This window comes from Dendrobates tinctorius, unplaced genomic scaffold (genome assembly GCF_039654945.1).
Source record: "Dendrobates tinctorius isolate UK_male_01 unplaced genomic scaffold, ASM3965494v1 ptg000071l, whole genome shotgun sequence".
NCBI classification, from domain to species: Eukaryota; Metazoa; Chordata; class Amphibia; order Anura; family Dendrobatidae; genus Dendrobates; species Dendrobates tinctorius.
The window spans coordinates 3333052-3542531 of record NW_027361739.1 but is presented as its reverse complement, the minus strand read 5'-3'; the positions used below and the strand labels follow the sequence as shown (position 1 = coordinate 3542531).

Here is a 209480-nt window from a genome sequence, read left to right as displayed (position 1 = left end):
ATGGTGCGACACATGCTGGCCAAAAGAGAACAGGATCATGAGATAGAGCTGCTAAAAGAGACAGTGAAAGAACATGTTGAACGAGAAAGAGTCCTGAGACAAGCGGCTGAGCGCAGAGTGGATGAGCTGGAGAAGGAAGTCTTTGAGCTCAGAGGTTACCTGCAACAGTGCAAAGTGTGACTAAGGCCTTAAGAGAAGATGTGGAAGTGCTCAGAGAAGCAGTAAGGCTAGTTTCACATTAGCGTTTTTTTGCGCAGCGCATCGGGCGCATGAAAAACGCAAAACAAACGCGCGTTTTTTTAACGTCATGCGCACGCTGATGTGTAAAAAAAACGCAGCGTTGTTTGCGTTTTACATGCGTTTTTTGCATGCGTTGGCGTTTTTTATGCGCATGCGTTTTTAAGTGTGACGTTTTTTCCATTGTCTAGAGAACATTCTAGACTTGTTTAACTCAAAAACGCATGCACAAAAAACCGCAAGCGTGCGCAAGACCATGCGCACGCATGCGTTCCCATAGGCTCCAATGTGGTGTTTTTGCGCATTCCATGCGCAAGCGTGCGCATGCGTTTTTTTGACGAGACAGGGCGGAACCAAAAATGCAACATGTTGCGTCTGGCGCGCCTGGCGCAAAAGACAAAAAAACGCATGCGCACGAAAACGCAAGTATGCGCAAGACCATGCGCACGTCATGTTAAGTATAGGTGCGCAGTGCGCATGCGCACGGGTGCGCACGATGCGCTGCGCACAAAAGCGCTAATGTGAAACCAGCCTAAGAGGTCTTCAGCAAGAAGAGTGTAAATCTCAGGAAGATTGTGAGCTAAGAGCTGAACAAGACAGTCACCTAGTCATGACAGATGTCTTGAAGGAAGTGTCCAAGGTAAACCGGGAGCCATCTGTTCATGAAAAGAGTGAGGCTTCGCTCTTCAAGTACGTGGTGGAGGTACCCTAAGATGTGCGAGAAGCATGTGCCAGCGAGGGTGTGCATGAGGCCTTTAGAAAGGCGGTAGAAGCCTATAGTGTGAACTGGGCACCAGACATGAACCAGTTGGTGATACTGGCAGAAACGGAAGTCACAGAGAAGAGGGTGGCTGTCCTGAAGGAGATGCATCTGCAATGTCTCCACACAAAACAGATGATTGTGTTGGGTAATATGAAAGCCGCTCGACGCCTCGAGCTGGCGAGGGAAGCTCAAAGTTGGCTGGGCTTTGTGGAAGACATAATTCCGGTACCCAGAAATGGTAGGGAAAGTTGTTGGAAGACTTGGAAAGGTGATGCAGGAGATGGTGAATAGATCCGGTGTTAGAGAGTGAGGATCCCACCTGCTGGTGACATCCAAGTAGCTGTTGAAGATGACATGGTTCCAGTCGTTGTTGTTGGCTCAGTGGAAAGCCTTAGAAACATCTGAATGCTACTGGAATATCGGGTAGCGTACCTGAAGGAGATAGAGCAGTTGAGACGGGACCGACTGCAGATTAATAAACTGATGCAGAACATCAGGTGGCATCCACCTCCAACCAAGGTATAAGGACCCGAAGGAATCCTCCAAATAATGGAATGACAGGTAGCCAAAGACAAGAACGTCGAAAATCTGCAAGTGGCAGTTCTACTCTCAGTACAAAACTGAGAGACCTTAGCTCCTTTCAGGTACTAAATGGGTCAGACTCAGGCCAGACAGTTGACTCGACTGTAAGTGGGACTTCTGACCGTACCAACCGGGAGAGCCGGCCAGTGAGAGAAAGGTCGGGTGACGAGGCATACGGCAGAAATATGGAGACTAACACGGGTCTGGTGACACAGTTGGACTGTGACTTAAAGGCCAAAGCTCAAGGCCAATATAAGGACCGCTGGGGGTGGGGGAGGCCTAACAGTTTAACTCTGAAACGAAAAAGGACAAAGTCCAATAATGTGGTTGTCACAGAGAGGGATACAGTGACAGTGATGGACTACGTCTCGGGAGCTGATGCTTAAAGACGACTGAGAGGGCCCTCTCGACTGGTAGTGCAAGGTGACATGGGTGCCCGGTCTAGAGGCCCCTGGGTTATGACAAGTGTTCAACCCCACAAGTTTGAACAGAGGGGGGGGTATGTGATGCAGTGACCCCTGTGACAGCTAGGGGGCGCTGTATGGGCTTCCCAGGACATGCATGCAGGTGTTTCCTTTATTGTGATGGGGAAATTATGAGCGGCAGGATTGTAAATGGCTGATATGTATCACAGGGTGGGTGGCCCTGGGATGGAAGCTGGAACATGTATTGATCAGCAGAGGTTACTGCTGATGGTTTATGTTTTACAGTAGGCAAGCTTCCAGGTGACTTGGTGAGATAGGCGGCACCAGTCACCTACAAACCCACCCGGGGCGTGTGTCTGAACGCCCAAAGTAAAGCCTGTGTGTGTATGGCTGGGTGTGTTGACAGGACCTGCAATGAGGTCATGAGCCATGTGATCCATACCTCACCTGTGGGTGTGGCTACGGACCATATAATGTGACCAGACTGTTTTACATGCAAAACCGTGCCTGTCTACCTCAATATTGCAGCCAAGTGAATGTCCCCCAATGCACTCAGTGAGCGCTATCTTACAGTCTCTACACCAATTTTGAACTCTCAACAGGGAGAATTGTTACCCCTTAGGCAAGGAGTCTCAAACTCATCTGGGTATATGGTCCACACAAAGGAAAAAAAAATAATTTGGTGACCACATTTTTTGCAGGACAAAGTGACATTTTTTATTAAACCATTTCTTTTTTTTTTTTTTTTAACACTTTTTTAATTTTTTTTACATTTTTGCAGTGTATTTTATTTTTTTTAACTGTTATTCATCGTATGGGTTATGGTATACAGTAGTTTTATAGCTTGGGTCGTTATGAATGTGGCGATAACAAACTTGCACTGTTTTGGTTTATGTTAGTTTATATATAAAACAGCAAAGTATTTAGTTATGCTTATAATAATGTCCTCCATCCTGGTCCCCTTTTCGTAATAATGCCTCATCCTGGTTCCATTCTTGTAGTAATGTGACCATTCTCAGCTTCATCTTGTAATAAAGCCTCATTCTGGTCCTTGGACGCACATTCTATTGAAATGTATTGCAGAGCAGAGACGAGCTCTCTGCACCTCAATACCAGCCGCCAGCCAATCAAAGGCCAGCAGCTGACATCAGCATCACGGCGCATGGCAGTAACGTCCTAAGGTTATGTGCACACACTGCGGATTGGTTTGCGGATTTTTATCTGCGGAACCGCAGGTAAAATCGCAGGTAAAATGACCTGCGGATTGGCCTGCGGTTTCGCCCTGCGGTTTATCACCTCTACAATGGAGGAGATGGTAAACCGCAGCAGAATCCGCAGAAAAGAAGTGACATGTCATTTCTTTCTGCGGATTCAAAACCACAGCTTTTCTGCAGTTAAAAATCCGCAGCATGTGCACAGCAGATTGTAAATCTCATACTTACATGCTACTGTACACTGTCTGCAGAACTGCTGCAGATCCGCAGCGGCCAAAACCGCAGTGGATCCGCAGCAAAAACCGCAGCGTGTGCACATAGCCTAAGCCGTCACGCCTTTGATTGAGCAACTTTTCTTTTCACTCCTGTCTCCGAAATCTTGCAGGTAGCACCTGGTTGTCTCCAGTTTATGGTGAAATTATGTTCTTTACACTTTTGTATTATGACCCCAACAGTGCTCACTGGAACCTTCAGTAGTTTAGAAATTCTTCTGTAACCAAGTCTGCCACCAGTATGTTTTGTAACAATCAAGGGCCCTTTACACATAGCGATATCGCTAGCAATATCGCTAAAGCGTCACCGATTTTGTGACGCAGCAGCGATATCACTAGCGATATCGCTACATGTGATACTCCCCTCCGACCCGGCTCCCCCGCTGGCTATCGCTGATCGCGCGAGATTGGCCTGGTCCGTTTCTCGTCGTCGGCTTCCTGCTGGCGCCGATGAGTGAGCCATGGACGCAGGCGGAAGACCTCACCCTCACCGCGTCTGACAGGTGAGTACAACCGCCGACCGCTGCTGCATCGCTGTGAAATCTGCCTGTTTGGCAGCTCACTAGCGACCATTTAGCGATGCACCAGCGATCCTGACCGGGTCATATCGTGGTCGGGATCGCTGGTGCATCGCTAAGTGTAACGGGGCCTTAAAGCTAAGTTCACACGTAGCGGAACTCTCGCGGAAATTACCGCGAGAGTTCCGGAATTCCATTCCGCGGGAAAATCGCATTTTAAATTCCCGCGATTTTCCCGCGGAAAAACTAGCATTTTGCAAGCGTAATTAGCTTGCAAAATGCTAGCGTTTTCAAAGCGATCTGTAGCATCGCTTGGAGAACTGATTGACAGGTTGGTCACACTCGTCAAACATAGTGTTTGACAAGTGTGACCAACTTTTTACTACTGAGGCTGCCTATGCAGCCTCGGTAGTAAAAGATAAAATGTAAAAAATAATAAAAAAAATAAAAAATGGTGCTATTCTTACCTTCCGACGTCCCGCACAGCCTTCCCGCCTCTCTCCACGCTCTCGTTCCCAGTAATCATTTGCAAAAATGACCGCGAGACTTCACGATCCCGCGAGAACAGACGTCATCGCGGGCATTTTCGCAAAGGATTACTGGGACCGGGAGCGTGGAGAGAGGCGGGAAGGCTGCGCGGGACGTCGGAAGGTAAGAATAACACCATTTTTTATTTTAAATTCTGTTTTTTACAGGGATATGGTACCCAAAGCCCGAAGGACAGTCTCCTCTCCTCCGGACCGTGGGTACCATCCGCAATTGTTCTGCTTACTTTTCGCATGGTGTGCACAGCAACATGCGGGAAGTAAGCGGAACAATGCATTCCTATGGGTGCGGGATCGCTGCGATTCCGCAAAATTAATGAGCATGCTGCATTTTTTACCGCAAAGCGATATAAATGAATAAAGATTATTATTATTCCGCCGCGGTAAAAACCGCAGCATTAGCACAGCATTGCGGAATCCCATAGGAATGCATGGGATGCTTATTTTTCGCGGCAAAATCGCGCGGTTAAAACCGCCGCGGAAACGCGAAAAAAATGCCACGTGTGAACTCAGCCTAAGAGTGCGAAGATCTTGAGGCAGCTCACTGGTTTTATCCATTAGCAGATGTTTCCTGTGTGGCACATTGGTAATGAGACACCTTTTTATAGGCCATCAGTTGAACCAGATGACATTCATTTTTACCCCTCGTCAGTGTAGCCATATTAGGCCCGTTTTTGCAGAATCTATTGAAGTTTTTTTTAGTGGTTCATGTAGTGTTTATTTCTTGAAACATTAGGGCAATGTTCACACATGACGTTTTTGGTGCTCTTTTTCTGCAGGCAAAGCCTGCTCTCTTGGCAGTAAGAAAATTGGTGCAAACAGAACAGGTTTTGCTTAGTTTTTGGTGCTTTTTGTAATGCTACATTTGTCTCTTGTGCATGTTGATAGTTTAGTGCAAAAAAAAAAAAATATCTGATTCTGCTTCATCAGGTTTTGACACCAACATTTTTTTCACCACCCATTGCTTTCAACGGATGAAAAAACGCTGAAAAAAGTGACATGCTCCATTCTGCAAAAATACTGGTTTTGCACAAAATACTGAGGGGAAAAAGCAAAACAAACTGCATGAGATTTCTGAAATCTACTGTAAAATGCAGCTAAAATTTGCACAAAAAAAAGCATCAAAAACGCATACGTGTGAACATACCCTTAGAGTCTGGGCCCTGAGACCCTTCACCAATCGCTTTAGACTACTTATACATAGATATATCTATGTATGCATGTGTAATGTGTATTATATATGTAATTTTTTTTTTTTTTTAATTGATGGGTCGAAGTCTCGGGACATAACCTCGACTGCTTCATATGTTAGAACAAGATATAACTTAATTGATAAATCATAGGTATGTTAAAAAAGGAAAAATATGTATTAGTGATTAGCGAAAATGCTCAGATAAGGCGTTATCTGAGCATGCTCGTGTGGTAACAGAGTGGCTTTGGCATGCTCAAAAAATATGTTACTGCCGCTGCATGTCTTGCGACTGTACGACAGCTGCAACACACGCAGGGATTACCATTTTCCAGGTGGCCTTGTTTTGTGACTAGAGATGAGAGAACCTTTCAAGGTTCGGCAAACGCCCCGATGTTTAAATTAAGATGAGGTGGGTTAGGGACCAGTGTAGGCCTGCTGTGCTGGGAGCCCTGATACCTCGTGCAATAGCACAAATAACAGCTTTGTATACTACTATTGTTATACACATTTAGGCTATGTGCACACGTATGCAGAAAATTTCTGCATGAAAACCGGACTCCTTCCCAGAAACGCGCGTTTTTGATGCGTTTTTTTCCACGCATCCCCAGACTCATAGAAAATAGCTAAAAACGCGGACTTTTCCGCAAAATTAATCAGCGTACTGCGTTTACCGCGATGCTTTTTTTTCCGTGGGAAAAAGACTCATCAATATGCACAAAAAGTGCAGAATGCATTAAAATGAATGGGATGCTTTTAAGCAATTTTTAAGCGTTTTTGCCGGTAAAAACGCTTAAAAAAACGCGAAAAAAACGCTTACGTGGGCACACAGCCTTAAGGATAGTGACACAGGTAGTTGACTGAAAGTGTAGGCCTTCCGGTCTGGGAGCCTTACTGCTACAGGCAACCCACAGGAAGGAGAACCAACTTGGAGTCTCCATATTTCTAAATATAATTGGCACACACCAGTAAAGTGGCATCAATTTCGCCAGAGCAGAAAAAGTATAATAGGCCTCTGGCACACCTCCTACTACAAGCAACCTACCAGATGGAGACCCAAGTTAGAGTCTCCACATTTCAAAAAGTTATTGTCACACACCACTAAAGTGACATCAATTTCACCAGAGTTGAAATCGTATAGTGGGCCTCTTGACACCCCTTCCACCACAGGCAACCCACGAGATGGAGACCCAACTTGGAGTCTCCACATTTCAAAAAATTGTTAGTAACATTAGCAGCAGCAGGCACAGAAGCCACAACAAAGGTGTCACAGACTGCAATAACACAAGATCAATGCAGTACACTATAAACTACACAATCTCCCAGTCTGCACAGTCTTTGACTGGGGTGCAAGAGTCATTGGAGATCCATGACTTGTTTATCTTGATGAAAGTTGGGCGGTCTACACTTTCATTGGACAGCCGGATGCGCTTATCCATCAAGACACCACCAGCAGCGCTGAAGACACATTCTAGGAAAACGCTGGCCACCAGGCATGACAAAACATCCTTGGCGTCACAGGCGTGCTTAGGCCACTCTCCTATTTTTGAAGACCAACATGCAAAAGGATCCAAATTCCCCCTGATGGCATTGATATTGTGCTCATGGTACTCCTGCACCATCAACTCCACTCGTTCACGTGTCAGACTTGTACCCTGCTCTGCTGGTGCAAAGGCTCATCTAAGGGTATGTTTCCACGTTCCGGAAAGGCAGCGCTTTGGACGCAGCAGTTGCCTGACCATCCAAAGCGGAATCACCGCATCCTATACATTAGACTGTTATTTATCTTGCGGAGACTGAGCGTCTCTGCAAGATAAATAGACATGCTGCGGTCTACAAAGATGCGCCGCATGTGCGTATACGCAGGTCTGTCACCTACGTGTTTGAACGCATAGTGGAAATGGGATTTTATAAAATTTCATGAAATCCAGTTCTCTATGCTGTAACATCTGGACGCTGCGAATTGGATGCTGCGGCTGTACGCAGTGTCCAATCCGCAGCAAATACTGAACTTGGAAACATACCCTAAAAATGTGTGACACGACTCACAGAAATTGCTTCAGCCACTTACCGTGTTGCTGCTGCTAATGTTTTTGCATTGACGACTTAATGTTCTCTGGGGTTGGAAGTCTATAACAGCAATGCACACTGTGTGCCTCGCTGCTGTCTTGGGGAAAACCATACTTAAGATTGTCTACAAGCTTGTTTTGATACTCCAGTATGCGCATGTTCCTTTCCAGGGAGAGAATCATCTGGCAAAATGTACTGTTGTACCAAAGCGCCACCCCCTGTTGTAAGCGCGATGATTCCGGATGTGTTTATTGAACACGTGCGGAATCACCGCATCGTATCGATACACTGTGTGCAGATTTATTAGGCAAATGAGTATTTTGATCATATCATCCTTTTCATACATGTTGTCGTACTCCAAGCTGTATAGGCTTGAAAGTCAACTGCCAGTTATGTAAATCAGGTGATTTGCATCTCTGTAATGAGGAGGGGTGTGGTCTAATGACATCAACACCCTATATAAGGTGTGCTTAATTATTAGGCAACTTCCTTTGGCAAAATGGGTCAAAAGAAAGATTTGACGGACTCTGAAAAGTCAAAAATTGTGAGATGTCTTGCAGAGGGATGCAGCAGTTTTGAAATTGCCAAACTTTTGAAGCGTGATCACCAAACAATCAAGCGTTTTATGGCAAATAGCCAACAGGGTCTCAAGAAGCGTGTTGATAAAAAAAAGGCGCTAAATAACTGCCCATGAATTGAGGAAAATCAAGCGTGAAGCTGCCAAGATGCCATTTTCCACCAGTTTTGCCATATTTCAGAGCTGCAACGTTACTGGAGTATCAAAAAGCACAAGGTGTGCCACACTCAGGCACATGGCCAATGTAAGAAAAGCTGAAAAATGACCACCTTTGACCAAGAAACATAAGATAAAATGTCAAGACTGGGCCAAGAAATATCTTAAGACTGATTTTTCTAAGGTTTTATGGACTGATGAAATAGAGTGACTCTTGATGGGCCAGATGGATGGGCCCGAGGCTGGATCAGTAAAGGGCAGAGAGCTCCACTCCGACTCAGACGCCAGCAAGGTGGAGGTGGGGTACTGGTATGGGCTGGTATCATCAAAGATGAACTTGTGGGACATTTTCGGGTTGAGGATGGAGTGAAGCTCAACTCCCAGACCTACTGTCAGTTTCTGGAAGACACCTTCTTCAAGCAGTGGTACAGGAAGAAGTCGGTATCGTTCAAGAAAAATATGATTTTCATGCAAGACAATGCTCCATCACATGCATCCAAATACTCCACAGCGTGGCTGGCCAGTAAAGGTCTAAAAGAAGAAAAAATAATGACATGGCCCCCTTGTTCACCTGATCTGAACCCCATGGAGAACCTGTGGTCCCTCATAAAATGTGAGATCTACAGGGAGGGAAAACAGTGCACCTCTCGGAACAGTGTCTGGGAGGCTGTGGTGGCTGCTGCACGCAATGTTGATCGTAGACAGAATCTATGGATGGAAAGCTTTTGAGTGTCATTGTAAAGAAGGGTGGCTGTATTGGTCACTGATTTTTTTTTTTCTTTGTATGTCAGAAATGTTTATTTCTAAATTTAGTGTTGTTATATTGGTTTACCTGGTGAAAATAAACAAGTTAGATGGGTATATATTTGGTTTTTATTAAGTTGCCTAATAATTCTGCACAGCAATAGTTACCTGAAAAAACAGATATCCTCCTAAGATAGCCAAATCTAAGAAAAACCCACTCCAACTTCCAAAAATATTAAGCTTTGATATTTATGAGTCTTTTGGGTTGATTGGGAACATAGTTGTTGTTCAATAATAAAAAGAATCCTCTCAAATACAACTTGCCTAATAATTCTGCACGCAGTGTAGACTGGGTTATTTATCTTGCGGAGACGGAGCGTCTCCACAAGATAAATAGACATGCTGCGGTCTGGAAAGACGTGCCGCATGTCCGGATACGCAGGGCCGCCGGATGCGGCCCTGCATGCGTAGTGGAGACGGGATTTCATAAAATCCCCTCCACTATGCTGTAACATCTGGATGCTGCGGCTGTACGCAGCGTCCAATTCACAGCAAATCATGATGTAATCCGAAACATACCCTCACAGTGCTGGCATCATGTTGCAGATAGTGCAGCAAGAAGGTGCTCATGTGTTGGGCGCTTCCATGAGGTTCAAGTCCATGGTGTGTTGGTGGCGGGGTAACACTCAAGTTTGCTTCCCCTGTCCCCTCCCACCAACCACAGACAAAAGAGAGGGGCTCACCATCCTCTTCATCTCCTGAGTATTGTGCGCCCATCACCTCTTCCTCCTCGTCCATCTTTATTTGTTCCTCAGCTCCTGCCCCTTCACTAACAGTTTGTCTGTGTCTGGTACCGTGAGCCCTCCCTCGATTGCTATAATCCACCCTCCCATGGCACCCGCCTGTGCGACGAGAGTCCGTAATTTAGGAATATTATGTTATCCCTTCCACATCCACCTCTGATTCCAGCTGTTCCTCTGGGACCAACACCTTCTCCTGCAGACTATTCAAAGTGTGCTCCAGCATGTAGATGACCGGATTAGTGATGCTGATGACGGCATCGTCAGCGCTATCCATCTTAGTAGCCATTTCAAATCTGTGCAGAAGGGTGCAGAGGTCCTTCATCTGTGCCCACTCCGCCACCATGATTTGCACTACGTCCGTACTACGTTGACCCAGGCTATGCAAAAGAACATACTGCATGAGGGCTCGGCGCTGCTGCCTCAGTTGCTGCAATATGTGGAGAGTGGAATTACACTGTGTCGGCACATCGCATATCAAACTATTAACCGGTAGGACGAAAGACTTCTGTAGCAATACAAGTCGATTACCTGCGGGGTGCAAACAGCTGAATTGAGCACACAGTGACTTTGCTTTCTGCAGCAGCGAATCAAGGCCGGGATAGTGGCGGAGAAATTGCTGTACCACCAGGTTGAGGACGTGAACCATGCAAGGCACGTGTTGAAGTTGCCCTAGAGTAGGGCTGCCACCTGGTTCGCACTGTTTTCGCACATGGCCTTCCCTGGCTCCAGGTTCAGAGGAGACAGCCATTGCTCAAACTCTGCCTCAACAGCTGTCCACAACTCTTGAGGTGTGTGACTGCGATCTCCAAGGCATATTAATTTAAACAGTGCGTGATTGCGGTGAGCCCTGGCTGCGCAGTATGCAGGTGGGGGGATTCTCTCTGCAGAAGCAGTAGAGGAAGTGGTTTGTCCTGCAAGCTTTAGGGATTCCAAGACTTGTGGAGCATCCCCTTACCCGCCTGTCCCCACAGCCACCACAGTCACCCAATGCCCAGTCAGAGAGATTTAACACCCCTGGCCATGTTTGCTCATCCAGATGTCAGTGGTGAAAGGCAGCATTTCTGTGGCCAACAGATTGAAGATGGTGGAATTCAAGCTCTTAGGTTAGGCATGTGCATGAAGAAACATTCTTTTATGTGACCACAACTGCGGGACCGAGGACTGGCTGCTGTGCTAAGACAGGGTGGTGTAAGGTGAACATGACAAACTGCTGGACTGTGGGTGTGGTGCAAGCGGTGGTGTTATGATTCATTGAGAAAGGTGTGGTGTGCTCTGTGAAACAAAAACAGCAGATATCTCCACTTCCGTACCAGCTGACGGGATCTCACTCACCTTGACTGTTGGGAGTAAACAAGTGGAGGTTCTGCAGCCGGAGACCAATGTGAGAACTTGCCACAGTTACGGAGTAGGAATAAGCAGCAGATGCGGTAAATGGGACAGTTGGTGAGGCCTGCAAGTCCGCATTTTTGCGCAGTGAGGTACCCAGACTAACACGTTGATCACACATGTGCCGGAGTAGTCATATTATTGCAATTTTTACCTTTACTGTGTTGTTTTTTGCAAAGTTGGCAGATAAAGTGAGTTGAGTCATTCTATGCGGTCTCAAAAAAGGCCCAGGCAAGGTAAGCCTTGCCACCCCTGTGAACTGCAGACTCAAAACCAGTATTGGCCACTGCAAGAGATGTGGTTGAGGATGCAGGTGCTTGTGGTTGCATCACTCTGTGTCTGTATGGGAAGATGCAACGTAACCTGCTCGCCTTCATCCTCCTCCACCTCACCTGATGAGCTACTCAACTGCGTGCCTCTGGGTTCACACCAAGTGGGATCTACAAACTTATCGTCATCCACTTTGTCCTCCCACTCCTCATCCTGGGAGCCACCCTACTACTCTCCCTGCCCTAACAGCACAGTACAGTCCGTGTGCGCCTCAGGTATCTGAGTCTCATCAGGATCATCTCCACCCCCGGGGTTAACATCTGGTGACAAGGGTCTGGATGCTGCTCTGACCCTACTTCGTCCAGCAACGGATCCAACAAGAATAAATTTTGCCCATTGGTGCAGATATTTTCCTCCTCTGGATCCTGTGAACCTTTGAAGCAGAACTCTGATGCCCATAGAATAGAATGTTTGAACAGCTTTGCAGACTCACCCATCTGTAGTTCACCACAGTCAGTTGACTGGTTAGAGTTGTGATGCGGTGGGAAACAAGGGTAATTGGGGTGCCACCTCTGAGGATTGTACTGTGTGTGATGTTAAGGTGGAGAAAGAGGAGGAGAGACCACTTGATGCAGCACTTGCCATCCACTGGAGCACATGCCCTTTCTTTCACTCATCTACAAGGCGTACCGCTGTGCTGCTGCCAAAGAAATGGAGTCAAGTAGCCCATCCAGTAACAGATGTTGTCTGTTGTCTTTAGAAAGGAAGATACGTGTTTGTTCATTAGAGCTTTCAGTAACATTGCCACCTAACCCATGTACACGTCGAACACCAACACGGTAGGTCTAGACGGACTCTGTCCCTCTGCCTTGGGCTCAGCTCCTGTGACCATATACCCTGCGTGCATTTCTCTGAGACTTGTGATTCCAACAGGCTCAGTACTTATGTTTATGTCTAAGGCGTCTCTGTGAAGTTAACAGAGTACGCCCAGTGCACACCGGGTGACGTTCAATCCGTGTGCGATATACCGCCATATTGTCCGTCTGCCATTATATACAGTAGCAGAAGTTTAACATCTCTACACGGTGGACCCCGGGCGGCGAACGCACTTTCTATTATTTTGTATTTAGTGCGTTCCGCCGTCCCTAACATGAACACCGGGGACACAATTACAATGGTGGGCCCTGCAATAGGGAATGGGGAAATGGACACCTCCTGCACTCTCTTGAGGATGTGCCCTGGTCTATCCTGACGTCCCTATACGGCTTCTTTCAAATCGTCGCCGAGCAGAATACCTTAGCCCTCGCTTGCCCTGCATCTCTCCCTAAGTAGGGAATTGGAAAGTGCTGACACTGGTCCCACCGCTGCACGAATACAACACAAGGTAAGGATAGACAGACAGCAAAAGGAACAGGGTAACAAAAACCACACTTAGCTTTCTCTGCCGCAAAGCACCACACAGCAGACTAAGGCACCAGATAACAGCATTCAGCTGAAGCACCACTGCACCAGCAACCTCCTATCTTCAGATAACAAATCATTTTTACCTATATAGTATCAAAAAGAAACCAGTTATGAAACGGTACAAAATATTAATCTTGTAGAAACCAAACGCCAGGTCCTGATCATAGAGCCGATAGAGTGATGTATCCAAATAGGGGATGATTCATTTCCAATGCAGAAAAACGACAAGTCCTGATAATGAGGCTGGTGGTGTAATGTATCCAAATAGGAGCAAATTGATTTCCAATGTGGAGAAAAACTGCCAGAAGGAAGTGTCCAAAATTGCTAGGACATCTTGAAGGCACAAACTCCAAGGGGGAAGAAAAGAAGGAAAAAACAACCGCAGACAACCTGAGGAGGGAAAAATGTAATCAGTCAGACAACTAACCCAAAAAAACGGTAAATAAAAGTTCTTCATTTAAACCGGTCGGAGACACTGACTGTAGCTCAAAAATCCATAATGGATTCTGCCTGAAGTAAACGTTTCCGGCTGTTGCCCCCTCTAGCATTCTGTGGGATCTTCTGTAAGCCCACTACCCTGACCCCAGATGTACTGCCCCCGTACATGGCCAAAAAATGCGCCGCCACCGGTGTAAGGATCTTACCCTTTCTTGAATCTATTGCCGCCAATTGGATGGTGGAGATGTGTTTCTGGGTCCTCTTCCTCAGTTCTTGAGAGGTCTGGCCCACATACACCTTCCTACATGGGTAGATAAGCGCATAAACCACATCCCTGCTTTTACAGTTGATATAACAACGCAACGGATGTCTATGGAGATTCAAGGGATTAAGGAAGGCATCACATGTGGGGGCCATGAATGGGCATACAATGCAGTTCCCACATGGAAATTGTGATGGCTTTTCATTGTCTGTGCTCTTAATGATACAAAAGGGGCTCTATACCTATTATGGCTGTATGTGATTATTACATGCGGGGGTGTTACATGGACTTCCTTTGTCCTTTTTAATTGTTTTTAATACGTGTGTTGTGTTTTCCAATAAAGCATTTTTCTACGGTTATTATGTGTTATCAGATTTAATTGGTGTGCAGGTCATTCTTTGCTTGGTCTTTTTTCTATTACATTTCATGGTTCACTCCATGCAAGGCTTTTGCACCCTCATAGAACCCATTGATTGTTTGGTGCACCCCACACCTTTTTATACAACATAAGTCCCAGGATGGGACAGCAATTTGTTTCTTGGGATGAAGTCTAAGTGCTGAAACCATGAATCTCTTTATCGACCGATGGTTGGCTAGATCCTGGTCAAAAACGGAGCTTAGGGCGGAAACCTGAACCTTTAGTGTGCTTGGTTTAAGACCCATCTCTAGCCCTTTTTGTAAAAAGTCCAGTATCTGAGATATATTTGGGTGGAAGGGATCAGATGCATTAGGGTGACACCACAAGGAGAACCTCTTCCATACCTTATTATATATGGCATTGGTAACGGGTTTCCTTGACTTTTGCAAGGTGGATATCACTGATTCTGAGAGACCCCTAGTCCGTAACACTTGGGCCTCAGCAACCAGGCAGCCAGGTTCAGCCTTCGGGGATTTGGGTGACAGAGGGGACCCTGCAGGAGAAGGTCGTCTGACAGTGGTAGGAGAGTCCGTCCACCTGGAGCTCTATGACGAGATGGTACCAGCTCCTCTTTGGCCATACTGGGGCTACCAGGATAGTTGGTACCCGGTCGTCCCAAATTTTTCGAAGGGTCTTTGCGAGCAACGGTATCGGGGGGAAGACGTACGCCAGCCGAAAGCTCCATATGTAGGCGAAGGCGTCCACTCCCTGAGAAGCGTCCCTGGGATTTAAGGAGAAGTAGGCCTCGGTTTGCACGTTCTGGCTCGAGGCCAGTAGGTCGACCTCGGGTAGGCCCCATCTGTCGGCCAATATATTAAAGACCTCCTTCTTCAGGCTCCACTCTCCTGGCTGGATGTCCTGGAGGCTTAGAAAGTCTGCCTGTATGTTTGCGGACCCTTTTAGGTGTACTGCAGTCAAGGAGAGGAGATGTTTCTCGGCCCAGCAGAAGATTCGGCCTGAGATCCCTCTGACTGTTGAATCTCGTGCTTCCCTGATGCTTGAGATGGGCTACAGTAGTCATATTGTCTGAGTATACTCTGACATGGTGCCCTGAGATCAGGCTGTCTGCTACTAGAAGGGCCTTCTCCACTGCCTTTAACTCTCTGAATTTGGAGGATTTGGCGTCCACTTGCTGAGTCCAGAGACCCTGGAACGGAATGTGCGACACCATGGCCCCCCAGGCTCTTTTGCTGGCATCCGTTGTTACTGTCACCAGGGGGGATTGTATCCAGCCTATGCCTCTGCGTAGGTTTGCCTGATTTAACCATCAGGTTAGGGAGGCTTTTACCCTCCCTGTCGTTTGGGTCCTTTTGTTTAACGAGTTGGGTTCCCATTCCTGTTTTCCAGAATATGTGTCTGCAGAATTTTGGAGTGGGCTTGCGCCCAAGACACCGACTGTATGCAAGCCATCATTGACCCTAGGAGAGACATGGCTGTCCGTAGGGTAGGTGACCTCTATTTTTGAAGTTCAGGACTTTTGCTATCAGATTTTGGCGATGGTCCTCCGGTAAAAAGGACCTTTGACTTGCTGAGTCTAGGAGGACCCCAAAAAATCTTATTGTCCTTGAAGGCTGCAGTTAGGATTTTTTTAGGTTGGTGACCCAAATCAGGCTTTGTAGAATGTCCAGAGTTCTGGATACCTGGTCTTTGAGGATTTCGACGGAAGGCCCAATAAGTAGGTCGTCCAGGTAGGGTACGATAGCGATACCCTGTCTCCGTATGTGTGACACTGCTTCTGCCATGACTCTGGAGAAGACCCATGGAGCCGAGAAGATCACGAAAGGAAGCACATTGTACTAGAAATGCGACACTCTCTGATTCAGCTGAACCGCAAATCTTAGGTATTTCCTGTGTTAAGGATGTATAGGAATATGGAAATAGGCGTCCTTTAGATCTATAGTCACCATAAAGGAGTGTGGACCTATCAGAGGGATGGCTGATTTTATGGACTCCATCTTGAATTTGCGGAAAGTGATGTAGCGATTGAGAGATTTTAGGTTTATTATAATCCGAGCCTGTCCCGCGGATTTCTTTACTATTGTTAGGTGTCAGATTCCTGCAGCTACACAACAGGAATCCAGAGCCTCACATGCTGCTCTACAGCAAGTCATTCCTGAGGCTAAGTTCCTCTGCCGCTCCACTGAGCATGCTCACGAGACGATCTCCCATTGGAGGTCAGAAGTCACGTGCTCAGGTCCTTCTCCAGATCTGATTGGTCCATCTCAGAGATCTGGAAGGTCCCGGCAGCGCACGGCTATAAAAGGCCCGCATGGCCGCTCGGCCATGTGCTAGTATAGACTCTTCCTGCTAGATGTGTGAATGGTGATGGATGTATGATTCTGGTGACTGACTTATTAAGATTCCCCTCCCTCTGATATTATGCATGTGGATAGGGAACTATAGAAAGAGTCAGCGCCAGTCAGTGGCAAGCCATAGGCCACTGTGCATGCCGCACCTCTACACTAGCGTCCGGTGGTGTAACGTCTCTCACGGCACTATCGCATAGCGGCTGTGTCTGCCGTCGCGCTGCATTCAGCAGCACTTACCAGCGTCCGCAGTTGCGATGCCGCTTGCACGGTAGGTCTAGACGGACACTGTCCCCTGTCTTGCGACCTGATATCGTGCGTGCAATTTCGCTGAGACCTGTGAGTCCAGGGCAGCCACTAGGAATTTCGGGGCCCCCTTGAGACTCCACCCAGGCTCCACCCCAGCCCTGCCCTCCACCCCTCGAACTGTCCACAGTCCCACTGCTCTCTCTTGGAAAAACTCCACTTCTCACCTATCAAACATTAACAGTTCCCATCACCAGATCACACATATAGCCGGCAGCTTTTGTTTTGGCCAAAAGATTTTTTAAGCCACCACCACAACAGGGTAGACACTTTTGGCCGAGCTCTACTCTACTGTATTAAATATTTGTTAAAATATGCAATACAATTTAGATATATTTTTATTTATTTTTCAATATTTAAAATGACCAATAATATCACATACAAGGAACAAATACTGCTACACCATGTCCAGACCACATATTACCACCATAAAGTGACCAAATAATAGCACATACAAGGGACAAATACCACCGCACCATGTCCAGACCACATATTACCACCACAGTGACAAAATAATATCACATACAAGGAAAAAATACCGACACACCATGACCAGACCACATTTTACCACCACAGTGACCGAATAATACCACATACAAGGAACAAATACCGCTACACCATGTCTAGACCACATATTACCACCACATGGTGACTGAATACTACAATACTGATCAGTAATAAAATAACACAATACTTTCACCATAAGTGCCATTATACACAGGAGACCTGTACTTAGTATGCAGTGTCTGTGTACAGGTAATACAGGTATAAGGGGTAAGGTTTCTCCTTGTGGAGATTGACATGCCAGCTCTGGCTTGTCAAGGTAAGGAGGCTTATTCGCCGTGCAGTGCTCCTTTGGGAAAATAATATGCAAATTGCCTCTTCAGCAAAAAAGAGGACATGAACTCTATAGCGCCACCTGTTAGTAGTAGCGATCCTACAAGTCACAATCAACCCTTTAACGAGTCTTGTAATATGACTTAGGATAGATCATATGACTTATCCTAAGTCATATTACAAGACTCGTTAAAGGGTTGATTGTGACTTGTAGGATCGCTACTACCAACAGGTGGCGCTATAGAGTTCAAGTCCTCTTTTTCTCTGAAGAGGCAATTTGCATACAAGTAATGCAGTGATCCATGACATTATACACAGGAGCTCTGTATATAGTATACAGTATATAGGTAACACACTAGCTCACCAGTGACGTCTCTAGGTGAAGTCCTTCATCTTCGCTTTTCATCTTTAATCCAGCACAGATCGCCATCACGTCTTCCAGCCAGGGCTCGTCTCTGCAGGAAATAACACAGTTATCTAGAGCTCCGCTTGCAGAACACATTACTTATTTTTTTCCCAACTTCTACATTACACCACATGAAGAAAAAAAGGTGACATAGTATCACTCTGCACAGTAACAGGAAAGCCCCCCATTTAAAACAGTATACTCAAAAAGTAAAATAAATACATCACTGCAGTAATAATATTCTTTAATTAGCCCCTATGGTAATAATATCCCCCATCCTGACCCCCGTGTGTCTCATTCCTGGCTTCAGCCATATGTTCTCTCATCCTGCCCTCATGAGTATCCATTCTGCCCCATATGATCTCCCCATCTTGCCCCATCTGTCTCCATCGTATCCATCCTGCCCCATGATCCTGCCCCATCTGTCTCCAACCCTGCCCCATCTGTCTCCAGTCCTGCCCCATCTGTCTCCAATCCTGCCCCCAGTGTATTCAATCCTGCCCCGTTTCTCCATTCTTCTGCCCCATGTCTCCAATCATGCCCCGTATCTCCATTCTTCTGCCCCGTATCTCCAGTCATGCTCCGTATCTCCATTCTGCCCTGTATCTCCAATCATGCCCCGTATCTCTATTCTGCCCCATGTGTCCAATCATGCCCCATATCTCCATTCTGCCCTATGTCTCCATTTTGCCCCGTGTCTCTAATCATGCCCCGCATCTCCATTCTGCCCCATGTCTCTAATCATGCCCCGCATCTCCATTCTGCCCCGTGTCTCCATTCTGCCCCGTGTCTCCAATCATGCCCCGCATCTCCATTCTGCCCCGTGTGTCCAATCATGCCCCGTATCTCCATTCTGCCCTATGTCTCCATTTTGCCCCGTGTCTCCATTTTGCCCCGTGTCTCCAATCATGCCCCGCATCTCCATTCTGCCCCATGTCTCTAATCATGCCCCGCATCTCCATTCTGCCCCATGTCTCCATTCTGCCCTGTGTCTCCATTCTGCCCCGTGTGTCCAATCATGCCCCGCACCTCCATTCTGCCCTATGTCTCCATTTTGCCCCGTGTCTCCAATCATGCCCCGCATCTCCATTCTGCCCCGTGTCCAATCATGCCCCGTATCTCCATTCTGCCCTATGTCTCCATTTTGCCCCGTGTCTCCATTTTGCCCCATGTCTCCAATCATGCCCCGCATCTCCATTCTGCCCCATGTCTCTAATCATGCCCCGCATCTCCATTCTGCCCCCTGTCTCCAATCATGCCCCGTATCTCCATTCTGCCCCGTGTGTCCAATCATGCCCCGTATCTCCATTCTGCCCCGTGTCTCCATTCTGCCCCGCATCTCCATTCTGCCCCGTGTCTCCATTCTGCCCCGCATCTCCATTCTGCCCCATGTTTCCATTCTGCCCCGTGTCTCCATTCTGCCCCGTGTCTCCAATCATGCCCCGCATCTCCATTCTGCCCCGTGTCTCCAATCATGCCCCGCATCTCTATTCTGCCCCGTGTCTCCATTCATTCCCCGCATCTCCATTCTGCCCCATGTCTCCAATCATGCCTCGCATCTCCATTCTGCCCCGTGTTTCCATTCTGCCCCGTGTCTCCATTCTTCCCCGTGTCTCCAATCATGCCCCGCATCTCCATTCTGCCCTGTGTCTCCAATCATTGGGTGGATCAAGGAAATGCTGTAGATATAGTATATCTTGACTTCAGCAAAGCATTTGACAAAGTATCTCATACAATCCTTATTGAAAAAATGACTAAGTATGGAATGGACAAGGCAACTGTTAGGTGGATTCATAACTGGCTTAGTGATCGGACCCAGAGAGTGGTCGTAAATAGCTGCACATCCAGTTGGAAGAATGTCTCAAGTGGGGTACCACAGGGCTCTGTCCTGGGCCCTGTATTGTTCAACATCTTTATCAATGATTTAGATGAAGGAATTGAGGGTAAACTGATTAAATTTGCTGATGACACAAAGCTAGGAGGGATAGCTAATACTAGAGAAGAGAGAGAGAGGATTCAAAAAGATATAAATAAACTGGAGAAGTGGGCAGCAACTAACAGAATGGTTTTTAACAGGGAAAAATGCAAAGTACTACATCTGGGCAATAAAAATGAAAAAAGCATATACAGAATGGGAGGAATAGGCCTAAGCAACAGCACATGTGAAAAAGACTTGGGTATACTAATAGATCACAGACTGAATATGAGTCAACAGTGTGATGCAGCAGCAAAAAAAGGCAAATGCAATTCTAGGATGTATTAACAGAAGCATACAGTCTAGATCATGTGAAGTCATTATTTCCCTCTACTCCTCTTTGGTCAGACCTCATCTGGAATATTGCGTCCAGTTTTGGGCATCACATTTTAAAAAAGACATCAACAAACTGGAGCAAGTTCAGAAAAGAGCAACCAGCATGGTGACCGGTCTGCAAACCCTGTCTTATGAGGAAAGGTTGCAGGATTTGGGATTGTTTAGTTTGCAAAAGAGAAGACTGAGAGGAGACTTAATAGCTGTCTACAAATATCTAAAGGGCTGTCACATTGTAGAAGGATCAACTTTATTCTCATTTGCACAAGGAAAGACTAGAAGCAATGGGATGAAACTGAATGGGAGGAGACACAGATTAGATATTAGAAAAAACTTTTTGACAGTTAGAGTGATCAATGAATGGAACAAGCTGCCACGAGAAGTTGTGAGTTCTCCTTCAATGGAAGTCTTCAAACAGAGGCTGGACAGACATCTGACTGGGATGATTTAGCGAATCCTGCTTTGAGCAGGGGGTTGGACCAGATGGCCCAGGAGGTCCCTTCCAACGCTACGATTCTATGATTCTATGATTCTATGCCCCCCATCTCCATTCTGCCCCGTGTCTCCATTCATGCCCCGCATCTCAATTCTGCCCCATGTCTCCAATCATGCCCCCATCTCCATTCTGCCCCGTGTCTCCATTCATGCCCCGCATCTCCATTCTGCCCCATGTCTCCAATCATGCCCCCCATCTCGATTCTGCCCCGTGTCTCCAATCATGCCCCGCATCTCCATTCTGCCCCGTGTTTCCATTCTGCCTCGTGTCTCCATTCTGCCCTGTGTCTCCATTCTGCCCCGTGTCTCCAATCATGCCCCGCATCTCCATTCTGCCCCGTGTCTCCAATCATGCCCCGCATCTCCATTCTGCCCTGTGTCTCCAATCATGCCCCCCATCTCCATTCTGCCCCGTGTCTCCATTCATGCCCCACATCTCCATTCTGCCCCATCTCTCCAATCATGCCCCGCATCTCCATTCTGCCCCGTGTCTCCAATCATGCCCCGTATCTCCATTCTGCCCCACGTCTCCAATTATGCCCCGCATATCCATTCTGCCCCACGTCTCCAATCATGCCCCGCATATCCATTTTGCCCCGTGTTTCCAATTATGCCCCGCATCTCCAATTATGCCCCGCATCTCCATTTTGCCCCGCGTCTCCAATCATGCCCCGCATATCCATTCTGCCCCATGTCTCCAATTATGCCCCGCATCTCCATTCTGCCCCGTATCTCCATTCTGCCCCGCGTCTCCCATCATGCCCTGCATCTCCATTCTGCCCCGCGTCTCCCATCATGCCCTGCATCTCCATTCTGCCCCGCGTCTCCAATCATGCCTCGCGTCTCCATTCTGCCCCCTGTAGCTCCAATCCTGCCCCGTCTCCATCCTGCCCCCAGTGTCACACTACAATCTGCCCGTGTGCCTTCAATCTGCCCTGGCAGGATGGAGACACATGGTCCATATGTCTCCATCCTGCCAGGGAAACATATTGGACGCTTTCAGTATTTAAATAAAGAAAAAAAAAAAATTCTACTTACCTGACTGCGCTCCTGCAGTGAAGATGCAGCTGCTGCTGTGAGCTGAAGGACCTGTGGTGACGTCATCGTCATGTGATCAGGGGGCGGAGCTGACGACATCACCACAGGTCCTTCACCTCTTTCATTTCTGCGCAGCTCTCATCTGACGTCGGCCGCTGTTGCTGCTCTTCTGATGTGTGCGCGCCGCACCCCAGGCGCGGCCACAGCGCACAGCACTTAGGGCCCGGCCGCAGCACACATTACTTGGGGCCCAATGACTAGAAGCACAGGAGTGGGGCCCCTGACATGCGGGCCCCCCTTCTGTACTGCTGTTCACCGGGCCCCATACGGCAGTAAGGGCTGTCATGCCCTGATGGTGGCCCTGTGTGAGTCTAACAGGCTCGATGTTTGTTACAGCGCCTTTGTGAGTTAACAGAGTCCGCTCTGCGCACATCGGGTGACGTTGAACCCGTGCGCGTTATACCGCCATATAGCGCATCTGCCATTGTCTAGCAGCGGTTTTAACACCTACTGCACGTTGGACCCATAGTGGCGAACGCAGTGCGTTACGCTGTTCCTAACAACTATGAAGAGACGGGAATAATGACCTCCTCCCAGTTCGTTCACTGGAACTGGGGATATTGCCCTTGAGACCAACAGCTCCTGAAGCCCTGACATCAATAAGGCTTGAGCCACCCGAGATGGAGGGGAGGTGACTCTCAAGACCCGGGGAGGAGAAGCCTCGAATTCTATTAGAAGGCCCTCTCGGATGACATTTAGGACCCAGTGGCTGCTGGAAATGGCTTGCCAACTGTGGACGACTCTCGAGAGCCCCCCCCCTCACCGATTAGAGTCTTTTTTTTTTTCTTGCTGTGGTTGCTGGGGGACGAGAAAATTCTAGGGTTTCTCCTTGGCATAGCTCCATCTCCCAGTTTTCCCTTTCCCTTTGGACTGGGAGGGCTGAGATTAGGTGGGCCGAAAAAACGCTTCCTGGGTGGTCTTTGTTCAAGAAGGGCCTTCTTTCTATCCGTGGCCTTTTCCAGGATTTTGTCCAGTGCTGGCCCGAAAACATACTCGCGCTTAAAAGGAATGGAGCATAGTTTTATTTTTGAGGTTACATCACTGATCCACATTTTGAGCCAGAGTACCCTTCTGGCCGAGTTAGTCTGGACCAGAGATCTAGCGGCAATACAGATTGACTCCATAGAGGGTCTGCCAGGAACCCAGTCGCCTTTTGTAGAATGGGCAGAGAGTCCAATAAGTCACCTCTAGGAGTCCCCTGGGAGATATAGTTTTCCAACTCATCCATCCTACGGAAGAGGGACCTGGCTACGCCGGTGGATGCTATATTACATCTGAGAGCAGAGGTGGAAGTTTCCCAAGATTTTTTAAGGAGACTCTCAATCTTCCTATCCATAGGATATTTTAACTGCGAGGAGTCCTTAATGGGTAGGGCGGTCTTTTTTGCAACCCTTGCCACCTGGACATCCACCTTGGGAATACCCCACTTAACCAGATCTTCATCAAGCGGGAACCTGTGTTTGAAGTCTGAGGGGGTGGATTAGTGAGGAGTGCTCTGCTCTGACTACCTTGTCTGTTCAGGACTGGCACAGCTTTTTCTCCCATCTTAGGGGCAGCTTTAGATTACAGAGGGCACATTTACATCTAGTGGAGGTTTTATGGGTAGACTTGTCTCCCTGAAATAGAGGGAGAGAAGTATAAGTAGGGGAGCTTAAAATACCCATATCCTCTGTTAGAACCCATCCCGTCTTACTTACTTGGGCTGGGGGAGCGCTGGGCTCTGCAGGCGCAGGGCAGGACATACTCTCCATGCTGAGGATCAGTCTTACCTGGGAGACGTCTTCTGGCAGGTTTATGTATCTTATAAACGCTGCCCCAGCGCTGGCAATCTGCCTTCCCCTCCGAGGTCCAAAGTAGGCGTCAGCTTCAGCATGCTTCGCACGCCATTCGGCACTCCAGGACCCGTTCAGGGCCGAAACCGGAAGTTTTGTGCATTCCACGCTGGAACGCAGGACCCGGAAGTAAAGCGCGTCTGTGATGATGCGACTTCCGGGTCACCGAATGGCACTGCACAGGAGGGGGAGATGCTGGAGGGCTCAGGGAGGCCTCCGGGAAGGGGATCACTGGCCCGCTTTACCCCCACGAGGGGACACAGGTGGGCCAGGAAACTGTCCCAGAATCCACCCAAAGGCGAGATGGGAGCAGGAAGGAGAAGGAAGGCTAAGCCCCCGACCACCACTGCCCGGCTGCACTCATCTGTCAGGTACTACTGCTGTCGCCGGCCATGCAACATACCAGGAACCTCTCCATGCCCCATAGGGGACAGGAAAGACACTGGCTAATCGGAGATGGGAGGGATTTTTAACCTCTTTGTGCTTCCTGTCCCCCATTATGGTATGGAGACAACCTCCTATGCTGTCGTTGAAGGTGACTAGAGAAAACTGCTTTTGAGGCACAGTGCAAAGCTCTGAAGGGAAGAAGCACCATATTGGAGTTCACATTTTGGTTTGAGGGGGCTACGTCACGGTGGCAGAGCCCCTAAGGTGCCAGAACAGCAGAACCCCTCCCCATAAGTGACACCATTTTACTAACTACACCCCCAATATATTCATCTAGGGGTGCAGTGATCATTTTGACACCACATGTCCCTCACATAACATTTTGGATCACATTTATCGTGCGCTCTATGCTGAGTATACCAGGATGGGGATGATGGCTATATATACCAGGATGGTGGATGGAGACCATGTATACAGTTGTGGCCAAAAGTATTGACACCCCTGCAATTCTGTCAGATAATACTCAGTTTCTTCCTGAAAATTATTGCAATCACAAATTCTTTGGTATTATTATCTTCATTTAATTTGTCTTAAATGAAAAACACAAAAGAGAATGAAGCAAAAAGCAAAACATTGATCATTTCACACAAAACTCCAAAAATGGGCCAGACAAAAGTATTGGCACCCTCAGCCTAATACTTGGTTTCACAACCTTTAGCCAAAATAACTGCAACCAACCGCTTCCGGTAACCATCAATGCGTTTCTTACAATGCTCTGCTGGAATTTTAGACCATTCTTCTTTGGCAAACTGCTCCAGGTCCCTGATATTTGAAGGGTGCCTTCTCCAAACTGCCATTTTTAGATCTCTCCACAGGTGTTCTATAGGATTCAGGTCTGGACTCATTGCTGGCCACCTTAGAAGTCTCCAGTGCTTTCTCTCAAACCATTTTCTAGTGCTTTTTGAAGTGGGTTTTGGGTCATTGTCCTGCTGGAAGACCCATGAACTCTGAGAGAGACCCAGCTTTCTCACACTGGGCCCTACATTATGCTGCAAAATTTGTTGGTAGTCTTCAGACTTCATAATGCCATGCACACGGTTAAGCAGTCCAGTGCCAGAGGCAGCAAAGCAACCCCAAAACATCAGGGAACCTCCGCCATGTTTGACTGTAGGGACCGTGTTTTTTTCTTTGAATGCCTCTTTTTTTCTCCTGTAAACTCTATTTGATGCCTTTGCCCAAAAAGCTCTACTTTTGTCTCATCTGACCAGAGAACATTCTTCCAAAACGTTTTAGGCTTTTTCAGGTAAGTTTTGGCAAACTCCAGCCTGGCTTTTTTATGTCTCGGGGTAAGAAGTGGGGTCTTCCTGGGTCTCCTACCATACAGTCCCTTTTCATTAAGATGCCGACTGATAGTACGGGTTGACACTGATGTACCCTCGGACTGCAGGCCAGCTTGAACTTGTTTGGATGTTAGTCGAGGTTCTTTATCCAACATCCGCACAATCTTGCGTTGAAATCTCTTGTCAATTTTTCTTTTCCGTCCACATCTAGGGAGGTTAGCCACAGTGCCATGGGCTTTAAACTTCTTGATGACACTGCGTACGGTAGACACAGGAACATTCAAGTCTTTGGAGATGGACTTGTAGCCTTGAGATTGCTCATGCTTCCTCACAATTTGGTTTCTCAAGTCCTCAGACAGTTCTTTTGTCTTCTTTCTTTTCTCCATGCTCAATGTGGTACACACAAGGACACAGGACAGAGGTTGAGTCAACTTTAATCCATGTCAACTGGCTGCAAGTGTGATTTAGTTATTGCCAACACCTGTTAGGTGCCACAGGTAAGTTACAGGTGCTGTTAATTACACAAATTAGAGACGCATCACATGATTTTTCGAACAGTGCCAATACTTTTGTCCACCCTCTTTTTTATGTTTGGTGTGGAATAATATCCAATTTGGCTTTAGGACAATTCTTTTTGTGTTTTTTCATTTAAGACAAATTAACCCCTTACCTACAATGGACGTAATATTCCGTCCATGTGACCCTGGACCTAATTACCATGGACGGAATATTACGTCCCAGCGATCAGCGGCGCCCACGTGGTGAGCGCCGCTGATCGCGGCCGGGTGTCAGCTGATTATCACAGCTGACACCCGGCACAATGTGTCAGGGGCGGTCACGGACCGCCCCCGACACGTTAACCCCTTGTACACCGCGATCAAACGCGATCGCGGTGTACCGGGGGTTAAAGGGAAGCATCGGCAAGGAGGGGGCTCCCTCCTTGCTTCCCTGAGCCCCCCACAGCAGCGCAATGTGCAGCGCTGCTGCGGGGGTCTCTTTCCCTACAGGCCCCCGGATCCAAGATGGCGACGGGGGCCTTCGGGGGCCTGTAGGGAGCTGACTTCCTCACTGCCTGCAAAGCGCAGGCATGAGGAAGTCTGCAGACCTGCCTGTGACAGATTGCTGATCTGTCACAGTGATCTGTGATGTGACAGATCAGCGATCTGTCACAGGACAGTGATGTCCCACCTGGGACAAGGTAATAAAGTAAAAAAAAAAAAAAAAAAAGTTAAAAATAATTTTAAAAAAATCGCTAAATTAGTAAAAAAAAAAAAAATATTCCCCAATAAATCCATTTTTTCAAAATAAAAAAAAAAAAAAACAATAAAAGTACACATATTTGGTATCGCCGCATCCGTAGCGACCCGCCCTATAAAACTGTCCCATTAGTTAACCCCTTTAGCGAACCCCCTAAAAAATAAAAATAAAAAACGAAGCAAAAAATAATGATTTATTATCATACCACCGAACAAAAAGTGCAATAACGCGCGATCAAAAAGACGCATATAAATATCCATGGTACCGCTGAAAACATCATCTTGTCCTGCAAAAAACGAGCCACCATACAGCGTCATCCGCAAAAAAATAAAAAAGTTATAGCTCGCAGAATAAAGCGATGCAAAAATAATTATTTTTTATATAAAATTGTTTTCATTGCAAAAAACCGACAAAACATAAAAAAACGACCTAAATGAGGTATTGCTGTAACCGTACCGACCCGAAGAATAAAACCGCCTTATCAATTTTACCGCACGCGGAACGGTGTAAACGCACCCCCCCAAAAGAAATTCATGAAACGCTGGTTTTTGTTCATTCTGCGTCCCAAAAATTGGAATAAAAAGCGATCAAAAAATGTCACGTGCCCGAAAATGGTACCAATGAAAATGTCAACTCGTCCCGCAAAAAATAAGACCTCACATGACTCGGTGGGTCAAAATACGGAAAAATTATAGCTCTCAATATGTGGTGATGCAAAAATATTTTTACAATAAAAAGCGTCTTTTAGCGTCTGACAGCCGCCAAACATAAAAACTGCCATAAATAGTAAATCAAACCCCCCGTTATCACCCCCTTAGTTAGGGAAAAATAATAAAACTAAAAGAAAATGTATTTATTTCCATTTTCCCGCTAGGGTTAGGGCTAGGGTTAGGGCTAGGGTTAGGGCTAGGGTTAAGGTTAGGGCTAGGGTTAGGGCTAGGGTTAGGGCTCAGATTAGGGTTAGGGGTGTGTTGGGGTTAGGGTTGGAGTTATAATTGTGGGGTTTCCACTGTTTGGGCACATCAGGTGCTCTCCAAAGGCAACATGGCGTCTGATCTCAATTCCAGCCAATTCTGCATTGAAAAAGTCAAATGGTGCTCCTTCCCTTCCAAGCTCTGCCATGCGCCCAAACAGTGGTTTACCCCCACATATGGGGTATCGGCCTACTCTGGACAAATTACAAAACAACTTTTGGGGTCCAATTTCTCCTGTTACCCTTAGGAAAATAAAAAATTGGGGGCAAAAATATCATTTTTGCGGAAAAAAATGATTTTTTTATTTTCATGCCCAGGCGTTATAAACTTCTGTGAAGCACTTGGGGGTTCAAAGTGCTCACCACACATCTAGATAAGTTCCGTGGGGGGCCTAGTTTCCAAAATGGGGTCACTTGTGGGGAGTTTCAATAGTTTAGGTACATCAGGGGCTCTCCAAACGCACATGACACCCGCAGACCAATCCATCAAAGTCTGCATTCCAAAACGTCACTACTTCCCTTCCGAACCCCGACGTGTGCCCATACAGTAGTTTTCTCCCACATATGAGGTATCAGCATACTCAGGAGAAATTGGACAACAACTTTTGGGGTCCAATTTCTCCTGTTACCCTTGGGAAAATAAAAAAAATGGGGACTAAAAGATGATGTTTGTTGAAAAAATACGATATTTTTATTTTCACGCCCGGTCGTTATAAACTTCTGTGAAGCACTGGGGGGTTCAAAGTGCTCACCACACATCTAGATAAGTTCATTAGGGGGTCTAGTTTCCAAAATGGGGTCACTTGTGGGGGTTTCCACTGTTTAGGTACATTAGGGGCTCTCCAAAGGCAACATGATACCCGCAGACCATTCCATCAAAGTCTGCATTCCAAAAGTCACTACTTCCCTTCCGAGCCCCGACGTGTCCCCATACAGTAGTTTTCTCCCACATATGGGGTGTCAGCGTACTCAGGACAAATTGGACAACAACTTTTGGGGTCCAATTTCTCCTGTTACCCTTGGGAAAATAAAAAAAATGGGGACTAAAAGATGTTTGTGGAAAAAATACGATTTTTTTATTTTCACGCCCGGGCGTTATAAACTTCTGTGAAGCACTGGGGGGTTCAAAGTGCTCACCACACATCTAGATAAGTTCCTTGGGGGGTCTAGATTCCAAAATGGTGTCATTTGTGGGGGGTTTCCACTGTTTTGGTACATCAGGGGTTTTCCAATCGCGACATGGTGTCCGATCTCAATTCTAGCCAAAAACGTCAAATGGCGCTGCTTCCCTTCCGAGCTCTGCCATGCGCCCAAATAGTCATTTACACCCACATATGGGGTATCAGCGTACTCAGGACAAATTGCACAATAACTTTTAGGGTCCTGTTACCCTTGGAAAAATAAAAATTGGGGGTGAAAAGATCATTTTTGTGGAAAAAATATGATTTTTTAATTGTACCGCTGTACGTTATAAACTTCTGTGAAGCCCTTGTGGGTTCAAAGTTCTCACCACATATCTAGATAAGTTTCTTAGGGGGTCTAGTTTCCAAAATGGGGTCACTTGGGGGGGTTTCCACTGTTTAGGTACATCAGGGGCTCTCCAAATGCGACATGGCGTCCGATCTGAATTCCAGCCAATTTTGCATTGAAAAAGACAAACGACGCTCCTTCCCTACTGAGGTCTGCCATGCGCCGAAACAGTGGTTCCCCCCCACATATCAGGTATCAGCGTACTCAGGACAAATTGCACTATAACTTTTGCAGTCCAATTTCTCCTGTTACCCTTGGTAAAATAAAGAAAATTGAACCTGAAGTATTTTTTTTGTGAAAAAAATTTAAATGTCCATTTTTTCTTTCCACATTGCTTTAGTTCCTGTGAAACACCTAAAGGGTTAATAAACTTCTTGAATGTGGTTTTGAGCACCTTAAGGGGTGCAGTTTTAAGAATGGTGTCACTTTTGGGTATTTTCTATCATATAGACCCCTCAAAGTGGCTTCAAATGTGATGTGGTCCCTAAAAATAAAATGGTGTTGCAAAAATGAGAAATCGCTGGTCAATTTTTAACCCTTATAACTTCCTAACAAAAAAAAATTTTGGTTCCAAAATTATGCTGATGTAAAGTAAACATGTGGGGAATGTTATTTATTAAGTATTTTGTGTGCCGTATCTCTGTGATTTAAGGGCATAAAAATTCAAAGTTGGAAAATTGCGAAATTTTCAAAATTTTCGCCAAATTTCCGTTTTTTTCACAAATAAACGCATGTTATTTGAATGCAATTTTTCCACTAACATGAAGTACAATATGTCATGAGAAAACAATGTCAGAATCACTGGGATCCATGGAAGCGTTTCAGAGTTATGACTTCATAAAGGGACAGTGGTCAGAATTGTAAAAATTGGCCGGGAGTTAACAAATTGGCCGGGAGTTAACGTGCTAACCACCCTTGGTAGTGAAGGGGTTAAATGAAGATAATAATACCAAAGAATTTGTGTTTGCAATCATTTTCAGGAAGAAACTGAGTATTATCTGACAGAATTGCAGGGGTGTCAATACTTTTGGCCACAACTGTACCAGGATGGGGATGGTGGCCACGAATACCAGAATAGGGGGGCATATATACCAGGATGGGAGGGGCAATGTATACCAGGGTGGTGGATGGGGGCCATGTATACCAGGATGAGGATGGTGGCCATATATAGTAGGATGGATATGGGGGGCCATGTATACCAGGATGGGGATGATGGCCATGTACACCAGAATGTTGTGCTGGAGAAGGATGTTATCAGTACCATGGATGGCAAGAAGAACAAATAAATCAATTTTGGAACAAATCAAGCCAGACATGTCACTCAAAGCAAAGATCACTGAGCTACGACTCGCCTTCTCTGGACACGTGATATGAAGAAAGGAGTCACTGGAGAAGGACATCGTGGTCGGAAGAATAGAAAGAACAAGCCAAAGAGGAAAACCAGCAACCCGATGGCTTGGAGAAGACCCTGGCGGGGGGGACATATCTAGGCTTGCACAAGACTGATCTTCCTACATAAATGCAAGTTGCAATGGCTTGAGAACAAGCTGAAGGACGTTTACTAAAAAAGTGACTTTCTCGGGGTTCCAGTCCAGCAGCCATAGATTAATGGCTTGACCGAAGGTCAGGGTTCTGTGAACCAATCTGCAGCAACTCTGCTCCCACCTATTCCCTAAAGATGATGTCAACAGAAGGATCCGGCCTGAGCTCCAAAGGCCGGTGCTTCTGTTCGGTGCGGTAATAAGTTGACCACTGAATTGTTTTATGGCTAACAGATTTGAAAAAATATAAACACCTCGGCATCATCAAAACGACTCACTTTAAAATGATTTTTTTTTCTATTTTATTCAGTGAACACTGTAGAAACCACTGGGAGACATCGCAGAGTTGTGGTTTTATGTTGTTTCCCATAAAAAAAAAATGTGACAAGTTGCCCATTCCCCAATATGGCGCCTTCCTGCTGTGCAGTGCCATGTATCCTACAAGAGGAGGAGTAGCCAGGCTCAGGACAAGATGATCAATCACCCAATATCAGGGTCAGGTAACCACTCCTGCCTAGAACAACGCCTCTCCATAATTCTTTTCACCTACTCCCCCGCCCATTGGTTGAATCGGTAGAAGGGAGAAGTGGGCGTTCCTCTACTAGCCAATTCTCTCCTCGAATTCGGTCCTCACAAGGCCACGTGACTCCAAGTGACAGTCCACGTGACTCATTTAAACCACTCATCTTCTAGCTTTTTTTCCTCTCAAGGCGGTAGGTGGGGTAGTTGTGACTCCTCCCCTGGGCAGCTCCCAGCCAATCATTTTGCATCTTTCTCGGTTTCTCTTTGCAGGCGTGGCCGTCTGGACTTTACCCACATGTCTGGGTTTGACCAATCGTTATTCAGAGTTTCTCCTCCCCTCGGAGGGCGGGAAGCGGTGCGCGTTTCCCTGTCGGATGCGCGCGTTCTCGATGCCTAGGTCTTGGCGCGTTTTTCCTTCTATTGTGAACGCGCCTTATGCTCCGGATCTCGCGAGAAATTCAGCGGTTTCACTATCGTGTTTACACTAATTAAACCCATTACCCCCCGATAATCCGAACCGAGCCGATCCGGATTAAGTCGGGCGGGTGGTTCCGGAGCGGATCCGATCCCTTCGGGCAGAAAATCATCTCACGTTCTCCCCATCCCCCGACCCCCCTTTTATCAGTCGCCCCTGTCTGACGTAAAATACTCATTTTTTTTTCAATATTTGGTGACGTAAAATATCGCCTATCTCCAGGTGGGGAAACAATCCTGTCCCCGGGGTGGGGGGGCCTTCTGGAGTTTTCCTCCCCCGCCCCCCATGAGCGGACTCCCCGCACTAGAGAGGTGCGGCGCCGGAGTCCGCGACTAGGAAAGCCCGAGGATTTGCGGCCTAGTGACGGGAGAGTGTAGAAACACGAAGGAGGAGGAAGGTGAGGCCGCGAGGAAAGGCCGCATCCCCCGTCGGGGGCTCCAAGGCGGGAGAGACCCCGAGGTCTGGGGGCAGAAATACCGAGGGCAGGAGGTAAGAAGTGAGGAGGGCCGGGGGACAGCCGGGCCTACCTGGCGGGGGCCACATACCGGCGGGCACGGAATACCCTAGGCTCAGGGACTTGTGCGGCATGTCGGGCTGAGATATGTGAGATACGCCGAGAGGTGTCTGGCCACTGTGGGATATAGTGTGTAATATAGGAATGGCCGGAATACAGTGTATATACTATATATCATAGGAGGAAAGTGGGGGCCAACACTGCTGGGATTTGGGGGGCTACACATCTGCCTGTGATACCAGCGGCTGATATACACCGTGAGATGTCATTGTCCATGGTGTAATATAGTGTATATACTATATATCATAGGAGGAAAGTGGGGGGCCAACACTGCTGGGATTGGGGGGGGCTACACATCCGCCTGCGATACCTGTGTCTGATATACACTGAGAGGTGTCATTGTCCATGGTGTAATATAGTGTATATACTATGTATCATAGGAGGAAAGTGGGGGGCTACACATTCGCTGGCAATACATGTGGCGCCGATATACACCGTGAGATGTCATTGTCCACTGTGGGATATAGTGTATATGCTATGTATCATAGGAGGAAAGTGGGGGGGCAACACTGCTGGGATTGGGGGGTTACAAATCCGCCTGCGATACCTGTGGCTGAGATACACTGAGAGGCGTCATTGTTCCTGGTGTAATATAGTGTATATACTATATCATAGGAGGAAAGTGGGGGGCTACACATTCGCTGGCAATACATGTGGCGCTGATATACACCGTGAGATATCATTGTCCACTGTGGGATGTAGTGTATATGCTATATATCATAGGAGGAAAGTGGGGGCCAACACTGCTGGGATTGGGGGGGCTACACATCCGCCTGCGATACCTGCGGCTGAGTTACACTGAGAGGTGTCATTGTCCATGGTGTAATATAGTGTATATACTATGTATCATAGGAGGAAAGTGGGGGGGCTACACATTCGCTGATATACACCATGAGATGTCATTGTCCACTGTGGGATGTAGTGTATATGCTATGTATCATAGGAGGAAAGTGGGGGGCTACACATCTGCCTGCGGCGCTGAGATACACTGAGAGGTGTCATTGTCCACGGTGGTATAAAGCAGGGCTGTGGAGTCGGTAAGCCAAACCTGCGACTCCGACTCCTCAATTTCCCTTACACCGACTCCACGACTCCGACTCCCACACATATTGCTTATATTTAAGTGAAAAATTTATTGTAGTACAATGTGAACCTCAGACATTTAATCATTTTTATGATCCAATAATCAAGATATTTAGATAGAACAGAATATATATTGGTGTACTACCCGGTTTTCATTCTTTTTGGTACAGATACGATATGGATAGACAGATATGGATAAATGGATAGATAGAGCAGATTTCTAATCTGCTTTTGCTATTGAAAACATTATCTATGAGCGCAAAAACCTTTCAGGTGATGCAGTTTTTTAAAAAGATGATCTGCTTTTGCAGCTGAAAAACGTATCCTCAAAAAGCACAGGAAAAACGCTGTGTGTGAATGTAGCCTTAGATCAGGAATATAACAGCCATTTATAGGACATTTCATAACTTTCCCAAACTCCTATGAAAAAATATTCAGCACATCCTGCATTGAATTACTGTACCCAATTTATTATATATTTTAGGAGTCGGAGTCGGTCCATTTTTTACCGACTCCACCAAAATGAGCACCGACTCAGACTCCACGACTCCGACTCCACAGCCCTGGTATAAAGTGTGTAATATAGGAATGACCAGAATACATTTTATATACTATGTATCATAGGAGGAAAGTGGGACTAAGGCCAGGTTCACATAGCGTTAGTGCAGTCCGTTCAGCGCATAGCGTTGGTGGACTGTATTAACGCTACTCCGCGATCGTGCTAGCGCAGATGCTCCATCTGCGCAAACAGTGACCGCGTCCGAGGGTCCATCACAGAATGACAGCACCATCGTAACGCATGCCGATTATGACATGCGTTGACATCTCATGGCTGTCTATGGGTGCGTTAACGCATCCGTTACATGGTTTTAATGCCTCTGTGTATAACGGATGCGTTAAACGCACCCCCCTAACACATTGTGGACCCAGCCTAACACTGCTGGGAAAGTGGGCTACACATCCACCTGCCGCACTCTATGTAATATAGAAATGGATGGAATACAGTATATATGAGAGGTTTCATAGGAGAAAAATAGGGACTGTCACTACTGAGAAAGTGCTTGGAGTCCGTAATATAGAAATCACCTAATTATAGTGTGTGTGAGAAGTAATTGGGATACATATGATATCCATCCGCTTCTATCACACTAGGAAAGCTTACTCTATGGTTGTGCTACACGTCCATCTGAGAGACACAAGTGATAAGTGCCATTCTCCATGATGGAAGTATGTGATACAGATGACCTAACTATAGTATCGATGGGTGTGTGTACAGGAAATGTATGATAACCCCCGGCTTTCCTTCTATCACTGCTGGGGAAGGTTCACACTAGCAATGTCTGGAAAGGCTGTGCTGTAAGGGGGGCTGAGATACCTTAGATACATTGTGATATTCTTGATAATGGGAATATATTTCTCACACACATATGTATGTGTTAAGGGTGATTAAATATATATTTACCAGCTTTTCTTCTATTTCTGCTGGGGTTAGTTTATACCATGACTGAGCATGGAAAGTTGTGCTACAAGTGGATCAGAGATACATAAAATTTATGTCATTGCCCATGATAAGAGTATTTAATATAAAAATGACCTGATTATGTGTATAATATATAATTTAGTGCAGTGATTGGGATGGGAGTTATATGTATCTATGCTTGCTTTCAGTGGATGGTGCTGATCTTAATATTGTTATCCCATCATAGAATTACTGTTTGGGGAAACTGATGCCAACTTTATTTGAAGGGAACCCATCGCCATATATATTTATATTAGTAATAGTATGGCTGTGTAGATGCTCGTCCCACATCACATATACAGTAATGGATTTCTTGCAGAGATCTGGTGTGCCGCAATAGAGAAATCTAAGGTGGAAATCGTATTTGACTTGGGGGACCTATCCGTGCATTTAGTTTTCAGCCGTTCTGGAGATATTAACTTTTATTTACAGCTCCTTTCCTAGGAGATAACAATAACCATGTATGAAGACGGGAATAACACTTTTTTAGTTTTAAGGCACCCTCTGTAAAAAAGATACAAGCAGGAATTCATTACATAACAAGCATATAAAATGCTTAAAATGTAAAAATATAACACAGCATAAAAAAATGTACAGTACATAAGGTTTGGGGAATTGCAGTCTATAGGATTTGCAATAAGAAAAATCATATTGAAATCACTGTTGGGGAACAAAAGCTGGTGGAAACAGTCTGTGGCTATGTGCACACGTAGTTTTCGGTGGTGCGGATTTTGGAAAAACCGGAGGTCAAAAAGACCTGCGGTTTAGCCCTGCGGTTTCACACCTCTACAATGGAGGAGATGTGAAACCGCAGCGGATTCTGCACAAAGAAGTGACATGCTGCGGATTGTAACCCGCAGCAAATCCACACGGAAAAATCTGCAGCTTGTGCACAGCGTTTTTCAGTTTACCATTGAAAACCATGGTACTGTACAACGCACCTAAACCTGCTGCGGACCCGCAGGGCCAGAAACGCTGTGGATCTGCAGCAGAATCCGCACCGTGTGCACATAGCCTGAATCTTGAATCTGCAAAGAGGACCTTAATTGTTCTTAGTTGCATCCAATTGTCCCTCAGCTTAAGGCCTCTTTCACACTTCATTTTTTTGCATCAGTTCAAATCCGCCAAAAAGTCAGACAAGCGGATCCGTTCTTAACTGATGGCACAGGATCCGTTTTCAGACGGATCCTGAAAATGAGGAAATTTAAAGGAAACGCTGTCCGAGAGAGAGATTTTTTGTCCAAGTTCCATGTAACTATTCACACATTCTTTTTTTTTTTTTTTTTAACGGATCCGTGTGATTCTGTTAAACTCTTAGTATGTCTCATTTTAAAATATTTCTGCTGATATGTTCGGCTATTAGTCTATGGGGAAATTTATCAAAAACATAAAAAAAAATGGAAGAAGAAATCCCTCTTCTTTTTTGGAATGGGAGAAAAGCTTAGACTGTCTACTACCTTCAGTGTTTAAAAGTGGGATGACATATGGGCAAAAATTTGGACCGATTTTGATGGATATAAAAAGCAGAAATGTATGTGTGTAGATTTGTCACAAAACATGAAGTTTCCTTATGCCAGCAAAGTGAATGAGAATCCTGAAGTCTCATGCACAGGTTAATATTTGTGATTTGCAGATTTAAATCTGCAGCATGTCAATTCTTTCAGTGTTTTTCTGCATATTTCACCCATAAAAATGAGTGGGGAAAAATCTGCACCAAAAACTCAAGTGAAAATAGTGCATTTTTGCTGCTGCATTTTTCTTGCAAAGAAATGCTGAGATGGTGCAGACATTTCTGCCACACTTAACGTGTGCTCATAGCCTATCACCAGTAAAGGGTAACCTCCCAATGAAAATTGAGTGTTTTTCTATGCCAGTCACCAGTTGACTGCAACTATAGTGTTGTATTAATGTGCCATGGATGAAAATTTTACTGACGTGTGTGAAGATGCCACTGAGGAATGTAGGAGTCTCATTTTAAGGCTGGAATCACATATGCGCGAAACGTGGCTGTGTCTCGCATGTTAACCCGGCACTACCGCCGGTACTCGGGAGCAGAGCGTTCAGCTGCATGTATTGCTATGCACGCTTCGCTCCCGAGTGCCGGTGGCAGTGCCGGCTATTAACATGTGAGACCCGGCCGTGTTTCTCGCATGTATGATCCCGGCCTAAAGCTGGAGTCACACATAGCGACTCACCAGCGATCCCGACAACGATATCAGCCTGTCAGGATCGCTGGTGAGTCGCTATGTGATTGCTGGTGAGCTGTCACACAGACAGCTTCACCAGCGATCAGTACAGCGACGCCGAGCGCGCGGCGTCGCTGTGTTCGTTAGTAACCAGCGCGCTGATGCAGGGAGCTGGTAACTAACGTATACATCGGGTATCCAAGGGACGTGCGTCCCTTAGATACCCGATGTGTAGGTTAGTTACCAGCTCCCTGCATCAGCGAGCCGGTTAACTAACGTACACATCGGGTATCTAAGGGACGCGATGTGTACGTTAGTTACCAGCAGATCGCTGGTCTCCCGCCTGTCAGACGCAGCGATGCGTGCTGGCCAGCGGGAGACCAGCAGCCAAAGAAAAGTCCAGAGGTTTCCCAGAGCGATCAGCGATACCGGCAGGGGGGCCGGTCGCTGATCGCTGTCACAAACAGCGATCTCGCTGGTGAGATCGCTGTTGTGTCACAAAACTTGTGACTCAGCAGTGATCTCGCTGGTGAGATCGCTGTTGTGTCACAAAACTTGTGACTCAGCAGTGATCTCGCTAGCGAGATCGCTATGTGTGACGGGGCCTTAAGACGTATCCACTATCTGTAAAGGGCACTCGCATTAACCTAACTTCCACCAAACCCATCGATATATAGAAAGGTTATCAGCGGAATTAAGGATCTGACATGTCTGACTTTGGACTGCCAATCCTTTAGTTCTCTAAACTAAGCTAGCGATCTATATCAGCAACTGTTTCATAGAGAACACAGGAGTGCTTGGCATAGCAAAAGCTCCTGTGTATTGGACTTTTGGATGAGATAGGTAGTAACTGAACCAACATTCGTCTGACAGCTATCTAATAGCGCTTTAGGCCATTTTACATAAGCCAATGCGCGAATAAACATGGGTTCCTATGAATATATGCTCACAACCTTTTGTCCGTGTAAACACTTGCACCAATCGCACAAGTGAATGCTTTCTTGTCACTTGTAAGCAACTTTTATGTGGGTATTGAAATCATTGTTGGTCGGCGGCACATTGTCGCATATAAAAAGGCTGTGCTGCCGACAGCAGTGAAACTGTGAAAGATTGCACTAACCTCCAGTATAGATACTTGATCCATGTAAATGCAGATAAGAAAGCAGTGAACAATTGATATCATCACACAGAAAAGGGTCTGAAAATCAAGTAATGAAATTAAAATTGGAGATTTTTATGATTAATAATCTCCATATAACACTAAAGCCGCCGTTTTAAACATATACTTTTTTTTTTTTTAATCGACATCCGTATCATTGACTCATCCCAGGATACTTTATGATAGATTTCTCCTGCCTTAAAGGGAATCTGTCACCCCATTTTCGGCCGATCAGCTGCCGGCACTGCCATCAGGGGCTTATGTACAGCATTCTGTAATGCTGTAGATAAGCCCCCGATGTAACCTGAAAGATAAGAAAAAAGAGTTAAGCCCCCGTTACACACTGCGATATCGCTAGCAATATCGCTGTAAAGTCACCGATTTTGTGACGTTACAGCGATATTGCTAGCGATATCGCTGCATCTGATACTTACCTCCGACCGGCTCCCCCGCTGGTTATCGCTGATCGCGCGAGAAGCTCCTGGATCATTCCTCGTCGGCCACTTCCTAAGGCGCTTCCTGCTGTGACGATGAGCGACGCGTGGAGCCGGGCGGGAGGACGCAGGATCGCCGCGTCTGACAGGTAAGTAGCGATCCCCGTCCCCAGCGATGTCGCTAGTGAGATCTGCCTGTGTGGCAGCTCACTAGCGACCACCTAGCGATGCATCAGCGATCCTGACCACGTCATATCGCTGGTCGGGATCGCTGGTACATCGTTAGGTGTAATGGTACCCTTAGATTATACTCACCCCGGCGTTCGGTCCGGTCCGATTGGTGTCGCCGTTCCGTCCGCGCCTCCCATCTTCATACGATGATGTCCTCCTCCTTGCTTCCCCCTCGGCTCCTGCGCACGCGTACTTTATCTGCCCTGTTGAGTACTGCAGTGCGCAGGCACCGGACCTCTCTGACCTTTCCCGGCGCCTGCGCACTGCAGTTCTTTACTCTGCCCTCAACAGGGCAGATAAAGTACGCGTGCGCAGGAGCCTAGGGAGAAGCAAGGAGGAGGACATCATCGTATGAAGATGGGAGGCGCCGGACCGTGACACCCATCGCACCAACCCCAATGCTGTCGATAAGCCCCTGATGGTGGTGGCCGCAGCTTGTAGTGCTAAAATGACGTGACAGATTCCCTTTAAAGAATTATTTCCAAAATAATCATGTTTTCCAGCCATTTTATTCAAGGCTTTATTCACGCATTAGTATTTGTATGCCAAAACCAGGAGTGTCTCCAAACATAGAACATGTCAGTCTTTCAATTATAGTGTTTCTCTTTAAGTTCAACTCCTGGTATTGGCATAGAAACACAGTTGCAAAATACTGACATGTGTGAATTAGCCCTAATGGTATACGACCACTATTAGAAACGGCTGTGCGTTTGATGCTGTTACAGCATAGTGGATGGGATATCTAGAAATCCCATGTCCACTATGTGTGCACAGTTGCCTGCAGATCACCCACGGACACTGACATGTGGCACGCCTTTCAAGACCGCTGCATCTCCGCTTATCTTGCGGAGTCGCTAGTTTCCACTACAGAAATTGTATCAATTAAAATGTATTGAATGCTGATTTTCCTGCATTAAATGGAAGGCGGCGCTTTATATGCAGTAAAAATGCGTCCAAAGTGCTGCTAATTCCAGATTGTGGGTACCCGGCCTTACAGTATTGAGTTGGGAGTGACAAGGAACCCACCTCAAACAAGAGACATCACTACTTTTTCTTTTTCTTTTTTTTCTCTTAGCAAGGTCTTCAAAACATCATTGGGAAAAAAAAACCCTCTCTGAAATGCAAGATGGATTTTCCATTCAAATAGTGTTCAGAGTATTTGAAGGATTTTTTTTATGTCCATTTTTAGAGTAGATCTGCTTAAAAGAAAACCTAATTGAACCTAGCGTTTGCCTCCATGGGTTCATCTTCAGGAACTATTGGTTACAGAGCCGGGTATCTAATAATTTTTTTACTTTTTATTGATTCACGATTCAAAAAAAAAGTTATAATACTGTAATTAGGTTGTACCTTCAATTTCAAGAAATGGAGTCTGCTTGCTATAGGCAGCAACCACTAATATAATATGTCTCATGCAATTAACCCCTTCATGACCAATGACGCCACATAGGCGTTATGAAACCTGGTACAAATCTGACCAGTGACGCCTATGTGGCGTCATGACTTTAAAGCCCCCCTGCGGGTCGGGTGACCTAGGTCACTGAAAGGTCACCCAACCTGCAGATACAGGGGGCTTTGTTCTTCCCCCACAGGGGGCGTGGCTTCACCCCCACGTGACTACGATCGCTCTGATTGGCTGTTAAAAGTGAAACAGCCAATCAGAGCGATAGTAATATTTCATCAATGAAAATTGATGAAATATTACAATCCAGCCATGTCCAACGCTGCTGTAGCATCGCACATGACTGGTAATAGCGATCTGACCCCCCCCACCCGTTAACGGGGGCGATCTGCCCCCCGCCACTGAATGACAGCGCGGATGTGCCGCCGCTGTCATCATCTCCCCCTCCGCCTTCCCTCCGCTCCCCCCGGCCTCTGATCGCCCCTCCCACCCTCCGGTACTCACCGAGTGCCGTTATGGCTCCCGGTGTCCCGCGGTCCCGGACCATGGGCGCCGCCATATTAGAAAATGGCGGGCGCATGCGCAGTGTGCCCGCCGGCTGCAATTCCCATTCATTCATTTTGATCACTGTGATAAACTCTCACAGTGATCAAAATAGAATGAAAAGTAAATAAACCCCCCGTTTATCACCCCCATAGGCAGGATCAACTAATAAAATAAAGAAATTATTTTTATTTTTCCATTAGGGTTGGAAAGAGGGTGAGGGTTAGGGTTGAAAGGAGGGTTAGGGTTGGAAGGAGGGTTAGGGTTGGAAGGAGGGTTAGGGTTGGAAAGAGGGTTAGGGTTGGAAAGAGGGTTAGGGTTGGAAAGAGGGTTAGGCTTGGAAAGAGGGTTAGGCTTGGAAAGAGGGTTAGGCTTGGAAAGAGGGTTAGGCTTGGAAAGAGGGTTAGGCTTGGAAAGAGGGTTGGGCTTGGAAAGAGGGTTGGGCTTGGAAAGAGGGTTGGGCTTGGAAAGAGGGTTGGGCTTGGAAAGAGGGTTGGGCTTGGAAAGAGGGTTGGGCTTGGAAAGAGGGTTGGGCTTGGAAAGAGGGTTGGGCTTGGAAAGAGGGTTGGGCTTGGAAAGAGGGTTGGGCTTGGAAAGAGGGTTGGGCTTGGAGAGAGGGTTGGGCTTGGAGAGAGGGTTGGGCTTGGAGAGAGGGTTGGGCTTGGAGAGAGGGTTGGGCTTGGAGAGAGGGTTGGGCTTGGAGAGAGGGTTGGGCTTGGAGAGAGGGTTGGGCTTGGAGAGAGGGTTGGGCTTGGAGAGAGGGTTGGGCTTGGAGAGAGGGTTGGGCTTGGAGAGAGGGTTGGGCTTGGAGAGAGGGTTGGGCTTGGAGAGAGGGTTGGGCTTGGAGAGAGGGTTGGGCTTGGAGAGAGGGTTGGGCTTGGAGAGAGGGTTGGGCTTGGGGTTAGGGTTAGGGTTAGGCTTGGGATTAGGGTTAGGGGTATGTTGGGGTTGGGATTAGGGTTAGGGATGTGTTGGGGCTAGGGCTGTGGTTAGGGGTGTGTTGGGGTTAGGGCTGGAGTTAGAATTGAGGGGTTTCCACTGTTTAGGCACATCAGGGGGTCTCCAAACGCGACATGGTGCAACCAGCCAATTTTGTGTTCAAAAAGTTAAACGGTGCTTCCTCCCTTCCAAGCCCCGACGTGTGCCCAAACAGTGGTTTACCCCAACATATGGGGTATCAGCGTACTCAGGAAAAATTGCACAACAGCTTTGGGGGTCTAATTTCTCCTGCTACCCTTGGGAAAATAAAAAATTGGGGGCTAAAAAAATATTTTTGTGGAAAATTTTTATTTTTTTTTATTTTAACGTCTCTGCGTTATAAACTTCTGTGAAGCACTTGGGGGTCCAAAGTGCTCACCAGGCATCTAGATAAGTTCCTTGGGAGGTCTAGTTTCCAAAACGGGGTCACTATTGTTTAGGCACATCAGGGGCTCTGCAAACGTAACGACGACCGCAGACCATTCCGTCAAAGTCTGCATTTCAAAACGTCACTACTTCCATTCGGAGCCGTTACGTGTGCCCAAACAATAGTTCCCCCCCCCCCATATATGGGGCACCAGCGTACTCAGGACAAACTGTACAACAACTTTTGGGGTCCAATTTATCCTGCTATCCTTGTGGAAAAAAAAATTGCTGGCTAAAAACCTTTTTTTTTTTTTTTTTAGGAAAAAAAAATATTTTTTATTTTAACAGCTCTGCGTTATAAACGTCTGTGAAGCACTTGGGGGTTCAAGGTGCTCACCACACATCTAGATAAGTTCCTTGGGGGGGTCTAGTTTCCAAAATGGGGTCACTTGTGGGGGGGTTCCACAGTTTAGGTACATCAGGGGCTCTGCAAATGTAACATGATGCCTGCAGACCATTCCATCAAAGTCAGCATTTCATAATGTCACTACTTCCCTTTCGAGCCCCGACGTGTACCCAAACAGTGGTCCCCACCCACATATGGGGTACCAGCGTACTCAGGACAAGCTGGACAACAACTTTTGGGGTCCACTTTATCCTGCTACCCCTGTGAAAAAAAAAAATTGCTGGCTAAAAGTCATTTTTTTTTTTGAGGAAAAAAAAATATTTTTTATTTTCACGGCTCTGCGTTATAAACTTCTGTGAAGCGCTTGGGGGTTCAAGGTGCTCACCACACATCTAGATAAGTTCCTTGGGGGGTCTAGTCTCCAAAATGGGGTCACTTGTGGGCAGGGCTGTGGAGTCGGAGTCGGTGCTCATTTTGGTGGAGTCGGAGTTGGAGTCGGTATAAAATGGACCGACTCCGACTCCTAAAATATATAATAAATTGGGTACAGTAATTCAATGCAGGATGTGCTGAATATTTTTTCATAGGAGTTTGGGAAAGTTATGAAATGTCCTATAAATGGCTGTTCTATTCCTGATCTAAGGCTACATTCACACACAGCGTTTTTCCTGAGTTTTTTGTGGATACGTTTTTCAGCTGCAAAAGCTGATCATCTTTTTAAAAAACTGCATCACCTGAAAGGTTTTTGAGCTCATAGATAATGTTTTCAATAGCAAAAGCAGATTAGAAATCTGCTCTATCTATCCATTTATCCATATCTGTCTATCCATATCGTATCTGTACCAAAAAGAATGAAAACCGGGTAGTACACCAATATATATTCTGTTCTATCTAAATATCTTGATTATTGGATCATAAAAATGATTAAATGTCTGAGGTTCACATTGTACTACAATACATTTTTCACTTAAATATAAGCAATATGTGTGGGAGTCGGAGTCGGTGTAAGGGAAATTGAGGAGTCGGAGTCGCAGGTTTGGCTTACCGACTCCACAGCCCTGCTTGTGGGGGGTTCCACAGTTTAGGTACATCAGGGGCTCTGCAAATGTAACATGATGCCAGCAGACCATTCCATCAAAGTCAGCATTTCAGAATGTCACTACTTCCCTTCCGAGCTCCGACGTGTGCCCATACAGTGGTTCCCCCCCACATGTGGGGTACCAGCATACTCAGGACAAACTGGACAACAAATTTTGTTTTGTTTTAATGTTTTATTTATTGAAATCTGCAAGTTACATCCGAAAGAAAGCAATCAACAAAGTAGCTTACAAAATTATTATATAACCTACAAATTCCGCTTTTCGGGAGTTAAACAGATGGTTTGAAATATCAATTCATGGCAAAAACTATTGATAGAGGTTTAAGGACAAACAACAGCCTTAAAGGAACTTCCAGTAGCAAGATTATCTGGGTTCAAATCTGGGTTCTTCCCATCCACACGCCCCTGCTACATCACATATGCCATGATTTCAAACAAAGATGAAGAACAAAAAAGAAGAAAAGAGAAAAAAAAAAACAGTATAGGGAGTAAAGGGACAGGAGGTCAAGTAATTAGAGGGAGAAGTTGGGAGATAGGGGTGGAATATAGGGGAAGTAAGGGGAGGGGGGGGGGAGAGGGGAACACTAGGCAACAAGGGTTTCGTCCACTCTGATAAAGCCGAGCAAGGAGGCCACTATAGCCTTATCAACTTCTACTAATGGATCTGAATCGGGTCCATGGGTGCCATACTCTTTCAAAAGCTGAAAGTGAGCCATTCACCAAGGCAGCCAGTTTGGCTACTTGATATAGCATATCTACCTTCTCTTGCAATTGGGATATAGATGGAGTGGTAGTTGTCTTCCAGTTCATAGGTATCAAAAGTTTCGCTGCTGAAAGAATGTGTTGAGTCAACAGAGCAGTATTCTTATAAACTGGACAACAAATTTTGGTGTCTAATTTATCCTGGTACCCTTGTGAAAATAAAAAATTGCGCACTAAAAAATAAGTTTTTGAGGGCAAAATTTTTTTTTTTATGAACTGCGTTATAAACTTTTGTGAAGCACTTGGGGGTTCAAGGTGCTCACCACACATCTAGATAAGTTCCTTATGGGGTCTAGTTTCCAAAATGGGGTCATTTGTGGGGAGCTCCATTGTTTAGGCACACAGGGGCTCTCCAAACACGACATGGTGTCCGCTATCGATTGGAAGTAATTTGCATTTCAAAAAGTCAAATGGCGCTCCTTCCCTTCTGAGCCCTGCCGTGTGCCCAAACAGTGGTTCCCCCCCACATATGGGGTACCAACGTACTTAGGACAAACTGGACAACAAGATTTGTGGTCCAATTTCTCCTGTTAGCCTTGTGAAAATTAAAAAAATTGTGTGCTAAAAATCATTTTTGAGGAAAAAAAAATATTTTTTATTTTCACTGCTCTGTGTTATAAACTTTTGTGAAACACTTGGGGGTTCAAAGTGCTCACCACACATCTAGATAAGTTCCTTAGGGGGTCTAGTTTCCAAAATGGGGTCACTTGTGGGGGAGCTCCAATGTTTAGGTGCACAGGGGCTCTCCAAACGCGACATGGTGTCTGATAACGATTGGAGCTAATTTTCCATTCAAAAAGTCAAATGGTGCTCCTTCCCTTCCGGGCCCTGCCGTGCACCCAAACAGTGGTTTATGACACATATGAGGTATCTGTGCACTCAGGAGAAATTGCTCAACAAATTTTAGGATCCATTTTATCCTGTTGCCCATGTGAAAATGAAAAAACTGAGGCTAAAAGAAAATTGTTGTGAAAAAAGTTTTTTTTGTTTTTTTTTTTTTACAGATCAATTTGTGAAGTACCTTGGGGGTTCAAAGTGCTCACCACACATCTAGATAAGTTCCTTGGGGGGTCTAGTTTCCAAAATGGGATCACTTGTGGAGGAGCTCCAATGTTTATGCACACAGGGGCTCTCCAAACACGACATGGCAACCGCTAAATATTCCAGCATATTTTCCATTCAAAAAGTCAAATGGCGCTCCTTCCCTTCTGAGCCCTGCCGTGCGCCCAAGCAGTGGTTTATGACCACATATGAGGTATTGTTGTGCTCAGGAGAAATTGCCCAACAAATTTTAGGATCCATTTTATCCTTTTTCCCATGTGAAAATGAAAAAATTGATGCTAAAATAAAATTTTTGTTGGAAAAATTTAAATGTCCATTTTTTTCTTTCCACATTGCTTTAGTTCCTGTGAAACACCTGAAGGGTTAATAATCTTCTTGAATGTAGTTTTGAGTAGCTTGAGTGGTGCAGTTTTTAGAATGGTGTCACTTTTGGTTATTTTCTGACATATAGACCCCCTCAAAGTGACTTCAAATGTGAGGTGGTCCCTAAAAAAAATGGTTTTGTAAATTTTATTGCAAAAATGAGAAATCGCTGGTCAACTTTTAACCCTTATAACTTCCTAACAAAAAAATATTTTGTTTCCAAAATTGTGCTGATGTAAAGTAGACATGTGGGAAATGTTATTTAGTAACTATTTTGTGTCACATAACTCTCTGGTTTAACAGAATAAAAATTCAAAATTTGCGAAATTTTCGCCAAATTTCTGATTTTTTGACAAATATACGCAAAAATTATCAACCTAAGTTTACCACTAACATGAAGCCCAATATGTCATGAAAAAACAATCTCAGAATCGCTAGGATCCGTTGAAGCGTTCCTTAGTTATTACCTCATAAAGGGACACTGGTCAGAATTGCAAAAAATGGCCTGGTCATTAAGGTCAGAATAGGCTTGGTCATGAAGGGGTTAAAAAAGGTTAACTAGGTAAATTGCATAAAAAAGTAGAGTGTACCAGATTGGTGTTTTGGGCTCTTTTGGTTCTTGCCCACAGTTTTTGTTTTTTTTTTTATCTAGAAAATAACATTTCCATGGGTAAAATGCGCCATGTACAGAGAGCTGAGTAAAGTTACCGTATGTCATGTGCATCATCTAAAATGAGTTGATTTGCAACAAAAAAATAAAAGGGAGTTTATGGGGCTGCCAGCTAATGCTCCATAACCCATATTAGTGTCCCCACAAGCTAAACACTTTGTCTTACTCACACAGCCAATAATGTATGGATTTCCCAATACCTGGTGCCCTGATGCTGCCCACCACAACTACCCTCAGACATAGCTTTTGGAGTTTGCGCATGCTCATAGCCATCTGGGAAACATAGCAAATGAACTCTGGCACGTTTGCAGACCTGAAGTTCAACTTGTAACCAAATGAGGGTATGGCAGGGGTTCCCCAGCTTTCTTTAAGTTTAACTTTTTTTTTTTTTTTTTGTAATCGTTGAATTATGTCAGAGGTTTTCATAGAATGGCTAAGGATATTGGAAAAACTCTTCAATAAATAGTGATGTGCTAGAAGGAGGAGCAGCAGCCGTGGTTTGGTTATTGAGATACTGACTTTCAGAAGGAACCATTTATTTTTTAATTTTTTTTGTGTGTATCAACCGACAATATTTCCATATTCTTCACCCCTCCTAGTGTGAGGCTGTTGAGTTCGCGTCACGTGACCGGATGGCCAATCTGTGCATAGGGGTTCTAATACGGACCACAAAGGAAACCAACCTAATTAAAGGGAAACTGTCAGCAGGTTTTGCTATGTATTCTGAAGGCAGCATGAGGCAGGGTCTGAAACGCAGATTTCAGTGATGTCACTTAATAGGCTGTGTGCTGTATTTTCAATACAATGAGTGTTTTATCATCAGGAGATTCAGTGCCCAGACCGGTTCCCCCCTGCATTCTTGTCCAACTCTGCTTCCAGCACTGATAAGCAGGTTACTGTCAATGTACAATGTACACAGCTGCGAATCAGGGGTGTGGGCTGAGTTGGCTTTCTCACAACTGTATCACCCAGTAAACTAAGTGATACATTGCAGGAATCTGGGTCACTTTCCCTACATTTTGCTTCTCTCAGGTGAGGTAGCAAATACCTGATGACAGATTCCCTTCAGGGTATGAGCACACGTTGCGGCTTGCTGTGCGGATTTTTCAGTGCAGAATCTGCAGGTAAAATGACCTGCGTTTTACCTGAGAATTTTCTACGGTTTTTGTGCGGATTTGGCATGCGTTTTTACACCTGCGGATTCCTAGAATGGAATAGGTGTAAAAATGCTGCAGACTCCGCAAAAAGAATTAACATGCGGCGGAGAAAAAATGCTGCGATTCCACACATTTTTTTTCCGCAGTGTGTGCACAGCGGATTTTGTTTTCCATAGGTTTACATGGCACTGTACACCGCATGGAAAACTGCTGCGGATCCGCAGGGCCAAATCCGCTGCGGATCTGCAACCAAATCCTTAACGTGTGCACATACACTTAACCTTATGTCAGCATGTTGTGAGAAGTGAATAAAGATGCCAAGATTCCTATACATACTGTAATTCTCTGTAATCATGGCGGCTGCTGCTTGACCATTTGATAAGTTTGATTATATTTAGGCTCTCTAAAAGGCAGGTCACTAGTTTTGCTCCTTTCAGTTTCCTTGCTGTGATTGTACATTTTAGTGAGAATTCTGCAACTATTTTAAAGGGGGTTTCCTACAAAAAAAACCTATATCAACTATCTATGGTAAAGATTATGTAAGATTGCCGAGTCCCTACCGGTTTGCTGCTCTTATAGAAAATTATCACTGTGGCTTGGGAGTTGAGATGGGGAACCTTTAACCTACAACCTTACGATTAGTGTACGACCCCTGTAATGTTGCATTTATTGCCTACATTGTGTGTATAGTTGATGACTGTTTATAGAAAGCCCCCTTGTAATCCTAGTCAGTATATAGCTGAGCTACACACAGACTACCATAGTAGCTCTGCATGACTGTCACTTTCCACTGGATGACAGTTGTGAGACCGTGTGATCTGCATGAGACTGCATTTTGTCAACTGGATTTTTCTGTGATTTCAAAGTCATGTCAGTATTCCATATTCATGTGAAATAATCATAGCATATGGGGTAAGTGCACAGGTAAATATTAGCTGGGTGGTCACCTGCAGAGAGTTGGGTGACGGATGTCTGTGTAGCCCCAGCGTGGGTTAGTTGTGCAGTATTATTCAAATTGGGAATGATAATTTATTAAAGGTATTTCCCCCCCCCCCCCAATCCTGTGAAGGCAGCTTGACATGTAAAGGAGGCACAATAGCTGCGCACCTTGTGATCCCGTAGACAACACTTGTCTGTCTGATTGCACTTTGTTAATAAGCCTTCTGATGATGGGCTCTGCTGCTTAGCATCTTGGAGCTTGTATGTGAATAGTAGTTGAATCCATCTCCCCCCTCTCTCCTGGCAGCATCTGTTTTGGGAGGTATGTGGCAGGCGAGGTAAAATGGTGTCTGCTTTTTAGAGAAAGGCAGCATTTAATAAATAGGGGGAGGGAGGTCAGAGTGTGAAGCTTATGAAATACCTTCCTAACAGGGAATCGGGAGGCTGGGGCTTCTGAACTACATGAGATGTGTTTTTACATGCGGTTTCCTCTTTGCAGAAGGAGGCTTTGTCTGCATTGATTTACAGTCAAGGGAGGGAAAGAGGTCAACCATTTAAGGCCTTGGTGTTAGAGTCCCCTGTATGATGATGCTGCTAGTAGCTGTATTGTATTACTCAAAGGTCTGTTTTCACTGAGGCCAGAAACATGACAGAATTATTAAAACCCACTATTGTGAATGCCAAAAGAAAGTAATCTGACAGGTCTGATTTCTAGGCCGATCATTAGTAGTATAGTAACAATGAAGAATTAAATGCTATTGCCAATCCCTGTTTATTAGGACCAACCAGAAAGATCGTCATAGGATGTCCTAGTGCGGCGCCTAGTTAATGGGGTATGGTCACACATTGCGTTTTTTGTACCGTTTTTTTTTTCTGCACAAAAAATAAGTTGGCAGGAAAACTACTCAGTACAAGTCACACTTTTCGATGCACTTTTACTTGCATATTTTTTACCCATTCGAATGGGTGAAAAATGCTGCATAAACGCTGAATGAATTGACATGCCACGTCTTGGCAAAAACACTGCAGGGTTCACAGCATGCATAGGAAACAGAAACCCAGTGTCTTCATGAGATTTTAGAAATATCATTGATTGTGTTGGTATTGTAAAGCGCTGCTTGTTTTACGCAATAAATGGCGCTGCTTTAAATTTGCCACATGTGGATATACTCTTAGATGGGTACTCTGGCATCAAGAGTTCAATTCCACCACAGTGCCAGCACTGGAAACATGCTTGGGCATTAGACCCTTCTCATTGACATCAGTATATCTCTGTAGTGTATGAACAGGCTGGATCTGATAGCGGGGGTGCACTATAGGGCTGTTTCCCTCTTGAGTGTATAAAGGCTGCATCTCCCACTATTGTTTTATTAGAAAATGATCCATGGTTTAGAACAGGGTTTGATGTTGAAAGTATTTTTCAACTTTTTTCTTCTTCCTTTACCAGCAATGTTGAAAAAAAGAAAAAAATAGTTTGGGAAATCATGCAATTTTTTCACTAGCCGTTAAACATTTTAAGGCCGGGATCGCACATGTGAGGAATATGGCCGAGTCTTGCATGTTAATACCCGACACTACCGCCTGCACTCAGATCGGAGTGTGCAGTCACATAGCAATACATGGAGCTGCACACTCCACTGCTGCTGGGTGTTAACATGCGAGACTCTGCCGTATTCCTCGCATGTGTGATCCCGGCCTAATGCTTACACTTCCTTTTCTGTGCATTAGACTTTTGAGCAGTCTAATTATCACAGATGGATTACAATAACTGATGACACCTCTATGTACAGTAGATGACAGAGGCTTCACCATTCGTAATAGGTGATGAAACCCATTTTAAATGAACAGCCAGAAAATAATCTGCAATGTTCAATTTCTAGGCCGCCAGTTAAGTCTGGATTTACATTTGCGGTTGTGTCCACAGCGTTTCTGACGCATAGATCCGCATGCGTCTTGTTTTCCTATCTTTAATGTTGTGGACGTAGGTACATGCGTTTGTATGCGGTCGACCGCGTTTTTTTACGCATGTGTCGCTTTGGTGTGTGCGGCGGGGCGCGGCTAACGCAACATGTTGCAATTTTGGAGGCTGCAATTTGCATGTGAACGCTTGCGGAAGGAATGCGGCTAAATAACGCATTACAGTCTATGGGAACGCATGCGTACGCAAGCACATGTGTACGTTTTGCGTTTGTATATGCAAGAATTTACATAAGACACGCAGATTGGGTGTGGCTTGTGTAAATTCAAAAATTGGCCTGGAAAATAGCACTTGCCAATCGTCCGCAAACGCGTGCGTTTTTGGTTGCGGACAATACGCTGGGTACTCAACCGCAAATGTGAGCCTTACTTAAGGGATATTGTAGGGATGAATACTATGTACTATCCCATTATGTACTGTATGAAAGAGAGGATTTGCACAGTATCTATGACTAATATGTATCCCACTTGTAGATGCTCTCTTTCACCTACGTCACTGAAGACTATGTAAATGACTACTAGATTCCTACAGTAATGACTTGCGTTTCTGCTCACTTTCCCAGCATGGGAGCCCCATTATTCCAGCATGGGTGCTTGCTATCACTGTGTAGACATGTGCCTGAGCAGCCTATGAAATATCTTTGTGTGTTTTTTACCAATTGCTCATAGCTGTATACATCTGGGGCAGGGTTTGTGAATAAGACTGAATTCAGACTTCTGAGAAACATCGGCAGAATACGACTCGTGATATTCAGACAAGCCGTGGGTCTCCTGAACTAAACACTATCATAGGCGTATATACACTCACTGGCCACTTTATTAGGTACACCATGCTAGTAAGGGGTTGGACCCCCTTTTGCCTTCAGAACTGCCTCAATTCTTCGTGGCAGAGATTCAACAAGGTGCTGGAAGCATTCCTCAGAGATTTTGGACCATATTGACATGATGGCATCACACAGTTGGCGCAGATTTGTCGGCTGCACATCCCTGATGCGAATCTCCCGTTCCACCACATCCCAAAGATGCTCTATTGGATTGAGATCTGGTGACTGAGGAGGCCATTTAAGTACAGTGAACTCATTGTCATGTTCAAGAAACCAATCTGAGATGATTCGAGCTTTATGACATGGCGCATTATCCTGCTGAAAGTAGCCATCAGATGTTGGGTACATTGTGGTCATAAAGGGATGGACATGGTCAGCAACAATACTCAGGTAGGCTGTGGCGTTGCAACGATGCTCAATTGGTACCAAGGGGCCCAAAGAGTGCCCAGAAAAAATTCCCCACACCATGACACCACCACCACCAGCCTGAACCATTGATACAAGGCAGGATGGATCCATGCTTTCATGTTGTTTACGCCAAATTCTGACCCTACCATCCGAATGTCGCAGCAGAAATCGAGACTCATCAGACCAGGCAACGTTTTTCCAATCTTCTACTGTCCAATTTCGATGAGCTTGTGCAAATTGTAGCCTCAGTTTCCTGTTCTTAGCTGAGAGGAGTGGTACCCAGTGTGGTCTTCTGCTGCTGTAGCCCATCTGCCTCAAAGTTCGACGCACTGTGCGTTCAGAGATGCTCTTCTGCCTACCTTGGTTGTAACGGGTGGCAATTTGAGTCACTGTTGCCTTTCTATCAGCTCGAACCAGTCTGCCCATTCTCCTCTGACCTCTGGCATCAACATGGCATTTCCGGCCACAGAACTGCCGCTCACTGGATTTTTTTTTCTTTTTCGGACCATTCTCTGTAAACCCTAGAGATGGTTGTGCGTGAAAATCCCAGTAGATCAGCAGTTTCTGAAATTCTCAGACCAGCCCTTCTGGCACCAACAATCATGCCACGTTCAAAGGCACTCAAATCACCTTTCTTCCCCATACTGATGCTCGGTTTGAACTGCAGGAGATTGTCTTGACCATGTCTACATGCCTAAATGCACTGAGTTGCCGCCATGTGATTGGCTGATTAGAAATTAAGTCTTAACACACAGTTGGACAGGTGTACCTAATAAAGTGGCCAGTGAGTGTATGTCTGAAGTGTTGAGTCAGGAGACCTGCAGATGTTGTGGTCCATACTGAGACCGTGTTTTGAGGACGTCTTAACTTAGCCTAGGTATTAGTTTTAAAAAAGAAACGTTAACTTCAGTAAATGGGCTTTTTGGCTAAGGGTAGGTTCACATTGCGTTAGGGCATCCGTTTAACGGATCCTTTAAACGGATGCGCTAACGCTGATGTCATTTTCGACATCTTTAGTGACCTAGCGCTAACAGCATGCGTTAACGCATGGTAGCGCTAGGGTACCATGCGCTACCATGCCTTAGCCCATACAGTTCTATGCACAGCGAACGGGTCCGAATATTTGTTACTGCCAACGCACCCAAAAATGTTGTATGCAGCGTTCGAGGGTGCGTCATGAATTAACGCATACTTGCCTAACGCATGCCGATTTTGTCATGCGTTAGGATGCGCTACATTCATTGCGGGCAATGGCGGCGATAACGGATCCGTTATATTGCGTTAGTGCCGCTATGTAACGGATCCGTCAGCGCATTCCCCCCTAACGCAATGTGAACCCAGCCTAACTGATCTGCGGAGTTAGTGGATGTTGTTTTTGTCGTCTAAAATGATGTGGTTAAATTGGGAACTTTTCTGAAGTTTTACGGGCAAAACTTTCTGTTTAGTATGATGGGTTTTATTAAGTCTTCCAGAGTTGTGGAGTCAGTAAGCCAAACCTCCGACTTCTCAATTTCCCTGACTACCGACTCCACAGCACTGGTCAATACTGAGCATTTACATGAAGTGTAGAATAGATTCATCCCTACTAAAAGTCTAGATCCTTAGAGCAGGAACAGAGCAGACATTTATAGGACATTTCATAACTTTCCCAAATTCTTATGAAAAAAAATTACAGTGCATCCTGCGTTGAGCTACTTTATTATATATCTTAGGAGTTGGTCCTTTTTATACAGACTCACACTCTACCAAAATGGACTCCCAACTCCACAGACCTGGTTCCACTCCTGGTTTTTATTTACAAATACTGATGTAAAATACTGACCAAAAACTGTTTTTACAGATGGGTGGGGTCAGGGTCCTTAGATCCCTCCAGCAATCACTCAAAATTCATCAGCAAAAAAAAGTGCTCAGCTCCCACATCGCAGGGACGGGTTCAATAGAAAGCATCTGTTGGTAATGAAATGTACTCATCATTTATAGTCTATGGAAAAATGAACCTGGTCCTCTGGGTGCAATAAATGTAGCATCTTGCGTCCTGTAGGGGTCACGAGTGAAGATTTGTCGCAGCGTTATTTACAATTTAGATTCTGTTCCATAATCAGTGTATTTACTGTTGAATCAAAGTTCTGCCACATATCTGCCGTCCGTGAACATTATTTCGGGCACCGTTGCAAACGGCTGAATTGGACTCCCAAACAAATTCATTGAAGGATGCATTTTACTCATTTATGCAACGTTTTAATCAGGTTTTGTCGGCTTCTCAATCCCCAAGATCATGGGTGGTCCCCAATGTGAGAGTCTAAATTAAAGTTTTTTCATAAAATGATGGCAGAGTGAGTAGGATATACCTTTAATTTTATGGTTGGTGCCGGTGGATCTGATCACTAGTACTCTGACCAGTCCTAAGAATGAATGGACCACTGCTCTGTTTTAGCACGGCGGCAGGCCCCTCATAGGGTCTCTCCAATGGTCATAATGTGATGGCATAGCCTACCAATCCAATGTGTCCACACTTTGAGATGGGAATACACCTATAAGGCCCGGATCACACATGCGAGGAATACGGCCGAGTCTCGCATGTTAATACCCAGCACTGCTGCCGGCACTCAGGAGCGGAGCGTGCGACCCCATAGCAATACATGGAGCCGACCGCTCCGCTCCTGAGTGCCGGCTTCAGTGTCAGGTATTAACGTGCGAGACTCGGCCGTATTCCTTGCATGTGTGATCCCGGCCTAAGTCTGAGCATTGTACATACGTTCCTACATTTCAGCATACTGGTCATGGTTGTTCTCCCATAAAACGCATTTTTGCTCAGTATTTTTTCTTGAAGCATGCTGTATTTTACAATTGCTAGATTTACTGCAAAAGGAGTGACAAAATCTTTTTAGACCTCAAGAATATTCACAAAAAGTGTAGTAACTAGTCTGCTGAATGACATCATTGACCCGATTTATAATGTCGTATTTTTATTCCGCAATGTACAGCTGCGGAGATATAAGATGTCTTTTAAGATTAAAGAAAACTTTTTTTTCGTCTGCATGCAGAGCATATAACTTGGAGAATAATGGCTCTTTTGCGGCCATTCTTCAAAATGTGATTTGTCGCCATGTCTTATCTTGCAGTGGAAATGATGGAAGAGTTGCATAGCCTGGACCCTCGGCGCCAGGAATTATTGGAAGCAAGATTTACAGGAGCTGGGGTTGCAAAGGTAATTGGCAAGGGTATAGCACTTGGGTAATTGTTTCCCTTAGAAAAAAAAAGCCGAAGTTGACCACTCACCATCACTGGGTTTCACCTCTAGGATTACATCCAAACAGGCCATTTCCACTGGTGCAGATTTTGATGTGGAAATGCTGTGAATTTAGCACAGATTTCTTCATTACAATGTGTGAAAATAATAATAAAAAATAAATCTGACGGGTCAGGATCTTTTGTGGAGGTCAAAAACCTTCCTTCTTACAAGGAAACATTGAAGTTACGGCCCTACTATATTCGTGTGTGTCCCCAAATCCCACCATATGATCGTAATCTGAGGCCGGGTGCACACGATCCAGAAGTGGCAGCACTTTGGACGAAGCACAAGTTCGCTGTGTCCAAAGTGCTGCTCTCTATGGAAGGCATGTGAATCCACATGTTTTTACTAAACCATGTGGATTCACCGCATTCAGTTCATTCTGTTGGTGAAGCTTCTCTTAAGTTGCTGCAGTCTGGAAAGACGGGCTGCATGTCCGTCTCCGCGGGTGAGCTGCGAGCGTCTGTTCACGCATAGTGGGTATGGGTTTTCTTGATATTCCATCCACTATGCTGTAACATCTGGATGCTGCAGGTTGGACGATGCATGAGTGCGCAGCATTAAATCCGCAACAATTACTGATCGTCTGCACATAACCTAAAAGTACACACTGGCACGAGGAAATGACTTGGTTTCTCAGCGTTTTCTGCTTGATGAGGAAACGGCTGATTGTAGGATTGCCATATTGTTAGAGAGCTTTGGTTATGTGAATTAATGTTTTTTTTTTTTTTTTTCCTCCCCAGGGACAATTGAATAGTGAGTCTTCTAACCAAAGTCTGTGTAGCTTGGGCTCTCTGAGCGACAAGGAGCTTGAGGTATGGTCTGTTAATAATTCATAAACGTTATTTTTTTCCTAGTTTCAGTATATAAATTTGGTGCATTACATTATAAGTTAAGTCATTTTGTATGTCCCCTGTAGAAATTCCCAGCATGTGCAGACTTACCGTAGATCTAACTTTTTTATATATCTGTTGATCAGCTCAGATCAGAAAATAGAGAATGTAGTTAAATCATCTGAAAACCATTGTATCATGTTGGGCTTCCTTGCTGGAACTCCTCTTATCGGCCAAAAGATCGATCGGTGATGTACAGATAGTGTCGCCATCTGTACGCTGACTGGCTTGTGAAGTGAACTCCCAGTTTTGTACATATTCCAGGTATATATCTCCACTTGGAAAACTCAAATTACCTTTAAAACTTACTAAATTTAATAAATACCTTTCAGGGGTGTATTTTTATGTGTTTTTGCATTTTCAATTTTTTTCCCTCCTTTTTTTTTTTTTTTTTTTTATTATAAGAGCCATCACTTTATTCCTCCGATGATATAACCATACAAGGGTGTGTTTTTGCAGCAGCAGTTGTAGTGTTGAATTGCCTCATTAATTTTTTACTGTATAGTATGCTGGAAAGTGGGGGGAATTTTCACAAAGTGCAGTGAAAGAAAAAAGTACACTTCTGACATTGTTTTTTGCATTTTGTGATAGTATGATTCTTCCAGGTCAGTAGGATTGCGGTGATACCAAACCTCTACAGGGTTTTTTTTTGTTTGTGTTTTTTTTTTAAAGGGAATCTGTCACCCCATTTTTCGACTATCAGCTGCCGGCATCGCCATCAGGGGCTTATCTGCAGCATTCGGTAATGCTGTAGATAAGCCCCCGATGTAACCTGAAAGATAAGAAAAATGAGATATATTATACTCACCCGGGGAGAGGTCCTGCGCCTGCGCACTGCAGTACTCTGCTCTGCCCTCAACAGGGCAGAGCAGTGCGCCTGCGCAGGAGCCATGACGGGAAGCAAGCGAGGACATCACCGTTAGAAGATGGGAGGGAACGGACCACGACACCCATCGGACCAAAACCGGACCGCCTCCGGGTGAGTATAGTATAACTAATTTTTCTTATCTTTCAGGTTACATCGAGGGCTTATCTACAGCATTACAGAATGCTATAGATAAGCCCCTGATGGCAGTGCCGGCAGCTGATAGGGCTAAAATTGGGTGACAGATTCCCTTTAAACTTGTTTTTATTGAAAATTTAACACATAACAAGGTTACATCATAGAACAAAAGGCATTTCTCATGAACAATGTCTGGCAAAATTAACCATGCCCTTAACATACCGTGGGATTAACCCCTTCATGACCGGAGCTTTTTTCAGTTTTGCGTTTACGTTATACCTTTTTCACTTTTTCACTCCCCTTCTTCCTAGAACCATAACTTTATTTCCCTTACGTCCCTCCGGACAGTACCATGGGAGGACGTCCTTCCTTTCCCTGTAGTGGGACAGGATCAGAGAGAGGTTAAAAGGCCCCTCCCACCTCCACCCTCCAGTGTTTTTCCTGTCCCAGCAGGGGACGGTTGTATGAGAGGTTGCTCTTAAGGCCCTTTTACATTTAGCGATGCACCAGCGATCCGACCAGCGATCCCACCCGGTCAGGATCGCTGGTGCATCGCCAAATGATCGCTAGTGAGCTTTCATGCAGAAAGATCTCACAGCGATGCAGCAGCGACGCAGCGCACGATACTCACCTTTCAGACACAGCGATCCTGGCGTCCTCCCGCCTGCCTCCACGCGTTGCTCGTCGTCACAGCAGGAAGCGCCCGACGAGAAATGAAGCCGGACATTCTCGCGCGATCAGCGATGGACAGCGGGGGAGCTGGTCGGAGGTAAGTATCACACATAGCGATATCGCTAGCAATATCGCTATAACGTCACAAAACCAGTGACGTTTTAGCGATATTGCTAGCGATATCGCTTAGTGTAAAACCCCCTTTAGAGTGAAGATAGCCTGTGGACGTTTATGGCTTTCCACTCCCCTGGCAGGCGGTCCGTGGCCGATTCCTCTCTGGGAGAGGTCCCTCAGCCGTCATTCGCTGTACCAGACGGGATTGGGGGTCTCAGCCCTCTCTCCCCCCCTCCTTGTCAAGCGGACCGTGGCTGACACCTCTTGGAGAAGTTCCTCAGCCATCAGCCAGCCTGCATGATGGGCTCAGGGGGATTGTGCGGCACTTCCAATCCTTCCCCCTGTCAAGGGGCCCAGGGCCTACACTCCCCAGTGGGGAGTCTCTCTGCCCCAAAGACCAGTCGCGCGGATGTTCTCCTGGGTTGAGCCGCTCCTCCCTGTGGGCAGCAAAATATCGCTACTTCCGGAAAACACGCGGTGGAGAAGGCCGTCGCTCCTCCAGTAACGTCAGCATAAGGTCTGCGTGCGTTCCACGGCAGAACGCGGATGTGCAGAACGAGACCGGCAACAGCCTAGTTTCTTGGATCTCGTGGGGCACAGGAGAGGAAATCACTGGCAGTAATACAACATTCCTGACCGAACGCCACTTCTCTCCATGGTAGGCTCTCGGCGTTACCAGCTCCCCCTGTCTTTCTAGCAGGTGTGGAGCCAGCACAGGTGAGTGCACGCTGGAATGTTGTTTTCAGGGCCTGGCCTCTGGGTTGATACTAGCCTCATGCCTTGGTGCCAAAGCTGGGCCTAGAGCTTCATGTGCTGAGATGTGTCTTCACATATAACCAGCTAGGCCTTGGACCTCTAGGCTATAGTAAGGCCATTTGTCCAAGATACATCTCATAATGGGACCTCAGTTAGTTGCAGGCCATGTCTGCACAGAGCCTTATGGCTGGACACATGGTAGAATGCAGCACATGGTCTCCAGGGAGACTGCTCTCCACCTGCGGCTCATTAATTAGCTCCTTCAGGTGGAGCCGGTCTGACAATTGAGATATACTATTCAGAGCGGAGGTTTATCCGGATCTCTGATTGCTCTCTTGGGGGTAACTGGGGGCCTGGTCTCTCGTTTGACACCTTCAAGCAGGGCCGTAGTCTGTGCATCATATTACATCATAGGGGCATCATTTTGTCCCTGTGCATCGTATCGCCGCTGAACATCGTATCGCCGCTGAGCACGATATATTGCCGCCGTGCGCCATACTGCATCATTGTGTTTCAGGTTGCATCATTGTGCTTCATAGTACCTCTGCATCATATGGCTTCATAGTACCTTGGTACATCATATGGCTTCATAGTTCCCTTGTGCATCAGACTGCATCATGGGGCTGCATAGTGCCTCTGTTCACCATATGGCATCATGGGGCTTCATAGGGCCTCTATGCAGCGTATTCCACTATGTGGCTTCATAGTGCCTTTGTGCATCGTATTGCATCATAGCGCTTTATAGTGTCTGTGCATCATATAGCTTCATAGTCCTTTGGTGCATCATATTGCATCATAAGCCTTCATAGTGGCGCTATGCATCATATTGCTTCATAGCGCCCCATAGTGTCTTGGCACATCATATGGCGTCATAGCGCTTCTGTACAGCATAAGGCTTCTGTGCATCATATGGCGTCATAAGGCTTTGGTACCCCTGCACCTCAGGGGGTCACTTGTGGGTCTTAATACCTCTGTACTTCATAGTACCTCAGATGCTGTGGCTTTGTGCCTCTGGCTGTGGGCCTCTGGCTTAGACTTTTTGACTTGTGCCTTTTTGTGGGCCGCACCTTGTATGGTCGGCCTACCACTTCACATTTTGTCTCAGGGCCCAACTCTAGTCTTCGTGTTTCGGGGCCCAGACCCAGGTTCTGTTGCTTCATTCATGGCAACTGGACTTAGCCAGACGAATAGTTATGCTTGAATTGGCCTAGTAACTTAGCATTTTTTCTATTTGGAACAGAACTCTCAAGTGAGTTACTGTCTTGAGTGCTAAAGGCAGGTCCCTCTCATAGTTAGCTTTTAAAGGGAGACATACATCTTTGGGGTTCATCCTTTAAGTGGACATTTTGGGTGCAGAAAATCCCATAAGGTGGGAGAAAACAGTTCTTCCCGACTCCACATAGAGCAGTCGGACTAGTTTCCTTGATAGACACCCGGTAGACAGATTCTTGTCCCATAAATCCGTTGTATTATGTTTACCAGGGGTGGCATCACTACTTTTTGTACCTGGTGGTGATTCAGCAGCTCTGCGACAGGTGGCAGAGGATCCCATATTCGCTGCTCTTACAGGAGTCATGGCTCCTAAGGTAAAGAAGCTGTATCCATGACTCTTGCAGTTGAGAACTCATAGCCCATCTGCCTCGCAGTAGTCAATCCCCTCTGCGATGGGAGGAAACCTACTTCCCTCTAGTTATAGAGTGTGGTTCCTCCCACCATAGCAATCAGGGGTATAAATATCTCTAAGAAGATTGCCTTTTAGGATATAACATATAAATAAGTTGACACATTTACAGTGTCTGGGCTAATGACTTGTATAGCAGCACACACACACACACTAAAGCCCCCGGTACACACTGCGATATCGCTAGCAATATCGCTGTAAAGTCACCGAATTTGTGACATAGCAGCGATATCGCTACATGTGATACTTACCTCCGACCGGCTCCCCGCTGATTATCGCTGGTCGCGCGAGAAGGTCCTGGATCATTTCTCGTCGGGTGCTTCCTGTGGCACCGACGAGCGACGCGTGGACGCTGGCGGGAGGACGTCAGGATCGCCGCGTCTGACAGGTAAGTAGCGACCTCCGACCCCAGCGATGTCGCTGGTGAGATCTGCCTGTGTGGCAGCTCACTAGCGACCACTTAGCGATGCAACAGCGATCCATATCGTTGTCGGGATCGCTGGTGCATCGCTAAGTGTAACGGTACCCTTACTCTCCTCAGTTCCAAAGTCCAGACTCCCTGTGTCTAACATCAGTAAAACGGGTGAGGATCCACATTTCCCTTTCAATGCTTCTAATGAAAAGCCAATGTTGGTAGTGGCAGGAGAGGTTACCTGCCAGATGGAGTATTTCCTTAGTCTTAAATAATATCCAACCCTTTCTTGAGGTTTAGACATGTAAAGGATTCAGAATACACATGATCTCCTGGATGAGTAAGGGTACATACGTCTCAATGCTCCGCTATTTTCCATGTACTGTTATTGCTCTGATCTTCCAGCGGTGCATGGTCTCTGGCCTGCAGGTTTCCTTGTAAGCTGGTCTCTAGCCAAGGTTTAAGCCGAGCCCAGGAGGACCGATGAAGGAACTATCCTGTGTGATAAGCACATACAGCAAATTACTGGTCTGTACAGTCCTCTTTGTATTGTGGCTGTGGTTATCACCATACCTTTTGCTGGACAATAAGGTTTTAAACATATTCTGTGACTGCGGTGTTCATAAGTATCTATCTCAATAACTGTAATTCACTGCGGTTCATTAGTGGTATTGGGGTGCAACAGGTTGTTCCACTGCAAATCTTGTTTGCCACATTCATACTGAAATTGGCCATTATAGACATATATCAGACACTCACTACGGTGATTACCTTTTGTAAATCCCTTTCGATATCTATATTTCTTCTCATCTTATAGATAATTTCTATATCTAGTCTTGTTCTTACCTAGAACTTTGATCCTGAGGCTTCTGTACCCACCCTGAGACCTTTGCTTTGGTATTCTCCATGGTGCTGTCTGGAGGGAGGTAAGGGAAAAAGGGAATTGGACCTACCGGTAATTGTTTCCTGTAGTCCCTCAGGACAGCACCCTTTGTTCCCTCCCTTATGTTGTCTTTAGGCTTGCATGGGATCGATCGACAGATTGTTCATCCATCAGGTCATCGTGGCTCAAGATTGGGATGGAGCCGCTAAAGGGTCTTACATACGCGTTTGTAAGGGCGTGTTTAGACCATTTCCATCCGTCCTCGGTGGTACTTTGAAAAAACACTGGAGGGTGGAGGTGGGAGGGGCCTTTTAACCTCTCTGATCCTGTCCCACTACAGGGCAAGGAAGGACGTCCTCCCATGGTGCTGTCCTGAGGGACTACAGGAAACAGAATTACCAGTAGGTCTAATTCCCTTTTTTTCCATCAATATTGCCATGCAAGGGCTTATTTTTTTGCGGGACGATTTGTACTTTTGAACGACACCATTGGTTTTACCATGTCCTGTACTAGAAAACGGGAAAAAAATTCCAAGTGCGGTGATATTGCACAAAGAAGTGCAAGCCCTCACTTCTTTTTTGTTTGGCTTTTTTGCTAGGTTCACTAAATGCTAAAACTGACCTGCCATTATGATTCTCCAGGTCATTACGAGTTCACCAAACTTGTCTAAGTTCTTTTCTCCTACGCCTCATTGGGGGACACAGAGACCGTGGGTGTTATGCTTTCCTGCCACTAGGAGGACACTAAGTAAACTAGAAAAAGCTAACTCCTCCCCTGCAGCATACACCCTCTCGCTGGACGAGATCTCATCAGTTCTTGCTTAGTGTCTGTAGGAGGCACTTGGGTCTGGTTTCAGACCCCATCGTTTTTATTTTATTTTTGAATTTTTCTGTAAATTTTTATTTTTTAATTAACGGAGTGAAGGGGGCAAAGGCTCCTTTCTACGGCCCACTCTCCCCCGAACTAACAGGCAAGCACGTGGAGTAACCCTTCACGTACACTTTCCTGCGACGAATGGGGGCTGATTCCTTACCGATCACGGACTCGAGGGTGAGCGCAGAAGACCTGTTATGGAGAAGATCATACAGCGCTTTCTTCAGCCCTGAGTCAGCCCCATAGCTCTCCGTCCCCCTCCCCATATGGAGGACCGAGTGAGCATACCTCTTTAAGCTCTCCGTCCCCCTGCTTATAGGGAGGACCGAGTGAGCATGCCTCTTTAAGCTCTCCGTCCCCCTGCTTATAGGGAGGACCGATTGAGCATACCTCTTTAAGCTCTCCGTCCCCCTGCCCAGAGGGAGGACCGATCGAGCATCCTCCTTCAAGAACTCCTCCGGCTCTGCTACATCAGCCCAGGATGAGAAGAATGGACTCGGCGCTGAGTGAGCACTGGAGTGGAGGTATGGAGTCGGGTTCTGCCCCCGGGAGAAACGCTGACTTAGCGTCAGCGGTGGCACACCGGCGCCCTCGCGGCCCCCCCGCGTTCAGCGTTCTTGGTTGGCCCGAGAAATTGAATCCCCGGCTTTTTTCCGGAACCGTCCACCAGCAGGGGCCGTACTTGTTCAAGGGACAGTCAAGCGAGAGAGCGGACCCATGGCGTGTCACGCTCGTGCTTCAGCACCAGCAAGTTCTGTTTCTCGCTCTCCCTCTCCTAATGGTGACAGGTGTACGACTCTGAATTGGAATCGGACGCTTCAGCTCCCCAATCCTCCAACTGACCGAGAGTCGCTTGATTCACTTATAGAATCCGTCAACAGGATTCTGGCGTTAAAGGAGGAAAATACTCCTCCTCCAGCACACGCTTTGTTGTTTAAGAGGACCAAGCGTGTACGCAAATTATTTACCAGCCACCTTGATTTTAAGGACATTGTCCAGAGACATAGTGTTCGACCACATAAGAGATTAACAGGGCATAAGTCTATTCATACCCTTTTCACCAAGACCTAACGAAAGATTGGTTGCAGTCCCCATCTGTGGACCCTCCTGTTTCGAGGCTGGCTTCTAAGACGCTCCTATCCGTTTCGGAAGGTTCCTCGGTCAGAAACCTCTCTGATCGTCAAACTCATTATCTCGCCCGCTCAGTTTTTGAGGCTTCAGGAGCAGTGTTTTTTCCATCGTTTTGCAGCGATTTGGGTCACTAAGGCTATGGCCGCTTGGACAGAGGTCTTAATCACTGCTCTTTAGGGTAGCAATCTCCCTCCGTGAGCTACCAACGTCACCAGGCTGATAGTTTACGCAGGAGATTTTGTAGTTGGTGCCTGTTTTGATGCAGCCAATGGTGCTGCTCAAATTGCCACTAATGCAATCTCCTTTAGAAGAGCTGTTTGGCTCCGTGACTGGCGAGCGGACGCCATGTCTAAAAGATCGCTAACTTCTCTACCTTATCAGTCTGGTCGCCTCTTTGGGAGAAGCTGGAACAGCTCACCTCTGATTCTACCGGGGGAAAAAAGTAATTTCCCTCCTCAGCAAAAGGCTGTTCGGCCGTTTCGCAACCAACAGCCGACGCGATTTCTTTTCCCAATAACTCCAGTTGGTCCTCTACTTTCTCTTCCGACTCTAGTCGGCACCCGTGCGGAAACGGAGGCACCCAGGTCTCATACAGACCAAATCGCTCTTGGAAGCCCAGTCCCTTGCAACATGTGAGTCTGTTAGCCTGGGACAAGAACCCGTTCTCTCTGGACCGTTGGTTCCTCCTATCTCTGTGAGTCAGACAAGCCCTCAAGTGGTGGACTCTGAAATCCTCCCTGAATCAAGAGAAGTCTTTTCTCCCAGTACAATGGTTGCTTGGTAGTAACCACCAATGCAAGTCTTCTGGGCTGGGGTGCGGTTTTTCGTCACCACACGGCACAGGGTCGGTGGTCTCCTCGAGAGTCTCGTCTCCCCACCAACATCCTAGAGATTTGAGCGATCAGATTAGCCCTACGGAGTTTTCACCAACTCCTTGCAGGCCACTCCATCAGGATCCAATCCGACAACGCCACGGCTGTGGCGTATATCAACCTCCAGGGGGAACTCGATGCAGGATGGCCATGCACGAAGTGAGTCACATCCTCCATTGGGCCGAAACCAATCATTGGCCCATCTCTGCAGTCCACATCCCGGGCGTAGAAAATTGGGCCGCAGATTTTCTCAGCTGCCAGGGCCTGGCCTTGGGAGAGTGGTCTCTTCATCCGGAGGTTTTCAGCAGATTTGCCATCGTTTGGGGACTCCGAATGTGGATCTCATGGCTTTGAGATTAAACAACAAGGTTCTTCAATCCATCTCCCGATCACGCGATCCACGCGCCATCGGTGCGGACGACCTAGTTCTGTCGTGGCACCGGTTCCGGCTCCCGTACATCTTTCCTCTCTTCCCTTGCTTCCGAGGGTCATCAAGAAGATCAGATCGGAAAGAGTACCAGTGATTCTTGTCGCGCCAGATTGGCCGCGCCGCGCTTGGTACGCAGAACTGATTCAACTAGTCGCCGACGTTCCCTGGCATCTTCCAGATCGTCCAGATCTGCCCTTTCAGGGTCTGTTTGACCACCAGAACTTCGGGACCCTGTCCTTAACGGCGTGGCTGTTGAATTCTGGATTTTAACAAAGGCTGGGTTTTCTCACGAAGTGATTTCCACAATAAGTGCTAGGAAGCCTGTGTCCATGCGCATCTATCACCACACCTAGAAAACCTTTTTTCTCATGGTGCAAGGATCGTCGCCAATCCCCTGTGACGTTCTCCATTCCTATTTTCTTGGAATTCCTTCAATCCGGACTAACGTCGGGCCTCGCAGTTCGTTCGTTCAACGGCCAGATCTCAGCCTTGTCAGTGCTATTCCAACGCAGACTTGCCACCAAACCTCAAGTCAGGACATTCCTTCAGGGACTTGCCCATGTGGCGGCTCCTAATAGACGACCATTGGAACCTGGGGCCCTTAAATTGGTTCTTGGGGCCCTACAGTAGGCTCTCTTTGAACCCCTCAACGACGTTCCACTGACTGTTCTCTCTTGGAAGGTGGGCTTTCTAGTGACAATTACGTCAGTCTGACGTCTTTCAGAATCGGCGGCTCTATCCTGCCGCCCTCCGTTCCTGAATTTTCATCAGTACAAGGATGTCCTCAAGATGGCTCAGTCCTTCCTGCCCAAGGTTGTATCCTCTTTCCACCTCACTGAGGAAATTGTTTTGCCTTTTTGTCCGGCACCAGTCCATCGTATTGAGGAAGCCCTCCACACTCTGAATGTGGTTAGGGCTCTGAGATGATACATCTCGCGGATGGCTCCCTTCCGCAAGTCAAATGCCCTGTTCATACTTCCAGACGGGCATAAGAAGGTGCTAACCGCTTCGAAAGCAACACTAGCCAGGTGGATCCGCCTCTCGATTCAAGAATCCTATCGTGTCAGGAACGTGTCTGTCCCAGCAGGGATTACGGCACATTCTACCCACTCAGTGGGCACCTCTTGGGCCATTCGGCACCAGACCTCGGCAGTACAGGTCTGCAAAGCTGCGACTTGGTCCGGTCTGCATACCTTTACAAAGCATTACCTGATTCATTCTCAGGCCTCTGCGGATGCAGCGCTCGGCAGACGCATCCTGCAAGCGGCAGTACCTCAATCAGTGGTACATAGGGTTTTACAACATGTATGCTCCCCACCCAGGGACTGCTTTAGGACATCCCACGGTCTCTGTGTCCCCCAATGAGGCGTAGGAGAAATAGGGATTTTTGTGTACTCACCGTAAAATCCTTTTCTCCGAGCCATTCATTGCGGGACACAGCACCCACCCTGTTTAGCATCTTTATGTTGTGACATAGTTATAGTTATTGTTCAACTGTTTAAGCTCCTACTGCTTTTTCACCGAACTGATAACTCCTCCCCTGCAGCATACACCCTCTCGCTGGACGAGATCTTAACGTTTTCTAGTTTACTTAGTGTCCTCCTAGTGGCAGGAAAGCATTATACCCACGATCTCTGTGTCCCCCAGTTAATGGCTCGGAGGAAAGGATTTTACGGTGAGTACACAAAAATCCCTATTTTTTACCAAAGTGGTGAAGAAAAAATTCCAAAGTTTGCTAAAAAAAAAAGGCGCCATTTTCCAAGACCTGTAGCGTCTCCATTTTTCATGATCACTGGTTGGGTGAGGGCTTATTTTATCCATCCATCCTTCTATCTCATGGTGAGAGCCTTCAGGGCCAAAAACAATGATTCCCTAAAAGGAGTGCGAGAGTTGTGAGGCTAGCTCTCCTCATCAAGGAATCCTAATAAACACACTTTAAAACATTGGTGCAGGGGGTGTATGTTCTCAATGAGGATAGCTATGACCTGTTTCCAAAAGAATACCACATGAGCTGTATAAAATTTGCCGTCTCTTCCCCACACCTTTGGCAAACTGCTTGATCAAACTTTTACAAATGCAGCTATACCATATGTATTTTTTATGGAAAGAGGGTGGTAATTCAAATATTTATTTTCTTAACTTTAAAAAAAGTCTTTGTTCTCTTTAGGGGTACTTAAACCTGCGGTAATCTGATTACTAGTACTATATACTGCAATAGTGTAGTAAAAATCACAGTCTCTTAAGAAGCCCAGCCACAAGCTGTGTTTCAACAGAGCAGTCATTGGAACTCATCAGACAATAAAAGCAGCAGCTAAGAAGTTAACGGCAGCGTGAGTTCACCTGTACTCGCTGCTATTAGAAACAGATGATGGCTGGGTTCACATGGGCATATTTCACGGTTTAAAAAAAACACAAAGATTGAGCTTGGTTTGAGTTGGTATACATGCAGCACATAAATGCATGTTCACATCGACCATAAAACATACAAAACCTACAAGAAGCAAAATGAGCAAAAACCCTTCTGTAACTAAATAAGTAAAAAGCAAAAGGTCATTTAAATAAGTTCTTAGTAATGCTGTTTTACTCTGTCGCCTAATTGGGGGACACAGAACCTTGGGTGTTATGCTGCTGTCCACTAGGAGGCGACACTATGCATAATCTGAAAAAGATTAACTTTGGCTCCTCCTCTGCAGTATACACCCCTGGACGGCGTCAGCCTTCTCCAGTTTTTGCTTAGTGTCGGAAGGAGGCACACCTTTTTTCTTCCGTTTTTTTCCTTTTTTTCACCGGAAATACAGATGAAGAAAAGTGGGTCTCCAGCGAGACTCCCGGCATGGCTCCCTCCTCGGTCCCCTATTAGGGGTACCCGGTTGAGGTCGAGGTGGTTTTTCCCCATGTCGCTCCCTCCCCAGTCCCTCGGGTCCTGGTTCGAGGTCGAGACCCCCCTCCTCCCCCAACCCCTTTAAGGGGTCTGGGTTGAGGTTGAGGCGAGGATGAAGACCCCCTGACGGTGACAGACGCACCCTCCCTAATCCCCTGCAGGGGGTATTAGGTTGAGACGCCTCAGGTAGAGTCGGAGATCAGGCAGCATTTCGCAGCTTCCAGGGACCCCAGGCTGGCTGAGGGGGATCCTGTTGGGGCCGGGGGAGGGTGCGGACTGGATGGCACAGCAGAGACAGGGCTTTTCTGCGTCCCTGTCTCTGCAACATCAGCGGCTCCATAGCGCTTCAGGGGCCCCCCCATACAAAAACCGCTACCCCCACCGCTATCCAGTCGACCATTCTGGGGGGGTCTGGTACAAATCCGCCCCCCCCCCCCGGGACTACCGCGCCGCTCTGGAGCCCTCCTGGGCATCAGGCTTCTAATTTAGGCCGCGGCTTCGGCCTAGCTGAAGCCGCCGCCTTTTCCCCGTCCCCCGGCCCGCCCCCCGGATGACCAAAATGACACACTGGAGTGTCATAGAAGGGGCGGATTGAGGCAGAAAGGGGGCGTTTTTACACACATACCAATTGCTCCCGCCCACCAAAGGTTTCTCAGGTTCGCGGTCAACCAAAACCACTACCAGTTTTTCGCCCTTCCGTTCGGACTCGCCACGGCTCCAAGAACGTTCACCAAAGTCATGGCGGCCACCATGGACATCCTGCACTCAAGAGGCATCCTAGTCGTCCCGTACCTGGTCGACCTCGTCAAGTCTCCCACTTTCAAAGACTGCGAGGTCAGTGTCTCAATCACTCTAGACACTCTGAGTCGCCTGGGATGGCTAGTCACCTACAGAAATCGTCGACCATCCCAACTCGGACTCTAACATTCCTGGGAATGGTATTCGACACCGCCAGGGGCCTGGTGCTCCTTCCCAAGGACAAGACACTGGCCATCCGTCTGGGAGTTCGCACACTCCTTCGCAGTCCTCCTCGATCTCTCCGGTTTGCCATGAGAATCCTCGGCAGGATGGCAGCAGCAATAGAGGCAGTGCCATTTGCCCAGTTTCACCTCAGGGTCCTTCAACTAGCCATACTCAGATCTTGGGACAGGAACCCTCTCTCCCTCGACAGGGAGTTCAGGTTGACGTCATCAACCAGGAGGTCCCTGCATTGGTGGCTCAAACCAAACTCGCTTACACGAGGGAAGCCATTCCTCTCAGGACAATGGAAGATCCTGACTACCGATGCAAGCCTGACAGGCTGGGGGGCGGTGCACCTACATCACAGGGCACAGGGCAAGTGGTCACCGAGGGAAGTGACATTGCCTATCAATGTTCTGGAAATCAGGGCCATTCTCTTGGCACTGAGAGCATTTCATCACTTGCTTGCAGCCTCGCACATACGGATACAGTCGGACAATGCCACGGCTGTGGCATACGTGAACCACCAAGGCGGGACCCGCAGCGCCCAGGCGATGAGAGAACTGGCTCATATCCTCCGCTGGGCGGAAGACACAAGGTCGGTACTTTCTGCGGTACACATTCCAGGTGTAGAAAACTGGGAAGCCGACTTCCTCAGCAGGCAAGGAATGGACTCGGGGGAGTGGTCTCTCCATCCCGAGATTTTTTACCAGATCTGTCAACGCTGGGGAACCCCGGATGTGGACCTAATGGCATCCCATCTCAATACCAAGGTTCCCAATTTCATGGCCAGGACACACGACCCGCGGTCACTCGGAGCTGATGCCCTGGTCCAGGACTGGTCCCAGTTCCGACTCCTGTACATTTTTCCACCCCTCCCCCTAATCGCCAGGGTCGTGAGGAAGATCAAGCAAGAGGGAGTTCCGACCATCCTCATCGCGCCAGACTGGCCCAGACGTACTTGGTACGCCGACATCGTCCAACTTACGGCAGACGCCCCCTGGCGTCTACCCGACCTTCACGACCTTCTGTCTCAAGGTCCGTTCTTCCACCAGAATTCAGGGGCTCTCAATTTGACGGCATGGCCCTTGAAACCTGGATTCTAACCCAGGCAGGTTTTTCATCGGCAGTCATTGCAACTATGATCAGGGCAAGGAAGCCTGCCTCCGCCAAGCTCTATTATCGTACCTGGAGAGCTTTCTTTTCTTGGTGCGAATCTCATGGACAAGTCCCACTCCCTTATTCCCTCCCGAAGGTACTAGGTTTTCTTCAATCGGGCCTAGATGCCAAGCTATCCTTACGTTCGCTTAAGAGTCAGGTGTCGGCGCTTTCAGTCCTTTTTCAAAAGCGCATTGCTATTAAACCGCAAGTAAGGACTTTCATCCAGGGAGTTCCTCCTTACAAACGTCCGCTGGATACGTGGGACCTCAATCTGGTCCTGACAGCATTGCAAGCTCCACCCTTCGAACCTCTTAGAGGAGTTCCACTCTCCATTCTGTCTCAGAAAGTGGTTTTTCTAGTGGCGATCACTTCGTTACGCAGAGTGTCGGAATTGTCAGCACTTTCCTGCAGACGGCCTTTCCTAGCCTTTCACCAGGACAAGGTGGTTCTCCGCACGGTACCATCCTTCCTTCCGAAGGTTGTGTCCAACTTTCACCTTAATGAAGAGATTTCACTGCCTTCCCTTTGCCCGGTTCCGGTTCATAGAGTGGAGAAGGCTCTGCATACGCTTGACCTCGTCAGAGCATTGCGGATTTACGTGTCCAGGACTGCACCTTTCCGGAAATCTGATTCCCTCTTCATTCTTCCGGAAGGTAGTCACAAGGGGTTGCCGGCTTCCAAGGCTACCCTTGCCAGGTGGATCAAGTCCACCATACATGAGGCCTACCGACTTAACAGTTCCCCTCTTCCGGCCGGTATCACGGCACACTCTACACGGGCAGTAGGGGCCTCCTGGGCCATTCGGCATCAGGCTTCGGCACAACAAGTGTGCAAGGCGGCCACTTGGACTAGCCTACACACGTTTACGAAACACTACAGTGTTCATACCCAGTCCTCAGCGGATGCGAGCCTGGGTAGACTGGTTCTGCAGGCGGCAGTACCCCAAGTCTAGGGGACTGTCGGCACAATATTCGTCCACTGCTTCCCACCCAGGGACTGCTTTGGGACGTCCCAAGGTTCTGTGTCCCCCAATTAGGCGACAGAGTAAAGGAGATTTTTGTGTACTCACCGTAAAATCTCTTTCTCTTAGCCTTTAATTGGGGGACACAGCTCCCACCCTGTTGCCCTTACGGGCCGTTGTTTCCTGTTGTTCTCATATTGTTCTTTGAGCTCGTACATAGTAGCCTTCTCACAGGCATGGTTATGTTATTTGGTTACGTTCCTCCTTATGCTTTGGCACAAAACTGGAGAAGGCTGACGCCGTCCAGGGGTGTATACTGCAGAGGAGGAGCCAAAGTTAATCTTTTTCAGATTATGCATATTGTCGCCTCCTAGTGGACAGCAGCATAACACCCAAGGTTCTGTGTCCCCCAATTAAAGGCTAAGAGAAAGAGATTTTACGGTGAGTAAACAAAAATCTCCTTTTTTTTAAATCAAAAATAGCAAAAAAGCCGTCCCATCGTCGACAAGGTGACTCTGATTGAGACGGTCCTGCGCTGTCTAATATTAACCCCTTTCTGCCAGGCAGACGTACTATCCCGTCCATGTGCCCTGGGACTTAATTCCCAGGGACGGGATAGTAAGTCATAGCGATCAGCGGCGCCCACGTGGTGAGCGCCGCTGATCGCGGCCGGGTGTCAGCTGATTGTGCCGCGTGTCAGCTGTGATAATGTGTCAGGGGCGGTCACGGACCACCCCCGACAGGTTAACCCCTTGTACACCGCGATCAAACACGATCGCGGTGTACCGGGGGTTAAAGGGAAGCATCGGCAGGGAGGGGGCTCCCTCCGTGCTTCCCTGAGTCCCCCACGGCAGCGCAATGTGCAGCGCTGCTGCGGGGGGGGGGGCTCTTTCCCTACAGGCCCCCGGATCCAAGATGGCGACGGGGGCCTGTAGGGAGCTGACTTGAGGAAGTCTGCTGCACTGCCTGTGACAGATCAGCGATCTGTCACAGTGATCTGTGATGTGACATATCAGCGATCTGTCACAGGACAGTGATGTCCCACCTGGGACAATGTAATAAAGTTAAAAAAAAAAATAAAAAAAAGTGTAAAAATAATTTTAAAAATATCGCTAAATAAATTAGTAAAAAAAACAAACAATAAAAGTACACATTTGGTATCGCCACGTCCGTAACGACCCGCCCTATAAAACTGTCCCATTAGTTAACCCCTTAAACGAACCCCTTAAAAAATAAAAAACGAAGCAAAAATATTGATTTATTAGCATACCACCGAACAAAAAGTGCAATAACGCGCGATCAAAAAGACGCATATAAATATCCATGGTACCGCTGAAAACGTCAGCTTGTCCCGCAGAAAACGAGCCGCCATACAGCTTCATCCGCAAAAAATAAAAAAGTTATAGCTCGCAGAATAAAGCGATGCAAAAATAGTTTTCATTGCATAAAACTGACAAAACATAAATAAACGACCTAAATGAGGTATCACTGTAACCATACTGACCCGAAGAATAAAAGCGCTTTATCAATTTTACCGCACGCGGAACGGTGTAAACGCACCCCCCCCCAAAAGAAATTCATGAAACGCTGGGTTTAGTTCATTCTGCGTCCCAAAAATCGGAATAAAAAGCGATCAAAAAATTATAGCTCTCAATATGTGGTGATTCAAAAACTATTTTTACAATAAAAAGCGTCTTTTAGGCTGTGTGCCCACGTAGCGATTTTTAAGCGTTTTTGCCGCGATTTTCAGCGCGAAAACGTTTAAAAATCGTGTACAGAACGCCCCCCATGCATTTCTATGGCATTCCGCACATGCTGTGCTAATGCTGCGCTTTTTTCCGCGGCGGAATCTCATCGCGGAAAAAATCGCAGCATGCTCATTCATTTGTGCGGAATCGCAAAGAATTGCCGCGATTCCGCACCCATAGGAATGCATGAGAATCGCTTACTTCCCGCATACTTCAGCGTACTCAGGACAAATTGGACAACAACTTTTGTGGTCCAATTTCTCCTCTTACCCTTGGAGACTAATTGATCATGTTTGTGGAAAAATACGATTTTTTTTATTTTCATGCCTGGGCATTATAAACTTCTGTGAAGCCCTTGGGGGTTCAAAGTGCTCACCACTCATCTAGATACAGTGGGGCAAAAAAGTATTTAGTCAGTCAGCAGTAGTGCAAGTTCCACCACTTAAAAAGATGAGAGGCGTCTGTAATTTACATCATAGGTAGACCTCAACTATGGGAGACAAACTGAGAAAAAAAAAATCCAGAAAATCACATTGTCTGGTTTTTTTTCATTTTATTTGCATATTATGGTGGAAAATAAGTATTTGGTCAGAAACAAGCAATCAAGATTTCTGGCTCTCACAGACCTGTAACTTCTTCTTTAAGAGTCTCCTCTTTCCTCCACTCATTACCTGTAGTAATGGCACCTGTTTAAACTTGTTATCAGTATAAAAAGACACCTGTGCACACCCTCAAACAGTCTAGTCTTCACCATAGTGGAGTTTGGAGTCAAAGAGCTGTCAAAGGACACCAGAAACAAAATTGTAGCCCTGCACCAGGCGGGGAAGACTGAATCTGCAATAGCCAACCAGCTTGGAGAGAAGAATTCAACTGTGGGAGCAATAATTAGAAAATGGAAGACATACAAGACCACTGATAATCTCCCTCGATCTGGTGCTCCATGCAAAATCCCACCCCGTGGGGTCAGAATGATCACAAGAACGGTGAGCAAAAATCCCAGAACCACGCGGGGGGACCTAGTGAATGAACTGCAGAGAGCTGGGACCAATGTAACAAGGCCTACCATAAGTAACACACTACGCCACCATGGACTCAGATCCTGCAGTGCCAGATGTGTCCCACTGCTTAAGCCTGTACATGTCCGGGCCCGTCTGAAGTTTGCTAGAGAGCATTTGGATGATCCAGAGGAGTTTTGGGAGAATGTCCTATGGTCTGATGAAACCAAACTGGAACTGTTTGGTAGAAACACAACTTGTCGTGTTTGGAGGAAAAAGAATACTGAGTTGCATCCATCAAACACCATACCTACTGTAAAGCATGGTGGTGGAAACATCATGCTTTGGGGCTGTTTCTCTGCAAAGGGGCCAGGACGACTGATCCGGGTACATGAAAGAATGAATGGGGCCATGTATCGTGAGATTTTGAGTGCAAACCTCCTTCCATCAGCAAGGGCATTGATGATGAAACGTGGCTGGGTCTTTCAACATGTCAATGATCCAAAGCACACCACCAGGGCAACGAAGGAGTGGCTTCGTAAGAAGCATTTCAAGGTCCTGGAGTGGCCTAGCCAGTCTCCAGATCTCAACCCTATAGAAAACCTTTGGAGGGAGTTGAAAGTCCGTGTTGCCAAGCGAAAAGCCAAAAACATCACTGCTCTAGAGGAAATCTGCATGGAGGAATGGGCCAACATACCAACAACAGTGTGTGGCAACCTTGTGAAGACTTACAGAAAACGTTTGACCTCTGTCATTGCCAACAAAGGATATATCACAAAGTATTGAGATGAAATTTTGTTTCTGACCAAATACTTATTTTCCACCATAATATGCAAATAAAATGAAAAAAAACAGACAATGTGATTTTCTGGATTTTTTTTTCTCAGTTTGTCTCCCATAGTTGAGGTCTACCTATGATGTAAATTACAGACGCCTCTCATCTTTTTAAGTGGTGGAACTTGCACTATTGCTGACTGACTAAATACTTTTTTGCCCCACTGTAAGTTCCTTAGGGGGTCTAGTTTCCAAAATGGTGTCATTTGTGGGGGGTTTCCACTGTTTTGGTACATCAGGGGTTTTCCAATCGCGACATGGTGTCCGATCTCAATTCCAGCCAAAAACGTCAAATTGCGCCGCTTCCCTTCCGAGCTCTGCCATGCACCCAAATAGTCAGTTACACCCACATGTGGGGTATCAGCGTACTCAGGACAAATTGAACAATAACTTTTAGGGTCCTGTTACCCTTGGAAAAATAAAAATTGGGGGTGAAAAGATCATTTTTGTGGAAAAAATATGATTTTTTTTAATTGTACCGCTGTACGTTATAAACTTCTGTGAAGCCCTTGTGGGTTCAAAGTTCTCACCACATATCTAGATAAGTTCCTTGGGGGGTCTACTGTTTAGGTACATCAGGGGCTCTCCAAACGCGACATGGCGTCTGATGTGAATTCCAGCATATTTTGCATTGAAAATGTCAAACGGCGCTCCTTCCCTTCTGAGGTCTGCCATGCGCCGAAACAGTGGTTCCCCCCCCCCCACATATCAGGTATCAGCGTACTCAAGACAAATTGCACAATAACTTTTGCAGTTCAATTTCTCCTGTTACCCTTGGTAAAATAAAAAAAATTGAACCTGAAGTATTTTTTCTGTGAAAAAAAGTTAAACGTTCATCTTTTTTTTTTTTTAAATATTCAAAAAATTCCTGTGACGCACCTAAAGGGTTAATAAACTTCTTAAATGTGGTTTTGAGCACCTTAAGGGGTGCAGTTTTTAGAATGGTGTCACTTTTGGGTATTTTCTATCATATAGACCCCTCAAAGTGGCTTCAAATGTGATATGGTCCGTAAAAATAAAATGGTGTTGCAAAAATGAGAAATCGCTGGTCAATTTTTAACCCTTATAACTTCCTAACAAAAAAAAAATTTTGGTTCCAAAATTGTGCTGATGTAAAGTAAACATGTGGGAAATGTTATTTATTTATTAAGTTTTTTGTGTGCCGTATCTCTGTGATTTAAGGGCATAAAAATTCAAATTTGGAAAATTGCGAAATTTTCGCCAAATTTCCGTTTTTTTCACAAACGCAAGTTATATGAATGAAATTTTACCACTACTAGTTATAACATCATAAAGGGACAGTGGTCAGAATTGTAAAAATTGGCCCGGTCATGAACGTGCAAACCACCCTTGGGGCTTAAGGGGTTATCGTGTCAAAGTCTGGGGAAGCTTTTAAATGTAATTTCCAGCTCGGGAAAGGAAGGACACACCCTGTCTTGTGCGGAATGTGAAAATACAAAGAAAAAACACAAATTTGAGCTTGGTTTGAGTTGGTATACATGCAGCACATAAACAGCATGTTCACATCGGCCATAAAACATACAAAACCTACAAGAAACAAATTGAGCAAAAACCCTGCTGTAACTAAATTAGTTAAAAGCAAAAGTGCATTTAAATAACAGTCCCGATCAGCCACCTTGTCTATGCTATTTTTTGATCAAAAACAGTATTACTAAGATTTGTGTTATTTAAATGCACTTTTGCGCTTTACTTTTTACTTACAGCAGGGTTTTTGCTCATTTTGTTTCTTGTAGGTTTTGTATATTTCACGGTTTGTATACAAACCGTAATACTCAGCCTGCTTCTGGGTCTTTAGAACCAATACTTCAGTTTCATAGACGCATATGAGGCTACAACCTTAGACCAGGAGGCCCATGGTCAGTTCTGACTTTATGGTTCGTCTATGGACTGTGAAATTCACGTGTTTGAATCTGGGCCTTACGCAGCCATCATCTGCAGGTAATTCAGTCACTTATCCCTCTCCCAACTTGCGCCATATTTGTATTGCAGATTTCAGGAAGGAGGTTAAAAAAATAAAACCCTTACATTTCTGAGTTTCTTGTGGTACTCATAATTTGCTTTGACCTCAGTAACATTTCCTCTTTAACATGCTTTTATCTCTTGGGTTTCTTTTCAAATACATTTTAAGAATATTTTTAAAGGAGTTCTCAACTACTCGGACAATCCATTCTTAGTCACTATATTCCACCATGTAAACTAATAACAATGTGTGTGTCCAGTCTCCCAAGGCCCTTGTGATATGTCATGTGAGTGCTGCAGCCAATAAGCGGCCGCTTGTCTCATTTACTTTTGGGGGTAACTGAGACCTAGAATTGACAGTGGCTGCTGCTCATTGACCTCCCCTGGATGTCTGTCTGAAGGAGAAAGTGAAGCGGCTGTTCACTGGTTGCAGAGTAGACTTGAGCGAATTTTTCAAAATTCGATTACGATCGGTGGCGAATATTATTTTTGCAATATTCGCCGAACGTCATTGGAGTCAATGAGAGTAAGAATGACCAAATGTTTGGAATCGATCGTCAAACATAAATTTGGCATGAATATGGTCACAATATGGCACAAATATGGCAAATTCTGATTCGCCGACCTATTCCAAACATACTGGCTCAACTCTACTGTAGTGCACCCCGGAAGACCTCATCGCTTGAAAAGTGCATGCACTGTAGTGGCGTATAGGATGTTAATATTTTAAATGGGGGAATGTAGTGATTGACAATGGGTTTCTCAAGTAGTCTACCTCTTTAAGTCTCTTAACGTAGGGATAGCTTGCTGTTACTTTGGATGCCTTGTTTTTCTTCAGTCCTTTTTTTTTTCTTTGTATTCCTGAACACGAGTGCAGGATTTCCCTGTAAATAGCAGGACAGAGGTGCATATTTCTGTCATTCTAAAAGGTCTCTCTTTAGCAGACTCCAGAGAAAAAACAGAATGACCAGAGAAACCGCAAGAGGAAGGCAGAACCGTATGAAACAAGTCAAGGTAACGTTTCTGCCACTGAGCTTATGATGTGATAATTCGCAGAGACGCTGTAGTTAATCTGACTACTCTGAGAGGCCATGAGAAAGCAGAAACCATTTCTATGTCTCAGCTTCTGTTTTCTTCCGGATCGTCAGTATAATGCGGTCTGTATTCTGCTAATGGAGAAAGGCAGGGAGCTTGTTTGAAAGACTGTTTGCGTGTTATCTGCATTGTCTTCAATGGCTAAGGGCGCGTTCAGATGAGTGTATTAAATGAATAGCATACGGCTAGTACCTTGACCAGTGCCAGTCAATGCAGCAGTTTACATGAATGTTTTTTTTTTTTTTGACCAATGAACTACTTTTATCTGTATTTTGGATCAGACAATTATAAGTTAACTAGGCCCGATGCTATCGTATCGGGAGGGCGGTAGTGTCATGATGGGGGCAGGCTTTGTAGCATTTGGAATCTCTCCCTCCCCCCCCCCCCCCCCACATGTGCTCACCCACCTATCCACTCTCTCTTTCCCCATGTGCTGACTTCTCCCGTCTGAGCTCTCTTCTTTGACCTGTCTACCCCATGTGCTATTACCATTGTCTGCTGTCTCTCCTTCCTGTGCTGTGTTTTCCCCTCATGTGCTGTCCCGTTTGAGCTGTCTCCTCCTGTGCTCTATCTCTCTCACCCCTGTGTCTGACCATGTACAGAACATACCACAGCTCCTGGGCAGGGGAGAAAGCAAAAGACAATGCTGACATTACAGCAGGAGATCACAGAGGATAAGTTTTGTGAGGCAAAATATTGTTTAAAAACAGTCAGTGAAATATTTTACCTCACAAAATGAATCCTCTGTGATCCCCTGCTGTAATGTCAGTATTCTCTTTTGCTTCCTCCCCTGCCCAGGAGATGTGGTATGCGCCGTACAGAGTCAGACACGGACAATTTTTAAAATGAACTTTCGTTCATGGGAAACCCCCTTTAATGTGACCGGCTTCCTCTGCCTGTAGACACGTCGCGCCTTTGCCGCCGGGATCAGCCGAATGATTCACTGTGCCTGCGTGAAATTCGCGCAGGCGCAGTGCGACGGTGTTCCGCTGGTGGTACTGCGCAAGAGGCTGCGTGAGTCTGAGTGTGTGGTGCGTATGGCATATAGAGTGTGTGTGTGGTGCGACGGTGTTCCGCTGGTGGTACCGCGCAATAGGTTGGTACCAGCAGCAGTTTCCATATTGAGACACCCATCACTTGGGTGTCCCAATATGGCGGTTGGTGAACGTCCTCCGCTTGGAATTCTGGGATACTGTGACATCTGGACAGAACAGGAAATGAAAACCTTACAAGGCAATTATATAAATAGATGGGTGCACAAAAATGATATAGAGGTTAGCATCCGTATCTCATGTTTGTCATTGATTCATTAGTTATTAACAGGAAATCGTATTTTGCCTTTTATTTATTAAATTGTTCATGTGAAAACTGGATGCTATACATATGCTAAAACAGACACATCCAAATGACACTGGATGAAAAATCTTCTGATTTTTGTATACTCATCTGGACCAGGCCTCGGGATGGAGTTGGGGTTAGACTTTATTCATATGGACATTACATAGGGCCTGTGGATATTGTGTAGTTTGGTCCAAATATAGGAATGGATTGTGTAAAAGGAAAACCAGAATGCCTTTCCCAGATCTTTCTTATAGAAAAGGTTTTACTGCTTGATTTCTCAGTGAATTTGATGTTGTACAATAAATACATTATAATGTATTAAGGAATTGCTGCAATCTTTTACTGAAGTCTCTTTGTATAAGATTCTGAAATTACGATTTTTAGTTGGTTTTAGCATTGTTCTCTCTTCAGTCAGGTTTGCTTTGCTTTATATATTTCACAGTGGAAAATGCAATTTTTTTATTTTTTTGTCTTGAGTTGTATTTTTTTGTTTTAATTTTAGGGAAGAACACTCCTAGAGGACATAAAATTAGTGATTATTTTGAGGTAAGAATCCTTTCACACATTACTGTGATATTTTTATGTTGGAGCACCCACTAATCCACTAACTATTCATCTGTTTAGTCACTTAAATAAATTAGGGCATTGTACCAAGTTTTTCTTCTGATATCATCTAGATACTTTTCTCTAAGCTTCATTGGGACACAGGAAACCATGAGTGTATGCTGCTGACTCTAGGACACTATGCACAAAATATTAACTCCTCCCCATCAGTGTACATCTCACCGACTGATGATCAGTTTTACCTCAGTGTCAGTAGGAGGCGGACATGGGTCTTTCAATAGACCCATATCTACTTTGGTTTTCGGCATTTTTCAGCAATATATTCCCCTTTTCCTTCTCGGAAGGTTTCCTCTTCTATCCCTTGGAAGAAAACAGTGTGAACAGTCACTGTTATCCCACGTAGATATAGAGAGTATGGTGTGGACAGACATCCTGTATCTTCATCTGTCTATTTGGGTAGGACACCAGCACCTAACACACAAGATGTGATTGGAAGATTGGTGGTCCTGGCCGCCCCCCACTCCTGCCTGCTCGCTCACCGGAGCCAGATGGTTTCAGGAGGTACAGACGTCCCGCAATCGGAGCTCTCTTCCTTTTGTATCTCGGAAGGGGTTTTTCTCGTGGTCATCAGACGGGTTTCAGAGCTGGCAGCCCTTTCACTTTGCTCACCCTTCCTAATTCTGCACCAGGATAAGTTGGTTTTGCGACCTGTTCCTTCCTTTCTTCGTATGGTAGTCTCCACCTTTTATCTCGATGAGGACATCGTCCTCCCCTCTTTCTTTCTCTGGTTCACCCTCTAGAAGTTCACTGGATAGGTTGAACCTGGTCAGGGTGTTTCCGTGTGTACCTTTCTAGGACCACCTCTTTCCGGAGGTTGGATTCTCCTTGTAAACCCTGAGGGCTCTCGAAAAGGCCTTCCGGCATCCAAAGCTACAATTGCTCGCCGGATCCAGGTGACCATCTCTGAGGGGTACTGGGTTAAGAAAACCCTATTAAAATATAACTTTTATTAAGTACAAAAATGACAATATAAAATTGCACAGATGTCCCCTATTTTAAAGCCTAGTAAAAAACGGGCTATTACAATGCTGGAAAGAGATAAGGTATAACAGTTAAACCAAATCTTAGCCTTTTCTTAGCCCATCACAGAGCTACTTTCTTTTCGTAGCTCCTCAGTCCTCCTCCTTATCCGCGCCCCCCGCAGGCTTCAGCCAATCGCGCAGCACGGCCGCCCAGCACCACCCATCGCTAAGGTCCAGCGGCTCTCTGGGACCTCGTGTGCGGCACACCACGGATCTCCGCTTGGGGGACACATCTGCTGTCTGCTGCGCATCAGTTTAATGGAGCTGGACACGGTAGGCTCTTATATTTTCTGAACCCCTAATTTTAGCCCCCTCGGCAGTACTCCCTGCATATACTTGCCGCAGTGATACTGCAGTCTTCACATATGCCCAACCCTGCAAGGGCTCCTTATCCTAGACCCACCGCTACCCACTACGCCTGCGCGCGCTGTAAAAAGAAGTGGGCGTCAGGTCAGTCGTCTCCCTTCTGCCTGTCCTGCAGTCCGTCCTCTATGTCTGTCCCACTGGAGCACCCCGAGTCCCGGGATGAAAGCACTCCCCCTCCCCCAGAGTGGGCCGTTTCAATGTCTCAGTCGGTCTCTGACCTGACTAAAGGTTCTCAGTCCCTGGTTCCAGGTCTTAGGCTGAGTTCACATGTGGCGTTTTTTTCACGTTTCCGCTGCGGTTTTATCCCATACATTCCTATGGGATTCCGCAATGCTGTGCTAATGCTGCGGCGGAATTGCTTCGCGGTAAAAAACCGCAGCATGCTCATTAATTTTGCGGAATCGCGGCGATCCCGCACTCATAGGAATGCATTGTTCTGCTTACTTTCCGCATGTGGCTGTGCCCACCATGCGAAAAGTAAGCAGAACATTTGCGGATGGTACCCACAGTCCGGAGGAGAGGAGACTGTCCTCCGGGCTTTGGGTACCATATCCCTGAAAAAAAGAATTTAAAATAAAAATATTGTTATTCTCACCACCTGACGTCCCGCGCAGCCTTCCCGCGCCTCTCCACGCTCCCGGTCCCAGTAAGCCTTTGCGAGCGATGACATCCGTTCTCGCAGGATCGCGAAGTCTCGCGGTCATTCGAGCAACGTCATCGCGAATGACCACGAGACGTCGCGATCCCGCGAGAACGGACGTCATTGCTGCAATTGTCGCAAAGGCTTACTGGGACCTGGAGCGTGGAGAGAGGCGGGAAGGCTGCGCGGGACGTCAGAAGGTGAGAATAACAACAATTTTTTTTTTTTTTTCATTATTATTTACATTCTATCTTTTACTATTGATGCCGCATAGGCGGCCTCAATAGTAAAAGTTGGTCACACTCGTCAAACACTATGTTTGACGAGTGTGACCAACCTGTCAATCAGTTCTCCAAGCGATGCTCCAGATCGCTTGGAAAACGCTAGGAATTCTGCAAGCTAATTACGCTTGCAAGATGCTAGTTTTTCCGCGGGAAAATCGAGGGAATTTAAAATGCGATTTTCCCGTGGAATGGAATTCCGGAATTCTCGCGGTAAATTCCGTGAGAATTTTGCTACGTGTGAACCCAGCTTTATAACGATTACCTCAGCTATCTACAGCCACCTGTGCTCCGACCGCCTCTCACGGTGAGTCTCCTGCACCTGACCGCGACCTCCACAGGGACAGACTGGGTAGGATTTCTAGGAAGCGGGTTCTTTCTGGCTCTTCTTCCAGCTCGCAAGGCCCGTCCGTTCCACCCAGGCTACTTTCTTCGTCTCCCTCTTCAGAAGACGACCTTAGGTCAGACGATTCCCAATCGGGATCTGACTCAGAGGCGGACAACAGGACGTGGTAGGTAGTCTCATATTGGCTATTCTCCAAGCGCTCAAAATAAAGGAAGAGAAGGCACCCCTTCAGGACTGCTCTGTCTCCTTTAAACGAGCGAAACCCCCCTCCCGAACCTTTCCTAATCACAATGAGTTCGAGACTTCTTTAACCAAACACTGGGAACACCCTGAGAAACGTTTCTCAGGCCGCAGGTACTTAGACCTCCTGTATCCATTTGATGCGGATCTTCTCACAAAATGGACTAAAGCTCCTAAAGTGGACCCACCAGTTTCCCGTCTGTCCTCTAAGATGGTTCTATCCCTTCCGGACGGGGCATCGCTTAAAGATCCAACAGACAGGCAGAATCGCTGGCTAAATCAATTTTTGAAGCATCCGGCGCCTCTCTCTGCCCTATTTTCGCTTCCGCCTGGGTGGCTGTCTGTCGACGACGCTTGGGTCAGGAAACTCATCATATCCGGATACAAAATCGAATTCCCCCCCCCCCCCCCCCAAGCAGACGCTTTTTCCTGTCTCGACCCCCCCCCCCCCAAGACAGCAGTCCCAGACTCCAGGGTTCCTTCAGGCCGTCTCCTCCCTGCTTTCCGCTGGAGTTATCGTTGCCGTTCCTTCAAACGAACGTTTTTCAGGGTTTTACTCGAATCTCTTCGTAGTTCCGAAAAAAGACGGTTCCCTTCGCCCAATCTTGGACCTCAAGTTGCTCAATCGCCACGTGAGGATCCTCCACTTCAAGATGGAGTCCCTGCGCTCGGTGATAGCCTCGATGGAACCCGGAGAGTTCCTCTGCTCTGTGGACATACAGGATGCCTATCTTCACATCCCTGTTTGTTTGCATCATCAGAGATATCTTCGTTTTGCGATTCAAGAAAATCACTATCAATTCACAGCCCTGCCCTTCGGCGTAGTCTCCGCTCCCCGTGTCTTTACGAAGGTGATGGCAACAGTCATGGCCATTCTTTGCTCCAGGGGGATTCTCATTATCCCTTATCTGGACGATCTCTTGATCAAGGGCTCGTCCCGCCAAGACTGTCTTCAAAGTCTTCAGATAACTCTGGATACTCTCGCCTGTCTTGGTTGGATAGTCCACAAAGAGAAATCCATTCTGTTCCCTACTCAGTCTGACTTTCTTGGGCATGGCATTCGACACGCATTTAGCCCGGGTGTTTCTTCCGAGCGACAAGTTTTCAGCCCTTTGCAAGGGAATCAGATCCTTAAAATGGTCAAGGCCCATTCATCTTCGGTCCTGCATTAGGGCTCTGGGGAAGATGATGGCTTCCATGGAAGCAGTGCCTTTCGCACAATTTCACACTCGTCCTCTCCAGCTGTCCCTCCTTTCAGCCTGGGACAAGTCCTCTGTTTCTCTGGACCGTCCCATTCTCCTTCCTCTCAGAGTAAGGCAATCCCTGACTTGGTGGACAATACCTGCGTCAGTTTTGCAGGGGAGGTCCTTTCTCCCGCTCCAGTGGCAAGTCATTACCACCGATGCCAGTCTTCTAGGATGGGGGGCGGTTTTCCATCAGAAAACGGCCCAAGGGCGCTGGAGCGCCCAGGAGACTCTTCTCCCCATTAACCTTCTAGAAATCAGAGCAATCTTCCTGGCCCTCCTCAGCTGGCAGCCTCTCCTCGTAGGCAAACCAGTCCGCATTCAGTCAGACAACACCATGGCCGTGGCGTACATAAACAACCAGGGCGGTACAGCAGGTAAGTAATGGCAGAGGTGGCAAAGATACTGCGTTGGGCAGAGCGTTACGTTCCGGTGATATCCGCCGTTCACATTCCAGGGGTGGAAAATTGGGCAGCCAACTTCCTAAATCGCCAGGGCCTAGCGTCAGGCAAATGGTCCCTTCACCCCACAATCTTCAATCAGATATGCCAGCGTTGGGGCACCCCAGATGTCGATCTCATGGCATCTCGGATGAACCATAAAGTTCCTCGCTTTGTAGCCAGGTCCAGGGACCCTCAAGCCGTCGGTTGCGACGCCCTGGTAATTCCATGGTCCCAGTTCCAACTTCCTTACCTGTTTCCTCCCCTTGCCTTGATCCCAAGGGTGGTCAAGAAACTAAAATCAGAAGGCATCCCAGTAATTCTGGTGGCTCCAGACTGGCCAAGACCTTGGTATAAGGAGCTGGTGAACATGCTCGCGGACGTCCCCTGGAGGCTTCCAGACCGTCCAGATCTTCTCTCACAAGGCCCCCTTTACCACCAGAATTCTCAGTCTGACTTTAACGGCATGGCCGTTAAGGCCTCGATTCTGAGAATCAGGTATTTCCGAACCAGGTCATTCTGACCATGATCAGAGCTAGAAAACCAGCCTCCTCCCGCATTTACCATAGGTACTGGAAGGCTTTTTTCCGTTGGTGCGACAATCACAATGCTTTTCCATTGTCGTTCTCCATTCCATCCATACTTGGCTTCCTCCAGTCCGGCCTAGATGCGGGCCTGTCTCTCAGTACCCTCAAGTGCCAGGTCTCGGCTCTGTCGATTCTTTTCCAGAGGGATCTGGCCCCCTTACAGCAAGTTAAGACCTTTCTCCAGGGAGTCGCCCACGTAGCTCCTCTTCATCATTCTCCGATAGATCCGTGGGACCTCAATCTCGTTCTTGGCGCTCTCCAAAAGGCGCCGTTCGAGCCTATCCAGGACATTCCTCGTTCCCTTCTCTCATGGAAGGTAATTTTCCTGATCGCCATTACATCCATTAGGAGAGTTTCTGAGCTGGCGGCTTTATCCTGTCGTTCCCCGTACCTAATCCTCCATCAGGATAAGGTCGTTCTCAGGCCCGTTCCCTCCTTCCTTCCCAAAGTGGTATCATCTTTCCACATTAATGAGATTATCGTCCTTCCCTCTTTTTGCCCTGCGCCTGTTCACCCTCTGGAAGAGTCGCTCCACAAACTGGATGTAGTGAGAGCCTTATGTGTATATCTTGCCAGGACCACTTCTCTTCGTCAATCCGATTCCCTGCTTGTCATCTCTGAAGGTCGCCGGAAAGGGCTTCTGGCATCCAAATCCACAATCGCTCGCTGGATTCGTTCTACCATTCTGGAAGCTTACCGCCTTCAGGAGAAACTGCCCCCTCCAGGAGTGAGAGCCCACTCCACCCGGACTGTTGGGGCTTCTTGGCCTGTTCGACACCAGGCTTCGGCTTTACAACTTTGCAGGGCCGCGACCTGGTCGTCTTTGCACACGTTTGCGAGGTTCTACAAGGTTCATACCCAGGCCTCGTCTGATGCAGCTTTTCGTAGGAAGGTTCTGCAGGCGGCGGTAGCACACCGGCCGACCTAAGCTCTTTCTCTCGTTCCTTTATTGCTGTTCCCACCCTCGGGACTGCTTTGGAACGTCCCATGGTAATCTGTGTCCCCCAATGAAGCGGTAAAGAAAGAGGGATTTTTGAGTTCTTACCGTAAAATCTTTCTTGGAGCCTTCATTGGGGGACACAGCACCCTCCCTGTTTAAGTTGTACCGTGTTGGGTCTTCGAGTCCATTGTTGGGTTGGTACATATTTTGAGAGTTTTTTGTTGCTTTTCCTACTGTCCTACTGCTTTCTCACCAACTGAGGTACTTGGTGTCTGTCGGTGGGTGTATACTGCCGGGGAGGAGCTTATTTTCTTTTTTTGCATAGTGTCAGCCTCCTAGCAGCAGCAGCAGCATCATACACTCATGGTAATCTGAGTCCCCCAATGAAGGCTCCAAGAAAGAGATTTTACGGTAAGAACACAAAAATCCCTCTTTGTGCTTAGTGTCAGCAGCATACACCCATGGCTTCCTGTGTCCCCCAATGAAGGCTCTGAGAAACAAGTTGTACCGTGAATAACCCAAAATCCTGTTTTTTATGGAGATGAGATGACGCCTTTATTTTAGCAACTTTTAACCTTCAGCCTTTGAAAATATACCCTTGGTTTGTCTAATTGATCATGGTTATAGAGATACAAATACAAAATTAAACATTTTTAACTTAAAACGACTTCACAGACCTTAAATTGCAAGTTAATTTTTTAAGCATTTTATCTTTTTCATTATTTTAATGTAGTTTGCTGGGGGAAGTGGCCCGGGGACAAGTCCAGGCAGAAGCGTTCCACCGGTTGCCAGATCCTCACCGCAACATTCCTTATCAAACCCACTGCCCTTACCGGTAAATCTTGTGTTTTTTTTTTGTTTTTTTTTATACTTGTCAAGCAAGGGGTTTTGGATGTGATGTCAAGTGTAGGTTTTTGACTTTTGTTTACCCATTATAGTGTAAAATCGGCTATTCACATTTGATAGCGGTCTCATAAATGTTTTTAACCGACAGGTAGAGTCCTCGCAAACTGTTCATGCATGTTTGGCCATACATGTATTTTCAATGGGCAGAAATAAGCTGCTGCCAGACCTTCTTTCAGCTGCTCATCTCAGCCTAACGCAGTGGGTAGTCGGCTGTCAATCAATATGACCTTGGCAGTGATTCCTCATCAACAGAGCAGAACAGAAGGAACTACTCTGCTAACTTGATGTCACAGGAAGGAGAATCGCTGTCAGGGGAGTGACCACTCTGACTTGGGAGAGATTGTTGTACAGGCAGTTAGCAACCACCTACAACTACTTCCCGTTAAGTGCTTATGGGGGGGAAAAAATCCACCTCAGATAATCCCTATCAAGAATAGGGTGAAATCCTGCGTGAGAGAACAAATTAGAAAAAACTTCCCAAACAAGCCACGGTCTTTACATGCAAACAGAAATTTTCCCGTACCTTGGCAGCAAATTTTGATGCTGAAAATGTTAGAACTGATACACAACTTGTTAAAAAAAAAAAAAAAAATCCCCAGAAAATGAAGATGTCGACAGATCTAATGCCCATGACTGTTTATTGGAGAGCAGACTGGATGCTCTAAAATTAGGTTTTTCACTGGAAAGCAAATTTTTTTTTTTTTTTTTTTAACCAATCTCCATATTTCATGTTGTCTAAGTGTATGTCGATTTTACACAAAGGGAGTTAATTATCAGAGTTGGGTCTTATGCAGATGACCACATTTTCAGTGTGAGTGCAATCCAACAAAACATTGAATCGCATTTTATTTTACCAGACTGTGCACATGTCCGACTTTGTTCCTAGGACATAGTCTGTCCGAGGGGAAAAAAATGCTGCAAGCCCAAGTTTGATCTTCTATTCGGATTAAAATCCACCATTCAAGTCATTGAATCTGTGGAAACCATCGGACTGACATCTGAGTACAGTACAATTTTCACAGCTTATCAGGATGGAGACGTTTCTTGGATCACACTATGCTGACACTGATCGGAGTTTTATCCGTGTGTTATTTGCATAGTCGATCAGATTGTTAGCTGAGAGAATGTACATCCTTATTCACCTGCCCTAACTCTTTAGGTTGACTCCTATGAGACAATTATTAATCATTTAAGTCCAACTTTAAGTTACTGTGACTGAACTGTGCTTTTATTCTCGTTATTTTTTTTGTCTGCATTGGTAAAAAACAAAATTGTTTTACAGAGTCAAAGCAGCCCTCCTTCCTCCACATTAGTGAATCTAGAGCATTCCTGTATCCCTATCAAACAGATTTCCGTCCAGCACAGACAAACGCAGGTTAGAAAATAAATGTAATATTGCAAATTACCCAGATGCATGCTTGGTAATGAGAAGTTAAGTGCTGAATGTGACAAAATTTAATGCGATGTTTGTAAAACTTATTTTTTTCAGTCTGACCTCACAATGGATAAAATATCTGCTCTTGAAAACAGCAAAAATTCTGACCTAGAAAAAAAGGAAGGGAGAATAGATGATTTGTTAAGGGTATGTGCTATTTTATTTCACTGTTATGTGGGTTACCTTGATAAAAGGTTTCCCTATTTCCCTTCTCAGTTACATGCTAAAAATCACCCATATTATTAGCTTGCATGATGGATTAGATACCTGTTTTGCTGCTAAATACACAGCTAGCATGTGTTAATAAATTGACGCTTTGATATTTTGTGTGTTAGGTAAATTGTGACCTCCGACGGCAAATGGATGAGCAAAAGAAAATGCTGGAAAAGTACAAAGAACGGTTAAACCGGTGTGTCACAATGAGTAAGAAACTTCTTATAGAGAAGGTAAGTTCTGTGCTGTTGACTCTTTTTTTCATATGAAATGCTTATTTGGGCATGAAAACTTATGGTGACGGCGTAAGTGAATCCTCTCTGACACCTATAGAGATGTTATATAATATGCAAGGCATTTTGGAATTATCTCCTTTCCGACATCGTGCGTAATAGTACGCTGATGTCGGACACCCTCACTTTGATGTGGCCTCTGGCGCTGAGCCTACATTTTTTCCGGCACATGTCGTCTGGTTTTATTTTTTAAACTCTCTTTATTGAAAGATTCCACAAAATAATAAGCATATGACATTGCAGTGTAAAAGCAGAGTTATCCATCAAATCATCATCCACAATATCAGTTATAAAATCATACTTTCAATAATAAAATAAACAACACAAATGAAATAGAACATTAAACATGATGTATTCTCAGTAGCATTGCAACACTAATCAGGAGATTCTTCCAGGGCTGTGGAGTCGGTAAGCCACAGTTGCGACTCCGACTCCTGGATTTTATCAGGCTCCGACTCCGACTCCGGCTCCGACTCCTTCATAAATGGCCAATTCATAACAACAAATTTACTGTTGTAAAATATTAAACATCGTGCTTATTCAGTTTCTCACCATCATATAAGTAATCAGACCACTTAGAGCAAAAACTACATTTATTAGAATACAATTAGAATATAGCAAATAACTTTTATAAACTTTTCTAAACTGTAAGTAAATATGCAATAAACACTTTTATGCAGTTAATAAGAAGAAATCTATAAATTTGTCCTCAGAAAAAGTATTGCCTCTGTCAGATCCTCCTTCATGGATGCCCTCAAATCTGATCTAATTATTTTGAGAGCAGAGAACAACCTCTCTACACTAACTTGTGTTGGTGGCAAAGCAGTAACCACTCGGGCAACATCTCTGACAATGTCCAGGATACAGAGGAATCGCTTGTTGCACTGTTATTTTTGATGAACGGTCAAATTTCTCAATTACTTTTAGTGCACATGAAAAATTCTGCTGAAATGTACTGGCTGTGTTCCTTGATGGGGATGACTCCTCTTCTATGCGGGAACGCTTTGCACGGTCCTTGTGATCCAAATATTTTTCGAAATTAAATTCTTCATCAGTTGATGATGAGGGTGAAGATGTGGCAGGACGACCAAATTCTTCTTGTTCCTCCTGACTGTTCTGCAACCCTTTCATCCTTACTGCTATTTCAAGCAGAGCTTCTTTTCCTTTACTTAGCTGTTGATCATCTAGAAGAATCCGATGCATTGGGTCTACATAAACAGCTGCCAAAAGAATGTTATTTTGTAATAGTAGCTCCTCTCTCCGTTTCATTGATGTAGCAATGCCACTTGCAATTAACCCTCCTCTTTGGGACAGGCGAAACATCAGGTTCTTCCACTCCTTTAAGAAAATACCTGGAGTTAAGTCCTCTGCTTGTAATTTTTTAGTCACTGTGAATGGGTGCTCTAGCAATTTTTCCAGCTCAGTCACCTGATTCCACTGACTTTCATTTAGCGTCAGTTGAGGGTTAGCCATGTCTACAAGAAAGGTTTTCAGTTCAACCAAGCGCTGAATCATTAAGTAAGTACTGCCCCATCGTGTGGCTTGATCAATAATTGCCCCTTTTCCAGCACGTCTCTTCAAAATTGAGTCAACTTTAGGGGTTCTGGCAACAGTAGCCAATTTTCTCACCTTGTCAATCAGTGCAGCAGCATGTCCTTCTTGCAGACTGTCTCTTATAGCCAGCTGTAGCGTATGCACAACACAGCGCATGTGATGAATGAAAGAACATATTGACACAGTTTCAACAAGATCATCTAAACTATCATGTTGCTGTTCATCTGAAGCAACTTCAGTGTGTTCCTCTATTTCAAACATTTCTGTGTCTGTGGACCCAGAATGTTCTTCTAGCTGCTGGTCACCATCATTACTCTCATTCATTAGCTTAATAGTACTTATATTTGAAGCATTGTCAGTTACGACAGAAAGAACTTGCTCTTTTTTAAGTTCATAGTCTTGCAGAACCTTTTCCACCAAGACCTGGAGAAACTCACTGGTGTGATGAGCTGTGGTGTCTTTTACTGCCAATGTCTTGGTAACCATTTCATTTTTGTCACAAACAAATCGGACATTGATGGCAAAATAGTTCAGTCTGACGTGTGCAGGCATCCATTTTAAGAAACAGAAAGCGTCCCTTGAGAGTTTTTTTAAGTTCTTCCTTTTGTTTAAAAGCTTCTTCGATTACTAATTTTCTAATAATCTCTCTCTCTCCAGAGAAACACCAAGCTTGCGGGCCATTTCCCCATTCAGACACATAAAAGCTGGTCGTGAAAATAATGAAATAGGCACACTATCCTTTACAACAAGCTCTATGATCTGTTTTTTAAATGTATCTACTGTCATTGTCACAGTAACTTTGTCACTGACAAAATATCTTGCAACTGATGGCTGCAAAGTTCTCTGCTCCTTTGTTTGGCTGGAAGAGCTGGGCACTGGTTCATTGGTTTGGATGCAGTCTTTCTCATCCACTGCTTTCAGTACTTCTGGATGAAAGCGCTGTAAATGTCTCTTTAGATTAGAAGCTCTGGTAGGAGCATTTTTATCTTTGCCTGAATATGCACTCATCTTGGCTTCACAGCATTTGTTTTCGTCTGGATCATTTGTCATACACTGACAGACATAATGTTTTCTATCTTGAGTGATGGTGAAATGTTCAAATACAGCTGATTTAATGTGATGCTTCTTTGACATTCTCAGGTTTTTAATTCTGCATTCACAATCCAAATGACAATTGTTTTTCCTAAAAACAATTTTACAAAATTATTGCCAGGTCGTACAACTGATATAGTGGTCAGTAATACTGTTATTATTCCTCATGTACTCACAGTTAACTGATGCAAAGTTTGTTGAAAGGATAATACTTCTTACAGTCTTCCTCTTCTGAGTAGCAGGCAGCTGTGAGATGCTTGGAAGACGCACACCTAGAGGAGGAGCTTTACTACTAAGAATTTGCAACACATTTTCACTTTCAGTTTCATACATTGTAAGTAGGGGGGTTGGGGCAGCATGAGGTTAACCAAGTATAAGATTAGATAAGGGCAGTGGAGAACAGTGACACACAAGAAGTAAGAAATGTCTCTATCTCCAGCAGAACTGCTTATCACTGTTGTTCATAGTTTGATAGAGCATATATATTTGAGTAACATTTATAAAATTCATATGAAAGTTCAATTATGAAATATTAATACATTTTTTTAAAAGCTGGAGTCGGTATATTTCTACCGACTCCCACTCCAACCAAAACTAACTCAGACTCTGACTCCACGACTCCGACTACACAGCCCTGGATTCTTCATCAGGGTTCTAAGTTTGTAACAATTCGGGTTATAATAAGCAAATGTTCCACATAAAGAATCATATTTATGCATTAGAAAAGAGATACCTCAAGGGTTATATCTCGCAGTTGAGGAGATTATGGCATCAGGGGCTAGGTGTGTCAAGGGTGAGTCACACCACCTTTCCCAAATTCTGTGAAATTTCTGGGGACATCCTCTGTTTCTGTATAATATGTTCTCATACGGAATTATATTGTTCACTAATTTTTTCCACTGATTGATCGAAGGAGACCGTCCCCCCATCCACCTCAGCGCTATCGCTTTCCTTAAACAGAACCTCCCTGAGAAAAGTCCTGTCATAATGAGTCCACATTTCTTCATCCACAACTCCCAACACACACAGCTCTGGACTACATTCAATTGGTATCCCAATTATCCTTTCTAGTGTAAAAATTACATCCTTCCAATATCTTCTTATAATTCTACAATCCCAAATGAGATGCCAGAATCATGTCATCTGTTTTGAACAGCTGACGTGCTTCTAATGGCTGCAGGTGGAATCGCGAACCACCCATGGCTGTTAACCCGTTAAATGCCGCTGTCAATCTCTGACAGTGGCATTTAACTTGCGCTTCTGGCAAACGCGCCGGAAATCCGCACATCGATGACCCCGTCACGTGATTGCAGGTCACCGATGGGTTGGCATTGGCAACCAGAGGCCAACCATAGAAGTCTGCTGGAAACCATGCCGGATTTCTATAAGCACCACCTGGTGGTCTGCACTCATTGCAAGTGAGTAATTCTGCTACATGCATGTGATTTGATCATCGCCTGTATGTAGCAGAGCTGATCGGACAAGTGCAGCTTCTAGTCTCCCATGGAGACTATTAAAGCATGCAAAAGGATTAAAAAAAAAAAAAAAAAAAAAAAAAATTCAAATCACCCCCCTTTTTGCCCCATTCAAAATAAAATAATAAAAAAATTTCAAACATACACATATTTGGTATCGCCGCGTTTAGATTCACCCAATCTAGCAATATAAAAAAAAGAATTAACCCAATCACTAAATGGCGTAACGAGAAAAAAAATTAAACACCAGAATTACATTTTATTGGTCACCGCAACATTGCATTAAAATGCAATAACGGGCGATCAAAAGATCGTATCTGCACCAAAAGGGTATCATTAAAAATATCAGCTTGGCACAGAAAAAATAAGCCCTCACACTACCCGAGATCACGAAAAATGGAGACGCTACGGGTATCGGAAAATGGCGGCAATATTTTTTAATCCAACATTAGAATTTTTTTTCACCACTTAAATAAAAAAGTCGTAATGATCTGGAGAATCATAATGGCTGGTTGGTTTTAGCATTTAGTGAAAATGTTGGAAAAAAAAACAAAACTGTGGGATTGCACTTTTTTCTTTGCAATTTCACCGCACTTGGAATTTTTTTCTCGTTTTCGAGTACACAACATGGTAAAACCAATGGTGTCATTCAAAAGTACATTTCGTCCCTCGAAATACAAGCCCTCACATGGCTATTTTGACCAAAAAATAAAGTTATGGCTCTGGGAAGAAGGGGAGCACAAAATGAAAATACAAAACCAAAAATACCTCTGGTCGTTAAGGGGTTAAAGAAACCCTCCCATGATTTTTTTCCCCTCAAACTGTGCACATGTCTGCTTACAGTAGTGTAAGTGTATAGTATACTCGCCTATCACAGTCTTCTCTGGTAACCAATGTGTTCCGCTCCTCTTTTGAGGAATATTATCACTGTTCAGACTCTACAGGTCACGATGCGCTCTGAGACCTAGAAATCGTTATTACAATGTAAGTCTATGGAGCGCTAGAGTGAGGCACCGGAGGCTTACATTGTGAAAGACTTCCAGCTCGCAGGCACACAGCATAGAGGAAGCCATATAGGCTGTATTGTCATGACATGAGTCAGAAGATTAGCAGAACAACACTGGATATCGAAGAAGGTGAGTATGTTAACACACTGACACTATAGTACAAACACAAGTTTAATTAAAAAAAATTCTTTGTGGGTTTCCTTAAGATGAATGCTTTTAAACCAGAGGGTTGGTAAAGATTTTCCTATAGGGTGTCTTTTTATAAGATCAACTTGTGAGGAACTCCTTTTTAGATGTTAAATATATAAAACGCTCATACTGTAATGATGGTGACTTGTGTTAATAGAGAAGAGAAACTTAACTGTGATGCCTAATGAAAGGATTGTTAGCTTTAGAACCAATCGTGGAGCAATTTAAATTATTCCTTGTAAGCTTGGTGTCACTAAAGCGACCCTTTGGTTAATAATAAAAAAAGTCCCAATGTATAATCAATTGTTAAAAAACTTGGTGTGCCCTTTTTAATCTTTTTAATCTTCCAGGCTTGGCTCCTCCAAATTATATGCTCATCTGTCACATGAGACTGTGAGGATAAAGCTGCTGCCACTAGAAGACAGACTCCGCGCCATAACTGTTAGCTGGGCTCTCTGCTTAAGGCACAGGCTGATTTTCTTAGGCCTTTTTTTAGATACTAGGGCATCCTGGGCCCTTTATACAACCAATGCATTGCAAGGGTGAGCGTTCTATTGACATGGAGTGTGAGCAGGGTCAGGTTGGACTTTTTTTTTTTTTTTTTTTTTTTTCTTTGCATTCACTAATTTGAATTCACATGTCAGCAGCTAGTCGTGGCTGTTCAGACATTTGTTTCCAATTGGTGGCCAGTGTAAATGCAACTAATGTCCACCTCCTAATTGCAATAGTTATATCTACACAGTCCTCTGTGTCCCACAGGGTAAATAGTGAAAAATAATTGTACAAGTGGGTAACATCATTTCTTTATCGCCTTATTGGGGGACACAGAATACCATGGGGGTGTATGCTGCTGCTGCTAGGAGGCTGACACTATGCAAAACAAGAAAAATTAACTCCTCCCCGGCAGTATACACCCACCGACAGGCACCAAGCACCCCAGTTTGTGCTTAATGTCTGTAGGAGGCGGACCGGGATCTTTCCAGATCCGCAATTAACCTTTCTTTCCTTTAGGTGTTCTAGTGGAACTTTTTAATTTGTTGTCTTTTGTCTTGCAGATTCAAGTCGGGAAACGGGGTGGAAGTTTCACCCTGCTTTCCCATATCAGGCGGCTGAGCGAGCAGTGTGGCTGATCCCACATCGCAACTGGCAGGACTTTTTCCATATCACCTTCTGGTGCTATGGGATGTGGACAGGTGGCTGGTCCTTGCCAAATCCCCCTCCTCACCCCTCTCTCGGGACAGGGCTGAGAGGAAAACGGAGATCGCAAGATTCTCCTCACCATCAAGAGGTTAATGCTGTCTTCTGCAGGATGCGGATACAGAGGACAGTTGCCAGCGGCTTGCCACTACCCTTGTGAGGCCCCTGTGATCATCCTCTTCAGGGACGTCAGGTAAGTGCCTGTACGGTCCCTCCAGCCCGCAGCATTACCAGAAGAACCATCGGTAACATCATCAGGCTGTTTGAATCTCCCGCCCCTCTCCCTGCCTGACGGGCGCCGCTCTCATCAGCCGCGCGCCTCTCCACATATATTCAAGAGGGCTAAATACAGGGTTTTCTCCCCCCGTTGTCACAGCTGGGCAGGGGTTTCAAAAGTTTTTCTGCTCGCACAATACCTCCTTACAGGCCTTCTCTTCTTCTTCCTGAGCGATTCCATCACGGGGCTGCGGTGCTGGCTCTTTCACTTTCGCTTACGTTTTAGCTCCCGCTCTCACAGCGCCTCCTCCTTCTTCTGAGCGCGCTGTCCTCGCGCCTTTTTTTTTTTAGCCCATCACAGGGCTCCTTTTCTCTTTTTGAATGTCAGATCCAATCGCTAAGCTCCGCCCACCGCTCCCCTCATCAGGCATTTCCTGCTTTTTCTGTCCTGGCTTTCTGCGCTGCTTGGGGGACACTTCAGCGGTTCTGCTGCTCGCCGGACCTAGGTAGGCTCTGCTCTAGGCAGAAATATTAGCTCTCTTCCGCAGTTCTTCCCCAATTCCCGCGGCCATTCAGCGCAGTTTCCTTATGCCCAACTCTGCAAGGGAGCTCTGTTTCAGGCCCACCGCTACTCATTACGCCTGTGCGCGCTGTAAAAAGAAGTGGGCTTCGGGTTAGCCATCTCCTTTCTGCCCGTCCTGCAGTCCTTCAGCTATGTCGGCCTCTCAGGAGCACACAGATTCCCGTGATGAGGGCACTGCCCCTCTCCCAGAATGGGCCGTTGCTATGTCTCAGTCGGTCTCCGATCTGACCAAAGTCTCTCAGTCCCTGGTCCAGGTCCTAGAACGTTTGCCTCAGCTATCTACAGCCACCTCTGCACCGACCGCCTCTCAAGGTGTGTCGTCCGCACCTGACCGCAACCTTCAGAGGGACAGGCCGAATAGGATGTCTAGGAAGCGTGTCCTATCGGGCTCATCTTCCAGTTCGCAAGGCCCGTCTGCTTCACCCAGATGTCCGTCTTCTTCAGAGGACGACCTTAGGTCAGACGACGATCCACAATCAGGATCTAGTTCAGAAGCAGATGACATGTCTAAAACTCGAAATATGGTCGATAGTCTCCTTTCGGCTAGCTTCCAAACCCTGAAGATTAAGCAGGACAAGCCCCTTCCTCAGGAATGTTCTGTTCCATTTAAACGATCAAGGCCTCCATCCCAGACTTTTCCAAACCACAAGGAGTTCGATACTGCTCTAGCCAAACATTGGGAGCACCCTGAGCAACGTTTTTCGGGCCGCAGGTATTTAGATGTTCTGTACCCCTTTGAGGCTGAATTGCTTTCAAAATGGACCAAAGCCCCTGAAGCGGACCCTCCCGTTTCTCGCATAGCCTCTAAGACGGTTCTGTCCCTTCCAGACGGGGCATCTCTTAAGGATCCAACAGACAGGCAGATAGAATCTCTGGCGAAGTCTATCTTTTGAGGCCTCCGGCGCCTCCCTCTCCCCTATTTTCGCCTCCTCCTGGGTGGCTAAAGTCATTTCGGCTTGGGCAAAAACTCTTCGCAGGGGCATCTTAGCGGCAGCTCCCCAGGATGAGCTGGCAGATCTAGCAGATCAAATTAATCATGCGGGTAAATACCTTTTAGCCGCCTCCTTAGATGCGGCCGGTTGCATAGCAAGGGCTAACAGCAATATAGTGGCCGTACGTCGAGTTCTTTGGTTAAAGTCATGGAATGCGGATACCACTTCTAAAAAGTTGCTCACCAATCTGCCTTTCCATAGTTCTAGGCTCTTTGGGGCCAAGCTGGATCAAATAATTTCCGATGCCACTGGGGGTAAAAGCACTTCCCTCCCCCAGTCTCGACCAAAACGCCTTTTTAACAGAAAGGGTTTTCGGCCCTTTCGTCCGTTCTCGTCCACAGAGAGATCTGTCCAGCAAGAGCGTCCTTCCGCATCTAGGGAGCAAGAGCAGAAGAAACCATCCTCTAGATCTCCTGCTCCCCGCTGGAGATCTAGAGGACAATACTCCAGGTCCTCCAGTGCCCGTTCCGGTAGGTTTGCCTCCAAGTGACGGGGCACCCCCACCTGGAAGTTTTTCCCGGGTGGGAGGCAGACTTTAATTTTTCATGGACGCTTTGCTGTCGGTTGTCGACGACGCTTGGGTCAGGGAAATCATCGCATCCGGTTACAAGATCGAATTTTCTTCCCTGCCAGACAGACATTTTTTCTCCTTCGTCTCATTGGGGGACACAGAGACTGTGGGTGTGTGCTTCTGCCGTCTGGAGGCTGACACTAAGTATACAAAAAAAAGAGTTAGCTCCTCCTCCGCCGCATACACCCTCGCCCCCAGACCGGGCGTAATTCAGTTTTTTGCTTAGTGTCTGATGGAGGCACACGCAGTCTGGAGCTCCAGACAAGTTTTTTTTTTTTTTTTTTCCCCTTCTTTGAAGATAAGACAGGGGCGACGGATCCTATAGAGAGGGTCCGATCTCCCCAAATCATCAACGGGCGACCACGTGTGAGTAGTCCTCCACGTGTTTTCTCTCCCGCACCGAGGGACACATCTGGGACTTTTCCCCAGACAACCATTTTTCTTTTTTATTTTGTAAAGAGGGGCAACGCATCCTGATGAGAGGATTCGATTTCCCCATGAACTACAACGGGCGAGCACGTGTGAGCGATGGGCGATCCCCAACGGACTCCACGTTTTTTGTTCCTCTCCTGCAACGCGGGATTTCAGGTTGGCCCCCTCCACCCCTAGGTATTGACACAGGGGTGCAGTTGGAGGCGCAGGTGAGCCAGGGGATCGAAGCATCCACCCCCAGTAGCCTCCCCCTCCCCGCCCAGGGATGGGGTTGAGAGCACCCCAAGAGAGCCCCCCGGCGGCCAGGCTCACCTTTTGTTTGTAGGGTCACCCCCCGGAACGGGACCCTCCAGAATGCGCCGCGGGGCTGTCTGTTCCCCCGCCCGACGGGGTTACTTTTTCTCACGGGGCCCGACTCTCTCCCCGGTGGAACCCGGTGCCAGTAGTGCCACATGCGGAGTGCGGCCAGAAGTCCCGCCGGCGGCCGCGGTCCCCGCGGTATGGGGAGATCCGCAAAGCCCCGCGCGGCCTGCCCGCCCCTTCCGGTGGTAGCCGGAAGCCCCGCCCACGGACTTCCGGCAGCCCGGGGGGCGCGGCGGGCGCGCAGTGACTGGGGAGCGCGCGCCCTCCTCCCCCTCCTCGCAGGTTCCCGCCGGAGTACGGCTGAAGCTCCGCCGGCGGCCGCGGTCCCCGCTGTATGGGGAGGGCCGCGAGTTCTGCGCGAGGCCCGCCCGCCGCTTCCGGTGGGGGCCGGAAGCCCCGCCCACTGACTTCCGGCGGCCCGGGGAGCGCGGCGGGCGCGCACAGTGACCGGAGGCTCCCGCCCCCCTCCCCCTCCTCGCATTTCCTCGCCGGAGTGCGGTCGGAAGCCCCGCCGCCTCTCTCCAAAGTGCACCGCAGTGCCCCCGGCGAGTAACGGCACGTGAAGGAGCAGGAGCCCCCCATTGCACCCCGTGGAACAGGTGGGACGTTACCGGTGGGTGAGTGCAACCCCGTTTCGAGTGCCGCACTGGTTGTCAAGGAAGGGGTTACCCTCCTCCTCCTACCCTACCCTGCAATATGTCTGGCAAAGGGAAAGCTCACTCTTTCCTATACGCTGTTTGCGTTTCCTGTGGGGTCAGGCTGCCTAAGGCGCAGCCGGGTAAATTTTGCGAAGCCTGTGAGTCGGAGCGAGCCCAGGAGCCCCCCATTGTTGCAGAGCCCAGGGGTCAGGACCCCCCAGAATGGGCAGTGTCTTTATCGCATTCTATGATGTCCCTTACGAAGGCAATTGAGTCCCTTCGGGGCCCGGGCAGGGTCAAGGATGGTGGTCTGCCAGCGGAAGACAGCTCGTCCACGTCTCAGGACCCTTCGTCCGTTAGGGGCCGCTCCAGCACCAGACAAGCTCATGGTAAGAGAGCTCGTTCTCCGTCGGCCGGGCCCTCTGGGGAGTCGGCGGCGATGTTTAGGGCATCTCGTTCCCTGTCGCCAAGCTCAGAAAGCGATCAGGACGAGGGCGAGGAGGAGGAGGAAGCCTGGAATCCAGAAAGCCTGGGATACCAGGACTCGGTGGACAGCCTCATTGAGGCGGTCAACCAGACTTTAGAGATCGAGGATGATGTGTCCACGACCTCAGGTCACAAGGTCTCCTTCAAGAAAACCAGGCGTCCGCATAGAAGGTTTGCCACACATCCGGAGTTCGAGGAGCTAGTCCAGAAACATAGGGAACACCCGGATAAGCGCTTTGCAATGCAAAAGGCGCTGCAAGCAAAGTATCCGTTTCCTCCTGAACTCCATAAAGGGTGGGTGGAGTCGCCAGTAGTGGACCCACCGGTGTCACGTTTAGCATCAAGATCGCTGTTGTCGATACCCAGCGGTTCTTCTATTAAGGACCCAACTGATCGCCTCATAGAGGGGCTTGCCCGCTCAGTGTATGAGGCAGCAGGGTCGGCTCTGGCCCCCTCCTTTGCGGCTACCTGGGTGGCTAAGGCCATGGTTTCATGGGCAGACACTCTGCATAGGGCCCTCCAAGACAGGGATCTGCCCGCGGAAATCTTGGAGGTGACAAATCAGATATCAGGAGCGAGTGATTATCTCGTCGGCGCCGCTCTGGATGCGGCCGAGTGTTCTGCTGTGGCAGCAGCAAATGCGATCGCTGTAAGGCGAGCATTATGGCTGAGATTATGGAAAGCGGATTCTATCTCTAAAAAATCCTTGACCTCATTGCCTTTTCAAGGCAATCGGTTGTTCGGTGAGAAGCTTGATAAGCTTATCTCAGAAGCCACAGGGGGGAAGAGTAGTTTTCTACCGCAGCAGAAGAGTTGGCCGGCATTCAGGCAGACGCAGAGGCGTTTTCGGCCCTTTCGTAGCTCCTGGAGGTGGACTTCGGCCAGGGCATCCACCTCCGCAAATGATGGTCAGATTAGAGAAAGGCAAGTTTCTTACAGGGCCAATCCGCTGGGTAGAGGCCGAGGCCGTTTGCCCAGAGCGAGGGGGGCCAGATCACAAAAGCCTCCAGCAAAATGACTCGAGGCACTTCGTACCTACGGACGACAGAGTGGGCGGACGCCTACTAAGGTTCAGCCACGTTTGGGTCGCAGTGGCACGCGACGCTTGGGTGGCAGAACTGATATCGTCCGGGTACAAAATAGAGTTTGTCGGACTCCCGCCACGGCGTTTCTTCCGTTCCCGGCTCTCCGGAACAGAATCGCAGGCGGAAGGTCTGTTGCAGGCTATAATGACGCTACAGCGCAACGGAGTCATTGTCCCAGTGCCGAAAAGCGAAGAGACGCAAGGTTTTTACTCGAACCTGTTTTCAGTCCCCAAAAAGGACGGGACAGTAAGGCCAGTACTAGATTTAAAGATCCTGAACAAGTTTATCAGGGTCAGGCGATTCCGGATGGAATCCCTCCGTTCGGTCATTTCAGCCATGGATCCAGGGGAATTCCTGGCCTCGATCGATGTGCAGGATGCATATCTACACATCCCGATTTTTCCTCCACACCAGAGGTTCCTGCGTTTTGCGATCGGAGGGCGACATTTCCAATTTGTTGCTCTGCCTTTCGGTCTGGCCACTGCCCCCAGAGTCTTTACAAAGATAATGGCGGTGGTTATGGCCATCCTGCATGCTCGGGGCATAACGGTACTACCCTACCTGGACGACCTTTTGGTAAAGGGGCCGTCGTTTCAGGCGTGCCAGGAGAATGTCGGTATCACTCTGGATACCCTGGCCCGCCTAGGTTGGCTGATCAATCGGAACAAGTCGTCCTTGGTTCCGGCTCAGAGAATCGTATTTCTAGGCATGGTTTTCGACACCTCCCAGGGGCTGGTGATCCTCCCTCAGGACAAGGCGCAAAGGATCAAACAGGGGGTACGGAACCTTCTTCAGCCGGGCTCCAGATCCATCCGGTACGGCATGAGTGTGTTGGGCAGAATGGTGGCGGCGATGGAGGCAATCCCGTTTGCCCAGTTCCATCTCCGTCCGCTTCAACATGCGCTCTTGTTAGCATGGGACCGAAGGCTGCTTTCCCTCAATCATCGGTGCAGTTTGTCTCCACCGGTCCGACGGTCACTCCAGTGGTGGACTCGCGACTCGTCTCTGGTTCAGGGGAAACCCTTTCCCCCCGGAACAGTGGTTGGTGGTGACGACCGATGCAAGCCTGCAGGGTTGGGGAGCAGTTTTCCAGAGTCACACAGCCCAGGGGCGGTGGTCCTTTCGGGAGGTAATTCTCCCGATCAACATTCTGGAGATACGGGCAATACGATTGGCCCTGCAACATTTTCAGCGTTGGCTGACAAACCGGCCGGTGCGCGTTCAGTCGGACAATGCTACAGCGGTAGCGTATGTGAACCATCAGGGGGGCACGCGCAGCCAGGCAGCCATGCGCGAGGTCGGGCTGGTACTGCGTTGGGCCGAGAAAAACCACGTGGTAATTTCAGCGGTGCACATTCCGGGAATCGAAAACTGGGCGGCGGATTTTCTCAGCCGACAGGGGGTCGCGGCAGGGGAGTGGTCCCTGCACCCCGAGGTTTTTCAACAGATCTGCCAACGGTGGGGGACACCAGACGTGGACCTTATGGCATCCAGAGAGAACGCCAAGATTCAAAGGTTCGTCGCTCGATCCCTCGACCCGCAGGCAATCGCAGCAGACGCTCTGGTGCTTCCGTGGAGCCAGTTTCGGCTCCCGTACTTGTTCCCCCCGCTACCTCTGCTTCCAAGAGTCATCAGAAAGATAAGGAGAGAGAAGGTTCCAGCAATTCTGCTGGCCCCAGACTGGCCTCGGCGGGCCTGGTATGCAGATCTGGTTCAACTAGTGGTGGACGTACCCTGGCGTCTCCCAGATCGGCCGGACTTACTGTCCCAAGGGCCGATCTGCCATCCGAACTTAGGGGCCCTGTGTTTGACGGCGTGGCCATTGAATCTTGGCTGTTAACACAGGCAGGATTCAGGCGCGATGTGGTGGCCACGATGGTGAGTGCCCGAAAGCCTTCCTCGGCGAAGGTATATCATCGGACTTGGGAAGTGTTTTTCCGTTGGTGTAGGGATCGCGGAGTGGCTCCTCTGGTTTTTTCGATCCCCAACGTACTGGCTTTTCTGCAGGCAGGGCTGGACGCGGGATTGGCTCCGAGTTCGCTCAGAACGCAAGTCTCGGCCCTGTCGGTGCTTTTCCAACGAAAGGTCGCTTCGGTCTGGCAGGTTAGGACATTTATGCAAGGGGTCGCACATTTAGTACCCCCCTATAAGGCACCGATGGAATCATGGGACCTGAACTTAGTGCTCAGGGCCCTTCAGGAGCCTCCCTTCGAACCGTTACAAGAAGTCTCCTTACCTTACCTGTCCAGGAAGGTCGTTTTTCTGGTAGCGATAACATCTATTAGGCGGGTTTCGGAACTGGCGGCTTTATCTTGTAAACCGCCGTTCCTGACTTTTTATAAGGATAAAGTAGTTTTAAGGCCAGCTCCCCCCTTCTTGCCGAAGGTTGTCTCTGCATTCCATATCAACGAAGACATTGTCTTACCCTCGTTTTGCCCGGCACCGGTGCATAGGGTAGAAAAGGCATTGCACACCCTGGATCTGGTAAGAGCCCTTAGGAGGTATGTGACAAGGACAGCGCCATTCCGCCAGACAGACTCTCTATTCGTGATTCCAGAAGGGCGGCGGAAGGGACTCGCTGCGTCCAGAGCGACTTTGGCCAGATGGGTTCGTCTGACAGTCCAAGAATCATATCAAATCAGTGGCACGCCGGTTCCGGCAGGGATCAAGGCACACTCGGCTCGAGCAGTGGGTGCCTCATGGGCACTGCGACACCAGGCTTCAGCGGAACAGGTGTGCAAAGCAGCTACCTGGTCCAGTTTGCATACGTTTGTCAAACATTATAACGTACATACCCAGGCATCCTCGGATGCAAGCCTGGGAAGAAAGATTCTCCAGGCAGCAGTTGCGCACCTCTAATCAGGGGCGCAAAATAGCATGGATTGGGTGAGCTAAGATCCCGCCCAGGGACTGCTTTAGAACGTCCCACAGTCTCTGTGTCCCCCAATGAGACGAAGGAGAAACATGGATTTTTGTGAGTACTCACCGTAAAATCCTTTTCTCCGAGACGCTCATTGGGGGACACAGCACCCACCCTATTAGCCAGTTGGCATCTGTTTATTTTGAATTATACAAATCCTTATGTAAGGATCAGGGTGGTCCCTTTTTTCAGACGTATAATTTCTTGCCTGAGTTTAAGGCGCGTTCTCCTACTGCTTATGCACTAAACTGAATTACGCCCGGTCTGGGGGCGAGGGTGTATGCGGCGGAGGAGGAGCTAACTCTTTTTTTGTATACTTAGTGTCAGCCTCCAGACGGCAGAAGCACACACCCACAGTCTCTGTGTCCCCCAATGAGCGTCTCGGAGAAAAGGATTTTACGGTGAGTACTCACAAAAATCCATGTTTCCTGTCTCGACCTCCAAGACAACGGTCCCACATTCCAGGATTCTTTCAGGCCGTCTCCTCCCTTTCCGCCGGAGTGATTATTCCCATTCCCTCAGACGAACGGTTTTCAGGATTCTACTCAAATCTCTTCGTAGTCCCGAAGAAAGACGACTCCCTGCGGCCAATCCTGGACCTCAAATTGCTCAATCGCCACGTGAAGATTCTTCACTTAAAAATGGAGTCTCTTCGATCGGTGATAGCCTCAATGGAGCCCTGAGAATTTCTCTGCTCTGTGGACATACGGGATGCCTATCTTCACATCCCTGTTTGCTTGCAGCATCAGAAATATCTCAGGTTTGCGATTCAGGAAAGTCATTACCTGTTCACGGCTCTTCCCTTCGGCCTAGCCTCTGCCCCCGTGTTTTCACGAAAGTGATGGCGACGGTCATGGCCATCCTTCGATCCAGAGGGATTCTCATCATTCCTTATCTGGACGATCTCTTAATCAAGGGCTCGTCCCGTCAAGACTGTCTCCTAAGTCTTCAGATAACCCTGGATACTCTCGGCCGTCTCGGATGGTTAGTCAACAAAGAAAAGTCCATTCTCAGCCCCACTCAGCGTCTGACCTTTTTAGGCATAGAATTCGACACGAATCTGGCCCGGGTGTTCCTTCCGAGGGAAAAATTTGCGTCTCTGTTCAAAGAGATTCGAGCCCTCAAACGGCCAACGCCCATTCCCCTTCGATTCTGCATGAAAGTTCTGGGGAAGATGGTGGTTTCCTTGGAAGCAGTGCCCTTTGCACAGTTTCACCTTCGCCCTCTTCAGCTGTCCCTCCTTTCAGCCTGGGACAAGACGAAGTTGTCCTTAGACCGGCCCATTCTCCTCCCTCACTTGGTGGACAATGTCTACGTCAGTCCTCCAAGGGAGGTCCTTCCTTCCGCTTCAGTGGCAAGTCATCACCACCGATGCCAGCCTCCTGGGTTGGTGAGCGGTTTTCCATCAGCGGACGGCCGAAGGATACTGGAACCCACTGGAATCTCTTCTCCCTATCAATTTGCTCGAGATCAGAGCAATCTTTCTGGCCCTTATTCGCTGGCAACCCCTTCTCGTTGACAAGCCGTTCCGCATTCAGTCGGATAACGCCACCGCTGTGGCATACATAAACCATCAGGGCGGCACGCGCAGCCACCAAGTCATGTCAGAAGTGGCCAGGATTCTGCGCTGGGCGGAACATTACGTCCCAGCAGTCTCCGCCGTCACATTCCAGGGGTGGAAAACTGGGCAGCCGACTTTGAGTCGTCAAGGCCTAGCGTCAGGCGAATGGTCTCTCCATCCCTCAGTCTTCGATCAGATATGCCAGCGCTGGGGTTATCCGGATGTCTACCTCATGGCATCTCAGATGAACCACAAAGTTCCACGCTTCGTAGCCAGGTCCAGGGACCCTCTAGCCATCTCTTGCGACGCCCTAGTAATTCCGTGGTCCCAGTTCCAACTCCCTTATCTTTTTCCACCTCTTGCCTTGATCCCAAGAGTGGTCAAGAAGATAAAATTGGAAGGCGTTCCAGTAATTCTTGTGGCTCCAGACTGGCCAAGAAGGCCTTGGTATGCGGAACTGGTGAACATGCTCGCAGACGTTTCCTGGAGGCTTCCAGACCGTCCGGATCTTCTCTCGCAAGGCCCCCTTTACCACGAGAATTCTCGGTCTCTGAATTTGACGGCATGGCCGTTGAAGCTGCAATGCTAAGAGAATCAGGTTTTTCCAACCAGGTGATTCAGACGATGATCAAAGCCAGGAAGCCAGCCTCCTCCCGCATTTACCATAGGCATTGGAAGGCTTTTTTCCGTTGGTGCGACGATAAAAAAAAGTTTTTCCAATGTCCTTTTCCATTCCCGTCCATACTGGGTTTTCTCCAGTCTGGCTTAGATTCGGGTCTGTCTCTCAGTACCCTCAAGGGCCCGGTTTCCGCCTTGTCTATCCTCTTTCAAAGAGAGCTCGCTTCCTTATCGCAGGTTAAGACGTTCCTCCAAGGAGTCGCTCATGTGGCTCCTCCTCATCATTCACCGATAGAACCGTGGGATCTCAATCTCGTTCTTAGCGCCCTCCAAAAGGCGCCTTTTGAGCCCATCCAGGACATTCCTTTGTCACTTCTGTCATGGAAGGTAACCTTTTTGATCGCCATTACATCCATCAGAAGAGTTTCTGAGTTAGCGGCCTTGTCATGTCGTTCTCCTTATCTGGTGCTCCATCAGGATAAAGTCGTCCTCAGACCCGTTCCTTCCCTTCTTCCAAAGGTGGTTTCCTCCTTTGACATCAACGAGGATATCGTTCTTCCATCGTTTTGTCCTCCTCAACCTCTTGAGAAGTCGCTCCACAAACTGTATGTTGTTAGAGCCTTGCGTGTCTACCTCGCTAGGACCGCTTCACTTCGTCAATCCGATTCATTGCTGGTCATCTCTGAAGGTCACCGGAAAGGGCTTCCGGCATCCAAATCCATGATTGCTCGCTGGATTCGTTCTACCATTCAGGAAGCATACCGACTTCAGGAAAAACGGCCCCCTCCGGGAGTGAGAGCTCACTTCACCCCGGCTGTGGCAGCTTCGTGGGCCGTTCGACACCAGGCTTCGGCTCTGCAAATTTGCAGGGCCGCGACCTGGTCGTCCTTGCACACATTTGCGAGGTTCTACAGGGTTCATACCCAGGCCTCGTCTGATGCAGTTGTTGGTAGGAAGGTTCTGCAGGCGGCGGTGGCGCACCGGCCGACCTAAGCCCTTCCTATTCTTTTGTTCCTTATTGCTGTTCCCGCCCTTGGGACTGCTCTGGAACGTCCCATGGTATTCTGTGTCCCCCAATAAGGCGATAAAGAAAGATGGATTTTTGGTTCTTACCGTAAAATCTCTTTCTTGGAGCCTTCATTGGGGGACACGGCACCCTCCCTGTTTAAGTTGTACCGTGTTGGGTCTTTGAGTCCCTTTTTGAGTTGGTACATATGTTTAGAGTTACATGATTTTTCCTACTGCTTTTTCACCAATTGAGGTGCTTGGTGCCTGTCGGTGGGTGTATACTGCCGGGGAGGAGCTAATTTTTTTGCATAGTGTCATCCTCCTAGCAGCAGCAGCAGCATACATCCCCATGGTATTCTGTGTCCCCCAATGAAGGCTCCAAGAAAGATTTTACGGTAAGAACCAAAAATCCATCTTTTTTTTCTCCCTTCTAGCCTCATGTTTTAGTTAATTGTTCTCTTCCATACTACATTTGCGTATTAGATGCTATTTTCCATAAAACTATTGTTTCCTTGTAGTCAAAACAAGAAAAGATGGCATGTCGAGACAAAAGTATGCAGGATCGACTGCGCTTGGGCCACTTTACTACTGTCCGCCATGGAGCTTCTTTCACTGAGCAGTGGACCGATGGATATGCCTTTCAAAACCTCATCAAGTAAGTTACCGTCATCTATATTTTCATTAGACTGCCAAAATATAGTGGTAAACCCGGGAATTGGATGGCCCACATAACTGTTTTAGCACCTAACATTCTTTCGTCTTTCCATCTACAGTTGTATTTCTGGCAATTGGCTGTACCAATCCATCCAAATTTGCAGGCGCAAAACTGGCAGCTGAAAATTATGAATGGGCACAGTGCTGAAAATTATGAAAGGGCCAAGAATGCAACTGTGCAATGTCCATTTTCAGAGCTGTAGTCAGAGCCCCAGCTACCAAAAAATTATGGAGCATCATACAGATGCTATCTGTTACATAGTAAAATTGCTCCCAGCTCGTATTTATTTATTACCATTTTACAGCAAGGGTGGGCAATTAATTTTCTTGAGGGGCCAGATGGGAGACCATGACTGTTGTGGAGGGCCGATCTAATGGCTAGATATTAATTCTACTCAATATTAATATTGTATCACTTAATATTGAGCAGAATGAAGTATGCTGACACCCCCCTATATATCTTTGAACTCCAAACCCCCCCCCCACACAGCCCCTTATATACGGCATGAGCCCCACACAACCTCCCCGTGTGCGGCATGAGCCCCACACAGCCTCCCCGAGTGCGGCATGAGCCCCACACAGCCTCCCCGAGTGCGGCATGAGCCCCACACAGCCTCCCCGAGTGCGGCATGAGCCCCACACAGCCTCCCCGTGTGCGGCATGAGCCCCACACAGCCTCCCCATGGTCACCCCCATATTCATACACATGAAGAAAAAAAAACCACCACATACTCACCTCGGTCCCATTCCCAGGCCCCATGCTTCTTCTGCTGTCTCCGATGTGCTGATTCTCCGGCGGTACACAGTTGACGTGATGACATGACGACGTCATCGCGTCAGATGTTTCACACGCTGATTGGTGGAGGAAGTAGTCGGAGGCCCCTCCTCCACCAATGCTGACTGCAGGAGATGGCGAGCGGGCGGGCACAGTGAGGCCCACAGATCTCAGGTTTTCAGCCCCACGTCTGTCTCGGTCTGCGGGCCGGACTGAGACAGCCAGAGGGCTGGATATGGCCTGCGGGCTGCACTTTGCCCAGGTCTGTTTTACAGTAATTTTCTTGGTGACAACAAATCACCCGCAGCAAAAAATGCAGCCAGGTAAATTCTATACACACAGTCCTCCAAGCCATGTCATCTAGGGGTAGTTATGTAGATGAGAATAAAGTATTTAAGGCTGATCAATAGTATATCCAGGATTGGGATAATTCCTGCAAAACTTTGTACATATTGACTGAGTTATCTTTTGTGTTTTTCTTATTTTTATTTTCTATTTTAGGCAGCAGGAACGAATAAATTCTCAAAGGGAAGAGATTGAGCGACAACGAAAGTTGCTGGCCAAGCGGAAGCCTCCTGCTATGGGACAGACTCCACCAGCTAATAATGAGCAAAAGCAACGTAAAAACAAGACCAATGGTGCTGAAAATGAAGCGTAAGTGCGAGGAATGGTGTGGTTCACGTCATCATATGTGCAAAGATTGTTTGAATATTTTTCTCAAAACAGTATATTATTTGTGTGTTGTATGTGCTTGTGTTATGGAACTTTTGTCTTCACTCCTTCCGTGATGTACTATTGGTGTACTATTATGTCATGGAGCGACTGTATCTCAGCGACTGCAGCTAGCTTTAGTCACTGCTGGTAACCTCTTAAATACCATTGTCAGTCTGACAGCAGCATTTAGGTGGCGTGCGTGTGGGTGGGGCATCTGTGTAGATGTAATTTGGCCCACCTACCTTCATGACATGATCTTGGTGCCAGTGGGTTCTCATCGTAGACAGGTGCCTGTTGAAGACCCTATGGCTGCCTTCTTAGCGCTACTTTGATGCCCAAACATAGGCTAGGCTATATTGGAGACCTTATTTTTCATTATATATTGCAATACCAAAGGTTTGCATGATATTGAACCACTGGTCAGTTTCAAGACCCATGTGGATTAAAAACAAGTGCAAAAATTTTAGATAACAGTTTGATGAATCTAGAAAATAATAAAAAATATTATTCAAAGCTATTAAAAATGCTGCATATGCCCCACCAAACTGTTGTCATAGTTAGGACGGCACTTGAAAAAGACAAGCGCCCCCCATTCCACTCTGTCAGAGCAAATTTCTATTTAGGTATGTATTGTCTTTAAACCATTTAAATGTTTGTTGTGTAATTGTACTGACCTGAAGAAGCATGCTGCCATTTTTTTTTTTTTAATACCAGACAATGAAAGCTATAAAAACAGTAGATTGATATGTGTGCTTTGGTTTTTTTTCACTAGTTTACTGCACTTAGAATTTTTCTCCCCTGTTCTCAGTAATATTTGGGGCAAAATGAGTGGTGTCATTCAAAACTACAAGTTGCACTAAATAAATAAAAAAAAAAAAAACAAACAAACCCTCATACGTCTTGGAGAAAATAATGGTTGCGTTATGAGGTTGATGATACTTAAAGAAGCTCACCTATAAAAACTTGTATCCTCTTAATATATTGCAGTCATCATATTATATATCACTGTGTACTTACAATTGATTTTTTGCCTTTCTAACCAGCTAATTCTTCTCCTTTCCATTAGGTCTATGACATCACTTGATTAAAAACTGACTAGCAGAATCCTTCTAAGCTCTATGTGGATACAGAAGGTCAATTTTCCCTGCATGAGTCACTGAAAAAGTCAATGGCAGGGGGAGGGGGAAGCAACTGGCTCAGGAGCTAAACAGGGGAATATTTTCTGCAGGGACAAGAGACTTCCTGTTGCTACATAGAGCAGATAAAAGAAGAATTAGCTGGCTAGAAAGGAAAAATGAGCAATTATAAGTACATAGTGCTGTATAATTGATGACCGCAGGATATTAAGAGGATAAAAACTTTCATGGGGGTGCTTCTTTAACCCCTTCACGGCATAAAACGTATATACCCCTTTGATGCGGGTTCCGGCGCTGAGCGCGCAACTTTTCCAGCGTGTGACAGCTGATTTGTTCAGCTGTCTTGTGCCCCTAACAGCTGCGGGTTGAATTGCGGCGTTCATAGTATGTGAGCATTTCTGCTTGCTATATGTAGCACAAGCAATCAGAAGATCGCAGTTTCAAGTTCCCTAGGGAGACTTATCAAAATATTAAATTTAAATAATCCAATCGCTTAAACGGTGTAGCAAAAAAAATCAAAATGCCGGAATTACGGTCACTGGAACATTGCAATAAGTTAGAACTAACAGGCATTCAAAACATGGTATCTACCCCAAAATAGTATCAATGAAAATATCAGCTTGGTGATATGTTTGGTATCTGCGAACTCATAAAGACGTGGAGAATCATAATAGCAGGTCAGTTTTAGTATTTAATAAACATGGTGGAAAAAAAATTTGTGGAATTGCACTTTTTTGAAATTTCATCATGCTTGGAATTTTTCTCCTGTTTTCCAGTACATCATGTAGTAAAATCAAAGGTGTTGTTCAAAAGTACAACTCATCCCACAAAAAAACAAGCCCTCACACGGCCATATTGATGGAAGAATAAAGTTATGGCTCTGGGAAGAAGGGGAGCAAGAAATCGAAAATGGCCCAGGGGTGAAGGGGTAAAAAAACCTTTAAAAGGTTTTACTTTTTTGTTTGCAGGTTAACTTTAGCAGAGTATCATGAACAGGAGGAAATATTCAAACTTCGACTAGGTCACCTAAAAAAAGTAAGAATCAAGTAATTACTCATTGTCACTGTCATTTTTGTTTGCATCTAAATTAATGTGATTTTGGGGTTTTTTTGTGCAGGAAGAAGCTGAAATACAAGCAGAGCTGGAACGCCTTGAAAGAGTAAGGAATTTGCACATTAGGGAGTTGAAACGAATACACAATGAAGATAACTCACAGTAAGTGTATTCCATGAATGATCCACCTGTTTGTTCTTTGTGTGAATTTAAATGATCATTTCTTTCAGTATGTAAATAAGAAGTGAGGGCTACAGGGGAAGGGACTACTTTTCTTTTGGATTAGTATGTATAATAAAAATAGTGCTGTATGATTGCTTCCAGTGCTCTTCAGACAGACTAAGACCGGGTTCATATTGCAATAAGGGTGTGCGTTTAACGCATTCTTTACATAGTCGCATTAACGCTATGTAACGGATGCGTTAACGCACCCATACACTGCTATAGACGAGCGCATCGCTAACGCATGTCATATTCGGCATGCGTTAGCGATGTGCCTTCATTCTGTGACGGACCCTTTGACGCGGTCTGCAGGGTTCGGGGGTCCATGATCTCCTAAAGCGATCCACAGAAGGCAGTTGTGCTAGCCCAGTCCTTTAACGCATATGTTGAACGAACTGCATGGGGGGGGCGGCACCTTGTTCGGTGTGCGGAGCAGCCAGGGATTGTATCATGGAGCACTGTCTTTTATACACATGAATGGACCGTCTGCTCCACAGAAATCCAGGAAACATTTCAGCTGGTTGATGGCCTGTTCTGATCCAGACTTTGCATGCAAAGACTTCATTCCACTCCTCAGATCCTGTCTTCTCCATCCTGCCCTGGCGGTGTGAAAGCGAGGCGACAGGCGCAGTCCGGGGAAGCAGGCTGGGTGGAAATGTAGCCATATAGTAATGATGAAATAAATGAGACCCTTCTCTTCAGCTGTCTCACCAGCCTTCCCCTGACTGCATCTAACTGGAGGTCATGCTGCCCCCTCTATTACTCCAGACCCGTGTGCAGGTGCTCAGCCAGAACCACCCTAGAATGGGTCCCCTTTCTGCAGATAATACTGCCATAGTGTTCTCACATAATACCACCATATAGACCACACATAATACCGCCATATAGTTCTCGCATAATACCGCCGTATAGTTCTCGCATAATACCGCCGTATAGTTCTCGCATAATACCGCCGTATAGTTCTCACATAATACCGCCATACATTTCTCACATAATACCGCCATACATTTCTCACATAATACCGCCATATAGCTCACTCATAATACCGCCATATAGCTCTCACCTACTACCGCCATATACAGTACAGACCAAAAGTTTGGACACACTTTCTTATTCAAAGTTTTCTTTATTTTCATGACTATGAAATTTGTAGATTCACTCTGAAGGCATCAAAACTATGAATTAACACGTGGAATTAGATGATTACCAAAAAAGTGTGAAACAACTGAAACTATGTCTTATATTATAGGTTCTTCAGAGTAGCCATCTTTTGCTTTGATTACTGCTTTACACACTCTTGGCATTCTCTTGATGAGCTTCAAGAGGTAGTCACTGGAAATAGTTTTCACTTCACAGTGTGCCCTGTCAGGTTTAATAAGTGTGATTTCTTGCCTTATAATGAGGTTGGGACCATCAGTTGTGTTGTGCAGCAGTCTGGTGGATACACAGCTGATTGTCCTACTGAATAGACTGTTATAATTTGTATTATGGCAAGAAAAAAGCTGCTAAGTAAATAAAAACGAGTGGCCATTACTTTAAGAAATGAATGTCAGTCAGTCCGAAAAATTGGGAAAACTTTGAAAGTGTCCCCAAGTGCAGTGGCAAAAACCATCAAGCGCTACAAAGAAACTGGTTCACATGAGGACCGCCCCAGGAAAGGAAGACCAAGAGTCACCTCTGCTGCAGAGGAGAAGTTCATCTGAGTCACCAGCCTCAGAAATCGCAGGTTAACAGCAGCTCAGATTAGAGACCAGGTCAATGCCACACAGAGTTCTAGCAGCAGACACATCTCTATAACAACTGTTAAGAGGAGACTTTGTGCAGCAGGCCTTCATGGTAAAATAGCTGCTAGGAAACCACTGCTAAGGACAGGCAACAAGCAGAAGAGACTTGTTTGGGCTAAAGAACACAAGGAATGGACATTAGACCAGTGGAAATCTGTGCTTTGGTCTGATGAGTCCAAATGTGAGATCTTTGGTTCCAACCACCGTGTCTTTGTGCGACGCAGAAAAGGTGAACGGATGGACTCTACATTCCGGTTTCCCACCCTGAATCATGGAGGAGGAGGTGGGATGGTGTGGGGGTGCTTTGCTGGTGACACTGTTGGGGATTTATTCAAAATTGAAGGCATACTGAACCAGAATGGCTACCACAGCATCTTGCAGCGGCATGCTATTCCATTCGGTTTAGTTGGACCATTATTTATTTTTCAACAGGACAATGACCCCAAACACACCTCCAGGCTGTGTAAGGGCTGTTTGACCAAGAAGGAGCGTGATGGGGTGCTACGCCAGATGACCTGGCCTCCACAGTCACCAGACCTGAACCCAATCGAGATGGTTTTGTGGTGAACTGGACCGCAGAGTGAAGGCAAAAGGGCCAACAAGTGCTAAGCATCTCTGGGAACTCTTTCAAGACCGTTGGAAGACCATTTCCGGTGACTACCTCTTGAAGCTCATCAAGAGAATGCCAAGAGTGTGCAAAGCAGTAATCAAAGCAAAAGGTGGCTACTTTGAAGAACCTAGAATATGTCATATTTTCAGTTGTTTCACACTTTTTTGTTAATTATATAATTCCACATGTGTTAATTCATAGTTTTGATGCCTTCAGAGTGAATCTACAGTTTTCATAGTCATGAAAATAAAGAAAACGCTTTGAATGAGAAGGTGTGTCCAAACTTTTGGTCTGTACTGTAGCTCTCACCTAATACCGCCATATAGCTCTCACCCAACACCGCCGTATAGCTCTCACCCAACACCGCACACGGCTCAGCAGACAGTATGTCTGTATGTCACTGTCCTTCTCAGACAGCCATAAAAGCCAAGGGGACGGTGCCAGCTTACCGGAGATCACTGGGGCTGTTGTGTGAGTGGGGAGGTGGAGACAGAGCAGGAGAGAAGGACACAGTGGAGCAGGGAAGCGTGTGAGGAGCATATGATGTCTGCTCAGAACGTACAGTGCAGTGCCTGGGAGTAACAGGACAGATGAGTATGGAGGCAAGTCACCAGCACTCACTGCTCTCCATCCTCCAGCTCCAGTGAGCGCTTCTCTCCTCTGCTGTCCACCTTCTCCGCATCTACAGCTTGTCCTCAGTTCTCACAACACAGGACCTGTCATGTCAGAAGTGAACAGTACAGCTTCTGTCATAACAGGTCCTGTGATAGAGGGTAAGTGGAACTCAGCGGATAGCACTGGGCTACAGTAAAATGGCACCCAGCCACACCCACAGCAGTGAATTGTGCAGCCCACAGGGGTGTGCCCAGTTCACTGCTAGTGCGGCTGCAATGTTAGAGATAGGGTCTCCTATGCCCAGGGCAGCCATATTTGCAGACTGTATGTCATGCAGCGACCATTACAGACCTGCAAAGCAAAATGGCAGCGCCCAGTGGCTACATTAAAACATTATTACAAAAAAAAACATAAATCCTAGTTAGTACAACATTTGCTGAAACATGTTTTGTTACTTACTTTTTTTTTTGCAAATTATATAAAATTGCGGTACCATCCCTTTACGATATATCCTACAAGAGACATGGAGTACGAAGTCCAAAATATGATAAAAGAACAGTTTTATTACAAATCATATAGAAAGATGACAGTAGGTGTCTTCATTATACAGAAATTGGAGGCAATGGCTCACAGTGTCAACAAATATTTTACATGTCCACAAGAAAAACACCAGGCATGGGATACAAGATGCACTTAGGCTATGTGCACACGTTGCGGATTCCGCGCGGAAACGCAGGTAAAGTGACCTGCGGTTTGGTCTGCGGTTTTGCCCTGCGGTTTCACACCTCTACTATGGTAAAGGTATGAAACCACTGCGGAATCCGCACAAACAATTGACATGCTGCGGTTTGTAAACCGCAGCAAAACCGCGTGGAAAAATCCACAGCGTTTTTGAAACCCCATAGGGTTTCATTGTACTGTACATGGTAAGCGGAACTGCTGCGTTTCCGCAGGGCCAAAACCGCTGCGGAAACGCCTCAGAATCCGCAACGTGTGCACATAGCCTAATAACCAAGGCTGTGGAGTCAGTAAGCCAATCCTCCGACTCCTCAATTTCCATGACCACGACTCCAACTCCCTCATACGTGGCTCATGTTTAAGTGATAAATTTATTGTAGTAAAATGGGAACATCAGGCTTTGTATCATTATGATACAATAATCAAGCCATTTAGCTAGAACATAAAATATATTTCTCCTTCTCCTCATTGGGGGACACAGGACCATGGGTGTATACTCCTGCCACTAGGAGACACTAAGTGAATATAAATAAGCTAGCTCCTCCTCCTCTGCAGTATACACCTACCACTGGCTCCAGCCGAACCAGTTCGTGCTTAGTGTCTGTAGGAGGCACATGGGTCTGGTCTTCAGACCACAATTTTTTATTTTCTATTTTTATTTTTAATCTTTTTAACGGATTACAAGGGGCGACTGATCCCTTCAGGGTTTCGATCTCCCCAAACCAACAACATGCAGGAACGTGGAGTGTCGCCTCCACGTACCCCCTCCTGCACCGTTACAAGATATCCCTGAGCTCTACGGGGCAACGGGTCCCTTCAGGGCACAGCTCTCCCCACACCACCAACAGACGGGAACATGGAGTGTTGCCTCCATGTAACCCCTTCTGCAGCCAGGCCTATTATAGCCAGACCAATAGCCCTGTCCCATCCTGAGGGAATGAAGCCCTAGGATGAACAGAAGCACTGGTGGCGTCTGTGCAAACCCCCCCCCTCCCCACTGCATCACCACTGACAGAACAGTGGGGATGGTAGGAGGCGGACGATCCCTCTCCACCATCCCTTCGCCAGGGAGGTGGATGGAGGGTTGTTCCTGCACCGTCCACACTGCACCACCTGACCTGCAAGCAGATCAGTCTGAGCTCTGCACTTCTCAACGGGCCTTTCGGATCACGACTGGTAAGTGCCTGGGTCAAGTTCGGCGGGTGGGGGAGCTCCTGAGCGCGCATCGCTTCCCGATGCTGCATCCCGCTTTCTTCATCCTCGCCCCTTGATGCGTTCAGCTGCCCACTCTCTTGGCGCTTCTTGCATGGGGTGAGACCGCCTTCTGGGATTGGATTCCCAGCTGCCATTTTTAATACTGGCCACCTTTCCACTCGTGGCTGACTATTTAATTCCTGATGCTGCATTCTACTCTGTTCCCAGCGGGTGAACTGGACGGCATATTCGCTTATTCTACCTGGGGAATTTCACAGAGGACCGGGGGGACTGGGACCTGGATAAGATCTAACCTGCACACGGGGACGGATTACCTATTGGCCCTTTTATTATTCTTATTATTCTTATTATTCATTTATATAGCGCCATTTATTCCATGGCACTTTACATATGAAAAGGCGAAATATAGACAAGTACAATAAACATGTGTAAGACAAGAGACACACAAGTACAGAAGGAGAGAGGACCCTGCCCGCGAGGTCTCACAGTCTACAGTAACCCTCTGGGTTAGTAGCCACTGTTCCCTTTAGTGACATATTAACAGGGATCAGGGTCATACTGGGTACACTATGTCACTCTCCTAAGGCAGGGGTCCCCAATCTGTAGCTTGGGAGCTACATGTGTCTCGCGGTCCCATGAATTGTGGCTTGCGGCTGTCTGCTAGCTTGGCGCATTAGCTCTAGGTCCATTAAACAGGTATGAAGAGCAAATCTCAAAATGGTGAATTTTGTGAGTAACCCTACACAGAAGAGCAGATCTGGATGCACATATACTGGTCTTAAGGTACTGTCACACTAAGTGATATCGCTAGCAATATCGCTATAACTTGTGACGTTATAGCGATATTGCTAGCGACATCGCTGTGTCTGATACTTACCTACGACCCGCTGCTTATCGCTGATCGCGCGAGAACGTTCAGGACCGCTTCTCGTTGTCAGCTTCCTGTGGAGAGACGAGCGTGGTGCCGGGCGGGAGGACGCAGGATCGCCTAGTGTGACAGGTAAGTAGCGACCCCTGTCCCCAGCGATGTCGCTGGTGAGATCTGCCTGTGTGGCAGCTCACTAGTGACCACTTAGCGATGTACCAGCGATCCTGACCGCGTCATATCGCTGGTACATCGCTAAGTGTGACAGTACCTCTAGGCATTTAGAGAGAATTTAATTATGATACACTGGAAACAGGATGATACTACCTGTCAGAGGAGTTGCTTGAAGATGGATGTGACAGTGTGTTGAGAGTGCTGGGTGGGAAAATACTGAATGGGGGCATTGTGGGGACCAATGGATATAGGTATACTGATTCTGGGTGATTTCTGTGGAAAAGCTTTAGTTATCATTATACCCGTAATGGTGGCTTTGGTTGCCATTACTGTGAGTGGAGCTGGATGTGGCTTGCGACCCTCTCTGAGCTGAATGTGGCTCTCTAGGTCAGAAAAGTTGGGGACCACTGCTCTAAGGCTATGTGCACACACTGCAGATTCACCTGCAGGTTTTTTCCCGTGGAACCGCAGGTAAAACCGCAGGTAAAGTGACCTGCGGTTTGGCCTGCGGTTTCACACCTCTACTATGTTAAAGGTGTGAAACCGCAGCAGAATCCGCAGAAACAATTGACATGCTGCGGAAAAAAACCTGCAGCTTTTCTGCAGGTAAAAAACCGCAGCGTGAGCACTGCGGTTTTGAAAACCCATAGGCTAACATGGTAAAGTACCATGTCTGCGGAACTGCTGCAGTTCTGCAGGGCCAAAACCGCAGCAAAAACCGCAGCGTGTGCACATGGCCTAAGGCATCCAGAAAGCCTAACAAGCCACATACAGTTTTTCACCTCATGTACCACCTGCAAGACTTACCACGGGGACAGAATCTGCCATTCTGCAAAGCCTGTGATCCCGAATGCGCTCAGGAGCCGCTACCGAACCAAGTGTACCTAGTCCCCCTAAGTGGGCTTCATCACTGTCCCAGTCCATGGCTTCACTAACTAAAGCGATTGAGTCCCTACAAGATCCCTTCATAGGTCGGGGCATTCGACTGCCTGTATTAGAGAGTTCCTCTACCTCACGGGAACGTCGGCCAGCAAAATCTTCACAGGCAATCTAGGTAACGGCCCCATAGCACGTCTCCCAGGCCTTCTCGCGCCACGACATCCGTGAGTTCTGTTTCCCGCTCCCCCTCATCAGCGGTTCACAGCGATTAGAGCTCTGAGTACGAGTCTGGCGGCTCCCTCAACCTGGACTCACTGGAGTATCAGGTGATGGTGGATTCTCTCATTGAAGCCATCAACCAGACTTTGAGGGTTGACGAGGACTCTATCCCTGCCCCGGATCACGCGGTGTCCTTCAAGTGGATCAAACGTCCTCATAGTGTGTTCGCCAACCACCCCAAGTTTCAGGACTTTGTCCGGCCGCTCCCTATGCTGTCGAACTAACGCTTCACAGGTCAGTAGCCTCTTGAGGCGAGAGACCCTTTTTCATCGGACCTGCGGAAGTAATAGACTGAATCCCCTCCAGTCGATCCACCCGTATCTTGCCTGGCCTCCAAAACCCTCCTTTCCTTACCGGATTGATCCTCGATTAAAAATCCCACTGATCGTCAGATCGAGCATCTCACTCGCTCAGTGTTTGAAACCTCTGGCTCGGCACTCTCTCTTTTGCGCTGCATGGATTGCTAAAGCTTTGGTTTCCTGGGCGTATTCCCTAACCAAAACCATTTAGGATAGTAATCTTCCCCCGGAGGCAGCGGATCTGGCCAATTAGATTTCCCTAGCGGGAGACTATTTGGTGCACGCCTCCCTGGATGCGGCTAACTGCCCTGCTCTTGTAGCCTCTAAGGCCATCACCATTAGATGGGCACTGTGGCTCAGTGAATGACGAGCGGACTCTGCGTTGAAAAAGTCCCTAACATCTCTGCCTTACCTGAGCGGTCGTTTATTCGGGGGAAAAGCTGGATCACATTATATCTGACGCCACAGGAGGGAGTAAATTCTTCCCCCAGCAAAGGACCAAGGCGACCTTTTCGCCGTCCGCAACAATATAGTTTTCAGTCTTCCGTCAGCAACAGTCGTGGAAGAGCTGACCCAAAGAGTCCAGATCTAAAGATCCAGGTCCCATAGATTCTTGGCTCAATGACTCGTGGCATTATCCTGTCGACACCTGCAGAGTAGGCGGCTGTCTACTTCTGTTTCGTCATGCCTGGCTTTGTCGTTCACGACAAATGGGTCAGGGACCTGGTGTCCTCCGGATGCAAAATAGAATTTTCCATTACGTCCCTCCGGACAGCACTTTGGAGGTAGACCTTCCTTGACCTATAGCGCGACAGAATCACAGAGAGGTTAAAAGGTCCCTCCCACCTCGAGCTTCCAGTGTTTCTCCTGTCCCAACAGGGGACGGTTGTATGAGAAGTTGCTCCTAGAGTGAAGGTAGCCTGTGGACGATTTACCGCTTCCCCCCCCCCCACCCTGCAGGCGGTTCGTGGCTGATTTCCCTCTGGGTGGAGGTCCCTCAGCCATCAATCGCTGTATCAGACGGTCTCAGGGATCGGAGGTCTCGGCCTTCCCTTCCCCCTGTCAAGCCGACCATGGCCGGCACCTCTCGGAGAGGTGCCTCAGCCAACAGTCAGCCTGCACAATGGGCTCAGGGGGATCATGCAAACCTTCCCCCTGTCAAGCAGCCCGGGGCTGACATTTCTTGGTGGGGAGTCTCCCAGGCGCAGAGACCAGTCGGGTAGAGCCGCTTCTTCCCAATGTGGGGGCTCTCGGTTCGGATGCCGGCCAGCAAAACACCACTACATCCAGAAGTTACGCGGTGGAGAAGACCATCGCGCCTGCAGTAATGTTAGAGCGGGGCCCTGGGACGCAAGGTCGGCGTGAACACGAAAGTGCAGAACGAGACAGGCAATAGGCTAGGTTCCTGGATCTCGTGGGGCACAGGAGAGGAAATCTTTGGCAGTAATGCAACATTCCTGACCAGATTCCGCTTCCCTCCATGGTGGGCTCTCGGCATGTGCTGCATCCGGGCCTAGAGCCTCATGTGCTGAGATGTGTTTTCACATATACGCAGCTAGGCCGTGGACCTCTAGGCTATAGTAAGGCCATCTTTCCAGGCTACATCTCACGATGTGACTTCAGGTTAGTTGCAGGTCATGTCTGCACATAGCCTTTTGACTGGACACATGGAGGTAATGCAGCACATGGTCTCCATGAAGGCTACCCTCCAGCTGTGGCTCATTAATTAGCTCCTACAGGTGGAGCCAGTCTCACAAATGAGATGTAACATTCAGAGTGGAGGTTTTTCCGGAACTCTGATTGCTCTCTTGGATGTAACTGTGGGCCTGGTCTCTCGTTTGGCACCTTTTAAGCATGGCCGTAGTCTGTGAATTGTATTGCATCATAGTGCCTCTGTGCATCATATTGCATCATAGTGCCTCCATGCATCATAGTGCCTCTATGCATCATATTGAATCATAGTGCTTCATAGTGCCTTTGTGCATAACATTGCCTCATAGTGCTTCATTGTGCCTCTGTGCATCATATGACTTCATAGTGCCTTTGTGCATCATATGACTTCATAGTGCCTCTATGCATCATATTGCTTCATAGTTCCGCTATGCATCATATTGCTTCATAATGCCTCTATGCAACATATTGCACCATAGTGCTTCATAGTGCCTTTGTGCATAACATTGCATCATAGTTCTTCATAGTGCCTTTGTGCATCATATTGCATCGTAGCGCTTCGGTGCCTCAAGGTGTCATTAGTGTCATAGTACATCGGTGCTTCATAGTACATCAGGCTTTGTGTCTCTGGCTTAGGCCTTCTGACTTGTGCCTTGTTGCGTGGCCGCACTTTGTATGGTCCGCCACCACTTCACATTTTGTCTCTGGCCTCAACTCCGGTTATAAAATCCTCGTGTTTTGAGACCCAGATCCAGCTTCTGTTGCTTCATTCTTTGCAACTGGGCTTAGCCAGACGAACTGCTATGCTTGAATTGGCCTAGTAACTTAGGATTTCTTCTGTTTGGAACAGAACTCTCAAGTGAGTTACTGCCTTGAGTGCTAAAGGCAAGTCTCTTTCATACTTAGCCTTAAAGGGAGACATACGTCTATGGGGTTCATCCTATAAATGGACTTACTACTGTTCTGGGTGCAGGAAATCCCACGAGGTGGAAGAAAAGAATCCTTCCCGACTCCACATATGGCAGTCGAACTAGTTTCCTTGATCAACACCTGGTAGACAGATTCTTGTCCCATTAATACGTTGTATTATATTTACCAGGGATGGCATCACTGCTTTTTGCACCTTGTGGTGAATCGGCAGCACTGCGTCATGTGGCTACAATTAGAGGATCTCATACTTACTGCTCTTACAGAAGTCAGGGCTCCTAAGGTAAAAGAATCTGTATCCAGGACTCTTACAGTTGAGAACCCATAGTCCCTCTGCCTCCCAGTATACAGTCCCCTCTGTGATGGGAGGAAACCTACTTTCCGCTAGTTATAGCGTGTGGTTCCTCCCACCATGGCAGTCGAGGTGTATAAATATCACTAAGAAGATTGCCTTTTAGGATATAATATATAAATAAATAAGTTGACCCATTTACAATGTCTGGGCTAATGACTTGTATAGAGGCAGTTTCAAATTATATCTCATGTCAAAGGATTTTTACCAACAACCCCCCACCACCACCACCACTTTCATCAATTCCGATGAAGGAACGTTCCTGTGTTAAGCACATGCAGCCGATTACTGGTCTGTACAGTCCTCATTTTATTGTGGCTGTGGCTATCACCATACTTTTGCTGGGCAATAAGGTTTTAAAATCTATTCTGTGACTGCAGTTTAAGTATCTATCACAATAACTGTAATTCACTTTGGTTCATTATTGGTATTGGGGTACAACGGTTGTGTTTCACTCTGTTTCTACTGCATATCTTGTTTACCACATTCTGAAATTGGCCATTGCAGACATATATCAGACACTCACTACGGTGATTATCTTTGTGGATCTCTTTAGATACAGTGCCTACAAGTAGTATTCAACCCCCTGCAGATTTAGCAGGTTTACACATTGGGAATTAACTTGGCATTGTGACATTTGGACTGTAGATCAGCCTGGAAGTGTGAAATGCACTGCAGCAAAAAAGAATGTTATTTCTTTGTTTAATTTTTTTTTAAATTGTGAAAAGTTTATTCAGAGGGTCATTTATTATTCAACCCCTCAAACCACCAGATTTCTGTTTGGTTCCCCTAAAGTATTAAGAAGTATTTCAGGCACAAAGAACAATGAGCTTCACATGTTTGGATTAATTATCTCTTTTTCCAGCCTTTTCTGACTATTTAAGACCCTCCCCAAACTTGTGAACAGCACTCATATATGGTCAACATGGGAAAGACAAAGGAGCATTCCAAGGCCATCAGAGACAAGATCGTGGAGGGTCACAAGGCTGGCAAGGGGTACAAAACCCTTTCCAAGGAGTTGGGCCTACCTGTCTCCACTGTTGGGAGCATCATCCGGAAGTGGAAGGCTTATGGAACTACTGTTAGCCTTCCACAGCCTGGACAGCCTTTGAAAGTTTCCTCCCGTGCCGAGGCCAGGCTTGTCCGAAGAGTCAAGGCTAACCCAAGGACAACAAGGAAGGAGCTCCGGGAAGATCTCATGGCAGTGGGGACATTGGTTTCAGTCAATACCATAAGTAACGTACTCCACCGCAATGGTCTCCATTCCAGACGAGCCCGTAAGGTACCTTTACTTTCAAAGCGTCATGTCAAGGCTCGTCTACAGTTTGCTCATGATCACTTGGAGGACTCTGAGACAGACTGGTTCAAGGTTCTCTGGTCTGATGAGACCAAGATCAAGATCTTTGGTGCCAACCACACACGTGACGTTTGGAGACTGGATGGCACTGCATACGACCCCAAGAATACCATCCCTACAGTCAAGCATGGTGGTGGCAGCATCATGCTGTGGGGCTGTTTCTCAGCCAAGGGGCCTGGCCATCTGGTCCGCATCCATGGGAAGATGGATAGCACGGCCTACCTGGAGATTTTGGCCAAGAACCTCCGCTCCTCCATCAAGGATCTTAAGATGGGTCGTCATTTCATCTTCCAACAAGACAACGACCCAAATCACACAGACAAGAAAACCAAGGCCTGGTTCAAGAGGCAAAAAATCAAGGTGTTGGAGTGGCCTAGTCAGTCTCCTGACCTTAACCCAATTGAAAACTTGTGGAAGGAGCTCAAGATTAAAGTCCACATGAGACACCCAAAGAACCTAGATAACTTGGAGAAGATCTGCATGGAGGAGTGGGCCAAGATAACTCCAGAGACCTGTGCCGGCCTGATCAGGTCTTATAAAAGACGATTATTAGCTGTAATTGCAAACAAGGGTTATTCCACAAAAAATTAAACCTAGGGGTTGAATAATAATTGACCCACACTTTTATGTTTAAAATTTATTAAAATTTAACTGAGCAACATAAATTTTTGGTTTGTAAGATTTATGCATCTGTTAATAAATCCTGCTCTTGTGTGAAGTTTGAAGGCTCTAACTTATTTGCATCTTATCAAACCTGCTAAATCTGCAGGGGGTTGAATACTACTTGTAGGCACTGTATCTATATTTTCATCTTTCAAATCATTTCTATATCTAGACTGTTTCTTGCCTGGGACTATGAACCTTGGGCTTCTGTACCCACCCTGGGACCTTTCTTTGGTATTCTCCATGGTGCTGCCCGGAGGGACGTAATGGAAAAAGGGAATTAGGCCTACCTGTAATTCTGTTTCCAGGTGGTCCTTCAGGACGGCACCCTTAATTCCCTCCCTTATGTTTGTCTTTAGGCTGCTTTTACACTTGTTTTTGCGGGCCGATTTTGCGGCCCCAATAGATTTCTTTGGGGCCGCAAAATTGGCCCGCAATAATTCCACGGTGTGCCGTACGGTCGTGAGGGCTGTATTTGCGGCCATGATGAAAGATCGAGCTTGCGCGATCTTTTATACGGCGTACGGACACGGCCCCCATTGTAAATCAATGGGGCCGCAAAAAGAAACGGAAGTTCGTTTTTGTAGCGCACCGTGACTTCCTGTTTTGCGGAACACCATTTTTTCCAATACTATTTCAATAGCATTGGAAAAATAAAAAACGGCGATCAACAACTTTTTTGCGGCCCGTTGTTGCGGCAGACTGTAAAAATTGCGGCGATACGGCCTGCAAAAACAGCGGGAAGTGTAAAAGTAGCCTTTGGCTTGCACGGGATTGATCTTCTGGCAGATTGTGCAATCCATCAGGTCGCCATAGCTCGAGATTGAGATGGAGCCGTTAAGGGGTCTTACGCATTTGTAAGGGCGTGTTTAGACCATTTCCATCCATCCTTCTGTGGTACTATGAAAAAACACTGGAGGGTGGAGGTGAGAGGGGCCTTTTAACCTTTCTGTGATCCTGTCCCGCAGTCCTGAGGGACGACCTGGAAACAGAAATACCGGTAGGTCTAATTCCCTTTTTGTCATCACCTAAATGGAGAAGGGAGTTTCTAGCATCCCATCGACATCCAAGATGCTTACCTTCATATCCCGATCTTTCCCCCTCACCAGAAGTTTCTGTGCTTCGCTGTCCGCGAGGAACATTTCCAGTTCACAGCCTTGCCCTTCGGGCTCACCTCCACCCCCAGAGTGTTCACAAAGGTCATAGCGGCCATCATGTCCTTTCTGCACTCTCGGGGTTTGGTCGTTATGCCATACTTAGACGACCTTCCAATCAATGGCCAGTCTTTCCAAGCCTGCGCGGAGTGTGTCCATATCACTTTGGATGCGCTTTCTCGCCTGGGCTGGCTGATAGGTTTAGCCAACTCCCCCCCCCCCCCCCCCCCCCCGTTCCAGCTCAGCAGATTTCCTTTTTGGGAATGACCCGGGAAACCTCCTGAGGGTTGGTGATTCTCCCTTGAGACAAGGTTTTAGCCCTTCAACAGGGAGCCCGGGCATTTTGTCGCCCATATCCTCATTCCATCCGATTCAGCATGGGAGTCCTGGGCAAGATGTTGGCAGCGATGGAAGCTGTTTCTTTCGCCCAGCTACACCTCTGTAGCATGCGCTTCTGGCACCCTGGGACAGGAACACGTTCTCCCTCGACTGCCTGTGCCATTGCCTCTGCAGGTCAAGCAGGCGCTTAGATGGTGGACGTTACAGTCTTCCCTCACCCAAGGGAAATTCTTTCTCCTGGTTCATTGGCTGGTGGTCTCCACCGACACCAGTCTTCTCGACTGGGGAGCTTTCTTTCGTCATCACACTGCCCAGGGGAGCTGGTCACCTCGGGAGTCGCGCCTTCTGATTAACGTCCTGGAGATTTGGGCGATTCGGTTGTCTCTGTGGCGGTTTCATCACCTCCTGGCGGGTCGCCCCATTTGAATACATTTGGACAACGCCACGGTTGTGGCATATATCAACCATCAAGGGAGCTCCCGCAGCAGGGCGGCAATGTGCAAGGTGAAACACATCTTCCGCTGGGCCAAGAAGAACCACTGTCATCTCAGCAGTGCACATTTTGGGCGTGAAAAACTGGGCGGCGGACTTCCTCAGCCGTCAGGGTCTCACCTCAGGAGAGTGGTCACTCCATCCGGAGGTCTTTCAACAGATCTGTTACCGCTGGGGGACGCCGGACATGGATCTGATAGGTATGTCTAAAGACACACTGATAGGGAATTTAGATTGTGAGCCCCATCGGGGACAGTGATGATAATATGTGCAAATTGTAAAGCGCTGCGGAATATGTTAGCGCTATATAAAAATAAAGATTATTATTATTATCTGATGACATCAAGGCTAAACGCCAAGGTGCCAGAGTTCATAGCCTGGTCACGGAATCCAGAGGCCATTGGGGCATATGCACTGGTCCCTCCGTGGCATCAGTTTCGGCTTCTGTACGTGTTTCCACCACTCCCGTTGCTCCTGAAGGTCATCAGGAAGATCAAGGCGGAAGGACTTCCAGTGATCCTTGTAGCCCCGGATTGGCCGCACCCGGTGTGGTACACGGAGCTGGTACAGTTCATCGTCGATGTTCCCTGGCGTCTACCGGATTGTTCAGATTTACTCTCCCAGGGCCCGATTTGCCACCAGAACTCAGGGCCCCTGTGTTTAACGGCCTGGCCATTGAATCCTGGTTCCTAACCCAATCTGGGTTCTCCGAGGAGGTGGTTTCCACCATGATTAACACTTGGAAGCCTGTATTGGTGCGCATCTATCACTGCAAATGGAAAACCTTCGCATGGTGCAGGGACCACGGCTCTTCTCTTTTCGTCTTCTCCATTCCCACCTTCTTAGAGTTTCTTCAGATCGGTTTGGAATCGGGTCTAGCGCCATGGCAACCATTATGACATCATAATGTGGGCTGGGGCTTGATAAACACACACACTTTTTCCCCATTATGTAGATAGGGGCAAAATTGTTTGGTGAATTGGAACGCGCGGGGTTAAAATTTCGCCTCACAACATAGCCTATGACGCTCTCGGGGTCCAGACGTGTGACTGTGCCAAATTTTGTGGCTGTAGCTGCGACGGTGCGGATGCCAATCCCGGACATACATACATACACACCCACATTGAGCTTTATATATTAGATTATGCAATAAGTGAAAGAACAGTTTGCAACAAAAGCTTACTGAATAAGTTTTGTGCAGTCTATAAATTTGTTCTGAGAAATAGTATTGCCTCCATCAGATCCTTCTTCATAGACGACCTCAAATCTGACTTAATTATTTTAAGGCTAGAGAACAACCTCTCTATATACTAACTTGGGTTTGTGGCAAAGCAGTAATCACAATGAGCAACATCTCTAACAATTTCAGGGTATAAAGGAATTACCTCATGCACAGTCAGTTTTGATGAACGGTTTAACTCTTCTACTTCTCTGAGAGCAAGTGAAAAATTTTGCTGAAATATGGTCAATCTGTTTTCTATGGAAGTGGAATCTTTTTCCCTGTAGCAACACTTTGCCTGCTCCATGTTGTCCAAATGCTTGTCGAAATTAAACTCCTCATCTGATGAGGATGAACAAACGGCAGTGTAATCAGGTGCCAGGATACAGTAACGCAGAGAACTCAGAACAAGGTCTAACACAGTGCGGTTTAATTTATAACAATCGTGAACTCCTCGCAGGGAGATAACAGATAATTAAGAATAGTATTATCATATAACATAAGTCTTATTAATAAACTTCACTTATCTTGACTTCTCTGTCCTTAACTGCGTGTAGTCCGATGACAGTTGTAATACTGGCAAGGCCAGCACGGCGTCCTCAGGCGCAACTTGCCAACAAACAGTCCAGCTTCTGGATGGGCAGAACCGGTGACCACCCGTTGAGCCCCTAGTCCATCCATCTGCAAGGCCGAGATGGGAAGTGCCGTAGAAGTCTCTGCCCGATGCGTGCTCCGCTGCACGCCTGCCAAGGATGGGGAACACCCCCTCACGATTCTGCACCTGGCACTCACTTCTTTATGCGAGCACCACAAAATGTTTGGCTGAGCGCCCGACACTCCGCATGCTCACGGACTCTCGGGGGTCCTCAGGTAACTTGTCCTGGGGTCGTCTACGCACTCTGTCTCTCTCGCTGCGGAGCGCGGTACACCTCTGCTTCCTCTCCCTGCCGGTGGGAAACTGAACTCTCTTCCTGCGTTCCCTGCTCTCTCCCTGGTCTCACCACGCTCCCTCTCACCAGGTCGTGGGTCCTGTTGGGTTCCCCATTCTTTCCCCCCGGCAACACTGGACGCAGCCTCGACATTTCCTGACCCAGCATTGCACAGGTACCCGCAGCCTGATCTTCCTCCTTACACTGGCACTGGCAGGACCCGAGTCCTCTTGCTCTTGGTCGTCCTGTAGCCCACTCATCCTATCTGCTACCTCAATCAGAGCTTCATTTCCTTTAGTAAGCTGTTGATCATCCAGCAATATATGATGACTCTGGTCCACATAAACAGCTGCCAGAAGAATTTTATTTTCTAATAGCAGTGTCTCTCTCCGGGTCATTGAAGCAGCAATGCCATCTGCGATTAAACCTCCTCTTTGGGACAGGCAATACAACAAGTTCTTGCACTCCTTTATAAAAATGCCAGGAGTTAAATCCTCAGCTTGTAACTTTTTAGTCACTGTAAATGGGTGATGAAGCAATTCCTTCAATTCTGCCACCTGTGTTGACCTTCATGTAGTGTTACCTGAGGGTTGTCCATATCTACAAGGGAGTTTTTCAGCTCCAGCAATCGCTCATTCATTAAATAGGTGCTGCCCCACCGAGTGGCTTGATCCACAATTGCCCCTTTTGCAGCACGTCTCTTCAAGATAGAATCAATTTTAGGGGTTTTGGCAGCAATAGCCAATTTCATCACTTTGCTAATCAGAGTTCCAGCATGTCCCTCTTTCAGACTATCTCTTATTGCCAGCTGCAGTGTGTGCACAATAGGAAAGAGGTGTGAAGCAACAACATCTAACTATAAAGAAACATTCTGCTGTTCTTCTGTAGAAATATCTGTCTGTCTGTTCCTCCGTAATGGGAACAGGACTGTGGCCTTTCATCTCCAACATACTGAATGTGAAATATTCTTCTAGCTGCTGTTCTCCTTCATTATTCTCATTCAGAAGCATTATCTGTTACAATAGCAAGAACCTGTTATTACTCTGTCGCCTAATTGGGGGACACAGAACCGTGGGTGTTATGCTGCTGTCCACTAGGAGGTGACACTATGCATAATCTGAAAAAGATTAACTTTGGCTCCTCCTCTGCAGTATACACCCCTGGACGGCGTCAGCCTTCTCCAGTTTTTGCTTAGTGTCGCAAGGAGGCACACCTTTTTTCTTCCATTTTTTTCCTTTTTTCGTCCGGAAATACAGATGAAGAAAAGTGGGTCTCCAGCGAGACTCCCGGCATGGTTCCCTCCTCGGTCCCCTATTAGGGGTACCCAGTTGAGGTCGAGGTGGCTATTCCCCATGTCGCTCCCTCGGGTCCTGGTTCGAGGTCGAGACCCCACCTCCTTCCCCAACCCCTTGAGTTCATAATCTTGCAGAACTTTTTCCCCTAAGGTCTGGAGAAACTGGCTGCTGTGATGAGCTTTAGTATCTTTTACTGCCAGCGTCTTGGTAACAATTTTTTGTTGTCACAAACATATTGAACGTTGATAGCAAAATAGTTCACTCTGCGACGTGTGTAGGCATCCATTTTAAGAACCACAAAGTGTCTCTTGATTCTTTTTAAGATCTTCCTTTTGGTTAAGGGCTTCTTCAGTTGCTAATTTTCTAATACTTTCTTTATAGAGAAACACCAAGTTTGCGGCCATTTCTCCATTAAGAGCTGTGAAGGTTGTTCATGCAAATGATAATGGTACACTGTCCTTCACAACAAGCTCGAGCTCTTTTAAACACATCTGCTGTTGTTGTTACAGTAACTTTCTCACTTACAAAATATCTTGTAGCTGATGTTTGAGACACTCTTTCCTCCTTTGCATGGTGGGAAGTGTTGGTCTCTGGTTTCTTGGTGCTGTTGTGATCTTTTTCAATCACAGCTTTGTAAACTTCTGGGTGGCAGCGTTGTAAATGTCTTTTTAGATTGGAAGCTCTTGAAGGAGCATTTTTACCACAGCCTGTGTGTGCACTGATTTTGGCATCACAGCATTTGTTTTCATCTGGATCACTTATACACTGCCATACAAAATGTTTTTCTTGAGTCACCGTGAAATGCTCAAATACAGCTGACTTCACAAGATGCTTCTTAGACATTTTGTAATTATGTAAATTCGCTCTCATAATTTTGTCCTGTAAATAAAGTAAGGTACCGTATTTTTCGCTTTATAAGACGCTCCGGATTATAAGACGCACCCCAAATTTTGAGAAAAATAAGAAAAAAATATTTTTTTAATAAAATGGTGGTGCTTCTTATAATCCATGCGTCTTATTGCTTACCAGGGGTGGTGGCTGCGGTGAAGCGGGGTCCCAGGGTCGCTGCTGGAGGAGGCAGGAGTGGGGTGATACTGCATGCCGCAGGAAGGGATGAGAGGGTGCTCGATGTGCAGCGCGCTGCCAGGGGGGCCTGTGCAGCAGCCCGGGGCTCTACCGACATTTACCGGGTGTAGGCCGCAGGGGTGTCTCCGGGTGTCCGGCGGTGCTGTGGGTGTCTCCGGTTCCCATCCCGGGGCTCTGCCGACATTTTGCGATAGGCCAGAGCCCCGGGGCTCTATCTTGGTTCCCTCTGTATTGACTCCGGCAGGCAAGTGGAGACACGGCTGCGCTGCCGGACACCCCTGCGGCCTACTCCCGGTAAGGCATGTCCGCTTTGTAAGACGCGCCCCCATTTTCCCCCCAAGTTTGGGGGGAAAAAAGTGCGTCTTACAAAGCGGAAAATACGGTATATTGTAATTCTTGCAAGAATAGGGAATCATGCACTGTATAATTTTGGGATAGAAATAAAACAATCTTTGCATAAATCAATAGTATAGATAAGTATAAAGTTTTTAAAATGTTAGATGGCTTTACTCTGAACTTTCATTGTCAGGCTTGTCTCACGGTACAGCTCACTAAATGATTCACATCATCATATTTCTTCACAGTCTATGAAGAGAGGAGGAGGGAGGGAGCATGTTTATGCTGAATCATATTCCAGAACAAACACAAATATATATGACCTTATCTATCCCTGTTACTGTATTTCTAAATTTGAGATTTTGGAAAACCGTTTTTCCCCTTATATTCTACAGTTGTGGCCAAAATTATTGACACCCCTGCAATTTTGTCAGATAATACTCAGTTTCTTCCTGAAAATGATAGCAATCACAAATTCTTTGGTATTATTATCTTCATTTAATTTGTCTTAAGTGAAAAAACACAAAAGAGAATGAAGCAAAAAGCAAAACTTTGATCATTTCACACAAAACTCCAAAAATGGGTCATACAAAAGTATTGGCACCCTCAGCCTAAAACTTGGTTGCACAAACTTTAGCCAAAATAACTACGACCAACCGCTTCCGGTAACCGTCAATGAGTTTCTTACAATGCTCTGCTGGAATTTTAGACCATTCTTCTTTGGCAAACTGCTCCAGGTCCCTGATATTAGAAGAGTGCCTTCTCCAAACTGCCATTTTTAGATCTCTCCACAGGTGTTCTATGGGATTCAGGTCTGGACTCATTGCTGGCCACCTTAGAAGTCTCCAGTGCTTTCTCTCAAACCATTTTCTAGTGCTTTTTGAAGTGTGTTTTGGGTCATTGTCCTGCTTGGAAGACCCATGACCTCTGAGGGAGACCCAGCTTTCTCACACTGGGCCCTACATTATGCTGCAAAATTTGTTGGTAGTCTTCAGACTTCATAATGCCATGCACACAGTCAAGCAGTCCAGTGCCAGAGGCAGCAAAGCAACCCCAAAACTTCAGGCTCCGCCATGTTTGACTGTAGGGACTGTGTGCTTTTCTTTGAATGCCTCTCTTTTTCTCCTGTAAACTCTATGTTGATGCCTTTGCCCAAAAAGCTCTACTTTTGTCTCATCTGACCAGAGAACATTCTTCCAAAACGTCTTTCAGGTAAGTTTTGGTAAACTCCAGCCTGGCTTTTTTATGTCTCGGGGTAAGAAATGGGGTCTTCCTGGGTCTCCTACCATACAGTCCCTTTTCATTCAGACGCCGACGGATAGTACGGGTTGACACTGTTGTACCCTCGGACTGCAGGGTAGCTTGAACTTGTTTGGATGTTAGTCGAGGTTCTTTATCCAACATCCGCACAATCTTGCGTTGAAATCTCTTGTCAATTTTTCTTTTCCGTCCACATCTAGGGAGGTTAGCCACAGTGCCATGGGCTTTAAACTTCTTGATGACACTGCGCACGGTAGACACAGGAACATACAGGTCTTTGAAGATGGACTTGTAGCCTTGAGACTGCTCATGGTTCCTCACAATTTGGTTTCTCAAGTCCTCAGACAGTTCTTTGGTCTTCTTTCTTTTCTCCATGCTCAATGTGGTAAGCACAAGGACACAGGACAGAGGTTGAGTCAACTTTAATCCATGTCAACTGGCTGCAAGTGTGATTTAGTTATTGCCAACACCTGTTAGGTGCCACAGGTAAGTTACAGGTGCTGTTAATTACACAAATTAGAGAAGCATCACATGATTTTTCGAACAGTGCTACTACTTTTGTCCACCCTCTTTTTTATGTTTGGTGTGGAATTATATCCAGTTTGGCTTTAGGACAATTCTTTTTGTATTTTTTCATTTAAGACAAATTAAATGAAGATAATAATAACAAAGAATTTGTGTTTGCAATAATTTTCAGGAAGAAACTGAGTATTATCTGACAAAATTGCAGGGGTGTCAATACTTTTGGCCACAACTGTATGTGTAGTGTATATGTCATCAGAGCAGCTATTTTCTCCAAAAATGAGCTAAGAAAAACAAACTAATACATCAAGCATACAGAGACAGCATATACTGGACTATTGATTTATGCACAGTTTATTGAAAGTTTAGATATGATTTAAGAAGTACTTACTTTCCTTAATCCTGCTTTCCTGTTCACTCCAGAAGTTCTGAGATGAATGTAGGCATTCCTTCTCTGTGTGTTTATTTTTTCCCCTTATCAGTAGAGGAGGAGCTTCACTACTTATCCTGAATACAAACTGCAGCATAGCTTCATCTCAGCTAAAAGTCTACACCTTAGATCAGGAATAGGACAGACATTTATAGGACGTTAAAAATTCTTATGAAAAAAATATTCCCCACAAATTGCATTGAACTACTGTACCCAATTTGTTATATATTTTAGGAGTCAGTCCATTTTATACCGGTCTAGACTCCACCAAAATGGGCTACGACTCCGGCTCCTCAGCCCTGCTAATAACAATAAATGTTGATAACAATAGATATTAGTAGAGGGGTAACAGATCAACTCAAAAACACATTATGAAATGCTAGTGGGTCCAGTTGCAAAGACCAGATTTAAATGAAAAAGGTCCCCACTAGTAAGATTAGTGTGCCAAGATATATAGTGAAATAGGCGGTCACAGCAATAGTAATCATGGCTCACCAAAGTACCACATCATGATTTTGTAAGACTGAACAAGGCAAACCCTAATAGGAATCAAGGCATCTTACGCATAGTAACCCATATGAGTAAATGCAAAATATAGCAGCCTCTGACGCGTGTGGGCTTCTTTGGGGGGGGGGGGGGGGGGTCTGTGACTCATTGTGTGCAAAAGCATTTTAATATAGGAGCATTTAATGAGGCTAATTGCATTCAGGTGTATGGAGCCGTCATCCGGCAGATGTGTATGGAGTGGGTTGGGAACCAGCGCGTCGGCGGTGAGGGTCAGCGTATGTACTGACGTTGCTTCCGGCACTCACAGTGACACGGCGGGCAGGGGAAAAATCCCCGGTAACGTCAGATGCCCACAAGAGTCACAACTCAGCACCGTCGGCAGCGTCGACGATCACACAGCACACCGCGTGTACGTCTGACCCGAACTCCATTTTGAAAAAAGGCAAAAATTGAGACGATATACTCATAAGGACCGAACAGTATTTAATATATAAGATATTAAAGTGAAAACGTGCAAAAAAGTGACAATTGCAACGAACGTGACAGTCACACTATTATAAAAAGTGCAGTGATGTGTACATATAGACATGAGTTCCAAAGGGTATCCAGATGGGAACAAAAATGAAAAGAAATATATCATATGAGGTAAATCAAAAAATATACATTAAAAGCTTACAATTAGAAGACAAATGGCATCCACCTCAGGTGGTGATGAGCATATTCTTATAACAATAGTTTGTGAACAATGAATAAGGTCCGTATGAAATGTTCATCCATTTCCCATGTTTGAGATGACAAAATCTAATGGGATATGTTCCTACATAAATTGTCATATGGTAGAAAATACTCCATAAGAAATGTGTAGAGGATATTCAAAAAGACTGCTGAAAAATAAAAACAAAAGGACAATACAATTAAAATACAGGGACGAGGAAATATGGAGCTCACGAGAAACCCAGGGAAAGGTGCCAAGCCAGCACACAGGGTCTATTTATAAGAATTAGGAGAAACTAAGCTGTTTATTGAACCCTACTGGTGTCATGGTTCCCAATGTGGTGATCTGAGCCAGTTTGTTTCATGTCTCCTCCCCGAATCCCCCTACGTATCCTGTCTATCCCCCTAACCTTTAAATCTGCAGGGATACAATGATGTAGCGAAAAGGCTGTGGGCCCACGATGCGAGTTTTAAGCGTTTTTGCCGCGATTTTCGGCGCGAAAACTCTGCGAAAACGTTTAAAAATCTTGTACATGACGCATCCCATGCATTCCTATGGCATTCTGCACATGCTGTGCTAATGCTGCGCTTATTTCCGCAGCGGAATCGCATAGCGGAAAAAATCGTAGCATGATCATTCTTTTGTGCGGAATCGCAAAGAATTGCCGCGATTCCGCACCCATAGGAATGCATGAGAATCGCTTACTTCCCGCATGTGGCTATGCCCACCATGTGGGAAGTTAAGCGTCTCATGTGCGGTTGGTACCCACGGTGTGGAGGAGAGGAGACTGTCCTCCAGGCCCTGGGTACCATACCCCTGTAAAAAAAAAAAAATCGGGGTATATTTACCTTCCGACGTCCAGCGCTGCATTCCCGGGCCTCAGCGTTCCCAGTAATGCCTTGCGGCAAGGTCCTGTGATGACGTAGTCTCGCGTGACTCTAGCGGTCTCGCGAGATCGCTATAGTAACGCGAGACCAATGTCATCACAGGTCTCGTCTCGCAAGGCATCGCTGGGAACACTGAGGCCCGGGATGGCAGCGCGGGACGTCGGAAGGTAAATATACCCCGATTTTTTAATTTTTTTTTTATCATTTTTAACTTTTTATCTTTTACTATTGAGGCCGCATAGGCGGCCTCCATAGTAAAAAGCTGGTCACACTTGTCAAACAATGTTTGACGAGTGTGACCAACCTGTCAATCACTTTCCAAGCGATGCTTCACCTTCGAACAGAAAAAAACGCGCGATTTCTGGGAAGGAGTCCGGTTTTCATTGTGCGTTTTAAAACGCTACGTGGGCCCATAGCCTAAGGCTACGTTCACGCGTATCGGAACTCTCGCGGAAATTACCGCGAGAGTTCTGGATTCCATTCCGCGGGAAACTCGCATTTTAAATTCCTGCGATTTTCCCGTGGAAAAGCCAGCGTTTTGCAAGCATAATTAGCTTGCAGAATGCTAGCGTTTTCCAAGCGATCTGGAGCATCGCTTGGAAAACTGATTGACAGCATCAGTAGTAAAAGATAAAATGTAAAAAATAATAAAAATAAAAAAATATTGTTATTCTTACCTTCCGGCGTCCCGCGCAGCCTTCCCGACTCTCTCCACGCTCCCGGTCCCAGTAATCCTTTGCGAGAATGACCGCGATGGCGTCCGTTCTCGCGGCATCGCGTCGTTTTGTGGTCATTTGCGATGACGTAGCGCTCCGAAGTCACCCTCGCGTGTGACAGGCAAGTACCGACCGCTGCATCACTAGTGAGATCTGCCTGTTTGGCAGCTCACTATCGACCATTTAGCGATGCGCCAGCGATCCTGACCAGGTCGTATCGTTGTCGGGATCGCTGGTGCATCGTTAAATGTAACGGGACTTTAAATGTTGGACAGAGCCCTGCCAAATGATAAGAATGTTGTCAATGTAGCGGTACCAGATGATAATTTGGGGAGTGGATTGTGCGCCCTCCTGAAAGATGTCCTTCTCCCAATGTCTCATAGGCTAATGGATAAGGTTTATTTTCTTAGATGGTTTTCTTTTCATGTCTTAGTTTTTTTCCCCAGACATGTTTTAATACATTGTCCTAATAATTTTTCCAGATTTAAAGACCATCCAACGCTAAATGACCGATATCTATTGCTTCATCTGCTGGGTAGAGGAGGCTTCAGTGAAGTGTATAAGGTAATTTCAGTCAGTCATCATGGCTTCAGCAAAACATAAAAAATCCCCCCCCCTTTTTTTTTTTTTTAAATACTGTTTTGGGATGGAAACCAGATTTTTTTTTTTTTTTTAAGCATTAATTTAGAAGCAGTAAAGGGGGGTGTCCAGGCTTGGCACAAAGCTGTCAGGGTATTTTTTTTGTGTGTGTATACATACTTTCGCTCCGTATTACCTTGTTTTACCCTAGGCTAGTTGTACGACTTTTGGTGTATATATGTTTTTATATATTATTTATCCTGCAGGCTTTTGACCTAACAGAGCAAAGATATGTAGCTGTGAAAATCCACCAGTTAAATAAGAACTGGAGGGATGAAAAGAAAGAGAATTATCACAAGTAAGTGTTTTATTAACTGCTGTATTCTCTACATTTTAAAAAACAAAACAAAAAAAAAAACAATTTAATGTTTTCTTTGTAAAACTTAATCCAAAAGATGCACATAAGATAACTGTTTCCTGGGATACTCCTTTCCATGAACATCTATCGCCTATCCATAGGATAGATAACTACTGAACTGTTGGGGGACTAAGCACTAAGATGTTTTCTAATTTGCCAGACAAGTGTCCTCTGTTGCCTGTGTGAATGGAGTGTCCGTGGAGCAAACTATACTGCCAGTTCATGCATTTTCTGGGAGACTGGAATGGCACGTGCTTGACTGCTGCTCCATTTAAAGGGAACCTGTCACACTCCCACCCCCCCGACGTTTTTCAGTTAAAGAGCCACCTTCAGCAGCACTAAGGCTGCATTCTGTGATGGTGGCTCTTCTTTTTCTGACCCCCAGTAATGCCAAAATATTGACTTTTATAATGGCTCCTCATACCTGTAATGTGTCCCACAGGTATGTCGTGTCCCCCAGTATCAGCCGCCTACCATCAGTCAATCATGCCTGTCCATGGCCTCAGCACCGCCCACGATCTGTCCATCATGATGCCCCGTGCGTCGCTGCCTGCGCTGTAACAAGTGCTCTCGGGCATGCGCAGTGCGCACTGCCCGAGAACCGACATCAGGCTATTGCGCCTGCGTGTTGTGGAGGCCCCAGCCCTGCTGTGAGACTACATCATAACACAAAAATCACCAGGAGAAACAAAGACCTACATCAAAAGCAGGGATCACCATAGAAAAATTATCAATTTCTCCTTCGTCTCATTGGGGGACACAGAGACTGTGGGTGTGTGCTTCTGCCGTCTGGAGGCTGACACTAAGTATACAAAAAAAGAGTTAGCTCCTCCTCCGCCGCATACACCCTCGCCCCCAGACCGGGCGTAACTCAGTTTTTGCTTAGTGTCTGATGGAGGCACACGCAGTCTGGAGCTCCAGACTAGATTTTTTTTTTTTTTTTTTGGTCTCTTTCTATGAAGATAAGATAGGGGCGACGGATCCTATAGAGAGGGTCCGATCTCCCCAAATCATCAACGGGCGACCACGTGTGAGTAGCCCTCCACGTGTTTTCTCTCCCGCACCGAGGGACACATCTGGGACTTTTCCCCAGACAACCATTTTTCTTTGTTATTTTTCTAAAGAGGTGGCAACGCATCCTGATAAAAGGATTCGGTTCCCCATGAACCCCAGCGGGCGAGCACGTGTGAGTGATCCTCCACGTTGTTACTCTCCTGCAACGTGGGAATGCATTAATGCCCCGACCACCCCTAGGTAGGACACCAGGGGTGGTCCTGGAGGCGCAGGTGAGCCAAGGGAGCGAAGCGTCGAAGACTGGTGCAGTAGCCTCCCCCTCCCGGTCCAGGGATGGGGTTGAGAGCACCACAAGCCCACGGCGCAGAAGCCACAGGGGGGAGGCCCGGCTCACCTCTCGTTGATGGGCGTGGAGTGTAGCCAGAGCCCCGTCGGCGGCCGCGCTGTATGGTGAGGCCCGAGCCGCCCGCCCGCCGGCCGACTTCCGGGGGTAGCCGGAAGCCCCGCCCACTAACTTCCGGGGGCGGAGAGCGGCAGGCGCGCTCAGTTACCGGGGAGCTACCGCCCTCCTCGCTCAAACGCCGCACGTGTAGTGCGGCCAGCGGCGGCCGCGGTCCCCGCTGTATGGGGAGGTCCGGAGTTCCGCGCGCCCGCCCGCCGACTTCCGGGGGTAGCCGGAAGTCCCGCCCACTAACTTCCGGGGGCGGAGAGCGGCGGGCGCGCACAGACACCGGGGAGCTCCGCCCCCCTCCCTCTCCTCATTTCCTCGCAAAGTGCGGCCGGAAGCCGCCGCCTATCTCCCGGAGTGCGCCGCAAGTGCCCCGGCGAGTAACGCCGCACGCCCCGTGGAAGAGACGCAAGGTGGACATTACCGGTGGGTGAGTGCAACCCCGTTTCAAGTGCCGCATTAGTGGTCAAGGAAGGGGTTATCCTCCTCCTCCTACCCTACCCTGCAATATGTCTGGCAAAGGGAAAGCTCATTCTTTCCTATATGCTGTTTGCGTTTCCTGTGGGGTCAGGCTGCCTAAGGCGCAGCCAGATAAATTTTGTGAAGCCTGCGAGTCGGAGCGAGCCCAGGAGCCCCCCATTGTTGCAGAGCCCAGAAGTCAGGACCCCCCAGAATGGGTGGTGTCTTTATCACACTCTATGATGTCCCTTACAAGGGCAATTGAGTCTCTTCGAGGCCCGGGCAGGGACAAGGATGGTGGTCTGCCAGCGGAAGACAGCTCGTCCACGTCTCAGGACCCTCCGACCGTTAGAGGCCGCTCCAGCACCAGACAAGCTCTTAGCAAAAGAGCTCGTTCCCCGTCGGCCGGACCCTCTGGGGTTTCGGCGGCGGGTATTAGGGCATCTCGTTCCCCATCGCCGAGATCGGGAAGCGAGCAGGATGAGGGCGAGGAGGAGGGAGAGGAGGCCTGGAATCCAGAAAGCCTGGGATACCAAGACTCGGTGGACAGCCTCATTGAGGCAGTCAACCAGACTTTAGAGATCGAGGACGATGTGTCCACGGCCTCAGGTCACAAGGTCTCCTTCAAGAAGACCAGGCGACCGCATAGGTTTGCCACACATCCGGAGTTCGAGGAGCTAGTCCAGAAACATAGGGAACACCCGGATAAGCGTTTTGCAATGCAAAAAGCGCTGCAAGCGAAGTATCCGTTTCCTCCTGAACTCCATAAAGGATGGGTGGAGTCGCCAGTAGTGGACCCACCGGTATCACGTTTGGCGTCAAGATCACTATTGTCGATACCCAGCGGTTCTTCTATCAAGGACCCAACTGATCGCCTTATAGAGGGGCTTGCCCGCTCAGTGTATGAGGCAGCGGGGTCGGCCCTGGCCCCCTCCTTTGCGGCTACTTGGGTGGCTAAGGCCATGGTTTCATGGGCAGACGCTCTGCATAATGCCCTCCAGGACAGAGATCTGCCTGCGGAGGTCTTGGAGGTTACAAATCAGATATCAGGGGCAAGTGATTTTCTCGTCAGCGCCTCTCTGGACGCGGCCGAGTGTTCTGCTGTGGCAGCAGCAAATGCGATCGCCGTTAGGCGAGCATTATGGCTGAGATTATGGAAAGCGGATTCTATCTCCAAAAAATCCTTGACCTCATTGCCTTTTCAGGGCAATCGGTTGTTCGGTGAGAAGCTTGATAAGCTTATCTCAGAAGCCACTGGGGGGAGGAGTAGTTTCCTCCCGCAGCAGAGGACTTGGCCAGCATTCAGGCAGACACAGAGGCGTTTTCGGCCCTTTCGTAACCCCTGGAGGGGGACTTCGGCCAGAGCATCCACCTCCGCAAATGATGGTCAGATTAGGGAAAGGCAAATCTCTTACAGAGCCAATCCGCTGGGCAGAGGCCGAGGCCGTTTGCCCAGAACGAGGGGGGCCAGATCCCAAAAGCCTCCAGCAAAATGACTCGAGGCGCTTCGTACCTACGGACAACAGGGTGGGCGGACGCCTACTAAAGTTCAGCCACGTTTGGGTCGCAGTGGCACGCGACGCCTGGGTGGCAGAACTGATATCGTCCGGGTACAAGATAGAGTTTGTCGGACTCTCGCCACGGCGATTCTTTCATTCCCGGTTTTCCGGAACAGGATCGCAGGCAGAGGGTTTGTTACAGGCCATAATGACGCTACAGCGCAACGGGGTCATTGTCCCAGTGCCGAAAAGCGAAGAGGCACAAGGTTTTTACTCCAACCTGTTTTCGGTCCCCAAAAGAGACGGGACAGTAAGGCCAGTACTAGATCTAAAAATCCTGAACAAATTCATCAGAGTCAGGCGGTTCCGGATGGAATCCCTCCGTTCGGTCATTGCAGCCATGGATCCAGGGGAGTTCCTGGCCTCGATCGATGTGCAGGATGCATATCTGCACATTCCGATTTTTCCTCCACACCAGAGGTTCCTGCGTTTTGCGATCGGAGGGCGACATTTTCAATTTGTTGCTCTGCCTTTCGGTCTGGCCACTGCTCCCAGAGTCTTTACGAAGATAATGGCGGTGGTTATGGCCATCCTGCATGCTCGGGGCATAACGGTACTACCTTACCTGGACGACCTGTTGGTAAAGGGGCCGTCGTTTCAGGCGTGCCAGGAAAATGTCAGTATCACGCTGGATACCCTGGCCCGTCTAGGCTGGTTAATCAATCGGAGCAAGTCGTCCTTGGTTCCAGCCCAAAGAATCGTGTTCCTAGGCATGATTTTCGATACCTCCCGGGGGCTGGTGATCCTCCCTCAGGACAAGGCGCAAAAAATCAAGCAAGGAGTACGCAACCTTCTGCAGCCGGGCACCAGACCCATCCGGTACGGCATGAGTGTGTTGGGCAGAATGGTGGCGGCGATGGAGGCAATCCCGTTTGCCCAGTTCCATCTCCGTCCGCTTCAGCATGCGCTCTTGTCTGCATGGGACCGGAGGCTGCTCTCTCTCAGTCATCGGTGCAAGTTGTCTCCGCTGGTCCGACATTCACTCCGGTGGTGGACTCGCGACTCGTCCCTGGTCCAGGGGAAACCTTTTCCCCCGGAGCAGTGGTTGGTGGTGACGACCGATGCAAGCCTGCATGGTTGGGGAGCAGTTTTCCAGAGTCACACAGCCCAGGGGCGGTGGTCCATTCAGGAGATAATTCTCCCGATCAACATTCTGGAGATACGGGCAATACGATTGGCCCTGCAACATTTCCAGTGTTTTCTGAGACACCGGCCGGTGCGCATTCAGTCGGACAATGCTACAGCAGTAGCATATGTCAACCATCAAGGGGGCACGCGCAGCCAGGCAGCCATGCGCGAGGTCGGGCTGGTACTGCGTTGGGCAGAGAAGAACCGCGTGGTAATTTCAGCGGTGCACATTCCGGGAGTCGAAAACTGGGCGGCAGATTTTCTCAGCCGACAGAGGGTCGCGGCAGGGGAATGGTCCCTGCACCCCGAGGTTTTTCAACAGATCTGCCAACGGTGGGGGACACCGGACGTGGACCTTATGGCATCCAGAGAGAACGCCAAAGTACAAAGGTTCGTCGCTCGATCCCTCGACCCGCAGGCAATCGCAGCAGACGCTCTGGTGCTTCCGTGGAGCCAGTTTCGTCTCCCGTACTTGTTCCCCCCGCTACCTCTCCTTCCAAGAGTCATCAGGAAGTTAAGGAGAGAGAAGGTTCCAGCAATTCTGCTGGCCCCAGACTGGCCTCGGCGGGCCTGGTATGCAGATCTGGTTCAGCTAGTGGTGGATGTACCCTGGCGTCTCCCAGATCGGCCGGACTTGCTGTCCCAGGGGCCGATCTACCATCCGAACTTAGGGGCCCTGTGTTTGACGGCGTGGCCATTGAATCTTGGCTGTTAACACAGGCAGGATTCAGGCGCGATGTGGTAGCCACGATGGTGAGTGCCCGAAAGCCTTCCTCGGCGAGAGTATATCATCGGACTTGGGAAGTTTTTTTCCGTTGGTGTAGGGATCGCGGAGTGGCTCCTCTGGTTTTTTCGATCCCCAACGTACTGGCTTTTCTGCAGGCAGGGCTGGACGCAGGATTGGCTCCGAGTTCGCTCAGAACGCAGATCTCGGCTCTGTCGGTGCTTTTCCAACGAAAGGTCGCTTCGGTCTGGCAGGTTAGGACGTTTATGCAGGGGGTCGCACATTTAGTACCCCCCTATAAGGCGCCGACGGAATCATGGGACCTGAACTTGGTGCTCAGGGCCCTTCAAGAGGCTCCTTTCGAACCGTTACAAGAGGTTTCCTTACCTTACCTGTCCAGGAAGGTCGTTTTTCTGGTAGCTGTTACGTCTATTAGGCGGGTTTCGGAATTGGCGGCTTTATCTTGTAAACCGCCGTTCCTGACCTTTTATAAGGATAAGGTAGTTTTAAGGCCAGCTCCTCCCTTCTTGCCGAAGGTTGTCTCTGCATTCCATATCAACGAAGACATTGTCTTACCCTCGTTTTGCCCGGCACCGGTGCACAGGGTAGAAAAGGCATTGCACACCTTGGATCTGGTAAGAGCTCTTAGGAGGTATGTGACAAGGACAGCTCCTTTCCGCCGGACAGACTCTCTATTCGTGATCCCAGAAGGGCGGCGGAAGGGGCTCGCTGCGTCCAAAGCGACTTTGGCCAGATGGGTTCGCCTGACGATCCAAGAATCTTATGAAATTAGTGGCACTCCGGTTCCGGCAGGGATCAAGGCACACTCGGCTCGAGCAGTGGGTGCCTCATGAGCACTGCGACACCAAGCTTCAGCGGAACAGGTGTGCAAAGCAGCTACCTGGTCCAGCTTGCATACGTTTGTCAAACATTATAACGTACATACCCAGGCATCCTCGGATGCATGCCTGGGAAGAAAGATTCTCCAGGCAGCAGTTGCGCACCTCTAATCAGGGGCGCAAAATAGCATGGATTGGGTGAGCTAAGATCCCGCCCAGGGACTGCTTTAGAACGTCCCACAGTCTGTGTCCCCCAATGAGACGAAGGAGAAACATGGATTTTTGTGAGTACTCACCGTAAAATCCTTTTCTCCGAGACGCTCATTGGGGGACACAGCACCCACCCTACTAGCCAGTTGGCTTTTGCTTATTTTGAGTTATACAAATCCTTATGTAAGGATCAGGGTGGTCCCTTTTCCAGACGTATAATTTCTTGCCTGAATTTAAGGCGCGTTCTCCTACTGCTTATGCACTAAACTGAGTTACGCCCGGTCTGGGGGCGAGGGTGTATGCGGCGGAGGAGGAGCTAACTCTTTTTTTGTATACTTAGTGTCAGCCTCCAGACGGCAGAAGCACACACCCACAGTCTCTGTGTCCCCCAATGAGCGTCTCGGAGAAAAGGATTTTACGGTGAGTACTCACAAAAATCCATGTTTTATTACATGAGATATACAAGACACCAAAAAAAGATTAAAAACATTTAAAATAGACAAAGGTTATTAGCATAACCTATAACCCTGGGAGCAATAACAAGCCCTACAAAACACCTGGTTATATACATATAATGTGTGTGGCAAGTCCACATAACAGATATAATATGTATAATACACTAAGCCCTATACAAAGGATCTAGATATATAATATGGCAAGGTAAATCAATTTAAATACGCCAAGAGCCAAATCCTAAATGCAGATAATTGAGTATGCATTCAGGGGGCAAAAAGACACAATGTGTATGGTTGGCTTTATGCAGCAAATTTAACCTACATGCAAATATTTAGGTAAGGGGAAGGAGGAAACAGGGGTATAAGTATATGAAAATACACACCATAAAAGTTCTAAATAAATCAGAATGGAGTATTGTGGCATCAAATAGTGGTCCAGTATAGTGAACTATAATAAAGGTCACTATATTAACCCGTGTTCAAAAATTCAAGAGGAACTATAGGGTTAACCAAAACCAGAGTGTGTAGCAAGATAAGAAATACACCTCCCCTCCCATATACTTTACCACCCAAGGCAGCAGGCAGATAGAATAATGACGGACATGCTCATTGAGTATAAATAACCATCATGCCTAAAAATGGTGTAGGAGGACCAGGGATTGCTCCCATGTTATGGGAGCAAGTGCTTGTGCTTTATGTGCTTTAAGTGCTTTATGATCCATGTAGTGCTGGACATGTGTTTATTTGACCACAACATTTTATTGGGTCCTGGTGTCTCAATTTAGTGTGATTGATTAACGAGAAGAGAGAGAGCCAAAAAAAAAAAAAAACTTAGCCTTAACCTCCTATATATTCAGACCTAGCTAGGGGGAGCATTTATGCACATGTAATCTAAGTACATGTATCAAAGTACTTCTGGCAGTTATAACATGGCAGTTAGACAGGGCAGGAGACAGGTAAGACATTTATATACATCTACTCTCTGTACATTTGGAGTACAACAAATATATACCATATGCAATTGTGTAATTTTTATCCTGGCCGCTGCATTCACACACATCCACCGCCCTGGCATTAACTCTTCACACTCCATCCATATTGGCCCCTCGCTTCTTTCCTCTCCTATGTATAGCACTCATGCTCTTTTCACATTGTTAAATTGCACAGATCCAGCCAGTCCCACCATTCAACACCAGAGACGCTCTCACAAATCACTTAACCATCTGCTCACTCTTTCTATCCTCCTTCTCCTAGTTGCAGGAGACATTGCTCCCAACCCTGGTCCCCCATGTTATAGAAAGTCAAACCCCCCCACTGCTACACTCAGAAACCCCTCTAATCTTATTAATATTCCCTGCATGCCATCTGTCTCTCTTAATTGTGCACTTTGGAATTCTCGCTCAGTGTGTAACAAACTCTCCTTCATTCATGACTTCTTCCTTTCTAATTCTCTTAACCTCCTGGCTCTTACTGAAACCTGGATCCAGCAGTCAGATACTACCGCTGCTGCTGCTCTTTCATACGGGGGGCTACACTTCTCTCATACCCCAAGATCTGACAATAGAACTGGTGGAGGCGTTGGTCTGCTCCTATCACCAAAATGTACCTTTCAGGTTATCCCTCAAGTACCCTCACTTGTCTTCCCTTCTTTTGAGGTCCATGCCATCAGACTCTACACCCCCTTCTCCATGCGAGTGGCGGTGGTGTATCGTCCTCCCGGCCCCTCCCATCAGTTCCTGGATCATTTTGCCACTTGGCTTCCACATTTTCTCTCCTGTGACATCCCTACCCTCATCATGGGAGATTTCAACATCCCCATTGCTCTTCCCCTCTCCCCATCTGCTACTCACCTTTTATCTCTAACCTCCTCATTTGGCCTTTCGCAGCTTACTAATTCTCCAACGCATGAAGACGGAAACTCCCTCGACTTGGTCTTCTCTCGGCTTTGTGCAGTGGATGATTTTGCAAACTCCCCTCTCCCGCTCTCTGACCACAATCTTCTTTCATTCTCTATAAAGAACTGCCAGGCTGCTCAGGTCACCCCCACTGTCCAGACTTATAGAAACATACAGGCCATTAACACCCAGAAACTTCTGAAGAACTTGCAGTCTTCATTGGCCCCTATCTCCTCCCTCTCATGTCCTGATTCTGCATTGAAGCATTACAATGAAACACTTCAAAGTGCCCTGGATGAATTTGCACCCCCTATAAATAGAACACCACAACGCAGACGGCGACAACCCTGGCACACGGTGCAAACACGTTTCCTGCAGCGGTGCTCCAGGTGCGCCGAACGTCTGTGGAGAAAATCCAATCTACACGAAGATTTCATCCATTTTAGGTTTATGCTTAGAACATACAACACTGCCCTTCACCTCTCCAAACAAACCTATTTCAACACCCTCATCATCTCACTGTCCAATAACCCGAAACGTCTCTTTGACACTTTTCATTCTCTACTCAAGCCAAGAGTACAGGCCCCAACCACGGAGCTCCGAGCTGACGATCTGGCCAATTACTTCAAAGAAAAAATTGACCAGATCCGACAGGAAATTATCTCCAAATCCCCTCATGCCATGCACTGTCCTCCCTCCCCCACTGCATCTAACTCACTCTCTGATTTTGAACCAGTCACAGAAGAAGAAGTAAGCAGGCTCCTTGCATCTTCTCGCCCAACTACTTGCACCAGTGGCCCATTTCCGTCACATCTCCTCCAGTCCCTTTCCCCTGCTGTCACCCCTCACCTAACTAAAATATTTAACCTCTCTCTCTTCTGGTATTTTTCCCTCATTTAAGCATGCCATCATACATCCACTACTTAAAAAACCATCCCTCGACCTAAACTGTGCCGCTAACTATAGACCTGTCTCTAATCTTCCCTTCATCTCTAAACTCCTGGAACGCCTGGTCCACTCCCGTCTTATCCGCTATCTCTCAGAAAACTCTGTTCTCGACCCTCTCCAATCCGGTTTCCGCTCTTTACACTCCACTGAAACTGCCCTCACTAAAGTCTCTAATGATCTGCTAACAGCTAAATCAAATGGTCATTACTCCATGCTAATTCTCCTGGATCTCTCTGCAGCATTCGACACTGTGGATCATCAGCTCCTCCTCACTATGCTCCATTCCATTGGCCTCAAGGACACCGTTCTCTCCTGGTTCTCCTCCTATCTCTCCGACCGCTCCTTTACTGTTTCTTTTGCCGGTTCCTCCTCCTCTCACCTTCCCCTTACTGTTGGGGTTCCTCAAGGATCGGTTCTAGGCCCCTCCTCTTCTCCTTGTACACTGCCCCTATTGGTCAAACAATCAGTAGATTTGGTTTCCAGTACCATCTCTATGCTGATGACACCCAATTATACGCTTCTTCTCCTGACATCACGCCAGCCTTTCTAGAAAACACTGGCGATTGTCTAAACGCTGTGTCTAATATCATGTCCTCACTATATCTGAAACTGAACCTGTCAAAGACTGAACTCCTTGTGTTTCCTCCCGCTACTAATGTACCTACACCCGACATTGCCATTTCCGTGTGTGGTTCCACTATTACTCCCCAGCAACATGCCCGCTGTCTTGGGGTCATACTTGATTCCGAGCTTTCCTTTGCCCCCCACATTCGATCATTGGCTCGCTCTTGTCATCTGCACCTCAAAAACATTTCTAGAATTCGACCTTTTCTTACTTTTGACTCTGCAAAAACTCTTACTGTTTCTCTTATTCATTCTCGTCTCGACTATTGTAACTCTCTTCTAATCGGTCTCCCTCTTACCAAACTCTCCCCTCTCCAATCTGTCTTGAATGCTGCAGCCAGGATCATATTCCTCACCAATCGTTACACCGATGCCTCTACCTTGTGCCAGTCATTACACTGGCTACCCATCCACTCCAGAATTCAGTATAAACTTATTACCCTCACCCACAAAGCCCTCCATGGCTCAGCACCACCCTACATCTCCTCCCTTGTTTCAGTATACCACCCTACCCGCGCCCTCCGTTCTGCTGATGACCTGAGGTTGGTATCCTCAATAGTCAGAACCTCCCACTCCCGTCTCCAAGACTTTACACGTGCCGCGCCAATTCTTTGGAATGCACTTCCCAGGTCAATACGATTAGTCCCCAATCCCCACAATTTTAAGCGTGTCCTGAAAACGCATTTATTCAGACTGGCCTATCGCCTCAACACATTAACCTAACCTATCCCTGTGTGGCAGAGCCAAAAGTTTTACCATAACCAGGTTCCCAGCATCATGTTCCCACATGCTTTATGCATCCATTAACCCTTTGTGTCTGTACTGTTACACACTTAACATTATGGCTGGTCCATACAATCAGGGCAACTGTTACCACCCACCTTTCGTGTCTACCTCTTTCCTCATAGACTGTAAGCTTGCGAGCAGGGCCCTCACTCCTCTTGGTATTTGTTATAATCTACTGTATGTGATTATTGTTATGCTGTAATGTCTATTGTCTGTACAAATCCCTTCTGAAATGTAAAGTGCTGCGGAATATGTCGGGGGGGTGTGTGACAGGTTCCCTTTAAATGGGATGAGAAGACCTCTATTGTGTCGATTATTGGAGGTCTTGGCAGTTTACCTCCACTGATCTAGTAATTTTCAATGGTCTCATGGATGGGTGACACTTTCTACCTAGAACACCTCTTTAAAGCATGCCTCCAGTGAGAAATAACTTCTGGTGCATAGAGCAATGATTTATGACAGATCCTTTTTAACATGAGTTGTGCTTTTTATTTTTACAGATTTTTTATTTGTTTATATGTTACATTTTTATCAACAGGCATGCCTGCAGGGAATATCGCATTCACAAGGAGCTGGATCATCCCAGAATAGTCAAACTATATGACTATTTCTCTCTCGACACTGACTCGTAAGCAGCTGTTTTTATCCGTGACTCTCCTACAAAAATTCCTTTCTAATATCTTTGTGAAACACTTGTACTTTTTGGGGACACTTAGTTTTCACTGAAATGAATTTGCCATGTCGCCAAATTCTATAAACCTGTAGATACTGGGTTAATCAGTAAGTTACCATAAATACTCGTGCTTTTCCTTCCTTCAGCGGTCACGTAGTACAGCTCATTAGTCATGAATATGTGCATATTCATGACTTAATGAGCGGTACCACGTGACCCCTGAAGGAAGGCGTGGGAGAAGCAGGGGGGCTGCAGAGACGTGCCAGGGGGGGTAAGTATGATCTCTAACACCCCCGCTCCCGCTCCACCGCCGACCCCCGGTATATGACTCGTGTATAAGCCAAGAGGGGGACTTTCAGCCCAAAATAATGGGCTGAAAAACTTGGCTTATACGCGAGTATATACAGTAATAGTGTTCTAAAGCCATGTGGCCGCTACACTACCAGAAAGAAAATTATTCTTATTCCCCCTGCATGCTATGGCTTTTACTCATATAGGTGTGCTCGGAGCGTATTCGGTCAGTTCTCCAGGTATAGTATACATGTCTGCAAGCACGCCCTGGCACATTGACTGACAGTCAGCTCTGTGCTGATAGATTGCAGAGACTGCTGTCAATGAATGAATCTGCTGGGACATGCTTAAATGTGCCACTCACTATGTACTGAGCAGTGAATGAAGCCTGGTCTCTGACAGCCAGAGGCTGCCAGGAGAAATAAAGTTCATTTTCTCCTGGTAGCCGGGCTTTCAGTGCAGCAGCCTCACAGCTTTGGAACGTGATTAACACCTTGGCTGCAGGTTGCTAGCGTTTGTGGACATGACAGGGTTACCTTTTAGTACTTTAAACAGAACAAGTATGATTTCAGTTAATCTCAAACAACACAACTCCAATGATGGCCTTTAAGAATTGGAAATTATAGTAATCCATTTGCCATTGGAAATTCATCATGGCCTTAGCCTTTGCTGTGCAGTACAGTGATGTCTTCCTCTATACTGTCAGGTTCTGCACCGTGCTGGAGTACTGCGAGGGTAACGATCTTGACTTCTACTTGAAGCAGCACAAGCTTATGTCAGAAAAGGAAGCTCGTTCCATCATAATGCAGATAGTAAATGCCCTCAAGTACTTGAATGAGATTAAACCCCCAATCATTCACTATGACCTGAAGCCAGGCAAGTATGAAGCTGTTGACTTTTTTTTTTCTCGACAGTGACTTCACTGTTTTCCCAGTTCACATTTTGGGGCATCTTTGCTTAGAAAGTCATTTATTTCTGTCTTCCCTCCTTTTGTATTATAACGCTCACAATAGTGTATAAATCATATGGAGTATGCAGAGTTCTGCATTGTCCATTGTCCCTTCCAGATACTTTTCTTCCCCCAGTGGTTCTCCATCTGCTGTATATTTTACTCTGGGGTTGTTTTATTTAGTGACAGTCTTGTTGCACCCAGTCCAATATACTTCTCTATCATAGTAGGTGCTTTTGCAAAGGGAACAGCAGTTAAACTGTTTAGCACAAGTTAATTGCTGCCTTATGTTTTCATTTTTAGGTAATATTCTATTGGTTAACGGTACTGCTTGTGGAGAGATAAAAATAACAGATTTTGGACTGTCTAAAATAATGGATGATGACAGCTATAACTCTGTGGATGGCATGGAGCTCACATCACAAGGAGCTGGCACATACTGGTAGGTATTCATATAAACCAGTTGGATTAATGAATGGTGACATATGCCACCAAATGTATGTTTCTTACTTGCAGCTAATAAAGACTTGTATGTGTTCTTTGATGCCTGGTTGAAAAATTGGATTTTTCTATTTACTGAAAAATTCCTTTCTTATTGAATACATTGGGGTATACGCTAGGAGAGTCAACACTAGGAGGGGAAAAAAAAAGTATGGCTCCACATGGTGGGATAGACAACTCAGTTTATTGCCGAATGCAATAAGACAGAATCCCTCCCGAAAAAAAGCCTGGGAAAAGAAAAGCGCTACATAACCAACATGACCTGAACCCAGGAAAAAACAAGCCATAGGAAACGAGAACTGGTCTCTGGGCAAGAACACCAGGAAATAGTGTAGAGTCTGTGTCAACCAGTGTGTTCAACAAGAGAGATTTTTACGGTAAGTGTAAAAATTGCATTTTCTCCTCAATAGCATTCAGTGCAATAGGAACTTGGGATGTCCTATAGCAGTCCCAATGTATGCTAAAAAAGACATTAAGGTGTACCTGTCATTAGATTTGACTGTTATGAGATACGGCCACCATGTTTCAGGGCTGATACACAGCATTCTATAATGCTGTATATCCCCCCCCCCCCCCAATCCGACAAGAAAAACAGCTTTTATTATACACACCTGGGGGGCAAACCCAACCGAGATGTGTCACTGGTCTTGGACCGGCGCCTCCCTTCTTCTTGCGATGCCGTCCTCCTTGCTTCGTGTGCATGACTCAACCCGATGTCATCCACACAGTCTCCCTGGCATCGTGCTCCTGTGCAGATGTATTTCTCTGCTCTGACTAGGACCGAGTAAAGTACTGCAGTGTGCACGACCTCTCCCTGCACCTGTGCACTGCAGTACTTTGCTCTGCCCTTAACAGGGCAGAGAAGTAGTCCTGCGCAGGAGCGCCTGGTGACAAGTTTGCTTTAAGTGAACCTGCAGACTGCCTAGCAGACAGCGACCTTGCGCCACAAGCTCACATCAGCGACTGGAATGGATTTGTAGAATTTTACAAGGGTTTGGTCCAGAGGCCCAAGTGGCAGACTTTCCAGGAGACTGGCTGACCTCTCAGGAGCCCTGACTGCCCTTCTGGAATGATGAGTGACCTGAAAGTGACCTTTAGTTTTGTAAGCTTTCACAGTAGTCAGCCTGTTCCATTTGGCAATGGTCATATTTGGAGGTTGATAAATCCTTGTGTGGACTGTCGGGGATCACAAAGAGAATCGGAACATTCTTTAGCAGACAGGTCTTGATTAGTGATGAGCAAGTGTGCTCGTTACTGAAGTTTTCCTAGCATGCTCGGGTGTTCTCCGAGTATCTTGGGCGTGCTTGTAAATTATGTCTGAGTCCCCGTAGCTGCATGATTTGCGGCTGCTAGACAGCCTGAATACATGTAGGAATTCCCTAACAAACAGGCAATCCCTGCATGTATTCAGGCTGTGTATCAGCCGCAAATTATGCAGCTGCGGGGACTCGGACATAATTTACGAACACTCCCAAGATACTTGGAGAACACCCGAGCATGCTCGGAAAACTCGAGTAACGAGCACACTCGCTCATCACTAGTCTTGGTAGCGTTGACCAGAACTGAAAAATGGAGAGCATGCACCCGGGATAAACAGAAGATGGACAAAAGTGAGTTTGATGGTCCTCATTGGTGTGGTCTGGAATGTATAGGCTGTCTTTTGGAAGAGAGAATGGCATGGGGCAAAGGAACACCTTGACTTGGAGAAACAAGTAAGGGAGCCCTGTGGCAAAGGGCAGCAAGCTCAGACAACCTGCAAATGGAAGCCAAACATATACCACTTTCAACAAAAGCTAAGAGGTTCAAAGGGAGACTTGCAGTGCAGACAGAACAAGGTTGAGTTTTCAAGTGGCCACAGGATATCTACACTCACTGGCCACTTTATTAGGTACACCTGTCCAACTGTGTGTTAAGACTTAATTTCTAATCAGCCAATCACATGGCGGCAACTCAGTGCATTTAGGCATGTAGACATGGTCAAGACAATCTCCTGCAGTTCAAACCGAGCATCAGTATGGGGAAGAAAGGTGATTTGAGTGCCTTTGAACGTGGCATGATTGTTGGTGCCAGAAGGGCTGGTCTGAGTATTTCAGAAACTGCTGATCTACTGGGATTTTCACGCACAACCATCTCTAGGGTTTACAGAGAATGGTCCGAAAAAGAAAAAAATCCAGTGAGCGGCAGTTCTGTGGCCGGAAATGCCTTGTTGATGCCAGAGGTCAGAGGAGAATGGGCAGACTGGTTCGAGCTGATAGAAAGGCAACAGTGACTCAAATTGCCACCCGGTACAACCAAGGTAGGCAGAAGAGCATCTCTGAACGCACAGTGCGTCGAACTTTGAGGCAGATGGGCTACAGCAGCAGAAGACCACACTGGGTACCACTCCTCTCAGCTAAGAACAGGAAACTGAGGCTACAATTTGCACAAGCTCATCGAAATTGGACAGTAGAAGATTGGAAAAACGTTGCCTGGTCTGATGAGTCTCGATTTCTGCTGCGACATTCGGATGGTAGGGTCAGAATTTGGCGTAAACAACATGAAAGCATGGATCCATCCTGCCTTGTATCAACGGTTCAGGCTGGTGGTGGTGGTGTCATGGTGTGGGGAATTTTTTCTTGGCACTCTTTGGGCCCCTTGGTACCAATTGAGCATCGTTGCAACGCCACAGCCTACCTGAGTATTGTTGCTGACCATGTCCATCCCTTTATGACCACAATGTACCCAACATCTGATGGCTACTTTCAGCAGGATAATGCGCCATGTCATAAAGCTCGAATCATCTCAGATTGGTTTCTTGAACATGACAATGAGTTCACTGTACTCAAATGGCCTCCTCAGTCACCAGATCTCAATCCAATAGAGCATCTTTGGGATGTGGTGGAACGGGAGATTCGCATCAGGGATGTGCAGCCGACAAATCTGCGCCAACTGTGTGATGCCATCATGTCAATATGGTCCAAAATCTCTGAGGAATGCTTCCAGCACCTTGTTGAATCTCTGCCACGAAGAATTGAGGCAGTTCTGAAGGCAAAAGGGGGTCCAACCCCTTACTAGCATGGTGTACCTAATAAAGTGGCCAGTGAGTGTATAAAGAGTGACATAATGATTCACTCCCTGCAGGAAGGACTTAACCAGTTTTGAAAGACCAGGAGGTGCTAAAAGAATGAGCAGAGCCTCTTCAGGACTACAAGGCTGAGGTCTGCCCCCAGTCTGTACTGAAAAAAGGAAAGCATTTCAGGCATGGAAAAACCAATGAGACTGATGTTTTTGTTCACACCAGGAAAATTAGGACCTCCACGTACTATGTAAACCTTGGCAGATTGCTGAGTATGAGCCTACAGAGCCAGATCCTAAGATCTCCGAACCTTTGCTTCACCAGTCATGCCATTAAACACAGCTCAGGCAAAGGGGGGGTGGAACAAGGAGACATTGCAAAATAAGGTTGGGGCAAAGCGGAAAGTGAAAATTAGTGTCTGCTTTTAGCTGGATAAGGTCGGAGTACCAAGCAAGGCCAGTTCAGTGCTATGATAAGGAACACTGGGCAGAAGAGGCCGAAAGAGAGAACAGAGAGAACTCTGTGCTTGATGCTCTTGTCCCTCTTTGGACAAAGGCCCTCAGGTCTCAGGACCTGGCGACATACGTTGGACCTTGTGATTCAGCCAGGGCACTAAGAGGACCACGTTGGGGGTGCCCCAGCAAAGACAGATCTCTGTATGGGGTGCCTACTCTCCTTGATCCAGAGTTTCTTTGCTGCAAAAGACCAGAGTCCCAGTTATCTATTCTGGGAATGTGGATCATGTAGAGCGTTGGCACATGCTGCCCAGTCAATTCTAGGTGCTTACCGGATAGCTGAAGATTCATGGTGGTTTCTTCAGAGACCCTAAGCACAGTGATGGTTGAACACCTCTCCCCAGTCTGAGAGACTAGTGTCAATTATCACTACTTGAAAAGGACCTACTTGAAAACTGATCCGGAGCTGTCTGTAATTAAACATTTATTTACCCTGCTGCATTCCTTAATTTTTGTGAATCTCCGGGGCCCACTAGATTCTTCCATCATCCGTCATCCCTTCCAAACTTTCGGGCATTGTCCGACAGCCTCCACATGCATCGCTGGCAGTAAGGTCGACTCTGCTTGAGTTCCCAGCTTCTGCTGGGACCAAGTTGCAGTATTCATTCTTTCCTTACAGAGGTGTCTGAACACTGGCCTTGCGCCTTCCCTTCACAGAGCATCCTGAGGCCTTCTAATGGCTATGTGCACACAATACCTTTAAGATGCCTATGCACCCAATGAAGCTTTCCTAGCAGAAGTTGCTTCAGGAAACTGCATGTGGTCTTTTTCTTGAAGTGACTATGCTGGCACTGTTGCTGTTGTCTTTTCTCGTTCGCCTTATTGGGGGACACAGAGACCATGGGTGTATGCTGCTGCCACTAGGAGGCTGACACTATGCACAAAAAAGGTTAGCTCCTTCTCCGAAGTGTACACCCTACCGACCGGCAGGAAGTTCCTCAGTTTAGCTTAGTGTCAGTAGGAGGTGGACACGGGTCTTTTATTAGACCCCTATCTACCTCGTCGTGCGTCGTTCCTTTACAGGTTTCGGAGGGATACGGAGTGAACAGTCACATCCGTACTCCCACAAAGACTATGAGTACGGCGTGTACTGCCACCCCGTATCCTCATAGGTCTCCGCGGCAGGACCAGGAGCCTCGCACAGGTGCGTGCCAGCTATACGGACGGTCCTTGCCCCCCGCCTCCCACCATCTCGCCTACCAGAGCCTGACGGTTGGACGAGGCGTGGATTCCATAAAGACGACAGACAGCGTGGGATTCTCAGGTACCTTTATTGTGGCCCCCGGCCTGGGTGAGTATGCGGTCTAGCGGTCCCCCGGCGTTTTCATCCTAAGGCGGTCGCCAGGGGACCACGGTAGGGCCTGCGCGCCCGCTTGTCCCCACGGTCGCCGCATCCATGAAGGCCCCTGTTCTTTCGGGCCTTGTTCTGTGCCCCCCCTCCCCCCCCCCCCCCCCCGTTTTTTCTTCATCCTGGCAGGGGTATACAGGGGTCGGGCTGTGGGAAGCAGGGACGCGGCCCGGTGTTGCGGCGCGTCTTCCGCGCCGACCCCCCGCTGACAGGCGGCCGGCGCTATTAATTTAGGCCCCGGCTTCATCTCGGGCCTACCGCTGCATTGCGGCCACGCCCCCTGCCCCTTTCTTCTAAGCGGGCTTCTCTCCCGCCCGTCCTAGGCCTTCCCAGCCCCCTTGCCTCACACCAGCCTGCTATTGGACAGCGGGCGGTGCTAAGGGGATCTCTGCGGCGAGCTCCGCCCTTCTCCCTCTGGCAGCGCGCCCTTTCCCTGGTGGTCGCCATCTTCTCAGCCTGCCAGCCGGACCTCATTCCCTGCCGGATTTCGGTCGCTGGGCCTTTTTTTCAGCCGGATTGGCCTGGCCTCATCCTGCAGCCAGATCAGAGAGCGTCGCCCTTGGGGACACCGGACCGTGAGTAGCTCTGCACCTGCAGACTGACACCCTTCTCTGCCTTCTGTCCCCCAACCGGCCGGCACTGCCTCTCTTTTCACTGTGTCCAACGCTAAGTCTGATCGTACCCGCTCTGCGTCCAGCCCGACGCCGCTCAGGAGCCATCCATAGCCCCAGGGGCGAGTGAGCCCCCCATGCCGGGTTGGGCCTCCTCTCAATCACAGTCAGTGGCAGACCTCATCAAGGTGTCTCAGTCCCTAGTAGCCGTTCTGGACAAGTTGCCCTTGGGAGCTTCGGCGGGACCCAGCACGTCTCAGGACGTCCCATCTGAGCCAGCTAGCGGCAGTCGCAAGAGGCCCAGGCAGGACCTCCAGGCGGAGTCCTCCCCTCGTCCTACCTCACCCCATAGTCCCCAGCAGTCTCCCTCTCGGGCCTCCTCCCCCGAGTCAGGCGAAGCGCTTTCGGAATCAGAAGGGGTCTTAGAGCTGGATTCGGACCAGGATGCGAACATGAAGGTTACGGTGCAAAACCTCATTGCCGCGATTCACCATACCTTTGACATCGCTGACGCCACTGCGAAATCCTCAGATCAGGAGGTTTCGTCCAGACGGGCGGAAACACCATCCAGGGTGTTTCCCTTCCATTCTGAGTTTGGAAAGATTTTTACAAAGGAGAGAGAACATCCGACCAGACGCTTTCAAAGAGGAAAGCGTCTCGGCGTGCTGTACCCGTTTGCTAAAGAGCTTACGGACAACTGGGCCGCTTCTCCCTCGGTGGACCCTCCCATGTCCAGACTTTCTAATAATACGGTCCTTCCGCTGTCAGGTGTGGCGTCGCTAAAAGATTCTAATGATAGGATCATAGAATCTCTATCAAAATCTGCCTTCGAAGCGGCATCAGCAGCGGTATGTCCAGTCTTTGTTTCTTCTTGGGCAGCAAAGGCCATATCCACTTGGGCAGATGACCTTCGGCAGGGCATTCTGGATAAGGCACGACCAGAGCATTTGTCCGTTCTCGCCAATCAGATTTCCCATGCGGGGGATTATCTGCTTTCTGCCTCCTTGGATGCCGCATCTTGCGCAGTTCAGGCGTCAAGTAACATCGTGGCAATCCGACGTACAATTTGGCTCAAGGCCTGGCAGGCGGACTTGTCCTCTAAAAAGTCTCTGACCAATCTGCCTTTTCAGGGAGTGCGTCTCTTCGGATCACAATTGGATCAGATTATTAAGGACGCTACCGGAGGTACGAGTTCTCTTCTCCCCTCCAAGCCTCGCAGACCTCCTCCAAGGCGTCAGTTTCGTCCCTGTCGGACTTTCCGCCGTTTCAATACGGCGGAAAACCCTTCCAACCAGCAAAGTCCACAGGCACGTCAGGAAAGAAAGGTTTCCTTCAGGCCCACTCCGTCCTGGCGGTCCCACTCTTCCCAGGGAAGACCGTCCAGATCTAGATCTGGACGGTCTACGTCCGCATGACTACCATCGGTCTCCCGTGGGTCCCTTCCAATTGGGAGGTCGACTTCTCTTCTTCAGCGACGTCTGGCTCGCCTCAGTAGAGGACGCTTGGGTCAGAGAGGTTGTATCAACAGGATACAAAATAGAGTTCATTTCTCTTCCACGGGATCGTTTCTTACAATCCCGTCCGCCGAGGGATCCGGCCTTGGTCCCGGGGTTTGGTTCGGCCATCGCCTCTCTTCTCAGTTCCGGGGTGATTGTGCCCGTTCCCGATTCGGAACGCTTCACAGGGTTTTATTCAAACCTGTTTGTGGTGCCGAAAAAGGACGGGACAGTTCGACCCATCTTGGATCTCAAGTTACTCAACAAGAGAGTTCGCCTTCGCCACTTCCGGATGGAGTCAGTTCGCTCGGTAATTGCTTCCATGGAGGAGCAGGAATTCATGGGTTCCATAGACATCCAAGATGCCTATCTACATGTGCCCATATTTCCCGGACATCAGAAGTTCCTGCGGTTTGCGATTCTTCACGAACATTACCAGTTCGTCGCGCTTCCTTTCGGGCTCGCCACCGCTCCCAGAGTCTTCACGAAGATTATGGCGGCGTTGATGGCCTTGTTGAGGATCAGAGGTCTCGTTCTTTTTCCGTACCTCGACGATATCCTGATCAAGGCCCCCTCCTTTCAACAGGCCCGCCTAAGTGTGGCGATCGTTCTAGACACCCTGTCCAGTTTTGGGTGGATCGTCAACCGGGAAAAGTCCTGTCTGGTCCCTACTCAACGCCTTGTGTTTCTGGGCCTTCTGTTCGACACTCGTCGGTCAAGGGTATTTCTCCCACAAGACAAGATTCTTTCCCTGCAGCAGGGCGTGCGATCATTACAGATCACACGATTTCCATCCCTCAGGTCAGCCATGAGGGTCCTGGGGAAGATGGTGGCGGCGATAGAGGCAGTTCCCTTTGCCCAATTTCACGCCAGGCCACTCCATCAGGCCATTTTGTCCAGGTGGAACAGGTCGGCTCTGTCTCTGGATCGTCCGGTTCGCCTTTCCTGCCGGATCAGGCGGTCTCTCAACTGGTGGTTGACGTCTCCCCTCATTCTCTTGGGGCGGTCTTTTCCCGTTCACTGGCAGATTGTCACTACGGACGCCAGCCTCATCGGCTGGGGTGCAGTGTTCCGCAATCACACTGTTCAGGGTCGATGGTCGACTCAGGAATCGGCTCTGCAGATCAATGTCCTAGAGATACGGGCGATCCATCTAGCTCTCGTCCACTGGGAAAGGCGCCTCAAGGGCCTGCCTGTCAGGATTCAGACAGACAATGCACAGCGGTGGCATATATCAACCGCCAAGGGGGGACACGGAGTGTCTCAGCCCTGGCGGAAGTGTCCAGAATTCTTCAATGGGCAGAGACCTTTGTTCCAACGATTTCCGCGGTTCACATTCCCGGCGTGGACAACTGGGCCGCCGATTTCCTCAGCCGCGAGGGTCTCGCGGCAGGGTAATGGTCCCTACATCCGGAGGTGTTTCATCTGCTCTGCCGTCGGTGGGGAACCCCGGATGTAGACCTCATGGCATCTCGCCTCAACAGGAAAGTCCCACAATTTGTGTCCAGGTCTCGGGACCCTCTGGCAGTGGGCGCCGACGCTCTGGCCGTCCCTTGGTCACAGTTCATGCTCCCCTACCTGTTCCCTCCTCTGCCTCTTCTTCCCAAGTTGTTGAAGAAAATCAAAGCAGAGCGGATTCCAGTCATCCTCATCGCCCCGAATTGGCCCAGAAGGTCTTGATTCGCAGACATTGTCAACCTTCTCGCGGACGCCCCCTGGAAGCTTCCCGACGGGCAGATCTGCTGTCTCAAGGCCCGATTTGCCACCCCAATTCTCGGTCGCTCAATTTAACGGCGTGGCTGTTGAGACCGAGGTTTTGAGACGGGCAGGATTCTCTGATCGGGTAATTCATACCATGATCCGCGCCAGAAAGCCGCCTTCTTCGAAGATCTATTACCGTACTTGGAAAGCCTATTTCTCCTGGTGTGAGGCCAATGACATCGCGCCCTTGGTTTTTTCGCTCCCTTCTATTCTGGCGTTTCTTCAGGCAGGGCTGGATGCGGGGCTTGCTCTCAGTTCCTTGAAGGGTCAAGTTTCGGCACTGTCCATTTTATTTCAGAAAACGCTGGCCTCCCGGCCCCAGGTCAAAACCTTCCTCCAGGGTGTGGCTCACACGGTTCCTCCGTACCGAGCTCCCGTGGATCCTTGGGATCTTAATTTGGTTCTTCAGGTTCTGCAGGGTCCTCCTTTTGAACCTCTCAGGGACGTTTCCCTTTCCCTCCTTTCTTGGAAAGTGGCCTTTCTGGTGGCCATTACCTCCATCCGGCGCGTGTCGGAATTAGCGGTACTTTCTTGCCGCTCTCCTTTTTTGGTCCTTCATCAGGACAAGGTAGTTCTGCGGCCTCCGCCCTCTTTTCTTCCGAAGGTGGTATCTTCGTTTCACCTCAATGAGGACATTGTTCTGCCATCCTTCTGCCCGAGCCCATCTCACCCTCGGGAGCGGTCTTTGGACAAGCTGGACCTAGTCAGGGCATTGAGAGTCTATCTAGCCCGGACGACTTCCTTGCGGAAGTCAGACTCTCTGTTCATCACCCAGCCTCAAAGGCCACTATTGCGCGCTGGATCAGATCGGCAATTTTGGAGGCATACCGGGTCAAGCATCGAGTGGCCCCTCCAGGGAAGGGATCAGAGCGCACTCTACCCGGGCGGTGGGTGCCTCCTGGGCGGTGCGCCACAGAGCTTCCGCGCTGCAGCTTTGCAATGCTGCAACGTGGTCATCGGTTCACACCTTTGTGAAATTCTACAGGGTCCACACCTACGCTTCGGCGGACGCCAGCCTAGGTAGAAGGATTCTGCAGGCTGCGGTGGCGAGTCCACTGGCCTGATGGAAGTTTGTTTCCCACCCCAGGGACTGCTTTGGGACGTCCCATGGTCTCTGTGTCCCCCAATAAGGCGAACGAGAAAACAGGATTTTTTGGGTTGCTTACCGTAAAATCTGTTTCTCGGAGCCTTCATTGGGGGACACAGCACCCTCCCATGTTCTACAACTCCTGTTCTTATGTTTGTCGGTTTGTTACAGTTGAGTTGTTTGTTCTGTTTTCAATCTATTCTGTTACTTCTCCTACTGCTTTCTCACTAACTGAGGAACTTCCTGCCAGTCGGTAGGGTGTACACTTCGGAGGAGGAGCTAACTTTTTTGTGCATAGTGTCAGCCTCCTATTGGCAGCAGCATACACCCATGGTCTCGGTGTCCCCCAATGAAGGCTCCGAGAAACAGATTTTACGGTAAGCAACCCAAAAAATCCTGTTTTTCCCTAAACTTTCAACTATAAAAAGTGAGCGGCTTCTAAAAGAAACCACCCAAAGAATGAACATTACTTTTTTTTTTTTTTTTTTTTTTTTTACCCACTTTATGGTTTGCAAACCATGAATCAGTTAAAAGACGTAACAGAAGGCTGAACATGTGCCATGACATTGTGGTGTTTTTACTGAAATGTTTTTCTGCCTACCAAAAAGATTCCCCCTCCAGTGTGCCCCTTTACTGTCAGGAAAAATCAGATTGGACTTCAGGACATTTCTATCTTCTGATCATCCTTGGGTTCAAGTAGGCACTTCTCTGTGCTGTCCCCCTCTCCTAGCTTCCACATGTATTCGTTCCATAAGGACCCAGCACTACTCCCTGTTGCAACCAAATTTTCTTGTACTCTGCATAGTTTATTTCCTATGCAAATAGCCATGCCCATTGTGTTCTCAGGGATGGTCTTAACCCTAGACCTTAATCCTTAACTCCTCTTGCTAGTGTGCAGCAGCAACTACTGTGCCCCTCTGAATAGATGGGGTCTATGAGGTAAGCTTTAGGTACCCCAGGCTCTCTCACACCAGACTTCAGGCTTTATAATCGTTTCCAGAATGTTGCACCAATTTATCTTGTCTGCTTGTTGGAAATATCTTTGTTGCTTCCGAGGGTCAATATCTCCTCACACAGGGCCCCTTCAGCATTCTCTATCTGCTCTCGGGTCATAGCCACTGAGGAGCAAGATTGTTTACCAAGCCCTTTTAAGTGGAATGCCATAGTGTGCAACAGAGCAATATTATGTACAGAGGATTGCGCCAATTGTCTGCATCCACAGAAGACTTGTTGAGGAGCAAATTGAAGATTTTGGGTACTTAGCGTAAAATCTTTCTCTTAGCCTTCATTGGGAGACACAGAGTTAACCATGGATTTTTGCTGCTGCCACTAGATGCCTGACACCATGCAAAAAAAGTTTTCTCTTCCCCAGCAGTATATACCCACCAACTGTCATGAAGCTAATAAGTTAGTGAGAAAGCAGCAGGAGAAGCAACCGGTATACAACAATCAAAACCTAACCAGAACCAACAACAAACACGGGTGGGTGCTGTGTCCCTCAATGAAGGCTTAGAGAGATCTTGCAGTAGGTACCCAAAATCTTAATTTCTCTATTTACTCATTGAGGGACACAGTAAACCATGGGAGGTCCAAAAGCAGTCCCAAGGGTGGGTAAAAAAAGTAATGCCCTCATGTCAGAGCTCTGCCACTGCAGCTTGCAGGACCTTTCTACCAAGATTCGCATCTGACGAGGCGTAGGTGTGAACTTTGTAGAACTTGGCAAATGTATGAATGTAAGACCACATAGCAGCCTTGCAAATCTGTGAGGTTGATGCCTAGTAGGTGCCAGAAGGCCATTGGAGTGCACGGTGACCCTGATTGGACTCATTCTGTCTTAGTCAATAGGCTTCCAGAATGGCAGAATGAACCCAGCGGGCAATGGTAGACTTGGAAGCAGCCTGATGTTTCCGTGGTCCTTCGCAAATTATGAACAGCAAATCCGCACGTCTGATGGGTTCTGTCCTGGAAAGGTTGAGAGAGACAGTTTGTTTAGGGATCGCTCTTGAGGATGAGAAAGGAGTGTATAAAAGGAAAGAAGAACAGTATCCTCATTGAGGTGAATTGCAGAAACTACCTTGGGGAGAGAGAATGGTATCTGCCGTAATACTACCTTGTTCTGGTGGAACACTAGATAGGGGAAACTACAAGAGAGGAGCTGCAAGTTTGGAAACTCGTCTGATAGAAGTGATGGAAACCAGGAAAGCAACTTTCCAGAAAAGAAGTTAAAGAGAAATTTCTCGCAGAGGTTCTACCAGAGGCCGGTAGAGGGGAACAGAGTGCACGACTCCCTGCAGGAAGGTTTTGATCTGCAGGCGAGATGCTAAATTCTTTTGAAAAAGGATGGAAAGGGCATACACCTGTCCCTTGAGAGAACTGAGGGACAGGCCAGATTCCAGATCCAATCTGTAGGAAGGACAAAAAAATAAGGCAGATAAACTATTGGAGAGCTCTACGTAATTAGTTTCTCTCAAGCAGAAAAAGGCTTTACACACAGTGGTAAATGCTAGAGGAAGAAGGCTTCCTAGCTCTGATAGATTGAACAACCTGTTTGGAGAAACCGGCGGATTTCAGAACTGCGGTCTCAACAGCCATGGCGTTAAATTGAGCACCTGAGAATTCTTGTTGAAAAGATGACCCTGTGAGAGAAGGTCCCGGAGTTTCCACGGAGTAAACCTCTACGCAGACACTACTTGTGCATACCATTGTCTTCTGGGCCAATCTAGAGTGATGAGAATGACACACTCCCTCCGTCTTTATCTTCTTAACCACCCTGGGGATCATTAGCAAGGGGGGGGGGGGGGGGAGTACAAGACAGAGAACTGAGATCAAGTAATTACCAATGAGCAGGTGCCGATTGCTAGCATGTCGCGTGATCTGGAGAACCAAGGAACCTTATGATTCAGTCTGGATACCATCAGGTCGACATTGGGAGTCTTGCATCGGAGACAAATCTGACGGGTTGAGTGACCATTCATCGTCAGTGAGACCTTCTTGGCTGAGAAAATTGACAACCCACTTCTGGATTGTGTACTGCCGAGATCATCTGTACATTCTGCTTGGTCCATAACTGAATCCACGACACTTCTGGCAAAACTGGTCAACTTTGGATCCCTCCTTGGTGGTTTAGGTATGCGATCGCTGTGGCATTGTCGGTTTGGACCCGAATCGGATGATTGAGAAGGCCCTGCCAGTGAAGTAGAGCAAGGAAGATTGCCATAAGTTCCAGAATGTTGATAGGAAGAGACGATTTCTGGGTGGACCATCGGCCCTGGACTGTTAAGTTCTGAAAATCTGTTCCTCAACCAAGAAGACTGGCATCTTTTGTACCCATCTTCTAACAAAGTGGCAGAAAGGATCTTCCGCAATGGACTAGGGGAGATTGAGTCCACTATTCTAAGGACTTATTTATTCAGAAGGGACGATAGAAGAAAAATTTAAAGGGTACGCATATGAAACCGCTTCCATTGACGCGACCATCCTTCCTATGACGCTCATACAGAAACGAAGCGAATGAGATGTGCCTCCAAGAGAGTGAATCCCTTGTGATAAGTTTCTCTTCGGGCAGAAAACCTCTTGATCACGTGGTGTCGAACAGCACTCCCAGGAAAAACAATACGTAGGACGGGAACCAGAGACAACGTTGATATGTTGCTAATCCAGCCCAGACAGGAGAGGGTGTCCAGAGTGATCTGTATACTCTCTTGACATGCTGAGAAAGACACAGCCTTGATGAGGTGGTCGTCTAAGGAGTGATGAGGATGCCTATGCTACGAAGAATGACCATAACCATCGCCATTACCTTCGTGAAGACTCTGGGTGCTGTGGCTAGGCCAAACTGCAGCGCCTTGAACTGAAAGTGGAATTGCTGTACCGCAAACCAAAAATCTCTGGTGAGGAGGAAAAATGGTAATGTGTAGATGGGCATCTTGAATATCCACGGAGCATAGGAATTCCTCAGGTTCCATGGAGGCTATTATCAAGCGAAGAGACTCCATTCTGAAATGGTTTAGTCGAACATGTTTGTTCAATAGCCTGAGATCCAAAATGGGACAAACGGAGCCATCCTTCTTTGGAACCACAAACTGGTTTGAATAGAAAACCGAAAAGTAATCCTGGTGAAGGATCGGGGACAATGGCCCCTGCCTTTGAGAGCAGGCTGATGGAATGAAAAATCTGGGAATGAAGGAAGAGTCCTTTTTTGATGAGCAGGACTTGCAAAAGCGAGGAAAAGTAGAAAATTTTATCTTGTAACCCTGGGAGATGATGTCTCGTAACCCAGGCCTCAACGATCCCTGAGAGCCACTAGTCCTGGAAATAAAGGAAGCCTCCGCCCACCCTGAGAGACATCCCAGGTGGGAGTGACCCGTCCTGCCGAGGAAAATCTGTTTTGGATCCGAGTTTGGAAGACTAGTGCTGGTGGCTTGACGGGGCTGGCTTGAAGGGAAGGTCTCTTCCACTCCTGATGGGCTGGAGATTTGGCTTGTTGGTTACTAGTCTGTACTGGGAATCTCCAAAATGAAGGTCCCTGTTGAGGCAGTGAATTACTCTTACTCTCGTGGTATTGGAAAATCTTTACTCTCCGAAAAGACGAGAACCTGGAAGGGAAGACTGGTAAGGCACATTTTGGAGGCTTTGTCTGCGTGCCAGGCCTTGTGGTGATGCTGCCGGCTGAAAAAGCAAAGCAAGCAGCTGCATGGAGTCCGGCTGTGAGGAAATGCTTCCTTACAGGAAAGATTTGGTCCGCCAGTTTGGAAGTGAGGGACACTGCTGACAGGATACCCTGGCGGAGGTATTTTGCCTAGACCAAGACTTGCTTGGTTATCCATGTAGCTGCAAGGGACAGGCGAACTCCATGTGGTTTGTGAAGGTTCTGGGAGGACGCTTCATCGTTCTGAATGATACTGTCTGCTCAGAGGAAGAGCTTTCTGGAACCTATGTTAAGGGTTTGACAGCTACTATTAGACTATTTACCATGTCCTGTAGTTTAGGGATCTGTTCTGAGCCTAACTCAGAAACTGAGTTTCTGACTCGTGCATAGCTGGAACATCGGAGAGGAGGGTGGACTGACAGGATGATGAGGAACTAGACAATGAGCTAGTGCGGGTAAACTTTTTAGAACCCCTAGAACACCTGCATGGTGTAACCTTTTGAGGCTGAGGTGCCACAGAGTTCAGAACACCGAGGGGAGCGATAAGGGTGTTCCGTAGCGGAGACAGTGCTGGGCAGTCGTTCTAATACCAAAACCAATGACTGGGGTTTCTTGGTAAGGTCAGCTACTGACAGAGAGAGATGCAGCCTACTCTGAGGGGAGTGCACGCTAGTTACGGGCAGTGGGGGTTCTTCTGAGGTGGCATATTAGATGGGCTGCAATTTGGGCAGAGGGATGAGGTCTGACCAGAGGGAAACTTATTACAGGTAGAGCAACTGAAATGGAGAATAGAAAAAACAAAAAAACTGATCTGGAGTAGAATTGAATGACATGCATGATGTAAAAGCATGTTCACACTGGCCATAAAAGCACGCAAAACCAAAGGAAAAAACAATGTGTATATACCCTAATGAAAATAAATAATAAAAAAGCAAGTGCATTAAATAACATAGGGTACTTAGTAAACACTGTTTTGATCAAAAACGTATAAAGCTGTCCCACCACGGCAAGGTGTACCCATTTGAGACAGTAACTACACTAACGGTTATAACCTACCTAGTGTGAATAGTGACAGAGTCTCTGGGTCCCAAATGGACACCCAGCTTCAGAGGGACTATAAGTGAACTACGCAGCTCAGTAGAAAGGAGGCCACACCCTATTTGTACTGAATACAAAAATACTGAAGAAAAAACAAAAAAACTGAACTGGAGTAGAATTGAATGACATGCATGATGTAAAAGCATGTTCACACTGGCCATAAAAGCAAGCAAAACCAAAGGAAAAAACAATGTGTATAATACCCTAATGAAAATAAATAATAAAAAAGCAAGTGCATTAAATAACATAGGGTACTTAGTAAACACTGTTTTGATCAAAACAGTGTTTACTAAGTACCCTATGTTATTTAATGCACTTGCTTTTTTATTTATTTTCTTTAGGGTATATACACATTGTTTTTTCCTTTGGTTTTGAAATGGAGAATAGGATGAGAATGGGAGTGAGGCTCTAGGTCTAGATATAGAGAGGAAGAAGTGCCAATATGAGTTATGCTGGGAAGAGAGCTGGCCCCCAGTGTCAGAGCTTATTCAGATTCTGGATCATGACTCGGGCTGCGCAGAGTTTACAGTGTGTATAGGGACGCGTTATGCTGTGCTGCAGAGACTAGAGCTGTGACGCCAATGTTGTGCAGGGGAGCTCGTTAGCTGGAGATTGTGCCGGGTAGAAGGGGTTTCCCACTCGCCAGTGGGGTTGGGGGTGGGAGCACGCAGAGATCCCAGCGCTGGGAGGTGGTAGAGCCGGAGCGTGTGATTGGCTGGACTGACGGGGCGCGGCCCAGCCTCTGGAGAAGGCCTGCAGTGGAGCCGGTTACTAAATTCTTGGAGATGGCCGCAAAAGGAGGAAGGTGGGGAGGTAGCGCAATAGATGCGATATTAAGTTTATTTTGCCCTCTGACAGGAGTTAGCATGTTTAAATGGGAAAGGACCTGTATTAATTCCCACATGTCTAGGGATTAGATGTTAACCTATTAAAAGGACCCCACTCACTGTCTGGACGGAGATGCCTGTCCTGAAGATCCGGAATCCTTCTTCACAGACTTGATACAGGAGATGGACATCGAGGACCTGGGTGCTAACCATGGGACGACTGCACGCATATCTTCGGGCTCTCATCGGAAGGCCTGTGGCGGGAAACGGATACGTCTTCCCATCGGGCATGTCTGGCTCTGGAGAGCGAGCGGTCCAGAAGGTCATGGTGAGGACCTGTCCTCCAGTGCTGATGCCCTGAACACTCTTGATGTTAGGGGATAGGGTCTTGCCGGTCGGATCGGGGTGACAACAGTAGTGAGGCAATCCCACACAGTCTTTAGTGGGGAGAACAGGAACACAATTCCACTTTGTTTTCCCAATCACAAGCTGAACCTGCAAAATGGAAATAAGCAAAAAAAAACAAATCTAAGGTTGAAATGAGGGCAGCCCAGTGTCCATCTCCTACTTGACACTAAGCTAAAACTGATTAGCTTCGTGCCAGTTGGTGGGGTGTACACTGCTGGGGAGGAGCTCACTTTTTCTGCATAGTGTCAGCCTCCAAGTGGCAGCTGCATACACCCATGGTTTACTGTATCCCCCAATGAGGCAATAGAAAAATGATTTTTTAATTCACTGGAAAGCACCAGATAGGAATCCACGAATGTAGTAACTTTGGTGGGGTTCATGATAGGAGAGAGATCAGCAGGCCTGCCTTAGCCTAAACTACTGCATTGGCAGGAGGACCGCAAATCCTGTCATCCAAAGTGGCAGAAACTTCCACTTTTTCAAGAGACTTTATACATGGGCAGCACTACAGTGAAAAACGTCTACGTCTAGATGTGGTAGCCAACAAGGGCTTGGCTATGACAGCCTCAATATTTCATTGGATGTCTAATCACTGATGATATCAAAAGACGACTAATGGATGGGGGAATGACTGTGCTTCCAGACCAGTGCTATGCAGTAGATAAAGGGCGCACTTGGGGAGTGAAGAGGTTGCTGGACTGGAAGCTACGTCTTAGTGATGAAATACAGAAGTGTATGAGGGGGACAGCCATAGAATGAAGGAAATTTTGAAAAAGCCTGGGTGACTACAAGGGATTAGGTTTTGCCAATTGCTACAGTTTGGCTGGCTCCAGACACCGCTGCAACAACAGAACAAGGAAACCCCAAGGCTCTGCTAAGTCATTGATGAGCCACAGTTAGGAAGCCAGGCAGCAGAGAGCCAGTGCTGAACCCAGGGAAGGGGTGAGTACCCTCTGTTTATTTTAGGTATATTACAGCGATTGAGGCCAACTTATGCAAAAGTGGATTACCGCTTTAATGTGGTAACATACAAGACATTAACACCATTGTTGAATAATCTTAAGGCCCCATCTCATAATGAGATCGTTAGCGAGATCACTGAAACGTGTCAGGTTTTATGACGCAACAGCGACCTCGCCAGTGATCTCGCTACGTGTGACACATAGCGGCGACCGGCCCCCCCGCTGGATATCGCTGATCGTGCTCGAATATCCTAGGCCATTTTTTTTGATCGTCCCGCTGGCCAGCATGCATCGCTGTTTGACGCCGACGAGGGACCTCGTTGGCGACGCAGAACTCAGGGACACAGGTGTGAGTCGTCAGAATAGCTGCTGTGTGACGAGGTCCCAACGACCGCCGAGGTCGTTATACAGATCGCCGTATCGTTGCTGCGTCGTTGAATAGATCTGCCTGTTTGACAGCTTACTTGCGACCATGTAGCGACGCTCCAGCGATCATTACCAGGTCATATCGTTGTTGGGATCGCTGGAGCGTCGCTGTGTGTAACGGGACCCTAAGTTTCTTGTTTTCATTTCCAGGTATCTGCCTCCAGAGTGCTTTGTGGTTGGAAAGGAACCCCCAAAAATCTCTAACAAAGTAGACGTGTGGTCTGTAGGAGTAATATTCTACCAGTGTCTGTATGGGCGAAAGGTAATTTTATCTAAAATTGGTTAAATGTTGTGAACTGACTTCATATGTATTGTTTTTACTGTAGAAGACTGGGATGGACTATACATTTTCACAAGGGGCAACAATAAAGACCATGGCTTTTGTGGAAGGTTAAACCGAAAAAATGAATTTAATCCTGATTTATTATTTTTATTAATTTTTAATAATTTGTACAATTCTGTTGACTCATTGCTGCTTCTAATACATGATAGGATGTATTGTCAGGGCTCATTCAGACATCAGTGTTTTAGCTTTGTTTTTGTTTTTTACTTGTGCGCAAAAAAAAAAAAACCTGTCCGATTTTCATCAGAGCTTGGTCACTGTTCTTACCACCAGAGTGTAATTTTTTTTTTCAGATGGAAAAAAGCAAACTCATGGCATCTGAAGGATGTCCCACTTTTTTTTTTTTTTTTTTTTTTTCTTTCTTCCTCTATGCACATTTATAATCTTGCATTGTCGAGTCTGGTCAGACGCTCCATATCAATGTCCAGCAACTCCCTAGGCCTCTCAGTCCAAGGAAAAGATCAGAAATACGTCATAGTCTAACACTGTAGAGTGCTATCCGTGAAAAACACAGCACTCATATGAGAGAAACTGACTTCTATATAAGCCTTAACATGTATTTTTACCTGAAGCAGCTATTCAAGACCATATAATAAACTTGTGCATATACTGTGTTTTGCGGACTATAAGACGCATCCCATATTTTGGGGAGGAAATTGAGAGAAAAATGTTCTGAAGAAAATGGTGCGTCTTATAGTCCGATTTTTATGGTTTCTTACCGGGGGAGATGACGAGGCGGCTGCTGGAGGCTGGCGGCGGCAGGAGTAGTGCAGTGCTGCAGGCCCCGTGCTAGGAGGAAGGTGTGACTCGTCTGTCCAAGGCTGCATGCTGTGGGCTTTCATAAAATGTTGGCGGTGAGCAGAGTTCTCTTACCATTGATTTCCCTGCGGTGCGCTTCGGAAATATGGCCACCAGAGGCGGGGCATGTGCAGATTGAGACCTCGGGAACCTCCTGAGCTACATTTTGAGTTGTATGACGCACCCCTATTTTCCTCCTAAATTTGGGGGAGGGGTGAGTTCGTGCATATTATAATCTGAAAAATATGGTATAAGTATAGAAATACTTTGTTCAACATCTCCCCAGACACGATATGAAGCCCACAGTCACCCCCACACAAAAATGATGCCACCATGGCTCCGAACGCTGTATTATACCCCCCATTGCCCTACAAATTCTCATAATGGACCCTAAACACACACATACTATGATGGACTCCACACAGCATTCACAGTCTAGTGATATTGTAGTGCCTGGTCTACTGATGCTCAGGCGCACAGGTTGAATTTTAAAAGAGGGTGCCGATGGTTCCCTGTGCCACCATTGCAATCCACTGTGTCCGTATCCTGAGGATGCAGATACCTCTGAAATTGAGATGCCAGATGTGGCCCGCGGGCTGCTCTTTGCCCAGGACTGATGGATGGTGCTATATTATATTGCAACCTCTTTAAAATATTATGGCATCACCACAACTTCTTTGTAGCAAATATATAAATTGCAAATAAGCACCCAAAAAAATAAAACTCTCTGAATATTATGGGCACAAAACCATGGGTCTAGTAGCTAGCAATAATAAAAGAAAAAGCTCCGTATAGCTCAGTATATATCAAGTCCACAGCCACTGAGCTAAGCTAGCTTGTCTTGCAGCAGGAGAAGCAATCACAAGAACGGATGGCAGAACAATAAAAGCAATTCTTTCAAAAAAAGGGAACAACAAATTTTGGGTGGTAGATATGTTATCCAATGACCAGTGGTGCACTACCCAGGAAACGCTCAATGAATTGAAACCTTGCTGTAATTTTGAAAAGGAGGAACAGATGCGTTCACACAAGTAAGCCTTAATAATGGCTGACGGGATGCAGTAACATATGGTCAGCTTGAAGGTAGGGAAAAATTGGAAATCTTAACACTTGAAGGAAGACGTGACCAACAAACTGGCAATGGGGTTCAAACAATCAGCAGAGCATGAAGAGGTTACCTTGGAGCAGAAGTAAAAAACCATATGCATGTCTCTTTGGAGAATGGTCTTCCCTTCCTGACATCAGACGTACTATCCCGTCCATGGGACCCGGGCCCCTATGCCCATGGACGGGATAGTACGTCTACCGCGATCAGCGGCGCCCACGTGGTGAGCGCCGTTGATCGCGGCCGGGTGTCAGCTGATTATCACAGCTGACACCCGGCACAATGTGTCAGGTTAACGTCAACCCCTTGCACACCGCGATCAAACATGATTGCGGTGTACCGGGGGTTAAAGGGAAGCATTGGCAGGGAGGGGGCTCCCTCCGTGCTTCCCTGAGCCCCCCACGGCAGCGCAGTGTGCAGCGCTGCTGCCGGGGGCTCCTTTCCTGCAGGTCCCCGAATCCAAAATGGCGACGGGGGGCCTTCGGGGGCCTGCAGGAAGCTGGCTTCCTCAGTGCCTGCAAAGCGCAGGCATGAGGAAGCCTTGTGCACTGCCTGTGACAGATCGCTGATCTGTCACAGTGATCTGTGATGTGACAGATCAGCGATCTGTCACAGAACAGTGATGTCCCACCTGGGACTATTTAATAAAGTTAAAAAAAAAAAAAAGTGTTAAAATAATTAAAAAAAATCGCCAAATAAATTACAAAAAAAAAAAAAAAAAATTCCCCCAAATAAATCCATTTTTTGAAGAAAAAAAAAAAAAACAATAAAAGTACACATATTAGGTATTGCCCAGTCCGTAATGACCCGCCCTATAAAACTGTCCCATTAGTTAACCCCTTTAGCGAACCCCTTAAAAAATAAAAATAAAAAACGAAGCAAAAAATGATTTATTATCATACCGCCAAACAAAAACTGTAATAACGCGCGATCAAAAAGACGCATATAAATATCCATGGTACCGCTGAAAACGTCATCTTGTCCCACAAAAAACGAGCCGCCACACAGCATCATCAGCGAAAAAATTAAAAAGTTATAGCTCGCAGAATAAAGCGATGCAAAAATAATTATTTTTTATATAAAATAGTTTTCATTGCATAAAACCGACAAAACATAAAAAAAACGACCTAAATGAGGTATCGCTGTAACCGTACTGACCCGAAGAATAAAACCGCTTTATCAATTTTACCGCACGCGGAACGGTGTAAACGCACCCCCCCCAAAAGAAATTCATGAAATGCTGGTTTTTGTTCATTCTGCGTCCCAAAAATCGGAATAAAAAGCGATCAAAAAATGTCACGTGCCCGAAAATGGTACCAATAAAAACGTCAACTCGTCCCGCAAAAAATAAGACCTCACATGACTCAGTGGGTCAAAATACGGAAAAATTATAGCTCTCAATATGTGGTGATGCAAAAACAGGATTTTTGGGTTGCTTACCGTAAAATCTGTTTCTCGGAGCCTTCATTGGGGGACACAGAGACCATGGGTGTATGCTGCTGCCACTAGGAGGCTGACACTATGCACAAAAAACGGTTAGCTCCTCCTCCGCAGTGTACACCCCACCGACCGGCAGGGAATTCCTCAGTTAGTGAGAAAGCAGTAGGAGAAGTAACAGAATAGATTGAAAACAGAACAAACAACTCAACTGTAACCAAATCAACCAAAGTAAGAACAGGAGTTGTAGAACATGGGAGGGTGCTGTGTCCCCCAACGAAGGCTCCGAGAAACAGACTTTACGGTAAGCAACCCAAAAATCCTGTTTTCTCGTTCGCCTTATTGGGGGACACAGAGACCATGGGACGTCCCAAAGCAGTCCCTGGGGTGGGAAACAAACTTCCATCAGGCCAGTGGACTCACCACCGCTGCCTGCAGAATCCTTCTACCTAGGCTGGCGACCCTGTAGAATTTCACAAACGTGTGAACCGAAGACCAGGTTGCCGCTTTGCAAAGCTGCAGCACGGAGGCTCTGTGACGTACCGCCCAGGAAGCACCCACTGCCCGGGTAGAGTGCGCTCTGATCCCCGGAGGGGCCACTTGATGCTTAACCCGGTAGGCCTCCAAAATTGCCGATCTGATCCAGCGAGCAATAGTAGCTTTGGAAGCCGGGTGACCTTTCCGCGCCCCATCTGGAATGACGAAAAGAGAGTCTGTCTTTCGCAAGGAAGACGTCCTAGACAGATAGACTCTCATCGCCCTGACCAGATCCAGCTTGTTCAGGGACCGCTCCCGAGGATGAGTTGGACTCGGACAGAAGGACGGCAGAACAATATCCTCATTGAGGTGAAAGGAGGACACCACCTTCGGAAGAAAAGAGGGCGGAGGCCGCAGCACTACCTTGTCCTGGTGAAGTACCAGAAAAGGAGAGCGGCAAGAAAGAGCCGCCAATTCTGACACGCGCCGGATGGAGGTGATGGCAACCAGAAAGGCTACCTTCCAGGAGAGAAGGGAAAGATCAATAAAGGTACCTCAATATCTTCTGTAGTGTCCGCGTCTCATCCAGACCGACAGGCTCTGGTGGGCGAGTGGGTGGGAGACGGGGAGCGAGGACCATCTGGATCGCTGGCACGTATCCGTGCTGAGCTCTTGGTCCCGCCGTAGAGACCTATGAGGATACGGGGTGGCAGTACACGCTGTACTCATAGTCTCTTTGTGGGAGTACAGCTGTGACTCTTCACACTGTATCCCTCCAGAACCTGAAAAGGAACGACGCACATCGAGGTAGATATGGGTCTAATGAAAGACCCGTGTCCACCTCCTACTGACACTAAGCTAAACTGAGGAATTCCCTGCCGGTCGGTGGGGTGTACACTGCGGAGGAGGAGCTAACCTTTTTTTGTGCATAGTGTCAGCCTCCTAGTGGCAGCAGCATACACCCATGGTCTCTGTGTCCCCCAATAAGGCGAATGAGAAAACTATTTTTATAATAAAAAGCGTCTTTTAGCGTGTGACAGCCGCCAAACATAAAAACCGCCATAAATAGTAAATCAAACCCCCCGTTATCACCCCCTTAGTTAGGGAAAAATAATAAAATAAAAAAAGTGTATTTATTTCCATTTTTCCGTTACGGTTAGGGCTAGGGCTGAGATTAGGGTTAGGGGTGTGTTGGGGTTCGGGTTGGAGTTAGAATTGGGGGTTTCCACTGTTTGGGCACATCAGGGGCTCTCCAAATGCAACATGGCGTCTGATTTCAATTCCAGCCAATTCTGAGTTGAAAAAGTCAAATGGTGCTCCTTCCCTTCCAAGCTCTGCCATGCGCCCAAACAGTGTTTTACCCCCACATGTAGGGTATCAGCCTACTCAGGACAAATTGCAAAACAATTTTTGGGGTCCAATTTCTCCTGTTACCCTTAGGAAAATAAAAAATTGGGGGCAAAAATAACATTTTTGTGGAAAAAAAATGATTTTTTAATTTTCACGTCCGAGCGTTATAAACTTCTGTGAAGCACTTGGGGGTTCAAAGTGCTCACGACACATCTAGATAAGTTCCGTGGGGGGTCTAGTGTCCAAAATGGGGTCACTTGTGGGGAGTTTCAATAGTTTAGGTACATCAGGGACTCTCCAAACGCACATGACACCCGCAGACCATTCCATCAAAGTCTGCATTCCAAAACGTCACTGCTTCCCTTCCGAGCCCCGACGTGTGTCCATACAGTAGTTTTCTCCCACATATGGGGTGTCAGCGTACTCATGTCAAATTGGACAACAACTTTTGAGGTTCAATTTCTCCTGGTACCCTTGGGAAAATGAAAAAATTGGGGACTAATTGATCATGTTTGTGGAAAAAGTACGATTTTTTTTATTTTCATGCCCGGGCATTATAAACTTCTGTGAAGCCCTTGGGGGTTCAAAGTGCTCACCTCACATCTAGATAAGTTCCTTAGGGGGTCTCGTTTCCAAAATGGGGTCATTTGTGGGGGTTTCCACTGTTTAGGTACATTAGGGGCTCTCCAAAGGCAACATGACAACCGCCATTCCATCAAAGTCTGCATTCCAAAACGTCACTACTTCCCTTCCGAGCCCCGACGTGTGCCCATACAGTAGTTTTCTCCCACATATGGGGTATCAGCATACTCAGGACAAATTGGACAACAACTTTTGGGGTCCAATTTCTCCTGTTACCCTTGGGAAAATAAAAAAATGGTGACTAAAAGATCATGTTTGTGGAAAAAATACGAATTTTTTATTTTCACGCCCGGGCGTTATAAACTTCTGTGAAGCACTGGGGGGTTCAAAGTGCTCACCACACATCTAGATAAGTTCCTTGGGGGGTCTAGTTTACAAAATGGTGTCATTTGTGGGGGGTTTCCACTGTTTAGGTACATCAGGGGTTTTCCAATCGCGACATGGTGTCCGATCTCCATTCCAGCCAAAAACGTCAAATGGCGCTGCTTCCCTTCCGAGCTCTGCCATGCGCCCAAATAGTCAGTTACACCCACATGTGGGCTATCAGCGTACTCAGGACAAATTGCACAATAACTTTTATGGTCCTGTTACCCTTGGAAAAATAAGAATTGAGGGTGAAAAGATCATTTTTGTGGAAAAAATATGATTTTTTAATTGTACCGCTGTACGTTATAAACTTCTGTAAAGCCCTTGTGGGTTCAAAGTTCTCACCACATATCTAGATAAGTTCCTTGGGGGGTCTAGTTTCCAAAATGGGGTCACTTGTAGGGGGTTTCCACTGTTTAGATACATCAGGGACTCTCCAAACGTGACATGGCGTCCGATCTGAATTCCAGACAATTTTGCATTGAAAAAGTCAAACGGCGCTCCTTCCATTCTGAGCTCTGCCATGCGCCGAAACAGTCGTTCCCCCCCACATATCAGGTATCAGCGTACTCAGGACAAATTGCACAATAACTTTTGCAATCCAATTTCTCCTGTTACCCTTGGTAAAATAAAAAAAATTGAACCTGAAGTATTTTTTTTTGTGAAAAAAAAGTTAGATGTTCATTTTTTTTTTTAATATTCAAAAAAATTCCTGTGACGCACCTAAAGGGTTAATAAACTTCTTGAATGTGGTTTTGAGCACCTTAAGGGGTGCAGTTTTTAGAATGGTGTCACTTTTGGGTATTTTCTATCATATAGACCCCTCAAAGTGGCTTCAAATGTGATGTGGTCCGTAAAAATAAAATGGTGTTCTAAAAATGAGAAATCGCTGGTCAACTTTTAACCCTTATAACTTCCTAACAAAAAAAAATTTTGGTTACAAAATTGTGCTGATGTAAAGTAAACATGTGGGATATGTTAGTTATCAAGTTTTTTGGGTGCCATATCTCTGTGATTTAAGGGCATAAAAATTCAAAGTTGGAAAATTGCGAAATTTTCAAAATGTTCGCCAAATTTCCGTTTTTCTCCCAAGTAAACGCAAGTTATTTGAATGAAATTTTACCACTAACATGAAGTACAATATGTCACGAGAAAACAATGTCAGAATCACCGGGATCCATGGAAGCGTTCCAGAGTTATGACCTCATAAAGGTACAGTGGTCAGAATTGTAAAAATTGGCCCGGTCATGAACGTGCAAACCACCCTTGGGGGTGAAGGGGTTAAAGGACTTGCAAGTTAAAGGCGTGTGAATATAGAATTCATAAGGCAAAGACCCTGAGTACAAAGAATGATGCATACAAAAAACGCCCAGTACTCTATTAGCAAAACCTATGCGGTAACCATAATAAATCAACCGCCATTACATATAAAATTCCACTCCATAAATCTTATAAACAAAAAAGGAGAAAAAAAGGAGTAATGGATTCAATAGTAATTAGAAAAGTACAAAATGTATTAATTTACACATGCACAGTAGAGTAATGAGTAGAAACTCAGAATTAATCAGAGTTACATAAAATCAGACACAGCCAGGGCAGACCTGGACAGGGACTACAACATAACAACCCGTGCTTCACAGTATATCAGCACAAAAGATATAAATAATACATACAGGGTTAACCATGATCATATACAAATTTTCAAGTAGTCAGACATGACATGATGCTCTGCATAGATGAACTAAAGTGCTACATGATAATAAAGGTAAGAAAGAAACCCTGCCAACATGACCAAAATGGCCCCAGAGTTGGAGTGTATAGATATAAAGTATGGGCAGGTTGCTTACCAAAAGGCATGGGCGACCAAGTCCAAAGCGGCAACCCCCGACGCGCGTTTCGCGCCTACCACGGGCGCTTTCTCAAGGGAGTGTATTTATATCTTTTGTGCTGATATACTGTGAAGCACGGGTTGTTACCAATCAATCAATCAAATTTATTATCGCCAAGTACATATTACATATATACAAGGAATTCTTTGTGGCAAAGAGGCAACATAATATATAACAACAGATACAACAAGTAACATCTAACAAGACAGATACAGTATATAGTCTACACATGACGATTTAATTGTTGAACAGAGAGTGGATAGAAGCTGTTCATATGGCGGTTGGTGCTGCATTTGGGGACTCTGAAGCGACGTCCTGAAGGGAGAGTAGTTGGAATGAGGAGTGTCCCGGGTGAGAGGGATTGGATGAAATTTTCAATGCTTGGGATTGAATACTCTTATCATAAAGATCCTGGATTTTAGGCAGGGGGGAACCTATAATTCTCTCTGCTGTTCTGAAAGTCCTTTGTAAGCGGAGTTTGTCATGCGCTGTGGCTCCCCCATACCAGACTATCAGAGAGGAACAATGTTATGTTGTAGTCCCTGTCCAGGTCTGCCCTGGCTGTGTCTGATTTTATGTAACTCTGATTAATTCTGAGTTTCTACTGTGCATGTGTAAATTAATACATTTTGTACTTTTCTAATTACTATTAAATCCATTACGCCTTTTTTTTTTCTCCATTTTTGTTTATCTGAGTACAAAGAAGTTGAGGGGCAGATGGTATTCTCTATTCAAGCAACACTAAATATTGTGGGTAGAAACACTTCTCGTTCGGCAGACATCCTGGACCAGTGACCTAATATGATGGAGCCACCTTGGGAAGGGGGAAACCTTCAAAGGAGAGCTGGACATGCTTGGGGAGAAGAATGTGACAGTCCAAGAATAGGAGGGACTAATTCCATGTTGTAATTGGAGGGGCTGTGGTGGAAGAAACTTCTTTCTTGGCAGCAATCATTGCATCTGCAAATATGGGGAGGAAGGTGAAACGGTCGCCTCTAAACCAGACTATAGATTGGCCAGAGATACAGTCTGAGAGATTGAGCTGGTGCCATAAATTTTAAGCGGAACAGGAGGGAGTTTCATTTGGGCGTTTTTGGAGTATTTAGAGATTTTATTTTGGGCAATATTAAGCAGGAATGAAAAAAAAAAAGTCCTGACTAGGAGGGTGGAGGGGTGCTTTTGAGCCTCTACCAGGCTTAAGGCAAAGCCTAACCGCAGAAATAAAGCATGAGGATGGTTCTTGGAAAGCAGAAAAGCCTGTGGAAAAAAACTATGGCGGCCAAACTGAAGAATGAGAAGCCTAGGGGAAGATGGAACCCAAAGAGTTCACACAGGGGTATGTAGGGAGAAAGGGTTTGGGTGGATTATACCTTACTGTAGACAGAAACTGCTCTCTTTTCTTCAGTCTTCACAGATGAGTAGACTTTTCACTCACTTTTGATAGGAGTGTAGACAAATCATAGTAGACTGTCACCATTTTTGTGGAAAACAGAAGCTCAGACTGGCCTGTACCCGTTGGTCCAGCTATTGGCTGGAGAACCGTGACTGTTTCAGCACTGTCCTGTTACCAAATAATTGTGGAGCGGGAGGAAAAAAGTAGAAACTGACAAAACCGAAAAGTCAAAACTTTTCACCATATTGTGTGTAACCGTCTATACTCTGAGTTCTCTTTTGTCTCCCAATGGAATGAACATGAAACCATGTGTAATAACTGAACATTTTGGCTTTCAGGAAATATACCTCAAACAAGGGAAATTAATTGAATTTTGACAGAAGATTGTGGAAGAATTAGCTAAATCATAATAATGCACTGAAATATACATGAGGGGTGTGTGTATATAACATATTGTGTGTGTGTGTGTGTGTGTGTGTGTAGATCTTATACACACAATGAATATAAGTTAATAACTTGTGTTTGAAAAAAAAAAAATTATTGTACTAAGAATCATTTCAGAACTTTATCCACTTCTATAGTATATGCATATGTTTAAGATTCGCAGCAGAAAAAATTCTGCCATTTTTATGCCCTTAAATCAGTTATATCACAGAAAATAGTTAATGAATAACATTTCCCACATGTCTACTTTACATCAGTACAATTTTTGAAACATAATTTTTTTGTTACGAAGTTATAAGGGTTAAAAGTTGACCAGCGATTTTCTCATTTTTCCAACAAAATCTACAAAACATTTTTTTGGGGGGCCACAGCATATTTGAAGTGATTTTGAGAGGCGTATATGATAGAAAATACCCAAACGTAATACCATTCTGAAAACCACCCCTCAAGGTGCTCTAAACCACTTTCTGAAAACCACCCCTCAAGGTGCTCAAAACCACGTTCAAGAAGTTTATTAACCCTTTAGATGCTTCATAGAAATTTTTGAAATGTGGAAGGAAAAAATGAACATTTTTAATGGTCACAACTTTTTTTTTTTTTTTTTTTATTTTACTTTAAACCCCAAAGTGTTTTTTTCCAATGATAACAGGAAAAAATGGACCACACAATTTGTTAATTTATCCTGAGCTTGCCTATACCCCATATGTGGGGGAAAACCACTGTTTGGGCACACGGAAGGGAAGGAGCACCATTTGACTTTCTGAATGTAAAAATTTGGATTAATTAGCGGACGGCATGTTGCGTTTGGAGAGCAACTGATGTTCCTAAACAGTGGAAACCGCCCACAAGTGACACCCTTTTGGAGACTAGACCCCTCAGGGAACTGATCTAGATGTGTGGTGAGCACATTAAACCTGCAAGTGCTTCACAGAGGTTTATAACGTTGAGCCGTGAAAAATCGAATTTTCCCCACAAAAATGTGTTTTGCCTGAAATTTTGCATTTTCACAAGGGTAACAGGAGAAATTTCACCATACAATTTTTTGTTCAATTTCTCCTGAGTATGCAGATACCCATATGTGGGGGGAAAATACTGTATAGGCTCACGGCAGGGCTCAGAAAAGGAGTGTCGTTTAGGAACGCAGACTTTGATGCAATGGTCTGCTGGTGTCATGTCTCATTTGGAGAGCCCCTGATGTGCCTAAACAGTGGAAAACCCCCACAAGTGACACCGTTTTGTAAGCTAGACCCCTCAAGGATAGTATCTAGATGTGAGGTGAGCACCTTGTACCCCCAGCTGATTCACAGAACTTTATAACGTAGAGCAGTGAAAATGAAAATATTTTCCCCACAAAAATGTTTTGTAGCCCCAATTTTTTTTATTTGCACAAGGATAGTAGGACAAAATGGACCCCAAAAATTGTTGTGCCAGTTCTCCTGAGTAAGCTGATGCCACATGTGGTCAAAAACTACGTTTAAGACACAGTGCACAGCTCAGAACGGAACAAGCGCCATATTGGAGTTCACATTTTGCTGGACTGGTTTGATGTTACCATGTCACATGGGCAGAGCCCCTGAGGTGCTAGAACAGCAGAACCCCCCTCATCCACCCCAAAAGAGACCCCATTTTACAAACTACACCTATCAGTGAAGTTTATCTAGAGGTGCAGTGATCATATTGACACCACAGGTGGGTCACAGAATTTTATACCATTGTGCAATAAAGGAAAAAAATGATGGTATTTTTACTACCAAAATTTTGTTTTCGTCCCAAAGTTTACATTTTTACACTGGGAAATGGGTAAAAATGGAACCAAAATTTGTCCCACTATTTCTGCTGACTGTATAAATACCCCATATGTGGCTCTACAGTACTGCTTAGCCATACGGCGAGACTCTGGAGGGACGGAGCCCTGTTGGCAAATAGCGCTTCGTCCCTCCAGAATCTTGCCGTATGGCTAAGCAGTACTGTTATACTAGAGGCATCCTGAAGTGCAGAATTTTCTATACCCCTTTGAGAATTTATCTACAGGTGTAGTGACGATTTTGACTCCATGTGAGTATTCCATAAACAAGCAGTATTGGATGTTGCTGAATGAAAATTCCAAATGGCCAGTGTAGTGACCAGTAACTTTTAGTGACCAGTTCGTCATGCCCAGCCTGTGCTTCTGGAGACACGCACCCGTAAATTAGACCGGCTGTCATCGCTACAGAAATGCCAAACATGTGGATTAAAGGGGTTGTCCGGGCTTTTCACATAATCTCAGTACATATCTGGGCTGCAGAATTATGACTAAGTAATTTACTTTTTGTCACTAGTTTGCACCGTTTTCTAGATATTCTGAACAGAACGTCCAAGGGGGGGGGTGGGGGTGTTATGGCATTGAAATGACAGCTAGTCGTAACCTCCTACTCTACTCCAAACATGCCCTCTATAGCAACAACCCCACCCTCCATAGCTACATGCCCTCCCCGTCCACATGAAGAAGCCCTCATCACACAGTAACAAATCCTCCCCCTCTAGCAGCCTCACTGCAGAGAGCAGAACCACCCAGCTGCTCCTCCCCGAGACACACGCTGAACAGTGATCTATGGAAAGTGAAACTATTGAGGAAGGAAAATCGTCCTGTATTCTGGGACAGGCTCCTCTCATGACATGTATGAGTCATGAAGTCCTTCTCGATCATGACGAACATGTTCTACACTTGTCTGGAAGGGGTGAAGGACAAAACAATTATGCTTATGCTCAATTTAAAAAAGAAAAATTTCCATTGATTAAAAGCATGATTTTTTTTTTCTTCTTGAGAACAGAATGTTCAAATAGAACATTGTTTTGTGTGATATCTGTGATTTGTGTATGAGAACTGGATGACCATCCTCTTTGACTATTTAATGCCCTGCAAGAATTGTCAAAAACTGCAAAAGCAGCTAATAAAAGTACTGGTATCCTGTTAGTAATTAGTATTTGTGATATTGATATTATGTATTTTTGTCACAGCCCTTTGGTCATAACCAGTCTCAGCAAGACATATTACAAGAGAACACCATCTTAAAAGCCACAGAGGTGCAATTTCCTCCTAAACCAGTTGTGACCCCAGAAGCCAAGGTACTAACATTTTGATCTACTTTCCCTATATGTATAAAATATAGGAATATATAATTTACTCTTCACCTTGTCCTTCACAGGCTTTTATCCGTCGTTGCCTTGCCTATAGGAAGGAAGATCGGATAGATGTACACCAGCTGGCATCTGACCCCTACCTACTGCCACACATTCGTAAGTCAGTCTCTACCAGTAGCCCCGCCACTGCTGCAATAGCCTCAACGTCTGGTTCTTCAAACAACAGCTTGTCAAACTGAGACTGAAAAAATCGCACCTGAGACGTTGCGCCTTGCACCATTACAGTGCTAACGCTGACAGAGCGGTTATTTTGGCTACTCTGGAGTACTAATCTTCCTGTAGATGGAGAATAATGCGTTTTCCATGGGACATTTCAAATTTCGGCTTATTGGAGCCACAAATTGCTGAATTTAATGCAGTCTAGAAAAAGATCGACTCTCGTGCTGGGTGAGAGTCTGAATCTTTTTGGCAAGGACCTCAGACAAATTACAAGGCTGTACAGACTTGGACGTAAACTCTCTTTCCCCAAAACCTCATTATGGACTTCTGGATCCTCAATACAGCTGACAACTGTTGCATACACGGAATTGACTTTTTACTGAATACATTTTCAGAAGTGGGAACCTAGTAGACTCGATTTGCCCCTTGTTGATATTTAAACCTGTTTTGTTTTTCCCTTTCATCCATTTTATTAAACACGCTCAAGAAAATAGCCAAAAAAAGGAATGGAGGTCGGGAGGGTAACAAAATCCCATGGCTTTCTTTCTTCTTCGTTATAAATGTATCGGGAGTTAAAGTGATTTTTTTTTTAACCTCTCCGTTGAAGCGGGGCCCATCACTTGCACATGCCTAAACCTTTGTCATCAAAAGATTTACATCAAGCTAGTAGGGAATAGGGGGCATCGCTCATTCCACCCATTTTCATTATCTTTAATCACAAATCCTACATAGTTGATGCTTGCAGTATGTGCGGATGTTGAGCCCTCTCTAAAGGGTTAATTTGGCAGATATCATAGTTTATATTAAAGTGAAATCCATATTACTAGGGACAGTTTAATTGCTTTTTTTTTGTTTCTTATGGAATCCTTAACTACTTCAATGTGTACCCCAAATCTGTTTCTCTTTGAGAGGTTGTTCAGTTTGGCTTTGTGAGTTTTTGGTTTAATGCAGACTGTGACCTAGAGAAATACTATCGGCATCTAGTGGTGCTTTTATCCGTTTCTTCAAATTGTTCTGTATTTACTATATGCAAGAAGTTGTTAGGTTCTTTTTTTCTCTGGTGATATAATGTTAGCTCATTATTAGTTTTACAACTGCTAAGCCTCAGAGGGTTGCCCACGCTCCCATTACATCACACAAACTATAGACCATTTGAAAAGAAGATCCACATTAAAAAAAAAAAAATAGTTACTCTTAATTATTGATCAGCCTTTGCAAAGATATGGAACTTTGTAATACACTTAATTACAATTTTGCTTCCTTCTTTCATACACCACGCTGAATTGCTGGTTTATCTACTTGTTTTTAGGAGCTGCTTTGAACTGCTGATCTAACTAGAATCCACACACACTGTTTAAAAGTGTTTTCTCTGAACATTGGGGAGAGTGATTCTTAAGCCCCCTTCACACATAGCGAGATCGCTAGCGATCTCGCTAAAGCGTCACCGATTTTGTGATGCAATAGCAATCTCGCTACATGTGACACTTACCTCCAACCCGGCTCCCCGCTGGATATTGCTGATCGCGCGAGATCGGCCTGGTCCATTCCTCGTCGTCTGCTTCCTGCTGGCGCCGACGAGTGACTCCATGGACGCAGGCGGAAGACGTTTGACAGGTAGGTGACGACCGCCGACCGCTGCTGCATCGCTGTGAGATCTTCCTGTGTGGCAGCTCACTAGCGACCATTTAGCGATGCACCAGCAATCCTGACCGGGTCATATCGTTGTCGGGATTGCTGGTGTATTGCTAAATGTAACGAGACCTTAAGAGAAGCTTATACAGGGAATAGTGTTTGTAAATGTTGCTTACTAGAGCAGCCATTCAAAGCAGCTAAAGAAGATAAATGTACATTTCCAGCTTAGTGTTTGAAAGAGATAAATCAGTTATTTAATTTAAGAAAAAATGTACTTTTTTATAACTCCATTTTATACGTTGATCTTTTTTATTTTTTTTCCTCTTTCTGCTGTTTTGCATTATGCTGGTGTACGCTGCCTGTATACACCTTTTGTAGAATGCCACTTTTTTGGCAAATACACCACTGCACCTTGGAGATTTGTAAGTGACTGATATCTGAATGTTATCTTTTGTATTTAAGTTGTTGATGACAGTTGTCTCTTGGAAGCCAAATTATTCTAGATGCCTTAGTAATAACTACCATCATATGTTTCATATTTGCATCGACTGTGACAAAATGGTGAATGATGTATAGAGGACCTCTAATGTAGGTATATACAGCAAACTTTCCCATCTGTAGCCTAAAGCTTTTGTATTGGTCCATACCTCAGCTTTTCTCTTCTCCTGTGTCATACATTTGTTGCATAAAGGTGCAGCTTCCTTCTTTTTTAATAGTCTCATAGCCCTTAATAGCTACATGCCATGTGTCTGGCTAATGTGCTTTCCTGTTTGGCCTTTAGTGATCCAGGCCTATCTTTTTTTTTTTTTTCTGAATCACTGAGGTTAGTTGTGAAAAACATGGGAAAATATCATTCACATTTATTGAACTCTTTTTATTTTATATATTCAAATTGTGGTACACAAACCTGCTATGTGTCAACGTGGCACTACACTGTTTTGCAGTTCCATTGTTTTGTGTTTTAGTATTTTAGATTTGTTATTCTCATCTTTGTGGGTTAATGGGTGATAATTTGCTAATCACTGGAGGATATCCATTCCTCTGATCCCAAAAATGGGACCCTGTAATCACAGCTCTACAGTGGGACACCCAATGATCAAGTTATCTCCTGTCTTGTGAATTGGGGGTTTATCTGCTAATTTGGGAATAACCCTTTCAGGCCATATTCACTCACAGCTAATTTATCTGCTGTGGAGCAGCCTAAATTTTAAATTCTTTTTAAATTTGGGTTTTTTGATCAATTTCACTCATTGCAGAGAAAATAAGAGAAATCTTTTACCATTCCAGGAATCTTATTTTTTTTTCCTTCCAGGCTGAATGCCTCAAAATTGAAATTCTGCAGAAACTCTTCACATTTGTGTTGGGTATTTATGTTCATCTTCATACTCAACAATATAATGAAAACCTTTCAAATTTGATTTATTTTTTTTAAAACCTTCCCTCTGTGTTGTGTATATATTATATAAAAATGGGTTAACTTAGGGGAAAAGCGGAGTACAGGAAGCCTCTGATGGCCGCCTGAAGCTTTTACTATTGTCTGGGATGCAGTTTTATTGTCATTACTTTAACATCTAATATAAAACTGTTTGTTAGATTATAACATTGGCTGTAAAAAAAATCCAAACATCTGGAAAGGAAATGACTCCATATACCAATGAATTAGTGACTTGGTAACCAGCACAAGACAATAAGGTGGAGTGCCTTCTCACACTAGAAAACTTAGTTTGTCTTAGTATTTTGCTATGCTTCATAGTAAAACTACTTCCTGCGTGGTCAGAGTGGTTTCCTTTTTTTGCTTTGTTTAAATCTTCCTATTTTCATTCCTCTCAAAGGAAAAAAAAATCATATTAAATGCCAGAGAAAATCACCAAAAAGTCATTCACATACAACCTACTATACAAGTCTGCTCCCTCATTCCCATAATAAGTTTCTGATAATATGGGTTTCACTTTGCTCTAGGAATAATTATAATAAAATACTGTTTTTTTTGTTTGTTTTTTTTTGTTCATTTTGACTTGAAGGACAAAATGTGTATTAATTCATAACTGAAAGTCTAGGATGAAGCATCCAGGAATTAAAAAAATACTGATATTAAAATACATTTGAAAGTTTTAACATTGTTTTTTGAAGTGTTGTGCTTGCATTTTGTTTCTACATTGCTTTCAACTTGGAGCAGTGATTTCCACCAAGATTTGCCCACTGTGTGCTCAGTGCTCAACTTGTACAAAATATATCCTCTCCATTAACCACCTGTGAAGCAGCTTTCCTTTACTGTAATCTTATTTTCATCATTGAATGTTTACGTTATCTTATTTCTGGTTCTGTTAAATAGACCAGATACAATTTAAGATCTACAGGTCAGGGAACATTTGGGAAACAGTGACCATAATATAGTAAATTTCAGTGTAACTTTCAATCAAACATTCAAAAGGGGAAATGCAATAACCTGGCACTCTTAGGAAAGCTGATTTCAGCAAATTAAAAGGAATGTCACCCCTCCAGGACGTATATGACCGATTAATATGGGCATACAAGCAATAGAAATGTTACACTAGTCCTACCTGTATGCCTCATATTAGCGGTCTTGTTGAGAAATGTTATACTCTTTCCTTATGCTAATGATTTCTTCCACGCTCTGGGGCGTACGGTGCTGATGTAACTAGTTTAACACAAAGTACGTCTGCGTCTGACCAAAATAAACATTGACAAAGCCCCCAGCCCAGATGGCATTCATCCACGGATACTAAGGGAATTGAGCTCACTAATTGACAGACCACTGTGTCTCTTACTAAGAATTTCTTGTAATAGGGGTGATGCCACAGGATGGAGGATGGCTGATGTGGTACTGATATTTAATAAGGTGAATACAGGCAACTACCGTCAGGTAAGTCTGACATCCATAGTGTGCATAAGAGATGACTTGCAGAAATATATTGCAGAAAATAATTTAATAACTGACAACCACCATGGATTCAGGAAAGATAAGTTGTGTCTAACTAATGTGATGGGCTTCTATGAGAAGGTAAGTGCAAATATGGATGTTAGTAATGCAGCTGATGTGATTTATCTGCAGGGCTGTGGAGTCGGAGTTAGTTTTGGTTGGAGTCGGAGTCAGTAGAAATGTTCCGACTCCAGCGTTTAAAAAAAAAAATGTATTAATATTTCATAATTGAACTTTCATATGAATTTTATAAATGTTACTCAAATATATATGTTCTATCAAACTATGAACAACAGTGATAAGCAGTTCTGCTGGAGATAGAGACATTTCTTACTACTTGTGTGTCACTGTTCTCCACTGCCCTTATCTAATCTTATACTTGGTTAACCTCATGCTGCCCCAACCCCCCTACTTACAATGTATGAAACTGAAAGTGAAAATATGTTGCAAATTCTTAGTAGTAAAGCTCCTCCTCTAGACTAGATCATACTAGGTGTGCGTCTTCCAAGCATCTCACAGCTGCCTGCTACTCAGAAGAGGAAGACTGTAAGAAGTATTATCCTTTCAACAAACTTTGCATCAGTTAACTGTGAGTACATGAGGAATAATAACAGTATTACTGACCACTATATCAGTTGTACGACCTGGCAATAATTTTGTACAATTGTTTTTAGGAAAAACAATTGTCATTTGGATTGTGAATGCAGAATTAAAAACCTGAGAATGTCAAAGAAGCATCACATTAAATCAGCTGTATTTGAACATTTCACCATCACTCAAGATAGAAAACATTATGTCTGTCCGTGTATGACAAATGATCCAGACGAAAACAAATGCTGTGAAGCCAAGATGAGTGCATATTCAGGCAAAGATAAAAATGTTCCTACCAGAGCTTCTAATCTAAAGAGACATTTACAGCACTTTCATCCAGTACTGAAAGCAGTGGATGAGAGAGACTGCATCCAAACCAATGAACCAGTGCCAAGCTCTTCCAGCCAAACAAAGGAGCAGAGAACTTTGCAGCCATCAGTTGCAAGATATTTTGTCAGTGACAAAGTTACTGTGACAATGACAGTAGATACATTTAAAAAACAGATCATAGAGCTTGTTGTAAAGGATAGTGTGCCTATTTCATTATTTTCAGGACCAGCTTTTATGTGTCTGAATGGGGAAATGGCCCGCAAGCTTGGTGTTTCTCTGGAGAGAGAGAGAGAGAGAGAGAGAGAATTAGAAAATTAGTAATCGAAGAAGCTTTTAAACAAAAGGAATAACTTAAAAAAACTCTCAAGGGACGCTTTCTGTTTCTTAAAATGGATGCCTGCACACGTCAGAGTGAACTATTTTGCCATCAATGTCCGATTTGTTTGTGACAAAAATGAAATGGTTACCAAGACATTGGCAGTAAAAGACACCACAGCTCATCACACCAGTGAGTTTCTCCAGGTCTTGGTGGAAAAGGTTCTGCAAGACTATGAACTTAAAAAAGAGCAAGTTCTTTCTGTCGTAACTGACAATGCTTCAAATATGATAAGTACTATTAAGCTAATGAATGAGAGTAATGATGGTGACCAGCAGCTAGAAGAACATTCTGGGTCCACAGACACAGAAATGTTTGAAATAGAGGAACACAGTATTGTAACTGAGGAGCAAACTGAAGTTGCTTCAGATGAACAGCAACATGATAGTTTAGATGATCTTGTTGAAACTGTGTCAATATGTTCTTTCATTCATCACATGCGCTGTGTTGTGCATACGCTACAGCTGGCTATAAGAGACAGTCTGCAAGAAGGACATGCTGCTGCACTGATTGGCAAGGTGAGAAAATTGGCTACTGTTGCCAGAACCCCTAAAGTTGACTCAATTTTGAAGAGATATGCTGGAAAAGGGGCAATTATTGATAAAGCCACACGATGGGGCAGTACTTACTTAATGATTCAGCGCTTGGTTGAACTGAAAACCTTTCTTGTAGACATGGCTAACCCTCAACTGACGCTAAATGAAAGTCAGTGGAATCAGGTGACTGAGCTGGAAAAATTGCTAGAGCACCCATTTACAGTGACTAAAAAATTACAAGCAGAGGACTTAACTCCAGGTATTTTCTTAAAGGAGTGGAAGAACCTGATGTTTCGCCTGTCCCAAAGAGGAGGGTTAATTGCAAGTGGCATTGCTACATCAATGAAACGGAGAGAGGAGCTACTATTACAAAATAACATTCTTTTGGCAGCTGTTTATGTAGACCCAATGCATCGGATTCTTCTAGATGATCAACAGCTAAGTAAAGGAAAAGAAGCTCTGTTTGAAATAGCAGTAAGGATGAAAGGGTTGCAGAACAGTCAGGAGGAACAAGAAGAATTTGGTCGTCCTGCCACATCTTCACCCTCATCATCAACTGATGAAGAATTTAATTTCGAAAAATATTTGGATCACAAGGACCGTACGAAGCGTTCCCGCATAGAAGAAGAGTCATCCCCATCAAGGAACACAGCCAGTATATTTCAGCAGAATTTTTCATATGCACTAAAAGAAATTGAGAAATTTGACCGTTCATCAAAAATAACAGTGCAACAAGCGATTCCTCTGTATCCTGACATTGTCAGAGATGTTGCCCAAGTGGTTACTGCTTTGCCACCAACACAAGTTAGTGTAGAGAGGTTGTTCTCTGCTCTCAAAATAATTAGATCAGATTTGAGGGCATCCATGAAGGAGGATCTGACAGAGGCAATACTTTTTCTGAGGACAAATTTATAGATTTCTTCTTAACTGCATAAAAGTGTTTATTGCATATTTACTTACAGTTTAGAAAAGTTTATAAAAGTTATTTGCTATATTCTAATTGTATTCTAATAAATGTAGTTTTTGCTCTAAGTGGTCTGATTACTTATATGATGGTGAGAAACTGAATGAGCACGATGTTTAATATTTTACAACAGTAAATTTGTTGTTATGAATTGCCATTTATGAAGGAGTCGGAGCCGGAGTCTGATAAAATCCAGGAGTCGGAGTCGCAACTGTGGCTTACCGACTCCACAGCCCTGTTTATCTGGTCTTTGATACTGTACCACATAACCGCTTTATACTGAAGCTCCATAAGTACAGGAAACAGTTGTCATAAATTGTATATTCTCTAGATGGGATAGTCAGCAGTGGGGACCACAGGGATCTTGCTTGGAACGATTCTTTTTAAACTCTTTATTAGTGACCTAATGGATGGGATTGACAGTAAAGTGTCAGCTTTGGTGACGACACCAAACTATGTAGGATATTAAAATCTGACCTTGACATTACAATACGGCAAAACGATCTGGATAAGATGACGGAATGGGCAAACACTTGGAAAATGAGATTTAAAGGGAACCTGTCACCAGAAATAACGCTGTTAACTTGCAGATATGGAATTAATCTGCAGGTTAACAGCGTAATGGTGCTGTCCAACGCATGCATGCAGCGGGGGGATATTTATCTTTATTCTCCCCTTCAGCGTTTGGTATACAGAGCGGCCGCTGTAACCGCACCTCCAGCCCTGACTGACACGGACTCTACATTGAGGCTGGCTGTCAGTGAGGGACGGGGGGGTGTGGTTGCAGCGGCCGCTCTGTATTCTCAGAGCGGTGACTGAATAGGAGCTGCTCCCGTCCCTATGACTGAATGCTGCGGGGGAGAATGTTAATTTTTTTCCCCACTGCATTTGGGTGCATTGAGGAGCTGGACAGGATCAGAACGCTGTTGACCTGCAGATATGAGGTTAATCTGCAGGTTAACAGCGTTAGTCCTGTTGACAGGTTCCCTTTAGCCCCTTCCCGATATATGCGGCATACATGTACTGCTCTGCGGGAGCTGCGTTTCCGCAAACAGCGGTACAGGTACGACAGTACGATCACGCAGCCTCACGCTGAGTGTCACGGCGATCGGGTGAGGTTGTCGGCTCTGTGTGAGAGCTGACACCCCGCAGCAACACCCACGATCGGTGCTAGCACTGACATTGGCGTTTGACCCCTCTGATGCCGCTGTTAGTAGTGACAGCTACAGAGGAGATTCGGGCAGGGAAGGGGGCTCCCTGAGCACTTCCATCAGGACAATGCGATGCAATTGCGTTCTGATGGTCTCCATGGATCTGCTGGCCAGCAGATTCCATTCATTCATTCATTCAATGTACATTTTGATCACTGTGATAAACCCTATCACAGTGATCAAAATAAAAAAGTAAATAACCCCCCCTTTATCACCCCCTTAGGGAATATAATGAAATGTAGAAAAATAGGTATTAGACCTACCGGTAATGATATTTCCAGGAGTCCATCCTGACAGCACCATGGAGGACGTCCTCCTCCTCCTTACAGGGACAGGAAAAGCACACGAGAGGTTAAAAGGTCATGTCCCACCCCCTTTCCCTCAGTGATTTAACAAGTACCACAAGGTGGATGATGCTAGTAACAGTTTAATGAAACAATCATATTACAGCATATGACATATCATAATACAACGTAGTATAACATAACAGGGAGGGAACTACCCGTGCTGTCAGGATGGACTCCTGGAAACATCATTACCGGTAGGTCTAATACCTATTTTCCAGGACGTCCACCTGACAGCACCATGGAGAGTACCAAAGCACCTCCTCGGTGGGATTATCGCCTGGAGAACTTTTCTCCCAAATGCGGTCTGCTGACCAGCTAACACATCAAGCTTGTAGTGCTTGCAGAATGTATTAAGGTTGGCCCAGGTTGCTGCTCTACAGATCTGATCAACCGAGGCCCCTGCCCGTTCCGCCCATGAGGCCGATACCGCCCTCGTAGAGTGGGCCTTTATGGAATCTGGCGGGCTGGCGCCTTCGGCTTGGTAGGCGTCAGAGATTACTGAGGTAATCCAGTGTGTGATGGACGCCTTAGAGGCCTTTTTCCCTTTATTTTTACCTCCAAAAAGGATGAACAGGTTTGGGTTGATGCGCCAGCTATTGGTGGCCTCTAGATAGTCTAGAACTGCGCGCCTCACATCCAGCGAGTGAAGACGCCGTTCCTTTTTATTACGGGGATTGTCACAGAACGATGGTAACACTATCTCTTGGTTTAAATTCTTTGCGGAGGCTACCTTTGGGGTAAATGCCGGGTCAAACCTTAGGATTATACGGTCATCTCTTATCTGAAGATATGGGTCCTTAGTGGACAGGGCCTGGATCTCCCCTATTCTTTTGGCCGTGGTAATGGCTACTAAGAAGTCCGTTTTACGAGTGAGAGCAGGGATGGTTATTTTCTCGCTGAGGGCGTAGGGTTCCGTACAGAGAAACCTGAATACCAGGCCCAGGTTCCAAGGCGGGGTGAGCTGCCTAATCGTGGGGCGCAGGCGCTGCGTGGCTCTTATAAATCTGATTATCCAGGGATGTGAGGCTAGCTGGTAGTCGAAGAAGGCGCTCAAGGCTGAAATCTGTACTTTCAGAGTGCTGGGCTTAAGGCCTTTATTAAAGCCTGCCTGCAAAAAATTTAGTATACTAGGGAGGTCGGGGGTGCCCGCCCTGAGATCGGACCTGCCACCTTCCAGACAGAATCTTTTCCATATCTTTTGGTAGATTGCGGATGTCACTGGTTTCCTACTGGCCTGTAGGGTGGATATGACCTGATCCGACAATCCCTTTGCCTTCAGGATGTCCCTCTCAGGATCCAAGCCGATAGGTGGAGTCTTGCTGGGTTTGGGTGGTAGATCGGGCCCTGGTGGATGATGTCCTTCCACATTGGTAGCTCGACTGGGTTTCCTACTGCCATGGCCCCTAGAAGAGGAAACCAGCTTCTCTTTGGCCAGTATGAAACTATCAACATCACTCTTGCGTGGTCCTCGCGTATCTTCCTGAGCACTGCCGGTATGAGAGCCAGTGGTGGGAATGCATAAGCGAGGGATTCTCCCCAAGTCTGGCTCAGAGCATCTACGCCTTCCGGGTGGTCCGTCGGATTCAGGGAATAGAATCTGGGGACCTTCGAGTTCTTTCGGCTTGCGAAAAGATCTATACTGGGGGTCCCCCAACGCTGACAGAGATGGTCGAAGATCTCTTCGTTCATTACCCACTCTGTCGGGTGGATCCGTTGTCTGCTCAAGTAGTCTGCTACTTCGTTCTGAGAGCCTTCTAGGTGTACTGCGGTCACAGATCGGACTGTTCGTTCCACCCACGCGAATATCTTTCCCGCTAGGGCCTGTAGTGGTTGATGTCTGGGCCCTCCTTGGTGCTTCAGGAATGCCACTGTCGTCATATTGTCGGATAGTATGCGGACGTGACGATTCTTTAGTACCGACTGGTTTCTTCGCAACGCTTCCCAGACCGCGAAGAGCTCTCTGAAGTTGGAGGATCTGGTCCTGATGTCTACTGGCCATCTCCCCTGGAAGATCTTCCCTTCTATGTGGGCTTCCCAACCCCACGCGCTGGCGTCTGTGGTGACTACCACATATGGAGAGGTTGTCCATAGTACGCCCACCTGAAGGTTTCTGGACTGTGTCCACCACCGAAGGGATTCCCTTACTCTTTCTGGCAGCCTTAAGGGTCTGTCTAGCGATGCCTGACTTCTGTCCCACCTCGCTAGGATCTCTTTCTGTAATGATCTCGAGTGGAATTGGGCCCATCGGACACACTGGATGCAGGCCGTCATGAGGCCCAAGACCTCCATTGCCTCTCTTATGGAGCATTGACGCCTCAACAGGTCTCTGGTTCTGGCTTGAATGGTCCTCTGCTTCTGCTCGGGTAGCCAAGATATTCTGTCGGCTGAGTCTAGAAGGACTCCAAGAAATACTTTCCTGGACTCTGGCCTGAGGTCCGACTTCTCCCAATTGATCACCCAGCCAAGGAACTCCATTACGGTAATTGCTCAGTTTGTGTCGCGAATGAGCTCTTCTTTGGATCTTGCCACCAGTAGGAAGTCGTCTAGATATGGAATGATCACGATAGCCAGATCTCTCAGGTAGGCCACCACTTCTAACACCAGCTTTGTAAAGATTCTGGGAGCTGAGGCCAACCCAAATGGAAGACACTGGAACTGGAAGTGGCAGGTCCGGGCCGGTAAACTCACCGCGAACCTTAGTAGCCTCTGGGATGAGGGATGAATAGGGACCTGGTAGTAAGCCTTTTTTAGGTCTAGGGTACACATGACGGCGTCCCTGTCTATTAGGAGGATTGCGGAACGGATCGATTCCATCCGAAATCTCTTGTACCTGACCCAGGCATTTAGCGGTTTCAGGTTTATGATGGTATGAGCCTCGCCCGATGGCTTTGTGATCGAAAACAGGGAAGAGTAGTGCCCTCTTCCTCTTTCTGTCGGGGGAACTGGTACTATGACCTTTGAGTCTACTATGTCCTGTAGATCCTTCCACATTGCGGAGTTCTCCAGGACAACAGTGGGGGCAATATATCTCTCGGGGGGAGGAGAATAAAGCTCTATGCTGTAGTCTTCCGCGATGGTTCTGAGGACCCATTGATTGTGGGTGACCCAGGACCAGTTTGTTGCGAAGTGGCGAAGTCTCCTCCCAATACCTATGGCGTCATTGCCTCCTTGATCTAGATGTTGACGTGAATGGGGGACCCTTGTTCCTCCCACCTTGGCTGAAGGAGCTCCTATAGGAGCTTCTATTAGACCTTGCCCGACCCCTGAATTCAGTCTGTCTCCTAGAAAAGGAGCCTCTCCGAAAGGGCTGGGGCCGCCTGGGTTTTTCCTCTGGGAAACCCTTATTTTTATCGGACACCAGCTCTAGAATGTTATCTAAGGCTGGCCCGAATATCCTCAGGCCTGAGAAAGGGATGGAGCATAGCTTAGTTTTAGAAGCGTTGTCCCCCGACCAGGATTTAAGCCAGACTGCTCTTCGGGCCGCATTAGAGAGGGAGCTGTTTCTGGCTGCAAACCTTACTGATTCGGCCGACGTATCCGATAGGAACGCCGTGGCCGATTTCATGAGAGGAAGAGACGCTAGGATCTCTGATCTAGGGGTCCTGTTGGTTAGGCGTTCCTCCAACTGCCCCATCCACAAAAACATAGACCTGGCCACCCAGGTGGCTGCTATGTTGGCTCTAATAAGAGCCGCCGACGTCTCCCATGCTCTCTTTAACAAGACGTCCGCCTTCCTATCCATCGGGTCTCGAAGACCTGATGAGTCCTCGAATGGGATGGCCGTTTTTTTGGTAACCTTGGCGACTGGGACATCTATTTTAGGGACTTCTTCCCATGCCCGGGTTTCCTCGGGATCAAAAGGCAGTCTATTTTTAAAGTCTCAGGAGAGTATCAATCGACGCTCTGCCTCCTTCCACTCCTCCTGGACCATCGTTTTGATGTGTTCACTTACGGGGAACACCACCTGTTTCCTGGCCACTAGTCCTCCAAACATCAAGTCCTGTCTGGACTGTGGTTTAGGGACTTCTTCTACTTGCATAGTGTTCCTAACTGCCTGGACCAACTCGTCCGTGTCCTCCAGTCTGAACAGGTACTTCCTGCTCTGATCCTGTCTGTCCCCCAGTATCTCGCCTTCTTCCTCCTGATCCGAGTCCCGGAAGTCAGACTCCTCACTAGAGCTTGCTTCCGACTCTGGGTCTGCCTCCCACCTTGGACGTTTGTGACTCGGCCCTGGGCTGGGGGACTGACGACGTGCGCGGCTGGCTGTAGAGGCCCGGACTTCCTCCCTTATCAGCGATCTCATTTCGGCAAGGAGGGATGGCTGTTCCTCGCCTATGACCCTTGAGGTACAGGGTCCGCATAGGGTCTTGTTATAGGTGTCTGGCAGCTTTACCCTGCATACGGGGCATCAGACTGATTTGGTGGTGGCCTTTGCCGGGTCCTTCACCCCCGAGGGGGATTCTGCCGGGGTTACCTTCTCCTAATAATACAGAAGGGGGCTCTACTTAGATCTGAGTTGTGGGGATGGATGGGGGAGGGTGGTCTGCGCTATGCGCACTTACCCCTCCACCTGCTGGAGCGTTTCCTTCCATCCTGGCGCGGTCTGTAGAGCGCTGTGGATCTCTGAAGCGTGCGCTGTGGGCTCAGAAGTGCGCGCTGTGGCAGTAGCGCGCTCTGTGGACCTCAGGAGCACGCTTTGTGGACCTCAGTAGCGCTCGCTGAGATTCAAGGCCGGCGTGTGACGTCACCGGATGTGACGAGCGACCTCTCGCGATAGGCCGCCCACTTCCTGCCCGGGCTGACCGCGCGGCTTCCGCCTGCTATGGCGGCCTGATGGAGCCGTTGCTCCCCTCCCGGCGCCGACCGCGCCGGTATCTTGTCGGCCGCCTGGCCTGCCGCCGCGGGGAGCCGACCCCCGCCTGCTGCGACGGTCTGCTGTGTCTTTCTGCCACGGGGGCCCGGCCTTCACCTGATATGGCGGACTGCTGGAGGCCTCGCTCCTGCCTCCCAGGGCCACCCGCGCCATCCTTTTGTCGGTGCCCGTTCGGCCAGCCGCCTACGGGGAGCCAACCATCGCCTCTATGGCGGTCCGTCCTGGAGCCGAGTGCCTCCCATAGGGAGGAACGGCTCCCTCCAGGAGCGTCGTCCTGCTCCTTGCCTTTGGGGCAGAGGGACTCCCCCTCGGAGAGTTTCGGCCCCGGGACCTCTTGACAGGGGAAGGCTTGGACTGGCCGTACGATCCCCTGAGCCCCTCCGGTAAGTCTCTCGTGTGTCCCTCCGTGCAGGGACAGGAAAAACACTGAGGGAAAGGGGGTGGGACATGACCTTTTAACCTCTCGTGTGCTTTTCCTGTCCCTGTAAGGAGGAGGAGGACGTCCTCCATGGTGCTGTCAGGTGGACGTCCTGGAAATATATTTTTCATTTTTCCGTTAGGGTTGGAATTAGAGTTAGGGTTGGGATTAGGGTTAGGGGTGTGTTGAGGTTAGGGTTGAAGCTAGAATTGAGGGGTTTCCACTGTGTAGGCACATCAGGGGGTCTGCAAACGCGACATGGCGCCACCATTGATTACAGCCAATTTTGCGTTCAAAAAGTCAAATGGTGCCTCCCTTCCGAGCACAGATGTGTGCCCAAACAGTGGTTTACCCCAACATATGGGGCATCAGCGTACTCGGGACAATCTGCACACCAACTTTGGGGGTCTAATTTCTCCTGTTACCCTTGGAAAAATAAATTGGCTAAAAAATCGCTTTTGTGGAAAAAAAAGGTTTTTTATTTTCACGGCTCTGCGTTATAAACTTCTGTGAAGCACTTGGGGGTTCAAAGTGTTCACCACACATCTAGATAAGATCCTTGGGGGGTCTAGCTTCCAAAATGGGGTCACTTGTGGGGGTTTCTGCTGTTTAGGCACTTCAGGGGCTATGCAAACTCAACATGACGCCCGCAGAACATGCCATCAAAGTCTGCATTCCAAAACGGCGCTCCTTCCCTTCCGAGCTCTCCCATGCGCCCAAACAGTGGTCCCCCCCCCCCCCCCCCCCACATATAGGGTATCGGCGTTCTCGGAACAAATTGCACACCAACTTTTGTGGTTCAATTTCTCCTGTTACCCTTGTGAAAATAAAAAAATAGTGGGCTAAAAAACCATTTTTGAGGAAAAAAAAAATGATTATTTTCACGGCTCTGCGTTATAAACTTGTGAAGCACTTGGGGGTTCAAAGTGCTCACCACACATCTAGATAAGCTTCTTGGGGGGGGTCTAGTTTCCAAAATGAGGTCATTTGTGGGTTTTTTGTACTGTTTAGGCACATCAGGGGCTCAGCAAATGCAGCATGACGCCCGCACAACATTCCATCAACGTCTGAATACCAAAATGGCACTCCTTGCCTTCCGAGCTCTCCCATGTGCCCAAACAGTAGTTCCCCCCCCCCCCACCCACATATGGGGTATCAGTGTACTCAGTGTGTACTAACGCTAATCCTAACCCTAATTCCAATCAGTGTACTCAGTGTGTACTAACGCTAATCCTAACCCTAATTCCAACCCTAAAAAAATGAAAATAAATATATTTTCTTTATTTCATTAAATTTCCCTAACTAAGGGGGTGATAAAGAAAGGGGGGGGAGGTTATTTACTATTTTTTTATTTTGATCACTATGATAGGGCATATCACAGTGATCAAAATGTACATTGAATGAATGGAATCTCCATTTTCTTCCTTGACAAAGATGCCGGCGCCCACCGGAGGGTGCAGGAGGGCCCAAGGACAACCGGGGGGGTCGGAGACATTATTACTCAACTCTGATGTGCGATCAAAGTGTAAAATCGCTGCTTTTTTTTTTTTTTTTTTGCGGTTGCCGTTATACGGTTAATAAAGGCAGGGTCGGTAAAAAACAACCCAAATCTTGTTCTCTGGGGGGTGCTATACACTTTTTCCACAATTAATTTTTCCGTTAATTAACGGCGCTGTGGTTTAAGTACACTTAACTACCGCCATTAAAAGGCGTATCGGCTGTTAAGGGGTTAAAACATTAGTATTGTTGTTTCTACATGATTATGAACTTGTTTTCTTAGCATTATTTGCAATCATTGCCCTTTTTATTTTGACCATTTTATCATGTTCTAAAAATAAATACGAAATGTATTTCTTGGAAATTCGAAGACCTCGTAGTTTATAGAATAAAAGAGCAATTTACATTTTACGCAAAAATAAGAAAAAAATCAGACACTCCGTATCTATTCATAAATCACACTTCAAACATTCTTAGGGAGGAACCACAGCCTGTAGAACCCTTCTCCCAAAGGTTAGATCAGAAGAAGAGGCTAGGTCCAGCTGATGGTGATTATAAAAGGTAGAAGGTGATGACCAAGTGGCAGCCTTACAGATCTGCTCTATTGATACCTCCGTCCTTTCCACTGCTCTTGTTGAATGAGCTCTCAAACCTTTTGGGGCGACATTCCCACTAGATGAGAAGGCCAACGAGATTGTATCCCTTATCCATCTTGCCAAGGTACTTTTTTGGAAGCCTTGAGTCCCTTCCTAGGCCACTGAGAGCACACAGAGACCCATCTTTCCTACACCCCTGGGTGGATGCTAGGTGCTGAACAAAACACCTTTTTACTTCTAATGAATGGAAATTTTCTTCTCTTGCATTTTTGGGGTTGGAACAAAAGGACCTATGGAACCGAGATGCTACCTTGAGCAAGTAAGCAGGGTCAGGCTTTAAAATAACTGTCCTTTAAGATTCTAGTGAAGGGAGGGTCTACAGATAGAGCCTGAATGTTGCTCACCCTACGGGCTGATGTTAGAGCCACTAGAAGGACCGTTTTGAGGGACAGAACCTTGAGTGAGGCTAAATGTAAGGGTTAAAAAGGGGGACCCATTAGGGCTGATGAGACCAAATTTAAATCCCATGGTGGCAATTTCTGGCTGGTTATGGGCCTAAATCTTGCGGAGGCTCTAATGAATCTTGCTGCCCAAGGATTGCCCGCTACACCATGAGTATACAGGGCACCCAGAGTGGCCACCTGATCCTTTAGGGTGCTAGTAGCAATGCCCCGTTCTAACCCCTTTTGTAGAAATTCCGGGATGGCCGTAATGGGACCCACTCTTGGACTCTAACCACCGAGGTAGATAGGAATTTTTTCCAGGTTTTACCTTAGACATTGGTAGTGATGATTTTCCAACTCTGAAGTAGGGTGAAAACCAAGTTTGGGGAAAAAACCTTTCTTCCATAAAAAAGTGCCCTTTCAAATTCCACACTGTTAAGTGTATATTCACTGCCTGAGGATGATATTCGGTCCCTCAGAGAGACAAGGTCCGGAACTTCCGGTAGTACCCAAGGGTGGATATTCTCAGCTAGGAGAACCAAGTTCTTCTTGGCCAGAAATGGGGGCTATCAGGATTACTCTTGCCCTGTCCTCCCTGATCTTCCTTAGAGCTGCTAGAATGAGGATAACTGGGGAAAGGCATAGGCCAGGCTCTGATTCCACAGAATCATAAAGGCAGCTAAGCCTGAGGGTTCCCTCTGTGATTTATGGAGCAAATGGAGTCTACCTCCGTGTTGTCGATGCTGGCGAAGAGATCTATGATCGGGACACTCCGCATTTGCACAATCTGGTTGAAAATGGACTCTCTTAGCACCGATTCGCCCTGTCTCAACTGAGTGTGGCTCAGAAAGTCTGCCTTGTGGTTTTCTTCCCCCCCCCCCCCCCCCGGATGTGGAGTGCCGTCAAGGAGAGGAGATTGCTTTCCGACAACCTGAAAATCGTTATGTCTATCAATGCTCGTGACCTGGTTCTCCCCTGATGGTTCAGATAGGCAACCACTACCAGGTACTTGATGAACCCCGAAGGGCATCTAAGAACTCTATCAGGGCATAACTGACTGCTAATTGTTCCTTTTGAGTAACCCTGTTGTTCAGATGACTACTCCAGACACTGTGTTCACCCAAGGGACCCCCTTGGTCAGATTGTTCAGCTCTTTCCACCATACAACCTTCTAATTGACCTTTTAGGGAAACCTAGTATTTTAAAGATGTCCCACTGGAGCCTCCTGGTGTGTATTTGGGCCCACTGAACAGCTGGCAAACAGGAGGTTAGGGACCCTAACAGGAACATGGCCTTTCTCAAAGTCATGGATGGGTATTGTGATGCTCTCAATACCTGACCCGCAATCTTTTCCCTTTTGTCCTCTGGAAGGTGAAACTCTTGCTTCTAGGAGTACAACGTAAGCCCCAGGAACTCCTGAATCATCTTTGACTCGATCTTTGATTTTTTTTTTTTTTTAGAATCAATAGCCAACCTAGGGTTGCTAAAGAGGTCATTACTCTCTAGAGTTTTGCTCTACAATGTTGGACCAAGTTGCCTATCACTAAGAAGTCGTCCAAATAAGGGACAATGAATATGTTCTGTTCCCTCAGGTGCGCCATTGCTTCCGCCACTAATTTAGTAATCACACGAGGGGCTACCGACAAGTCGAAGGGAAGGGCCTTGTATTGAAGAAAAATTTCTTCTCTTATGGAGACTGCTACCCTGAGTAACTGTTGAGTCTTTGTGTATGGGAATGTGATAATGTGTCCCTCAGATCTAGGACTGTCATAAAGCAACTGGGAGACAATATTTTCCTGGCTGATTTTATTGATTCCGTTTTAAAAGTTTGGGTTGTTACATACTTGTTCATTTTTTTTTAATTATAAAATTGTCCGGAAGGATCCATCTGGTTTGTTTACCAGAAATAATGGGGAGTAGAATCCTTCCAATCTTTCCCAAGGAGGGACCTCCTGGAGGACAGCTTTTCCCACTAGATCCAACCCCTCATGTTCCAAGGCCCTTTGTCCCTCTGGAGAGGGGTCGTAGCGGAGTTATTACAAAGTTCTGGGGAGGGAATGAAAGAGAGTCTATCCTCAGGCCTGACTTGACTAGGCTTAGTATCTAAGGACTGTTGGAAATTTTTTCCCACGCCAGAAGGAAGTGGGATAGTCTGCACCCCCACCTTGGAAGGACCATCACTTGGAGGGCTTTCAATCACGAGAGGAACTCTCAGAGAAAACCTTTATCTCTCTCCCCCCCCCCTTCCCATCTATTCATCTCTCTCGGGGGGGGGGGGGGGGGGGGGGGCGGGCCCCTAAGGAAAAATTTCTTAATCCGAAAGAACCATTTTTATGCAGGGGTGCAGGTTAGGGAACCCCTTTTTCTTATCCACTGCCTTCTGAAGGATATCATCTAATGCTTCCCCAAATAGAAAATTTCCTTCACAGGGTATTTGGCATAATTTTGATTTACGGTAGTCTGTATGTCTCCCGTCCAACATTTAAGCCAAAGTGCTCTGCGGGCTGCATTAGAGAGAGCTGCAGACTTGGCTGCCAGTCGAACAGACTCACCTGTTGAATCCGCCAGAAAATCCGCAGCCTCCCACATTAAGGGAATGGATCCTAGTATCCTGTCTCTGGATACTCTATCCTGGAACTGTTTTTCCAACTGGTCTAGCCATATCATTAGGGACCTAGAGGTGCAGGTTGCTGCTATAGCAGGTCTTAAACTGCCTCCTGATGTTTCCCATGCACCTTTAATGAAGGAATCGGCCTTATCTAGGGGGTCTTTTAAAACTCGTTCTCAAAGGGGAGGGCAAATTTCTTGGAAGCTTTTGCTACTGCTACATCTAATTTTGGGGCTTTACCCCAGGATGTTGACGCTAAATCCCAGGATGTTGACGCTAAGTGATATTTCCTCTTGAGGGACGGTACAGATGACGTAGCCGCGGGTACCGATTTTGAGGGAGGAATAAGGTCCACTGATGGGCCTTTTGAGGCTGGAGATTTGTCCACTGCACCGGAGATCCTGCTCTGCTGGGTGGGAATGGCTATTGGAACGTCTACTCCGTTTGGCTGAAGAATCATGCGGTCTTCTTGGCGGCTGCTGCTCTTGGGGTTTGCTGTCTTGTGCCTCCATCTTACAGGGACCACTTAGCTGCAGGGAGTGTCTCACCCCACTCTCTTTTTGAAAAAACTGCCCGGCATCCCCTGTACTACTTTTGGTCCAATACTGGAAGTTCCTTGTCATGTGACCCTCCGGCCGCATCATCAGGGGGCGACTTCGGAGAGTCGCACGCAGACCGGATGTCGAAGTATGGTGCGGTGGCTGCGCTCTTACCCTACCCCCCGCTGACCCTGAAAGACTCCTCATTCCCAGCAGTGGCGGCTTTAAGACACTGCACCTGCTGTGGCAGGGGATCCCCGCTGTCTGGCCGAGCCTGGACACAGTCGTCTTGTCTTCTGATTTCAGGTACGCCAAACTGAAAGTTCCACATCAGGGACAGGAAACCAAACTGATGTGAGGGAGAGGTACCGCTCTTTTTATCTGTAGGTTTCCTGTCCCTGAATGGTGGATCATGGGGGAGGGAGAAATTTTGTTTAAAAAATTGTGCTGATGTAAATTATACATGTGGGAAAAGTTATTTATTATCTATTTTGTGCAATATGACTGACTTAAGGGCATAAAAATTAAAACTTTTTAAAATTGCAACATTTTCAAAATTTTTGCCGAATTTCTGCTTTTTTCACAAGTGAAGGTCATGTCAAAGAAATTTTACCACTGTCATGAAATACAATATATCACGAGAAAACAATCTTGGATTCGGAACAGTGGGATCCATTGAAGCGTTCCAGAGTTATGACTTCATAAAGTGATGGTCAGAATTGTAAAAATTGGCCTTGTCAGGAAGGTGAAAACAGGCTTCGGGGCAAAGGTGTTAATGTAAATTAATGCACCTAGGACATAGTAATCCTATTGCTGCATATACATTAAATGGGAGTATACTGGAAACTACAGAACAGGAGAAGGACTTGGGTATTCTGCTTACAAGTAAGCTGAGCAGCAGTACTCCATGTCAAGCGGCAGCTGCAAAAGCAAAAAGATTTTAGGATGAACAAAAAGATCAAATCCTGTGATCCCAATGTATTGTTACCCCTTTATAAATCACTGGTGAGGCCACATGTAGAATATGGGATCCAGTTTTGGGTGCCACATTTTAAAAAGGATATTCAGAAGTTAGTTCAAGGCGGGAAACAAGATTATTACAAGGGATGGAGTGCTTTTCATATGGTGAGGCTGGAACAGTTGAGCTTGTTTAGCTTAGAAAAATGACGTCTCAGAGGAGATCTCATTTACATGTATAAATGTGTACGACCAGTACAAAACTCTGGCGCATTACATATTCCTTGTAAAGACCATACTAATGACCAGGGGGCACTCATTACGGGTGGAAGAAAGGCGTTTCCAGCATCTAAATGGGAAAGGGTTCTTTACAGTTAGAGCAGTCAGACTGTGCAATGCCGACCACAAGAGGTAGTAATGGCAGACACTATGACAGCTTTTAAAATACTGAATGATTTCCTCAATACACATAACATTGTGGGTTGTAGTTAAATTAGTGACAAAATGTACAATTTGTGGAGAAAGGTTGAACTTGATGGACTGAAGAATTTTTTTTCATATGTAACACGAACAGAAGATCTTTTCTATGCTTCTGTTTCCCATCACCAATAGTAGAATTATAAAATTGGTGTGTGTACTTGCTGAATGTATTTGTTCCCTGGAAGTCCTTTTAGACCATGTTCACACGGTCAGTATGTGTAAGCCAAAACCATGAGTGGAACAGTCAGAGGAAAAGTATAATAGAAACACGTCACAACTTCTGCATTTATCACCCATTCCTGGTTTTGGCTTACAAATATTGACTCTGTGATCGTGGCCTAATAGTGGAAGTTACAACTACATTTTTCAGTCTGTGGGACAGTTTGCTTAAAGGAGTTGTCCAGCCTTAGGGTTCAAGTCTGCACTCTGTGACTACAGACTTGTGAATCCTCAAACGTGCACAGTGCATGCTGTTAGGATTCTACAGGAGTGGGCAGATACATGACTGCAAGTATGTGATTCAAATACATGCTGTCACGTGCCAACTAAATGTGTGCTGTCTCACTCAATACATGTCATCCCTCACTCAATTCACAAATAGCCAGAATGTGGCTGAAAAAATTGTAAAAAAAAAATTGCATAATTGCAGTCACGTGACCGGCCGTCCACCCCCAGCACTGGAAAATCCTGATAGCGCTCCCTGTGAGTCTGCACTCAAACATTGACTGCAGACTTGAACAACAATCCTGGACAACCCCTTTAGTTATCTACCTGCATCAAACCTTGGTTCTCTTCAGTAAAGGTACTGTCACACTTAGCGATGTACCAGCGATCCCGACCAGCGATATGACGCGGTCAGGATCGCTGGTACATCGCTAAGTGGTCGCTAGTGAGCTGCCACATAGGCAGATCTCACTAGCGACATCGCTGGGGACGGGGATCGCTACTTACCTGTCACACCAGGCGATCCTGCGTCCTCCCGCCCAGCTCCACGCGTCGCTCGTCCTCACAGCAGGAAGCGCCACAGGAAGCTGACGACGAGAAACAGTCCTGAACGTTCTCGCGCGATCAGCGATAACCAGCGGGGGAGTTGTCGGAGGTAAGTATCACACACAGCGATATCGCTAGCAATATCGCTATAACGTCACTAGTTATAGCGATATTGCTAGCGATATCTCTTAGTGTGACATGCCCTTAACGCCTGTACAATTTACAGAAACTTGCCATTCAAGTGAATAAGCCTATGGTTTTTTTTGTACATGAGCAAAAGACACCCACATGATGAGAATGGAATAAGTTAAAGATGGCCCATCATTATTATAAGAAATAATGTGTACTCTATTTTTTTGCATATTATTTTCAATTTAGTTTTGTTGCAGTGTGAAGGATGTCAAACATCTTTACTATTAGTGGGCATATTCAGGAGTTCAACATTGTTGTTCTTGTTTGCTGTCACAAAGAGGATTATGCATGTCAAAATAAACCATTTCAAATTGCATTAACATGATTATGAGAGATTAAAAGATTAAGTGCCCTTAAACATCAATTATGTAGAAACTGTTTTCAGCCACTGTATTACCCAAGCAGTTACTGTGTATCAATCTGGAACTCATTTTTTTTCTCTTACTAGTTTTATGTATTGAAGATTAATGTTTTAGTACTGCCTATTTTAAAGGGTTCATTTCATCAGAAGTTGGGATTCTTATTAATATTTAAAGATAACTTTGTTTTTGTTTTTTTTTTATTTTGGCATATTAAATGTTGTTTTACTCTGCAGTCCCCATTTATGACCATTCTGTCATCTCTGCTAGTAATCTGTTTATGGTTGTTGTAAAGTAGTCATATATAATTAGGTGAAAAATTGGATTGACCGTCAAATGTTCTCTTGATAAGACTAAATAAACATACACAGATAAGAAAGTCAACAGTAGTCTTAAACTTATCATGTCTGAACTGCAACCCAGCTTTCTGATTTCAGCAGTCTCAGAACCTGTCATCACTGAACTGTAAGGCTATGTTCGTACGTTACATTTTTGCTGCATTTTTCCCTAAGGCAAAACCTGCTCTCTTGACAGAAACTTGCCTCAAAAAAGCAGGTTTTGCTTAGTTTTTGTTGTGCTTTTTTTTTTTTTGCATTGTTTTTTAGAACACTAATATTTACCGTACCCTAATGTCATATGAACACAGTCACTACCTATCTTATATCCTAAGTCCTAAACTATGTCTTACCCTATAGTATCCTACAATTATTACACTCTGTCGCAATACACTATAAGATATATACAAAACACGAATAACACTATACACACAACGCGATTGGTGTCATCAGGTGTAGGAACACAACAGTCTGGTCCACACCGATTACATTTCTTCCCTCTTTATCGATGGTTGTCCTCGACCATCCAGGACCCTGGAAGACACCAATCCAAAAATAATCTCTCTTCCAAGGGTATATAGTGTCTCTTTTGTACTGGTCAGAACTGACCCTGGTCACACTATATTGAGGCCCCGAATTGAGGGTTCAAGTTCCTTAGGCCGTAGGCCAACATAACAGGTGTCCAAAAGTTCATGGGTATGATGCAACTCCTTTGATCCTGGTGACATTGGTCCTGTCCGCCTAGGCCCACAAGCCATCCCAGAGGCTTCACCCTAGTTTGGGACATTTGGTCGTCAATCCTCTCCTCCCAAGTATGGGTCTATGTGACAAGGAAAGTCCTTTTGGGGCAATAGCCCTAGTGAAGGGTGTAGAATACTCTCAAAGTTCCTCAGACCAGCAGGGGTGCTTAGCCAGTGGCCAATCACACCTTCGGCCATCCATGTCCAATAAAAAGGAGTCCCGGGCAAATGGGTCCTAGACCTGCTGAAACCTTTGGAGACCGTTTGGCATACAGGGACAACTCGCAAAGTTCGTTCCACTTGACTTCTCACTCTGTTTATCTCAGAAGGATACTTTCATTTTCTTCTCCTGGAGGAAAATTCTTCACAAATCACACAGACTGCATAACATCCGTAGCGACTATCCATTTTCAGGAATCTGAGCTGCGCACCTGCCATGAGGTCACACAGCCTTTGCAGCAGGTATTCTTTGCTCACCATTCTGGTCTCCATATAGACATCTTGGTTAGTTCCAAACTCCCGAATGATCCCATGACCCCAATGAGTCGAAGTTAGTGACTATACCTTGGGATGCCAGGTCTCGGTAGCAGTTGGCCAGGGGTACCCATCAGAATATCTTTGGTCCAGTCAAAGTGCCACCTTTCCTCCATTGACAAGCTCAGACCCCTTAGGTCATTAGCATGTCTCTGTACTCTCACTCTTCGCCTCTCGGTCCTCGAAAACTCCAACTTGCAGGCCACGTCCAGACTTCAGGCTCCACCTGACTGGTGAAGCAAACCTGCCCCGGGTGCCTGTCATCACTGTCTGCCTCCTCCAAAAGGGAGCTAGCCAGCTCCATGACTTGTTTCTGTCAACATTTGAGCATTTCATTCAGCCACCATCTCACATGGCTGTTCTCTTGCTGACTCACGAATGACATCTTTTCTACCTCCTGAGGCCTGTCATGGCCCTGCCTTTCATTGGGTGTAGTCTTCCCTGACTCACCATTCCATTTCGGGGTGGGTATTCTCATCCCACTTCACTCTGCGATGACTGCTAGTCCCTGTTGTAGGCAGGCAGTATTCTCCAAAGTAGATGGCAGAAGGACCAGGGAACGACGCTGTCTTTGACACCAAGAGAAGTCAAGGTTGCTTGTCGGTAAAAATTTTTTTTATTCAAACTGATAAAAACTATATATACAATGCGTTTCAGCTGTTTGCAGCCTTCTGTATTCTCCTAGGTAGGCTTGCCTGTTGAGTTGGATCTGGCTCAACCATGATGGGTCGGTCTGTCTCACCTTTTCACGTCACTTGCTTTCTTTGCTTGGCGCCATGTTAGACAATCCATCGGTCGCCATTTTTCCCGTCATCCTAGTCTTCTTTGCACTGCACGGTCCTCGCAGATGCATGACTCGATCCTGTCAACTACGCCAAGTGTAGCAAAGGCGCGGGGTGATAGCGTGGATGAGGCCACTGGTCTTCTCTGACACCAGGCACACTGCATGAAAGAGTGGATCCTCATTGGGTATTGGAGCTGTGAAGGGCCACATGTGGCCAATGGTGTTGGCCGGCCAGGACTATAGGTACTAAATTATACGTTATATACAAAAACACATGTAGCACAATTGGTGTCTACAGGGATAGGAATGCGACAGTCCAGTCCACACCTTTTACACATGTACGCTGTGACCATTATCAAACAAATATAAAGGCCCCGTTACATGCTTCAATGTCTCAGCGATCCCACCAACCATCTGACATGGATTATATCGCTGGGACATAGTTAGTTGATCGCTGGTGAGTTGTCACATAGACTCACAAGCCATCAGGGCCAGCGAGTAAGCTGGTTTCCAGGGTAAACAGGTATCTAAGAGCCGCGCGGCTCTTAGATACTCGCTGTTTGCCTTGGAAACCAGCTCCCAGTGTCGCTGATCGATGGTCTCCCGCTGCCACACGCATTGCTGTGCGCTGGCCAGCGGGAGATCAACGCTCAAAAAATGGCCCAGGACGTTTGAGCGCGATCAGCGATACCCGGCAGGGGGGCCGGTCGCTGATACATGTCACACTCAGCGATATCTCTGTTGCGTCACAAAATCAGCGATCTCACTGGCGATCTCGCTATGTGCGACGGGGCCTTAACCCAGAATAAAAATATAAGCCCCTATTCATCAAGACCAAGGTTGTTCAGACCGGCCTTGATGAGATTATGTTCTGTAGTCGGAGGCGCCTTATTCATTAAGAGGCAGTAAGTTGTTTGTCTTTTTTTCCATAAGGTAAGCCATAACTCGTCACGAATGAGACAAGCTGTGGTGTCACGCCCCTATCCCGACCCATTTTGGGGGTGCTAGGTGAAACTGGTTTGAAAAATGACATTTTGAGACTTAGTGTTTTATGACCATTTTCTGGCGTAAACACTTGAATTGGCCCTTGCCTTTTGGCACACTGTAGTAAATAGTAAAATGTAAAAAACAGAGTACCTTTATGTTTTTAAGTTAGTATTTACTTACTACAGTGTGCCAATGCAGGATTGGACTGATTCATCAAAGCAGATTTTCGGATCCCCCAACTCACAGGATATCTTTGCACCTGAAGGTCGCAGGCAGTAGATATTGTTGTCATGTTTCCTATTGCAATTTTACCTTTCTATAGAGATGAAACATGGCGTGGATAACATCAGCCATCAGACCCGATATGAACCCCTTTACCACTGAGGGTGGTTTGCATGTTAATGACCTTTCCAATTTTTGCAATTCTGACCACTGTCACTTTGAGGCTATAACTCTGGAATGCTTAAACGGATCCTGGTGATTCTGAGACAGTTTTTTCGTGATATATTGTACTTCATGATAGTGGTAAGACTTTTTCGGTATGACTTGCATTTACTTGTAAAAAAAAAAAAGAGAACTTGGCGAAAATTTGGAAAATTTTGCAATTTTCATGCTCTTAAATCGCAGATATGTCACACAAAATAGTTAATAAATAACATTTCCCACATGTCTACTTTCCATCAGCACAATTTGGGAACCAACATTTTCTCTAGTAACCCCCACGACAGCACACTGGAGGATGTTACCCCATTCTTAATAGGGACAGGAAATACTAAAGAGGTTAAATAACCCCTCCCACATCCTCCCCTCAGTGTTCTTTTCTGTCCCTACTAGGGATGAAGAGGTCATCCACAGTATGCTGTGCCGACAACAATCATCGGGGAGAAATAGAGAAGGAAGTGACATCACACGCCGACTTCAGTATACCAGATGTAGACATTCATGCGTTCCGCGTTGGAACGCATCAGATATTACATCACAGTTAGGTGTTGGCTGCCCCCCCCCACACCTGGACATTGAGTGGGAGGAGGTCCTCTAAAGAGAGGACAGGTGCTGAGGTCCAGTCATCTATATAAGAGCCCTGGACAAGGAAGACATCTAAGGTTGGACCAACCCTGTATAATGGTAGCATCTGCAGATCCCAACACCCTCCCAGTCAGTACTCTTACTGGGCGTCTATTCCCTGTATGCAGGTTTAATCTTTGTTCCTTCTCCCCTCTCTTATAGGGGGACAAGGAACTGTAAGGAGGTGGCGTTGCTATGGACTGTAGAGACAAGCTTCCACTTTAAGAGACAGCACCCCATTGGTTAGAGTAGTGGGACATTCTGCGCTTCCCTGCTGTAAA

General features: G+C 46.6%; 1 protein-coding gene across 2 annotated transcripts; it reads left to right on the top strand.

Annotated features, from left to right (window-relative positions):
* Nucleotides 1-31820: 31820 nt before the first annotated feature.
* On the top strand, nt 31821-185621 carry TLK2 (tousled like kinase 2). 2 transcript variants are annotated; one of them, XM_073582335.1, is made up of 21 exons: nt 31821-32435; nt 55211-55296; nt 56124-56195; nt 77562-77634; nt 79559-79602; nt 86520-86621; nt 87975-88067; nt 88182-88274; nt 88463-88573; nt 107139-107275; nt 108611-108763; nt 110928-110994; nt 111077-111174; nt 136032-136113; nt 136395-136486; nt 148174-148263; nt 149306-149475; nt 149852-149990; nt 168442-168553; nt 181533-181640; nt 181721-185621. In XM_073582335.1, exons 2-21 carry the CDS (start codon nt 55216-55218, stop codon nt 181892-181894), a joined length of 2091 nt encoding a protein of 696 aa, XP_073438436.1. In that variant the 5' UTR covers nt 31821-32435; nt 55211-55215; the 3' UTR covers nt 181895-185621. The 2 variants fall into 2 exon arrangements, with proteins under 2 accessions (XP_073438436.1, XP_073438437.1); XM_073582336.1 differs by having other exon boundaries at nt 31822-32435; nt 77565-77634.
* The last annotated feature ends 23859 nt before the right edge of the window (nt 185622-209480 follow it).

What these genes read in the sequence shown, in the direction of transcription:
- TLK2 (XM_073582335.1), top strand. Translation starts at nt 55,216, where the DNA reads ATGATGGAAGAGTTGCATAGCCTGGACCCTCGGCGCCAGGAATTATTG. An exon ending in CAAACCCACTGCCCTTACCG is followed by an intron (nt 86,622 to 87,974) that starts GTAAATCTTGTG and finishes ATTGTTTTACAG; the next exon opens with AGTCAAAGCAGCCCTCCTTC. An exon ending in AGTGTCTGTATGGGCGAAAG is followed by an intron (nt 168,554 to 181,532) that starts GTAATTTTATCT and finishes TTTTTGTCACAG; the next exon opens with CCCTTTGGTCATAACCAGTC.